General features: G+C 43.7%; 16 protein-coding genes across 25 annotated transcripts in view; 12 read left to right on the forward strand and 4 right to left on the reverse strand.

Annotated features, from left to right (window-relative positions):
• Positions 1 to 4,682: 4,682 nt before the first annotated feature.
• On the forward strand, positions 4,683 to 19,143 carry LOC133132237 (rho GTPase-activating protein 6-like). The gene is made up of 12 exons (XM_061247554.1): positions 4,683 to 4,834; positions 9,196 to 9,352; positions 10,148 to 10,216; positions 12,799 to 13,046; positions 13,448 to 13,646; positions 14,669 to 14,724; positions 15,629 to 15,779; positions 16,397 to 16,545; positions 16,963 to 17,133; positions 17,673 to 17,756; positions 17,856 to 18,042; positions 18,505 to 19,143. Exons 2-12 carry the CDS (start codon positions 9,217 to 9,219, stop codon positions 18,831 to 18,833), a joined length of 1,779 nt encoding a protein of 592 aa, XP_061103538.1. The 5' UTR covers positions 4,683 to 4,834; positions 9,196 to 9,216; the 3' UTR covers positions 18,834 to 19,143.
• Positions 19,144 to 22,690: 3,547 nt separating this feature from the next.
• On the forward strand, positions 22,691 to 26,253 carry LOC133132254 (ras-like protein family member 11A-like). Its single transcript, XM_061247587.1, has 4 exons — positions 22,691 to 23,145; positions 23,939 to 23,995; positions 24,290 to 24,372; positions 25,161 to 26,253. The coding sequence occupies exons 1-4, from the start codon at positions 23,025 to 23,027 to the stop codon at positions 25,629 to 25,631; spliced, it is 732 nt and encodes a 243-aa protein (XP_061103571.1). The 5' UTR covers positions 22,691 to 23,024; the 3' UTR covers positions 25,632 to 26,253.
• Positions 26,254 to 33,986: 7,733 nt separating this feature from the next.
• LOC133133260 (retinal guanylyl cyclase 2-like) lies at positions 33,987 to 46,369 on the forward strand. Its single transcript, XM_061249361.1, has 18 exons — positions 33,987 to 34,731; positions 35,785 to 36,086; positions 37,441 to 37,795; positions 38,063 to 38,147; positions 38,578 to 38,674; positions 39,088 to 39,225; positions 39,788 to 39,868; positions 39,964 to 40,140; positions 41,371 to 41,527; positions 42,464 to 42,613; positions 43,162 to 43,310; positions 43,386 to 43,549; positions 44,484 to 44,676; positions 44,992 to 45,166; positions 45,577 to 45,675; positions 45,867 to 45,961; positions 46,087 to 46,172; positions 46,282 to 46,369. Exons 1-18 carry the CDS (start codon positions 33,987 to 33,989, stop codon positions 46,367 to 46,369), a joined length of 3,336 nt encoding a protein of 1,111 aa, XP_061105345.1.
• Positions 46,370 to 49,207: 2,838 nt separating this feature from the next.
• Positions 49,208 to 49,648, reverse strand: LOC133132261 (histone H2A-like). The gene has a single exon (XM_061247594.1). The coding sequence runs from the start codon at positions 49,620 to 49,622 to the stop codon at positions 49,209 to 49,211; it is 414 nt and encodes a 137-aa protein (XP_061103578.1). The 5' UTR covers positions 49,623 to 49,648; the 3' UTR covers position 49,208.
• Positions 49,649 to 56,124: 6,476 nt separating this feature from the next.
• LOC133132222 (insulin receptor substrate 2-B-like) lies at positions 56,125 to 68,223 on the forward strand. Of its 3 annotated transcripts, none has more exons than XM_061247522.1 (2): positions 56,125 to 59,604; positions 65,325 to 68,223. In XM_061247522.1, the coding sequence occupies exons 1-2, from the start codon at positions 56,394 to 56,396 to the stop codon at positions 65,330 to 65,332; spliced, it is 3,219 nt and encodes a 1,072-aa protein (XP_061103506.1). In that variant the 5' UTR covers positions 56,125 to 56,393; the 3' UTR covers positions 65,333 to 68,223. The 3 variants fall into 3 exon arrangements, with proteins under 3 accessions (XP_061103506.1, XP_061103507.1, XP_061103505.1); XM_061247523.1 differs by having other exon boundaries at positions 65,328 to 68,223; XM_061247521.1 differs by lacking the exon at positions 65,325 to 68,223 and adding an exon at positions 60,461 to 60,747.
• A 1,428-nt stretch (positions 68,224 to 69,651) lies between these two features.
• LOC133132219 (collagen alpha-5(IV) chain-like) lies at positions 69,652 to 112,812 on the reverse strand. The gene is made up of 50 exons (XM_061247517.1): positions 112,536 to 112,812; positions 105,302 to 105,352; positions 102,757 to 102,846; positions 102,364 to 102,408; positions 100,981 to 101,025; positions 100,209 to 100,271; positions 98,464 to 98,508; positions 98,117 to 98,143; positions 97,915 to 97,998; positions 97,547 to 97,609; positions 97,084 to 97,119; positions 96,695 to 96,736; positions 94,515 to 94,592; positions 94,025 to 94,078; positions 93,494 to 93,550; positions 93,019 to 93,063; positions 92,871 to 92,927; positions 92,542 to 92,583; positions 92,219 to 92,312; positions 91,784 to 91,819; positions 91,295 to 91,537; positions 90,643 to 90,732; positions 90,372 to 90,442; positions 89,920 to 90,105; positions 89,047 to 89,215; positions 88,344 to 88,421; positions 88,001 to 88,105; positions 81,713 to 81,810; positions 81,399 to 81,549; positions 80,747 to 80,860; positions 79,887 to 80,054; positions 79,645 to 79,734; positions 79,409 to 79,555; positions 78,875 to 78,973; positions 78,237 to 78,326; positions 77,713 to 77,852; positions 77,095 to 77,221; positions 76,757 to 76,936; positions 76,619 to 76,669; positions 75,999 to 76,184; positions 75,421 to 75,554; positions 74,941 to 75,013; positions 73,810 to 73,881; positions 73,446 to 73,568; positions 72,947 to 73,045; positions 72,623 to 72,814; positions 71,636 to 71,813; positions 71,304 to 71,418; positions 70,697 to 70,869; positions 69,652 to 69,980 (listed from the first exon to the last, which is right to left on the reverse strand). Exons 1-50 carry the CDS (start codon positions 112,626 to 112,628, stop codon positions 69,899 to 69,901), a joined length of 4,971 nt encoding a protein of 1,656 aa, XP_061103501.1. The 5' UTR covers positions 112,629 to 112,812; the 3' UTR covers positions 69,652 to 69,898.
• Positions 112,813 to 114,253: 1,441 nt separating this feature from the next.
• Positions 114,254 to 175,060, forward strand: LOC133132218 (collagen alpha-6(IV) chain-like). Of its 2 annotated transcripts, XM_061247515.1 has the most exons (46): positions 114,254 to 114,307; positions 114,421 to 114,576; positions 114,803 to 114,848; positions 136,943 to 137,014; positions 145,851 to 145,985; positions 146,273 to 146,317; positions 146,427 to 146,543; positions 147,008 to 147,073; positions 147,476 to 147,511; positions 147,896 to 147,958; positions 148,478 to 148,513; positions 148,858 to 148,899; positions 150,196 to 150,276; positions 150,903 to 150,956; positions 151,752 to 151,814; positions 152,357 to 152,401; positions 152,501 to 152,557; positions 152,778 to 152,841; positions 153,579 to 153,689; positions 154,051 to 154,197; positions 155,093 to 155,179; positions 155,430 to 155,587; positions 155,732 to 155,905; positions 157,373 to 157,556; positions 160,428 to 160,481; positions 162,177 to 162,245; positions 163,177 to 163,275; positions 163,550 to 163,771; positions 164,113 to 164,274; positions 164,727 to 164,894; positions 165,363 to 165,506; positions 165,883 to 166,005; positions 167,035 to 167,213; positions 167,732 to 167,795; positions 168,072 to 168,150; positions 168,461 to 168,672; positions 169,113 to 169,184; positions 169,403 to 169,522; positions 169,944 to 170,060; positions 170,170 to 170,331; positions 170,557 to 170,655; positions 171,861 to 172,007; positions 172,461 to 172,577; positions 172,934 to 173,107; positions 173,207 to 173,493; positions 174,022 to 175,060. In XM_061247515.1, the coding sequence occupies exons 2-46, from the start codon at positions 114,566 to 114,568 to the stop codon at positions 174,280 to 174,282; spliced, it is 5,025 nt and encodes a 1,674-aa protein (XP_061103499.1). In that variant the 5' UTR covers positions 114,254 to 114,307; positions 114,421 to 114,565; the 3' UTR covers positions 174,283 to 175,060. The 2 variants fall into 2 exon arrangements, with proteins under 2 accessions (XP_061103499.1, XP_061103500.1); XM_061247516.1 differs by lacking the exon at positions 160,428 to 160,481.
• Positions 175,061 to 176,172: 1,112 nt separating this feature from the next.
• On the reverse strand, positions 176,173 to 185,457 carry atg4a (autophagy related 4A, cysteine peptidase). Of its 4 annotated transcripts, XM_061247567.1 has the most exons (13): positions 185,334 to 185,457; positions 183,651 to 183,761; positions 183,019 to 183,090; positions 181,824 to 181,922; positions 180,732 to 180,833; positions 180,134 to 180,206; positions 179,764 to 179,843; positions 179,216 to 179,448; positions 178,807 to 178,885; positions 178,586 to 178,731; positions 177,913 to 177,969; positions 177,722 to 177,833; positions 176,173 to 176,886 (listed from the first exon to the last, which is right to left on the reverse strand). In XM_061247567.1, the coding sequence occupies exons 1-13, from the start codon at positions 185,341 to 185,343 to the stop codon at positions 176,822 to 176,824; spliced, it is 1,239 nt and encodes a 412-aa protein (XP_061103551.1). In that variant the 5' UTR covers positions 185,344 to 185,457; the 3' UTR covers positions 176,173 to 176,821. The 4 variants fall into 4 exon arrangements, 2 of the variants coding, with proteins under 2 accessions (XP_061103551.1, XP_061103550.1); XM_061247566.1 differs by having other exon boundaries at positions 178,586 to 178,885; XR_009709097.1 differs by lacking the exon at positions 176,173 to 176,886 and having other exon boundaries at positions 177,745 to 177,833; positions 177,913 to 178,731.
• Positions 185,458 to 186,625: 1,168 nt separating this feature from the next.
• LOC133132256 (ankyrin repeat domain-containing protein 46-like) lies at positions 186,626 to 190,392 on the forward strand. The gene is made up of 4 exons (XM_061247589.1): positions 186,626 to 186,778; positions 187,624 to 187,969; positions 188,347 to 188,508; positions 188,599 to 190,392. Exons 2-4 carry the CDS (start codon positions 187,659 to 187,661, stop codon positions 188,813 to 188,815), a joined length of 690 nt encoding a protein of 229 aa, XP_061103573.1. The 5' UTR covers positions 186,626 to 186,778; positions 187,624 to 187,658; the 3' UTR covers positions 188,816 to 190,392.
• Positions 190,393 to 194,989: 4,597 nt separating this feature from the next.
• LOC133132248 (transmembrane protein 185A-like) lies at positions 194,990 to 201,397 on the forward strand. Its single transcript, XM_061247578.1, has 7 exons — positions 194,990 to 195,144; positions 196,650 to 196,826; positions 197,922 to 198,129; positions 198,582 to 198,665; positions 199,820 to 199,996; positions 200,249 to 200,372; positions 200,747 to 201,397. Exons 1-7 carry the CDS (start codon positions 195,107 to 195,109, stop codon positions 200,989 to 200,991), a joined length of 1,053 nt encoding a protein of 350 aa, XP_061103562.1. The 5' UTR covers positions 194,990 to 195,106; the 3' UTR covers positions 200,992 to 201,397.
• A 1,418-nt stretch (positions 201,398 to 202,815) lies between these two features.
• zgc:110222 (uncharacterized protein LOC550336 homolog) lies at positions 202,816 to 204,504 on the forward strand. Its single transcript, XM_061247591.1, has 2 exons — positions 202,816 to 203,544; positions 203,734 to 204,504. Exons 1-2 carry the CDS (start codon positions 203,286 to 203,288, stop codon positions 203,976 to 203,978), a joined length of 504 nt encoding a protein of 167 aa, XP_061103575.1. The 5' UTR covers positions 202,816 to 203,285; the 3' UTR covers positions 203,979 to 204,504.
• Positions 204,505 to 208,232: 3,728 nt separating this feature from the next.
• Positions 208,233 to 228,295, forward strand: LOC133132235 (myotubularin-like). Its single transcript, XM_061247551.1, has 15 exons — positions 208,233 to 208,306; positions 210,421 to 210,507; positions 216,441 to 216,513; positions 217,617 to 217,711; positions 218,799 to 218,909; positions 219,019 to 219,120; positions 219,222 to 219,305; positions 219,492 to 219,641; positions 219,734 to 219,922; positions 220,259 to 220,444; positions 221,833 to 222,036; positions 223,042 to 223,134; positions 223,826 to 223,939; positions 224,030 to 224,206; positions 225,665 to 228,295. Exons 2-15 carry the CDS (start codon positions 210,445 to 210,447, stop codon positions 225,839 to 225,841), a joined length of 1,818 nt encoding a protein of 605 aa, XP_061103535.1. The 5' UTR covers positions 208,233 to 208,306; positions 210,421 to 210,444; the 3' UTR covers positions 225,842 to 228,295.
• A 13,077-nt stretch (positions 228,296 to 241,372) lies between these two features.
• LOC133132252 (CD99 antigen-like protein 2) lies at positions 241,373 to 251,546 on the reverse strand. 4 transcript variants are annotated; one of them, XM_061247585.1, is made up of 11 exons: positions 251,097 to 251,546; positions 248,162 to 248,218; positions 247,917 to 247,970; positions 247,380 to 247,487; positions 247,183 to 247,260; positions 246,255 to 246,299; positions 244,629 to 244,700; positions 244,277 to 244,324; positions 244,025 to 244,144; positions 243,848 to 243,913; positions 241,373 to 243,541 (listed from the first exon to the last, which is right to left on the reverse strand). In XM_061247585.1, exons 1-11 carry the CDS (start codon positions 251,149 to 251,151, stop codon positions 243,504 to 243,506), a joined length of 741 nt encoding a protein of 246 aa, XP_061103569.1. In that variant the 5' UTR covers positions 251,152 to 251,546; the 3' UTR covers positions 241,373 to 243,503. The 4 variants fall into 4 exon arrangements, with proteins under 4 accessions (XP_061103569.1, XP_061103567.1, XP_061103568.1 ...); XM_061247583.1 differs by having other exon boundaries at positions 246,255 to 246,305; positions 251,097 to 251,544; XM_061247584.1 differs by having other exon boundaries at positions 246,255 to 246,305; positions 247,380 to 247,484; positions 251,097 to 251,538.
• Positions 251,547 to 258,430: 6,884 nt separating this feature from the next.
• LOC133133261 (high mobility group protein B3-like) lies at positions 258,431 to 263,817 on the forward strand. Its single transcript, XM_061249362.1, has 5 exons — positions 258,431 to 258,546; positions 259,653 to 259,824; positions 262,242 to 262,384; positions 262,907 to 263,102; positions 263,707 to 263,817. Exons 2-5 carry the CDS (start codon positions 259,675 to 259,677, stop codon positions 263,815 to 263,817), a joined length of 600 nt encoding a protein of 199 aa, XP_061105346.1. The 5' UTR covers positions 258,431 to 258,546; positions 259,653 to 259,674.
• Positions 263,818 to 273,214: 9,397 nt separating this feature from the next.
• LOC133132258 (high mobility group protein B3-like) lies at positions 273,215 to 278,088 on the forward strand. The gene is made up of 5 exons (XM_061247590.1): positions 273,215 to 273,368; positions 275,094 to 275,292; positions 276,084 to 276,226; positions 276,671 to 276,845; positions 277,260 to 278,088. Exons 2-5 carry the CDS (start codon positions 275,143 to 275,145, stop codon positions 277,407 to 277,409), a joined length of 618 nt encoding a protein of 205 aa, XP_061103574.1. The 5' UTR covers positions 273,215 to 273,368; positions 275,094 to 275,142; the 3' UTR covers positions 277,410 to 278,088.
• A 5,692-nt stretch (positions 278,089 to 283,780) lies between these two features.
• The window catches only part of LOC133133262 (mitochondrial ornithine transporter 1-like), a 5,643-nt gene continuing 3,332 nt past the window's right edge, over positions 283,781 to 286,091 (forward strand). Inside the window, exons 1-2 of the mRNA XM_061249363.1 lie at positions 283,781 to 283,931; positions 285,124 to 285,382. Of these exons, the coding sequence (XP_061105347.1) occupies positions 283,781 to 283,931; positions 285,124 to 285,382 (410 nt within the window). The remainder of the gene's footprint in view (positions 283,932 to 285,123; positions 285,383 to 286,091) is intronic.

Consider the following 286,091-nt stretch of genomic DNA (forward strand, 5'->3'; position numbering starts at 1 on the left):
AGGTGCTCAATGAGGACCTTGCAAAACTGGACCAGTACTGCAAGGTCTGGCGCCTGCAACCAAGTCCAGCAAAAACAGTTTCCAGTGTCTTCCATCTTCGAAACGTAGATGCCACCAAACAGCTGGACATCAGATTGGGTGGACACCAGCTCAGACTCTCCCCCAACCCAACATACCTGGGAGTGACCCTGGACAGGACACTGTCATTCAAAGAACACCTTAAAGGAACAGCAGCAAAGGTGAAATCTAAAAACAACCTCCTCTGCAAACTTGCATGTGCAAAATGGGGTGCAGCAGCTCCCACACTGCACACCTCAGCTCTGGCCCTGTCATATTCTGCAGCAGAATACTGCGCCCCTGTCTGGTCCAGGTCACCCCACACACACCAAGTAGACACCCAACTAAACAACACTATGCAAATCATTACAGGGACTATCCGGTCAACACCGGTTACCTGGCTCCCTGTCTTATCTAATATACTTCCCCCCAATATCAGACGAACTGAACTCACCTATAGGATGCTCCAAAACGTCAAAGATTCCCCCCACTTACCAATCCATGCCGACATCTACAACCCACCACCCACACGTCTCCGATCTAGACATCCAATTTGGAAGGACCCTCCACCCACTGACTTTGATGCCATGTCTGCTTGGGCAACAGAATGGGAATCCAAAGACATCCCAAACAAACATCTAGTGTCAGACCCAACCCAACCAGTCCCTGGCACCAACCTCCCTAGGAGACAGTGGGCCACCTTAAACAGATTCAGGACTGGTCTGGGTCCCTGCTTGGCCAGCCTTCACAGATGGGGAAGCAGCCTGTGCCAACTGTGTGCCTGCAGAGAGGAGCAAACTATGGAGCATATTATTGAAGCCTGCCCTCTCCAAAGACTGAAAGGAGGTCTAATCTCCCTCCACAATTTAGATCAAGAGGCTACTGCTTCGCTTGACAAATTTGCATTCGCTAAATAAATAAATAGTAACTATCTAATTCAGCAGAATGTTTGCAGAATGTTATCAGATTGAAAGCAGAATTTTCACTAAAAGGGGATTATCAGATAATCACTTCATTGGCTCCCTGTTGCTGCTCGTTTGAAGTCTGAAATCTCTGGACTAACCTACAGTGCATTGCTCCTACTGTATATTTACTATTTTGAAGTAGTAGCATATTAGTGATAGCAATACACCACTATAGACTCTATAGACTTTCAGTTCAGGTACATGGCTACCGTGGAGCCTGTATTTATGCACTATTCTTGAAATGGTATTGATGGGCACAATTGGACATGATTTAGACCCTTGTCACTCTTTTAGTGATGCCTTCTATGACTATTCCATCCAGAGACTGGAAAGCATGTGAAATGAATCACAAATCATTTTTGCTTTTGTCCCTCTGAATTCAGCTGTTCTGTAGATTCTGTAGACACCAAGGGCTTATCAGCCTGAACACCAATTTAACCGTTTGTTCCCATGAGCAGTTTTACCTTCGCGTGGCATATGTATTCATTTTATGTTAAGTCAGTGAAGGTACCAGGCGGAACTTCTTCGTTTATGACTAAGCTGTGTTTCTTGAAATGTCCTGCCTCCAACCACAGTGATACTAGAATAAGAATGTTAGCACTGCAAGTTAATGCAGGCGTTTGCTCACGTATACTGCATTATAGTGTGAAGGATTGCTCGCTACGGCATCCAAGTTACTCTGGTTGGTGAGCAGGGCCTCAGACAGCTTTCTCCCCCCTTTTTTTTTTTACATGAACAGAGGTTCTCCAAAGCAATGCACTAACACTAAATAAGCATTTGTATCTGGAAGAAAAGCAGAGTGATCAATAGCTACCTCTGTCCTGTTTCTCTGACCTGCCTGTATCATTTACAGTTCCATAATAATGCCGCTTCCGTAAAGGATGCAATTTTTCTTGTAGTTTCTGCAAAGAAAACTATAGAAATGGCTTAAGATTCATAGAAGGCTTGTTTTTTTTCCAAACTATGTTTTCCTTTTCCCTTTTCCATTGTTACTGAAGCTGTAGCACACGCTATGCACAGACTGCAGGGGGCGCCCTACTCAGTGGCCTGGTAGGCAGGTTTAGTCTGTCACACTGATGTTTTCAAGTGTGGTATATACCAGCAATCAAATATCCTTTCTGTATTTTGACCAAGTGTTTTTTTAGTTTTTTTATTGACTCATGTCAGGTACAAGTTTACATTGTGTGTATTTATTTTTGATATAAGATAATTGGTGGGGCGGCACGGATGGTGCAGTGGGTAGCACTGCTGCCTCACAGCAAGGAGGTCCTGGATTCAAATCCCTGTTGGCCGGGGCCTCTCTGTGCGGAGTTTGCATGTTCTCCCCGTGTTTGCATGGGTTTCCTCCGGGTACTCCGGTTTCCTCCCACAGTCCAAAGACATACAGGTTAGGCTGATTGGAGAGTCTAAATTGCCCATAGGTATGAGTGTTTGAGTGAATGGTGTGTGTGCCCTGCGATGGACCGGCGAACTGTCCAGGGTGTATTCCTGCCTTTCGCCCACTGTATGCTGGGATAGGCTCCAGCCCCCCTGCGACCCTGTTCAGGATAAGCGGGTTAGGATAATGAATGGCAATTGATGGCAAAAGCATGTTGCAGTGAAATTATATTTTTTATGCAATGTGCCTTGTAGTGTAGGTTTCAGCATAGTAGAATAACATAATAGCTAACTCTGGCCCATTTACACTGATGTGGAAACTGAACATTTTGATTAATGTGCACCAGAAAATCAAACACCAGAGCCTTGTGTCCCCTACAGTGGACATAAATGGATTGCTATGATTTATGAGAATATAATCCAACATTCCATAGGAAGTCAGAGCTGCCCCTTCTTGATGTGGACTGCGTGAGAGATGTTGAATTGGATGTGTAGCAGAGGGAAGGATGGAGGTCTGTGTGTTTGGACGTGACATGTCTCTGTGTCTCTGTGACAGCTCTGCGCTCAGCACTTCCTGTACCCCAGGGCTCTTTGCAGACCTGGGGCTCTGAATGACAGATATTTATTTCCTCTCACCAATGAGCCAATGGCAGTGAAGCACTGAGATGGACACATGAGGTCATATCTGCCAGCTTCTGCCATGGAAAACATGCTTTGATGTGTGTGTGTGTGTGTGTGTGTGTGTGTGTGTGTGTGTGTGTGTGTGTGTGTGTGTTTGTTTGTTTGTTTGTGTGATGATACATGAGTGTGTATGTGTTTGTGTTTGTGTGTGTGTGTTTGATGATACATGAGTGTGTGTGTATGTATGTGTGTGTGTGTGTTTGATGATACCTGATTATGTGTGTATGTGTGTGTTTGTGTTTGTGTTTCTGTGTGTGTTTGATGATACATGATTGTGTGTGTATGTGTGTGTTTGTGTTTGTGTTTCTGTGTGTGTGTGTGTGTGTGTGTGTGTGTTTGATGATACATGATTGTGTGTGTATGTGTGTGTGTGTGTGTTTGTGTTTCTGTGTGTGTGTTCATGATGATACATGAGTGTGTGTATACTGTATGTCAATGGTCAAAGCTGTTACAGTGCAGCTCCACTGGTCCAAAGAGACACAGGCAAGAGCAGCTTTTTATCTTCAGAGATATTATACAGTGATCAATCTCAAATGGTAACCACAATGTTTGAAATTCATATACTGCATTAACAGAGGAATAAAGTGTACATTTCTGTCAATAAATGATCAAGTAAGATAGCTTGTGTCTGCGTAAGCACTGGGAAATTGTTTCAGGTGTGAATAGATTCCAAATGTACATGCCAGAAATTCTTCATTATATGACATTATATTATTAGCATTTAGCAGATGCTGTTATCCCCAGCAATGCAAGGGACAAGTAAGTACAAAAGCAGATATAAGTGCACTGAAAACCCAAGAGGTAAGTACAATTCTAAGCACCAGGACTGACCACATAACTTGGACCCTGGAGTAACCTGATGAGAAAAACAAAAACAAAACCAAAGCAGCAATAAAAACAGTCCTGGTAAATATGAAGCTAGTATTAATAATCAAACAACTATGTAAGTGTGATAACTATGATGACCAACTTACTAAATGGGGAAAGGTGCAGCCTGAAGACTCTCACCATAACAGACACTGCAACTTTATTGTGCACCTGCATCATCACATCACAGCAACAACAGTCTGGATGCCTACAGCATCTGCAGCCTACAGTCACATGCTGTTATAGCTTCCCTACATTCACTTTTTTTTACGATACTAACACAGCCCCACAAATAACAGGCAAGTGATTCATTCAAGTGCCATGCAAGGTTAGATGACAAAAATGTAATAAAACGTAAGCTAGAGGGCTAGATGTGGGAATAAGAACACTAAAAGCATTCTGGAGTCCAAAGGGAAATGAAACTGGCAAACAGGTGAGTATTGTATCTCAATTGCCTGAGGGATTTATATTTATTACATATTTATTAACTGTTTCTGTTCTCGCCCAGCTTGTAAAAGCACCAGTTGAGAGATACAGTAAATTGAGTGCTGATAAACTTGGTCTGACAGGGAATCATGTGTAAATGGAGTAAAAAGAGAATGGTGAGGAGGGGAGGAGATGTGGGGGACATGAGAGAGCAGGGAAGGGCTCTGGCTACAGCGTTGCTGTGGCAGCGGAGAGGGAAGGGGCGGGGTCACAGAGGGACAGCCCGGTTAACACGGCCCCTCCCCCTGAGCCCAGGGCTCCCGGGGCAGAGCAGTGAGTGACAGACGGAGAGAGGCCAGGGATTCAGCCTCTCTCCTGCCGTTAGCGCTCACCTCCACAGGAACAGCCCCAGCTCTGAAGAAGGAGCCAGTACATCAGGGTGGAAGGAGCTCTGCTACCAGGTACCAGAGGTTTAGCTGCTGTACGAGTCTGTTTGACACCTGTGTTGGTGGCAGTTTGTACAGTGTTGCCGTGGGGGGCTGGAGTATGGGTTTGTTGGTGACAGTTTATGGTGTTGCCATGGGCGTCGGAGTCTGGGTTTGTGTTGAGGTGAAATGATTAGTTGCCTTCTTGGACTTCAGTTCAGTCCTGCACAGTGTCCTGAGTGCACTTGTTTATTGCAGCAATGCAAATGGCCTGAGAAAGTGCAATTTGGTGTTTTTTCTGTAGACGCATTATATTTTTCTTACTAATGTTGTTCTTTGAGGTTAACTGGATGGAATGCATTTAATTACAGATTGTGTGGAAGGCACAGTATATTTTTTTATTATTATCTGGTAGAAATGCACTTCTGTAAATGCATTGTGTGAGTGTGTGAGTGCGTGTGTGTGTTTGGGTACTTGCGTGTGAGTGTTTGTGTATTTGTTTGTACAGTATGTTTGTGTGGTCAGTCCCATAATCAAAACATCTAGACTTCTCTGAAATAATGCAGAGCAAACCTAACTTTCCCATGCAACTCCATTACTGTTCTAACATGATATTTACAAACTTAATTAACTAAAATGACGGTTCTCTAATCAGTACGCTCGAAACAAGCCCACCAGGTTTCCTGTGGAAAACTTCTCGATGGAAAGTCAGATTAGTCTCCTAAGGGGCAGCGAATCTGAAAAAGTGTTAATTACACAAGGGTTCAGGGACACGACGGCCTGCTTTCGCCCTGATAATGTTATACATCTGTGTGGTAAAGGATGTGTTTAAATGTATCCCAACTTCCTGCTATGGAGCCGGCATTCGATTCTGTGAAAGTGAACCTTTATGGTGAGATAAGAAAGATGGCACGATAAGACTCTGAAGTGGCGTTTTTCCTTTTTAATTGTGCTCTGCTTCGGCTATAGCAACTCAGCATGTTGACACACGTGTATCAAAAACGTAATGTCACTAAAAATGATTTGCAATACTGTAAACACAATGATTGCTTGCTGTACATACCTAATGAACTGTGTTACATTCATTTGATGCAGAATGTGTTATGAGAGGTCATAAAGTTTGGTGCATTGGGGTGTTTGTTTAGCTGGTGAAGGGTCAACTGCCTGGTGATAGGATAGAGAGTCATATGTACTCTAGACACACAGTAGGGCAGGTTGCTGTAGCTGGCAACATTATCGTCACACCCTATGGAGCAACAGAGTATTTAGTCTATATTCAGAACTTCCATAAAACAATTAAGAACTGCCCTCTGTGCACTATCGCTGTAATTAAAATCAGTGTTGTGGGAAGAGATTTGTACCTGAATTGCCGTAATACAGGGAAGTTGCAGGCTCAAGCTCCAGTCATTGAGCACTTTATTAGGTATTTAGTAGGCTTATTTTTCTTCTGCTGCTGTAGCGTATCCATCTTAGAGGTTTGATGCGTTATGTGTTCAGAGATGCTCTTCTGCTTACCACTGTGGTAATGTGTGGTTATTTGCATTACTGTCACCTTCCTCTCAGCTTTGATCAGTCTGCCTGTAGAATTGCTGCTCACTGGATGTTTTTGTTTTTTTGCACTATTGTCTACAGACTCTAGTAAACTCTAGAGACTGTTGTGCATGAAAATCCCAGGAAATCAGCAGTTACAGAAATACTCAAACCAGTCCGTCTGGCACCAACAATAATGCCATGATCAAAATCACTGAGATCACATTTTTTTCCCCATTCTGAGGGTTGATGGGAACATCAGCTGAATCTCATGGCCTGTCCTGTATCTGCAAGATTGTATGCATTGCTGGTGCCACAGGATTAGCTAACCTGTTAGATAACCATGAATAAGCAGGTGTACAGGTGTTCCTAATAAAGTGCTCAAGAGAGTGTATATTCTGGACTCGTAAAGAGATGAGTCGTTTGAGCACAGGGGTAACTGCAGTTTAGTGACTGATACAGGCTGTTCTGGTGTCAGTATTATCACTGATCTCAGGCCAGTGAGAGCCCACAGGCTGTTCTGGTGTCAGTATTGTCACTGATCTCAGGTCAGTGAGAGCCCACATGCTGTTCTGGTGTCAGAATTTTCACTGATCTCGGATCAGTCAGAGTGAGCTGGCTGTGCTCATGTGGATGTGGAGTCATGTGTCACCCTTAATAATGGGCATAAAAGTCTGACCCAGAAAGACCACTCCTCCTCAGGATAGCTTTCCCTCTTTATTCTTCTATTCACCCTCTTATCAATTATTTATTTATTTTGAAAGCAGTGGGTGTTTCATTTTTGTTTGTCTTGCTGGGTCATGTTATTACAGAAAATGTAATAAAGAGAGAACATTGCTATCTCTCACATATCTGGCCTGATTATTATTAAAGCACTTAATCTGGAATTTATGATAGGTGTAAAAATAAATGGTCAGAGTTCCATGGAATATCATCGTAACTATCACTGTTATTTATTGATGATGCTGCTAGAAGCCTGTTATTTCCTCACCAGGAAATCCTTATCAGAACTGAAGTGGACACTAGTCTGTTTGCAGCAACGACTGCTATGTCGAAGTAAATATCCAGACAGTTGCAAAAAGGAGAAGGAGTTTAGGCTATTTGGACAATAGCAATTGAAATTGTACTTCCCTCTTGGGTATGCAATTTGCACGTTGTTGTACGTCACCAAAAATATAATGTAATGTAATGTAATACCCAAGCTTAACCATTACAATGTCATTGCTCTGAATAGACCAATCACTGAGCATACATTGGAATGCTTGAGAAGCAGCGCCCTGGTCAAAAAGAGCCAGAAGTGAGCAGTGTCTCGTTCTGTTCACCTCATCAGAATGTCAACACCAAGAACGTACGGCACGCAGGAGATTCACTGGGATTGATGTGGCTGTTCCGGCCCACCCCACCAAAAGAGCAGAAATAAGCATGGGCAATCCACATCAACCCGCCCCCAGGTTCTCTCCACTGTTTATCTCAACAGCCACTTGGACTGATTTAAGGAAGACAGATATTGATCTAGGGAACTGCTCAGCTGTGTGTGCAGTTGTTTTGAGTGTGCAGTACTGAAAAATAAAACAGTAACTAAAGCAGAGGGTGGCACGGGACAGCAAAGTGCAATTTCCCCACCCACTCTCCAGCAAGACATTTTAGGGATGCATTGAATTATTTGCCCTGTGCAAAGGTGAATATAATTACTCTTGAAACAAACCGGGACCCTTATCCAGGGAACTGTACAGAGAAAAGAGTGGAATCACAATTTCCACATAGTATGCATAGGTTTATCTAATGGGACCTTACACTTAAGTTGATGTTTTCTGTAAGAGGTCACTATTAGACTACAGTGAATGTGTTTCTCTATTAAAGCATAATAGCCACAGCACTGTCAGGTCTGTAACAGCTCTGCCCTCACCAGCAAACTGGCCCACTGAGTTAAAGAAGAAGTTCTCCAGCTCAGAGAACCACGCACATTCTTACTGAAACTCTAGGGAGTGGAGCACTTCAGCAGGGGACCTTCCATTTAAACGACTGGACACTTAATGGAGCAGGTGGGAAGCAGAAATCCTAATCAATGTAAAGAATCTCCAAACAATGTAAAACCCCTACACCACAGCATAAGTTGTGTAGCAGATATAGATAGGCGCCTGTTAGTTTGACTTTTCGTAGTTCCGTATCACGCACGCTTTAGAAGGTTGCTGCCTCGGCTAGCACATTTAATGTCCTCCTCTATGGGATGCCCTGTGATATTAATGTATGTCATATCGCAAAGGATTATGTAAAAATGTTATGAACAAATAGCAAGCATTAACAAGCATTAACATAGGCCTACATTATCAATGAAAACCCACAAGCCTACATGGAAACAGGAGCAATCTGCCACATTTCCGATGTGAAGGCTACCTTCCATGGAAACGTAAAGGCAATGCTGAAAGATATATTGTGTCATGTAATTACCAATAACACGAGCCAAGAAGAATCACATCATCAGACTCCGACATAGGATGTCATTAATTGATGACGCTGTATAGCTTGTGCAATTGTGGACGATTCCATACCGAGAGCTAAACCTGAAGGTTGGTGCTGTATTCTATTCCATCCCAACACTTAATGGCCTGATTTAGATTAATTGAAGACCGCAATTAGCTTATCAGCTGAATCAGGTGCTGTTGTGAACTCTTGTGTCATTTGTGAAAATAAGAGTTGTGTATTCTGTAAGGATGTGTGTCAGGCTGGTTTTCCACCTTCCCTTTACCCAGGATAAAAGATTTGAGGGCCTAATGATTTGATGGGTATTGATCCCTGATGTAGATGCTTCTTGCCCAGGGTTGTTCTGACTGCAGCTTGACTGTGTTCCTCCCCAACCCCCTTTGTAGGGTGCACGCTGTTGGGCCACCATGTTGGGCCCAGGCGTGAGACTGCAGCCAGTCCATATCCAGAACCTGTCTGAGCTGGAGCGGGCTCGCCTGCAGGAGATAGCTCACTGCCGCCTGGAGGAGAGAGAGCTGGACTTCAAGATCAGCATTCCCCGAGGTAGGGCCCCGTCCCCTACTCCCTGTCCTCTATCCGCTACTCCCCACTGCCAACAGGCTCATATCTACCCAACAGGCTTGTGTCTACCACACAGGCTTGTTCATACTAAGGTGACCATGGCCGAAGTCGAACATCAGCCAAACACTGCTGTGCCTATAAATGTGTGGAAAATTCAGCGGTCAGAAACCGTGTGTTTCTCCCACCCATGAACTCAGCTACCTGATTTCACTCATTAGTTCTACCTCCTGGCTGAAGAATTGTTCTTATTAACAAATCCAGGTGAGCGGAACAAAATTACTGTCTTACCTTGGATCTTCCTCTGGTTTTTATTGCGGCTTTCAATTGTTCGTTTAATGACACTCCACGCTGGTGGGAGGTACACTGTGCAGATTCTGCAGTTGTAAACACCACAGGAAACATGGAAGTGACAACATTTGCCACACCAAACACAGAGAACAACAATGGCTGCTCTAAAGGAGCAGAAACTTGGGAAAGGCACTTTAGTGTATTTATCATTGCAAAAAATGGAAGAGAGAGAGCAAAGGGAAGATGGCATGATCTGGTCAGTCAGCCAATGAGATGGGATGCAGACAACATAGTCACCAGTGTGATATTTTAAACCAATTGCAAGCGATTATTATTATTATTTTTATTTATTTTTGTGTGTCAACAGCCATAGCTCTGAAGCTGTTGTTCAGTTAATCCCAGTTCATATCATAGGAAGCCCTTTAGCTGCTGTGTGCCCCTGCTCTCTTCCAGTCTGCCCCCCAGCTCAGGGTCTCTGTTCTTTTACAGAGAACAGAAAGAGGAGGAAGTCTCTGCGGAAGAGGTTTGATTCCTTCTCAAAGGAGAAGAAAGAAAAAGGTAAAGACCGTTTCACATTCAACCTGTTTCTTATTCATTCAACATGTGTCATTCAACTCGGCTCCTAGTCATGGAGTGAAAATCCTTTTCCATAATGATTACCATAATTCATATATTCAATCATCCATATTCAATTATTTTGACATTACTGCAGCTTCTGTCATTTTCAGAAACAAATTAATGCAATCACCTGAGGTCTTTCACACTGAGGGCAAATTAGTTAGATGAGGTCACACAGAGGCAGAACTGTTTTATCTGTTGAACATTTATCATTCAAATGTGTCATTTCTTGGCTATAGGTTCCAATAGCAATCCCATTCATTGCTGTCCTAACATTTTCTGTTGTGTTGTCCTGGCACCCCACCATATCCCCGATCTGGCCTCATCCAAAGCTGAATAAAGTGTGATTAACAGAGCCCCATGTGACCAGGAGATGTTCTCTGGCCTGCAAACGCCCAGGTTAATGATTTCTCTGGGTACTGCCAAGTCTGTGCAAATCTTATTACCACTGTCTCTGTCCGTGCAAATCTCATTGGCTACCTGTAAGAAAAGGGAGCTTAGTTATCCTTGCCAAGTAGAACATTGACCAGTATTTTGGGAGTTCAGTGGTATTGACTTCACTCAACCCATCTGAGGAAAATATTACAGTCCTTATATTCCCACCTGTCTTTAGATGCACAAGCACTTATCTAACCTCTTAACATTAGTGTGGGTCTATTACTGGCAGAAAGGTTGGAGATTTTTCAATACTTTCTTCAGAAATACCCTTTATGTCTGTCTGTTTAACATTCAGAAGCATGTCGTAAAAGTGACAGCTGTAAGGCTTACAGCTTCAATGTGTGTGCTGTGGTGCTCACATTGCCCCATTGAGTAAAACTCATAACTTAATGATTTCAAATTAAGTTAGACAACAAGTTTAGGCAGATTCATATTTAATAAAGGGCTACATGTTTTTTAAACCAGCGCTGTACATTGACATTCTGTAACTTTTAATGCAAATACATACATTTTAATGCAGTATCTATGATTGTTGTAAAAATATGGTTATATTTATTATGGCAGCTGGGACAGTAGAAATGTACCTGGGGCAAGAAAAACACAGATGAATCAATCCTAAATGTAGAGCCCTGGGAAAGATATTGTTCTCACCAATTGCATAACTGCTTGCCGACCCTTGCAGCTGTTACAACTGTTACCAATATAAACATGTTGGTGTATGCTTCATTTTTTCTTGAAAACAATAGTGGTTAATTAATAAAAACTTTATTTTTAACTCCAAGGGACAGTCAGCCCTGAAGGTCGTATTCATTTTAAAGCATGTTCTATTGAAATGAGGATAAAAAATATACAGTATGATAGACTGTATGTCTTTCATCCAAAATTCAAAATATATCGTAATACATATACATTTTAGGCCATTTCACCCAGCTTAACCCCTCCCACAGCCTGGACCCCACCCTTCCCAAACTCCCTTTCTCAAAGAAAAGCATTCCCAAAATTCCAGTGCGGAGGAGTGTTTATGGAACCGGCCTTGTCCAAATGTACAAAATATGACCTGTGTATATTACCCTGGATAAGGCTGCCTGATAAGCTTATCAATAATAATTATAGTAATACGAGCAATGTGGAATAAGGTTAGGAAAGTTGCTGCTCAGATTCCCAAGTGGGATACTATCACTGTACCCTTACTTAACCTGAATCACTTCAGCATGCCCAGCTGTAGACACTGTAAAATACAATAGTTTCACTGGATGAAGATATCTGTAATGTAATGCAATAGCAGCATTCGGCTATTGTGGACTTTAGCACTACGTGATTTGAGTAATGGTGGTTTGGATGCAGTGGGGCTGTTGGTCTGGCCTGGTCATCTCAGACGTAATAACAATAAGATGTGTGCTTTAAGTGTGCTTTAAGAGGCTTTGTCTTGTACCAGTGGATGACTAATAGGATGAGTCTTTAACCTCCACCCTCATCCAATGGCCAGCACTAAAATTAGATTGAACTTGGGTATGTGCTGTTGGTGTGGGGCCATATGAGCCCAGGCATCTGAGGATTAATCAGATCCTCACAGAGACAAACAGGGTGACTGGTCACACATAGACACATTGGGCCCAGCATCACCTTATCAAGTCAGGCCTATGTGTATATCCAACCTTTTGATCAACATACCAATCAACTAACCAATCAAGAAACTAGACAATCAGCCATATCCACAACCATTAGCATCAACCATTAAACAACCACTCGTATCATCTGTTTCATCTGTTTTAAGGCGTCTCTCAAGGGGGTGTTAGGCGCTTTACATATAGGGTTCCACACTACACATAACCTTGGTTCTAAACAGCCCCTGTGTGGGTTTGTTTAGGTGTCTGTGTGTGCTGGTTTTAGGGACATGTGTGAATTCTGATTTCAGTGTCTGTGCTTTAAATGCTTTTATGAAAACATTAACAGTTGTTAAATAGGAAGGGAGGATACAAGCATTTGAATGCAGCATTACCCTCTCTTCCTCTCTCTTCCTTGTTCCTGTCTTTCATCTTTTCTCATTCACTCACTTCTTTTAACCAGCTGTTTTTTTTCTCCAGAAAAGGCACCCAAGGCGTTTGGGGTTCCGCTGTCGCAGGTTATCGCTAACGACCGGGCACACAAGCAGAGGCTGGATGCGCTGAAGGACTGCCTGGACCCGGAGGCCTCTGCACAGGGCTTCCGCGCCCAGCAACAGCAGCTTAGCAACAGGCCGGCCCTCTCCCTGTCACCTACGCCTACACAGGACCCCAGCACCTGCCCCCTCTCTCCCACCCCTCTCACTGTGGCTTTGCCCTCACATCGCAGGGTGAGTCTCCCACCAACTGAAGCAGCCCCTCCCACTGAAACAGCCCCGCCCACCCACTGAAACAGCCCCGCCCACCCACTGAAACAGCCCCTCCCCTCCCACTGAAACAGCCCCCATCCACCCACTGAGGAATACTGCCCCCATCCACTGAAGCAGCCACTGAAGTATACCACCCCCCCCACCCACTGAAGCAGCCCCCATCCACCCACTGAGGAATACTGCCCCCATCCACCCACTGAAGTATACCACCACCCCCCCTGATCTGCCTAGTTTAGAGGGCAGGGTCTGACCACCACAGTGAACCAATGGAGAGGTTGCATTTGGATGATTGTGTATTCTCCTGCCCAACTGAAACGCATGTAGGGATGGTTGACTGGGAGGCCCTGTTTGAACCCCTACAGGGAGGACTGTCTGTGGACTGCATCTCTGAGCTCGTGGAGAGTCAGTCGCTCCTGCTGGAGGCGCTGCAGCTCTCTCACCCCCACGAGCTGGACGGGAAGAAGGCAGCAGGCCGCGCCCAGACCAAGCTCAGCCTCAACCCCGTCTGCCACCAGGTGCCGCGCGTGCTAGAGCAGTGCTGTCGCCACATCGAGGCCCACGGTGAGCGTTCAGCGCTGCGGTCTGTGACGTAGAGCGATCTGGTGTCTCCCAGCTGTACAAGTGGATCGTCTGAACTGAATTGAGGAAACAGTTTTTTGCCAGTATGTAATGGGCAAACACCTTTTATTAACTTCCGGTGTGGTTACTATTAGCTGGCTAATGTTTAGTGTATGGCCAGTGTAAAACAAATTTAGGCCTGTTCCTGTGTTGTTTTATTGTGGTTAAAACTGCTAACATTAGCTGCTGAATGTAGCGATTTATCTCACAGTTGATTCATTCGTGTTTTGTCTCAAGGGTCAAAAATGACTCGCCACTATGTTTAACAGCAGAGAAAATCCCCTAAATTATCTTTTTTCAACTTGAAATTTGATGAGAAATTTTGTGATGAGTGACAGGTTATTTCTTCATGCAAAATGTATTTGGGGTTTAAAATTCAATTAAGCTGCTTTATTTTAGGGGTTTAGTGAAGGCGGGTCATTTTTGACCCTTAGGACAAGAGGAGTATACAGAATGTTAAGACTACACAAGGCTTAACCTGTGTGTGTTTGAAAAGCCCTCAAAATATTGAATGAAAAATTAAATAATAAATCAGACTGCAACCAGAAGAACAAGTAGAGAGGCTTACTGAAATGCCCAGGACGGTTCAGAATTCTCCCAATGGGGATAATTAAGTGTTTTTACACAGCAAGTTGATAGTGGATACAAGGGGTAAGGCAGACTCAGGCAGATAAACTCAGGTTGAATGAATGCAGGTGACATGCTACATGTTACTCAGCATTTCCCAGGCTCTGAGGATCTGCCAGATTGTGGTGTAATTGATTAACAGTCTAATAATTAAGAGCTTAGTCCAAACAAAAATAGAAGTATTTGTGCTACTCCAGGTCCTGGGTCACAGACCACCGCTCTGATGTAATACAGTCTGGACATGAGTGGTGTGTATGTGTGTGTGTGCGTGTGTGTGTATATGTGTGTGCATATATATGTTTGTGTTTTAGGTCTGACAGTTCTGCTGTCTTCTCTAGGTCTGCAGACTTTAGGAATTTTTCGTGTTGGGAGCTCCAAAAAGCGAATCAGACAGGTGACTTCCTAACTCTCAGGGCTGGTTTCACAGACACAGATTAAGCCTAGTCCTAAACTAAATTGCATTTTGAGTACATATTGATTCTCAATACAAAATTAAACTAAACTTAATCTTGTGTCAGTGAAACAAACTCTTAATCTTTTCAATTTTTCAATTTTTCAATTTTTCCATAACAACTGTCATTAAAATATGTTTTATTTGTATGTATGTTTGTATGTGTGTGTGTATGTGTATGTGCGTGTGTGCGCATATGTGTGTGTGTATGTGTGTGTGTGTGTGTGTGCGCATATGTGTGTGTGCATGTGTGTGTGTATGTGTGTGTGTGTGTACGTGTGTGTGTATGTGTGTGTGTACATGTGTGTGTGTGTGTATGTGCGTGCATGTTTATACGTGTGTGTGTATGTGTGTGCATGTGTGCGCATGTGTGTGTGTGTGTGTATGTGCGTGCATGTTTGTACGTGTGTGTGTGTATGTGTGTGCATGTGTGCGCATGTGTGTGTGTGTGTGCGCATATGTGTGTGTGCATGTGTGTGCGTATGTATGTGTGAGTGTGTATGTGCGTGCATATGTGTACGTGTGTGTGTGTATGTGTGTGCATGTGTGCGCATGTGTGTGTGTGTGTGTGTGCGCATATGTGTGTGTGCATGTGTGTGTGCGTGTGTGTGTGTGTATGTGTGTGCATGTGTGCGCGTGTGTGTGTGTGTGTGTGTGTATGTGTGTGTGTGTGTGTGTGTACGTGTGTGTGTGTGTGTGTACGTGTGTGTGTGTATGTGTGTGCATGTGTGTACGTGTGTGTGCGTGTGTGTGTATGTGTGTGCATGTGTGTACGTGTGTGTGTGTATGTGTGTGCATGTGTGCGCATGTGTGTGTGTGTGTGTGTGTGTGTGTGTGCATGGCATAGCTGCGGGAGGACTTTGACCAGGGTGTGGATGTGGTCCTGGATGCGGAGCACAGTGTGCATGACATCGCCGCCCTGCTGAAGGAGTTCCTGCGGGACATGCCTGATCCCCTGCTCCCCCGAGAACTCTACACTGCCTTCCTGCACACAAACAGTACTGCTGTGCTCTCTGACTCTTCTGTGCATGCTCAGATAGAGAGATACTTCTCATCACCACGCATGAGTGGTATTAGTTATCTATACAACATGAGGGCAAAGACAGAACAACAACCTACCCATACTCACCACCCACCTGTACCACTTCCAGCTCACCTATTCATGACCGCATTACATCCACATAGTCTTCTTATCACAGTGGTTATATAAACATTTAATGGTATTAGCTTTTATGAAGCAGTGTGATGCGGTGCTTGAAGCAATGTTTTAAAGCAATGTTGACACTGTGCCCCAGAACACTGTCGTGCTTCGGTTGAGATTTTGTGCAAATACAGTATACACAATTGGTACTTTTCTATGAAACTTTGGGCAACAAGGTCTGTGGAAGTTTGTGAGTAACCATGTTATCATACATGGAAAGAAACCTTGCTGTTGAGTCGAATGTAATTTTTTGGCGCGTTGAGCAGCACAAACTTTGGCACCATTCAGCATTCGGCACCACACATCAGGGTGAGCTCCCAGCTATGCAGTGCCCTTAAGGATAAGATGACATTGTGAGGCTAAAATAATCAATAACCCTGGGCTGTGTGCCATGCTGCTCTCTCTGTGACGCAGGTCTGAGAGGGGCAGATCAGCTGTCCTACCTGCAGCACCTGCTGTACCTGCTGCCCCCCTGCCACTGCGACACCTTACTGCGCCTCCTCGCTCTCCTGCACACCGTCCAGCGCCACGCCCAGGACTCCGTCAGCCCCGACAGCCAGGCGGTCAGTCACGCCCGCTGCCACGTCACGCCCCGTCACGCCCCGCTAAGCTGAGGGACCCATTATTGAGACATGCCGTGGGTAGGTCCCAGTACTCAAAAAATGTATCCTCCATACTTCCGAATGGGTGGAGGAGACGAGTGAAGGAAAGGAGGATTGTTTTTGGGGTATTGGGACAAAATTTCATAAAAGAGATGCGTGTACTGCCAGTTCATATATGAACATATTTTTTTATTGGTACCCCAATTTAGGATCAGAAAATGTTGAGTTAGGGATTTTTTAATGACAATGAGTGTCCCCAACCAATATGATACTGTACATAAGACTGCATATGCTTGGCCTCTGACATCCGCCAATGTTCATTGTGTTTTTGGGGCCCTTCCCCCATGAACAACTCAGTGTGCATCACCCCACCCACAGATCCCTGGGAATAAGATGACAGCCATGAACTTGGCGGTAATCTTCGGGCCGAACCTGCTGCAGCGTGAGCGCGGTTCGGAGAGAGACCTGCGGGCCACGAACATTGAGGACAGCACCGCCATTATCTCCATCACACTGTTACTCATACAGAAGTACAGACTGCTGTTCATGGTGAGAGAGAGTGAGTGAGTGAGCGAGTGAGAGAGGGATAGAGAGAGAGAGACACACAGAGACAGAGACAGAGAGACAGAGACAGACAGACGGAGGGGTAGGACGCAGTGTGGCTAAGAGAATGAAGGGTTGGGAGGGAGGGCGAGAGACAGACAGACAGACAGACAGAGGGGGAGGAGGCCGAGTGGCTAAGAGAAAGAAGAGTTGGGAGGGAGAGTAGGTGTAGAAATTGACCTTTGATCCTCTTTTACTGTATTTACCATTGTAGAAGTAAAGTCATTTCATGATTGGAGCAGCCACGGGCAACTCAAAAACACAATCACAGTTCAATGTAACTCTGTAAAGAGGCAACCCCTGTGCCCTCATTTTGCTGAACTTCTTTTCAAGCCCTTCTCATCAGCAACAACGTGGTCCCCAAAAACACCAAGTTCTACTGAACATTTGCACATTGTTCATCGTGTTTGGCGAGAGAAAGAGGGAGGCAGGGAAAGAGTGACTTGGTTCTTCCCGGTTACCACTACGGCTCTGTGTTTCTGCAGGTTTCTGCAGCCCTACAGCAGGAAGTGCTGCTGAGCATCTTACAGACAGACCCAGACATCATGAATTACCTCCTGCGCAGGAAACTCAGGTGGGGGGTGACACAGTCAAGGCCCTTCATTCGATGCATGAGAGCCCTAAGACCGTCCGCTGTGTGTCTAAACCCACTAACTCAGTCCCCTTACCTCAGCTGTGGCCACCAGAGGGTGGAGACAGAGGCCAGCAGGGGAGGGGTCCTCTCTGTCGGGCTGTCCAGCGGGGAGCTGTCGCCCCTGGATCCCCCAAACCACTTGTTCCCCGAGTCCCAGGCTGACAGCTGCTTCAGCAGCAAGGTCTTCCTCAGAGTGCTGCAACTTAACCAGAACAGGAAACGTGAGTGTCAGGGGTCTGTGTGGTCCGTGTGTGGTCTGTGAAACAGACATGGGTCAAATATGTAACTGTTTTGGAGTTACATACTTTCCTGTGCTCAATTGATCTTGCCTGGTGCAATTGAGCCAACCAAGAGGAGCAGAAGTTAAGATTTCACTTTTTGAGAGTATTTCATAGGAATACAATACAATACATTCAATACACCAGACAAACTCAGTAAAGCATTGAAAATTATTTGAATCCATAGAAAATAAATTACTGTATGCAGTTGACCCAGGTCTGGTGAATAAGGACACATTATTTGAATGGAGGCACATGATTGGGTGGGGAGGGGTGTGGTTTATGAATAGGGCCACATGATTGGGTGGGCAGGAGTATGGGTTATGAATAGGGCCACATGATTGGGTGGGGATGTGGTCTCTGTGGGTATTTATATCACTGTTTTCTTGTAATCCTTTTCCTAAGGCACTACTTCGGACCGGCCCCAGAGGTCCATGGCCCAAATAAGACAGTTCCACTCCCACCACAACCTGATGAGCCTGGCTCGGCCCATGCTGTCTCCCGACAATGACCCCGCCCCCAAAGGCAGTCTGGAGGGGGAGGAGCCACCCGGTGAGGGCGGGGCTATGGGCGGGGCCTTCTCGCCCGCTGAGAGAACGGTTCTGTTCAGCCTGGGTCTGGACCCCAACACCTCCCCCCTCCCCCTCAGTCCAAGGGACACTGAAAAAGCCCAACCTACACATTTCTGGGACTTCTTTAGCAGGAAGGCTTCGAGCTCTGAGAACACTGTATGAGCACTGTATTACTGCATACAGTATAATTTGGCAGATCATTGGGCGATGTTTTTGCTCGTTCTTTTTTCTTGCAAGTGGATTGATTGGCCTGGAGAGGACAACTTAACAGTGGACAGAGTACAGAAACACTCACACGACTGAGAAATCCCACGCATTATCCAAGAAGTAGAACTTGATGACTCCTGTCCTCCCTTTGTATTCAGAATTATTTGTTGCCATGACTAATCACCATGCAATCGGCAAATCACAGGTTCTTTCCCATGTGTGTCTTTCTTCTGCTCATTCTGAAATAAAGACAACATGCATTCTGCTCCTTGAGCTCCTGCCACACCTGTTTGTGTGTGGGGTGGGGGGTGGTTTCATGTGTAGATGTGTGTGTGTGTGTGTGAGAGAGAGAGAGAGAGAGAGAGAGAGAGAGAGAGAGAGGGGTAGGGGACAGAGTGGCTAAGAGAGAGAAGGGTTGGGAGGGAGAAAGAGAGAAAGACAGACAGACAGACAGAGCGGTAGGAGGGTGAGAAAAATTTGAAACTTCACAAGGTGAGGGACCCTACTGTCACTGCTTCTGCAGTACCTCGCCAGTATTTTGTGTATCAAAATCAAGCTGAAATTCAATTGTAGCCATGCCATGTTTCTTTATGCTTTAAGCTACACTAGATTACAGTGTATTCAGTAACCCAAAGGCAATTATCTCATGAAGCACTTGAGCTGTCACGACAATCTAACAGTACTGTTACATGTTACAAGCTGGAGTTACATTAAATGTATTGTTTGTTTATTTTATCTTATTTTTGTTCTTAATCTTTATTTTTGTTGCTTAAACCATGAACCCAGCCTTGCCGGCAAGCCATTAGAGGGGTCAGGCCTTTAGAAGTTTCTTTAAAAAGCTCAAATATCCATCCTCACACATAAAAAACTACCAGAGGCAATCAAAATCATACTCTAAATGTGAAATAAAATATAAAAAATCCCATTAAGTGAATTACAATATCTGGTGACAAATGTTTCTAAGTATTTTAATACTTTCTATGCAGCAATATGCAGTCCTCTCCAAAAGTATTGGAGCATCAAGGTCAATTCCTTTGTTTTTGCCATACACTGAAGAAAATTGAGGTCAATTTGAGGTCAAAAGATGTACATGAGATGACAGATCAGAATTTCAGCTTTTATTTCCTGGTATTTTCATCTAGATTTGTTAAACAACTTAGAACATATCACCCTTTTTAGCAGACCACCAAATTTTTAGGTAAGCAAAAGTATTGGAATAGTGAGTATTTAAGTAAATGAAAGTAAATAACATTATTATAATAATATTTGGTAGCACATCCCTTGCTTGCAATAACTGCATCAAGCCTGCGACCCATTGACATCACCAAACTGTTGCATTCTTCTTCTTGGTCTGATAGCAAAGGTGCTATGTTCTAAGTAGTTTAACACATCTAGGTGTAAATACCATTTACATTTGTATTGCAAAAACCATGCCCTTCCAATACTTTTGGAGGGGACTACATTCCTTGAAGCGACTGTATATTTTGGATGTGTGTTTGTCTGGGATTATTCTCAGTACTCCGTGCTAGGGTGCTAATGGAATCATTACACTGCATTATATATTGCAACTCTTTTATAACCAATATAAAGCAAATACAAAAGCAGTGAAATTCTTACTTATATTTGCGGTGTTTCAAATGTAATGATTTGATTGGTTCACAAGAGGGAGACAAACCACAATAGATTATGATTTTCTCACAAAACAATTTCAAAGGCAAAAGTATAAATGAATCAGTTCTGTCAACATCTCCTTTCCTTTAGCGAAGTGTGTAAGACTTCAAGCTAATATGAGCAGCACAGTTTTGGTGCATTCTTGTTGAACTGTTGAGGTCATTTAAGCTCCCACCTAGCCATAATTATGTGCAACAAGGTCTGTCCAGCATTTTTATAAATGAGCATACGTATACTTAATCAGTTGTTTGCCTAATTAATGGCAGAGCAGAACATGTGATGTGGTGATATGGTTCTTCAGATTAAGAGCAGAGACTCATGTCCCCCACAGGGAGCTAAACAGAAAGGCAGGGTCTCAGGATGAGGTGCAGTACCTGCTAACTCTGGTGTATCTGTTTTTTGTTCAGTGTCTATTCCTTCATTGAATGGCACAACTACAGCATGTATAACGCAAGAATTATGCAAGAATGAATCTGAGATCTGAAACAATTAAAGCATTGTTTTCCTGCAGCTCCCTCCAGGAAAGAACAGCTTAGCACTATAACAGCATCACCAACCCTAGTCCTCCACACCAGCCAGATGAGTTTTCTTCTACAGCACAATATGAGCAGTGGCTTTACATGACTTCTCCATTCATACAATTAATTCAAATGCATGTCAGCTTTTATGGATAAGAAGTACAATTATGATTATGATGATGATGATGATGATGATGATGATGATTAGTATTATTATTTAACACCAATATTAATATGAACATGAATATGAATATTATAATAATAATTATTATTATTATAAGTGCCCCCGACGAGATATGTTTGGTAGCACTCCTTGTTATTTCAGAGTTCATGCAATTTATACATTTTTCACACTTCCTACATTTGTAAATCTCCCACTTGCTTGTATTGTATTGTATTGTGTTGCATTGTATTGTATTGAATTTGTAAGGCAGCCTGTAGCGTAGTGGTTGAGGTGCATGACTGGGACCCGCATGGTCCACAATAAGATCAGCACAATAAGACTGTAATAATGTAGCCACAATAACATCAGCACAGCCGTTGGGCCCTTGAGCAAGGCCCTTAACCCTGCATTGCTCCAGGGGAGGATTGTCTCCTGCTTAGTCTAATCAACTGTACGTCACTCTGGATAAGAGCGTCTGCCAAATGCCATTAATGTAATGTGATGAATTTAAAGTCTTTCAACTCTCCCTAGTGGTCAGCTCCTACCCTGCATCTTCCCAAAATCAAAAATGTAATCAATTTCAATGGCATTTTCAACAATACATTTGTGTTCTGAAATGTACACAAAGTTTAAATAAGTTAGTTAAACTAGCAATGATAATAGGCAAACACTTGGCATTTCAAAATAACTGTTGCGTGTTTCAAGAGCCAGTGGGCTGTATGTCAAAACACATTAATAGAGGCGCCTCCTTAAACTGGAAAATCCTTAAATTGCTGGCAGGTTATTTACAGCAGCTTTTTATGGGTTCACATTCTCTATGTGTGGGGCGTGATTCAAACTCACGTGAGTGACAAGGCTTGTTGCTCTTATATGAAGGCGAGACTTTGTAACATTTCTTTATAACATTGGCCTTTGCAGCACAGTACATGTCGTGCCAATAAAGCACCTTTATTGATGTTCCTTTATTGACTTGAAAGTCAATTCATTCCAATCAAATGTAACCAAATGTATCTTACGGCTCTAATGATCAGCCACGCTCCACAGCCGAAACACCAAGTGTTGTTGGTAAAGTAGTAGCAAGCAGGCCATCAAAGACACAGCGACAACCCCCTGAACGATGAAAATTGTGAAATTGTGAAAGAAATCCCGTTGGTAAAGCCGTAGGAATCATTTTAACATGTGCCTGACTTTTTCTAATGTGAACTAAAATTTCTAAATGTGAAAACAAAACATCTTGAAATTGTATTGGTTACCCCGCTGCCATCAAGTGGGATTATTTTTTTATAGTTCACTAGACAGAATCTACATCGACGAGATAGCGCACTGATTCCACTACTACCACTACTACCTCGCCTCTGTGTGTGCGAGAGAGAGAGAGAGAGAGAGAGAGAGAGAGAGAGAGAGAGAGAGAGAGAGAGAGAGAGAGAGAGAGAGAGAGAGAGGCTGAGAGAATAGATCGTCCGCGCTGTCCATCTGGGCGCACCTCTCTCTGATGGTATGGAGGGAAACCAAATTCATCGTGGACCTGTCTGGTAAGGCGGTCTTTATGCGAAGAAGTAAAGACGTCTACGAACAAATATTATATTACATTCAACGTGATATTCTTTTATGAAAGAATGCGATATTTATCCCGGCAGAAAACAACAGCAAGAAGTGAACAGCGACCCAATAAGAACTGAAAAGAAACCTGGAACATTTTTAACGGATGCAGTGAAGGACATGCTGTGACCTCTATTCAGGAGAACATTTCCAGCTGTTGGAAACAGTTCAATTATTTTCGTCAACTGCAGAAAAATGAGCACTGAATCTACCCACTGTCTGTTAGTTCCTATACCGGAGTGTCCCGCTCTGGACTGCCTGCCCAATAAGAACGTAAAAATTGTGGTTCTTGGTGCCAGGAACGTCGGAAAAACAGGTAACTATCTTTGAAAGACGATTTTTTAATGCGCAAATTGAAATATTATTCGATATTATTTGTAGTCTTTACCTCCCCATTACGGCCCCTCTCGCCTGTTAATCCAATCAGTCGAGACTCACTGTTCATAAAGTATGCTTGTCATATCAAAGGCAGACTGTGAATTAAAACCAGGAGAATAATTTGGGTTCCATTCCAATGGCACCTGTGAAAAAACTTGTTTAAAACCCCACGACAAGCCATCCTAAATTCCAAAAGCGTAGGCTATGAATTGAAATTATCTGGACATCCTACTGTTAATTGCAAGTTTTATTTAAAAACTTGTGCATTGCTTTGTAATCTAAAGGTTGCCGGTCAACGCTTGTGGAAATCTACAGATACACTTTCACTATTTCCGCCACAGTCTTGAAATGTATATCAATCCCATGAACATGTCTACTAATATACAGCCTTTTATATACAATCTGATTATTTTTATAATGTGCTTTTGGTCTTGATGCCCTTATGTTGAATTCAATTTTGGCCTTAATGCTTTCTGAATTGGTCATGGTGTCCTATGCATGTTTTGGCCAATGTGGCCTTGCCTTAGAAATGATGAAAATCACGGCCTAACTTGTACACTGCTCTTTAAGGAATTAATTTACTGAACTATACTTAATGTTTTGACCCTCAGGTCTTCATCCAGTCAGGTCTATAGTACCTACGAAAAGACTTGGATGTACATATGTTTTTGCTACATCGAAATTCAAGGTCTATCAGAAATTTTAACCAAAATATATATATTTATTTTCAGCCTTGATTGTGAGATTTCTCACCAGGAGATTCATCGGAGACTATGAAGCAAACACAGGTAGATATTTCTCTCTCTCTCTCTCTCTCTCTCTCTCTCTCTCTCTCTCTCTCTCTCTCTCTCTCTCACTGATGGAAAGTTGTACTATATTATCAACACACAATTGAAATTGATTTGATTGTAATGTATTGTAAATATGTGGACGTTTGCAAAATCAACATGATAAGTACATTTCACAGAAATGTTGCAATATCTTCATATTATATTTGATGTCTATGCATTTTTTACCACTGTTATTCCTATTATGTTCGATCAATAAACAATTTTGTAATATGTGCTATTTCTGTATCTCAGGGGCCTTATATTCAAGAAGAATCAATCTTGATGGAGAACAAGTGTTTTTGCAAGTGCAGGATACACCCTGTGTTTCTCTACAGGTAAAGCATATCTTTATAATGTTTGCACAATGCATTACCACTTTCAAAGACCAATCCTACACCTCCTCACATCAAATAAAAGCTTATATTTGATATCTGTTATTAGGTATTTGATATCTGTTATTAGTACTGTACGTCTTATTTCATGTATCACCATTCACTGGTTTACTTTCTCTGGTTCTGTTCAGCGGTCTTCATCCTGTGAATTTGCTGCGTGTAGCATTATAGAAGAAGATGAGGTTCTGTTCATGAAATCTCACTGGAGGGCCTAATTACAGAGGAACACAACATGCTCATACAAATGATAACTGATAATCAATGCATAATGAATCTGGAAACAGGAAAACTATTTTGTACATCCTCTGATATGTCTGATAGGCAGTCACTAATACTGATTAAAGACGTATTTAATCTGTAAGTAGGATGGTTTTCTGAAAAAAACAATCCAAGAAAAAAGGGTTTTTGTGACTTTTCCGACCCTTGGAACTGTCTTGAACTTTGCCGATGCAAAAAACATTTTTTCTGCAGTTCAAAGAATTTTTTTTATTCCTTTAGGCTTTCTGGAATAAATGGCCTTTATGTCAGACTCGAAATAGGAACACATGATAAAATCATAATTGTCTGTTAAGCAGCTGATTCTTTTTAATAGACTGTGTCTAGGTGCCAGTGAAGTGCATGCCCCCGTGAGCGCTGTGTTAATGCTGCATACCAGCCGGCTGTTAGGGGCATTTGCAGAGCGGTCTTGTTTAGACGAAGGAGCACATTTTCCATGTCTCTCCCCATGGCAGGACGACGCAGAGGGACTGCACTGCCAAGAGCAGATTAATCGTTCCATCTACTGGGCTGACGGCTACATGCTGGTCTTCTCCGTCATGGACCCCGGAAGCTTCCGCACCGTTGTTCCGCTCTACCAGCACGTGCGGCACATCCACCCCCGGGGCAGCATCCCGCTCATCGTCGTGGGCAACAAGAGCGACCTGCCGCGGGCACGGGCGGTGTCGGCCGCCGAGGGAGAGGGGCTGGCCACGGAGCTGGGCGCTGCGTATTTTGAGGTCTCCGCCCGGGAGGATGGGGAGGGGGTGTACAACACCTTCCTGCACCTGTGCCAGGAGGTCAGCCGGGCTCTGGGGCCGGGGAACGGGGAGAAACGCCGAGGGGGGTTACACTTGGCACGCCCCAAATCCCCCAACATGCAGGAGTTAAAGAGAAGGTTCCGGCAGGCACTGTCTGCCAGGGTCAGGGCAGCCACCACCCTGTGATGCAACTGCTGTAGACTGGCCAATCCCCCTGGCAGCAGAAACCAGGCTGTGAGCTGTGGGAATATATTTAGTGGACATTGTGTACCCCATGGGAGTGTGGCTATTTGGCTTATTTTGTTCATTCATTCATTTATTTGTTACAGAAACACTTACACTTCTTCAGACTGACTTTTACTGAGCCACAGGATCCCTCATCAGAAAATGGCACAGAAAGCAGAGGGTCTCGAACGTCTCTCTAAGGTTCTCTAACAGGAGAAGAAGTGATCACAGTGACCATCTTGGAGTGAATATCATGGACATTCTAAGCTGAAATGGTTTGATTTGATTTAATTTGACTCGATAAATCAGTCTTTTATAATTATGAAATGAATCAATAAAATAAGGAAATTATCAATGAATAGGCAATATATTCCAAAAGTTTTGAGAGAATCAATAGTGAATCAACAATGTTGTCATCATGTAGATTAGTCAAATCAAGGAAGATTGTGCAAATATAGCAGAGATAAATATTTGAAACATGTAACGCTGGAATGTCTTGGTGGTCTGTTAGTTGATCTAAAGGACCTGTGTACAGCATCTATGATTACATTACATGACATTATTGGCATTTGGCAGACGCTCTTATCCAGAGCGACGTACAGTTGATTAGACTAAGCAGGAGACAATCTTCCCCCGGAGCAATGCAGGGTTAAGGGCCTTGCCCAAAGACCCAATGGCTGTGCGGATCATATTGTGGCTACACCGGGGATCGAACCACCGACCTTGCGGGTCCCAGTCATGTACCTTAACCACTACGCTACAGGCCACCCTACATCTTTTTCATCTTTGTTCAGTTCTGGTGTGGGATTTCTTGGGGAGTGAGAGAGCATGAGATTAAAGCTGAAAATGTGAGAAAAATACAAATAAACGCCAGATGTGTGAGACTTAACATTATCACATAACAGGCACATGGAGCAGGATAGTCAGCATCCTCTAGCTTGATAATACCTGTTATTAAAGCAGATTTGGACAATGCATTTGTATGTAATGCCTGCTCTTGAGAGACAGAGTGTGTGTGTTTTGGGCACAGTAACCCTGAGCCCTCTTGCCAGAGTTAGAGCTGTAGAGTCAACATCCATGTCTGGATTCCCGGGAACTCCAGCCCCGGGAAAAAAGCATTCCTTCCAAACGGCCATGCTGAGAAGTCTTCCCACTCTTCCGCTGTCCGTACTGATGGACTGCTGGTCTCCAGAGGGAAGCCATTAGCAAGCAGTCCCCTTTTCAGCAGCCCATCTCTGATCTAATAGGACATGCTCCTTCTGCTCTTAGTAATATTCATTTGCAGAGCACAGGGTGAAATAGTGTACATTTTGTTCAGTGTCCACTCATACAGCTTACATGTATAAACAGCATTTTTGTTGTTTTAGCTCAGTACATTGGATAAACTATGAATATGAGGTTAAAGTGCAGAATATGGGTGTAGATGCTGACAGTCTGTACTTTAATCCCATATCCATTTTTCTTTTTTAATTCCAATGTTCTGGAGTGCGCAGCCAAAACACCAAAAATGGTGCCACTGTCACTGAGCAGTAAGACCACTGTCATGGTGATTGTCTCAAGAGCGGTGAGAAAGGAGAAGAAGGAATAATTCATTTTTAAAGGTACAATCACTTGAGTTAAATAGAAACACTGAGTTGTAATTTGACGTGGTGAGTTTTCAAATGTTTGTGGAAGTGAATCTATGTTTCTATGTATCTAAAGGAGAGGCTAACAGGAGGTTGAAGGGATGGGACAGGCCAGTATGTTGGCCTGCAAGGAGTTACAGTGATCCAGACAAGCGATTGCAAGGGTTTGCAGGAGCAGCCATGATGCCTTTTGGGTAGAGAATGGGCAGATTCTCCTGATTTGAGAGCCTAATGATATCCCAGTGCACCAGACCTTATTCTTTTCCATCAGTCTGGAAAAATTAATTTAATACCCTTTCACACACACTTGCACACACACACATACACACACACAATAATCTGCTTTTGATCTGGATTTGGTAAGCAGCAGTGTGTGGAATATATATTGATATATATTTATCTGTCCCATGTGAGCCAGCCGTCAGGGCGAGAGAAGATGGATCCTGTTTTGACCTGATGAAAAAGACCGCTAAAATGAGGCAGATGTGGCCAGTACACCTCCCTCCAGATCAACTCTTCTCCCTGGCCTCGGCTAACTTCCCAAACTTTGGCATTGGAGCCAAGTCAAGCATGTGAGGAACGTAGCTGGGAGAGATATAGGCCTGCTCTTTGCCTTTACATACAGTAGGTCTAATTACTGATGTTATGAATAGCATTTGTTGACTTTCCATATTCCCTTATCCCAAGTAACCGCACATCATTTATCCCTCATTCATTGATATAACGTATTATTCTACAGCAAACTGCCTTCATGTGCCATCATTTAACCCTCTTGAACTCTTGGACTTATCGACTGTAAGTTTCCCGGTTTAAATTAATATGCTCTTCATTGACCGTCAGATTTTCATACTCCTCATTGGCTTGTTGCGACAAATGTGTTCCTCACTGGCCGAATAATTGGCTGGGTCAGATTACTGTGCTCCTGAATAGCTGGATAATAAGTTTTGGCAGTACTTTACTTGAACCCCTCGTCATAAGGCTGACATAACACTGTCATCCACAGGGCACGACAGCTGTAACAAGATGGCATAACAGATGATGTCAGGTTATGTCAAATGACATATATAAAACTCATACTTTTATCAGTACGTTTCATGACGGTATCACCTGTCACAACATTACCGATAAAATTATGACAGTTTTATATAATTTTACTTCAACTGACATCATCAGCTGTTATGTCATGTGTATGTGTTATGTCAGCCTTATGACAAGGGGTTGAAGTAAGCCAAAGTTTGCTATAGTTTCTGTCTGATTCATAATTTATTCTATCAAGGTTGGTGGAGAAAACGAACAAGATACATATGTTATTGTGGAAGTCAATGGAAAACATACGCTTGAAAGTTGTAGCCAGATTTTAGTTCATGGAGGAACTTGAAAATGCTGTTGTGCTAAATGGGAATTGCTTATCTGCCTGGAGTGTTCCAAGGAAAAGAGTGATGGCAGGTCCAACTCACCCTCCCCCTCCCTTCCTGACAATCCAGCAGCATGAGTCCCGGAGTGAATCAGCCTACAAATCAGAAACTAAGGCAACAGCAACAGAAGATATACAAAGGTCATCCCAAGTACTGTAAGAAAGGCAAATAGCAATTTTGTTTTACCATTTAACTTTTTACAAACTGTTTTTCACCCCAGCCAAGCCCAGCTGTGAGGATAATTGGCTCTGTGTTTGGAGAGTGCACCAGGAAGCCTGGCCGGCCCTGATGTAAAGACTGTTGCATACATGGAGTGCCTCTTAAGCCTCTAGGACATTTCGGCTGCTGACTAGAGGCCAAAAGACATACCAAGCCATGTTTGGACTCTGCAGGCCCCGCAAAGGCATTATCCAAAATACTCGACTGATTGGCAAAACAAACTGTATATGAATATTAATATGACTAATCAAGCAGAATGTTTTAATTCTGGGCATGCCAGAATTACGTGCGGACTGCATTTCTGTCTTGCTTAAGCACATGCTTAGCAGAAGCACAAGTACCTGAAACATGCTGGTAGGAGCATACATATCCCTACAAATCTTTGGGGGGGGGGGATGACGTGCTATACATACATACAGTTTTGGAACTTTACTCTGGATCAGTGCTGCCCAACCCTGTTCCTGGAGATCTGCCATCCTGTAGGTTTTCACTCCAACCCAAACAAAGCACACCTCATTCAACAGAGAGTTCTGCTTGAGCTGCCAATTAGTAAAATCACATGTGCCATTAGGGTTGAGAATAAAAGCTACAGGACAGTAGATCTTGAGGAAGATGGTTGGGTAGCCCTGCTCTAGATTGTTTTGTATACTTTGAAATATACATATATATCCAACTGGCTGGAGGGCCCCAGGAAAATATCTTGCAATGGAAACAGTAGATGCATTGGACAAAAAGTGAGTGCCATCCCAAAATATACTAAGCTTCATGACAAATTCCCCAATATCTGAAAACAGGAAATGCCCTGTCCACACTAACTATAAATAATGAAGCAGGGTCAGGAACTGCTCTCACCCCATTGGCTGAGAGGATGCTCATCAAACTCCCAGCTGGGGTGTATGATACACAGTGGCTTATTTTGGATTGAATAGTGTCAATGTAAATTTAGTTCATTATGGGACATGAATTATTATTATTGTTATTATTATTATTATTATTATTATTATTATTATTATTATTATTATTATTATTATTGTAACCATTTGGGCAGTTAAAGGGACTGCTCAATTATATGCTTAAAAGATTTTTAGACCCTATTCTTAACCTCTCCATTTTGCTACATCTGTGAACCTAGCCCAACCCCCCTTTTTTACTCTTAAATCTTACACTATCAATACCGCTTACAGTACAAGACTAACTATTCCTGAATTGTTTAATAAACTGAATAAAGAATGTGCCACCTTTGAAATTAATTGACAATAAACATGGCTGAAGAAGACAATGTTAAATGTGTATTCAGTATTGCTTGAACTTTTTGCAAGCAATGACCAGTTTTGCACCTAAAATCAATAAACAATCCCAATTCACAATTCTAAGGCTGCTCCATCCTTGTTTCTGATTATTATCTGACTTCTGTTCTATTTGTGTTTTTAAATAACCCGGCAGGTGCCATGCTTAGTCTCGTTGCAGGCAGGGTATTGACAGACACGGGCCTCTGCTGTCAGGACATTTCTCTCAGCACTTACCAGCTCAGTCCATGAGCACCAGCTGATTAGATAGAGATGCCTTTCTCGAAAGACTATTTCTATTTGTATCAATGTCATGGTTTTAATGCTGGCAGGCTATTCCAAAGCACATGCCTAGCGAGGACCAATATAAGACACCCAACAGCTATAATGCACATTTTGGCACAGTCCATAGTGTGGCGAGCTCTAAAACCATTTGCCAAGTCCCCTCAGTGGTTAGGGGTTTCATCGCCTGCCGTGCCATGTTCCATTCGACCCCAGCTCTCACTGCTTTCCCTGTGTCTGCATAAAGCTAAGATACAAAGGGAGGGTGGACTGTCCGCTCATCTTTTCATAAGAAAAGACTGCTGTAATATCAATTCTGAAGTACAGTATAAAACCTTGCGAATTAAAAGGTTCTATCAGTTTTGAGATATTGAGCACTCAAAATTGAATGTTCAATATCAAAGTCCTATCAAATTGCCCTATAAACAACATAATTATACTATTTTTGTAACAAAATGTCAGTTAGAAAGTTTAACTTAAAAACTAGAAAATAAAAACAAACAGCACTGCTAAATAAGCACCAAAAAAACTACTTTTAAGAGTTTTTAAATCTCAACATTTTACATAGTATTATGTAGAAATTATTCAGACCCAGATTATACAGAAATGATACATGTCCAAATATCTGACAGTGCTGAGAAAAGAAAGAATAAAAGCAGAAATTGGATTGCGTAGTACTGTCATCTAGAGCTGAAAAGTGGAACTACATGCACAGTTTAATTTTAATTTATTAACATAAAACTGAAATTAACCACCATAAACCCAGCCACAAAAAACCGTCTCTTTGAGCCGATTCAGGATGAGCTGTTTAAAATGTCTTCTAGCCCACATTTTACAGAGCTCCAGAGCAAATGGAAACTAGTGTCTCAACATTATTTGTCGGAGAGCATTGTATTAATTCCAATTACAATTTTTTTTTCACAGTCAAAAAAATTCTATAATTATTTTATAATTCCGTACAATTAGCCATATGTTCGAAAAAAAACTGTGCAACAAAGAATAAATTCCCCAGATTCACATCCCAGGATTTTGAATGGTTTAGACTGAGCTTAATTGAGCAAGAGATTTGCTGTAACAGAAGTAATCATCAACAGCTCGTGCTCAACTTTAAACGGCGCAGATTATGTGCCGCAATCGCGCAGCTGTAGCACAACGGCCAAAGACGCTACAATGAATGAATGAATGAATGAATGAATGAATAAATGAATAAATGAATAAATGAATAAATGAATAAATAAATAAATAAATAAATAAAACTCAAATATGTTGAAGATATTGTGGGTTGTTGTTGTGTGGATTATAAAACAAGATTCCGTCTCGCTAAAAATGTATAGAGTTGTCTGTTTTCTTTACAGGTGCCAGGATGTGGGACAAAACAAAAACGAACCACTACCAAATGTTTTATCGAGTGAGTTTATACCTGTATTTTATTATATATAGTATATAAGGCTACTGCAGCAATTTAACACTGATTATGTTGTCATCTTTGCACTAACCTTGCACTAAACACTGCGCAATACGCAGGCCCAACCATGTGGTGCTCACGCGGGCCATTTCTTGCCAAGGGCCGTGCACACATTTTCCCCCCATAAAGACTCCGTTGTGGCACTGTAGATGGGATTTAGTATAATCTTCGGGACACTCGTCCTAGGTCGGTAGAGCCGTCATACACCTGATACAGTATGACTTTGAAGAGATTATGCGCGTCAGAGAAAGTGGGTCCCGCTCTGGCCCGCTGAAGTGCTGGAACCCTCGCACTAGCTTTTCATGGATCTGCGTAGTCGCCTATTTATATTTCAGAATGTTTATGAGCTTTTATTGATAAGTAATCTCTACATCACTTCATGTTGGAACACCGCGACAACCGATTTCGTGGCAAAGTGTTTTCAGATTAAAACTACATCAAGAGAAGGAGAGGAAGGCACATGGTAAGTAAGGACCGTTTTTTACGATGCATATCCCGAATAGCATCAAAAGGTAGTTTATGACAGGCAGAATGTCAACCGAGGCGAGGTGTGTTTAAAGCGAACGAGTAAGTGTACAATAGCCGATTCAGCATCATCAGGTTTTATAAATCCTCTATTTTACAACTTATGTCGCGCTGGGTACCATAATTAGTTGGTAGTAGTATTTTCAAGTTTTATAACATATCTAGTTCTTAAATGGGATTATAATACAAAGTGTACAGCCATATTTAGATATATCCCTATCCTAGATAAATAGCTGTAACATAAACGGTGACTACGTCAAGATGAAGAATGTCATTGTAATGTATAATCAGCCAGATATTTATTCGGTATTGGTTTAATTAAAATGTTATTAAAATGATTAAGAAGAATAATTAGTGGTCTGGACAAAAACAGATATGGTGCTCAGCTGCAGAAAATATTTAAAATCTCTGAAACACACCAGGAGGAAATAAGATTAAGGAGGAAATAAGATTCCATTATTTAAATCTCAGACAGCTGAGATATAAGATTAAGATCACTTGCAACTTCAGCATCCTCCCAAATCCCAGTGTGTGTGTAACACGGCACTGTGAAGTGAGACCCTCATCTCAGCGGCCCTCAGCTGATGGCCTCCTGGCATCATAAGGCCCCAGGTACATGAAGATCCACATCCAGGCTGTGAGAAGGCTGTGTCCTGCAAGCCATTTCTCAAAGAACACGATGGGAGGTGAAGTTTCACACGTTCTGCACTCCCCCCATCACCACCACACTTACTGTAAAGTCGGCAAGAGCATTTTGAAAGTGTGCCATATGTCTGTGAGCGACTATATAGGGTATGAGGTTCAAGCTCTTTGCTTTAGTGACTGAGTGTATGACCTATAGTGCCTTGTAATGTGGTATTAGCTCAGTCACTGCAAGGTGAATTATAGTAGCAGTGGGCGTGTTGTTAACATAGTATGCACGGAGCAAGGGTTCTCATACTCAGACTTGGAGACCTACTGTGTCCACTGGCTTATGTCCCGACCATATGTGCAACCTCTGTATTGTAATAAGCGGTTAATAGTTTGTTTAATTTTAATGTCTGTTGAATGAGAATTTAAGCTCACTTCCTGGGTTTTTTAAATAATGTATATTTTTCCTTGGCCAAGATATTTTTTTGTGTGATGTAGGATACGTTTTAGATAGGATGGGCAGGATTTGAGGGGGATAAATGGATGATTCTTTGTGCGGCCTATCGTTAAAGGCTGAACGAAACAGCGATTGAAACAATGAAACAGTGTCAGTTCCGGGGATTTAATCATGCTGGAGCATTACTGTATTATTCTGTGTCAAATCCCTCCTCCCGCCAGGATCTCTCCATCATTGATATTTCCTGAGTGAGACAGTCATCCTGGCGTGGGATTAACACTCCCCTCATATAAACCGCCGTTCCCCACTGTTTGTGTTTTTGTGCTTCGCAGGAGTCTGCAGCCGGAAGCGGGAAGGTGTGAGCTGTGAGTGCGCGTTGGTGTGTGTGGTGAGTGTGTGTGTGTGTTTGGCAATGCCACGGCTGCTCTGTCCAGCCCATGGTTTATGGCGGGAATGGACTCGGAGCCGATCAGGCATTCCTGATGCAGAACAAACCCGAACTTGCGCCCCTCCCCGCCATGCTGGGGTGCTCGGCCTCCTGCTGCTGGCGCTCTGCCTCCCCGTCAACAGCCACGCCACCGTCTTCAAGGTGGGCCTGGTTGGACCGTGGTCGTGTGACCCTCTCTTCGGCAAGGCCATGCCTGACTTGGCGGCTCGGTTGGCCGTGAACAGGATCAACCGGGACGCCTCCCTGTCACCGGACTCCTCCTTCGACTACGTGGTTTTGGAGGAGGACTGCCAGACCTCGGGGGCCCTGCGGGGGTTCCTGGGGTACTACACCCATGCCTCTGCCTTCGTGGGACCTGCCAACCCGGGCTACTGCGAGGGCGCCGCCCTGCTGGCCAGGAGCTGGAACAAAGCGCTGTTCTCCTGGGCCTGCGTTGGCCACGAGCTGGAGGAGACACACAGGTATCCCAACCTGGCCCCAACCTTGCCCACACCCACCCTGGCGCTGCTGGCCTTACTGCGCCACTTCCGCTGGGCGCACGTGGGCGTGGTGTCCTCAGAGGAGGACGTCTGGGTGGAGACGGCCAGCAAAGTTGCCGGTACCCTGCGGAGCCATGGCCTCCCGGTGGACCTGGTGACCTCCACGGGCCCGGACCCTCCCAGCATGCGCCACGCCCTGGCCAAGATTAAGAGGGCGGAGTACCTGAGGCGTAAGTGTTCACTCTGAGGCCACAGATCATCCCCAGCAACCAGATTTGCAGCACTCGCCTTCTGCCTTCTGTCCTCTCTTAATACTACATTAATACGACACTAATATCCAACACACTTTTCCTGTTACTACTTTTGTGTTACTTTCAATCCATTTCGTGTCAAGGTTACTACTTTTGGGTTACTCATATACAATTTCTGTGTTACAAAGGGAAACTTTTTAACGTAGACTGTTTTGAAAGTAACACCAGACGTGTTGTGCTTAACTAGATATCTAAGTGTGTTAAAGATTATGTGACATTATTTGTTTTTAATGCATCTTTTCTGAAAGGGTTCTGTATTCTAGGTCAGAACATTCATTGCCATTGGCATTGTCCTTGGTCACACCTCCAGAATATCCATAAAAGGATTTTTCCAATTCAGCTTCATAGTCGAGAAACAGATATTTTAATGTTAAGAATAAGTAGCTGATCATCTGTTGTTCTGTAGAATCACTGTATCCACTATCAACTTGCTGTGTAAAAACACTTAATTATCCCCATTGGGAGAATTCTGAACTGTCCTGGGCATTTCAGTAAGCCTCTCTACTGTTGTTCTTCTGGTTGCAGTCTGATTTATTATTTCATTTTTCATTCAATGTTTTGAGGGCTTTTCAAACACGCACAGGTTAACCCTTGTGTAGTCTTAACATTCTGTATACTCCTCTTGTTCTAAGGGTAAAAAATGACCTGCCTTCAGTAAACCCCTAAAACAAAGCAGCTTAATTGAATTTGAATTAATTGAATTGTATTTTGCATGAAGAAACTACCTGTCACTCATCACAAACTTTGTCATCAAATTTAAAGTTGAAAAAAGATAATTTAGGTAGTTTTCTCTGCTGTTAAACGTAGTATCGGGTCAATTTTGACCCTTAGGACAACACACGGGTTAAATATATGACATATACTCATTACTTACCTCTTTGATGCATAGGCCCCTCAGTACCCCTTTAAACACAGTGGAAATGCAGTGGAAATGTATGATTTGGTGATTTCTGTGTGGCTCCTCCCCTGCAGTGGTGATCCTCTGCATGCACTCCGTGCTGATTGGAGGGGAGACGCAGAAGCGTTTCCTGGAGACGGCCTACGACATGCGCGTGACGGACGGCTCTGTGGTGTTTGTGCCGTACGACACGCTGTTGTACAGCCTGCCGTACCGTGACGTGCACTACCCCGCCCTGCAGAACAACAGCAAGCTTCGGCGTGCCTACGATGCGGTGCTCACCCTGACGCTGGAGTCCCCCGGCCCCTCCTTCTACCAGGCCTACCAGGAGGCCGTGATGCACAGCGAGCTGCCAAATACCCTCAAACCCCATCAGGTACAGCCGGGAACGTCTGCAACTCTCAGGCCTGCTCTAGATGACTGATCAACCAATAAGCTTAGAACCGAGTTCGAGGAGGATCTTTGACCAATGGGCAGCCAGCAGGGGTCACTAGGCTGCGATGAATGCAGAACCCTATCCGAAGATACTTTGCAAAGCCAGTCTTAGTTAAGACATTTTGTATTGGCTGGGTTATTAGTAGCCATTTTTGCACATTATCCATGTATAGTATAAAGTTGCCATAAACATGAACTGGAAGCATCTGTATTGTAATTATTGCTTTAGATTAGCCTTGCAATAATAATAATAATAATAATAATAATAATAATAATAACTTTATTTGTATAGCGCCTTTCCAGCTGTACAGAACAAGGTGCTTCACAAAATACATGCAGCAGAATTAAAACAAAGGCAAGAGAGTGAATGCAATGCAAGATAATAACAGACAAGGTCAAACTCAGCACTGCATAAAAGATAAATGGGGCCTGGGCCACTTCTGTATGGAGAGAGGCGAGGCAAAGTTTTAATTTAAGGGAACAGCTAGCACTATAATAAAGTATCTTGTTAAAGTAATTCCATCTCTTTCCTACTTTTTTACTTACTTTCACCACCCGGTGTAGTGACCAGTGGTGCAGTTCGGTGTGAGTATAATCCATTCAGTTGGATTGTGCTATCCATTATCCTATAATCTGCACTATCTCTTAATCTCTTTAATCAGTTTTGTCGCAGCTAATTTTACCTGAAGCCTACTGTATATGTAAGAAGGATATTCGATTCACACCTACACACTCTGGATCATACATTTAAAGATTTATAGTAGATCTCAGTTTAACTGTAGGCTAAAGCATCTCACTGAATGTGTCTGTGTCTGTATACCTGTATGTATTTATATGTGTATGTTTGTGTTGCTTATATGTGTGTATATGTGTCTATATCTATATTCGTGTGTTTGTGTGCATGCTTACACCTGTGTGCATGCATGTGTGTTGGTGTGCATGTGTGTGTTTGCATGTGTGTGTGTGTTTGTGTGCATGGGTCCCTGTGTGTCCCTGTGTGTGTGTGCATGCCCCGGCATGCGTCTGTATGTATGTACGTGTGTGCATTTGTGTGTGTGTGCGTGTTCCTACCTGTGTGCCTACTCTCTCCCTCTCCACCCCAGCTGATGTGTGGTGAGCATTCTGGTGCAAAATGGCTGCCGTTGCATCACCCAGGTGACTGCTACACATTGGTGGTGGCTGAGGCGAGTTTTCCCCCCCATCACTGTAAAGCGCTTTGAGTGTGAGAAAAGCGCTGTATAAATGCAACTCTCTATATGCGTGCCTGCGCGTGTGTGCGTGCTCCTGTGTTGCAGGTGTCTCCTCTGTTCGGCACCCTGTACAGCTCTGTGCTGCTGGCGGCCCAGGCTCTGCAAGGTGTGCGGGACTCGGGGGAGTGGCTGTCAGGGGAGAGCCTGGCCCGGCACGGCCGTGGCCTCAGCTTTACCGGCTTCGCCCAGCGGGTGCTCGGTAACAGCTCCGGGGCCTGCCTGCCGCACTACACCCTGCTGGACACGGATGGGCAGTCCTGCTCCCTGCACCCCACCCACCGCATCGACGCGCAGGACGCCATGGTGAGGTACCTGGGCCGGCACATTCACTTCCCCCGTGGCGCTGCCCCCAAAGCTGACTCCAGCTGCTGGTTCACCCACGGCAAGATCTGCACTGGAGGTGAGGAAGGGAGGGAGGGAGAGAGACTGAGAGAATGTGAGAGAGAGAACGTAGGGGTCAGGTGGAGGTTGGGCTGTCAGGTGAGGGGAGGGAGGGGTCTAATTAAGAATTCAACAAAAGACATATTTAAGATATGTATATATCCGCACGTGCAAGTAGAAAGTACACACACACAAAAAGAGTCAAAAAGAGACTCATGAGATTAGATATAAGATCATTCAACTGCATAAGGAAGGTTTGTGTTTCTGCGTTTGTTTTGGACTCCAGGGGTGGATCCCTTCTATGTCCTGAGCATCTTCCTGTCTGTGTTCCTGCTGGTCTTGATCCTGATGGGGGCCTTGTTCTTCATAAGGTATGGCCATCAGCATAATTGCACTGCATGTTACAGTTATCACATTCAACTGTAGCTAAGGTGATCGACGTATGACTAGTATTTTGTCTTAGTCTGAACCTTGTCACTTATGGTGCATGGACGTCCCACAAAATAGATATAATGTTTACCATGCGCCGCAGATTCTCCTCCTAAACTTTCTGTGTCCCTACGTCTTCCTACGTGTCCCTACATGTCCCTACCTGTCCCTATGTGTCCCTACGCGTCTCTATGTGTCCCTATGGATCCTTACGTGTCCCCACGTGTCCCTACACATCCCTACGCTTCGCTATGTGTCCCTACGTGTCCATATATATCCCTACGTGTCCCTACATGTCCATATGTGTCCCTACATGTCCCTACACGTTCCCTTGCATCTCTACGTGCCCCTATGTGTCCCTATGTGTCCCAGACGACGCATCAGCAAGATCAGAAAGGTCCGTGGCCCAAACAAGATTCTTCTGACCCTGGCTGATGTCACATTCATCAACCCATCACTAAGCAACAAGGTCAGAGCCAGGGAACACCACTAAATGTACCTGAAAGATCATAGGTCAAAGAAGTTTGGGTTGCTAGGTGGCAGGTTGTGAATTTGGCCAGGAGACCAGGGAATCCCCTACTCTTTTCAATAATTGGCATGGGGTCTTTAATAGCCACAGTGAGTCAGGACCTCAGTTTAATGTCTCATCCCAAATAAAGCACTTGCTAGTGCTAGAATCTCGAGTTGGAGTATCCCCTTTCTGAATATGGAGACCTCTAACGCTCTGCTTAGCCATGGCCAGTTAGTTTTTGTGTACCCCATGCTCCTGAGTCTCTCCAGGACGATGGCGTGAAGGGTGTGAAATCACTGAGAGCATAGCTGTTTAATGTGCCATCTGTATTCTTGCTATAAAAAATTGATCAGCGCTTAACCTGTGTGCAGAAGCTGAGTATGAGTGAAAGCAAGAGCAGCGATGTGGGGCGCAGTCCATCTGACGCAGACCTCAGCCTTAAATCCCCGTTCTCCTCCGTCAGCCTGGCCCCCGCCACGTACGACAACTCCAACGTGGTCGTCTACGAGGTGAGGAGGCCGGGTCAGGGCAGTGATGGGAGTGTGAGGCTGGGAATGTCATCGCTTCTTTCGAAGTACCGCTGTTCAGCCTTCTTCCCATCCATTCAGGGGCTGAAATGAAACTGGAATACCAAATGAGTAGCACCTTTGACCAGTCAGCGACATTAATGAATCAGTGAATTACCAGATAGAAAAAAAACTGGGTCAGAGTCGAGTATCTGAGTGCTAGAATACAATTGTTAAATTGGTATTACTTGCTTCAGTCTTTGTTGCAAACCAATACATTCTAGAAACTGCCATAGAGTGGTTAATACAACATTTTCAGTGTGACAGAAAAATGGCAGGATATTTTGTCAAATTAAATATAATTTGATCAAACAAAATAACAGAAATAGTGGTAGCATGTGCACTTCCTTGCAATGCCTACTGGCTCTGTCATAAATACAGTGGACAAAACCAGGATATTTCCAGCTTTGGGCTTTCTTTCATTTACTGACATTTCTGTTTATCATTTTTTCAGTGCTTATTTTCTCTCAGTCTAGAATGGGCAATCACAAACTTTCTTTTCCAGGGAGATTGGGCATGGCTTAAAAAACTCCCATCGGGACATTTTGGAGCCATCACCCCGAAAACCAGTGACGTTTTTGAAATGGTTGGTTTGCAGTACAAGCATGATGATGCCTGTTAAGTCATTTCTGGCGGTGATGAGGATGATCTGTGACTGGAATGCATTGCCCCCCTTTCCAGATGAAGGACATGAGGCATGAAAACGTGAATCCCTTCCTGGGGTTCTTCCATGACTGCGGAATGTTTGCCCTGGTGACGGAATTCTGTTCCCGTGGCAGCCTGCGGGACCTGCTGCAGAACGAGGATGTCAAACTAGACTGGATGTTCAAGTCCTCGCTGCTGCTCGACCTCATCAAGGTAAACGCACCACACCTCGCACCTACTGAATTATCAGCTTCATAATAACCTAAAATTAACAGAAAAAAGTACCACGTGTTATGTACGTAACTTAAAGCACATTTCTACATGGTGAAACCAAAGTGTATAAAAACACCCTTCAATAAGAAACACCCTTCAATTAAGAATGTGCACTTTAACCGCATTTAAAATGCTTCATTACGTGTAGTACAGTGCTAAATAAAAATATATGTATTTGTCCCAAACATTATGGAGCTCTCTGTATATAAATATCCAGTCTGCAATTTTAAATAGAGCTGAACCCCAACTGTGAGTCCAGACTCCTGTGACCCACATCACAAGGGCTCTGCCTCTGTTCCTTCCGCAAAATATACTTTTACCAAAATCAAAATAACACAAAATAAACAGGTCATCAGACAGTTCCTCTCATCGAGGGTCAGATTGTTTGCAGCTAGCCTGTACGGGGCACACTCACTGCTTCCCCCATAAATGACTGAGCATGCTCATAGGGTATCTGTGGCAGTACACTGAGCATGCTCACTATGTCTTTCTCTGGTAAACAAAGCACTGTATGGGCACCTCTCTGTCAGAGAACTGTGTGTGCTCACTGTGTCTTTCTTTGGTAAACAAAGCACTGTATGTGCACCTCTCTGTCAGAGAACTGTGTGTGCTCACTGTGTCTTTCTTTGGTAAACAAAGCACAGTATGTGCACCTCTCTGTCAGAGAACTGTGTGTGCTCACTGTGTCTTTCTTTGGTAAACAAAGCACTGTATGGGCACCTCTCTGTCAGAGAACTGTGTGTGCTCACTGTGTCTTTCTTTGGTAAACAAAGCACTGTATGTGCACCTCTGTCAGAGAACTGTGTGTGCTCACTGTGTCTTTCTTTGGTAAACAAAGCACTGTATGTGCACCTCTGTCAGAGAACTGTGTGTGCTCACTGTCTTTCTCTGGAGGTAAACAAAGCACAGTATGTGCACCTCTCTGTCAGAGAACTGTGTGTGCTCTCTGTGTCTTTCTCTGGAGGTAAACAAAGCACAGTATGTGCACCTCTCTGTCAGAGAACTTTGTGTGCTCTCTGTCTTTCTCTGGAGGTAAATAAAGCACTGTATGTGCACCTCTCTGTCAGAGAACTGTGTGTGCTCGCTGTGTCTTTCTCTGGTAAAGAAAGCACTGTATGTGCACCTCTGTCAGAGAACTGTGTGTGCTCACTGTGTCTTTCTCTCGAACAGGGCATGAAGTACCTCCACCACAGGGAGCTGTGCCATGGCCGGCTAAAGTCACAAAACTGCGTAGTGGATGGACGCTTTGTGCTCAAGATTACTGACTATGGCTACAAAGAGGTGCTAGAGGCTCAGAGGTTTCCCTATGTTCACCCACCCCCTGAGGGTGAGTGGAGTCTGCAGCACACAGGAATAGTGGTCTGTGTCACTCACACGGCTAGTAGTTTGTGGTGGTCTATATCACTCAAAGAGATGGTAGTGTGTGGTGGTCTATATCACTCAAAGGGATGGTAGTTCGTGGTGGTTTATATCACTCAAAGAGATAGTAGTTTGTGGTGTTCTATATCACTCAAAGGGATAGTAGTTTGTGGTGTTCACAGAGTGTGTGGTAGCTCACAGTTATAGCAGTACATGCTGTACAATGGTCTGTAGTGCTAGAAAGGGACACCAGGGTATGGGGGTTTATTGCAGCCTGTAGTCTTCACAGGTATAATGGCTTGTAGTGGTTTATAACAGTATGAATTGGTTTCATACTGGACTTTAATTTCCAGTTAAACTAGATTGGAAATGAAACTAGAAAATAGTAGTATAGGCTTAAAGAAATAACTAATAACTAATTACCTAGTGGGCGGCACGGATGGTGCAGTGGGTAGCACTGCTGCCTCACAGCAAGGAGGTCCTGGGTTTGAATCCCCGTTGGCCGGGGCCTCTCTGTGCAGAGTTTGCATGTTCTCCCCGTGTCTGCGTGGGTTTCCTCCGGGTACTCCGGTTTCATCCCACAGTCCAAAGACATGCAGGTTAGGCTGATTGGAGAGTCTAAATTGCCCGTAGGTATGAGTGTGTGAGTGAATGGTGTGTGTGCCCTGCGATGGACTGGCGACCTGTCCAGGGTGTATTCCTGCCTTTCGCCCAATGTATGCTGGGATAGGCTCCAGCCCTCCTGCGACCCTGTTCAGGATAAGCGGGTTCAGATAATGGATGGATGGATGGATAATTAACTAGTTGAAAATGACGTGTGTGTGTGTGTGTTTGTCCCTGTGTGCCTGCATGTGTGCATGTGCTTGTGTGTGTACATATGCATGTATGTGTGGGCATATTTCAGAGCTCCTGTGGACGGCCCCTGAGTTGCTGAGGGCCCCTCACCCAGGCATCAAAGGTTCCCAGCCGGGTGATGTGTACAGCTTCTCCATCATCATGCAGGAGGTGGTGATCCGGGGCGCGCCCTACTGCATGCTGGGCCTGCCAGCCGAGGGTAGGGCTGTGGGGCTGTGCTAACTGATCAGGGGTCAGCCCTGTCCATATTGTAAACTGTTCTAGTGTCAGCCCTGATCAGTTTAGAAACTGATATGGGATCAGCCCTAATCATATTATAAACTGATCTGCAGTCTGCTTTGGGTGGGTAAAAAAATACAGCTATCGGTGTAAATCAGGACTGCCTAACCTTGTTCCTGCAGGTTTTCACTCTAACCCTAACAAAGAACACCTCATTCAACAGTTAGAGGTCTCATTGTGTTGCTAATTAGTAGAATCAAGTGTGTCTAATTAGGGATGAAATGAGAAACGTACAGGACTGTAGATCTCCAGGAACAGGGTTTCGTAGCACTGGTTTACAGGTAAATAATATTTGTGGGTGGTTAATCGATGGCATGAGCAGTGATTTTGTTTAATTCTGGTTCTGGTTCGGATTCTGTTTTCTTGCAGAGCTCATTCTGGTTCTGGTTCTTGCAGAGCTCGTTCTGTTTTTGGTTCCGGCTCTTGCATAACTCATTCTGGTTCTGGTTCTGGTTTTGGTCCTTGCAGAGCTCATTCAGAAGCTGCAGAAGCCAGTGCCCCTGTGTCGGCCGCTCGTTTCACCAGATCACGCTCCCATGGATTGCATCCAGCTGATGAAACAGTGCTGGAACGAGCAGCCGGAAAAACGCCCAACTTTCAACGATATCTTTGACCAGGTAACCTCTGCACCCCAAATTTCTGAACCGTATTAGGACCACACGGTACACTGACTCCGTGCATACTCCTCCCAGATTAAAAACATGAATAAGGGGAAGAAGACGAACATCATCGACTCCATGCTGCGCATGTTGGAGCAGTACTCCAGCAACCTGGAGGAGCTGATCCGGGAGAGGACTGAGGAGCTGGAGATAGAGAAACACAAGACTGAGAAACTGCTCACTCAGATGCTTCCCCCGTAAGTCACACCTACCGTATCCACTGTAATACAAACACACACACACATACTCATGTACAAACACACACTCAGTGAGCACATTATTAGGTATTTATTAGGCTTATTGTATTTACTACTGCTGCTGTAGCCTATCCACTTAGAGGTTTGATGTGTTGTGTGTTCAGTGATGCTCTTCTGCATACCACTGTTGTAATGTATGGCTATTTGCGTTACTTTCACCTTCCTGTCAGCTTCCACCAGTCTGGCCCTTCTCCTCTGACCTCTCTTATTAATGACGCATTCCTGCCCACAGAACTGCTGCTCGCTGGATGTTTTTTTGCTTTTCGCACAATTCTCTGCAACTGTAGAGACTGACGTGAAAATCCCAGTAGATCAGCAGTTACAGAAATACTCAATCCAGCCCGTCTTACACCAACAATCATGCCATGGTCGAAATCACTGAAATCATATTTTTCCCCATTCTGATGGTTGATGTGAACATTAACTGAAGCTCCTGACCCATATCTGCATGATTTTATGCATTGCACTGCTGCCACATGATTGGATAATTGCATGAAAAAGTAGGTGTACAGGTGTTCCTAATAAAGTGCTCAGTGATTGTATATCCTCCTGAGACCCGGCAAGTCAGAGACATAAATCTCTGGCGTTTATCTCAAGAAGTAGATATGCTGAAACCTACTTTCCACTACAAGGAACATTCAATAAAAAATGAAGAAGTAAGTTATTATAAATATAAAAACTGATATTTTGTCGGCCAAGACACATCTCAGAGTAGGATATGCAGACAGTAACATTCAGTACATGCACAAATATACACTGAGAACAATAAAACTTACATAACATTACATTACAAAACATACCCACAAACACACAAGCACATTCACAAACACGTATTCGCACACACCCTCTCACATACTCTTACCTGTGTGCTCAGGTCTGTGGCAGAGGCGCTGAAAATGGGCTGCACTGTGGAGCCTGAACATTTTGAGTGTGTGACGCTGTACTTCAGTGACATTGTGGGCTTTACCACCATCTCTGCAAACAGCGAGCCCATCGAAGTGGTCGACCTCCTTAACGACCTCTACACTTTATTTGATGCCATCATCGGAGACCATGACGTCTACAAGGTCTGCCTTTCTCCCTCTACTGCGAAAGGCTGCATTCCACTGTGACATCACTACCCAGTTGGAAACACTCTGACCCCAGAGTTCTTGCCTCAGGGCTAAACTCACATCCCGACACACACCTACTGTATTTGTTTCTTTGTGCAGCACAGTATACTGTAGTTTCCTGATATATTTTGTTGTGTAGCACAGTAAAGTGACCCCAAATGTTTCTTGGTGCAGCAGAGTAAAGAATCCCCCATATATTTTTGTACAGCACAGTAAACTATTTCCAAACATTTTGCAGCACAGTAAAATGTCCCCATGCGTTTCCCACAGGTGGAGACCATTGGTGACGCGTACATGGTGGCATCGGGGCTTCCTGTTCCTAATGGTGACCGGCATGCGGCTGAGATCGCCAACATGGCCCTGGACATCCTCAGTGCCGTCGGCACCTTCAAGATGCGGCACATGCCTGACGTGCCCGTGCGCATTCGCATCGGCCTGCACACAGGTCAGCACAGAGGCCCACAACCTGCGCAGAGCAGTCTTCCTTTGGTCCAGAAATGTCTGTGTTCTGGTATCCTGACTGTGCCAGCGCTCGGTGTACAGTAGTCCCATAGAGTGACAAACAATTAGCCATGGTCTCACCCTGGGAGGGAGGAATACAATCGGCAGGATTGTCCTTGCCTCGTCATGTGATAACAGCTCTTCATTTAAATGCACTTTTTTGTTTAACAACACATACAAAATACTTTTTGTGTCTTGTGACATTTTGTATCTTATATATTTTCTTTTTATTTGGTTTGTTATTTAAAGAAAATGTATACAAAGTCGGGTGGAGAGGAATTGTCCAGTTGCCTGACAGAATGATGGCACATAACCCATTGTGTCTGTGTTTTGTGGTTCTGGCTCTGATTCCAGGCCCATGTGTGGCTGGAGTGGTGGGTCTGACCATGCCCAGGTACTGCCTGTTTGGAGATACAGTGAACACTGCCTCCCGAATGGAGTCCACAGGGATGCGTGAGTCTGATCCACAGCTCAGACCACTACAGAGAAACTGTAGGACAACCTGCCCATGATTTACTATGTGTTTACACTAAAACCCTTTGAATATGGAATGTAATGGGCTGGGACATGCATTAGACATGTCAAATACATAGATATATGGTAAAGATGTTGCGGTGGCGTTTACTGGATGTTGATTTTGGCAGCTTACCGCATCCATGTGAGTGACAGTACCGTGAAGGTCCTACTGGAACTGAAGGAGGGCTACAAGGTTCAGCAAAGAGGAAGGACAGAACTTGAGGTGAGAGAGAGACCAGTATACAAATAATGTCCATGTGGCGGACTGCCACCTATCTGTGGGACTTCCCACACTGAAACAGGTACACTGTTGGGGCAGTATCAATCCCCTCTCTCTCTCTCTCTCAGGGCAAAGGAACGGAGGAGACATACTGGCTCACTGGTAAGGAAGGCTTCACCAAACCACTGCCTATCCCACCGGAACTCAAGCCAGGGTAAGGGGCATGTTTTCTCTCAACCCGTGTCATTGTGTCCATTTGTGTTCATATGTGGCTGTGTGCGTGTCTGTCTGGTTGTCTATGTCTTTCCTTGTGTATCTTACAGGCAAAAGGCTCATGGGCTACAGATGGAGGAAATAGCACGGTACAAGCGCCGAAAAGCAGAGCAACAGCTTACCGGCAAGAAGAACTGAGGTAATGGTAGAGCAAAGTGCAGTGACTGGACTTCAGTGCAGTACTACAGTAGTACAGTACTACACTGTGTATACACTGTATAGCACAACATACAACAGACTGGACTGGACTGCACTACACAGTGTATCACTACATTCAACATGTTATGTTACTTTCACCCATTACCTTCATGCAGATACATACATACATACATTCATATTATGTTTACATACATTATCTGTCTGTTATGAGAGGTAGATTCAAATGTTTACATTTTTGCACCGACAACAGCGAGAAAAACAGACACTTGCATGTGTGTGCACAAAGCAACTTGGGCCCAGCACTGCGTTATGCATCTGACCACGCCGCTTGACTGAGCTAGGCAGTGCTCGACTTCCCTAGACTGCACTGTACTGTATTAGACTGTGCTTGATTGTACTGGGCCGCACTAGACTGTGCTAGATTGTACTGGACTGTACTAGACTGTGTTAGACTGCGCTAGACTGAGCTGGACTGCACTAGAGAGCACTGGACTGCACTGGACTGAGCTAGACTGTGCTAGACAGTGCTGCTTGTCCATAATGGCTGTTTTCACTTGCTGTGTTGCAGGGAAGAGAGCCTGGTGCCTACCGAAGCAGCTTCTGCAGAGTGGGGCTTATAAGATCTCCTATGTGCCGCTCGTCACACAACTTAGCACAGCGTGCCACACTGAAGGAAACGGACAGCGACATGCCCACAGGCGAGCCACCACACACCCACCCGTGCCAGGCCAACTGTGGCAGCGGCAGACCCATCTGGAGGGCCCCCCTGTTTGCAGGGAGAAGGGAGTTTTGCGGTTTTTCTGACTCTTTATGAGGAAGCAGGGACCAGAGACTCAACACAACTACAGTGAGACAGAAAAATAGAAACGGTGAGAGAGAGGGAGAGAAAGATAGAAGAGTAAGAGTGTGAGAGTATGAGATAGAGAGTGAATAGACTGTGCAGCCCTGCTTCTGAATGGAGTTTTGTGAAAAGGGAAGTGAAGGTAGTTCCGCTGGCTTCCTGGTGAGGGTGAAGTCAGAGGGTGAGATGGAGACTGTGGAGAGATCAGTGGCCTTGTTTCAGTTTGCAGCACCTTGTGACACTTCTGGAGTTATAAATATCCGGCTGGATTCGTAGCTGAGCTGGAAGAGGAACGAATCCCTCGTTCTCTGTGCTTCCCCTCCAAAGAGAGGAACCCTTTCTGTGTCTGTAGCAGGTGCAGAGGGGCTGCTAGGGGGCGTAACACACTGCACACTGTACCCCTCACTCCACGCTCAAGGTCATGTGATCCAAACAGTGTTGTTTCATGTGATTTAGTTTGTTTGCGCACAATGTGTAGCCCCTGCTGAAATGGCCTCTCTGTGTGGAGAGGAGAGACTCTTTCCTGAGGAACAGAAGCCTTTTATGATCAATGCATCATATACAGAAACAAGGCTAAGAACGACCCCATAGCTACAGTAAAAAAGAAATGAAATACCCAATGGCTGCAAATAAAATAGTATAGACTCTGAATCCCCCATAAATACAGATTGAATAGTAGACATCAATACCCCATAACTACAGATTGAATACTACAGACATTAATACCCCATAAGTACAGATTCAATACTACAGACATTAATACCCCATAACTACAGATTAACCTAGTACAGACGTGATAAATGAATACCCTGTATGTCGATGTATCGACATAACATGCCAAAACTACAGATTAAATATTAGATTCTAAATACCCCATAACTAGTTGAACTAGTACAGATGGAAAATATCCCATAACTAGTCTAAATACCTATTAGCAATAGTCACTAAATATCCCATAACTACAGACTAAATATCCAATCGCTAGACACTAAATATCCCATAGCTGTAGATCATAACAATAGAGAATAAACACCGTGTCCACAGAATGAATAATCAGATATCTGTAGAGCTACAGGGGGTTGGCTTTTATGGTGCCATGTATTAATGTTCAGTGTTATCTGGATGAGACAGTGTAAACAGTCAGCAGTAGCTGCATTGGGGATTTGCAGATTATTTTTCCATTCAGCGACAAGTGAATGATCTTCCACCTACCTGCTGACCTGTGGATGCACCTGCACATTCTATGTTCATTGGTGTGCTCACCTGTAAATGCACTGTAAATGTACTGTATGTTGACCTGTGAACTTCCATGTACATTTACCGGTTCACCTGTAGTTTTATGAATTACCAACATTTAACACAGCATTTTCAATATTTAATGTATGTAACATCGGAATTTGTACCATGTTAATTTAATTTACTAGAATTTCTGCATTCTACTTCTGCATTCGTTGTTGATTTTTGCAAGATCTGTCAATAGCGTAGCGAACAATGTTGGTTTTCTAGATCTCAAGTAGGCAAATGTTGCATTATTTGTCTTTTCATGTATATACATATGGCATTGCCATATACATCTCATGGAATTGGTCAAAATCTGGATTGAAATGTATGGACTTCAATTTACTAAACAAAGAATCAGGTTCAAGGTGTATTCATAAGTGGACACTACAGTCTGAGAACATTAAATACCTATGCATTTTACATTGTGATGCTAAAGTGAGACTGCCATGATTTCAGCTGTGGAATGTAAGGAGGACGGTCATTCTGTATTATGCAACATCTAAAAGTAGAAAAAGAATCAAACGCTACAACGTCATGTGACATCTGACAGCATGCCAGAACTGCTCACTGATAACAGAAATCAGGCCCTTTTATACTCATAAATTCAAAGGATATTTAAAAAGCCTGAATTGGAAGCGCTTTAAAAAATGTGAGTGGCCCTTAAAAGGGCCGTTGGGTTCAGAGAATAGCGATCATCTAATATTCCTGGGAATCCACAGACTTTGCCTTCCCTGCAGCGGCCTGGCCGGTCTTCTTCGGGAGGAGAATGGCTTGTATGTTCGGCAGGACGCCGCCCTGGGCGATGGTCACGGCACCAAAGAGCTTGTTGAGCTCTTCATCGTTGCGAACGGCAAGTTGCAGATGACGAGGCATTATACGGGCCTTTTTGTTGTCGCGAGCTGCGTTGCCGGCCAATTCCAGTACTTCAGCAACAAGATACTCGAGTACAGCGGCTAAATACACCGGAGCTCCAGAACCAATTCGGGCAGCATAGTTGCCTTTTCGCAAAAGCCGTAAAATACGGCCAACAGGAAACTGTAGACCAGCTCGTGCACTACGTGTCTTGGTCTTTGTACGGACTTTCGCACCCGTTTTTCCTCTTCCAGACATATCAGAAAATTTGACCGCAATCCCTTCAAAAAAAACCGTTTTTTTTTTTTTTTTTTTTTTTTCTCAGAATGCAGTTGTCTCAAGATGAACGTGTTGTTCTAAAGTGAAGCGTGTAGCCGGCTTTTTATTGTCGTCTTAAACTGGCCCACTATTAATCCCACCCCCTATTTCAATTGGACTCAATTGGAATCAATAAAGTGGTTTTGAGAGGGCCCAGCCATTGGTTACTAAACGCTGTGCATAATGAGGCCAGAGCCTCAATTAGTTGTGTGGATTGAGTGCAGAAATTAGTTTGATACGGGCTATTCAAGAATCTTGACTGGATTTTAAGTGAGCAATTTATTGGATTTTACATTTAACAATGTCTGTTTTATACCTAGGTAGAAGTAGGTGTAGCTCAGAGATTAACAACCATAGTCCTGGAGAACTGCTTTGTAATGCTGTTTTTTATTCCAAACTAAATTACAATTCCTGAAGAGGAGCTGTTAATTGGCTCCAATAAGACACTTCTAATATCTTACTGAGAAATTGTTTACCTGTTTGATTCCTTTCAATTTCTGTCTTTGAATATATGTATTTCAATGGAACCCACCAAAATAAAACATTCATTTAACAAAAAATGTATTTCACCAAAATCACCGTTCCATAATAACAGGCACCCCCGGTTTAGTGCTTGGTGCATCCACCTCTGGCAAGGATAACAGTGTGGAGTATTTTCCTGAAATGTTGGACAAGATTATGGAACTCATATGGAGGGATTTTGGACCATGCCTCCATTCAGATCCTTGCAAGATCCTTCATTCACATTCTTGTGTTTGCGCATATCAACTGCCTTCTTCACTTCAGCCCACAGGGTATTGATTGGAGGTCTGGCACCTGAAATGATCATTGTAAAACATAGATTTTGTTGTCACGGAACCAGCTCTGGGGATTTTGAGGTATGCGTTGGGTAATTGTCTTGCTCTACCAGATTGTGGTAGAGGCAACCATATTGTCAGGCAAAATATCCATTAAATAATTGATTTTAACCAGTGCCCCTGGGCCTCCAAGACATCCCTGACCCACCGTATCTCACCGTAGGGTGGGTATGCATCTCTTTTACATGTCTCTGTTTCGACATCAAACCGCTAAACACCCTATAGCTACAGATTAAATAGTACAGACATTAATACCTCATGACTACACAATAGCTAGTACAGATGCTAAATACCCCATATGTGGAAAGTAGCTTACTAAATACCCTGTATCTATATAGACATAACATGCCAAATCTACAGATGAAATATTCGATTCTGAATACCCCATAACTAGATGAACTAATACAGATGCAAAATATCCCATAACTATTCTAAATACCTATTAGCGATAGACACTAAATATCCCATAACTACAGACAAAATATCGCATAGCTACAGACATAGATCATAACTACAGAGAATAAACACCATGTCCACAGACTGAATAATCAGATATCTGTAGAGCTACAGGGGGTTGGCTTTTATGGTGCCATGTATTAATGTTCAGTGTTATCTGGATGAGACAGTGTAAACAGTCAGCAGTAGCTGCATTGGGGATTTGCTGATTATTTTCCCATTCAGCGACAAGTGAATGATCTTCCACCTGCACATTCTCTTATGTTCATTGGTGTGCTCACCTGTAAATGCACTGTAAATGTACTATGTTGACCCGTTTACTTACATGCACGTTCACCTGTGAACTTCCATGTACATTTACCTGTTCACCTGTAGTTTTATGAATTATCAGCATTTAACACAGCATTTTCAATATTTAATGTCTGTAACATCAGAATTTGCACCATGTTCATTTAATTCACTAGAATTTCTGCATTCTAGTTCTGCATTCGTTGTTGATTTTTGCAAGATCTGTCAATAGCATAGCAAACAATTTACCTAAAATGTTGGTTTTCTAGATCTCAAGTAGGCAAATGTCGCATTATTTGTCTTTTCATGTATATACATATGGCATTGCCATATACCTCTCATATGGATTGTCAAAATCTGGATTGAAATGTATAGACTTCAATTTACTAAACAAAGAATCAGGTTCAAGGTGTATTCATAAGTGGACACTACAGTCTGAGAACATTAAATACCTATGCATTTTACATTGTTTGTGATGCTAAAGTGAGACTGCCATGATTTCAGCTGTGGAATGGAAGGAGGACGGTCATTCTGCATTATGCAACATCTAAAAGTAGAAAAAGAATCAAACGCTACAACGTCATGTGACATCTGACAGCATGCCAGAACTGCTCACTAATAGCAGAAATCAGGCCCTTTTAAGCCTTATCAATTCAAAGGATATTTTAAAAGCCAGAATTGGAAGCGCTTTAAAAAATGTGAGTGGCCCTTAAAAGGGCCGTTGGGTTCAGAGAATAGCGAGCATCTAATATTCCTGGGAATCCACAGACTTTGCCTTCCCTGCAGCGGCCTGGCCGGTCTTCTTCGGGAGGAGAATGGCTTGTATGTTCGGCAGGACGCCGCCCTGGGCGATGGTCACGGCACCAAAGAGCTTGTTGAGCTCTTCGTCGTTGCGAACGGCAAGTTGCAGATGACGAGGCATTATACGGGCCTTTTTGTTGTCGCGAGCTGCGTTGCCGGCCAATTCCAGTACTTCAGCAACAAGATATTCGAGTACAGCGGCTAAATACACCGGAGCTCCAGAACCAATTCGGGTAGCATAGTTGCCTTTTCGCAAAAGCCGTAAAATACGGCCAACAGGAAACTGTAGACCAGCTCGTGCACTACGCGTCGTGGTCTTTGTACGGACTTTCGCACCCGTTTTTCCTCTTCCAGACATATCAGAAAATTTGATCGCAATCCCTTCAAAAAACCGTTTTTCTCTCAAGATGAACGTGTTGTTCTAAAGTGAAGCGTGTAGCCGGCTATTTATTGTCGTCTTAAACTGGCCCACTATTAATCCCACCCCCTATTTCAATTGGACTCAATTGGAATCAATAAAGTGGTTTTGAGAGGACCCAGCCATTGGTTACTAAACGCTGTGCATAATGAGGCCAGAGCCTCAATTAGTTTTGTGGATTGAGTGCAGAAATTAGAATACGGGCTATTCAAGAATCTTGACTGGATTTTAAGTGAGCAATTTATTGGATTTTACATTTAACAATGTCTGTTTTATACCTAGGTAGAAGTAGGTGTAGCTCAGAGATTAACAACCATAGTCCTGGAGAACTGCTTTGTAATGCTGTTTTTTGTTCCAAACTAAATTACAACTGCTGACAAGGATAATTAGCTTCAATGAGACACTTCTAATACCTTACTGAGACATCACCATTCCATAATAATTGGCACCCCGAGTTCAGTGCTTGGTGCATCCACCTCTGGCAAGGATAACATGAAATGTTTGACAAGATTAAGGAATTTTTGACCATACATCCATGTAGACTGATAACATTAAATAAATACCTATGCATTTTACATTGGTTTGAGACGCTAAAGTGAGACTTTGCCATGATTTCAGCTGTGGAATGGAAGGAGGATGGTCATTTTGCATTATGCAACATCTAAAAGTAGAAAAACAGAAACAAATGCTACAACGTCATGTGACATCTGACAGCATGCCAGAACTGCTCACTGATAGCAGAAATCAGCCCCTTATCCCCATCAATTCAAAGGATATTTAAAAAGCCTGCATTGGAAGGATCCCCCAAAATTGGAAGCGCTTTAAAAATGTACACCCACCTGTGTGTTCAACTATGAATTATTATCGGAACTCATGCTGTACTATATTAATTTAATTTACAAGAATTTCTGTATGGACTCTACATTCATTTTTAGATTTTTTATACACCTGCCAATACGTCAAACTTCTAAGTGAATATGCTACAGCAGCAGAAGACTAATAAGTCAAAAAAGAAGTCTAAAGAAATACCTAATAAAGTTCTCACTGAGTGCATGTATGGCATTTTTATTGCCATATACTCATCATATGGCTTCAGATTGGCTCTAAAATAAATATTCTGTGCTTTGATAAACAATATATGGTTTCAAAATTCATAATAGATCTGGACTGTTTAAATTATTTATATGCTTAGGTTTATACCAAAAACAAAGCATCAGGTTTGAGATGGTGTGTAGTCAGAATTATAGACACTATTGATTCTCAAATAAAATTAATAAATCATGAAAATGCATTTTAGATTATTCTGTGTAGTGAGATTTCGCCATCATTTCAGCTCTGGAAGGTAGGTAGATGATTCTTTTGTATTATGCAACATCTAAAAAAAGTACAGAAACAGAAAAAAGAGAAATACTACAATGTAATTTGACATCTGACAGCATGCCAGGAACTGCACTCACTGATATTTGAGAATGCAGCCCAGAATTGATTATTACCATAATGTAACTAATCCTCAAGGTCTTTGTTTCAGAACACTGTTTCTCTCTGACATCTATTTGCTCAGAAAGATTATTTGAAGCACGAGAAACAGAAACTGTAAGGTGATTGGCATGGATATTATTGCATAAGAGGCGATCTATCACTTTGAAGGCTTGCATGTTGCCTGAAGACAGGATATTGATTAGTCCTGTGCACCCTCAGCACCCCTCTGTGGAGGAGAGTGGAATAGCAGGAGATGACAACCCGAATGCTTTCTGGATTAACCAGCATGTAGCATGACCAGGACGTGGGGAGGTCACTGATAACGAGATTAAACTCTCTAAAGCCCACTCATTACAAGCATAAAGATTAGGAAGGGGGTGGGGGGGGGGGGGTTGTGGGGGAAGGGGGGTGATAACATTGTCCTCACCATTGTCATCATCATCAACAAAATAAGTCACATCAGAAGCATCCAGCTGTGACAAAGGCTGAAGCCCAGGACACTGGGCACATAACTCACCTATACAGTCATCCTCTCCTTAAACAAACTACAGGACAAAGAACTCATGTTGTTTTCATAGCCATCATTTTTCTGCTGAAAGCCAGATTGAAAGTATTCATAGAGGGGTTTCTCTGGCAAGGGTCGTGAAGTGGGCTCACAACAACTTCTCAAGAGTAAGGTTCGAATTGAGTCTGTCCAGATTGTTATTATATGAGGTATTACAGCTGCTATTTTAAAGAGTGAGGGGGCCTCAGTGGAGCACAGTCACTTACTGATAATGTGTGTGATGGATGGGCTGAGAATAGCAGTGCATGATTTGATGAGAGAGGTTGGGAAAGTGTCAAGCTTGCAGGTGCTGTTTGGGCTTCTCCTAGGAGAAATAGCAGACTGAAATTTAATTCCCTGAAAGTAATCACAGTCCACAAGTGATAGAGGAGTTCAGAGCTAAATTTGAATCTCAGCTTTTCATCAGAAATTTTCAGTTTGAATCACAAGCTGGGGCTTACCTTAACAACTCTGGTCAATATGAAAGTGTTAAAGGGCAACATGAAAAAAAGAATCGTCCTGGTTAAGACAGCCTGCGAATGAAAAGAATAATAATAGTACGATGTGTAGAGATGCGTTCACCACAAGAGGACGTCCTAGTTCATATCTTCCTGGCTTGTATCGTGAAATCCAGTATGTTGTGAAAAGCAGAAAAATGCATTCCCAGATAAATAGGCCTATATTTGGCTGTCATTTTAAATATTACATTTTACTTATGTAATACACTTCTTGTATAGTATTGGTCAGTAAATTATTTTTGCATGGGAAAGGAATGAGGAGATGCAATTGCATTTAAGCTACATGTCAAACGACTGTACAGTAGTAGCATACTATATCACCTTGCAGCCTCTGATCTCCCAGGGCATACTGCCATCCATGTTTTGCCACTCTGGGACTACACAAAACGACATCATGCAAAACAAATTATACACCAGAAAAGACGAGTTAACAAGACTATTAACATTTTAATTTCGCCTAAAATGAAGGCAATACATTTGTCTATCCACTGGAAAGCTATACAATGTTAAAAGATAAATGATGATACCTAGTTGAATATCTAATAGATAGCACACAACGTCCACAATTGGCGAAATATTTTTAAATGCTTTTCAAAAAATCCATTGGGTGTTTCACAGAGACAGTCGGCGACGTTACTCGTGTTCTGCTAGGTTTCTACATGTAGTTAATCTTTGTTTACATTAGGAATGCACTTTGCTTGCCCGATGATACGGGTTACTACGCACAACAGGGATAGACCATCTAGAAAACAGGGAGTGGGTACCATCAATGTCAATCAAAGATTGTTGACTATTGATCAGTGACAGGCTTGCAACGCCTACTAAACAGTCGCTTACTATTGGACAAAAAAGTGTCATAGAGTGTCTTCACTCCCTTTTATAAAACTACTAAACTCCACGAAATGCGATAGTTCGTCTTGCCGTAGTTGGCCAATTATCCACAATGATTGGTCTAAGGTGTTGTCAGTCATCGTGGATATACCACTTCATCCAATTGAAAGGAAGAGATTTCGTATTTCCCCTCCTACTCAGTGCAGACGTGGGTCACGTGTTGTTTTCGCTGGTCCGTAGAGATGTGTACTGTGAGAGGCAGATAGGCAGCAAGCTTGCGAGATTGTTAATAGAAACGGGTAAATGCGGTATGCTACCTACGTGGCATTTGTTTCGTGGAGCCAGTGCTGGGGATTGCCTGCAAAATACGTGAACAGTATTTCTAGCGGTGGACGGAGAAGCTGTTTGAAAGAAAAATATCGTGCTGAGCTGCAGATTTCAAGCCAAGAATGGGGTGTGCATCGATAACGGTCGTTAAGGTATAGTGACCTTTAGCAAGCTGACTAATTGCTATATCTCATGGAAAATTTTCTAAATTATCAAGAAAGCAGTGGCGGCATGTTAATGCTGGAGACACAGCAGCGTGGTATTGGGACAAAAACAACTACAGTTACGGTGAGCGACACCTCAGCCGGGGAACCCCCATCGCCTTTAATTAATATCGGCGGCGCTCGCTTCCACCACCAGCACTCACCGCACTCCCCCGTCCATCATCCAGCACTGCAACCGAGGGATCAGCATCATCACCGCCAGCCCCACCATTTACCGGAGGATAATTTACAGGAAGGTGCTGTCAGAAAGCGGTCTTCCTCTTCGATAAATCTGTGTCAGGAAGACGCCGCTGCCGCAGGGCATTCACTTGCAGCAGACTCAGCGTTTGCCGCTGCTGTTTGCACGGATGGGGTGGAGGCTGATATCTGGAAGTGCGGGTATCTGAGGAAGCAGAAGCACGGTCACAAGAGGTTTTTCGTGTTGAGGGGCCAGAGTCATGCAGGGCCCAGCCGTTTGGAGTATTATGACAGTGAGAAGAAATTTCGCAATACCCTGCGCTCTACCGCCGGTGCTGCAAGCGCTGCTGTCCCTCCGAAGAGGGTGATTTATATGTACCAGTGTTTCACAGTTAATAAGAGGGCTGACGCTAAACACAAGTACCTCATTGCCCTTTACACTAAGGATGAATACTTTGCCATGGTTGCTGAGAATGAGCAGGAGCAGACAGACTGGTACCTGGCCTTGAGTGACCTGATGAATGAAGGTAAGAAGCGCCCAGTCGACCCAGACGAACTGGATGATGGTTATGGCGTCCTCACTCCCAGCGCTGGTTTTAAGGAGGTGTGGCAGGTGAACGTGAAGCCCAAAGGGTTGGGGCAGACAAAGAACCTGACCGGAGTCTATCGCCTGTGTCTGTCTGCGAAGAGCATGCACCTGGTGAAGCTAAACTCGGAGATGCCGTGTGTGAACCTGCAGCTGATGAACATCCGCCGTTGCGGCCACTCGGAGAGCTTCTTCTTTATTGAGGTGGGGCGCTCATCCTCCACGGGTCCTGGTGAGATCTGGATGCAGGTGGAGGATTCGGTGGTGGCGCAGAACATGCATGAGACCATCCTAGAAACCATGAAGGCGCTGAAGGCCTTCGCTGAATTCCGGCCGCGCAGCAAGAGCCAGTCTTCAGGCTCCAATCCCATGGCCTTCATAACCACCCGCCGTCACCTGGGCAACCTTCCGCCGAGCCAGACGGGACTGCAGCGGCGCTCGCGCACAGAGACTGTGGTAGGGACCCCACCTACCAGCAAGAGCGGCACGGGAAGCAGCGCCTACCGCTTCCGCACCTCCAGCGAGGGCGAGGGCACCATGAACCGCCCGTTCCGCTCGGCCACCGGCAGCCTGGTGCACATGGGCTCGGCCCGGGCCAGCCTGGGCCGGCAGGAAGGTGGTAGTGGGACTGGAGGGCGGTACCCCCGGGCTCAGCCTGGCCCCTCCTACCACATGCGCTCTGCCTCTCTCCCCGTCTCCCACTTTCCCTCCACTAGCAGCCCCGTCAGCGTCTCCAGCAGCAGTGGCCACGGCTCGGCCTCTGACACACTCACGCGGCCCTCCAGCTCCTCTGTCTGCGGCTCGCCCAGCGACGGCGGCTTCAACTCCTCTGACGAGTACGGCTCCAGCCCCTGCGACTTCCGCTACTTCCGCGTCCGCAGCAACACTCCCGAATCCCTGGGCAACACCCCTCCCATACAGGAGGAGCACTGCCTCAGCGACTACATGGCCATGGACCGCTACTGCAGCCCGCACCCCGACGAGAGGGCCAATGAGGAGAGGCCCTCGTACTGCCAGACAGTTCCCTCCAGGCCAGCAGGTGGCAGCAGCCTCACTGCAGTGCAGCAGAAGATGACCCAGACTGCTCGGTTGGACGAGGCAAGCTCTGCCCACTCATCCTCCCAGAGACCAGACTGTGGGTCATACTCTGATGCGTACTGCCAGGCAGAGCTCCCTGCCCTCCCCCAGAACTCCCGCAATCCTTCTAAGGACGATGGCTACATGCCCATGATGCCCGGGGTAGTGCCTTCACGTGAAGCGGACTACATGCCCATGCTGGCATCCTCCTCCCCCGCTCAGCCCAGCGGGCCCCTCCAAGCAGACCCGCAGGGCTACATGATGATGCTGCCCCCTGGACGAGCCTCTCCCGCATGGAGCGCCCCCCTGGAGGGACGCAGGACGCAGCCCGAAAACGACGAGTACATGGACATGTCGCGTGGCGGGCCGTCGGAGCGCTGCCAGGCCCAGTGTCCCCCTGACAGCCCCGGCTCCCCCAGTGTGTACTTCTCCCTACCTCGCTCCTACAAGGCCCCTGTGCGCCAGCGCTTACCCGGGACCCCCCCGGCCCTGGTCCCATCCCCATCCCCACCCCCACCACCTATCCCGCAGGACGTGCCCGTCCAGCGCCCCACACGCCTCTCCCTGGGTGGTCAGGGGGGCCAAGCAGCTCCTGACCCCCTGCCGGAGCCCCCCTCCAGCCCCGGCGAATACATTAACATCGAGTTTCGAGCCCGGGCCCCAAATCTGCCTCGCGGCCCTCCTGCAGAGGCTGCTCCCCATTCACCCTGCCGCCATCGCCACTCACCCCTACGGGAGGACTACCTGAGCCTGGACACCAAGGCTCACTGCCCCCGTCTGTCACTCGTAGCCCCCTGGAACCCCCCGAGCTACACTCGCCCCACCATGTCCACCCAGGCCAGGGTGGAGAGCTGTGAGGAGATAGGCTGTGGTCCGGCGGCCGGGTCAGAAAGCTCCAGGCCACCCCCCCGGGCTGAGCCCAAGCTGGTGTGCGCCCCACCCCCGGGCAGGCGAAGACACAGCTCTGAGACCTTCTCCTCGGTGGGTGGAGCTGGCAGCAGCACCAGCCCCCCGGCCTTGGCTCTAAACCCCACCCCCTCGACCACGCCCGGTGCCCCGAGCCCCCGCCTGGCGGACAGCGCGAGGTGGCACAGCTCCGCCTCCTTTGACAGCGTCTGGCTGCGTATGGAGGGTGCGGCCTCGTCCCCTGACCCCGACACTGCCTGCGTCCCCACGGGAATGGCATGCCGAAACGGACTCAACTACATCGCCCTGGACCTGCGGGACACCCCCACTCCGGACCCCCCTTCACCCTCAGTGCTCGCCCCACCGGAGAATGGGCTGTACGCCAGCATTGACTTCTCCAGATCTGATCACCTGACCACAGCGACCTCCAAAGGTTTGTTATTTTTCTGCCTTCCATTGTGCTGCAAGCCTGATCAGAGTGACCAGGAGGTGTCCGGTGACCTCTGACCCCAGCTCCCCACTTACTGAGTCCTAGAGCAGTGTACTGAGATTTAACCCTTTATGGTGTGAGGTCACTAATATGTGATTAGAATGTTCTTAACTGAGCATTCTAATCACAAATTTTATTTGGATGCGGTCAATGGGAAATTCTAATGCTGATGTAACAATCACTACTAATTGGAATTGCTTAGAATTCAGAAAATAAAAAAAAATATATATTTCCAAAGACTCACTCTTCAAAGGGTTAAATATGAATAGGGTTATGAAGGTAGAAGCACTCGCACTTTACAGATCTGATTATATGTATTTCGCTTTGTTGAAGTTTTGACTCTTTCCCGTGGGTGGGAATGTTTTGTAAAGTGTTATATTTGTGCACCTTGCTTTGAGTGATTTATGCACCCTGCAATCACACTGTTGAAGGGTTATAACCCAGAACTCCTCACTAGATAATCATAGTTTCATCTCTCCCTCCCTGTTTATCATGTGCCTTATTACTTGCTGAAGCTGGAATTGAATGCAGTTTTCTGGTTGAAAGTTGAAAGTACATGTCATCCAAGGGTAATTGTGCGGTTGCACAAACCATTTAACTCAGAAACCCTGAGGAAAATGAGTTATGATGGTTGCTTGGTATTTCCCCAAAAGCACTTTACTCTTTTTGCATTGTTCATTGAGTCACCCTATCTATCTCTGGAGGGTTAATGACTGGTGTACACCTGAAATTTGGGTATTACTGTCTTTTCTGTAGGAAGTCAAATTAAAACCCTTGATCGGCTGTTTTTCTTCTGCAGTACTCCTGTGGCCTCAGTGTGTTTAAAGGAGGGTGGGTGTTGCAGTGAACATCCTTTGTCTTTAATAGTGGAATCTCAAGATGATCATCATGAATGGATGTTTGCATTTTTTATATTGCGAGACTAATCAAGTTGGGAGTAACCTTCTCACTGTGGTTCAGGGGATGCTTGATGGATGATTGATGGGCAATTTCACTGCAGAATGCTGTCTCTTAAACCCAGTTTGAGAATGCAGTATGCGTGCGTGAGTTCGATTTGCCTGTGTCCATGTGCACTCTGTATGTGTGTGCCTATGTGCGGGAGTGCATGCCTGGACGCGTCTGCACACGTGTGTATGTGCTCGCGCTGTGTGTGCGCCTATGTTTTTTTTGGTGGTCACAATGGTGATGTCTTGTCAGTGATTATATGGCTGTTATTATTTATGGGTGTTAGTCTAGTTTTATGGTTCTTTAAACACCTGCATGTCTGTTCCATCACTGCTGTGATTGTGAGTCTTCCCTGTTCTGGGTGTGCAGGAGGTCAGTCACTGTTGTGTGTCTCTAATCACCCGGGTCAAAGAGGGTTACAGTCATGATGTCTTTTTGTAGGCCAACCTGGCAGTTCCTTCTGTCATGGGTTCCCTCTATAGATTTCCCATGTTTTTTTTCTTCTTCCATTTCTGTTGAATATCAGGTCTGTGTTTAGGTACACTTAATATAATTTAACCTCAAATTACATCTGTTAATATCTCAACTGTGTATTTCTATGCTGTTATGTGTTTTAAAAAAGTAAGTTGCTAACAAATTGCTACGTTGAAAGTACAACAACAGTCATATTTTGCCAGCCACCTCTCAAGTTTCATGCCAGCCTGCCTGCAGGCAACATCAGTATCAATATAGCAACTTGTTAGCAACATGCTTTTCTAAAGCACATAACTGCTTTGAAATTAACAATTGCGATATTAATGGATGTGTCTTTTCTAGTAGAACAAAATATGAAACTCTCTAAAGCGTACGTTAACCACAGACCTTATATTTAGCAGAAATTGAAATCCCTATGGGGGAAAAAAAGTTTGGGAAATCTGGCAAGGCAACCTATGGCTCAAAAATGCTAACCCCCTTCCATGTTTTAGGACTACAAACTGTAGCACTCAATTTCAGTTGTATTTCAACATCTGTTCAATTTTTGCTTTCCTCCAGAGAAAAGTACCTGCTGATAACATCAGATTTGCTGAAATGCAACTTTTAAATAAATCGAGATAAGTAAGACTAGTAACTAGTAAAGTACTAGTAACTAGTAAAGTACCTCATCAAAATGAGCAATTAATAATCGCACAACCATGTCAAATTGTAGTACAACCTGAAGAAAGGAACAGTTTAGCTATACAGTAAGTGCAAGATTGACATTGTTAACCAGCATACACTGAATCCAACTAAATGTGGAAGTTGAGCCGGATGTTTTCCACATCTGTGTGTTCACAAAATCCAAGACTTTTGGTAGGCTTTCAGTTTTCTTGCGTTTTTCCAGTTTGATGGTCACCTCTGCTTTTTCATTAATTTGTCACCATTTTTTGTTGCTGTGCTACGTAGGCTCATGTCTTGTGTGCAGTAAAAGATGTGTTTTCACACAGTTCCCACCACACAAGTATTAACAGCATTAGCAATTTCATTCCAGCTGGGTGGTCAGATGCTGCCTGCCTGGATCACTTGCTCATTCTCTGATGCCATATGGACACCATTAATATTACTTAATTCTGCTAAATGGAAGATGCTTTTGTCAACTCACTTTTAAACAGAAGGATGTACAGGTATATTAACACCCTCCACAATATTTGTGTCTAGGAGCAGCTTGTGATGGGCAGAATTTGTACAGGCACTTTGTTCTGGGTGGGTGTAATAGTTAGGGCCGTTTATTATGGTTGGGGTAGAATAGTTGGGGCAGTCTATTCTGGGTGGGGGTGGTAGTTGGGGAAGTTTGTTCTGGGGAGATGGAATAGTTGTGGGAAGTTTGTGCTGATTGCACGGATTCCTCTATATTCATTGCTTTACTCTTCCAGCATCTCTGCAGTGCACTGGCAGCCACAGGCAAACAGCGTCACGGTACTCTGATTTTCCATCTTTATCAAATTCATTAAAGCTCGTAGGGTCAGGTCCCAGCTGTACTCTGCATGGGAGGCCAGTGGACAGATAAAAATCATACTGCAGTTTTTACTCTTTAGTTTAATTTAGAGAATGTGAGAGCGAAGGTTTCAGAGTCACAGTCAGGGAGCAAACAACCAGTTCTGGCTTTAGCTTTAGCTTGAGGCTTCATGAACCAACACCAGTGTTGGTCTTGTTTTTTGGAGTTGGGGTTGTGAGCATCCAGTAGCCTTCTCCTTCAGAAAGTAAAACGAAGAAGTTCATATGGGTACCCCCCAATAAATCAGACACATATTGACAGTTTTACAATACTGTTCATGCTTTGGAAACTAGGAATAAAAAGCCATGTTGATTTCTCTTCAAACATACCCCCCCACCCCAACCCCCTTTTAAGACGGCCTTTATACACAGGCAACCAAATAACATCACCCCAACATTGCAGCATTTCTTCCCCCCAAAATGAATTCCCAAATGTGTGCTATATTTGAGTTAGCAGACAGTGGAGCAGAGAGCTGTGGCCAATCGAATGCTTTACGGAGACACTCACAGAGGCATGTATCTGTGATTATTTCTTCATTATTAACCGATCATGTGCATTTGTTTGGCATGTTCTCTGGCATTGCATCGCTAACAGTGCACATGCGGGAAGAATAAGGACAATCAAAGCATGCCACAGCTGCATCACCACCACTGGCCAACACGCAGAATTTCACTTCTGTTAAACGACAGTTGAAACTAGCCTCGTCTAAGTTCAGACAAATCAATCGGCCGGTCAAAGTTCAGTCTCTGTAGCACTCAACAGAGACTCCTGAGTGGAATCCAGCGCACACAGAGCAGTGCTAGATCATCCAGTGGAGCACGCTATGTCCTGGCCAAAAGGCTTAAAAACACCACTCTTGTTGTTAAGCAGCATTATGTGGTGTATTACTGTAAGTCCATTCTTAAAGACGTTCCATGAAGTTGTTTGAATCCGGCCATGGCCGCTACGTGTGAAAAGAGACCGATGATTAGGAGTGTTCCTAGTTTGATGTGCCTCAAGTTGTAGCCTTGGTGTATGAGAAGCACATTACTGTTTATTAGTTATTATTCATTATTATGTCACATAGAAAGGGGATTGTGGTTTGACCATTAGCTTACCACGGGAGCCCCATGGTAATCCCAGTGGCTGGACACTGTACTGTACGCATTACCCTGCTGGTAAAACGTGTGGCCAACAGCTTCACCTTTCCTGTCTTGGCCTTTAACCTTTGACCCCTGACCTCTGAACCAGCCTCACTTCAGCCTTGCGTCCATCATCTGAAGATACCAGACACTGCTTTTAGCCTGGGGCTCCAAATAGCTCATGCAAGAAATGGAAATATGCTTGAACCTTGGTCCTTACCACAGAGTACGACTCTTGGTGAGGGCATTTTAAAGGGTGCTGAATCGCTGGGAAAAAGTGAAGAGTGCATTCGAACAACTAATAAAATACCATTGCCAACTATTGTTGTCCTTTGACTTCAGTATCTCCTTTAAGACCAAGCAGTGTAAATATGAAAGACTTTGCATGGCCTCATAGCATGAAACCACAGACACTGTTGTAGTTCACCTCTATTTGCATGACTACATCCAGGTATAGTTATTCTGCTGGTTGTTACTGAGTAACACCTGGCAACCAGTGAAACATAATACAAACTCTTTACTCAGCATGGCGTGGCTCCTGTCCTACACACACGGCTCATGGTCTGTCCAATTTGCACGAGACACAACATCGGAGTTAGAACTTCAATACAGGTCTGCAGCATTCAGGCTTTCAGGTTCTTTATTGGGTTCCACACGCATTTCAACCCTAATTTGGCACACCTGAATTTTACTATTTGGCAGCTCTATGAGATCTCTAGCTTTTGGTGTACTTTGTTAGGGATGGAGTGAAAACCTACAGGACAGTTGAAGTACAGGAACAGGGCTGGGCTGTCCTGGAGTAGGCTGTACCCTGCTGGTTTTAACCCCTCTGCACCACCAGGTGGCACTGTTGCCAGTTAGACATTGCCCTGCGGGTATTTTGTAATATGAGGGACTGGGGACTACTCCTGACTTCACTGCACAGTAGCTTTTGTGTGTGATCTAGCAATATCTTCTCTAGTCCGTTTTCTCCTGAATCGACTGACCACATTGCATTGGTGGGAGGGGCTGAGAATTGAGATTATTTCTCATCATGTTGTGAAATAAAGATAAAAATATGGGTGTAAGAAGCTGTTGAAAATGTGAGTTGTCTCTCTAAAGAAATTCTGTTCTGACTTCACGGATCGGTGTTTCTGCACTTCTGTGCATCACTCCGGAACCCCACAATGCACTGATGTTACTGGAAGCAGGACGTGAGAGATGGGACTTGTGTAACCGCATTGCCAGCCCATGTTTGTACCTCCCTGGGCAGGCACAGCATTACACAGGCACAGGCCTCATCCCTGCTTTGTAACAATCAGGGATCATGGAAACTCCTAATTTTATTGTATTTCAGAGATAGTGGTGAAATCAGGAAAATCATTATTGTAATTCAGATTTACATACTGTCCTTTCGGCAGTAGTGCTCATGTTGGTGCCCTTCTGCATTGTAGCCAGCTGTAAAATAGGTTTCCCTGTATGGGGGGGCTCTGCTACTGTAGTGATTTGGACCACAGAGCTGCAGAGCTGGCCTTGATAAACATTGTGGCTGTTTTTCGGATTAACAATGTCTCTCTCCCTCTCTTTCTCTCTCTCTCTGGCTTCAGCAGACTGAAGGAGTTTCCTGGGAAGTGGTTTCTGTACCGCTGGGGGGCGATTCCCTCTCCACCCTCCTGGCTTGCATCTTGTTACCCTGAACAAGGGGTCTTGACGAAGAGTGTGGGCTGGGAGTCAGGTGACCCCATGCTAATTTCCTGCTCTAAGATTATTACACTCCATACCTCTTCACCTGGACAAAAAAAAGAAAATAATCCGCCAAAATTGAACCTCATAACTGACTCCTCTCTCAGATATAATCGGCCCTAGGTACGAACTGACCTTACCTGTATTGCAGCTCTCGGGGCTTTGGTAGGGGGTAGTAGTCTCTTATACTTCAGTGACAATGTTCATCACATATCAGACTGCATTACTGTGGGCTTCTGCTGGGAAGGTTCTGGTGGGTGTGAAGTTTTTAGTTAGATTAAACTAATTTGCTGAGGGGCAGAGACTCACATTCAGTGTTCTTTAAAATAGGTATTGAGTGAAAATGTTGAAGGGCGGTAGCACTCCTGAGAGCAGCCAGCGTTTGGGACTGTTACTGTTTGAACGTCTTCGCACAAGTGTTTGCTTTTTCATGTAAAGCCACTGTTTTTCTGGCAGAGAGGGGTGTCCCTCAAGTTCACACCGCCCCTCTCTTCAGAAGGTGAGGAGTCTCCCAGTGGTCTGAGGAGCACAGCGCTGATTTAATCCCTATAATTCGCATGGGCCAATAACCCCAGGACATCCTGTAATGTGATTTCTATGCATTGTGTGGGTAATTGCAGCATAGCATTCATACAGGATATAATAATCCCTGCGTTTCCACCCTCTTTCTGGCATTCCTGGTTTTTGGACAAAACATGCCCATTCATTTCTAGTGCAGATTCATATAGGCCAATACCAAGTAGTCTTACCAAATGTGGCTACCCTTGCAAACAATCTCATGTATTTGCGATATTTTTATCTTCTGAGTGCTTTGATTATTTTTTCTTCTATAAATAAGCGGTCTCCTTGCTGGGGTGGTTGAGTGTATGGAATTAAAAAACACAGAATCTCTCCAGCAGGGTCTCTACAACATTTCCCGATGAGGAGAAAAACCTTTAGTATACGAACTGCATTTACAGGGATGTCAGTTCATATGACAAGTATAATCTAAGGACTTGAATAAGCAACTGAAAAACAGTTGGTAATTTGGTAATTCAAACTGGATTGAAATTACAAGAGTAATATGTAATAATTACAGTTACAGGACGTCCTGGGGTAAAATAGGGCCTTAGTGTGTTAATTGACTTTCACATAGAAGAGTGCCGTTGGATTCCTCCACCTCGACTTCAACAATGCTAGTAGATGCCACAGTACGTACAGTTCTAGACACACCTGGTGGCCCAACACATCTTTGGTTTTTCCATTTTTTAGTTTCCATTTATTGTGTACTTTGTGTTATTTTGTACGATGCTTTGAAGCGGTACTTAAATGATGAATTTATTGTACATTTTTACAGTCAGTCTCCTATATGAAGTTCTTTGTCAGGATAACGTTGTTCCTCTCCGGCTGTAGCTTCAACAGCCAGCTTGAAAAAGCTCATTTCCTGCATCATTCAGCCGCAGCTGCATGCTACATCTGTGTCTGCAGCCGCCACACGCAACCAGGTCCACTGTCACCACCTGTCAAATAAAACACATGTTTACTGATAACTGCTGCTGAAAACCAAACTGGTTTTTATGTGTTTCATGCAAACTGTGCCATTCTGTTGTTTCCCTCCTGTCTGTGGGAGGACTGTCTTCTGTCAAGTGTGTCTGTCAGTCTTTCTGTGGTGAGCCTGCTGAAGTGGCACTCCCTCATGGGGGAGACGTCTATGGTACTTCCTGTTCAGCCACCGGCCTGCATGCTACTATACCCAACTCTACCTTTTTTATGGAGTTGTTTGGTTTATTTTTTCTTTCTTTTTACCTGATAAGGAAATGTTTTGTCCAAGTATTGGGGATCCCTGTACGTCTATAGTGATGGTACCCGTAAAAACAGTCATCGGTACAGAAAGGAAATCGTTTTTCTTTTTTCTCTCCACTGTGAATCCTTGTCTTTCTACCACCTGGTCTGTGTATTGTTTTTCTGTAACAAAGGGCTGTGGTCTAGTGTCATCAGATCACTGCCTCATTTGTTCAGTCAATGTATTGTATATCTAACAGAATGTGACTAGGATACCTGTTTTATATCTATTTTGTTAACATTCTACCTTTAAAGAAAGTGTTATGATTTAAAATTACAACAGTGATAAAAGTAATGGTAAATAAAAGTTTATAACAACCTCATAATATAGCTCCAGATGCTCACTGGTACTGCATAAATATTATGCAACTTCTATTTTTGATGTAGTTTACAGAGGAGAGATATTCTCAGTCGTTAGGCATTGTGTTGGATTGTTGGACCTTAACAAAAGAAAATAGTTAAAAAAGGCACTGGGTCAGTTTTCTTTGTGAATGAGAAAAAGGGAGGGTTTACTTTCAGAAAGCGTGGTTTTGCAGTTTTGTACATTTCCCTGCACTGTTTTCTAACTCTTACCATGCGCCAGCTGGCCTGAAGTGTACATGAGGATGAGTGCTTTTCCAGTGGTGTCTGATTGGAGGGAGGAATGCTTGGGAAATGGAAATGTGGAAACGTGCTCTGTATGTCTGAAGAAAAACAAAAATAATATTAATGATAATAATCGTTATTTGAAATGTACTTGGCTGTGTCTTCCACTGTAAATAACTCTCGCTGTTTTTCTTGTCAATTGCGGCATGTGCCTCTCTATATTTTTCCCCAGAGAGATGGTAGACTCCAGCCAAGGAATACTGAGCATTGTACATAGGGTTTATATTTATGATTTTTATTTTTATTTTTTTTGCTTTCAATAGAGCTTATTGCAATAAATTGTGTTATGTATCTGAAGATTTGTATGTCCTGTACTCTTTCAATCTGTCTGGTTTATTGTGACCTTTAACTCTCTTAATGATATGCCCCCACCCCCCTGCACACACAGCAGTATGTAACCTCAGGTGAGTGTGTGAATGGTACAGGTATGTAAACTCAGGTGTGTGTAAATGGTACAGGTGTGTAACCTCAGGAGTGTGTGTAAATTGTACAGGTATGTAAGCTCAGGTGTGTGTGTGAATGGTGCAGGTATGTAAGATCAGGTGTGTGTGAGACTGGTACAAGTATGTAAGCTCAGGTGTGTGTGTGAATGGTACAGGTATGTGAGCTTGGGATAGCGTGTGTGTGAATGGTACAGGTGTGTATGTACAGGTAGAGCCGTAGTCACACATTTTGTCATGCTCACATGCAGTAATATTTTTATTTTCCATTAGTGTGATGAAATATTGAGTGGACAGTGTTCTACCCCTCCATGCACCCCTTCCACAAGGTATATGAAAGTATGTCTGCAACACCAGACCTTTTTCAACTTTTATTTTTATTTCCACCTTTAAAGTTAACAACTGGATAATAAACATGGAGAAAACTGATTTTCTTAAACAAAAATTTTAAACAGATTTAAAAAATGAATACACATAGGATCCCTAGATCACTTTCTTTCACAAAGGGTTTCAACTGCCAACAAAAATGCTTTTCAGCGATTGTTCTTGCTCTCCATGTTTATACTATGTACAGAGATAGATAGGAACGGCAAGACAATGGGAGACAAACATACACTTTATAATGTGTATGGGTTTATATTATTACTAATGGTCACTTTTCCATTTAAAATGATCTAAACCCCTTAAAAGCACATTAGTAAAATAGATTTTTTAAAATTATTATTATTAAAACCTGGATCAGATCCTTACTGTGGCATTTTGTTGACAAAAGGCAATCTGAAACCTTTTTGTACAACAAAAAAGGCAAGAAATCCTAAATTTATGACAAAGTTTCATCCAATTTCTTGATAAAATACTGTTTCATTTGTAAACCCTTACTTTGTACAATGTGTATCTGTGTGTGTGCATACGTATATGTTAGAGAATTCTAAGTAAGTAAATATGTTCCAAAAATTAAAACAGGAAAATGTGTTTTATGTTCTGCACTATAAAAACCGTTTTACACAATATACAGATTTCATTACTTACAAAACAGAAAATAAATGCTTGTATCTGAGAGCACAGCAGTGTTGACGCCATTAAAAAGCAAAGATTGAAATTAAAAGTAAAAGAATAATGAAAAAGCAGTCACACTAGTCATTTCAGTGCATGTCCTCTCTGTGATGTCACAAATCAAAGTGCCATTTCGGTATCATGGAGACCTCTCCTTTCAACAGCACACTTTTCAAATGTGTACAAACATGAAAATAAAAAGAATAAAATAAACATTGATCAGAACCCCCCCCCTCCCCCCCAGAAATAGAACAGGAAAATGCACCTTTATCAGACATCAACGGCACCTTTTTGAGGTAATACATTTCATAAAATGATTCTGTTCGTTTTCAGCTTTGCCCTGTTTCTTGCCGTGTTGTACAGTAGCACCATTGCTTTGGATCCGGACGTCACCGTAGCAACGCCGGAACTGCGCCTGTCTTCCTAATATCGGTCCGCGCGGCTGTTTGCGTTGGTCCCCAGAGGATGGCGCTGTGCCGTTACGTCCTCTTCATACACACCACGCAGCGGCTGACGCGTGTACGCAGGTTGCCTTCCTTTAGGGTCTCCGAGGGGGGCTTCCTACAGGGGACAAGGGAGGAGAGGAAAGGAAATTGAGGGGAAAGGAGAAAGGGAGAGGAGAGGGGCAGACAAAGGAGGGAAGACGAAGAAAGGTGTTAGGACTTGGCACAGGAAGACGAGAAATCACCCCAAAATGTACCTTACAGGTACAGTATAAATGTACATTTATGTAAGTGTAAATAATATTCTTAAAAGCACCAAACCCTGTCAGGGCCAATTTTAACATACACTAAGACCAAAATCCTTTTTAAATATGGCAGAAAGTTATCTCCAAAATAAACAAGAGATCTAAACACTAAGAGCATCCAGTCTCTTCCGCAGGTTATTAAACACGTGAACAACACAATGTACTTAGATGACACATCACACATCTCATTCTGGATATAGTTCCAATCAGATCAGGGATTGTTCCACATCTCCAACTTAACCTGTGTTGTCTTAAGGGTCAAAAATGACCATTACTGCTACTATGTTTAAAAGCAGAGAAAACCCCTTTTTTTCCAACTTGAAATTTGAATGTGATGAGTGACAGATTGTTCCACATTATATTGCTTCAATCCAATATTGTGGTCATAATTAACACCATGCTAACATCATCATGCTAACAGTCAGCAGCTTAGGTTTCGTGTGAGAATGAAACAGATTTATCATTAAACCGATGGTATTTCATCAGATATGACGGTGATAATAAGCAGTGGAGTCACATGCTCTCCTACCTGAACATGTCATTAATGTCCACAGTGGCAAGCCAGAAGCTGTAGGAGTTGCCGTAGTAATTGCAGGTGCCACGCCCGTGACACTCAATGAAGGGGGCGGAGCGGAACTCCTCCAGACAGGATCCGGGGGATGCCAGGGCCTGACCTGACCCCTCTGCCCCTGCGCTCGTGTGCTGAGGGTGCACAGAGAGACGACGCTCACCATTACATTACCTTACATTACATTTAGCTGAGGCTTTCATCCAAAGCGACATACAATGAGTGAATACCGAAGGTCATCAGAGCAACTGCCGTACAGTTCACTACAGTTGTCTACAGCCATGAATATCAAGTGTAGTTAAAAGTTAAAAATACAAATACAATATTAAATACCAAATACAACAAGAGGGCTAAAAGATTGAGACAGGTGAACTCATGTACAATGTGAAGAGATGGGTCTGCGTGAGCAAATGGGCAGCGACTGAACAGTTCTTATAGGAATGGGGACGGTTGGTTGCCATGGTAGCACGAGATAAGGAAGACAGCGATCAGCTGCCAGGCCATGACAACAGCAGAGCAGCAGTGTAACGGAGCAGTGTAACTGTGTGCGTGAGGAAGCCAGCCGTACCATCATGAATGAGTAGCCGATCCACAGCGGCTCCCAGCTCCGTGGGCAGGAAGGAAGCTGGACGGTTTGGCTGTGCACAGCGATCACCATGGCTGGGGCCTCACACACCGCACACCTGCACAGAGGGAAGACACACGCACACACAGGGAAGCACACATGCACAGGACAAGCACCAGTTAGAGAACAGTTAGGGCGACAATTATTCTTTCCCTTGAGATTTCTGTATTTAGCAATGAAGTGGTTCACAAATATCTCATCTTCTTCTATTCCTTAGACTGCCATCAACAACCTATTGGTCTTCTGTACTCTGCTGCCCCCTGCTCCTCTCCTACCTGCTGATGAATGGTTTGATGGTGTCGCCGGTGATGGGAGCCATGTTCATTGGCATGGGCTGGGGTGTGGACAGCCAGTAGGAGTAGTCATTGCGCGAGGCGAAGTTGCAGACGTTGTTGATGTTGCAAAACATGAAGGGCATGGTGCTGAACCTGCGCAGACAGCTGCCAGCCGTGCCTGGTGGGGGTAAGGGGGGGTGGGATGGCATTTACACAGAGAATCAACCGGGGACAGAGCTAGCCTGGGGCAGAACTAGCCTCAATCAACCAAGGGCAGAGCTCGCCTGGAGCAGAGCTAGCTCGAATCAACCAAGGGCAGAGCTCGCCTGGAGCAGAGCTAGCTCGAATCAACCAAGGGCAGAGCTCGCCTGGAGCAGAGCTAGCTCGAATCAACCAGGGGCAGAGCTAGCCTGGGGCAGAACTAGCCCGAATCAACCAGGGGCAGAGCTAGCCTGACTTTTAAAGATACTGTACAATTAATTTCCAATTTAAAAAGTATATTTTTGTTTTTTTAAGGCAAGCGATACACAATGTGACTTGTCAAGATTCATTAAATAATGTTTCTCATGACTTACGCCTAAGTTAGTGTCTATTTTTGGGTACTGTGGGGGGTAAATGGTAAATGGTTGGCATTTATATAGCGTCTTTATCCAAAGCGCTGTACAATTGATGCTTCTCATTCACCCATTCATACACGCATGCGTACAACGCCGATTGGCTGCAAAGGCACCAATCAGCTCGTCGGGAGCATTTGGCGGTTAGGTGTCTTGCTCAGGGACACTTCAACACACCCAGGGTGGGATCGAACCGGCAACCCTCCAAATGCCAGACGACTGCTCTTACCACCCGAGCCAATGTCACCCCATAGACCCACTAAGGGGTCCCCATAGTTGCTCATATGGATGCACCACACCCACGGCACTCCCACTAATTCTGCTTCTGCAACAGGGGAAACCCATTTTCTTAGGGTACCAAAGTCAGACTTACCCAAATCCTGCCCATGGGCTCTCTCGTTACCCTGCACGTACAGCAGCGAGTAGCCGTCGTATATCAGACTGGTGCCATCGGGGCAGAAAGGAACTTCCGAAGACTGACTGTGGCGGGTAACCAGGAAGCCGCTAGCCCCGGGCTGGCCAGGGGGGCCCTGGACACCTGCAGGCCCTGGGAGCCCAGAGGACCCTGAGAGAGAGAGAGAGAGGTTACAGCACACTGGTCCTGTTGGCAAGCTGTGCTGGTAATGTTTTTGGTGGAAAGCTGGTGTGTGTGTGTGTGTGTGTGTGTATGTTGTGGAGGTGGTGTAAATGACATCACCTGGCAGTCCAGAAGGCCCTGTATCTCCTTTGCGTCCAGAGGGGCCATTGAATCCTGGAGGGCCATCTGGACCTGAGTCACCAGGGCCTCCTGGGGACCCTGAACCAGGAATCAAAACCATCTTATGAGGACAAAACCAACTTAACCCCTAAGTTGTCTTAAGGGTCAAAAATGACCTGCCAGTATGTTTAACAGCAGAGAAAACTTGAAATTTGAATGTGATGGCTTACAGGTTGTTTCTTCATGCAAAATAGATTTGGGGCTTCAAATTCAATTAAGCTGCTTATTTTAAGGGTTTAGTGAAGGCAGGTCATGGGGAGTATACAGAATGTTAAGACTGCACATGGGTTAAGAGGACAAAACCGACAGAAATCCACCTTCAGGATGGAAATCCACCTTCAGAACAGAAATGCACCTTCAGAACAGAAATGCACCTTTAGAACAGAAATGCACCTTCAGAACAGAACCAGCACACTCCTCTAATACTGCCTCCACTAACCCGATAGCCCGTTTAATCCTGGGGGTCCGGGAAGGCCTCTTGCGCCTGTGAGTCCAGCTGGCCCGACAGGACCACGTTCCCCTTTGATGACAAAGGGGGCTGGGCCAGGGTCACCGGGTAGCCCTGTGAGGGGGAGGAGAGGGGGTTAGGTACAGGAAGATGTGCTGCAGATGGTATTCTGTACATGGAAATAGCTTAAACAGCAAGGCTATCTTCAACATGATCACAAACATAAATGAGATGCTGTCCCCAACAGATGCAATTATCATTTAGAAATTATCACATAGAAACCAGAAAATGCATCTTCAACAAAATAGTTCTTCATCTTCATCGCAATGAATTGGGATCTGTAGAAGGGACTAACCTTGAGGACCAGGATCTCCAGGCTCTCCGCTTGTGCCAAGTGCTCCCGGGGTACCAGGTTGTCCCTTTGTACCTGTGACACAGAGCCACAAGAGCAGGTCAGAGTACCGTTCTCTACCAGGCCTGGACTGTGGTCTCTCAACAGAGAATATTAACCATAAACACATAGTGAGCACTTTATTAGGTATTTATTAGACTTTTATTTTTTAGACTTCTACTGCTGTAGCCTATCCAGTTAAGAGTTACGATGTGTTGTATGTTCAGAGATGCTCTTCTGCATACCACTGTTGTAATGTGTGGTTATTAGCGTTACTGTCACCTTCCTGTCAGCTTTGACCAGTCTGGCCATTCTCCTCTGATGTCTCTCATTAACAAGGCATTTCTGTCTGGAGAAGTACTGCTCACTGTATTTAAATTTTTTTAAATTGCAAATTCTAGACACTGTGTGAAAATCCCAGGAGATCAGCAGTTTCTGAGATACTCAAACCACCCTGTCTGCCACCAACAATCATTCCACAGTTAAAGTCACTTAGATAAAAACATTTTCCCCATTCTGATGGTTGATGTGAACATTAACTGAAGCTCCTGACCCGTAGCTACATGATTATATGCATTGCACTGCTGCCACACAATTGGCTGATTAGATAATCATATGAATAAGTAGGTGTAAAAAAGTAAAAATATTCCTACTAAAGTGCTTGGTGAGTGTACATACACAGCAACACATAACACAACAAATTCATATAGACACATCATATATCATACAATTTATTGAGATGGTCAAACTTAAAATAATTGGTCCTATGCATACACCTATACTATACATATCTTATACATAACTTCAGTGCTTTTAAAAGAGCATTTCCTTGTTTTGCACTAGCTACAACGTACAAAGACGCCAGTATTCTGTACTCACTGAAATATCGAAGGGTACCATGTTGCGTATGATTATACACAAACATTTGTTTCATGTTTGCCAGTGTTCTAGAATTCCATTGCAAGAAATATCAGTAGTGATTGGTACTATACATGAGCATTAGAATGTTCAGGTAAGAACATCTGATCACATCTGTGATCTAACACCGTAAAGGGTTAAGGTCTTCTCCAAGCCCTGAGTGATGCAGTGACTAACCTGGGAATCCCGGGACGCCAGGGAGACCCGAATCGCCCTTCAGGCCAGAAGGTCCAGGAATGCCAGGTGTGCCCTGTTCACAACGAAGGGACAAGGTCAGATGTCAGAATTATCGATGGCAGGACGTGGTTTCAATAACAAAAACAACAAAAACATGGTACCAGCATCCTTGCATTAAGCTTGTTCCAGCAATAATGGGGGTTGACATGCAAAAAAGAATCCACTGTAAACAGTGTTTATAAAATGGATGAAGGTCCGTTAGCACGCTGTGACTCTATCCCAACAGAAACATTGATAGTATTGTATAACTTCTATCAACGAGCCATGCAGGTATTTACTATGAAGATAAGAAGGATTTTTGATTGGTTTGTTTGAGACAGGGGCAATATAAAGGCAGCTGTTCTTATTCCAGGGAGGTGTATGGAGCCCCGGTCTGTAATTGTCCCCTCTGAAAAACCCCACAAAAAAAGGTCTTCTTACCGAAAACCCAGGTGCTCCTCTGTCTCCTTTAGCTCCTGAGTAGCCAGGAGTACCGGGTGGTCCAATTGCCCCCTTATCCCCTCTGTACCCTCCAGGACCTGGGGGCCCATGGGGTCCAACAGGGCCAGGGCCACCTGTGGTTATATACCAGGTACACATGAGAAATGGCAGCAGCACTACAGCATTTCGAAAAACATTACCCCCAACTCAGCCAAGTCACACATCAGCCCAACCATGAATTCACCAACTCCAGCAAAACTATTAGGCATTACTAGATTTCTGTAAATCTATGTCATGACCTAGCAAATGGGAAAAATGTCTTAATGGGAAAATGGACTCCTGCTGCTGTTCACACATGACATCAACACAGGAAATTGCTGGAACATTCGGAGGTTAAGCTTCATGTGTGAAAGGGGCTTTTCTCTCTCAACAAAACATTGTCCAATCAGGGGGCTTTGAACGAGTAAAGATGAGTAAAGCAGGAAACAGGTTGTAGGTTAAATTGACAGGTTACAATACATCTCTGACAGGGATGCTGCCCATGTGATGTAGTGATCTAGCACATTCTGAGTACATACCAGGTTTTCCTGGGAGGCCTGGGCCTCCTGGGTTGCCTTTAGGTCCTACGTGGGTCACACCAGGGGGCCCTTCAGCGCCAACGCCACCTGGTGCCCCAGGCTGGCCTGGGTGTCCTGCGTCTCCCTTTGTCCCAGGATAGCCGGGTGATCCAGGAAGCCCACCAGGCCCAAGATCTCCCTTCGGACCTGAGAAGGAACAGAGTCACTCAGCAAGCTTCTCCACCTCTGTTTACGTTGAATTTGTGCTGGGTGATATGGCCTATAATTGTTATTACAGTATATATTTTAATTTGTTTGATAATGACAGTTATATATACTCAATATATACACAAAATGGCGTTGCAGACTAGCGGCATGTAAATATAAAAAAATCTGAAAGTCGCACACTTGTTCGCACACATAAAGTTTGTCTTTGACCAATGTTTCGACTGGATGCCTTCATCAGGATTTCAATGTAAGACAAGTCAAATGAAGGCCAACGAAATCAGAGTGTTCACTGATGGCTTAAAAATAAAATTCTGTATCTTAAAAGACAGTCAATCAACATTGTCCTGAACAGAGCTAACAGGGATGCAGGAGGAAAGCAGGTTGTTAAAGGTAAAGAGGTGTAGAAAACTTACCTGGGTGTCCTGGCGGGCCAGGGGGTCCAGGGGAGCCACCGCCAGGTATACCTACAGAAACACAAGGAAGGTTGAATATGGTCCAGGTGTATTTGATTTAGGCAACCTCTGACCCCATCCAAAGCCTGTCTGTCTCACCTGCATCTCCCTTGAGCCCTGCAGGCCCTGGGATGCCATCTCGACCAGGTTCGCCCTTCTCTCCTGGTCCTCCAGGTCCTCCGGGGCGACCTGGCTCTCCTGGCCGACCAGGGCCTCCATCCAGACCTGGGCCACCTGGACCTCCATCAAGTCCCTTCGCACCCGGTGTTCCAGGTCCCCCTGAAACCAAAACACAGCCACAGAAATAATGTAAAGGATGAGAAGTCACTGCTGATTTATTGAAATGCTTTGGCTCCTCTTGACTCAACTCCAATCAGTCGTAATCCTTATGGTTGCCACAGCTTTTGGGCAAAATGGCTGAGGGACAGATACTGTACCTTGGAGTCCGGGAAAACCAGGGTCACCCTTGACTCCAGGTCCACCAGGCAGTCCGGGCAGACCTGGGCCACCAGCCTCTCCCTTAGGTCCTGAACCGCCAGGGTATCCAGGCTGACCTGCCTCACCCTGGGAGATTTAGAAATAAAACTGCACATTAGAGTATAAATACTCAACAGAGTACACATACAACACCACCATACTATTACAACAATAACTATACCACAAATATACTATTGCAGCAGAGTATACGGTAGCTAGAGTACATCTATTCTATGGCAACAAAGAGTATAACTACACTACAACTACCTGTATATTACTGAAACACAGTATAACTACACTACAACTGTAGAGAAACACAATATAACTACACCACTACAAGACACTACTATTACTGCACTACACCTACACTACTACAACACTAAGCACAAAGACATAATATAATATCGGATTTAATACCAGTAATAGATCATCCCACATCACAACTTGAGCTGAAATAAATATGCAACACTCCATCTGTGTGCCTGTGTAGACACACACTTCCTGAGGCAGTGCCTGTGGACTTGTGTAGACAACAGTGTGTTTTTGCAGAGCTTGTAACGGGGGTTTTGTGTTGGCACCTTGGCACCGGCAGGGCCTGGAGATCCAAAACCAGGAGGGCCAGCGTCACCCTTAGCACCAGGGAACCCGGGGCCACCGGGCTGTCCGGGCAGGCCCGAGGAACCGGGCAATCCTGGCTCACCCTTCCCACCACTACCACCTGAGAAAGAAGATGAGGAAGAGTATGAGGCTGACAGTCTTCATCAACACCACAGGCAGAGCCAGCTGCTGGCATAAACAGTCTACGGGGTTGTTTACTGCCACAATTCTGGGCCACACAATTCAGGTTTTAAATGTTTTTGTTTTTTTAAAGACATTTTAATTGTACAGTAGTCAGTGGCCGCAAATATCTCTTTTGATAATGATGTAATTTTGGAGCAGAGGGAGTAACTGGACTACTGACCAGTCTCTGGACAGAGACGGTTAACAAACAGAAACCTCATCTCGCCAAAGCCCCCAACCAGTCTCCGGTAGAGAAAGAAGCTTCCGGCCTGCATCTCAGTTCCACAGCATGTAGCCTAGCCTAAAGTGGTATCAAACTTACCTGGGTATCCTGGGTCACCGGGGTTGCCTTTCGGTCCAGGACCTCCAGGGGAACCTGGCAGACCTGGATTTCCAGGATCTCCTTTGTGGCCTGAGCATGGAGAAGGATGGAAATTTGTTCATCACCTGAACATAGGGCAGCCTGTAGTGTAGCTGCTAAGGTACATGACTGGGACCCGCGAGGTCGGTGGTTCGATCCCCGGTGTAGCCACAAGCCGTTGGGCCCTTGAGCAAGGCCCTTAACCCTGCATCACTCCAGTGGAGGATTGTCTCCTGCTTAGTCTAATCAACTGTAAGTCGCTTTGGATAAAAGCGTCAGCCAAATGACATGTAATGTAATGTAACATTTGACCTATAGTAAACTTACAAAACATGTAATAAATTTTGAAACAACTGGGAGCTGGTTCAGAATAGCTCCATACCCAACATGGTTTGACCGGCTCAAGCTGTGTATGCTGGTATCTGGTCATTTATAACTTGATTTCGTAGCTTAATTGTACACCAGGGATTACATTCAAAAAAGCTGGACGAGCTTTGAGTTTCGACTTTGCCGTTTCTTCCCTTAATTAAATGTGACAGCACTTGTAATAATAGTGAGAGAAATGTGTGTGTGTTTGCATGCGTGTGTGGAGATCGCACCTTGAGGTCCTGGTATACCCGGTGTACCATCGGTCCCTGGATGTCCGCCATCACCTGGGGGACCAATCGCGCCTTTCTGTCCTGGTTGCCCTGACCCACCTTCAGATACACAGAAAAACACCCGTGAGCCTGCTGCCCAATCACACACTCACAACCTGCTGCCCAATCACACACTCACAGCCTGCTGACCAATGACATACTCACAGCCTGCTGACCAATCACATACTCTCTCAGCCTGCTGCCCAATCACACACGCACAGCCTGTTGAGCAATCACACACTCGCAGCCTGCTGCCTAATCACACACTCGCAGCCTGTTGACCAATCACACACTCTCTCAGCCTGCTGATCAATCAGCTCTCAATGGCCTTTACCTGTAAGTTCACTGTCCTTTATCCGGATTTGTCAATTTATTGCAACTGTACAGTCAATGTGCTTCACCTGCACAGTTAAGGTCTTTTACCTGTATTGTTTTTACTTGTATGGCAAATGTTCTTTACCTGTATACACACTGTGCTTGCCCATTTGGACTTACCTGGATGACCTGGATCTCCCTTTGGTCCCTTCACCTCCACAGGGGGTATGGTTGGTCCAGGGGCCCCAGGCTGACCAGGACCACCTCTCTCTCCCTTCAGCCCAGGACCACCAGGTCCTCCAGGCCGGCCAGGAAAGCCGTCGTCACCTGTGTGGCAGAAGTGCTCCTTTAGTCTGTGTGTGATCAGGCACGGGCACACTAATCATGGGGTAGGGGAAGGGGGTAGAGAGGGTCACCTTTTGGCCCAGGGAATCCAGAGCCTCCACTCAGTCCAGGGTCTCCCTTAGGGCCTGGTGGTCCAATTGGCCCAGAGTCTCCTTTGGGGCCTTGGGAAGCACTTGAACATTAGTGGTCTATTGCATCCCTCAAAATGTACACAGACACATGCATGCTTGCACACATACACACAAACACACACACACTCACAAATAAACAAACACACACAAATAGGGAGAAGTGGACAGACAGGGCCACTCACCAGGTATTCCAGGCACCCCATCCCGGGATAAACCTCCTAAAGGTCCTGGTGGGCCCATAGGTCCTGGGGAACCTGGGATACCAGGACTCCCTCTGTCTCCTGGCAACCCTGGGATATCCAGTCCTGGGTGTCCGGGGTCACCCTTTGCTCCAGGTCCTCCAGGGTACCCTGCAGTGGTGGGAAAGGGGTTGTCAATTTGGCAATTAGAAGAAAGAGAGAAAACACAGAACCTTCTGTGTGAGGAACTATCAGCAATCGAAAAGTATGCATAGCAGAGTACAAGGCCGCCATACAAGATGGTAAAACGGACTAAGCAATTGCTAGACGTTATAAAGACAAAAAGATGGCTCTGTAGAGAACCTGATGTTCATAGGCCTGGAAAAGATCTCATCCTCACCAAGAGATGGAGACTGTTAAAAATACTTGCTACTAAGATAAACTTTTTCTGTCTATCTTCACTTGAAACAGAGTAGAACCTATTGGTTTAAATCAGGACTGCCCAACCCTGTTCCTGGAGATCCACCGTCCTGTAGGTTTTCACTCAAAGCTCAAAGAACAGTTTATAGTCCAGCGGCAGAGTGTCACTGTGACCAGGGACATGCACTGGATATTGCTGGTTGCAGTGACATTTGGTTTATACTTTGGGTGTCTGGAGTGCATTTATATATTTTTGCTAAGGACAACAACCATAGTCTACCTCGGGCGACAATGGACAATAGAACTTTCGCAAATGTTCTGCGATTTCAGTCACGCAAAAACTGGCCTTAACAAAGCATACCTCATTCACAGCTATACTGAAAATTTTGTTGAGCTGCTAATTTGGAGAATTTGTTATTAAAACACCAATACAGTGACAGTACCTGGAGCACCCACAGGTCCTGCAGGTCCAGTAGGTCCAGTGGGACCTGGGGTACCAAAACCAGAAACACCTGGGGGTCCACGGCCTCCAGGGATACCAGGAACACCTGAATCACCTGTATCAAGGGCAAACGGCAGATTACGAGAGAGAACTGTCTTATTATATTCGTTATATAAGAGGGCACATTCATTTATTTTCAGGTCATATACGGTGCACCGGAATAGAATTACATTTAAACCAGAAACCATGCACATATCTTCTCAATGTAAAAACAATGTGGGAAACAATTTACAAATGGTCATATTGCTCAAGGTCATATCGCTTTTTCGTTTGTCAGTTCATCAGACTAACCACTCAGATGTAACATGATGGGATGTTTTACACCAACAGAAAGTTATGGGTTGCTCCCATAGTGAGCCATAGTGATGGAACGAATCTTCCTGGATGAGCAAGCAAACTGTCATGGACACACACCAGTGTTAGGACAACTAGCAGCCTGCAGTCTGTTTTAATGAAGCACAAACTCATTCATGGGACCCAACTTTACTGAAGGGAGAAAATGATATCAGCACACACTACACTTGCATGGTTTCACAGAGGCCATTAAGAAGGGCTTCAGGAGATTTTGGGTCTGGAAAAGCAGGACTTTTTACCTTTGGGTCCTGGGCCTCCATCAAACCCGTTCCGGCCAGGGCCTCCAGGGCCCCCAGGGAATCCTGACTCTCCCTTTTGCCCGGGGACTCCTTTACCACCGGGGAATCCTGGTGTGCCTGGAGCACCTGGCGAACCATATCCAGGGTCACCCTGAGACACAAATATGAGAGGCAATGTTGATTACCATAATTGTCTCTCACACATTTTCTTGTACAATCACACCAGCATCCACATGGGACTGAAACCGTGAACAGAACTAAGAGCTAAGAGATGTCAGATGTCACTTAAGCCCCTTCAGTAGCCCGCTCCTCACCTTTGCACCTGGTGCTCCGGGTGATCCAGGGAGGCCATCTAAACCTGGGCGGCCTGGGCCACCCGGTGTTCCGGGCAGTCCTGGAACTCCGGGGAATCCTGAGAGAGACAAAACATATAATCAGCACTGTCCTTACATACAATAACGCAACACCCAATCAGCACCGCTCGTACATGCAATAACCCAAGACCCAATCAGCACTGCTCTTACATACGATAGCCCAACACCCAATCAGCTGTGTTCAGGTCACAAGGTTACAAAGGCTATCTGCCATTGGTCTTGAAAACTCTGCTTGCATCTGGTTTCAAAACTACCTAAAGAATAGAACTCAGTGTATCTCAGTAAATGGAAAGCAATCAAACCTTTTCACCATCGCTAAAGGTGTCCCGCAAGGCTTGACTCTGGGTCCATTGCTGTTCACAATTTATATAAATAATTTTTGTCTTTCGCAGAGTAATTGTAAATTACATGTCTATGGTCATACTACGGTTGTTCATACCAGTGCCCCCTCAGCCCAGCAGGCTATTATTGATCTTTAGCATGGCTTTAATTCTCCCCAGAAATCCCTCATTGACCTTAAGCTGGTACTAAATGCAAAAAAAAAGAATTCATGTATTTTTCTAGATCTAGTAACTCTGTTAATGATCTGCATATTCACACATTGAATGGAACTGAAATTGAACCAGTCCCTCATTATAAGCATCTGGGTATCGGGGTTGACGGTACTCAAACTTTTAAAACACATACTGAGAATTTGCAGAATGGTCTGAAGGCAAAGCTTGGCTTCTTATACAGAAATAAATCATGTTTCTCTTATGAGAGTAGAAAGATTATTGTTCAAGCGACACTCCTCCCTGTACTTGACTATGCTGATACAATTTACACACATGCTGTACTCTGAACTCTTAAAAAATTGGATTCAGTTTATCATTCTGCATTGTGTTTTAAGTTTTTATTGGAAAAGTACTTATATCCACTTCCTCGTTACAGCTTTTTTACATGCAGTCAGAAATATTCAAAATATATATTTATCCCTTGTTGCCACTATATTCCCAGGCATATTTCCTAGATACATAATATCAAATCCATAGGGAATCCATCCAGGGCCATGTATATTTCTGGCCAAAAGTTTTGAATTATCGGGCGATAATTTTGATAGTGATTAGCATTCATTCCACCGCATTTTCTCCAACATACTGATCCCTTTGAGAAGTGTTTCTTCTGGGCTGGTGTGATAAAAAACTTTGTTAGATTTTTCTCTCCAGTTATTAGATGATGTTGACTCTGCATAGTACAGATCTTTCCCCATTCTTCTTCAGATAACTTTAGATTACTCTCTCTTTCCCACTTTTCTTTTATATACAGTGATGATTCTGTTTTACGGTCCAAGAAAGCATTGTAGAATTTAGAAACCATTTTAGTACAACTATGTGATACTATGTAATACTATTTTTATAATGTTCTATTGTGGGAGCCGCGGTGGTGCAACAGGCTAAGGTGGTGGTGCAGCCTCGCGGTTGCAGGTCGCTGCAGTTGCACACCGGGGACTGGGGTTCGATTCTCGGTCCTGCCGAAAGCCAAGTTTGGCCGGCTCACGTGGAGCAGCAATAATTGGCTCGCTGCTCCAGAGGGAGGGACTTGGCAGGGTTAGTAGATCGCCGCACGAAACAAGCACCTCAGGCGCCTCGGAATCACGGTTACAGCTTGGGAGGCGAGACGGCTTGAAGAAGGCGTGTTGCTCTCCCGTTGGCCGCCGAGGGACGGGGTGTGGGCAGTGTATCTAATACTGGCTCTAATTGAATCAGACCGGGTCCAATTGGCTACCAAATTGGGAGAAAAAGGGAAAAAATCGGATAAAAATTATTTTAAAAAATAAAAATAATGTTCTATTGTTTTACTTCCTTTTATTTCCTGATTGAAGTGGCCTCTCATTTGCAAGTATCTAAAAAAGTCCCTTTGTTCCAATTCAAATTTTTCTCTTAGGGTTTTAAAATCTTTTAATTCACCATTTTTCATGATAGTACAATAGGCAGAAATCCCTTTGTTAGTCCATAATTTAAATCTATTGTCTACAGTGTTAGGAATAAACTCTGTATCAAAGGAGCACCCACCATCTCAGAATCTTTACAAGGTTCCCCAAGTTATAGGTTTTGATGACATCATCCCAGATTCTCAAGGGGAGACTCATCCATGGGTTATCTCTATCTGAAAGGTGAAATCTCAATTTCTTATCAGCTATCATCGCTTGAATTGGAATACGGTCTGACAGTGAGACTTCAATGTCCTTCCAACGAGCTGAGTAACCGGGATTACACCAGCATATGAGTGCTCTCAGTTGGGCTGCGGCATAACAGCTTTTTAAACAGGGTAGAGCCATTTTTCCCTTATTTTTCGCCAATTGAAGTGTTTTATATCATGTTCTCAGTTTTGTACCGTGCCACAAATATCTAGAAATGATTTTGTCCCATTCAAGAAACTGTTTTTCCTCGATTTCTATCGGGAGTGTCTGAAAGAGATACAAAAGTCTAGGTAATATACTCATTTTTACTGATGTTATCCTTGATTCTAAACCTATGAATGGAACTGAGTACCATCTAGCAATGTCTTCTTTGATCTTAGTATTCAGAGTGTAATAATTTATAGACCTAAGCATGTCTAATTCTTTAGGTTAAAGTACTCCAAGGTATTTCATTGAATTTGAATGGCAGTCCAATTTATACTGTTTTTTAATGTCCTGTGGGGGATCAAAATTGTAGGAGAGTATTTGTGTTTTCTGTATGTTCATTTTATATCCTGAAAAAGACCCAAAGATCTGGAGCGATGTCATCAATGCAGGAAGGGAGGAGGAAGGGTCACCCAAATAGATCAACACATCATCTGCAAAAAGGGAGATTTTGTGTTCCGCTCCTGCTATATCTATACCCTTTATTGTGTTATTCTGTTTGACCCATTGGCTTAGTGGCTCAATCTACAAAGCAAAAATCAGGGGTGACAAAGGGCACCCCTGTCTTGTGCCTCTTTCTAAAGTAATAGTGTTTGACAAATTACCATTAATTTAAATTTTGGCAGAGGGTTTATCATATATGCATTTGATCGCTTTAATAAAGTTGTTATGGAACCCAAATTGTCCCAACACCTTATATAAATAAGACCAACTCACAGAATCAAATGCTTTCATTCTGATCTTGTGGTCTAGAATATAAATGTTTGTAGTAGGATTCAAATTTACTTTGAATTTCAGGTAACTTATAGTGGATTACTTTAGTCACAGGATCCCATATTTTATATATAGTTGAATCCACCTCTATAATCCCTGTATCCTGCATCAAATAATTAATTTGTTTAAGTAAGGCCTGTGGGTATTGGTCATGTGATTTAGATTAATCTATTTTAGGGTTAAGAGGTACATTCAGATCGCCTCCACTAATCAATATGCTCTGGGTTTCAAGTGCCATAAAATATATTCTTAAAAAAACTGCAATCACTTCCCGGTGGGGAAGTATTTTAGTCAACGAACCTCCCTTCTTTATCTTTAATATCTGACAGATGTTCATAATTAACATGACTAGAAATCAAAATAGTTACCCCTCATCTATGGCTTGATTTATACGATGAAAAGAAGACATTTTTAAAACCCATCCTTTTCAATTTGACATGTTCTGCATCTGAGGCGCGTGTTTCTTGTAGAAACGCTACATTGGCTTTCTCTCTTTTCAATTTGGTAAGAATTTTAGCTCGTTTAATAGAATTGAGAACCCCATTTACATTAAAAGATTCTGAGTTGGTCTGGTCTACTCCTTTTCATTAAAACCCTTGCTATCTAATATTAATTCACACCTCAAAAGAATCTCCCATGTCGCTTTACAAAGCTGCGACTTGTAACATCTATATAACCAAAGAAACTTATCAAAACTGTCTTTAACTCGGACCACCGCACAACTCTGATGATGAAAGAGCTCTGGAGGGAATGTTTTGCGACCGTATAAAACGATTCGCTATTTCAGTCAGGTTTCAACCGAGAGTATTGACTCTTATGTAACCAAAACAACATGAGCAAAAAACTGACCTGAACTGTAGTTTTTTTCATTCCTCTGGCAGATTAAAGTTACCTTAATCAATCCAGTTAAATTCAGTCAGTTATCACTTGAAGGCACTCTTCTATAGGACTGCACCCTTTCTTTGTATGTTGATCCATCGGGACCGGCGCTATGATTTCCCTTTCTCGTCCTCCTGTTTACCGTCGTCCAGGTCAGTCGCTGTATTCTCTCCGTCAGTGAGCTCGGTGGGTTGATGACGGTAACTGGCAGGTTTCTTGTGACCATATCTTTGGTCGCTTCCTCTGCCGAGTTCTACTTCTTCATTCCGTCGCTATATGCTTAGCAGGGAAAATAGATCTGAAGTGGATTTGTTTAGCTTTCAGAACAGTCTTCACCTCTTTATATTTATTATGGTCTCTAAGTGTATCCGGCGCATAGTCGTTGTCAATGTTTATTCTGTTCCCCTGCCAGTCGAGTCGTCTTTTTGCCCACGTCAACCTCAGGATTTCTTCTTTTGTTTTGTAACTCATAAACTTGGCGATTATTGATCTGGGTCTTTTGGTGTCCGTGGGTTTTGGGACCAATACTCGGTGTGCTCTTCCTATTTGGAGGTCGGTAGAGGGATCGAGCCCAAGTTGTGACTTCAGCATTTCCTCCAAAAACGCAGTCATTGTAGTATTATCCTCTGAGCCCTCCGGCACCGCAAAGATCCTGATATTCTGTCGCCCGGTTCTCTTGTCCGGTTAGCCTGCTGCCAAGCTGCTCCCTGTAGTTGTACCATCTCTGTGACAACGGTCACCGCGTTTTGAATTCGTGTTTCTGCCTCTTCAGTGCGTCCTTTAAGTGTCATGTTAGATTTATTTATGTCCGCCTTTATGTCGCTTAGTTGTCTCTGGTTGTCCTGTCTGAACTCTTTAATTTCCCTTAGAATATTTTCTCTGTGTCAATCAGTCCTCCATCATTGATGCTAACGCTAGTGTTGCTAGCTTCTGGTGGGTTAGCATAGACATTACTATTTCCGTCTTCTGTCTCGTTATCTGGACGAATTAAATATTTATTTTATCTTCCCTTTGCTCCCGCCATCGCCCCAATATTAACAAGTTAAACTACTATTTAGCGTTTCGGGGCTATCTTTCAATTCTTGTCAGGAGAGTGAATCGTTTATGCTGCCATTTTGTACCGCTCAGCCGGAAGTCTCTGCATTGCGTTTCATCACCAGGGACAGCTACCGTACACATTGTGAGCTTTATAAAGTAGGATGGCCCTCCCTTAATATAAGGAGAGCCCAACATAGCATATCGTCCGTCTATAAAGCTCTTATTCAAGAATTACCTCACTATTTATGCTCACTACTCAAATACAAAACCAGCAATTACAACACACGCTTGCAAGTACGCTTGGCACTGGTAATCCCTCGAGTGAGTACAGAACTGGGAAAAACCTAATTTAGTTTTAATGCACCTCACATTTGGAGCAACCTCGCTATCGCTCCAACACCATGATGAGTTCAAACTCTTGATTATGGATATTTTTATAGATGAATGCAATTTTAGATGTTTCTGTGCATTTGGCTTGCTTGTATATTTATGTATTTATGTAAATATCTATATATAGTAATATATATATATATATATATATATATATATATATATATATATATATATATATATATATATATATATATTACTTATTTGTATTTGTATTGCTTTTATCTTTCATGTCCTTGCTTCTATTGTATCTGTATTGGTGTTTACACAGGGCTCATCTGAAAATGATACTTGTCTCATTGTGATCCCCCTGTATAAATAAAGCTAAATAAATAAATAAAAACCGAATCAGCACTGCTCCTATAAATAATAACCCAACAACCAATCAGCACAGCTCCTACAAACAATAACCCAACAGCCAATCAGCACTGTCCTTACATACAATAACCAAACACCCAATCAGCACTACTCCTACATACAATAACTCAATACAATATACACTCTGCACATGGACTAATTTTACTCTTTTAAACATAATCTAAATTTCAATCTCTGCCCTGTCCTGTTGTTTACTGTTTACAAAGTATATTTTGTATGCATGTGGATTTGTAAAGGTCTATACCCTCAGGGTAAAATAAAGGTCTACTGAAAGCGACATGCATACATTTTATACTCATTAATTCTTCTGGGTATACTTGCAGTTTATCGGCATATATGTGCAGCTGCGTGTGATACTATATACCGTGCAGGTGACTCAGCCTTACCTTTCTCTCCGGGAGCGCCTGGTAGTCCAATGCCGGGGTGTCCAGGATCTCCCTTTGCTCCAGGCGACCCACTGAATCCAGGAGTCCCTGGCAGTCCGGGGTTACCTGAAGAGCAAATACACATGGATGAGAATCCTTATATTACTCTCATCCCTACATAGCTGTACTGCTTCACTCTTTATACTCTTATATTACTATGCCCTACATTACACCATTCATTATACCATTCCTGACATTATTGTATTCTCATACTACATCATTCCTGACATTATTGTATTCTTATAGTATACCATTCCTGACATTATTGTAATCTTATAGAATAGGGGTCAGTTGAGCTGTGTACCAGGAGATCCTTTAAGGCCTGGAGCTCCGGGGGATCCACGTTGACCTGGCAATGTTCTGGCAGATTCACCTTTCACACCTGCAGGCAGTCAGAACAGCATTGAGCCACCAGCAGCATCTTTTTACATTACATTACATTACAAGGCATTTAGCAGATGCTCTTATCCAGAGTGACATACAATGAACAGCAGATTGAACACAGGAACAAGTGTGAAGAGGAGCCTAGAGGACAGTATGGTTCCGAGTCCTAGCGTGACCATACAGATACATTCGGAACCCTCAAAGAATACATCAACAATTTCATTTATTTTTAGCTACATTTTTAGCTCACCCACTACCCCAAAACAGACCCTCACTCACCCCACTATCCCAAAACAGACCCTCACACACCCCACTACCCCAAAACAGAACCCTCACTCACCCCACTATCCAAAAACAGAACCCTTACTCACCCATTCCCCCAAAACAGACCCTCACTCACCCCACTACCCAGAAACAGAACCCTCACTCACCCATTACCCCAAAACAGAACCCTCACTCACTCCACCCCCCCAAAACAGACCCTCACTCACCCCACTACCCCAAAACAGACACTCACTCACCCCACTATCCAGAAACAGAACCCTCACACACCCCACTACCCCAAAACAGAACAGAACCTTCAGTCACCCAACAACCCTAAACAGAACAACCCTGCCACTCACCTGGTGGACCTGTTAGTCCTGGCCCCCCTGGCAGACCCGGGACACCCTTTTCTCCTGCGGGCCCCCTGGGGCCATATCCAGGAGCACCAGGTCCTCCTGCATCTCCTGGAAGACCTGGGCTTCCAGGTGATCCTGGGGGCCCGCGTTCACCTCTCACCGTCAGGGATCCCTACAGTTCCCCAGAACAAGAAAAGAGTTACTGTTGCATAGGAAAACAGATTCCACAGTCACAAACAGTGACACGTTGGTCACATTAACACAATACTTCACTTAACTTTTCTCATTTTACAACACAGTTAAAACCAAGCATTGTAGCCCAATGTGCTTCACAGAAAATAAAAAATAACAACTGTCAAGACCAAATCAAATCACACTGACAGAAATGTCAACACATAAAACAATAAAAAAATAAAGAATGAAATGAAAATGAAATCCAAAATGAAATAGAACTACCATGCCAGTTATAACATTACCTCCTCGGTTACAACATTACTACACTGGCATGCTGGTTACCACATTACCTACACAGGTTCAAACGTTGTTTTTCAGATGCCCAAAACTCTGATGATGCATGTGCACGCAGGTCATTAAACCAGCTTGTTGACCCTGCTGAGTTGCTCTTGGCTACTCAGTAACTCCATAGATTTTCGGACCTTTATGGTACATGATTCACCCTTTATGGTAGACAGCAAGTGTGACGAATCAGGATTTTAGGTGTCCTATAATAGAGTCTGATTAAACATGTTGGGTCTGTACACTTTCTTATGCTGGAGATAGCATCTTTTTTGGCTGCCGGTTGCTCTCACTTAAGCCTCACCCCTCAGGTTCTCAGTATTCGCCAAACCACCACCTCCCTGAGCGCCCTACACTTACAGGTGGACCTTTGGGTCCAGGTGTTCCAGGAGCTCCAACCAGGCCAGGTCTTCCGTCCAGCCCAGGTAAGCCAGGGGGGCCGGGGAATCCAGTGTCACCCTTCTCACCCCGAACCCCCTCATGTGCCCTGCCAGGCTCTCCTTTCTGTCCCGGATGTCCAGGCGTACCAGAAGCCCCAGGCAAACCCTGCAAACACAAGCATGCAGTCTCAGCATCTCAGCTGCCATTCAGGCACTGTCTCAATGCCATAGCTGAAGAGCTCACACTATGGCCCTTGGCTTGTATATGACCGCTAATTAACTAGCTACGCTGTGCTATCTATCTGTCAAAAAACACTGTGTACATATCGTCATGTGCAACTCACACATTAATATACAGACTGTGCATATACTCATGTGAGACACACATAAATATACAGATTATGACAAGATGGGACGGGAGGGGAGTCTCACCTGAGGCCCAATAGGCCCTGTACCTCCAGGGTACCCTCGGTCACCTTTGGCCCCTGGCCCACCAGGACTACCTGCAACAACCACACTGTCAGCCAACAGCACACCATAATATGACCAGAAACACAGACCCTCAGCCAACAGCACACCACAACATGACCGGAAACATAAATGCTCAGTCAACAGCACACCACAACATGGCCAGAAACACAGACACACAGTCAACAGGACAACGTAAGGTGATCCAAACCACGCACCACAGCCAGGACCTTACCTGAGAATCCAGGGGGCCCCGGGGGTCCAGGGGCTCCAGGAATGGAGATGTTATTGGCGAAGCAGTTGAAACAAGTGTCTCCCTTTTCACCTACAAGCACGACACACACCCTTACTGTCAGCTTAAATGTGTGTACATACAGGCATGGAGTGTGTACAATGTGTTTGCCAAATATGTACACTTAAAGTATTTACAGTGTATGAAGAATACTCCATAGAGTGCAACCATATTGTAACAATAACCATATTGTACTGTATACAGAGTGTGTACACAGAGTAAAGTATGCATATTGATCACCAAATACCATAGGTACTCACAGAGCATAGTTCACACACCTGCCACAGTATAATGTGTGTACAGAGTAAAGTGACATATAGAAAGTATCCTAGAGTATAGGCAGAGTTACTGTACTCAGACACTATAATGTCTATACAGAATAAAGTATGCATATAGAAAGTATCCTAGAGTATAGGTAGTTACTGCGCTCAGACAGTATAATGTGTGTACAGAGTAAAGTATACATATAGACAGGGAATCCTATGGCATACTGTCGGTACTCATAGACAGTATAATGTGTGTACATTGTGTGCTTATAGAGTATCCCATAGTATAGGTACTCAGAGTACAGTTTGTGGGCCCAGACACAACAAACCTTTCTGTCCATTGGTTCCAGGATATCCCTGCTCTCCCTGCAGGCCAGGTAACCCTGGGGGCCCTGAAAGGCAGTTCCCGAGAGGGCCTGAGGATCCTGGGGCTCCGGCGGGTCCGGGGCCACCAGGCTGTCCATCCCGGCCTGGGGGCCCAGGTATGGAGATCCCGGGCTGGCCTGGCTCTCCCTTATGTCCCCGTTCCCCTGGATAACCTGGCTGCCCAGAGCCACCACCACCCCCCGCACCTGTAAAAACACAAACACACATAATCATGCATGTATACACACATGCACACAAACACACACACATGCACACATGGGCATATCCTCATGCATGCACACACACACACACACACACACACAAATAGGAAGCCCTATACCTCTCACACAGGTATATTGGAATATTGGTATATTCATAATAAGGCAACGATTGACCTGCACTGTGCCAAGCCACACACTTTCAAAGCACACATTCCTTCACAGTGCACATACCTGGTAATCCGGGCTGGCCAGGAGGTCCTGGTACACCTGCAGAAGAAAAATAAACACACAAATATTACATAACACAAATATTATATTAGTGAATACATACCTCACAACAAAATGTATCACTTCCTGACACACACACATACATAAAATCTGTCGTACAGTGCAATATGTGGCTGGCTAATGCAAACTCATGCCCAGGTATCTGTACATTGTGCATCTGGCTATACAACGTGTTAACATTTTTTAGCTTCTAGCCGTGAAAATAAATACAAACTGTATGTGGCAGCCCACAGCTAAATCCTTCCACAGCCACTCACTGAAATTACAACAATAAAGCTACTGACCGTGGGACCCACTTCTCATTTGTGAATGACTCAATTTATTTAGTTCTGTCAGCCCCATCCACCTGTCCCCCACCCTTCCTGTCGGCCTGTGTACCTTGGGGTCCTCGGTCTCCTTTGGCCCCCGTTAATCCAGAATAGCCCGGTTCACCTTTTTGACCCGTGCCGCCATGTCCCCCACCTCCAATCACCTGCAGGAGGATGCTTGTGCACTCATCCTTCATACAGAACACCATCCCACCGTCCCAGGGTGCCCCAGGACCTTACTCTCATGCCTCACTGTTGCTGAAGCAACCATGCAATAAATATAACTTACATAAATACATTTAATAATGCGTATTTAAATGCTGTAAATATTGAAATAAAAGTGTAAATAAATCAGGTAGTGATGTCATTTCATAGCACAAAATTTGGACTCACCACCCCGGGGGGGCCTTGGAACCCACGATCCCCTTTTTCACCCTGTCAGAGACAAAGGAAAACAGTGGGTGAAAACGCCATGGTAAGCCCCATTTGCCTTCTCTCCATAGGGAAATGCAGAGAGCACTCCAGCCTTACATTCTAGAGCATATATACTAGAATCTGGCCCTCGAATCCAAATCCGGCCCTGGTTTTCTTTTCTCCCAGGTAATTAACAGAATAGTTAGTGCTACTGATTATCCAGACTTCCCTATCCAAACTCTCAGCCCTTGAGGACCATGATTTGAGTAACAGGGCTGTGGAGTAAAAGGAAGGGAAACCAGCCTTACCTTCTCTCCATCTCTTGAAATGCCATGCAATGAGCCGCCAGGTTCTCCCTTTTGGCCCTGTTGGAAATGGGGATGGTGAGCCATTCAGAAGCACCTCCTCCCCACACCATACCAAATTAGATGCACAAAGAGCGAGCAGCAAGCTCACCAGGTTCCCCGGTAATCCTGGGTCTCCATCCTTGCCTGGCTTACCCTGGGGAGAAGTGAGAAATGCGGTCAGCTGAGAATGAAAACTTTGAGAACCAAGGTTGTTGGCAATGCAGAAATTAGTAGGCCAGGGTCAACACACCTTCTCTTTCTACAAGAGCCATGAGACCACTGTACATGCCAGCCTGTTCTCCAAAGTGCACTGAACTAGGTTCACTATAGGATTGTGAAAATTGAGGTGGAAATTCCAGGTTCCAGCCCTTCCCAGTATTTGGTTCCAATCACCTGAATTTGCTCATTAGCCCAATTCTTCAGCCAGGAGGGAGAGCAAATTTTTCAGCTGGCTAAGGTCACAGGTGGAAGAAACACATGGCAGGACTTTCTGACCCCTGGATTTTTCACCTCTGACTCCTGAAAGAGTCACTACTGAAGGAGACTTGTGCCAGCCTGTGTCCACCTGCGCCCATTTCACTCACCCGTTTCCCTGCTTCTCCCGGTTCCCCTTTCTCGCCTCGGTAGCCGCCGGACCCACCCTGTGGAGAAAAGAGCTCTGTCAGAAAAGAAACATACCCCTGCCTTATATGCCTCAGGGCTAAGGCTGAGGGCTTCACCAGCCAGCCCCACTTTGAGAGACGATCGCACAGCGGTGTTGCTGCGTGGGAAATGCTCACCTGATAGCTGAGGCAAAACAAAGACAACTGGAGATACACAAGTGTTCAGGTAAACATGTTCAAACAGACATACATTTACTTTTTTAAAATATACATTTACAGGAAATGAACAGGACAGACAGGAAACACAACAATAGTCCAGACTTGCAGTTAAATTCAAAAGTGCTGGGACTGGGAGGCAAATATTTTGTTGCATTGGCCATTGAATATGAGGTTGAAGTGCTAGTAATGGAATAAATTCCAATGCCAATTAATGGTTTGGTTGAGCAGTGTGTCTAAGACTGAGGGGCCATATCTTTGAGCATTTATTGTATGTAAATACTACACAATGCTTACCGGATTTCCAGGGATGCCAGGGTCCCCAGGCTGGCCAGGCAACCCCCGATCTCCCTGAAACAATAATAGCAGAATGCTGAACACATCACGGCGACACAAGATTCACATAAACATTTTGTTGTGCCTTTATGAATGTTCATAGATTATTCAAATACAGGATAAAAGAGACAAGGGGAAAATACTTCAGACTTCTTGTCAGTATATCCCAATCACAACACGAAATCTCCAAATGTATTTTATTAAATTACTTTTCTCATCATCATGCTGGGGGGGGGGGGGGGGGGTTGTACCGACATTGGGATGATGGGACATTCCAGATAGGAGAATGTAAAGAATGCAAAACATTTTGCTTGTTTTATTTATTTTGGAGAGTAAAATAGCAAAAAATGGTTGAACATACAAAAGTACAATGTTCTTTCCAGAATAAATACATGAAACAGACATTCAACTTGTACACGCATGTACTGTAGACACTGAGAGGCTACCTTACCTTATCACCTCTTTGTACATCATACTCCCATGGCCTTATCTGTTCTTCAAGTTGACGACCTGGAGGACCTGGCAAACCCTACACACACACACACACGGACATGAGGGACCACAGCAATGGAGTTATATGAATGATACCATCTCTGTGATTCATCTAGTGTGAAACAGCTAGATCATGAAGTAGAGGCAGAAACTCTCAGGTAGTGATCCTCATATCTGGCCCTCAAATCCAAATTTGGCCCTGCTTTTGCTTCCTCCCAAGTAATTAACTGAACAATTAGTGCTGCTGATTAACCAGACTGTCATCACTACTAATTCCCAGGTAAAGGGAAGAGGAAAATCAGCAGTTCTCAGCCCTTGAGGACCGTGATTTTCGAAACAGTGTTATAGAGTAGAAACAAGGGACAGCAGGCTCTGAGGTTTCTACATCCAGGCTTGATGCAGTGCTAGACGCTTTGTGACAAGCATATATGGCCCGAAAGGTTTGATCTAGTAATTGTGCATTCTTTTCTTCTTATATTTGAGATTGTCTTAATGGTAACCTGCTTGTTAACATTAAACGGGTCATCCACACTTGCTGAAGCTAGAAGTGTTCTTATTTACTGGCTCAATATCTTGCTAAAACCAGGCAATTAATTTTTTTCCACTGTAGGGGAAATATGTATCGGGTCTCAATCTCAAGAACAATATCATCTACTATACTGAAACATACACAACAAGAGACATTCAATAGAAAGGAATAAAATAAACTATGTCATCCAAAAGACACTTCTATCATGTAAAATACAGTTGTGTTAAAGAAAATAGCAGTACAACATCAGTAACCTGATAAACCACTGTTATTAGTAGTCGTGATATTTATGCATGGCAAATAATTTACTTGTAGATGTAGTAGTGTAATAGAAAAACAACAGACCCAACTGTCATGACATGCACACTGCTGGGTTCTGGGTAATTGACTCATTCATTGAAAGGGGCGTATTCAAAATAATAGCAGTGTGGAGTTTAATTAGAGAATTCATTGATTCTGTGAAAAAACAGGTGTCATTAATTGTCCTTTATTAAGGAAGAAGGGAAGCAAATGTTTCACACATTGTTATAAAATATATTTCCTTCTGAATTGATAAGTAAAATGGGCCGTTCCAAATGCTGGGCCTCATTTATCAAACGTGAGCCAAACTAAATTCCCCTTAAATTCTTCGGATTTGCACAAATAATGGGGGATTTATCAAAGTTTTCAGATTTCAGTTTTTTTGTGGGAGCCGAACAAACTTCCGGGATGGTCTCAGCAGTTCGTATTGGTCTTTTTGGGTTTAGTGGTCATCGACAGTATGTCAGTCCCCGGGTACTGATTTCAAGCCACAGTACACTGTGAAGACAGTGAAGAATGGTGGCGCAAAAATCATGGTATGCGGATGTTTTTCATACTACAGTGTTGGGTTTGTATACCAGGGATCATGGATCAGTTTGAATACATTAAAATACTTGAAGAGATGCCCCTGTAATGGATGTTTCAACAAGACAATTACCCCAAACACACGTGTAAGCGAGCAACATCTTGGTTCCAGACAAAAAGGATTGAGGTGATGGAGTGGCCAACTCAATCCCCCAACCTCAACCCCATTGAAAACTTGTGGGGTGACATTAAAAATGCAGTTTCTAAAACAAAACCCAAAAATTCACAGGAACTGTGGAATGTAGTTTGTTCATCCTGGGCTGAAATACCTGTTGCTAGGGGCCAGAAGTCGGTTGACTCGATGCAACGCAGACGCGCAGCAGTTATAAAAAACAATGGTTATGCAACTAAATATTAGTTCAGTAATTTAAAGTGTTAAATCTTGAAAGATTTCTTCAGTATATAAAGTAAGTGTTTGAGTTTGAAGTGAAAAATGTTGACACTGTCATTTTTTATTAATATTTCATTAATATTTCCTTTTCTTTGCTTCCTGTAAAATAACGCAGACTTGATAAAATGTGTTTGATTTGGAATTGAATGTGTAATGTGTCCACCACATTAGAAATATGGAACTAAAAGCTATTAAAAAATATTTGCACTTTATTCACTTTTTTTCATGCACTGCTATTTATTTGAACACAACTGTATGTCTTGTAGATGGAAAAGCCATACTGTAATATAGAAAAATACAGTACAGAGAAGGAATCCCTCCGTGTTTGCCCTACCTTCTCTCCTTTTGGACCCTGGAAGTTCAGGCCCATGTTACCCTGTGGAGCAAGACAAACACACAAAGGTCAGAAAAGGGTACATTCTACAGTAACTGTACAGATGATTGATGACTGAAAGCTGCCTACAGCAGATGTACGGATGTTTGATGACTAAAAGCTGGCTACAGCAGATGTACGGATGTTTGATGACTGAAAGCTGGCTACAGCAGATGTACGGATGTTTGATGACTGAAAGCTGGCTACAGCAGATGTACGGATGTTTGATGACTGAAAGCTGGCTACAGCAGATGTACGGATGTTTGATGACTGAAAGCTGGCTACAGCAGATGTACGGATGTTTGATGACTGATTGGTAGAGGGGTCAGGCAGGGGTGTGCTGCTCATACCTTGGGCCCTGGAGGACCTGGTGGCCCTGGACGTCCCTGAGAACAACAGCAGAGCATAGTGAGCAATACTTACATAGCTCCTTTCATCCATGTGCAATAAAGACCCAGCCAACAACGAATAGTATTAGACAATTCAGGGATTATGTGCCAAAGTATTATTCAAATCATTGACATATTTCATAGATGATGTCCATACTGATTGCACATACTATCTGTAGCTGAAGTGTTTCTTACTCAAAACAACATGAAGTGGGTTTCTTACTCAAAACATCTCCACACTAAAACTGGTGCAAAGAGAAATGCAGCATCAGAATAGGCTAGATTTTATCCAAAAATAATGTACATTTAAACCAAAGTAACAGCCAAAGACTCCCTTAAACACATGATCTTTCTATCCCAACCACACAAACATGGCAGTGTAAAGTGTGAAATGGGGGTACCCCAAGAAATGGTTGTGTGTTACCTCATAACCTGACGGGCCAGGAGGGCCAATTGGACCATTTAGTCCGGGAGGTCCTGTTGGTCCCTAAAAACAGAGACCATAAGGTCATTTATAGTAGGTGCTGAAATACTAAAAACAAAAACAAGAATCAATGACATGTGCAAATGACTACTACAGTACTATCGGACTGCAGTGGATGACATCACACAATATTACGACACATCATGCCAAGATTCAGGGGTGGAGTGTGACCTGATCCGGTAGACTCAGCCAGAAGTTCCAGAGTGACGGAATTGGGTGAATATGTCTATTATTTCCGTCAACGGAGACCTGATTTCAGTTAATATACTGTATGTCTTATTTCAGTGAATGCAGTCATATGAACTTACAGGAATTCCCGGTTGACCTGGAATTCCAGGCTCTCCTTTCCCTGTAGAAGAAATTGGCGTCCCCAAGACCTCACCAGGATCTCCCTACCAGAGAAGAAGCAGCCAGTCAGAACAAAACCACAGGGGATACACTTATACTGGAATGAAACACACAGCCAACATTTACTCAAAATCAATTTCTATTATAAAAAAAAACACTTGCCTTGGGGCCTGGAAAACCAGGAGGACCCTAAAGAAAATAATTGTATCAGGTTAGTCAGACTCAAGAACAAAATCTAAATAGCCAATGACCTTGGAATCACATGAGACTGTGTATGGTGGTCATGAAGTACTATATACTCAATACTGAGGCAAGCCATTCATTTTAATAATCTATTTTTGTGTATTTACCATAGAGTTCCCTACATTTTGTTATAAATGATCAAATATTTTCCTAAATATAACATTTCCACTGCATTGAGCGAAACTTCAGGTTTCAGTGCTGGCACCATTATGGCCTGGTGTTCTGTAAAGCAGTACGAGTACAGTTTGGGTGGAGGGATCTCTCACCTGGAGGCCTTGTGGGCCTGGATAGCCAGAAGACCCAGCGTCCCCCTGCACAAACAGCACACAACAATTATAACAATTATAACCACTGCTACGCTGATGATACCCATTTCTTCCTCTCACACCCACCATCTGACACACAGGTTTCAGCCTGCATCTCTGCTGAGGGCTATCCACAGCTGGATGGACAACCACCATCTAAAGCTTAACCCAGGTAAGACTGAAATGATCTTCATTCTTGCTTTTACCTCTCCCCATCTGGATCTCTCCGTTTCCCTAGGGGATACCTCATTGATGCCATCACCCTGTGCAAGGAACCTCGGTGTGCTGATGCACAACAGACTGTCCCACTCTGAGAACATTGCGGCGGTGACCCGGTCATGCAGATTCCTACTATACAACATCCCGAGAATCCGCCCCTTTCTCACCCCCTACTCCACCCAGCTCCTGGTCCAAGCAATGGTTTTGTCCCGCCTAGACTACTACAATTCTCTCCTTGCTGGCCTCCCAGCATCCGCCATCAGACCCCTCCAACATATCCAGAATGCAGCAGCTAGTCTGGTCTTAAACTGCCTGCCAGACCTCTTCAAGCTGCACCTCTCCCTGCCCCTCCCTGCCTCCCTGTAAATCTTAACTGCTGTCTTTACTTGTGTTATTTATTTGTGTCATTAGGATAATAACTTTGCTAGTTTTGTTGGTCTAGGTAAGCTGTTTATTCATATATTTGCGAGGCGCGGTATTATCATTAAAAAAAGAAAATAATAATTCCGATGACCAAATAGGCCTTAGTTCTTATCTTTGTTGTACAGGTAGCAGTTGAAATTGTACTTCCCTCTAGGGTCTTTCAGTGCACTTATCCCTGGTTATGGGTATGCACTTTGCTCGTGGTTGTACATCACTCTGGACAAGAGCGTCTGCCAAATGCCATTAATGTAATGTAATGTAATGTAATGTAATGTATAACATCTGTCATGCACCTCAGAAGAGTATTGATTTCCTCTCTATCACGCGAACAGACCACAGAATGGAAATGCCTTCCTGTCAGACTAGTGTCATATGCTTCAATGCCTCAATCTACACATACCCACAGGCAAAGGGGCTTCACAAGAAGCTTTCCTAACTGCAGTACACTCTGGACTGGGCAGTAATAGGTGAACCTGGCTGGTCCTTTTTTAATTGGTCAAGATGAGACAATGATTGACAGCTCACTGTTGTTTCAGTGTTTATGGGGTTAAGATAAGCTTATCTCACTGTTGTTTCAGTGTTTATGGGGTTAAGATAATCTTATCTCACTGTTGTTTCAGTGTTTATGGGGTTAAGATAATCTTATCTCACTGTTGTTTCAGTGTTTATGGGGTTAAGATAATCTTTGCCCGCAGTGCCACCTAGAGCTGTGGATGATGAGCATGTCCCTGATAATAACTCTTGAGATCACATACTGCTAAGGAGCTGTCCAACATGCAAAGTGAGGATTCTGGTGACAAAAATTGATTGTCAGAGACAAAGAATAAGCAATGAATGCTTAATAAACAAGCACCTATAGTACAGCGAGCGGCTAACATCAGCAATGAGGCCTGAGCAGGTCCTGACCAGCGAGGTGATGGTTTGCAGCACTAGTCAGTCAGTCCTGAATCTTTCCCCCTCCTCCCTCCATCTCTCACTCCTCCCTCCTCCCATGTCTCTCCTCCGTCAGCACAGGCTCAAGAAGACGCAGGCCCCTTCCCACTGCTTATCAGCCGGGCACCCACCTTTGTCCCGTTGCACCCTGGGAGACCCCTCGGTCCGGCCGGCCCATCGTGTCCCGGCAGACCCTGTGGAGGAGAGAGCACAAGCAGGGCAGAGCCCTTACCTCAGGGCTCATTTACACCCCGTACACCCACAGAGAAGGGCGGAGACCGTGGACAGATGAAGGAGGAGTAAAACATGACAGTAAAAGGTAAGTAAAGATGGAGCGAATAGTAAACAGAGAGAGCGACGGAGGAGAATAAAGCAGGACACTGGTGTAAGAGGAAGAGGTGGGGAACAGAGAGGGGCATAGAGCTTATCTAGCTTTGGCCAAATGAGCGACTGCTGTCTCTATCCACACACTAAGAAGAGATTTTTTTCTACACATATGCTGTGTCAAGAGTGCTTTGATACAGTTTGTGTTAATTATGAACACTTTTGACACACCAGAATACTCTAGAATCAGTTGGCATGTTCATGTGTTGGCCACTGAAAATCCTTAAAAAAAAAAAGATTATATGCGAGTAATTCTTGTGCATTTGCATTCAATGTGTACTTTCAGAGGATTAAATATATATTTTCCAAATAAACAAAAAAAAGTAAAAAGAAAAGCAACAAACCTTTGTGTTGCCCAACCACAGTCGTTGAGCACATTCAAATGAATGGCTTACACATTTACTGTGTCAAAATCAACACAGCATGTGTTGTCCCTCTCTAAATGTGTTAAAATAAAAAATGACACATCTCTCCTTAGAGTGCAGTCTTGAAAGTGCACAGCCTTAACAAGAAACTCACCGGCACTCCTGGGGTTCCTGGGAAACCAGGCAGTCCTGTGGGCCCCTATAAGTATTATACAATACTGTAAGCAATATCATAGCATAGGTATCAACATGAAGAATACAATATCATCACTAGTACTTGTGTAATGTAAAGTTTAAGGAACCGGGCCTAAGTAACCTGATAGTTGGATGTTTGAATCTCAGGCAGCACAATGACAGTGTACATTTGAGCAAAGTACTTAGTCTAAATTGCATCATTATATATCCAACTGGACGCTATGCAAAAAGGTATGTCAGTTGATCTGGAGTGTCTATTACAGTAAATACCAGTAATGTACTGTAATAATGACTCATAGAACAAGAACATGATCTCATACTGCAAGGAGATTTGTTTCACAGATTCCAGTACAGGCTGCCATTACTACTGCAAGTATCGATGCACTAAACTAGAGCAGGGATGTAGTACTACACTAAGTAATCTCTATATCATTAAAGCTAATTATAGAGCATTTCACTACACATCTAGTACAGCAAATTATAGGTATTATAAATGAAGAGAATCTGAGGGAACAATGTTTTTGAAAGCATACAAAGAAATCTTTAAAACAAAAAATCAACCAGAAGTACTACAGAGCTCAGACTAATTTACAGCTCATAATAACTTACAAATATTTCTGTATAATAAGTATTTTCCAGAATGCCCTGTAGCTGATAGCAGTGTGAAATGTAATTTGGGGATGTAGTAATTTTGGATAACACTTTATTTGGAGAAACTGGGCTGTCAAAATTGTAGGTGCTGGACTGTAAAAGTTTGGGGTGAAGAGAACCTTGTTGTTTCTATTTAAACCTCCGACATTTTGCTGGTGACACTATGATTGCAACTTAACAATCCCCAGCGGTAGTGGTGCTTCTCATATGAATACTGTGTCTGTGAGTTGCTTTAGCTAAACGCTTGTGCCAAATGAATAACCTGAAAATTGTACATTGGAACTGTTCATTTGGGGAGAATTGATTTTAGACACTGCATATGATATAAATTGGTTCCAGAAAAGCTAGACAGCAGACTTCTAAATACCATGGATGCATCCCAATACTAAAAGAAGCTTCCTCCTTTCCTCCGCTCGAGTCCTGGAAGTATGCGGGGAGGGGATGAGTGGAGTAAGGGAGGAGGCATTTTTCGAGTAGTGGAATGCTCCCCTCATGAGGGTGGAGGGCTTAAAGATGTCATTCCATCACATCCTGTGTGTGAGGTGTAATCCAAAGCGACAATTTCATTTCAGTCTTATCTGATCAGTACTGATCATTATTGCCAGAGCAGAGAAGTTCAGACATTCAAGTTATTTTTACTGCTGGCATATTCTGTTCAACACCAGCACACAGACCATCCACCAATACGCACTCTGATTCCTTTTGGGCCGGATGGTCCTGGAATTCCGTCGTTACCCTGAAAGAGATCAGGTAGGCGTGTCACACTGCAGGTGTCGGCGTCACTGTTGCTGTGGCAACCTCTGCAGAATCAGTTATGTTAGCAGCTTTTTTTTTTAACCAATCGCATGCTTTCGCTCTGCCATTTCCATGGTAACCCAGTGTGACTCACTGGAAGAGTGTGAAAGAATGGTACACACACAGAAAGCTCACATCCTGCTCACAGCACACACCCAACAGACACGGGGTAATGCCGTGCACATCTGTGTTGGGCTTTCATTCAGTAGTGAGTGATGGTGTGAACTGTGGTGCGTGTGTGTGTGTGTGAGTGTGTGCGTGGGTGCAAGCCTTTTTTTAGAGCCCCTACCTTCTCTCCTCTGGGCCCAACGCCTCCCTCTGGGCCAGGGAACCCTGGTACCCCTGGCTGGCCGGGTAGGCCACCAGGCCCTCTCTCACCCTGTGGAAGAGAACCCACACTGAGCTGTGAGTGCCTGTGATAACATGTCTGTGTGTGTGTGTGTGTGTGTGTGTTTGTGTGTGCGTGCTTGTGCATGGGAGGGGTGTGTGTGTGTGTGCATTTGAGTGGCTGCATGCATTTGAGTGAGACATTTGAGAGTGACTTTAAATTAAATAAAATAAATAAATGTCTGCATATAAAATCATAAAAAACTGAATTCCTAAAAATAAATAAGACTGCAATAATGAGGCGTAATGTTTAGAAAAGCAGCAAGTACACAGAGCCCGTTATTAACATTGACATTTTACACCTATCTATGGCGATTATCACCCTCTGCTGGTGGATGGATGTAACAGCACCCTAGGACAAGGCACGCCCGCCCCCTGCTGTCAGAACATAACGGAACCTATGTGTTGCCAAGGTGGCTCCATCTGGTGGAGACTGGCTATACTGCAGTCGATGTTCCCTTTAAAGGATTTTTCAATATTGCCGCAATTTTAGTGTATGGCCAGATAGTTTTTGTTTGCAAATAATATTTTTTCATAGAACTTATAATAAATAAAAAGCATTCCAAAAAATCTCCGCTTGGGGTGTCTCGGTGGCGCAGCCTGTTGAGCACTGACTGCATGCTCATTGTGAGCCGCGACGTCGGCGGTTCGAATCCGACCGTCCGACATTTGTCGCATGTCTTCCCCTCTCTCTCGCTCCCATTCTTCCTGTCTCTCTATACTATATACTGTCCAATAAAGCTGAAAAAGGCCTAAAAAATATCTTAAAAAAAAAAAAAAATCTCCACTTCACAAGGTTAAAGGCCAAGCCAGCTCGGCTCAGCACTGTACAAGGAAAGGAGAAAGCTGGTGTGGTTAAAAAAGGTTTGTGAGAACATGGTAAATGGTTGGCATTTATATAGCGCCTTTATCCAAAGCGCTGTACAATTGATGCTTCTCATTCACCCATTCATACAAACACTCACACACCAATGGCGATTGGCTGCCATGCAAGGTGCCGACCAGCTCGTCTGGAGCATTTGGGGGTTAGGTGTCTTGCTCAGGGACACTCCGACACAGCCCAGGCGGGGGATCGAACCGGCAACCCTCCGACTGCCAGACGACTGCTCTCACTGCCTGAGCCATGTCGCCCCCATGTCGCCCCCCCCACACCACTGGTTTCTCAAGTGGCACTCACTTTAAAACCATCCCCTTTTGTACTGATTTTTCAAATAAAACGACACCCAGTTGCACTTTTATTTTCTGCAGTCATTTAGGAGCCATGACACACATTAAAATAAATTATTTTTTACTTTTTCTGAAGAATTCTAGTTCTTTGGAAATTAACAGAGATGGAAGAACGTAAATGTGTGTGCCACGTTTCTTCCAGCCATTAGCTCAGAGCTCAGCCAGCTCATTTCACTCATTTTCACAAGCCCCATTATTTCTCCTGGCTGAACAATTGTGCTAATTAGCAAATTCAGGTGATTGTAACAAAATACTGGGGAGGACTTTTACTTTCTGAACCTGAACTTTACACCTCTGGAAATAAAGAAACATGCACACTGAAATGATCCTATCACTTGAAGCCTTTCCTTATGGTGGGCCGGACTCTGTCTGAAATGGCTCCCTATTCACTAACGACTAAACCGAATTCAAAAATAACATTTTACTCACATTTTAGGGAGCTAGAAATATCCCACAATGCACCGTAAAATCGAGTGAACGACTGCGTCAGATTAAGAGTGCTGGCTGGGTGCCATTCTGCCTCAGAAATAAGGCAACTCCTTCCCTTTATTCTCTTCTTCCACTTACAAACAAATATATTATTTTAATTCAATATAATAGCTGTTCAAACTCTTTCAATGTTTTTCTCTTTAAGAAAATGAAAGTCTCTAATCTAGTGGCCTCATTGGGTGTGTTTCTAATCTCCATTAAATTATTTTTCTTCCAGTCAAAATATTCAATCTTCACGGAGATATTTCCACTGCACCAGGATTGCTCCTGTCTGTGGCACAGTAAAGTAAGGTAATTTTCTCGCAATAAGATAATGACTTACTTAACAACACCTAGTGTAGGAAACAAACATAATATTAGGCCCCTTGTTCATTTATACAGCCTATGGTCTATGGAGCAAGCAGAACACAATCCCAGACATCTTTAGGAATTTAGGCCTGGATTTATATTTTAGGTCTCAAAAAGAGGACATGGTCTATGTGTGTGTGTGTGCGTGTGTATGTGTGTGTGATTGCATCTGCATATATGTATGTGAGTATGTATGTGTTCGCGTGTGCATGTGCATGTGTACATACGTGTGTGTATGTGTGTGTGAGTGCATGTATGTGAGTTTGTATGTGTTGGCGTGTGCGCGTGTACATACTTGTGTGTGTGTGTGTGCGTGTGTGTGTGTGCGCGTGCGTGCTTGCGTGCGTGCGTGCGTGTGTGTGTGCGTGTGTGTGTGTACTCACCCGTACTCCTTTTGTACCACTGCAGTCACAGCCTACACAGCCCGCACAAGCCTATCAGAGAGGGAGGGGTCAGAGAGAGAAGCAATCAGAGCCACAGCTCTTTTTAGATAGTCTCGTCATATTAAAACATTATCAAACATTACTGTTATCTGAATGAGCTGATCCAGGTCCACTAACATTGCTGATACATGGTTATTCTAATGTACTCATGATGTTAAGTGAGTCTGTACAGTGTTACTCTGGTTTGGTGCCCTTGTATATGGTAGAACATACACTGTGTTCTGGCTGCATTACCGGTAGCCTCGGGCTACAAGGTTACTACCTACTGCATACTGAAGGTGACTGAAAGTGACTGAAAGCAATTTAACTGGTTTCCACAATCAGCCTCCTGTAGAAAGAAGGCTCCCTTAACCTCCCAGCTGTACTTTTGATAGGTGATATAGTCAAAATAATGAAGAGTGCATTTGTGAATGGTATTTACAGCTAATAAACATAGTTATGAATAAATGGGCGATAAAACATAACAACAGTCTCAGTACACAGATGCATGATTTTAATGCATGGTTCCCATTCTCATGTTAGGTAAACTCATTTTTAACCATGTTAATTACACGGCATTTATCTTTCAAACACCGACAGATACACAGATGTTTAATGAGATAACTAAAACATGTCGTAGCTTTCCATTGCATAATACAGATAGCTGATCCCAGACCAGACCAATTTGAGAATATCCCTGATTCATAGCTCTTCTTGAAATAAAGGTCTGTGTTGCGTTGATGAACACAATAGAGCAATGCCAACAGGATTGCTGACTCTCTGGCCCTGAAGTCTCCTGTGTTAACAGGGCAGTGGCTCATATTGGTATCCAGGGGTGTCTGCGCTCATTAATTTGCAGAAATGCCTCTGCACTCAAGCGGATTCCTTGGTTTCAAGTCCAATGAGCGGCTCGGAAACCACACCCCTGGATACTGAGAAGAGTTAACAGCTCCTTAAAAAAGAGACCCTTAAATCAGAGAGCCAGCAATCTCAAGAACAAACTCCCTTTGTTTTCAGTCATGCCTGCATGGGTGCAGGCTATAGCCTGCTATGGGAGCCAGACAGTTTCACAGGCGTTGCCAGGTTTTCACAGGTTTTCATGTTGTCACTTCTGCCTGAGTTCACACAGCCAAGCTGTGCGCGGTCACATGTGGCATCCGCCAGCGGAACGCAATGTGTTCTCTCCGTTTCAGTGCCTCGGTTTCACTCCATAAAATGCGTTACAGATAATCTGAATTAAATTCTTCATTCATTTTAGACTTAAATTAATTTGACCAAATCAACATTTTGTTAAATTTATTTAAAACGACTCAGAGGTAGAATGTTGATGCTGTTACTGACTTTAATTACTTTAATGTTATTAAAAATTTTATTGCATTCCGCAATCACTAGAAAGGCACAAATAACTGCTAAACCCTTTGGTAATGCCTCATCTTTCATTCACAGTAAACTGAGCACAGTAGTAGGTGCAAGGAGATTTTCACCTCTGCTTGTAGTTATTCAGAGGTGCAGTAGGTGGTGCCATTGAGCCAGGACGTATCACACCTATGCAGTATCAGGCTCACTGTGCTAAACTGTACCTGTTCTGATGAATTTAATATGTCAAAAAACAGCCAGAAATAAACACAGTGTAATTGAATCTTCCTTTGTATCAAAGAAGAAATTAATCCTCTTCAGCCTGGGTAATTATGCACACTGACACTTGATGCACAATGATTAATATATTCAGGTATTTAGACCGGAGGGATCTTGCTTGGGCCGCAGTTCTTTAAAAGCCTCCCATATCTGTAATTATGAGGCTAGATGTTATTCCCACAAGCTCCAGGGGTAACTGAGCATGATAATCACGCCACTCCATTACCAGAGGTGTAAATCACAGGGTCAGAAAGTAAAAGTCCATTCCAATTTTGTTCCAATCACCTAGATTTGTTATTTAACACAATTTTTCAGCCAAGAGTAGAACTAATGAGTGAAATCAGCTGGCTGAGGGTGGGAGAAACACATGGCAGGACTTTTACTTTCTGACCCCTCCAGGGTGTCCCAGTGCTGGCCAGGGCTTGTGATTTCACCTCCAGCAACACTCTGAAAACCATGCCTTCAGCATGCTAAAAGCACTAGGTTATAAAGCACACAATGACCCAGACTACGTTATTCCAAGATTATTTGAATTCTGAATCAAGTGCATGAATTCACAGTAAAATGGCATTCATCCTCCAGAGGGCAGTAGTGAGGTTGGGCTGCCGACGAGGCGTTAATCCGTCTCTTGGGATTCAATTGGGCATGTCCAAACAAATGTAACACAGGTATACTGTGAAAAACATACCTCAGGGTGAAGCTTTGTTCAAGTGTTCATTCCCAGCTGCCCTACCCACGAGAAGACACTGCTGCTCTAATCACTGCTCCACACTGCTGCTCTGACCACTGCTCCACACTGCTGCTCTGACCACAAAACCACACTGCTGCTCTGACCACTACACCACACTGCTGCTCTGACCACTGCTCCACACTGCTGCTCTTACCACTGCTCCACACTGCTGCTCTGACCACTGCTCCACACTGCTGCTCTGACCACTGCTCCACACTGCTGCTCTGACCACTACACCACACTGCTGCTCTGACCACAAAACCACACTGCTGCTCTTACCACTGCTCCACACTGCTGCTCTGACCACTGCTCCACACTGCTGCTCTGACCACTGCTCCACACTGCTGCTCTGACCACTGCTCCACACTGCTGCTCTGACCACTGCTCCACACTGCTGCTCTGACCACTGCTCCACACTGCTGCTCTAACCACTGCTCCACACTGCTGCTCTGACCACTGCTCCACACTGCTGCTCTAACCACTGCTCCACACTGCTGCTCTGACCACTGCTCCACACTGCTGCTCTAATCACTGCTCCACACTGCTGCTCTAAACACTGCTCCACACTGCTGCTCTTACCGCTGCACTAAGGCATCAAATCAAAGAAAGTTACTGTGCCGCTGGACTCCCCATTTGAGTAGACAATGGTTTTACCACCATCTGCCTCTTGTGGCGACAGCAGTACGTCTGATGTGTGTTTGTTCAGAAGGGGGAAGCCTTGAAGGGGGGCCGGAGGTTGGCGGTGTCACGGGGGAGCCTCATGTTAACTATGTCCGCAGGTGAAAGGTGGAGAGGGGCAGTGGGGGGTCGCAGAGGCACACTTACTCAGAAATGTGAAAAATGTCAGACACTGACCACAGTCAGGAGCGGTCTGGAGCGGTTCACTGAACATCACAGATCAGGGTTCATCTAGTAAAAGCACACGCATGCTCTCCGTAAAACAACATACTTATACCTGCCACACATGTACAACACACACACACAAATATGAAGGGTCACTGTTCTTGGCATTATGTGCCACTACGAACAGTCCAAGACTCACAAGCCCATTTGGTCTTATTTCTATATTCCAAAAGCGAGAGACACCACCTTTGCTTCAACCAGAACCAGGACTTCACTTTCTTCACTTGAAATGAGGTGGCTCTATAAATGCACACTTAATCATGCATCTACTGCTGAAGTCCCAGTAGAGCTGCAGCAGGCCGGGTCCAAACCGGGACCAGGCTTCATGCTGCTCTCTTTCTATTCTGTAGTTACAGGATCCCAGGAAAGGTCTCACCCTGGATTAAGCCTATATGTACCATACTACAGCTGATTGTGTCAGTGTGCATTGCCAGTCATCCCATATTCATCCACAGCCCGAGAGAAAAATCCCAGTTGAGTGGCTGAAGACTCATACAGAGATGCTGCACATCCACATATAGCACAAGAATTATTCAATCATTATTTACCCATTAATCCTGATGCACTCCCCTTAATCATGATACATACCCATTATTCCAGACAATATAGATTCCCAATGCACTAAAAACAACATATTTATATTATGAATCAGTAAATATATAGTGACACATTCTAAGCCCTACAAATGAATCTAACGTTTTCAGTTTATCACAATTATTGGCTACACCTATGAACCCATACCTGGAAACACACACACACACACCTGTAAACACACACCTATAAACACAAACTACGAACACATACTTCTAAACACACACCGGTAAACATACACCTGTAAACATAAACCTATAAACACACACCTGTAAACACATACCTCTAAACACACACCTATAAATACAAACCTGTAAACATACACCTGTAAACACACACCTATAAAGACACACCAGTAAACACATACCTGTAAACATAAACCTATAAACACACACCGGGAAACACATACCTCTAAACACACACCTATAAATACACAACTGTAAACATACACCTGTAAACACATACCTATAGAGGCACACCTGTAAACACATACCTATAAATATAGACCTGTAAACACATACCTATAGAGGCACACCTGTAAACACATACCTATATAGACACACCTGTAAACACATACCTCTAAACACACACCGATAAATATACACCTGTAAACATACACCTGTAAACACATACCGATAGAGGCACACCTGTAAACACATACCTATAGAAGCACACCTGTAAACACATGCTTCTGAACACACACCTATAAGACACAGCTGCAAACACACACCTGCAAACATACACTTATAAACACACCAGAAACACACACCTGGAGCCTGTTCACAAAGCAGGATTTACTGAGTTAGCCAAATAACAGCTTAAAGTAAAACCTGAAACGGCTCTTTTTACATCAGTCCATGTTCCAGATTTAGGCAGGGTCTGAGTTTAACTCACCGAGTCCGAGTCCAATTATCCAGCTAACACAGTAATACTGCTTTGTGGAACAGGCCCCTGAAAACACACACCTATAAACACACACCTGTAAACAAGTACCTTGAAACACACACCTGTGAGCTCCATTATCCACATTTCATCTTTAAACAAACACAAAATCACAGAACCACACGCAGCCTGGCATCAAGATAAAGATTATCTTAATGTTTCCATCGTGACCAAATACCCAAACAATAAAACCACATCCTAGCACAACTGGCCTCCCAAAGCCATGCCTGAATACCTGATATCTTATCCATCAACACGCCCTTATCCAGAGCTTTGTGGACATAACATTGGTAAAAAAAGCTTAAATCATGCATTGAAATCCCTCAAAAGTCAAGTGCCTGAGCCACTCAGTACAACTTGATAAGGTTCATGACAGCAAAACATGACATCTTGTGTTAGCTGGGACTGTCTTATACCAGCTCACACCTGTACATGCTCTATGTGTTAGGTGCTGTGTGAAAAAAAGCATCAGCTGTTTGACATCAGCCATTTTGGAGGAGAGTATGTTCTTCTCTGTGCTCTCCTGTGTTAATAGAGGAGATTTCAGTATTAAGTGTGGCTAGTCAATAAGTTTGGGTATTTCAAATTGTGGGAAACATATAAACAATAATATTCTGATATATATATCTGACCATCTAGTTGTTCTAAACAGCTTGTGGCCCTCATTGAGATTTCAGGTCACACAAGACCTGCAGGAGTTTTGTCAGAATGGTTGGGAGCTTAAAATAGGGTTGGCAGAAGGTGGCTCCAGATCGTGACACAATGACTTTATAAAAAAGAACACACTGATGGGAAAATGGAGTCTGCATGGTGCAGTCTCTAAAAGCCGGAGCAGGAGGGCTGAGCCTCTGGACAGCTGCAGCGAACCTCTATCTGCAAACTTACTGTACAGATGTGCATTGCACCACACCTCCCCGTCACCATCTCAGAAGATCCACCCTTTTTCCTCATTCCCAGAAAGGGAATTCCGCCTAACTCCCCACCCCTCAAACTGTTCCCCCTTTCAACAGCCAATCACAACAGAGATACATGACACTTAAGATGCAACTGTGTCATTGGTTCCAATCACGCAGGGTGACTGGCAGCTGTCTTTGGCAAGACATTGCTATTCAAGTTCAACAATTTTTTCAGCTATACATGATTTACACTGCACTCGAAAACCCTACATGTTAATCTCGTAAAATATATTTTTGTCACAAGAACCAACTCCCCCCTTTTATGCCCCTTGCAATCAGGAGTAGCTGTTCATGTTTCAAATTTACTCATATTTGGTGGATCGTCATTACCCCTGCTACGGACCAGATCCCCTTCGGGTGGGCAGGAGAATCTTGATCTTGGCAGTCATATAGAATGGTAATTTTGTGAATGTTTCTGTATACCAGGTTTATGTTAAAATGTATGCCATGGACATTGCGTTGAGTTAAATGGATGCTGTGCTGCACACCCAATTCATTAAATAACATGAATGTAGGCCTATTTTGTAATAAGGCCTTTTTTGTTCACATATTTACACGTTATGACCTTTGTGTAAAAAACACGGAATGAAAGATGTATGCTAGCTATACCGGACGTGCCACTTTTAAGGTAGACGCAAGACTTCCAATGGCAATGTAACCAATAACACCACCGTAACCATGCATTCATAAGAGATACGTGCAGGTTATGCCTTCTTATAAATATGTTCACATATTAGTGCCTAAAAACGAATAAGTTAATAATATAATTTACTGTCTTCGAGAGTAGCTAATAGCTCCTGCAAACTGTTCATGCGCCTTAAAGCCTTTCAGTTCGCTGAACGTTATTCACTTACCTTTTCATTGCGCGCTATAAAAACGCAGCGATTACAGTAGCCTACATCGCAGCACATAAAATGCACAATGATGCATTCCCGGACTGAATAATAATCACAGATTATTGTCACACAAAACGACAATTAAATAAAACGTCAGTCTGCATAGCCTATTTCTTCCCACTTTTGAGTGCCATATTAAAACGTAGCCTATGGTAAGTTAGTCGTCACTTTCGTTAAAAAGGTGACGATGAAGATATAGGTTACTATCGCAAGTATTATGTTTACCAAACTCATGTCACATGCCTATTTAATAAAATATGCGCTGCTCCAGCGTTGAGCCCTGGAAAAAATGCAAGTGAAAAAAGTTCCGGAGAGTTAAAATAAAAATGTAGAATTTATATGAGCACAACTTTGAGAAATGTAATCAGTGGGACCTAAAAACTACAAAATCAATGTCGATTATATACTGAATTTTTAGATAAAACTGCATCACTTTCCTCACAATTAAAGCGGTAAATTGTTCGGTATTAATTCAACTTTAGTAGAGTAGGCGATACAATAGCGAGTCCATAAATATAAATTGCGCATGACCGTTCACTCACCGCTGCTTCGGAGTCCCGCACCCCAAAGGAGAGGGTCGTGAAAAGCAGAGCCAGGACAAGTGTCTGCATACTCTTAATGCTGGTATTCTTCATATTAAGAAATATTTAGTAATTCAGCACTATCACTGTACTAGTCCTAAGCACTTGCACTAGTCCTAGTACCTGTATAGTACTTGAAATATTCTTCAAATTATCATCTTAAATGTAAAGTTCAAAACGTAAGACGTTCAAAAGTATGCAGATAGTTAGACTTCCCAGTCTCACTATCTTGTGCCAGTTCTCTTCTGCCGCTGCACCTAAGTTTTTCGCTGCCACTTAACCTGTTGACTGGAACTACTTTTTGTGGTGTGTGATCAATGCGCAAAAGTAGTCCCTAATTACACCCACCCCAAAATGCGTATATTGTGTATTTGCCATCATTGTAAAGTTGCTCATATAATGCACACAATTATGTTCATATTTGTATTATATATGTATTGAATTAAGTCCTTAAATATATCAATTTTCCTAATGAAAATGTGCAATCATTCAACGGAGGTTTCTGCTTGAGGCGGATTGGGACACATTTGCCCACCCCATCTTATTATTTACAGCCGTTTTACCTACTTAGGAGAAAGGCAGCATACCTTAGACATGACTCTGCAGGCGATGTATGATTTGAATTTTGCATTTTAAATTATCTTTCACATTCTTCATGCACAACATGCAAATGATGGAATGAACGGAATGGTTGAGACCGAGATTTGTACATATATTAATGTCAAAATGGCTTGATGTACCTAATAACACTAAACCACATCAGCATCACGTTTCCTTAATTTATTCTATAGTTTATTAGGTAGTTTTATTTTAAAAAATTTTCAGTGCATAATTCTACAGGCACATTTAGTCACTTGAATTGTGCCTTGAAAGTTTTCATCTGTTTGACACTCTTCAAACAGGTGTGTTAAAAAACATCGAATAACGTGTATTTCTAAACACACCTTCATGTCTAGTTAAATACAAAATATTTTGTGTTACTTTCAACACAGTTTTTTTCAAAGTCTCCCTTCGTAACACATGTAACACATATTTTATACTTGATACAGCACAAAATTAGTAACTTTGACACAAAATATGCTGAAAGTGCGTTGCAGTATAACGTTTATGACAGCACAGTGTGTCACATTGATGTACAATTAAAATATAATGGTATCTTTGATATAATTATATAAAGAAAATAAAAACATTAAAAAAAAAAAAAACTTCTCCTTTCACTGTTCAGATGTGACATACACTTAAAACGAATTACTGGAGTAAACCAATTAATGACGCCAATACCAGGCCGAAATGTAAATGCAAGAGGAAAAATGCTATGTAAATGCAATAAAATAAGTATTTATAAGGTAAAGCTATCCCAATTTGTATTCGAGAGGATAATTAGCTGTCTATATCATTGTATTATGGGGACAACCTAGATATTTTTTATTGATAGAAATGTCACCTGGTGTAACTTATTTAGTAAGGTGAAATGGTGGCATATGGGGCTGTTATTGTTACGAATAAATTTCGTTGTCCGTTTCACTTAGGTTTGGTACCTCATTCCAAGAAGAACGCAACAACGTGCGAGAAACTGTGGACTGGTCGAATAAGAGTGCCTGAAAACATGGAAAGGTGTATCGCTCATCCCCCGGGAGACTCCGCCCCCTCCCCCCTCTAATGCCCACGCCGCTTATTGCGCGCTTTGGAATCAAGTTGGCGAAGCGGGTGAGCTTTCCGACCTCTGAAGTTTGGTGAGTTACGTTTTCCGTCTTTCAGAGCATTCAAATCAGTGTTTTACAAGCGTATCTGTCCCTGAATCCCGCACCTAACATCGATTAATATTTGCGTCATACTCTCTCCTCAGTTGCTGTTGGCTTCCGCGATAGTGGGAGAACCGCATAGTGGATCCTTTAGCGAACGGGAGTGAAGTCTGGTGGACCGTTTCTCACTGCAGAAAGTGAGACGCGGCTATCGGCTAGACACCGGAGTTTCACGCTGCAGAAGGCAAAATGAAATTCGGGTGCGTGCAAATTTATTGATTGACATTCCATATCCTGATAGTATCCTATAAAATATGAGTATGCTGCTTTTATACTGCGTATAGTGCTGGTAAATAAAATATCCTGCTTATGTCAGTTAATCATTAGTAGTTTGCCACAGAATAATTTATATCATATCGCTCGCTTGCGAAAATAAATAATATACAAAACAAAATAATATTGATTTGTTTTTTTCTTAATTTACAGAATTTTCGTGCTCGTTGTTGTCTTGGCAGTTGAAACTACGCACGGGGTAAGTCCGATTGATGTCCTGACTGTCACTTAGCCATAAGTAGGCTATTGCATTAGCCACTGTCAGTGATATCCAGACTTACACTGTTTTAAGGCTTATATGAATAGTAGTTTATTGAAACATGTTAATTTTGAAAAAAATAACATCGGACTGTCGAGTTCAGTGCATGCTCAAAAGAATGTGCAAAGTTGAAGTAAGGATAATTTATTGCGCTGTGCGTTCTAATTGGGGTTAAAACGAATTATACCATATGCAATATTACTATGTTCATATTTTGAATGTATGGTACTTATAACTTTAAATTTATGGGTTACCCCATACTTCTGGGAAACGTCGTTAACTCGAATGTTACAGTAGGCTAAGTACACAACTGATAGGATTTAAGTTTTCATTGAGCATTATCGTAAATGTACAATACAAATGATTGAATTAAATATATTATAATTATACCTTTTTATAGAGAAAGTTTTACGTAACTTTTCGGAGAATAGCCTATTCGACGATTTATCATCATATATAGAAGATCGATGAATTAAGTTAACCTAACCTAAACAGACACTGAATTCCCCTAAGACGTGATACCGCTGCAGGCTTCTTAAAGTTGTCTCGCATGTGAAGAGAAGTGATATGTCGTGTATCCATGTGTTTAATGTAGTAAAACGAATGAATATCCACGGGTAGCGAAAATGTCAGCCAATCTCCCTCTCTCAACGACGCTGTATTTATTTTAATTTCTGTTGGCATACACAAGCCATAATGTTTTGGTTCTTCGCAGTTCAAACCATGCCTTTAATTCCAATTAGATTTTATTTTAAACTTACAATGTCAGATGTTTTAGTGCATATTTTTGGTTGTTTGGTATTTTTGGAGGAAGGCTGCTGCTTGTTACAGAATAACTTTGAGTGTCATGTTGAGCGCTATTTTTGGTGTGATAATGCCCAGAAGGTGGTTTTAGATAATCAGAACACTTAATAGTGTTGTCTCACTTTCACCTGTCGCTTTTAAGAGAAATTAGTGGAAATGAGAGAAATGTGTTAGACAGGTCGGCCATTTCATTCCTTCAATCCACTGACCTGCGTTGTTAAAGCTATAATTTTCTCGGTGAAAACGCAGTTTGTCGCTTGCTTGTTTTTTCTTAACGCGAGATAGCTGTGAGTTTCATATAAAAATCAATTATTTATAATTTACTACAATCATAAGAGTGTAATCAGGGTTATCTGTTTCATTGTATGTTTGCTTTATGACATTTTATGATATAAGATGTCTAAATAAAGGGTAGAAAATTAACCCTAACCTGCAGGTTTATCTGCTGAGGGGTGGGGCATGTGATTAAGTGACAGGTGTGGAGTGTAGGGACTGCGATGCCCCCTGCAGGGCATGTTTTGTACTGTAGGTCAGAGATAAGTTCCTCGCACAGACAAATATTATTTACTTTTATTTCGTCTAATTGTTTGCCCCCACTACTCCCAATTACCTTTGCTGAGACAAGAAGGCAGGCACACCACACATGTTCTTTGGCATGTAGTACTTTCTTATTATTCTGTTTTGTTTGATAGAAATTACATGTTTACTGCACACACGCTCAAAGAGAAATTGACATTTTGTCAACTGCATACTCCTCATGGGGCTTAAAGCTAAGTTAAGGGACACAAGGAGTCCAACTAATACATCAGTACTGTGTCTGAGATTCTGTGAATAGGGACAACCTGGGCCTTAAAGGTAGATTTCAGCATGCAGCTCATCTCATACACCAAAATTACTGATCTCCTCTCAACAAAGGGGCAGTTGGCAGGGAGGTTAATAGATTGGATTTCATCAAATTACCTATAAGAGTTAGTAACAGTAACTCTGAATACTTTCTTTCACGTGCACACGTGCATGTTCACACACACACACACACACACACACGCACACACACACACACACACACACACACACACACACACACACACACACACACACAAACACACAATGACAGAAAAAGTATGCAAAAACAGTTGATGAGATGTGTCAGATTCTAGCCAAATGCAGGAGGGATGGAAGTCTTTTTAAATCTGATATATTTAGACGCTAATGTTGTGCCCAAGCCTGTCCTGGGCTTGTATTTCATCATTTAATTGTGTGTTTACTGGAGAAAAGAATGTTACACAAGCTAAAAGATTGATATACAGTACGTAACCACTTCTGAACTTGGCTTGAGAAAGACAGTTCGGATAAATAGGCAATGCACAGAAAACACACACACACACACACACACACATACGCACACGCACACACACACACACGCACATGCACACACACACACACACACATACGCACACGCGCACACACACACACACACACACATGCACATACACACTTCCCGCAGGGCTCGAAGCAGGACTACCAGCATAGTGTCGTCAACCGACTTCATGATGAATCAGAGTCACTGGGCAGGATTGTGAGCAGTGCTCTTACCTGCACACAAGGGAGCTATCTATTTAAATCAATGTGAATGAGGTTGGGGGGCAGCCTGTGGCCTAGTTGCTAAGGTACATGACTGGGACCCAGAAGGTTGGTGGTGGAGCCAAGATAAGATCTGCGCAGCTGTTGTCCCCAGCTTAGTCTAATCAACTTTTGCTTTAGATAAAAGCATTAGCTAAATAACAAATTATTATTATTATTATTATTATTATTATTATACTATAGTGGGCCCTGTCATCTTGACAGGTGGGTGGGAGTGTTAGACCAGCAGCACAGCCTGTGATTTACCCTGATAAACCCTTGATTATTAGTGAATAATAATCTTTTTTAATTTATGCCATTACAGTTTTTTCAAAGTTTACATTCCTTATTGGTTCATTGATAAATTTTGAAAATGGCTCTTTTTGTGCTCAATGTGTTAAGGAGAAGTTGCTTCTGTCCAATGTTGATTCTCTGTGGCTATTGCCTGAGGAGTGTGGTTGAAACCAAAAGATCATTCATCCAGAAATGTGGCGATAAAATAATAGTAGTCCAAGGTTATTGGTTGAAGGTTAAAAATCAGTTTTGTGTTTTATGCATGGGTTCTTGTTAATGGCTGTTTACCACAGGTGTTTGTTTGATTTGACTTGAGGGATCATCAAAATTCCGTAGTTCTTCTGAACATGGGCCAGATCCATAATTCATGTCTTTGCTTTGAGTGTTGAAATTGGAGATTATTATTTTAAAGGTCACACGTACTTCACAGTCTCGCTCCGCGGAGGTGCACCAACTGCACAAACACAGAACTCATGCCCTCCAGCTCTTAGCTCAGTTTGCAAATATTCCTTGTTTGGGGGCTCAATATGCAAACCACATGAGTGTAATTGCTGGAATGGAATTTTCTTCAGGACTGACAAGAGAGCAGTCTCATTATGGCGGTTCAGTTTTGTTAACTATGAAAGACCTGTTTATGCTCAAGGGGAACATTGGGACAGGCCTTACCAAATGACTTGTCCAGTAGCTGATAATAACAGGATGAACAAAGTCATTACACCGGCCACTACAGTAGTCCCTTGGAGACCATGTTTATTGCTTAACTAACATGGCATTTTGCATTTCAACCAATCAGCAGCATGGCCATTTAATGGCCATTTAACTCAGAAGTGAACTTGGACGGAATATCCATACAGAAACATTTTTTCTGTGTCAGAGCTTTTGTTCTTGCAATTATTTTATAAAATTTGACATCAAAAGGAACCATGTTAGTCTCCTCTTTATACATTTAAATAAGCATTGCGTCTTTATCTTGTGGCTTAATTACCACTTTTAATGTTGAAAAAGTGATTCCACCAGGTACTTCAGTGTCTTCAGAGCTTAATGAAGCTGATTTGGTCTGCTTCATGTGAGCGGTGTTCCATAGCTGCCTGAAGCTGCAGCATGCCCATGCATGTGTAACCTCCGTTAGTTTTGTTGTTTCGAGTTCAGTGGCGTTGTCAAGAAAGGCAATTCTTTCACTGAGTGAGGAACACGAGGTTCCCTGTTAAAGAATAAAGTTCAGTTCCTGTCCAGACCTGGGTGGGGGGTGATGGGAGCTGATGTATGGCAGTGATCTTCTTTGAGCTCAGGGCTTTCATTTTGAGAGTTGCCAAGTTGCCATAAAGAAGGGCTGCCCAACCCCGTTCCATCTACTATGCTGTCTTCACTCCAACCTTAACAAAGCACACCTCATTCAACAGCTCGAGATCTCATTGAGCTGCTAATTAGTGGAATATCAAGGTGTGCCAAATTAGGGATGAAATGAAGACCTGCAGGGCGGTAGATCTCCATGAACAGCATTGGCCAGCCTTGCCATAAAGTAAATGATAACAGAGGAATATTTTATGTGGGTGGAAGTTAATTCGTTAATTTGAGGTGGGAGGAAGCAAAGTGTGGTGGACATTCCAGTCTTGACAGTGAAGGCAATGGGTTTCCCCTGAAGCAGCTCACATAACTCAACTCTGAATGGAATCCCTACAGCTCTGTAGAATTCCTTAGGCACAAATCTTTAAAACAGAACATCCAGAATGTGGTTCTGGTATATAACCAAAAAAATAGTTGTCCCAAACATTGCACATACAAAGCCTGCATGCTGAGACAAACGACATGTGTTACAGGGAATAATGTTAATGGAACTGTTCATTTGGTGAGATTATTTGCATTATGCCTCTGCCAAACCACGCCCCTCCCCCTCAATATATCCTATGAGTGTATTCGGGGCCTGCTTTGGCGGTTAGCTCCTCCCAACAGCAGGTCACCCTGCGGAAAATTCCTCAGTAGAATCTGGTCTCTGTCCACGGCCTGCCTCTCTGATTTGCATATTCCTGCTGCTCAAAATATTTGCTGTCAGAGATAGCCAGGGGTTATGGCATGGAACACTATAATGGGAAGACTTGTAAATTACCGAAATGACGAAATGATGTTTAAGTCGTAAATTGCTGAAATGATGGAAAATGTACAAGGGTGATTATGTCTCCACTTGTACTTATTTACCTTGAAGCCTTCTTTAGGACCCTGCATTTTATCAGGATGTATGGGGTCTCATTAAGAGAGTAGTTAAATGCAAAAGTATTCGGACAGTGGCTCTGTACTCCACCACATTTGATTTGATTTAAAACAATGAATATGAAGTTGAAGTGCATGGGGTTATCTTTAATTTGAGAGTATTTACAACCATCTCATTCTCTCATTTTAGGGGAACAAAAGTAATTGGACAATTGGCTGTTTAGCTGTTTTTGACTAGTTTTGAACCATTCTATCATACACAAAGAAGTTAACAAAAGGTTAACAGTTGATGTGTGTTGTGGAATGTGCATTTGGAGTCTGTTGCTGTTGTCTCTCAACATGAGGACCAAATAAGTATCAATGGTAGTAAAACAAGCCATCAGGCTGAGAAATCAGCATCTGTTGATCAGAGACATTGCCAAAGCTGTATGAAGCAAGAATGCACTGGTGAGCTCAGCAATAGCAAACAACCAGCTAGACCATGGAAGTCAAATAATATTTTCACTTGTGAAGCAAAACCCTTTTTAAATGTCTCTAGGATGTAGGTGTAGATGTATCAAAGACTAAAGTAAAGATTAGGCTGCATCAGCATAAGAACAGAAAGGTTAGAGTTTGTTCATGCAAAACTCTTTGTTTGCTCTGGAACAAAGTCTTATGGACAGATGAGATGAGTATTAGCCTGAAAGTGATGAAAAGAAGAAAGTATGGTGGACTAAAACACCCTCACCCATCTGTGAAACATGGTGTTATGGCATGGGCATGTATTGCTGTCACTGGAACTGGCACACTCAGCTACTGCAGATGAGGCATTTAGTGCTGTATTGACCATGTTTGTTTTTTAGTGATTTACAGAAAGACAGAAATGACAATAGCATGAGCTGCTGCAGGTCCTGCTTGCTAGTGCCTGGTAGAGCTGGCTAGCTGTCAAACAGTCAGGGCCCCCTCAGAGTTTCACTACCAAAGAGCGGATCTTAATGACAGAGCAGATACTCGGTTGCAGTTTCAACCTGTCAGTCTATGTTTTAGGTTGTGCAACATGTGGCTTTATCCCAATTTATCCACCTCACCCCCGTAACAAAACAATCATCCATTCCAGGGCATGTTTCAGCATAAAGATGGCAGGTTTGCAAAAATCTCTACCTCCACATTGTTCGGTAGAATGCACCTGTGACAGTGTTGCTCAAAACACACAAGATTCACCGCTGTTGTTGGTGAACTCTGCAGAGGTAAGATTAGATGTTAGATATGTGATTTACAAGCAGGTACCCTTTCAATGTAGTGGTTCAAAAATAAATAATTGCAAAAATAGTTTCTCTAGTGGTTTTGTCATAATCTATGATTGTGGTTTCTGGTGAACATTGACACTAAGCTTCACAACCGGAATCTCACACGCCCACACATACACACACACTCATACACAGGCACACATAAAAACAAATACGCATATGCACAGATGCACATATGCACATGCACACACACACACACTCATGAATCAGATTAATCAGTGAAATAATGAAAAGTTGCATCACACATACACACACACATTAGGTCCAACTGTGGGCGGATGTTGGGATGTCTGTCCAGCTGTTAGTAAGATCAAGATGTCTGTCCATCATTATGTTAGTGCAGTATGTCTCTCATCTGTGTGTAAGAGTACGGTTCTGGTCCTATGGTGGATAAGTCCTTCCTAAGCCTGTTTACATCGGCACCTGTGCCCTGCGTTCTCTTTGTCATAACATTTGACTCATCTCCTCTGTTATAGACTCCCTGAAACCTCAGGCTTCATCAGTGGTTGTTTTGGCAGTACTCTGTTTTAAACAGAAGGACAGAAATGCTCTGTGTCTAGGGGAGCTGTCTTTGCAGTGGTATGGTATTCAGTGTTAGCTGTACTACTGTGTAGTTAGAGATTTGAGGCAAATTTTCCTGGAGTTGGAACTGTGCCGGTTGTTTTCAGGGGTGGAATATTTTTCCATGTCCCGGAGTGGCGGGTGTGGTTCTGTCATTGCAGAGACAGATAATGGATTAGTGGATTAGCGGTAATGTGCACAGACAGGCCAGGCCTGACTCTAGCCTTGGGCAAAAGAGCATGTACCAAAAGATCCAGTCTCTCCTTCTGCGCAAATCCTCTGCTATGTCTGCGCTGTGCTCACGTTCACGCTACCCACTGGAGTCCCACTCACCTATTCCACTGCCCCAATGACCCACTCAACCCCCAGTCCACTCACCTAATCACTCGCTCATACACTACTCTCACTCACCTAATCCCTCACTCACACTACTCTCACTCACCTAACCAACGATGACCTAGTCAATCAGTGATGAATTTGCTATCCTATATTCTATACCAGTGTTTCTGTACCTGCGACTTGTAGAGAGATTTGTGTGGTGCATGGTGAAATGGGTGGAGGTACTATATGTTATTGGTGAGTCAGTTACAATCCTGGAATGACAAACATCATTTTGTGCTACCAAATCATATGCTTATAAGTTACAAATAAATAGAATATGCAAATTCTCTCACTTTCATTCTTCCCATTCTCCCTCTCTTTCTTTTATAATTAATGTCATTCCGTCTGTCCTTCACAAGCCACGTGTTTCTGGCATTCAAAGTGATGCCCATTGAAAGAGGACTAATGCCCCCTTACTGGCTTCTTCTGACTTTCAGCTTTTTCCAGGTTTCTCTAAGGCCCACAGAACGAGGCGCTGTTAACCTTAAAGATTCCACATCCCTAAAATACACTGCTTCATGTATGACATCAACACTCTCTGGTTATCTTTCGAGCTGGAAACTGAGAATCTCAATGGCGATTAAATGACAATTCTTTTCCAGTTTTCTATACATCCTCCCTGTTTGATTGACAGGTGTGAGAGATTCCCTCCAGTGTAAATCTATACAGTATGCTCCATTACGGTCATAGTTACAGTCGCTCTCTTGCAGCCATAGTGTGAGTGCTCGACAGTACCGTACGGTAGACCGGAGCAAAGCTGATCCCCACTCCAGGTATCTGAGTGACGGGGGGATGTTCAGACATAGCTGTGGCATGACAAGCCCCAGAGACCAGCACGCCAGCTGCCTACCTCATGGCCCTCAGGGAAGAGCTGGCCTTTTTAAGGTGTCACATCTTTCCATTTCTCTTTTCTTTGTTCTGTAAATACAAAAATCTGTGATCACAGAGCTGTCACCAGACCTGTGCTTTTAGTAGGCACACGTCTGCCAGGAATTTCTTTATTTGTTTATTTCTCTTTCTTTTTTTCCTTCTTTCTTTCTCTCTTGAGCAAACTTAGAAGCGGAGAACTTTGGAGCTTGTTTTTTCGGCAACTTGTTCTATTTGCACGACTGCATGTTCAGCTTTCAGATAAAATCAAATCAAAATTTGAATATGTAATTATAAAAAGTCAAATGTAATTAGATAATGTATTATGTTTATGGTTGTTATCATTATATTATTATTATTAACAGGTAATAATAATAATAATAATAATAATAATAATAATAATACTTACATTTTACATGCTCAATTTTCATATCTAGAAATTTTGCATACAGTTTCATACAACCCCTATTATAGGATTAGCTGTGTGTGTGTGTGTGTGTGTGTGCAGGAGGGTTATTCTTAGACTGGCATGGCACTATATGTGTGTGTTTCCCTGAATGTGAATTGCACACACCCATTTGGGCTGCAGCCAGGTCCCAGTGACAGAGCAGTCAATGAGTGTCTGCTCAACCATGCAGTCAATGAACAACTGCCTTTCTGCACGGCCAATCACGGCACGCTATGATACACTCTCATACAAGGGTGTTGCACACGGGTGCTTTTACACACTGCAGATCATCCACTGCAGCTTACCATGGATCACAATGAACTGAGCTCAGTCTGAGATGGTTCCTGGTCACTACATTGGTCAGGTGTATGAACCTACAAGCCTCTGGTAGAGGCTCATTTGATCTGGATCTGATGTAACACCCCAGCTTTTCACTCTCACTGGAGCACTCTGCACAGTGTGGGTTAGTGCCCTGATTTGCCCCGCCAGTGTGAGCCATCGGGACTAATTTAACCCCAGCTAAACTGCATAAATAGACATTGGGCTAAGTGTAGGGCTGTATGGAATAAATATGACTCTGATCCTGTAGTGCAAAACACCTACAGAGAAAGGAAACACGGAAACAAAAATGTGAGACCCCAAAGTGCAGACGCAGCATTAAAACCAACCTCCGGTTCAAGACTAGACCACAAAAATGCATTACTAACTGGAACAGCTGTCCTAATCTGTGAAATGAAGATTAGCTGCTCCGAGTGCTGTCTGAGGTCTAAACTCTGGCTAAGCACACTGCTTAGCCTGGCCTGCTCTTTTTTGTATTTGTCTTTTGCATTTGACATACTGTATGTAGTAAATATATTGACATACTGTATGTAGTAAATATTGTGCTACATTGAACTGTTTCAGGGTTTTTTCTCATTTTGAGGTTTTCACTTTTTGCCCTTCTGGAATTCTGTGAAGCATCTTTGATCTCATTTTTTTAATTGACCCCTACTCACTGATTCTCACGGGCTCCAAGTCAGAACATCTAAAGTGGTTGGTCCACTCGGAATGTGTCCCAAGCATTCCAAGTGATCAGGCTGTAGCCTAGTGGCTAATGCCCTCATGCCCTTCTGTAGCCACGATAAGATCCACGCTGCTGTTGTGCCCTTGAGCAAGGCCTTAACCCCACATCTCTCTAGGGGGGATTGTCCCCTGCTTAGTCTAAGTCGTTTGGATAAAAATGCTGGCAGAGTTACACCTTTTCCTGCCACATGGGAACGGCCATGCTTGCAGAGTCCCGTCTTTTCCCGCTGCACGTACCCCTGCTGCATGGGACAATTTCAGCCCCGGGAAAGAGGTGGTAATTACAGGAATTATGGGCTGGATCTTCTGCCTGCAGTGAGGACTGAAGTGAAAGCCGACTGCGATGGCTGACTGAGGCTGAATGATGAGAGATTGTTAGAATGTGTCTCCCTCCATGCTTGGACTTGCAGAGCAGAAATGTACATTATTGCAGCATAATGAACCCTGCCTGCCTAGAGCTGCAGAGCTCACAGACTGACCCCCCCCCCCCCCCCCCCCCCACCAACTCTCAGGAGGGTTTGACGTGAACTCTGAGCCCTCTACTGGCAGGTGCCATATTATCTCCAAACTTGCTCTAAATCACACCTCTTTAACCTTTTGAAGAGCAGGGTTTTTTTGGAATGTTTTTTTCAAAATTCCAAGTTAGTGTTCTAGAACTCCATTGTTCAATTGTTCATCCCTTCAATTACCAGTAGTGCTTGCTACATCAGCTTAAGAATGTTCAGGTAAAAACATTATAATTACATATTTGTGACTTTACATTGCAAAGGGTTAAGTGACTCTCTGACTCTCTGGTGTTTATAGGCTGTGTTATAGGCTGCCACTTGCCAGTGTTTTTATGCGCTTTATTGGAAGTCTGTATTTATATTGTTAATACTCTCCAGAATGTGATGCCATTTTATTTTGAAGGGCATGACCATGTTATATAAATAAAGACTGACTGATTGTTTTTACTGCATGATTGAAAATATAAGTGTAACCTCTTGAGGAGACCTGTTTGGGGTCAATAATCCTCAAAAGATTTGAGTCAGATTGAAGATGAGATTGTAGCTGGCTGGGACTATCAGAATGTGTGATGTCATTTTACTGTGAAGCGCATCGCATGAACACGTTTTATATAAATAATGACTGATTGATTGTCTGATTGAATGAAGGGAAATACAGAGAAATATTGAGCAAGCCAGTTTGCGTGTCATCAGTGGGCTCAATGCTTAGGTCATGGGCAGTAGCGCGGAATGGGTGCTGCTGGGAGGTATCGTTGGGGTGGTGGGGTTTTGGCGAGCTGCGGGGTTCGGGGTGCTGGGGTTTGGGGTGCTGGGGTTTGGGGTGCAGCTGGGGCTCCTTGCAGAAACTTGTCTGAATAAAAAGGGCACATTCCTCCCCATTCACAAGCACAGCACCGGGAGCGGGACCTCCTCACCGGGGGAAACTGCTTTCCTCTTCTGAGGAATGTGGGTTTTAAGGGCATATTCAGCCTCCCCACAGAACATTCCTGGACCCCTTTTTGCATGCGTGCACACCAGATTGATTATCATTTATTATCTTTGTGTATTTATTATCTTTGTTTTTTTATTATATTATCTTTATTTATTAGCCAGAAAAGGCTTTTTAATTAATTAAAGGGATTAACAAAGATTCTTCAGGTTGAGTTCTCTTAAGATACGGTGCTAGACACTATCGAGCTTTGAGGAAAATGTGAGCATTGCTGGGCTGAATGGCCTGTTCTTCTCGTTATATTATGTTATGTTATGTTGAATGACAGACAGCGGCCTCAGCTGATTGAGCCCTCTTTCTTAGCTAGTGTGTGAGAGTCAATCTGCCGCCAGAGTTGTGCTGATGAAAGTGGAGGGGATTTTACTGACCTCTCTGGCCAGTCCACAGTTGAGGTTGTTAGCCTACTGGTTGCACTGAATGGATGCCCCCTATTGGGACCCTGTGTAATGAATGCAGTCACCAGAGAGATCGGAGGAAGGTGTTTGTGTGAGTATGTGTGGTCATGTCTTTACCACTCCAGAGTAAAACTGAGACAGTTTTGACAGGAGTCAGCCCCTACAGGAGCTGATACGATAGGGGTAAGTCTGCAGGAGCACGACAGGAGCTCCTGTAATATGGCCCTTGCGGCAGCTCTCAGTTCCGCAGTGGACACCTCTCGTCTTAAACCCATGCTCCGTTTTGACAGCCTGCCTTGAGCATAAAGTCCACAATTAACTGTCTAAATGAATGCCAAACTGTCATTACCATGGAAGTCAAACTCAGCGCAGCCTGCATAGTTGCATCAGCGCAGTAATGGGCACAAATCCCTGTTGCCTTAACACTGCTGAGAGCACATTAAGTCAACAATGAGCTTGTGGACTTCAGCACAGCCACAGCACGATGTGGCACAGCTGGTGGTTGTGGGCTGAAAGCATAATTATACCTCAGGCCTCAGTATTGTGAAGAGATGGGATTAGGGGTGTTTTTGGAGGTGCAAACTAAACCCCCGCAGGTAAAAACTCTGCAATCCTCCAGCAGTCAGAACCATGGAGGTGTACAGACAGCGTGTGATGCAATGATGATCTGATGGGTGAATATGAATCTAAGTGGGATATGAGGTTACTAATGCTTTACAATAGTGTTTCCTGAAAATCAACTGCCTGAGGACCAGCTCATGGACCCCCAGATATTGTAAGGTCAACAACATAATGTATTTCATAGGGACAAAGTGTGATTCATGGGGACCGGGCCATGTTGCTAGGGTCCGGCACTGGAACATGGACCAGGTATGCTCAGCAGCTTCACGTATGTACAGGTATGATGTACTGTACATATGAACAGGCATGATATCCACTAACAAGTGGGTTTTGGGACATTCCTGGCAGTAGAGTTGAAACTTCTCCTACCATTTTATCGTGACAAAATGGAATTAAAGTTGTGGTTTGAGATGGAGTTTTTTATCACTGGATGCAGAACCACCGGTTAGCATCTCATAATAACTGGGGTGGTATCCGAAGTGAGCTCACTGGATTGCCTCATAAATTTCAGAAGACCTGACTGAAATGACTTCAGCTCAGGGGCACTGTGGGTTGGGGTAGGACGCATCCTTTCATTAAAAGGGGGCTGTGCAGCTAATCCAGCTAATGATATATGTGTGACTGGGCTGGCGTTGCCGTGGGGATGATGTATCTAATCTTTCTGGAATGCATGTGCTGATATTTTTGTGGGATCATGAAATGCTAACTATCACTCTTTAGACAGACAAAAGAGTGCAGGCAGGCAGACTGCTGCCTATCGTTTGATGTTAACTAAATCAAATTAAATGAAATGTGCACTGATGTCTTCCACTTTCCACTCTGTCGTGCATCATCCATATGAATATATGTGTGTGTGTGTGTGTGTACATGCGTGAGCATGCCTGTGTGTGCATGTGTGTGTGTGCGTGTACCTGTGTGTGTGTGTGTGTGTGTGTGTGTTTGCACGTATGTGTCTGTTTTCCAGGGCTGGGCACACAAAAACCAGTGTAAAATCCTACCTGTGTTCAGCACCCTTCTGCCTTGCCTCAGCCACTGCCCTCCCCCTGTCAGAGCACAGCTTGTCCCCCATGGGCGAGAGTATCAGAGGCTTCTGGAAACTTCTTTGACCGTGTGGTAGCTGCCCTTGAGTGCTGTGGCCGACGTTATAATTACAGGAGCCTGTGCAGATGAAGTAGGCAGAAGCCAAAGGGCAGCCCCATTAGGAGAGTTCATAGGTGTTAAGTCAACTTTCACTGGCTTTGGCTACTGGGCCAAGGGGAAAATTCCCAGAATTCTGTTCATGGATTGCCATAGCTCAACCCATATTGGTGCGTTAGAAGCCCTCAAGCAATCTCTGATTGATTTCTTGTGAAAAACTGCTGATCTCATCTATTACTGGGGATTTTTTATTTTCCAGCAAAAATGCTGATCATCACTAGGTAGGGATTTTCATGACAGTTGACCTTTATAATATATAAGATAATTTATGATGTTTCAGGTAATGAAAAATTATGATTTAATGATGAATATATATCTATACAGTACTGTGCAAAACCTTTAGGCAGGTGTGAAAAAATGCTGTAAAGTAAGAGTGCTTTCAAAAATAGAAATGTTAATAGTTTATTTTTATCAGTTCACAAAATTCAAAGTGAGTGAACAGAAGAAAAATCATAATCAAATCAATAATTGGTGTGACCACCCTTTGCCTTCAAACCAGCATCAATTCTTCTAGGTACACTTGCACAGACACTTGTCGGGGATTTTGTAGGCATATAGTCAGGTGTGTGATTAACCAATTATACCAAACAGGAGCTAATGATCATAAATTTAATAAGTAGGTTGAAACAGTATCATTTACTGAAACAGAAATAGCTGTGTAGGAGGGTTAAAACTGGGTGATGAACAGCCAAACTCCATACACCATGGCAAGACTGAACACAGCAACACGACACAAGGTAGTTATACTGCAGCAGCAAGGTCTCTCCCAGGCAGAAATTTCAAGGCAGATGTGCTGTCTAAGCTCTGTTGAAGAAGCACAAGGAAATGGACCTTAGACGCAGTGGTCGGCCAAGGAAACTTAGTGCAGCAGATGAAAGACACATCTTGCTTACTTCCCTTCGCAATCAAAAGATGTCCAGCAGTGCCATCAGCTCAGAATTGGCAGAAACCAGTGGGACCCAGGTACACCCATCTACTGTGCGGAGAAGACTGGTCTTCATGGAAGCCACTTCTTGTGGCCAAGAAGCCATACCTCCGACGTGAAAAGAAGACCAAGCGACTCAACTATGCACAAAAACACAGGAACTAAATTTATTCTGCAGCAGGACAATGTCCCCAAATATACAGCCAATGTCATTAAGAACAAGGAGTCCTGGAAGTGATGGTATGGCCCCCACAGAGCCCTGGTCTCAACATCATCCAGTCTGTCAGGGATTATATGAATCGACAGAAGCATTTGAGGCTACCTAAATCCACAGAAGAACTGCGGCTAGTTCTCCAAGATGTTTGGAACAACCTGCCTGCCGAGTTCCTTCAAAAACTGTGTGCAAGCATATTTAGAAGAACTGATGCTGTTTCAAAGGCAAAGGGTGGTCACACCAAATATGGATTTGATTTAGATTTTTCTTCTGTTCATTCACTTCTTCTGTTCATGCATTTTGTTAATTGATAAAAATGAACTGTTAACATTTTTATTTTTGAAAACATTACAGCATTTTTTCACACCTACCTAAAACTTTTACACAGTACTGTATATATATATATATAGATATATATGTATTTGTGTGTGTGAGTGTGTGTGTAGTAAATCATTTAGAAACACATATGGGTGGAAGAAATATTGCTTCAAAACTATATTATATAATACATACGATCCTGTGGAATAAGTCAGTCTCACAAGGTGTTTACTGAAGGAAATCAAAGCCAATTAAATAACAGTAAGAAGAGGTTCAGGCAGTAATTTTCATTTCAGTCACATACTTCAAAACAGAGAAGAGTGCAGACATGTGGCTGTCCTATTTCAGTGAAAGTTTGGTTACAGTGTGTGGACCCCGTTGGGGTTCTGGATTAAGGAACTCCTGAATGAAATGCCGAAAATGCCTCTTAACCAGATGAGAGCCTCCATGAAGGTCCTAGAATCAGGGAGGCTGAAGTCAAGTTTATTTGTATAGAATACATAGAATTCAGGAGCCAAACTCCTGATTTGTATATAGATCTGCTTTGACCCCCATAGAGATGGAAGAGGGAGGTACACGTGTGTGTGTTTGTGTGAGAGAGAGAAAGATGAAGGGAGAGGATGTAGCAGCCAGAACAAATGTGTTCATAAAAATTGGCTCCTGCATAAAATATCTGAGAATGTATAAATCAGTTTTTAAAAAGCGTAATCTGTGGAATATGTGATGTTTTTTTACGTGCTACACTATTCCTGCCTGCCTTCCAGCCAAGTCTTCAGGACCACAATTGAAATAAGTAATGTGACTTTATTGGGATATACTGATAGATTAAGTACTATATGCATACACTGTATGTGTATTGTTTTTTAATATATCAAATAAACTCAATCAATCAGTCGAACCAGAGTGGCTGTTTTAGCTGAAAAACCATGCTGAAGCTGATTTGCTGTAGGGAAGCTGAACTGGAGGTCAATGAACCCGGCGGCTGGGTCGTGACTTTGGCAGAAAGGCTTTGGGGGGACAGGCAGGTGCAGATGTGAGAGGCTGGGCCTGTCTGTGCAGTACTCGCTCGCCTCACTTGGCACACACCTGGCAGACTCCCTCTCTGACTCAAAACAATTAAACTAACAGTCAACGAATTGTATTTATACAGCACCTTTAATCCCTTCATAGAATCGGGGAGATCCACAGCGAAGAAGGGGGTTGGTAACTGTCCTCAGCCACTACTAAAGCGTAGTGTGCCCGAGACTGCCACATGGCAGCCATTTTGCATCTGAGTGCTTACCATCTCAAAATGTAATTTGTCTTTGAATGTCTCTGTTGCAGCACACAAACATGGAATAATGTTATATATTAGTATATTCTGTTATTTAGCTTCTTCATCAAACTGTTTAGTGTGAATTTTTACTGCATTAAGAAAAAAACTTTGTGTTGATGTAGGCTGTGGTGCAATTATAGCTGTCACGTCTCCTTATCATCTTGGACATGGACTAATGCAATTATGGCACACCTAGGGGTTCAGCTGGCAGGGAATCTTGCCCTGGGGAATTTGAAGCGTATTTGGCAGAATAACATGCATTACTTTCTGCTTTGATTAAAGAAATGGGGAAAGAGTCAAGGTGATAACATCTCTATTGGGGAAAGTACAGACTGTGGCTCAGATCGGAATACACAAGCTGGAAGCTGTAGCGTATGCAGGGGTGTGCTGATCATCTCACCTCTATGGTAGGAGTGATATCACTAGTGCTTATTTAAGGGCTTTGTACACCCCCTGTGAAGACTACTTTGTTTGTATACTGTGTTGGTCTACATCACCGGCAGTGTGAAATGTCTAAAAATGTGTGAGGATTGTTGTGCGTTGAATTTTAAGTGAAACTTCTGGAGAGAGTGTGTTGCGTAATACACCTCCCCACTTCAGCCGTCCCCACTTCTGTGCTGGGAGAGTGGAGGTAATTGCTCAATAAAACAAGGGTTTGGGACCTGAGAGATGATAAGACGTCTGGTAATTTTGCTCAAAAGTGGTGTTTAGCGCAGGTTGAGCACTTCCCACTTCCACAAATAAACATAAGTGGGGCATTTTTGAAGGCCATGATGATTAGCAGAGCTGAGAAAGGTTAAGTCAGGACTGGGTTGCTGTTGGAGTGGAGACCAGCCCATTGAGGGAATGTCCAATAAAACTGCCAGCAACTTTACTTGATTGGAGCAGGTTTGCTTGGGTCCTGAAGTGTCTTGTGAAGTGAAGTGTGCCTAACAGAACTTCTGAAAGCAAACAGAAAATCAAATCCCCTTAAATGCACCCTGAAGCTGAAAACGTCCTTCATATCTGGGTTAGGGTGGACTGAGGACTCTGTCAGGGTCATGTGTTCACGCATGTGTGTGCGTACGTGTGTGTTTGTGGTACAAAGTAGAATGGTCCTGATCCAAACTTATTCTACAGGATGTGTCATTACTATCTACAAATGACCATGGCTCCAAAGCTTTGTGATGAATGTTAATCAGCAGGCTACAAAACATCTGGTAGTGCTGTATTTGATCCTGCTTAATGTGTTCATGACCAGCTGACTCAATTGTTAGTCACATCAGACCAATGAAATTACAGTCGAATGGAAGGAGGACTAATGCACGGTAATGAGGACGATTTTGTCACTGTAAAGCCAATTAACTGAAAATGTAGGCCCCAGACCCGGATGCACAAATCCCATCCTAGACTGATTTCTTTCACAGATTCTGGAACATAGCAAATTAAGTCTATAACTGAGTATGACATCACACATTTCACAGAGTAGGCCTCCATCTTGAGAGGGGAAGTCCATAGCACTTCACTTCCTTTCTCTTCCTAGCCAGAAACTAGCAGGACTAGCAAGGCAATACCAAAGCATTTTACAAGCAAATGATGGGTCTGAGCTTTTTAAAATAAATATTGTAGAAAATCTCGGGCTCTGTACTGCACCTCCCCTGTGTACTCTGTGTAATCATCATGATACTGGTTAGGTAACTCTAATTATGTTTCAGTAAATTTTGAGTACATACATTTGCTTGTTTGTTAACTTTATTGTTAACAATATGAATGTTTATGCTAGTTGCTAGAGCATTGTTGACATGTGTTCTTTTCTGTTAAGGGGATAATGGGAGATCCTGATTTAATCTTGTAACTGCTAGTCCTCAATCCAAGGTGTTTCAGGCCCCCTTTGCGTACAGTGTAAATTTTGTTGGCTGCGCCAGGTTGAGGGAAGGAAAGTGGGAGATATGTTTCTTTAGCAAAAGAGGGAGTGATGAACACCCCCATTCCTTTTGTTCTGGTCTCTATATGCTGCCTGTAACTCAAGATTGAACACCTTTTCCACAAACCCTAAAGAGAAAAAGAGAAACTGAATGACTATGACTATTGAGAACACGAGTGGGGGGGGGGGGGGGGGGGGTAGTATTTCTTTATGATAATCCCCCCCCTAATAACCTGTAATCCTGTCCTATAATGCATTGCTTTGCCCTGCAGAAGGCAGAAGAAATTTGAATATTTCACTCAAGGACCTCTGATTGACGTGCGTTAAGCAGTTAGGATCCGTCTGCTTTTTCCCCAATGTGCTCAGGCCTGTTCTAATCGTTTTGACCTAGTAATGAGTGTTTGATGGACAGAGGTCATTTGGTTCGCATAATACTCTCAGTAGAGTTCATAATAGAGTTCTTACAATGCAGTAAATCACAATTGAAAATATTACAGGAATGAAATATGGGGCCTTTTGACGGTTTTGGAATGTATGTCCTAAAGTCTTGCCCCATCATGTACCACACAGAAGAGGCATCATGATTTGACCTCTCAGGTGTGTGTGAGGAGAAGAGGAGGTCATTAAAAAAGCCCCAAATCTATCACTGTCACTCAGCGCTATTGCCTCAAGGTCTGGTTCACAAAACAGGAAGAAATTCCCCTGTAATGTATGTGTCTCTTTGTGTATTTGTCTGTTTACGAACCTTTTTTTCTGTTTTAAATTGACAGTGCAGTATATTAGCAGGATGACTGGGAAGCTATGGGCTAAATGTGGGGCCTCAGGACTAGAGGATAGAGAGCAGCCTTTCATATAGCCTTGTATTTCATGTATCTCCCTTCAGAGGCACTGAGCTGCAGGTGCCGCCAGAACTGCCTCTTAAATCGTCAGGAAAGACAGGAGGAGGCCATTGCCCCTGGCTTCCGTTCTCCACCTCTCCTGCATTCTGGAGAATCTGAGTGAGGTGCCACGGATGTGCCACGTTCGGTTAACCAGGAGAACACTGTGTCACAGCCACTTAACCACTCATTATTCTGTTCTAAATAAGGCATGTGCAGTTGAATTTATTGAATTTAACATAGTAGTATAAGCAGTGATAATTAGATCTAATGGAACTCCCCAGCCATCAGGTCGGTGCTCTTCGTCAAACTTGGCACACATTAAAAAGTCCAGTGTTTATTCAAATCTATCAGAGCATATTAGGTCTAATAGGAACCATATGATTTATAGTAACAGTGAACATTTGACATATTTCTGTAGGACACAGTTTACTCATTCACTCCAAAGCAGCTACCTGTATGGTCACGTTTCCATCAACTTAAGAGCCCTTTGAGAGAATTTCCCTAGTAACGCAACACCTTGGAAAAGGTGGAGGCTTGCTGAACCAAAAATGTCCGTTTGAAGGAGGACAATAGATGAGATGTTTGACCACTCGCACCTTTAGGCACTGAAGGGTATTCATTTCTATAAGGAGAAAATAACCTGCCTTCTAGTGAATAGGAAACCTGACTAAATCTCCATTCAACTTTTGTCAGATCCGAGTCCTCACCTGTCACTGCTGTGTGAGTGTGTTTCGTGCTTGCGTGTGTGTGTGTGCGTCCTGTGCATCTAGAACCCGTCAATACAAAACAGGCTGTTACAGCTCTTAGTTTTCCCCATGTGCCTGTATACAACAGATGTGTTGCTGTACAAACACTTTCATCTTTGCCTGCATGTGTGCGTGTTGTATAGAATAAGGCAGTGCAATGTTCTTGCATGGACACTGCACATAAAAATGAATAAAACTCTGTCACGCTGATTTCATGAAATCAATTAATGGTTTCACCAATTTCATTATATTTACTCTACATGTGAAATGCACTTGCAAAAAGTTACTAATAACTAGTCAGTTACCAATTACAACTAAGTTAATGAAATACACAGGGCTGTTCCCCTCTCCATCCTGTTTGCCCTTTTATTCTGAGTTTTGTGGTCTGTGGTCTGATTGAGAGAGGGAAGCGTGCGTGAGAAGGAGAGGGAGAGAGAGTGAACAGAATGAGCGCTCTCTCCCTCTTCTTCTCTTCTCCAGCCTGCCTCCTCTCTCCATCCTGGAGGAAAGAGGCTGTGGGTCTGTGGAATTACTCTACATGTCGGCTCATGTCACATGCAGTGGGAACATGTGACCGCCCTGTGGCTGGAGCATTGCGCCCAACCTGAACGCGTTCCCGTTAAAAATAATAACTTCACACGCAAGGCGCAAGGCCATGGCGCTTTACAAAGTGACACGCGGGGCTGACTTAATTCCGTGTAACGTTTGTGCGGTGATCTGTTAGACAGCTTAATTACTGGAATACCCAAGTGCGCGGCGCCTCAACGCTGCGCTAACGCGACCTGTTCTGTGCTTACCTCTTCTGTGTGCTTACCTCTTCTGACCCCAGGCGCTGTGCATCACTCACGCGAGGGCTGAAGTGCGGCGCTTAAGGCTACGCTAACGCTGCCTGTTCTGTGACCCCTGGCTTCTGTGTGCTTACCTCTTCTGACCCCAGCCGCTGTCAGTCACGCGAGGGCTGAAGTGCTGCACTTGAACCCCTCACCTTAAACATTGAACGTCACTTCTCACCTGTGAACTTAGGGAGACCTGTTTTAGCAGCACATTGCCCTTCCCTTCCTCTGTTTTCAATGCATTTAGATGCATCACAGAACAGGGAGTCCTCAATGGGCAAACCTTTAAAGCTCTATATACCCCACTATTCTAACCGCCTGTACCCCCCTATACCGTGTCTTAGGAAAGTGTTGACCCCCTTCAGTGTCACCACTTTAATCCAATTACATTTTTCCCTTTCACTCACACAATTCATCTAACTTGCAAAAGTATATGCAGTATTTAGTAAAATGTACAAAACGTGTACAAAATATTCACCCCCTCAGGTCATTACTTTGTTGTTGCACCTTTGGCAGCAATCGCAGCTGTGAGTCTTGGGTGTGTCTGTACAGGTTTTGTGTATCTGGAATTTTGTCTGTTCCTGTAGGTTTCCTTCAGCTCTGCCAAGTTAGATAGAGTGCGACAGAGGGCTGCAATCTTCATGTATTCCCACAGATCCACAATGGGATTTAAGTCAGGGCTTTGACTTGGCCATTCTGTAACATAACATTGACATTAGTCTTGTCAAGACATTTCCATGTTATTTTTTGGTCTATGCTTCGGATCATTGTCCAATTGAAAGTCAAATATTTTCCCGAGTCTGAAATCTCTTGCTTAGCCTGTATTTGGCTTGATCCTTCATTCCCTTGATATTAGTAAACTATCCAGTCCGGCCTGCTGAAAAGCAACCCCATAGCTTAATGCTGACTCAACCATGTCTGCCTGTAGGTTTGATGGGCTATGTTCAGCTTGCCCCAGATATAGCACCTAGTTTTCAGGCAAAATATTTTAGTATCACTTGGCTACAAAATCGGAACACAGGTGGACGTAATTTGAGTTTAAGTGTGATATCTTGTGAAAATTGGATACACCTTCATGTATTATGGGTTGTCAAAGGTTGTGAATACTTATTTATCCATCTTTGCTTATATATACTGTAATTATATCAAAAGGGTGAATATGTATGTGCTAAAAGCAATGTATGTCATGGCTGTTCTATCCTTGTATACCCCTGAATTGAATTCTATACTCCACTGTACACCAGCAGTGGGATCATGTTCCTCTAGTGACAGTTTCACAGCACAGGATCATGAAAAGGTGACGTATGCCTGGATAAACCCCCATGCTGATTGGTTCTCTCTGCAGCAGTGAGGAGGGAAGATTCAGCCCTGGAATTTAATATTGCTGTTTGACGCCGGCCCCTATAGACCCTACCTGCACGTGTGAACTGCCGCCTGTCACCCAACACCGCCGTACCCCATCGAGTTGGGGCCGGCATTTTAGGGCTTTGTCGTCTCTTTTCATACCTCTAAAATGCAGCTGTAAACCGAGCGCTGGCACACAATGGGGGGCAAGGCGTTGGCTATTGACTGTGAGGGGGACCCTGTTTTGGGAATGTGTGGGACGATAGGCTTCCTCAGTGCTGTATTGGTGATTAATTAAGCCTCTGGTTTTCTCTCTGCAGCAGCAGGGACCATGTGTGGGGAGTAACTGTGTGGATGAGGGCTGCGTCTGTAACCCGGAGAAGGGCAGCAGGGTGAGTATCCGTCTCACTGCCCGTCTCTCTCCTCACCGACCCACGATCGGTGTCCTGGCCTCCATGTGAACACACCACACATCACACGCACGTGGTTCTGACAGCCTGTAGCGTAGTGGTTATGGTACATGACTGGGACTCACAAGGTCAGTGGTTTGATCCCCGGTGTAGCCACGATGGTAAATGGGAAATGGTTGGCATTTATATAGCGCCTTTATCCAAAGCGCTGTACAATTGATGCTTCTCATTCACCCATTCTTACACACACTCACACACCAACGGTGATTGGCTGCCATGCAAGGCACTGACCAGCTCGTCAGGAGCAAATGGGGGCTAGGTGTCTTGCTCAGGGACATTCCGACACAGCCCGGGCGGGGGATGTCTGACAACCCTCCGATAAAGTCTATACAGCTGTTGGGCCCTTGAGCAAGGACTTTATCCCCACATTGCTTCAGGGGGGATTGTCTACTGCTTAGTCTAATTAACTGTAAGTTGCTTTGCATAAAAGCACTAGCCAAATAATGTAATGTAATGTAATACATATCAGCACTGCTCAGTACAGGCAGCCAGACACCCACAGCTCAGCCGCATCTGAAGGCAGCATGTTTAGCCCCCCCTTGTGGAGAAGGAGTGTAAATACTCTCTCAGTGTGCATGCTGTATCAGGAGGGCACATTCTAGCACTTTCAGGGGTTTGGGATTTCAGGGGGGGGGGTTTAGGTGCAGGTGGTGTTATACCGACTCCTCCTCTTTACCCACCCTTGGACTTTCAGGTGCAAGTTGAGCTATTTTCCCCTGGGGGGTAGTAAAAGGGGATGGGGTAATTTAGGAGGGGGTAGTACAGTAGAGGAGCTCTAGGGGAACAATAGAGGCTGTCATACTCTGCCTGTCCAGGCAGGTGGGGGCGGAGTAAAGTGATATATCTCCTCCTGCAGGCAGGGCCTCCTGTACAATACATGCAGAATACTGCACTTCCTCTCCCGCTTCCAAGGTGCATACAATTTATTTCCACCAAGTATCCAAGAGCCAACATGTATTTTCAGTCATTCCTGGAACACTTTTCACCTTCCAGGTTCAGAGTTCTTCAGCTGTCCCATAATTCTATGCTGGAGCCCTGAGCGGCTCCTGGCCTACTTCACTGCAGGAGGCCCACGTGTCTGTACAGAAACCAACATGGTGGAAGCTACCAACCCAGCCACGCTGGAGTCCTTTATTTAAAAACTAATCTAGATTTCTTGGACAAAACAGCTCTCATATCAAAGAAAACTGCCTCTACTATACAATTACCATATTCAAGTGTTTTCAACTATTCTTGTAATGACCAGGTCGCAATGTTAACGTTTTGACAGTTTTCCCTTCATCAGAACCGGATTGATTAGGATTGATCCAGATTAATCCAGATTGATGTGGTGCTGGAAGTGGATCAGAGTGCTCTCTGAAGTGTTTGTGTTACGTACAGGAAAGACCTACCTCCACTACACTAATAATAGTCATTAGCTCTGACCTTTAACAGGGAACTTCAGCCAAAACGTGTAAGAATGATCTATTTGTATAATCTGAAATGTGCCGATTTTTTTTTTTTATTGGCCACAACATAAATATACAGAATCCTAACCCAATTCATTAAACTAAAAGAAGTTGTGTTCCAATGAGATCATCACCGATGAAAGACTTGGATTTGACACATGTAATTATTCTTAGGGTAGGACAGGACATGTCAAGTTATGATTTATATTGCATTTACCTTTTAACACAAGAACAGAGTGTACTGTTTCTAAAGCTGTTTGGCTGCAGCTCAATGCTGCTTACCACAATGTCTCCAAAAACTTTAAAAGGAAATTTAAATTACAAATATCCTCAAGTCTTCGAGTGGCAGAGATAACAGAGACGTGATTGTTTGTCACAGTGACTTGGATGGTAATATTATTGAAAAAAGTTATTCTTTTGGAGGGAAGTTGTTTTGCTTTGGTGTTTTTCAGACACATGGATGAATGTACTGTAATCTGCACTGTAATTACTAAAATTACTAAATGTAATCTCTCTGTGAGACACAGGGCTAAATGTAATCTCTCTGTAAGACACAGGGCTAAATGTAATCTCTCTGTGACACAGGGCTAAATGTAATCTCTCCGTGAGACACAGGGCTAAATGTAATCTCTCTGTGACACAGGGCTAAATGTAATCTCTCTGTAAGACACAGGGCTAAATGTAATCTCTCTGTGACACAGGGCTAAATGTAATCTCTCCGTGAGACACAGGGCTAAATGTAATCTCTCTGTGACACAGGGCTAAATGTAATCTCTCTGTGAGACACAGGGCTAAATGTAATCTCTCTGTAAGACACAGGGCTAAATGTAATCTCTCTGTGACACAGGGCTAAATGTAATCTCTCCGTGAGACACAGGGATAAATGTAATCTCTCTCTGTGAGACACAGGGATAAATGTAATCTCTCTGTGAGACACATTAATAAATGTAAGCTCTCTATGAGACAAAGGGATAAATGTAATCTTGCTCTCTCTATCTCTCTGTGTGAGAGATCATGTGATCAACGCATCAGGTTAAGGGGATGAAGGAGTTTGGCCTCCTTCCTTCCTTTTTTTTTTTTGCCTGTTTTTAGGTGTTTGTAATAATTTGTTTTTCATTAAAGAGCATAAAAAGTCAAGTCTCTCTCTCTCTCTCTGAGACATAGGGCTAAATGTAATCTCACTCTGAGACTCAGGGCTAAATCTAATATCTCTCTATTAGACACATGGTTACTGTAATCTTTCTCTCTGAGACACAGGGCTAAATGTAATCTCTCCCTCTGAGACTCAGGGCTAAACGTAATCTCTCTCTATTAGACACATGGTTAGTGTAATCACTCTCTCTCTCTTTCTCTCTCTCTCTGAGACACAGGGCTAAATGGAATCTCTCTCTCTCTGAGACACAGGGCTAAATCTAATCTCTCTATGAGACAGAGGGCTAAATCTAATCTCTCTGGAGACACAGGGCTAAATTTAATATCTCTCTCTATGAGACACAGGGCTAAATTTAATCTCTCTGGAGACACAGGGCTAAATTTAATATCTCTCTGAGACACAGGGCTAAATTTAATCTCTCTGTGAGACACAGGGCTAAATTGAATCTCTCTATGAGACACAGGGCTAAATTTAATCTCTCTATGAGACACAGGGCTAGATTTCATCTCTCTATGAGACACAGGGCTAACTTTAATCTCTCTATGAGACACAGGGCTAGATTTAATCTCTGTGTGAGACACAGGGCTAAATTTAATCTCTCTGTGAGACACAGGGCTAAATTTAATCTCTCTATGAGACAGGGCAAAATGTACTCTCTCTATGAGACGCAGGGCTAAATGCAATCTCTATGACACAGGGTCATCTCTGTGCTAATTTAAATCGGTTATGTTTTCCGTCTTTGTCTCCTCACCTTTCCTTGTGACTTCCATTGGGTGGAGCTAAGGAGCAAGGAAAGTGCATGAGGAAGAGATGCAAGAAGTGAAAATAAGCAACTGGAATGAGTCTTCGGTGAGACAGGGCTGAAGGTTTCTCTCTCTGACACACGGCTGCATCTGAGCTCTTCAACAGACTGAAACTGAATGCACCGCCACCCTCTGCTGGTGAAAGCAAGCCATTTCTCTTCATCAACTCAAACAGCTAGTTGTTCTAAGACCAACCCTTTTCCTGGAGATCTACCATCCTGTAGGTTTTCATTTAAAACCCTACTTTGGCACACCTGAGTCTAATAATTAGTAGCTCAGCAAGGTCTCTGGCTGCTGAATGAGGTGTGCTTTGTTTTGTTGACACAGGGCTAAATGTAATCTCTCTGTGAGATTTAATCTCTCTCTGAGACACAGGGCTAAATTGAATCTCTCTATGAGACACAGGGCTAAATTTAATCTCTCTATGAGACACAGGGCTAGATTTCATCTCTCTATGAGACACAGGGCTAACTTTAATCTCTCTATGAGACACAGGGCTAGATTTAATCTCTGTGTGAGACACAGGGCTAAATTGAATCTTTCTATGAGACACAGGGCTAAATTTAATCTCTCTGTGAGACACAGGGCTAAATTTAATCTCTCTATGAGACAGGGCAAAATGTACTCTCTCTATGAGACGCAGGGCTAAATGCAATCTCTATGACACAGGGTCATCTCTGTGCTAATTTAAATCGGTTATGTTTTCCGTCTTTGTCTCCTCACCTTTCCTTGTGACTTCCATTGGGTGGAGCTAAAGAGCAAGGAAAGTGCATGAGGAAGAGATGCAAGAAGTGAAAATAAGCAACTGGAATGAGTCTTCGGTGAGACAGGGCTGAAGGTTTCTCTCTCTGACACACGGCTGCATCTGAGCTCTTCAACAGACTGAAACTGAATGCACCGCCACCCTCTGCTGGTGAAAGCAAGCCATTTCTCTTCATCAACTCAAACAGCTAGTTGTTCTAAGACCAACCCTTTTCCTGGAGATCTACCATCCTGTAGGTTTTCATTTCAAACCCTACTTTGGCACACCTGAGTTTAATAATTAGTAGCTCAGCAAGGTCTCTGGCTGCTGAATGAGGTGTGCTTTGTTAGGGTTGGGGTGAAAAACTACAGGACGTTGATCTCCAGGATCAGGGTTGTTTACCACTCTTTTGTGATTTTCCCTTGTTTCTCATTCCAGAATTCAGAGCTTTGGTCCTTTTGTACAACAGATCACTCAGACCCAGACATTGCCCTGTGGACTTGCCCTGTGGAGAAAGGAAAAAAGTTGTGAAATCTGGTTTAATTGCACTGAAAAAAATTCCCTTTTCCTCAGAGGCATGGAATCCATAGCTATTATTTAAATTATGACAGGGATCTTTTGATCTCTGGGCTCTCTTGGTGTAGAATTATATCTGAAAGGTTTCTGTATGGAAACTTTGCCTGTGGCTCTGGAGTTAAAGCACAGGCTTCACTGCAAAATCAGCTCTGCTGTTGAGGTGTCATGTATAAAGCCTTGTCTTGAAAGTGAGTGCTCTGAAGTACAGTTTTAGGTTTTTTTAACTTAATACACAGTAATTGTATCTGTTCCTCTCTGGCTAAGCTAGATTGACCGACTGACTGATATCAGGGCCGGCTGGTTTGATTTAATTATCTTTCTCTTTCACAGACAAAATGAAGTTATGCTAGATTGAAAGAGAGGTAGAGTGATATAGCATATTTGAGCAATGGTTCTCCTGTTCCTGGAGATCTACTGGCCAGTAGGTTTTCACTCTGACCAGAACAAAGCACACCTCATTCAACATCCAGAGATCTTGTTGAGCTACTTATTCGTAGGATCAGTTGTGCCAAAGTAAGGTTGAAATGAAACCTACAGGATGGTAGATCTCCAGGAACTGGGTTGGGAACCACTGTCATAGAATGAGAGTGGCGTGTACTTTGTTAGAAAGACTATTTGAAAAGATTGTTATGAATGGAGTTCAGATGTTGAGTTGCATAGTGTTTCTGTTTTAAAAACATTCACATAATGTTTCGGTGCATGCATATACATAACATGAAGGAAGCATAGAGAAAGAAAAGTAATGCAATTGGTGGACAGTGCCATCTTGTGGTGAGCTACAGGAGTTGCCTAGCAGTGACTTCCCAGAGCTTACTGTGATCCGGGTGTTGTGATTCTCTCTTGTGTGCTTTATTAGGACAGGGATTAGAGCAGATTAGACTGTCTGCAGGTGCCTCTGGTTACCTTTAATCCACCAATGTGAAACAAACAAGAGAAACTATGAACTGGTGAAATGGGACTGACTGTGTTCCTGTTTTTCTTGAATAGGATCCAAGCTTGCCTTGCTGTGTTATGTATGGTATGCGGGCCGAAACTCTTGTCTTAACATTCTGTATACTCCCCTTGTCCTAAAGGTAAAAAATGACCGGCCTTCACTAAACCCCTAAAATAAAGCAGCTTAATTTAATTTCTAATTTCTTAATTTTTTTAATCTACTATTCTTGAAGAAACCACCTGTCACTCATCACAAACTTTGCCATCAAATTTCAAGTTGAAAAGAAATAATAATAATTGGGTGTTTTCTCTGCTGTTAAACATAGTGGCGGGTCATTTTTTACCCTTAAGACAACACTAGGGTTAACTGCAGACTGACCTTTTCATGACTGAGAAAGAAATTATAGCTGCTGTACCCCTGAGACACCACAGGGGGGAGCTAATGCAGCAGTGAACAGGAATCCTGGCAGTATGAGACCAGTACCATCCTGCTGTTGATAATAGTCTAGAAACGGCACAGTCCAGAACTGACACTGTAATATCCACACTACTGACTTTGTGTGGGGTGAACACCATGGATGTTGGCGTTAAACACTTTATATATTTCGGCAGCTGTACATTTACAGAGGCAGTTCAGGCAAAGTACCTTTCTCACATATACAACAGCCGTATGTGACCTGGGAACTGATTTTTGGCCCACTGAAAGCAGCTAACCAGGACAGTCTGTGGTACTGATTGTTTATGTATTGTTTTTGATATTGCTACTTGCTGTGTTATCAGTTGTCTGGTTTCATTGCACCAAAGTCTTTAAACATAAATCAGTTTTCTCCTTCTTGTTGTGATGTTCAAAGTCTTTTTTTATTTATAGTTAAACTCTAGGGCTTTCAACCTGCCACCCATTTAGTCTGACAGCTATATAATTCCCCCCAGCCCACCACCCTCCCCTCCCCTGTTTGTATGTGTGGCTGTGGCCCCTAATGATGGGCTTTAATTAGACAGCTAAATTGGGGTCTGGGAACATCTCCACTGGCAAAAAAAGAGGCCACCCGTCAAGAGGACCTTTTTAGTCCTGACAGGCCTCCACATGGTCTCTCCACAGCTTACCCGACAAGAACCAACATGCGTGTCCTGCACCCACATGTTGTGTGTTCACAGTTAAAGGTCAGTCGTGTTCAGTGTTCATTCGGTTAGACTGGCTTCATGCTGGGGTTTCACCCAATCAGACTCAATTGGTTGTACGTCATTCCCCACAAGCCCCTCTGCTTATCGACACATATATAGTATTCAGTATGCAGCTGAGCATACTTCACTCAATGGAATGTACAGAATATATTCAACTGGAGGATAGTTGTTCAACTGGAGTATTTTTTATTAAATTTGTGTATGTATGTTTGTACAAAAGGTGAGCTATGAGTGTGATTTCACTTTCATGAAGAAAACAAACTCTAATGGAAAAACACAATAGTGCGTAAACTACAGCACCATACTGTATAAAGTACAGCAACCATAGTGCATAAACTACAGCACTGCACTGTATAAACCCAGTTGTCCCCCAGTTGTCCCCCAGGCTGTTGCAATGTTGCATTTTTGTAGAGGGCAGCTGGGCTTTTTTATGGATGAGCCCCACGGTCTGGGATAGAATCCAGACCTTGCCAGGGCTGACTGGCCGGTAACTCCATAAGGCCACGCTCAGTTGGAGATTGTGACACCGTGGTCTGGGAGGGTTCAGTCTGAGGGTTCGGTAAGTTAGGGGTCCATATGTCATCACTGTGTCGCGACACCTCGGTCAGACATTTGAAATGAAAGGCTGCGTATGAAAGGTCTTCCACTGACTTTACTTCCCTTGGCTGGAGCATGCTCTGTGAAAAGAACCAGCTTGTGATACCATGTGTTTCGGAGGAGAACCTTGAATGTCTACACTCTCCCGAATCGGCAGCGCATGAACACGGCTGCGGTTGCAGATAAATGGAAATTCCACATTGGACATGTTCAGGCCCACATTGGGTACATCAATTTAAATTTTTTTTAACTTTGTTTAAAGCCCTGAATTAAAGCATCAGCTCGGTTGTCAGGTGATTTATGGAGAGCTGTACCTCCATTTTATGTGCTTCTGCCAAAAGCCTGAATGCTGTCTTCCATCCTCCTTACAGACTGGGTAATTAAATAAGAAAGGGGAGGGCCAGGGGACAGCTCAGAGCACATACTCCCCAAAGCATTGCCATAGCCGGCACACTGTTTTTGGCAGTTTTGGACATGAATTGAGTGTGTGCATTTGAGTGTACAGAGTGTGTGTGGGTGGGTGTGTGTGTATGTATGTGTGTGTGTGCGTTTATGTGTGGGTGTATGTGTGTGTGTGTTTGCCTGTCTGTGTGTTTGTGTGTGTGTGGGTGTGTGTGCATGCCTGCTTTGTCTGTGTGTATGCGTACGTCCTCTGTGTGTGTGTATGTGTGTGTGTATGTGTGTGTTTGTCTGTGAGTGTGCGTATGCCTGCTTTGTTGGTATGTGTGTGTGTGTGTGTGCGTGTCTATGTGTGTGGGTGTGTGTGCCTGCTTTTTTGGTGTGTGTGTGTGTGTGTGTGTGTGTGTGTGCGTGTCTATGTGTGTGTGTGCCTGCTTTGTTGGTGTGTGTGTGTGTGTGTGTGTGTGCGTGTCTATGTGTGTGTGTGTGTGTGTCTGCTTTGTTGGTGTGTGTGTGTATTCGGTTTCCACATGTCAGGTTTGAACACTTTGAATGTTTTCTCACATCACAGCAGGCGCCCTTATTCTCTTCTTGCTCCCGCCCCATATTTGATATTTTTTCCAAATTGGCAGATGTGCCTTCCGGTAAATATTTCTTATTCAGGCACCTTCACAGTGTAATAAGGGGGTAGAATGGATTCTCCGCCATATGAACTGCAGCACTTGTGGGTGATTTGCCGAGTAAATCACCACTTCCGATGGAATGATTCTGCTACAGTAGTTAACTGGTTAACTGTTTGACCTTCTATTAGGAAAGCTGCAGGGCCCGTGGCACAGCCATAGTGCATGGAAGGGCTTCATGTTTGCCAGTCAGTTGGGTGTCATGGGGTTGCTGGTTCAACTCTTTAACACCGGTCTTTGCACAGGGACGGCCAGGGGCAGTGGGGCCGATCGGGCCAGGCGGGCAGGAAGGCTTTCCAGGAGGCCAGGGCCCTGCTGGGCCCAAAGGAGAGAGGGGTAACCCTGGACTGAGAGGGCTACTCGGGCAAAAAGGAGACAAGGTGAGCCCCGTAAAGAAAGAGTATTAAATTCACATAATAGCGCTAATACCGTTAATCTATAGGGCAGCCTGTAGCGTAGTGGATAAGGTACAGATGCACACAGCAGTTGGGCTGTTGAGCAGGGCCCTTATCCCCACATTACTCCGGGGGGGGATTGTCCCCTGCTTAGTCTAATCAACTGTAAGTCACTTTGGATAAAAGTGTCAGCCACATAACATGTAATGTAATGTGATAATGTTAATGCCATTATCGCCCAATGATTAATGTGTGGCTTTGTACTCCCACAGGGCCCTATGGGAGTGCCTGGGTTCTCAGGGATTGATGGAGTTCCGGTGAGTACGGCCTGGTCTATCATGTGCTGAGATGTGCAGATCCAGGGATGGGGATGAGGTGGTGCTGTGGGTTTCTCCTCTGCTCACGGCCGGTGTTTCCCCGCGGCAGGGCACACCAGGGCTCGAGGGAGGCCGGGGTCCACCTGGGCCAAGCGGCTGCGAAGGATACAACGGCTTATCTGGCGACAGGTCTCCAAACGGACAGCCGGGCACTGCGGGTCTGAGGGTAAGAGCCACGGCGGGCCTGCAGGACTGCAGCTGGGGGCGCAGGGGGAGGGAGAAGGGGTTACTGGAGGGAGAGAGGCATATGGCTGTTCCGATGCATTTTCTTTGTGTATTTGCCCCACTCAAATCAGCTACTGGTCCCATATCTTGTCCTCCTCTCTGTCTGTCTCTCTCCCCATCTCTCATACTTCTCTCTCCATCTCTCTCCCCCCTTCTCACGCTCCTGCCTCTCTCTTTCTCCCCATCTCTCATACTTCTCTCTCCATCTCTCTCTCCCTATCTCACGCTCCTGCCTCTCTCTTTCTCCCCATCTCTCATACTTCTCTCTCCATCTCTCTCTCCCTATCTCACGCTCCTGCCTCTCTCTTTCTCCCCATCTCTCATGCTCCTCTCTCTCCCTCTCCCTCACTTCTCACATCCTCTCTCACTCTCTTCTCTCTCATCCTCCTCTTCCTTCTTCGGTAGGGTGTCCCCGGAGGCAAAGGTCAGAAGGGCGAGCCTGTGTATGCCGGACTGGGCTACGCCCCCAGGGTAAGACCACCTCTTATTCGCACTTATGCCCGCCCATAGACTATGCTATGTCTCCCAATCAGAGAGGAAGAGTGTGTTAAAAAGGTCTGGGGGGAGGAACTCACAACTCTTCTGCCAAATTGTTTTTTTGAAATGAAATGAAATCTGCTTTATTACCTTTTGCTCCATGATTTCAATCTGTTCTTGATAGACATATAGCACATCACCCAGTGATGGCATTGTCTAGATAATTGCTGAGAGATAAATTAATCTGCCCACCAATCTGGCTCACACTGACTCAATGATACGCTCACTGTCAGATGTTACTGCAGTAACCAAGCCAGAAGTGAAAATTTCAGGCCTTGGTACTGGCATGCCTCTGCCCCATTAGTGATGTAACACAAGCTCTCTTATTGATTTCAGGGAAATCCTGGTCTTCCTGGATTGGATGGTCTGTTTGTAAGTGTTTTTTTATCATTTAGAGGCTGATTTATTGGATATCCATGCTGTATCATAAGCCATGCAGATTTTCAGAGGGATATTTGAATGCTTAAATATAAGAAGCACTCAGGGCCTGATTAGTCATGGTATTTTTTTTTACACCAATCATTGGGGGTGTTATTAGTTTTGCGTGTGCTAATAGGTTTTGCACATAAATGGTCTTAGTAAACCAGGCCGTAAATATCTTTCCTGACTTCCCGGAAAACTTCCTTGGCAGGGTGTCATTGCGCATGACTTGATTGACATTATTTTCTGTTGACCAGAGATAGTCATTGATGAACGAGTGGTCACTGCATGAAACCTGATGTTTGTCCTGTGGTCTGTGCGTGTCATCTCTCCCAGGGTCCCAGAGGGCCCTCTGGAATCCCAGGTCCAGCTGGTCTCAGGGGACCCGATGGAAGGCCTGTATGTGCCATATAATCCCGTCAATCACCAGCCTCGTCACCTGTGCATTTTCCTCCTCATGTTCACTGTGCCTGTTAAAATTACTAGTATTGAGGGTGTCTCGGTGGCGCAGCCTGTAGAGCACTGACCGCATGCTCATTGCGAGCCGCGACGTCGGCGGTTCGAATCCGACCGTCCGACATTTGTCGCGTGTCTTCCCCCCTCTTTCGCTCCCATTCGTCCTGTCTCTCTATACTATATACTGTCCAATAAAGCTGAAAAAGGCCTAAAAAATATCTTTAAAAAATTACTAGTATTGTTTGCGTCGTTTTCTCTGGTAAAATAGGTAATGAGCATGCCCTTGCAAATAGTGTATTTCTCTTAGAATGTTCATATTTGGTGGACATCTACCTTCCCTGCAGTTGTGCCCTGTCTGTTGTTTTTCAGTAGACGGAAGGATTGCTTTTGCCTGCTCTGAATGCAGTCAGGAGCTTTTGTTTTAGCAGTAGCCTTTGTGTTGAATATATCTGTTCCTTGCAGGGCGCTTCTGGTCCTCCTGGTCCTCCCGGTCCAACGGTAGGTCCAGAAGTCGTGATGGGCTCATAGTCCAAAAACTGGGTTCAGTGCTGGGCTTTCTGAATTCAGTACCTGCAGTATCACCTCCTCCCACCAGGAGGACAATTACAATATAGAATACACCACTGCCCCTAATCTGTGATCAGTGATGTACTCTCTTTGGTTATAATACACTAATAGCTTTTTCTTACTTTTATTTATTTATCATTGTACAATCCCTAAAGCTAAATTGTAATGTGTAAATTTGTAAATTATTGTACATTTCTGCAGACATATTGATTGGATGGTCACCCTGAATCACACTGTCTAACTGCAGTCTGAGTGAACACTCATTTCTTTTGCAGGGGGCTTCTGGTGTTGGTTTCAAAGGAGAACAAGGAGACAGGGTAATGTGACCCCACTCCACACAGTAGCTACATTTCAGGGCCACATTTAGCCTTACGCGCCTTGTTTTTTATTCTTTTCCTATGATAATAGTTCTAAAATCCAGGTATTCTGTAATTATAATAATATATTATAATAATAGTAATAATGATAATACTAATAATAATGTTATTTTTGTTCTTCTTATTATTAATAATAATTATTATAATATTTCATGAACAAACTTTATCTGTTTTTGAAAAAGAACACTAGACCATTAATGCCCTGGAGCATGACAGTAGCTAGTGAGGAAGTGAAGAGTATGTACTACAGTGATAAAGAATGGAAAACAGGGATACTCAGTTGGTGAGAATGTGGAAAGCACCGTGCTCACACCATCATCACACCTTCGCCTCATTAAACTGCACTGCTTTGATGTGCCATGTGGTCACATGATGAGAGCTGTTCAACCTTCCACAAGGACAAGCTGAAAGTACACTGTCACTCATGGCAAAGTGGGTGGTCTTTACTGCTGCACACAGAATAACAAGGGTCAAAAATGATCTTTTTTAAACTTGAAATTTGATGACAAAGTTTGTGATGAGTGACAGGTTGTTTCTTGTAGAAAAATAGATTTGGGGTTTAAAATTCAATTAAGCTGCTTTATTTAGATGTTAGTGAAGGCCAAGGGGAGTATACAGAATATTAAGACTACACAAGGGTTAATACCTTTCTACTCATCATGACTGTCTGGTTCAGTTAGGTCTTGCTTGACAAACTGGCAGCAATGGTCTATTCTTCTTTATGATAAAACACCACGAAGAAATAATAAGTACCGCTTGTGCATTTCTGTGCTGCACTCTTTGAAAACATCAATGGGCAAGTCGCGACTACTCATTTGTGCTTTCTGTGTGGAAGACCCATTAGTGTCCTTAAATACCAAAGCTGATTCAGGCGTGTTTCCGAATGATTTCAAACACCTTTTCCTTTATTGTTAGTGTTTGCCGACTGCCTTTGTGTCTTTATAATATAGCCCTCAGGGCCATAGGGTCATTTAATATCAAACATAGACTACAGGTTGAATCATGGCAAAGTCAGGAGTGTGTGTTATGTGGCTTTGAACGGTAATTAAGTGACATTCAAACACAATACAAAACTATCAAGTTCACAGTTTATCTTGTGAAGTATTTCACTTAAGGCATACAAATGGATGTGTCTACAGCAGAAAACCATACAAAGCCTTTACACAAAGGAGAAAAGAGTGTTCTGCGGAGTGTCCTGCTGTGATTGGCCAATAGCGGTGTTCCTTCGTATTTCAGGGGGATGTGGGCCAGCCCGGACCCGCGGCTGAAGAAACCCGTTTGACCCTACGTGATATTGAGCACTTCAAAGGACAAAGGGTAAGAAGCAGCATCCCAGAATCCAGTTTACCAGCTGGGGGTGTCCCTGTCTGATTGGAGCGAACTGGATTCACACGCCTACCTCCTCTCCCACTCTTTTTAGTTTTACTTTTGTGGTCTGTTTCCCATCAAGATCAGACCTGCCAATATTAAAACAACTAACACTGATTTAAAGTTTAATCAATACTAAGCGAAATGTACTCTATTGTACATTGTACATGTCTGAAGGTACTGTTAATGTAAAATAGACTTACCGGTGTAGATTTTCACTCTGCCTTTTGCTCTATGGGTGCAAGTGAAGCTACCATCCTGTGTTTATTCTCTGTCCAGAGAGCCTCACATACAGCATAGCAAGAGGAAAATATAAGAACAAAGACAGCCCTATCTCTGTTCTTCTTTTGAATTTTGAATTGAGAGATTTGAAGAAATAGAGAGGTTTTAAAAAAAACCTGTAGAATGGAATTCTTCAAATGCTCATTCAGTACTTTACATTATATAATGACAGAATCTGTTTTTAAGAATTCGTTTATTTTGCATTGTTTAAGCAATACTGCATTGCAAAATTATGGAATTTATAAAATTTGTGTGTTTGTTTTCTTTCTCACGACCCGCTCTCTCTCCACTAGGGTGACCCTGGTTACAAGGGACCACCAGGTTTGCCTGGAAGGCCAGGTGGCTCGGTACGGCTGCATGAATCACAGTGTTTGTGTCTGTGTTTAATGGGTCTGGGCTGTGTGTTACCCAGGGAGGGGTTCCATCTGTTTTTTCCATACCGCACCATTATGGTTTGGGTTATGTTAGTTAAACTCACCTACTTCTAGTTTTTATTGGTTCTATTTGTAATTTTAGTGGAGTTATTGGTTCTGTTTATAGTTTTAGTGGAGTTATTGGTTCTGTTTTGATTGTAGAAAAACATAGTATCCGTACATTCTATTTACTTGGCCAGGTGCAGGGCAAAAAAACATATAGAATATCCACACACTCGCAAATGCTCCCTTGTGGTTTATTCAAGGTGCAACATTTCCACCTAAGAGGACTTCATCAGGCATACGAAGTCCTCTTTGGTTGAAAAGTTGCATCCTGAAGAAACCACAATGGAAGATTTGCTAGTGTGTGGGTATTCTCTCTGTGGTAACGCTTTACAATAAGGCTGCATGAATTGCCTTTACCTAGTGTAGTTGTTAACTAATTTAACAACAACCACATTTAATCTGTAAGAAACTACATTATTTATTGCCAATTGATATTGGAATTAAAAAACAGTTAATGTTTTTGTTAATGGTTAATTATAAATGTATCCTTCGGTTTGCAAATGTTTCAATATTTGTGTGCCTAATACATTAGTTCATTGTTACAAGTACCTTAACCAATGGAACGTTAATGTCATGATTAATGAATATATTTGTACATTATATATTTGCCAATTCATGTGACCTTATTGTAAAGTGTGACCCTTTATGTTTCGTCGTTTACAGGGGGCCTACGGCTATGGGGCTGAAAAGGGAGAGACTGGAATCCCAGGGCTTCCGGGCGGGCGGGTCAGTGTTTTCCTGCCGAAACGGCACCAGTGCAGCGCCGGGTCTGGCACTGAGACAGCAGGGACATGAGTCCGTCATGCATGCGCATAAAATACACCTCACAACCTGCTTATTATTGTATCATTATTATGTCATTCTTTTTATTTGTTTCACTGGATCCAGACACTCTGACACTCTGACACTCGAAATTATCGAATTGACTACACTGCTGTTTTACATATTTACATATTTCAAATGCTGTTTATGATGTATTGTTTGAATATCTTACCATGTACTAAGTACAGTTTATTTATTTTAAAAACTGGGAATCCACATACAGTAATAGCAAAGTAAACCAGTTGCAAAATTTGCACTTTGGTTGTTTTGAAACCGTATTAAAATAACACATCATACTAGTGGTGTTCTATTCTGTTAGTAATTGCTACTCTTCCAAGAGATGAGGCAAAGCTCCTGCCTCTGTGAATTAGGCAGGGGAGGAGGTGGCCATGATATCTTGCACTGTGTGCCTTTAACTTTATGTTTGACTTCCTGCTTGGTCTCAGGGCGCCCCCGGTTACGATGGAACCCCGGGACATCCCGGTCAAAAGGTAAGGCTTTTGCAACCCAGAGAATAATGGGAATGATTGGCCATCATCACTCTTCCAATGTGTTGCTGAAATTATGTGTGTGGGTTTTCATCTGCATAGGGCTTGCCTGGTGATCCTGGATATGGTGGTGGAGGATCAGGATATCCTGGGGCAAAGGTAAATGTACAGATGTACAGATGTTCTGCTTGGTAGTCCACATATGCCTCGCCAGTGAGATATTTCCTGTGGAACTCTGTCCTTCCACGCTCTCTCTAACTTTCTTTAGTCTTTGGGCTTTTCATGTGAGAGACATGTCTGGTTGAGTTGCCATGTGCGATAATTGTGGTTGTGCTTTGGGGGATGAGTGAACATGTTTTTTGGGGGGCTCTATTTTCAGGGAGTTCAAGGAGACCCAGGCCCCCCAGGCCCCACCACCTTTACTGGGGGAGGAGGTGCCCCAGGTTTGTGTTTGGCTGCGGCTTCTCTCTCTCATTGGCTCGCTCAGATTGAACTGTCCCTCGACTGAACACAGCCCAAGTGTGAATGACATGTCATTTATTATAGCATTTTACATCTGCGTCAGTGACGTAAGAGTTTTCAAAGAGGAGAAAAATGTGAAATTTTTTAGTACTTTTGAGATAATGTGTTTTTAAATAAGACTTGCATTTACCCCCCTCCCCCACCACACCAACAGCTCCAAAAGATTATTATTTTTATTTTATTTTTATGTTCTGTAAATTTCCCATAAACAAAATTGGTTAAGCATAAATAATAAGCATATATCAACAAACTGAGTAAAAACATTACCGTATATTTGAATTTTGGACACCAACAACAGTGAGAGAACACAGATAGGCACACACATGCACACACCCCAGACCTGGGTCAAATACATCATTGTTTTGGATTCAAATACTTTTATGTACTCTATTAATCTTGCCTGGTGCAATTGTGCCAATCCAGAGTACCCATTTCATAGTTGTATTATATACAATAGTTAGTTTAATTAGCACATATTATAGTTTAACATTTAAAAAAAAAATTTTGTTACTAAAATAGGATGAAACTGGGATTCAGTTTACAGATATTTTCTCAAATTCCTTGTGCATGCCCTCATATTTTATTTTAATTAGTCAGTTATTTTCATGATTATTTTTTCCTGATATATGATATATTTCTCTCCTCTGATTGGCTGCAGGTCCCCGTGGCGAGCCAGGCAGATCTGGTCTTTGTGGCCCTCCTGGTGATGAGGGGCCAGCGGGGTACCCAGGGCCACCAGGCCTCCCCGGACTCCCGGCACATGGCACAGGTAGAGGAGCCATCCTGCAGTACAGTACACTGTGTAATGTATTGTAACGTCACAAGCACAAGTGAATATGTAACAAAAGTTGATTTATTACAATTCGTCATGTACCTTAGCCTCTAGGCCACAGGCTGGAAATATTTTAATAAAATAATGTAAAATTCGATCAAATTAATTCAATAGTACTGATACAGTGTTGTTCCATTCGGTAAAGTATGTCGCATGCTCATAGACAGACTGCAAGATGTGCCTGACTAATAGCAATAGAAACAAGTATGTTTTGACAATAGTTAGTCTCGTGCTGTTGAAGATAAGACTCCCATGAGAAGTATGTCCTCCAATCCCTCCTTATCTCTGTCTCTCTCAGGTCCAGCTCTTCCAGGCTTCCCAGGGACCCCCGGGCCCAAAGGGGAGAAGGGGGATCCAGGGCGCGCAGCCTATGGCTCACCAGGTCGTCCAGGCAGTAACGGCTCTCCGGGGCTGCCAGGACCTCCTGGTCCCCCTGGGGACTCAAGTCAGTATTTAACTATCATGCTGGCTCTATTCAACAGTGCAAACATGATGTGCATTTAACATCACTACACAAAAGAGATATACCATATATCCATTGTTGGCTATCGAGAGCTTGATGACGTCAGCACACTGTGGTTTAGTTTTTTTAACAATACCGTTAACCTGGTGGTACAATTAAAAAATATATAATGTCTTACAATCAACTGATATGCAAAACATTCTCATTCTTCATTTGGAGAAAGAGGCTGCTTAATGGTTTGCTCACGAGACTATGCAATTTTTTTCTTCTATGGGAATTCTTATTGTTTCAAACCACGTCCTAGGTCCAGTCACTTTTTTGCATTGACACTGTATTAGTAGAAACAGTTGTGCCAAATTACGGTTGAAATGAAAACTTACAGGGGTAGCTCCAGGTAGATCTCCAGGTCCAGGGTTGGGCAGCCACGTTCTTGAGTATGATACAGGGCGGCCTGTAGCGTAGTGGTTAAGGTAAATGACTAGGACACGCAAGGCCGGTGGTTCTAATCCCAGTGTAGCCACAATAAGATCCGCACAGCCGTTGGGCCCTTGAGCAAGGCCCTTAACCCTGCATTGCTCCAGGGGAGGATTGTCTCCTGCTTAGTCTAATCAACTGTATGTCGCTCTGGATAAGAGCGTCTGCCAAATGCCAATAATGTAATGTAATGTAATGATCTCACAGCCTCTCCATGCAATAGCTGTAGCTTCACAAAATAATGGTCATATAAATTAATATAAAGCACTTTATGAAGCATTTTTTATAAAAATATTCGTAGTATGTGTAAGATTAGGTAATGGGTAATGTCAATTCAACTAATGATACAGTTTGCTGATGTAGTTTTCTCTCTCTCTCTCTCTCTCTCTCTCTCTCTCTCTAGAGTGTATTGTGCCGACTGAACTGTGTGTTCGGGGCCTGCCAGGTCCCAGAGGGCCAGGAGGGGTCCCAGGATACAAAGGGGCAAAAGGTCAAACCCCCCCTGCCCTACAAAACTCCCCCACCCATACAACAAACCCTAGCCCCTGCAAAAATCCCCCATCCCCTAGAATATGCCCTAGCACCTATAGTATATACCATGACCCCTACAGCACACCCCAGCCCCTACAGATACCAGATACTCAAACCCTAACCCCTACAAAAAAAAGAGCATGTTGGACCATAATAGGAGATAAATCATTTTCATGGTAAACCCGCTGCTGTTACTCTCCTCTGTGCAGGTGAACTGGGAGACTGTCGCTGTCGGGGAGTGACAGGGAACGGGGTGCCTGGCAACCGGGGCCCACCAGGGGCTGCAGGGTCACCTGGTTACTTCGGTAGCAAGGGTGAGAGAGGAGACCACGGGTACCAGGGACCAGCTGGCCCCCCCGGTACAAGTGTAAGTTCTAACCAACAGAACAACCCCCCTCCCCCTCCGTAATGATATGCTAAATTTTGTTTAATTTTCAGCTGCCAGGAAGTAGCCCAAGCTGAAGATTGTCATTGTGATTCTGTGATATTCACGGCACTGTTCCATTTTCAGGGTGTTCCGGGCTCTGGAGGCTACTCGGGAAGGAAGGGGGAGCCAGGAGAATCTTTCCACTCTCCAAACGTGAAAGGTGAACGCGGCAACCAAGGGCCACAGGGCCTCCAAGGGCAGCCAGGACGATCTGGGAGAGATGGAGCCCCGGGGAGCCCAGGAGCCCAGGGACCCTCTGTGAGTTTCCAGCCTCTATCCCACAAATACCCTGCAGACCCCAAAACACCCACATACCCCAAAATATCCACACAGCACAAAATACCCACATACCCCAAAATATCTACACAGCACAAAATACCCACATACCCCAAACACCCACATATGCCAAAATATCCACATAACACAAAACACCCACATACGCCAAAATATCCACACAATACAAAACACCCACATACCCAAAATATCCACACAACACAAAACACCCACATACCCCAAATTATACATGGAACGCAGAACACCCACATACCCCAAAATATCCACACAATACAAAACACCCATTAATTGCCATGTTAATTACCTAGTACTTACTGGGTAAATACACAGCTACTTGTGTAATTACTAGGTATGATTGAATACTGGACATTTTACAGTGAAAGCTCTCTGCTTACCCTGTCCTTTTGCAGTTTTTTATAATCACTTTGGCGATAATCTCACAAGCTTGTGCTCAATTTTCAAAACCTTAGACACAACACTCAAAACTTGAGACACAACACTCAAAACCTTAGACACAACACTCAAAACCTTAGACACAACACTCAAAACCTGAGACACAACACTCAAAACCTGAGACACAACACTCAAAATGGTAAGCCCGTTCGCTTGCACTTCCTTGCTCATTGGTTAAAATTCCTCATTTTTCATTAAATACTATAGGAACATTTCTTTAGATTGCCCACACAAAAGATACCTATAGCTTCACAGTTAATTTGTTTTTCCAATACTTTACTATAGCAGGACAAAATACTTGTTTCAATATGGTCCTTTTTGTGGTTCTAAATAAAGGGAATAGTGGAAACAGACTGGAATCATTGGACAAAATCTGAATACTGTAAAATAAATATGTAATTACAACATACTGTGGGTTTGTTTCACAGTTTTTTTTACAATTGTGAACAAGCATATTTTCATACAAAGTTTACTTTTTTAGAACTTTTAGCTAGCACAAGAGCACTGTATGTGGACCAAACTGAATTATTTTTTCATTGTTTTAGCAAAAAATCAGGCCGAACCACCAAAAGCAATACGTTTCTACAGTCCAATTTGAAAATCACTGACAGAAAATAGTGCGTCCACTGTAATGCCACTGGTTGTTAGTGTTTTTTCTAGCATTGTTCTATGATAATCTGTTTCCATAAAACTATGCTTTAGGAGTAATGTTACAATTACTTATGATTTTGAGTATTTTAAAATGTAATGTGTGTATTTAATTTCGAAATGCTAATACTCTGAACGTTAAGTTGTCTCATTGTGAACAAGTGATTTGGTTCAGCAAACATATTATTTTTGGTTTATGTATATTGTATCCAAGCAATTTAAAAAGTGTGCATTTTGATGATTTGTTTTGAGTTTTGTGTGTACAGTTTTGAAAAATGACTTCAGTGTCAAAGTGATTGTAAAAAACTGTAATCTCTTCTATCTCTGTAGGGTGACAGTGGTGGTGGGGTGGTAGGGGATCGAGGGTATCCTGGGAACCCTGGTGGAAAAGGGCAGGCGGGGTTGCCAGGTGAGCCTGGCTTTGGGTATGCAGGCACTGCAGGCCCTCCTGGAACAGCTGGAGATCCCGGTACCTCTGGCTCCCCTGGAGCACCTGGAGCACCTGGCACACCAGGTAGGAAGTTGGGGGTGTGGGTGTGGGTGTGGGTGTAAGAAAAGAGTGTGATAGAGAGTTTGGATACAATATGTGTTTGTGTCAGTGTGAGAAAATGTGTGTCTGTATGTGTGTGAGTGAGAGTGTGTATATGTCTGAGTGTGTGTGAGAAAGAGAGAGCAAGTATGTATGCATGTGCTCTCATCCAGTGTGATTGTGAGCAGGGGAATGTGGGTGTGTATGTATATTTTGCACGAGTGTGAGAGGGAGAGAGAACGTGTGCATTTGTGTTTGTGAGTGTGCATATATTTATGTAAAAACTCAGTGAGCACTTTATTAGGTATTTATTAGACTTCTGTTGCTGTGGCCTATCCACTTAGAGGTTTGACCTGTTGTGTGTTCAGAGGTGATGTTGGTGTTGGTGCATACCACTGTTGTAATGTGTGGCTATTTGCATTACTGTAACCTTCCTGTCAGCTTCGACCAGTCTGTCCATTCTCCTCTGACCTCTCTCATTAACAATGCATTTTTGCCAGAACTGGATGTTTTTGGTTTTTCACATAAGTTGTATGTAAAAATCACAGGAGATCAGTAGATTCTGAGATATTCAAACCACCCTGTCTGGCAACCAATTTGTTCCATGGTCAAAGTCACTTAGATCAGATTTCTTCCCCATTCTGATATTTGGTCTGAACAACAGCTGAATGTCTTGACCACATTCTTTTAAGCATTTGGTTGCTGCCACATGATTGGCTGATTAAATATTTGCATTAACAGTGACATTAACTGGTGTACAGGTCTACCTAATAAATTGCTCACTGAGTGTATATGTGCGTGTATATGTGTATGTCTTGTTCTTCATTATTTCACATTGTATTTCTCCCCTCTAAAGATGTATATTATATCTTTTTTTGCTAAATCTAAACCGGTGTTAAATGATTCTAGTGAGATTTTCTAAAAACGTCATTAAACCCTTGTGCTGATTAGGATATAAATGATCCGTGTCTGCTCATAGGGTAGGTGGAGACTTCACTAGCACTGCTGTCTGGTTCCCTTTGTTAGGTTTGCAATTTATTAAATTAGGTTTTAAATTCGTAACTGACTCCAAACCAGTTTGCGTAATAACATACTGAAATTACAGTATGTAGCAGCTGTTGCTTGTACTTTTTCAGAAGAGAAGATTGCAGGCCTGTGTAAATTTTCAGTGAAGATCTTTAAATGTGCATTACATGCATTGCTTATGGTGCGTGAAGCAGCTTTGAGCAGCTGAAAATGCTCAGCACTTGCTTCAGCTTTAGCTGTGCTCGCGGTCAGATTCTCTCTCTGAAAAGGTACGAAATAGCTGTAATTGCATTTTAAACTCAATCACTTATGTGTGTTTGTGCGCGTGTGTGCATGTGTGTGTGTTAATTTTATAGTTATCTTTAACTTAGATGACTGTTTCGCTCTATCTGTGAAGCAGGATCGGTCCATTCCAGGGGGTGACGGGGGTGTCTACGAAGGGGAAACGCTGAAACTCCTTTCACACATTGTGAAAATGCACTATTTTAATGTCTCATTCTAACCAGGTGTATCAGCCTCCAGTTCTCTCGTCTAATGTCTCAAAAACCTATTTCACTTAAATATCTTATCTTACTCTGAGGCCGATAAAATGCTAGCTGGTGATTAGCATTAGCATCGCCAGCGACAACAAACATACTGTTTAGTACACTAGCTTGTTAATGCAAATATTTCATCAGCCAATCATGTGGCAACAACTAAATGCATAAAAGCATGCAGACATGGCCAAGAAGTTCAGCTGCCTTTTAAGACCAAATGTCAGAATGGATGAAAGAAGTCAGAGGAGAAGGGCTAGTCTGGTCGAAGCTTTCAGGAAGGTGACAGCAAAGCAAATTACCATGCATCACAACAGTGGTATGCAGAAGAGCATCTCTGAAGTAGATAGGCTACGGCAGCAAAATACTTAATAAGTCTAAAAAAATAGTCCTCACTGAGTGTATTTTCTTTTAACAATTATTTTACTAAAAGGTGACTATAAAACACTATTGAACTGACCACAACATACAGTGTGCACAGGCAAGCCACAGAGCTGTTGGTGAAAACAATCAATATAAAGTTCATGATCCCAATGAGAAATGGGCAAATTTGACAGTTGGAAATTTGATATGTGAAAACATGCTGCTGCCATTACTGTTATCTTGCTCTCCTCTTTTTTACTGAATAAGTAATAATTTAAAAATTTTATCAAGGGTATTCACTACAATTTGTAATAGGTATTTAGCATTACTTCACCTGCACTGTCCGCCATTGTTTAGAAATTTTGATGCGGGCTGAGGACAGGTCACCTGAGTATTTTTCTTTCTGACTGGTTGATGTTGAAACCTTGCCAGAAAATCTTGCTCTTTGATCAAGCTTCAGCAAACATTGGCAGTTGATTGTGCCGGAAATTCAGCCAAAATTCAGGCACAATCTGGGTATTGTCACCTTTAAATTAAATGACGGTACACAAAAAAGGGCAAATGGTGGGTGTGAGTAGTAAAGTTTGTATAATGTTACTGAGGGGGTGAAGCTGCCATTTTGGACATGTGTTTAGGTATGATTTGATGTGAAATGGGTTTCAGGGTGCAAGCGCAAATCCATCCCCTTGCGCTTTTTATAAGGGATTGGTTTTGCAGCGAGACCTAAAGTCTCTCCCTTCTTTCACCTCTCTCTCCCCTTGAGAAGGAAGCCCCTTCGATCCTGCGGTCAGGCTTTAGGTCAGGCTACGCCTTTTGCTTTAACTGAATGAGCTTGGTTAAGCCTTTAGTTTGATTGTATGCTTTTTGTAGACATGCGACTCTTGAGTGAATGATTGGCTCTGCTCTTGCCCTCCTGTGCATGTTGTCTGAGCAGGTGGCTGGCGCTGTGGGGCGGAGGGGGTTTTTGAGACCTCTTACACTGAGGGAGGTGAGACACCTGCAGCCAAGACTACTGGAGTGTCTTTCTGTGTCACACCTCCATGTTTGAACACCTCTCAACATTTTCCCTGACCGGTTGGGTCAACAGAACCCCCCAGCACATAGGCTTCATGTGGTGTGAGATTAATATATAATTACCTTGTGTGAGAACAATGCCACAGAGGAGTAGTTACTGTAGCCCAGAACAATTACATCATCAGGAATAGTGATTACAGCCAATGCCATCATCAGCAGCGGCCCAGAGCTGCTTTTGAGTCAATGACATCATCAGGAGCAGTGACATAGAGCTGCATAAGAGCCAATGACATCATTAGGAATAGTGATTACAGCCAATGCCATCATCAGCAGCGGCCCAGAGCTGCTTTTGAGTCAATGACATCATCAGGAGCAGTGACATAGAGCTGCATAAGAGCCAATGACATCATCAGGAGCAGTGATGTAGAGCTTTCATAGAGTCAATGACATCATCAGTAACAGTGACATAGACCTACATTAGAGCCAATGACATCAACATCAACAGCATCCCACAACTGCTTTCTAGAGAGTGACATCATCAGGAGTAGCAGCCAAGAGCTGATTTAGAGCAGTAACATCATTAGTCAGGACAGGGGCTTGGTTCTGGGCTACACACTTTCTCAGCATTCTTCTCAGTCCTGAAGGTAATGTATTATTAATACTACACATGTGACAAATAGGTGGGGAGAGAAGGCTGCCCTAATTCCACCCAGGAGGACTCCTGTTCTACTGGCCGCTCATCTTTCCACTTTGGGCTCAGCTGGGGGGCCCCTGGTTATCCCTCTAAGTGCTCCTCGCTCTGCCCAAAGTAGAAGATGACGAGCAACCCCCGTTCCTTCTTGGAATTAGCGCAAAACAGTAGACGCTTGTGTGAATAATGCTGGGTGCTTTAACATTGGAGTAGAGGAGGACAGGGGAGGAAGTCATAGGTGGGGGTGGGGCATATGTGCGGAGATGGTGATAGGTGAAAAAGTGAAACAGCATGTGGTCCTGGCGCTGAATAGGTTAAACCCCCTCGGAATGATAATAATAACAATTACAATAACACTGCCAAATTCTATTTCACTACAGGCCATTGAATCTTCAACAGAATCTAAAAATGGCAAAGATTGTCATGACTTTCAGAGTGATTTTTTTTTTGTGAGGGTCCAGTATAAACACTGTTAAATATTGTTAACCATGTTCTCTGGTAGTAGTTAGTTATTGTTATCGTTATCAAGTATCCGGTGATAAGTGACCAAGGCTCCATGCTACTTACACAACTTGCTGTTCTTACTGAATTAACTGTAGGCTACAGAGGAAGTGTTATGACATCACTTCCTTAAAACAATGATCATAACATTATTTATTTTTTTAAATTCTCATTTTAACCCATAATAATCATAACAACATTAACCAACATTAACCACATTATAAATATGGCAACAGAAATTTGAGTAACTCGGTCCAAGCGTAGTTGTGACTAGGACTGCGTTTGATGATAAATACTAAAAACTCATCTGAAAATAAAAAATAGAAAATAACAAAATTATGTTTTGCACATAAATAGGGAGGCGATTACAGCAGTGGAGGTTTTGAGGTTGAGTGTACTGAGGGAGGTCCAGCCTGTGGCTCCCAGTCGTAGCTGGTGGTGCCAGTCCCTTCTCTGAGTGCACTGTGATGTTTGCAGGTGACACTCGGCCCTGCCAGGACCCAGGGCCAGGTGATCCAGGACCTCCCGGCAACCCAGGACCTCCAGGTAATGCTGAACCACTGAATCCTCTTCGGTGGAGGCCCTGAAAGCAAAAGCTTCTAATCATTTATAATGAAGTCTCTGATTTATGATTTAAGTCTCTGATTTATGCTTGATTGATGGCAATCATTTGCATGAGGTTCATACTGTATATTCATAAATGTAGAAAAACGCATACAACATTTTATAAATTCACGAAGATTTGAGTAAAGCTGTGGCTCATTAAAGAGGTGGGACATTTGTTAAATGTATGTACAGTGCAGTCCATGAGTTGTTGGACATTGGTACTGTCCAATTTCTATTCTTGTGGCTCTGTTCTTCAGCACGTTTGATTTGAAAATATACAATTACTATGAGATTGAAGTGCTGACTGTCAGTTTTAATTTGAGGCCATTCACATATTAAATGTTTCAAATCCAATGTCCTGGAGCACCGAGCCAAAAGAACAGAAATTGTGCCACTATCCAAATGCTTACGGACTGCACTGTAAATGTTGAAAACCACAAACTAGTTTTATTATTTGCTGTAAATATAGATTTTGTAGGAAAAAGTGAAATGTTAAATGTGGAGAATAAAACCTGAAAATGACAGGTTGTATCATGACAGTGGATGGAAAAGCAAACTCACTAGAACACCTTCGACGGGACAAATTCTACCTTTGTTGATATATAAGCAAGTTGCACACAAATGTTTCTGCAGTATTTCTTCAGTGTCCGAATAAATCATGAAAATGCACTTGACAGAATATCTGGATCAAGATCTTTTACATTTGTTATGTTTCATTAGTAGCAGTTACATTTTTGATCGATTCAATGGAAATGCTTTTCCATTGAATCGGGAGGGGGATTTTGGGGTTAGTGAACAATGTTTTGGAGTGATCTGCTGCTGTGACAATATCACCAATGATTTCTCTAATTATGCCACTTGGCACTTAAAGGCGATCCTGGTTTCCCTGGAGGTGTGGGGAGGCCCGGGATTAACGGGGCGAAGGGCGAAAGAGGAAACTTTGGCCATGGAGGACTACCTGGACCACCAGGTTGGACCTGCATCACAGCGAGCTGGATGCATGTTTACTATTACAATTACATGACTCGAATACATACAGTATGCATGGAAACTGTATTCATTAGTGGTAAATTATGTGTAATTATTTCAATCTCCAACTTTTGTACTGTCAAGTAAAGTACCGTTACTTGAAACCCAACCCAAACTGCCTAGAAACCTCTCTTAACGTCTCTTAATGAGTTGTGTCTCTGTCTTGACTCTCTTTATCAGAGTGGTTGGTTCTGACATCTAGTTCTGGTTTTTAGGCTTCTTGGGCGCCAAAGGGGAACCAGGGAATCCAGGGTTGTCGAGCGGGGGTGGCCAGCCAGGGGGCCGGGGCAAAGACGGCCTGCCAGGGCTGAACGGGCAGAAGGGCGAACGGGGCGAGGTCTATGGAGCTGTGGATGGGAAACCAGGCCTTCCGGGTCTGAACGGAGGACCAGGAGACAAGGGACAGCCCGGAACACCAGGCCACCCAGGCACACCTGGTCAGCCCCGCCACTGAGGCACACTGAGCACTCAAATCCAGTCTCTCCACCAGAATCACAGATGCGGTCTTTGTTCCTTCAATGAAATATGTTGTTCATTAAGGGCAGCCAATTAGAGGATTTAGTCAGGGCATCAAACAGGTTGCCAATTAGCACAGTTAGTCCTAGACAAGCAATTATGACATCAATCTGGACAGTCAATCAGGATAACTAAGTAAGGACAACCAGTTGAATGTTGAAGACGTTGAGATTTTAATGTTGGACTGTATCGGTGTGTATTGGGACCTCTGGTTCTAGGTGGCATTTAGCACACAGCTGATCGCTGGTCTTTGTGACTGCAGGCACGGAAGGACGTCCAGGGTACCCGGGGGCAAAGGGTGAGCGGGGTGTGGATGGGCACCCAGGACTCCCAGGTGAGATTGGACTACCTGCTGAAAGAACTGGACCGGGATTACCCGGGGCAGTTGGATTCTCCGGACCCAAGGGCGCTCCTGGGACTCCAGGTAAAATAATGGTCAAATTGATCAATTCTCCTTTGAAAATCCCTGTCTGAATGTTTGATCTTCTTTGCCTGGTCTCTCTCTAATTCCCCCTTTCATACTCTCATTATCATCATCACATTTGTCATGGTACATGGACTGCATTTATATAGAGCTTTACAATGAATGCCTGTCATTCACTCATTCACACACATGGTGATAGGCTGCTATGCAAGGTACCAGTCAGCTTGTCCATTTGAGGTTTTGTATCTTGCTTAGGGACACTTTAACACACCCAGGGTGGGGGATTGAACCGCTCTTACCTCCTGAGCCAATGTCAGCCATGTCATCTTCATTTTCGCTTGGTTCCATTCTGTGGTGATCCTCCTGTGAGGATAGGGGATCTGGACAGCAATGTGCGGATGATTTGTGTGTCACTGGAATCTATATCTGATTGATGTGTGTTGGGGCTGCAGGATACTCTGGAGCGAAGGGGGAGCGGGGCAACCCTGGATTCCAAGGGCCCGGTGGTGGGAAAGGCAGACGGGGAGAACCTGGGATACCCGGGAATCCCGGATCTGTGGGCCCTGCTGGCCCCCCGGGGGTATCAAGAGAGGGCAACCCAGGCAGACATGGGTCGAAGGGTATAAATTGACAATCTCTCTACTTATCCATGTGCTTATGAAATAGCAAGCATACAAATGCTAGTCTTAAATGGTGTGAGTATGTGTGTACATTAGAGTGAATGTGCGTGTGTAAGGCTTGTGGAATGTGGGGCTGCACTTTACAAAAAAAGTTTAAATATTAAAAATGTCAAGGCAACTTTGAGCTTGAGTATTGAGCTTGACTTTGATATCTAATTTTTGTAATCAATTAGTAAACTTTCATTGTTAGGAAAACTTTTCCTACGAACATTTCTGAATGAACTTGAACTCAAAATGAGTTGAGCTTAAAACTAAAAAGAAGTATTGAAATAAGTTACCTTGAAGGTATTGTGCATTCTGAAAAAACTTTTGCTGCATGTATCTCAGTGGCATAGCTGAAGGTAATGTATTGTTAGCCACATTACAGCCAAGCATTCATAGCTGAAAACCTTTTTTTTCTCTCTATAGGCGAACGGGGCTTTCCTGGACCAATTGGATTCCCGGGACTGGGAGGATCTCCAGGATATCCCGGTGGTCAAGGGGCAAAGGGTCCTCGGGGGAACTCCGGAAGAGATGGTCTGCCAGGTGGCCCTGGAGCACCGGGAGCTAAAGGTAGCACACCTGCCATTTTAACGTGGGTCCATGCTGTCACACTGTGCACACTGCACTTAACAGATGCCTCCATTTTAGAGTATGTCAGAGAGCTTCAGTTTGAACTTTTATCCATTCGCATTGCTGGATATTCGTGTTACACTGCAAAACTGTCTTAACAAGTATTTAATCTTCCAATGTGAAAAATACATAGTTTTTCTCTCCCCAATAACACATCTTGAAATTGACTCATCTCATTGTCAATATCATTGTCTTATTTAGTAAAATAAATAATATAAATAAGATTTGAAGTTGAACATCAGTAAGGAGAGGAGAGTGATTTGAGCTGGTTTGAGAATGTGAGATTTGTGGCTGAAACATTATCTTTGCATTGCAGGGGATGTTGGGAGTCCGGGTTACCCAGGTTTGCCCTCTGCACCTGGCCCGGTCAGCAGGGTGATAAAGGGAGATCCCGGTGACCCCGGGTTTAACGGATCCCCTGGATATCCTGGGCCGAGAGGTAACCTAAAACTGTGACCAGCCGCAATGATACCCTTATCCGTCTCTATCCAATTGTACTTCTGTCAGCCCTCTTACAGTTTTTAAATGGTAAATGGTTGGCATTTATATAGCGCCTTTATGCAAAGCGCTGTACAATTGATGCTTGTGTAGCATGGTTAGCTCAGCTAGTTCGCTAGTAAGCATGGTGAAGTGCAGTGAAAGCGAAGGCTGGTAGCAGGTTATCGCGACAACACTCCCCGATGACGTAACCCTCAAATTCAAAAGAACGTTGTTGCCCTTGGCTAGGGGCGAGTTCGTCTTTAGCTGACTGGTAACACGTTTGTTCAACAAATATTTGGACAAGTGAGAAGCCGGGGTTCAAATCCCACCTCGGACTCAGGCAATTTCTCACCTGTTACACTTGTCATTCACCCATTCATACACACAGACCAATGGCAATTGGCGACTGCTCCTATTGCCTGAGCCAATGTCGCCCCCATGATACTATACCATTTCTAGTTTTGTTGTAGTCTCTTATTTGCAGTGTGTCCTTTAGAATCATAAATTGTGAAACAGGTCCGTTCACGGTGTCCGTTCACGGTAGACTGTCTATCACTTCTTTCACTCTTCTGTTGTTTCACTGTGGAGCACCTGCCCAAGGATAGGGAGGTTATGATACAGTATAAGAGACTTTGTATTCATGAGACAGGATCCAGCATAGTAAGATAGGTAAGATCAGCCTGAAACAGAAACATGGATTTTTTTGTATCACAATAAATGCAATATTAACTTATGTAGTAAAATCTCAGATAGCTTTTAGCTTCGTAACAAGATGGCCAATGTGTGCTTTAAAAGACAGATTTTTTAAAGACAGAGATCATTCAAACATATACCCTAAGGTGTTTATATCCAGTTGCCATTTAGCCCTTTCAATTAAATTACCCTTTTTTAATGCTTGTTGAGCATATACCAAAGCAGCCTACAATGGCTCAAATGTTCTGGGTTGGGCCTGTCATATGATTCTCTGTTCCTGTCCGGTCGCCCATAGGTGATAAGGGGTTTTCTAGCTCCGTTGGTCGTCGGGGGTTGCCAGGTGTGCCTGGATCGGCAGGAAGGAAAGGAGAACGTGGAAACCCTGGCTTCCCTGGTCCCAGTGCATCTTCCGGCTATCCCGGACCCAAGGGGGGCCCTGGTGGCTCTGGCTATCCCGGCTCTCCAGGACCAAAGGTACACTGAATGCATTTAGTTACTCATTCCACACTGGGGATGTGGGTGGAGGGTGACCTCAGCAAAGTGGAAGGGCTTCAGTATGCTTTTTAAAAATTGCCCTGTGTTGTGCAATGATGCACTACACAAGAGGAGTCCTGGAGGGCCAGTGTGTACGCAGGATCTTGTTTCCACCAATTACCCTGGCTGAGTAATTGGCTGTATATACCAACACTGGCTTAATTGTCAATTAGATCAGAGTAAAAATGTTTCATATAGGGACACAGGAGTCTTGAGCTGTCATACTTGCATTTATCAAGAAATGTAGCTAAAATGTCAGTGTCGTAAACATTAGGGCTAATGAAGCAATAAAGGCATGAAAATTAGAAACAGGTATGACCCCCGTTGCCCACCTATGCTCACCTACCAAGTGTGGGTCACAAATTCACAGGCCCCTCAGAGATATCCTCGGGGGTATACATGAGGTGCAGGGGGTGCCCTCTAAGTGTGCCTGATTAAAATATTTTGCTGCATCACAGGGTGACAACGGAGGTCCTGGGTTTCCAGGGAACCCTGGGGCGGCAGGGACGCCTGGCCAGAAAGGTGAGCACCTGCGGCCAATCACAAGCCATCGCAGGCCAATCATTGGCTGTGTTCGAAACTGCATACTGAGCATACGACCATACGACCATGTATCAATGAAAAACAGCCTGAAATGTAGTAGGAGTAGTATGCGGTTCTGAACACAGCCATAGCCTGACTGCTTCTTCATATTAAAATTGTCACTGTGTTCACTGCACGGCAGTCATAGAAAACCTTCAGTATGTTAGGATGTGGTGCCCAGTGGAGCTCATAGTGACTTCCTTCCTATCTCCATAGGTGCACGTGGTGATTCCTTCGGTTATCCTGGAGGTATAGGCATTAAAGGAGCTGCTGGTGACCCTGGTTTCTCAGGCAAGTCCCACTCTTTCCTCTGTGTGAGATGTGTGTATTCTGGGCTGGCAGACCTACAGTTAGAAATACGCTGTGCAGTACATTTGTGTAGTTTGCAGTAAAAAGCTATCTGGTATAGTACTGTGTGTTATGTTGCATTGTGGTAAAATGGTCAAATACGCTTCCCATGGACATTCACATGGAGGTAGAGGGGGGGAGATATTGAGGTTTTGAAGGGGTTTGTTTTGTCTTCTATTAAAGGTAAAAACAGCTGCTACGTATTGGGATATTTTGTGTGAAAACACAGTTGTTGTGCTGTTGTGTCCTGTAGGCAGACCGGGCGGCGCGGGGTTGCCTGGAGACGCTGGCAGACCCGGGGGCCCGGGATACAGTGGGAAGAAGGGCGAGCCGGGTATTTCGGGGAGACCAGGCCCCCCGGGCCCCCCAGGGTACCCAGGCAGCAAGGGTCTCCCAGGCTTCGCTGGACGGACGGGACAGCCTGGTGGACTCGGGTCCCCTGGAGCTCCCGGTTCCCATGGTAACAGAGGTGAGGCGTACAAACATGGATTATTTCATATGAATGCTTGCTGTACTGTCGGCCCAGTTTCTCAAATGCTGCCCATTCTTTTTGTCACACCTGCATGTCTACACATTTGATTCATGGCACCTTTCGAAATCAAAGCACAAATATGGACTAATTAAACACATATCAAACTATATGTAGTGGAAGAAAAACCCATAGAGTTTATAAAAGGCCACAAAACTGGGGTTGACAAAAACCTGTGGTTGGGGAGGAACTGCTGTTTTTGATATTTGTACATTGCTGAAGAAGAATATATTCAGTCAAAGCCTTAATCAAGGCAAATCTTTCTTGAATGCTATCAGACACATTGATTTTTAACACACTCATTTGCCCATGTTTGTATATACTATGTGTATTGTGTACAGTGCTGGAGCTGGTGCTTATGTAATTATCCTGTTGTGTAGGTGCACCTGGTTTCCCTGGTCTCAATGGGCTGAATGGACTTGGAGGGCCAAAGGGGCTCCCAGGAACCCCAGGTGAGCACGTCTGAGAGAGGAGAGAGGAAACCAGAGAATCTTCACAAGACTGCAGTTCAGTCAACCTGTGAACCCCACTCACTGTTGAAGACAGCTTCTGGTTTCAATTTTTAACTAGGCTTGACAATCTTTTTTCAAGATTGATATGCACAGTAGTAATGGGCTTTTTTGTCTGAAAAATCAATGTGCTGTTCTCACTAACCCCCCCCCCCCCCCAGGTTCATCTTGGTCAGGCGGACCTGGCTCCCCCGGTTACAGCGGGCAGAAGGGAGAGAGGGGAGGCTCCATTCCAGGGGGTCCTGGTTTCCCTGGTGGCAAGGGCGAGAGAGGAGACTCGGGTAAGGTGGAACAGATTGTACAATAGTTGTGGGATACACAGATTTTCACTCAATCTCTAGATGTTATCATTTCATCTTCCTCCATGTATAAATAACAAGTGTGCACATGTAAAACATTTGACCGAGATAAGAGGATCTGCACCAAAAACAAAATCACTGTAATCACTATTATACCATAACTGAACATAGTATTTTATCTGTAATTATATCTAGTGCACATGACCTAAAAAGATTTCAACTTGCGTTATGAAAAAAAACCCTTTGAGGCATATTAGTAAAGCAATACAACCACAGACAAATGATGGACATCCTGCTGTCATTTCACAGTGAGCTTTACTCAGAGTGGATCATTTATATTGTAATAAATAACATTGGGAATAATGTCTAAGATAAATAATGCAGGGGGTGTTGCGGTTCTCAGGTAGAGCAGGTTCTCCTGGGTTGCCTGGTCCGCCTGGTCCTAGGGGGTACTCCTTCGGTGGAGAGACCCCAGGCCCCACAGGAGATTCTGGTGCACCAGGGTACGATGGAGGGCCAGGTAAACACCCCAACTCTTCATCATCCTCATGTCCATTAACAGTCACATCATGTTATTCTTTGTGGGCTTTGTCTCTTTCCTGTCTCATTGACCTGTCTTTGTTCTCCAGGACCTATGGGCCGCGTGGGCCCACAAGGACCCCCAGGACCAGGCAGTACTCCAGGGGAGCCAGGAGATCAGGGGGCCCCTGGGTACCATGGGAAGGCAGGTGAACCAGGTGACCCTGGGCTGCCAGGATCCTCAGGACAGCCAGGTGGTGCAGGGTTCAAAGGTGAGCGAGGAGAAAGGGTTTGGTCGGTGTGTTGGGTGCAAGGGTGCCTGAGATAAATTTTTGCTGAATGAGGCGGGGGGAATTGAAGCTTCATTGTGCTACTGGGCTAATGCTATTGATCTATCCAGGATGGATTTAATTAAGTCTGAAACATTTTCTTAACTGTCTAGATGAGTAAGCCAGCATACTTAATTTGTACCTTCTGTCGTTGTCTGTGTGGTGCAGGTGAGAGAGGAGACACTGGATACACCGGCTCTCCAGGACCAGCTGGGGCTCCTGGGGACCCTGGTTACTGGGGAGGCAAGGGACCGAAGGGCTTGAGAGGTGAGAGCATGAGTTACACTCTTTATACTGTTACATAATATGAATATACACTCGGTGAGCACTTTATTAGGCAGACCTGTACACCAGCTTGTTAAAGCAAATTTAATCAGCAATCATGTGGCAGCAACTAAATGCATAAAGCATGCAGACATGGTCAACTGTTTTTCATACCAAATGTCAGAATGGGGACCAAATGTGATCTAAGTGAAATGTGGTTTGAATATATCTCAGAAACTGCTGACCTAGGATTTTCATGCACAGCAGTCTCTAGTTTGCAGAGAATGGTGCGAAAAACAAACATCCAGTGAGCAGCAGTTCTGTGGACAAACCACCTTGTTAATGGGAGAGGTCAGTGGAGAAGGGCCAGACTGGTCTGACAGGAAAGTGACACAAGTGACCACACATTACAAAGGTGGTATGCAGAAGATCCTCTCTGAACACACAACATGTGAAACCACTTAAGTGGAGCAGCAGAAGACCTATTAAATAAGTCTAATAAATTCCTAATAAAGTTCTCACTGAGTGTATATATTTTTATACAGCTGGTGCCCAATGTAGTACTTACCACCCTCATTTGAAATGCCCAACACACCCCACCCACAGCTAAGGTTGCAGAATGGAGTCAGAGGAAGACCTTTCATTTGTGGCTTTTGCATGCAGTCCACAGGCACCTGACTGACCAGCAGCAGTCACAATATATATTAACTCCAGGAAGCAAACTATGTTTTTAACCTTATAACCTCAAAACATTAACCATCTAAAATCACAGTGGTGTTACTTTTTTTTTTACAAAAAATATATCATTTGCATTTCATTTCTAAATTTCAGATTTCTAAGTAATTGACTTTTTTCAATTATGACCTATTAATAATTATTTGTAGCAATAATAATAACTGTTAATTACTAAGTCACACAAAGAATATGTAACACTGCATTTGTCATCTGATTTGCAAAAGTATCAACATAAAGGCGCAGCGAAACAGGGATATGCTTATTATTAACATGGGCACTTTCTTTTGGTGTCTTCTTTTTAATGATGACGATTGTTTGTTAGTTTTTATCAATGTAATCGATAAAACAGCAATAGGTGGAAAAGGCAGGGGCTCCAGCCTCCGCTCGCCTCTATGTGTACATGTGCCCGCACAGAAACAAGTGATGGCTCCGGTCACGTTACCCAAAGCTGAGCCTTTCCCCCTCTGTCCTAGGGGCCCCCGGTCTGACGGGACGACCAGGCCTGGGACATCCTCCGGAAGAAATGCCCCCGAATTACGGAGAGATGGGTCCTCCTGGGTACCCTGGTGGCGCTGGGGAAATGGGCTCCCCAGGACCGTCCGGAAGGCCCGGTGGACCAGGTAGGAGGCCTGGGAGGAGCTAGGTCAGGAGAAGGCCACTGAGTGAAGACAGTGAAGGAGGCTGTGGCAGTTTGTTAGTCTTCCTGTTTATCCCTCCCCTTTCTCTGTGAACGTGCTGATGTTGAAACCTCACCATACCATTGACTGTGGCAGTTAGAACCAATTTGCAACCAATGCGCTTGACTTAGTCTTAGTGTCAGTCCATCAACTGCATATTTTGAAACCCAAATTTAAGGACTATAAACACAGACAGAGGGTGAGTCAACATGTCAGTGAGCCTTTTTCAATGATAGGAAGGGATTTATAATCTCCAAAATTGTGCCGGACCTACCGAGAAGTGACCTGCTTTCCTGTATTCTTTCATTGTCGATGTCAGTGCTGTAATGGTTCCTTATCTGTGAATTCTGTGTTTGAGTTTAATGTTTTTCTTCATTTTCTTTGATCGGATGTCAGGTGCAAAAGGCGAAAGGGGACCTGCAGGTAAACTTGGATCCCATGGGGGGCCGGGGGGCCCAGGACCTCTCGGAGATCCCGGAGCACCTGGCTTCCCTGGAAGACCAGGAGATCAAGGTACGTGAGCATTTGTTGCATTTGTTACGTGATGTAACAAATTGCATTTAGTGTTTTACATGTCTGTTTGGGTCTGGTTAATATTTACTTCACAGAATCCCCTCCTTTACAATATAGCAACATGTAAAAGACACATATAAATCTGTAGGGGAAGTTATCTGTATATTTGATGGTAAAAAAAAAATGTTTTAGTTTAGTTTTTGTTGTTTTTTTGTCAAGTGTTATTTGGGAGGGGGGGGGGCAATGACTTGTGACTTTACCACACATCAGCTAAGATGGAGAACATGGCAATTACACACAGGGTGCAGAGAACTATCCAATGAGCGTGCGCTTTGAGTTTGCCCTCTCTCCCTTAGGTCCACCCGGTTCACAAGGCCCCCCTGGTAGGGGTCACAGGGTCGGCGACACCCTGGTGAAGCACAGCCAGTCCACCCAGGTGCCCTCCTGCCCCCAGGGCATGGTACAGATGTGGGATGGGTACAGCCTGCTGTATGTGGAGGGGCAGGAGAAGGCCCACAATCAGGACCTAGGTGAGTACACCACCTGCTGGAAAGAGTGGGTTAGGCTTGTGAGAGAGGGGAGGTGATCCTCCACAGGCTGACCCTCCTCACCGTTCATCCCTCTCCCAGGACTTGCGGGATCCTGCCTGCCCCGGTTCAGCACCATGCCCTTCCTCTACTGCAACGCCGACGAGGTCTGCTTCTTCTCCAGCCGCAACGACAAGTCATACTGGCTGTCCACGACGGCTCCCATTCCCATGATGCCGGTGGCGGACCAGCAGATCGCGCAGTACATCAGCCGCTGCTCGGTCTGCGAGGCACCGTCCCCGGCTGTGGCCGTGCACAGCCAGGACCTCACCATCCCACCCTGCCCCTACGGCTGGAGGAGCCTGTGGATTGGCTACTCCTTCCTCATGGTAAGACAAGATGCTAGAGCAGATTGGCTATATCCTCATGACAGTGAAACTTACACTGCTGCTGTGCTGAATCTGACTGAACTCAAAAAACCCAAACTATCAATCATAGTTCACTAAAGAGAGTAGTCTTATGATCGTTTAATATGAGATTGACAGCAAGCAGTAACTCCATGCTGAGTAGGAAATTGACACCAGCCATGGTAAGTTTGCCTACTCTACTAGCCACTTTGGCAGGTAACCATCCATCACTTAGAGGTGCTGTTGTATTCTAAATATCTAGTTGTCTGGCAAAACAGTGCAATTAGCTCGGTTGGGATACTCCAGCTACTGTAGCCAGCGGAAGAATAATTTGTTTCCCTCCATGTATTATGGGGGCAGATGGAGCCTTATTCTCCTAACTCCACCATGTTCTCCACCATGGTCTCAACAATATAGTCTGTTACAGACTAATGAAGTAAAGCACTCAGACGGTGAGTTTCAGTTCCGGCAGTGGATTTGACGGGGTTGTGCGATGCGGTGTCTCCTCAGCACACGGTGGCCGGAGCGGAGGGCGGCGGCCAATCCCTGGTCTCCCCCGGGTCCTGCCTGGAGGACTTCCGCGCCACGCCCTTCATCGAGTGCAACGGCGCCCGTGGTACCTGCCACTACTTCGCCACCAAGCACAGCTTCTGGCTCACGACCGTGGACGTGGGCCGGGAGTTCCTGGGGGTCCCCCACTCGGAGACACTGAAAGCCGGCCAGCTGCTATCCAGGGTCAGCCGCTGCCAAGTGTGCATGAAGAACATCTAGACTCCCGGAGCCAGCCGTTACCGCAGACAGAGAGAGACTGGCCCAGAGCGGATGATGATGTCATCGCAGGCTGGGGGATCACCAATGACCGCCGCCCCCCCGTCCCAGTATAGCTCAGCACTGGGGGCGCCACCGTGAGCTGGCTCTGGGCTCCTTGTTTTTTTATTTTTTTTTATTTAGTGTAGGTGGATGGGCTCTAATACTTCCTGATATGGTGCTACATGATATTTTCCATTTTTCTTTCCCCAAACATTTTTGTCTGAATAATTTTTGGCTACCTCGGAGAGTCCACAAAAATCACTCTTGAATTAGCACTGAAATTTTACTATATAGAGAAAGAAAATAATAGTTTTAGGAAATAATATTACAGTAAATGTCATTAAAATCCACTGTGTTTAAATCACATATATTACAAAGATCTGCAGTTTCTTGTCAGACTGAACCAGTCAGTGTTTTTATACGATTGAATACCAATGTAGGTTATGACATGAAATAAATCTGGCTTTGTGTTGGCCAATGCTTTTATGAACCTCAGGTTTTAAGATCTTTCTTGTCCCACCATTGTTTTCTTTTAAAATGAGCATTTTTAAACTTATGAATAAATTCCTATTGTATTTCATGATATCATGGCATCGACCCCATTCCTGTATGTAATGATATTACTGGTGTGAAATTGCTCAAATGCTCCAGTCCTCCATTCTACCTCTGAAAGACCATAGACGAGTCTAAGTACTGTATTAAAAACACAATTCCCCCAGAAAAAACACAATTCCCTCTCTTCTGAGCAATTGTCTACAACACTACAGGAACATGGTGTCTTCGTTAGTTTCATTTTCTTTTTGTTCACAAAGTTTGAGGACAAAAACAAAACAGTAAAGAAAAATTATGAATGCAGTCGCAAGAAGTATGGCAGATTATGAATCCCGAACCGTTGCGAACATTAGATTATTTAAGAGTTTGACCACTGAAACTGAAATTCACATGAAAGCCTGCGGCCCATCTCTTTCCAATACATTGCTCTGTCCGATGCGTTGGATGATCAGTATGACGTTCACTGACCACCTCTTCTGTGGTAGCCTCCAGTGCACAGCTCGTTTCGATTTTTTAAAGTGTTTTACATGTCTGTGTTTGTGTTTAGATAATATTTACTTCACCGAATCCCCTCCTTTACAATATAGCAACCCGTAAAGGACACAGATAAATCTGTAGGGGAAGTTATCTGTACATTTGATGGTAAAAAAAAAATGTTTTTGTTTCGTTTTTGTTGTTTTTTGTAACATTTTCTTGTTAATTTGTTAAACCGTTGTTTTTATGACCAATAAATGGTATAATGTGCATGTATATAAAGATATACATACATACATCTATATATAAATAAATATTTAAATATAAATAAATAATGACAAAATACTCAGTTCTTATTGTACGTTTGGGATTTTTTTTAACCACCATGTGCTGTACATTTCTATGTAATAAGGAAAAATAAAAACCTAAGTTTCACTAGAGATTTTCCTTTTCAATTAAGTGTTTTTACCTACTGCATAGTTTTGTGGGTGTGCCAGTGTGGACGTCCTATCAGTAACGATTGTGAGTATGGACTTTCTATCAGTAACGATTGTGTGAATATGGTTTTCCCATCCGTAATGATTGTGTGAGTGTGGATTTCCTGTCAGTAATGATTGTGCGTGGATTTCCCGTCAGTAATGATTGTGTGTGTGGATTTCCCATCAGTAATGACTGTCATTAGTGATCATTCTGCCCATCCCCAAACAAACCTCAATACTACTGCCCATCCCCAAGCAAACCTCACTTCCACTCAGAGGAACATCAGCAGCCTTGCAGAGGGTGCGGTACCAGACAGGAAGCCTTTTCTCTCAGGCCACAGCTTAATAAATATGTATTAAATATCTTTATTGACTGGCAATATTTACAAGAGTATGCTCGGAAGGCAGATGAAACATTACCCTTCAGTTAACTAAAAACCTTAACCTAACCGTTAATGAACATATAAATATATATTTAAATGAGGCACTTTTTTACCATATACAAGCTGTCCTGTGGTTTAGTTTTTTGTTGTTGTCTTTAACACTGGAAGGTTTTCTGCATATTTAAGTCTCCTGGAGGCAGGATGTAGAGTATGGTGTTTGAGGTGATGGTCATTCGCCATCTACAGTATGACAAAGCAAAGACACTAAGGAGACCTCAAGGCAGCCTTTCCATAAGCCCACTGTGGATTGCAGGCTGTCGATGCTATGTTCCTATTGGACAGTCAGAATCTGAGGACCGTCCTCACACGATTGGAATCTGCACTTCTTCTTCCTTTGTTTCCTCTCAGTCTTCCACTGGAGTCTATTCTTTACATTTTATTTTGTATGTTTGTGTAGTTTAGTTGTATTCGTAGTTTTTTTTGCACACTGGTAGCAGAATTGTGCTTGTGTTCTGAGGCACTTCCGCGGTGGGACCCTCTCAGGGCAGCATGCCCTGGAGCAGCCCAGCTGGTCTTCACCAGTTCATTCTGCAAGATGAGGGACAAAGCCTCTCATACGTTGAGAATCTCAAACTCTTCTTCCGATTCAAACAGCTTGTCGGTTGATTCGATGAACTCTGTTGCAAATGACAGAAAAAAATGAAGTGATTTCTTTCTCAACCTAAGCTTCTGTGTTACAGAAAACAATCTTCAGGCACATCAGGGCTTCTTCAGATTTATCTCATGGTTGATTTCAAACCCATCAGAATACTTATTTGTGGAGTGAATTAGATGAGTATTTTCCATTTCTACATAATTGATTAACCCATGGTATAAATTATGAGAATCATTTAATACTTATTCCCATTATTTTGTAAAACACACTATTCGTTTCTTCCTTCAACATTTGCCAAAATGACAGAGAAAAGGGAACATGTAGTATACATATGCCAGGCAGCTGACTATCAGCCACTAATTTATCATCAAGTTCTACATTGTCCCTCCCTATAAAGTATGCAGTGTCTGTTACTCTGACCCAAATCTCTCCACACTGTGTCACCACTTTGATCAGTCAGTACAGTGTCTGGCAGGAGTAGAATACTGCCACAGTCAGTCAGATCCACCCAGGGTTTTTTCCAATTCACTTGAGGAAGCTTCCTTACCACGACCAGTTTCCTTCGGCTTGCGTATGGGACCCTGGAGTCTGAAAATACTTTACACTTAAATAATTTTTGCGCTGAACATTTAAAACTGAATTGAAATGAAGTCAGTGGATTCTGACTGACGGGATGTCAAAATGATGTTGAGCTGTTGAATGAGGTGTGTTTTGTTCAGGCTGAAGTGAAAGCCTACAAGATGGCAGATATCCAGGAACAGGGTTGGGTAGCCCTGCTCTAGAGAATAGTGATACATAGACCAGTTATTCATCACTGTCAGCACTGGGACTAAAAACATGAGGGAACGGTCTCTTACCAGCTCCAGTCGTCTGGACATCTGGTTTGGTTGGAGGGACGAAGGGGGGCCAGTGAGGGGGGTGTTTCTCCACCAGCTCAAACATCCGTAGGTTCCTTTTCTTTAGGATCTCCTACAGGGATAATGACATCAGTCATCCCCAACTCCTTATAGCTAAGCCTGAAAGTGCTATTGATGACATCACTTCGTACCTGCTGAACCAGGTTACACCAGCTGTCGAAATCTTCCTCCTTCTTGCAGAAGAAGCCCTGGTTGGTTGACAGAGGAAGCCTTTATCAATGTGTTTCTGATATTCACTCCTGTTTTGTATGTTGTTTCATTACTTTGAACAAACAGAACAATTGTTGGCTGGTCTTATAAATGTAGGGCAGCGATCACCAACTCACAGTCCTTGAGGGCTGAGAACTGGTTTCCCACTCTCCCTTCCCCCCTCCCAGTCAGGCAGTAGCACAAATTGTTCAGTTAATTACCAGAGAGAAAAGAAAACCAGGATTGGATTTGGATTTGAGGGCCAGATTTGATCATCAGACTGACACAGTAGGCACAGTGAATAAGATGAGATGATTGGCCAATCAGGATTGGTCCATTTGAACACAACCATGATTTCAGACTTCCAGGAGATTGAGTTGCATGGGGGTAGAGTGATGGAGGGGGGCAGTAGAGTGATGGCGGGGGCAGTAGAGGGATGGAGGGGGGTAGTAGAGTGATGGAGGGGGGCAGTAGAGGGATGGAGCAGGGGTAGTAGAGGGATGGAGCGGGATAGTAGAGTGATGGTGGGGGGCAGTAGGGGGAGGGATGGAGCAGGGGTAGTAGAATTATGGAGGGGGGCAGTAGAGTGATGGTTTGATTGGCAGGGAGCCCCACCAGCGCTACGGAGGGATCGAGGCTCATGGCCTTCATCCGCCGTGGAGTCCTCTGGCAGTGGTAGCTCTGGTCGTCCACAGAGATGCCGGGTTCGGACTCCACCGCTGCCTGCGTGGTGTGGGGGTCCAGGTAGATCAGCTCCTCACCTGCGGGGGGTACGAGCCCATGAGCAGAGGATTCTGGGATATGAAACGCAGATGTGTTCCCACCCCCATACTCACCGATGAAGCCGATGAAGTAGTAGGCCAGGTTGGGCTTCCCTCCCAGCATGCCCAGGGACTGAGGCATCTTAAAGCACTCCTGCAGGAGGGACCGCAAACAGCACGGGAAAGTTAAGGGCTCCCACCTGGGGTAATGGTGTCTGTACGCCACAGCAGGGTGCATAATGCTACACTATGTATGCGTGTTTGTGTGTGTCTGTGTATGTGTGTGTCCATAAATTGAGGGAGGAAACGAAACTGCAAAGAACTGCAATTCCCAGGCAGACGGCCTCTGTGAATGCTAAGGACTAGATGACACAATTTCTGACAGTAATTAACCAAGATGTATTAGGGTCCAACCATGACCAAACTGTCTGCTGAGGTAAAAGTACATAATATATAGCCTGCAATGAAAGAGATTGCACTACACCTTGATAGCCTGAATGTAAACAGGGTTGATGTGGTTGATCCCCATTCTGAGAGGTATGATCAACAGCAGAGGCCTCCACTCAGAGTGAGAGTGGGGGTGGGGACAGGAAGTCACATGTTTTCCAGGGGTTTGAGAGCTTCCTGGTTCCACAGGGTTCGTGGTGGCAAACATCTCCCCCCAGCCGCATGCACCAGCCCGGCGCCTGCCCCAGCCAGGCTGCCGGCACAGAGTTTCTACCACACAAAAAGTGGAGGTCAAAGGCCACTCTCTGCACTCTCTGTACAGTAGTGGGTACAAGAGCAGGGTTGCATGTTTGAGTCTCAGATGGCAACACTGCAGTTGTACTTAACTGTGCTCATACACATTACAGATGAACACTTCAAGTCTTTCTTTTTTTAATCGCATGTCTTGAATTAAAAAGTCTGTCTTAAGAAGATCTTGTAATGACACTTATAAGACAAATGCTTGTTGAGATTCACTTATTTATTTTTGCAGAGTATAGCAATGAAATGCTTCACAGTATCCACAGAATATTGAGAGGAACTCACTGATGTCCTCGATGACGACTGTGTTGTCCATTGACACATACATGGCCAGGGAGTTCCAGTCGTCAAACAGTGCCAGTTTTCTACAGAGCAGGTAGAGAGGAGTGCACTGGTTACAGTAAACCAGGCGTAAATGTTATTGCATAAACACAGTTCCCTCCATCATAGGTCACCTGACTGCAGGGGGGCTATTTTAGGCTCTTTCTGTGTTTTCACTTCTCTCTTGTGTTTCCACTTCTCACAAATCGCTGTTCAAGTTCAGACCCAAACAGGGCTATTGAGATTGTAACTGATGCTTAACCGGAGATTAGGATTAAGACAGATAATGTCTGATATTAGGTATAGATTAAGATTGAGATTAGAATCTTCTTACTTGAGTACTTGGGCGACTGTGTTTGGGCCGTACCATTCTCCCACTGATTTCCCCTCTCCTACTCCCATCTGAGCTGCAGGGGGACAGAAAAAGAGGGGTTGTAATGTGCAAAGTGCTGCTGTGTAAAATGGTTTTTTCTATCCGATTTGGAAAACCCAATCATGCTCACGTTACAAAACTCATCACAACCTCTGTCATTGATTCTGCAAAGCACGTGCCAATTTCTCTTATCACACTGCAGCTGGCAAATCAGGTTTGCACAGACATGAGTAGGAGGAAGATCAACCATCAGATCAACCAGTAGGGGTCGCTGGTGAGCAGTGAGACACTGCTACCCTGGAATCAAAATCACATTGTGGCAAGCCAAGTGGTCCATGTGTTTCTTCCCCCCATTAACACAGCCAGCTGATTTCACTAATTGGTTCTACCTTCTGGCATAAGACTTGTGATCATTAGCAAATCCAAGTCATTGGACCAAAGTACTGAGGACTTTTACTTTCGGAACCTAGATTTTCCACCTCTGGATCGTGGAGCCCAACCATAGAAATAGCTGAACAGGCGAAAGTTCTGTTTGTGAATATTACTGAGCGGTGCTCACCCATCTGGTGTATGGAGTAGCAGCAGTCCTTCCTGTCCAGGAACGAGTGCAGGATGCGTGTGTACTCCACCGGCTCGCCTCCCTCCTGCCCCCAGCGCCAGTCTGCCGCACAACACCACACACACACCACCCCGTTTCTACTGTGGCAAGGTTATGGCAGCAACTGAAGGTATGGCATGACAATGAATAAGCAAGGCATTGATACTGATCAATAAATTAAATATGATTATATAAGATAGTAGAAATATGCATATCATATAATTATATAGGGTTAAATAATAAATAAGGATGTGCTTCTGAGTGTGCTTGCATAAGTGTGTGTGTGTGTGTGTGCCTGTGTACCAGAATGTGTTTCTGACTGTGTGTGTGTTTGTGTGTACATTACATTACATTATTGGCATTTGGCAGACGCTCTTATCCAGAGCGACGTACAGTTGATTAGACTAAGCAGGAGACAATCCTCCCCTGGAGCAGTGCAGGGTTAAGGGCCTTGCTCATGCGTACATGCCTTTGTGTGTGTGTGTGTGTGTGTGTGTGTGTGCGTGTGTGTGTGCGTGTGTGTGCATGCGTGCAGGCGTACATGCCTGTGTGTGCATGCGTACAAGCCTGTGTGTGTATGCGCATGCGTACATGCCTGTGTATGTGTGTGTGTGTGTGTGTGTGTGTGTGTGTGTATGCATACATGCCTGTGTGTGCCTGTATGCATGCATACACGTCTGTGTGTGTGTATGCGTACTTGCCTATGTGGGTGTGTGTGTGTGTGTGTGTGTGTGTGTGTGTGTGTGTATGCGTGCAGGCGTACATGCCTCTGTGTGCATGCGTACATGCCTATGTGCGTGCATGCGTACAAGCCTGTGTGTGTATGTGCATGCGTACATGCCTGTGTATGTGTGTGTGTGTGTGTGTGTGTGTGTGTGTATGCATACATGCCTGTGTGTGCCTGTATGCATGCATACACGTCTGTGTGTGTGTATGCGTACTTGCCTATGTGGGTGTGTGTGTGTGTGTGTGTGTATGCGTACATGCCTGTGTGTGTGTGTATGCATACATGCCAGTGTGTGTGTGTATGTGCGTGAAAGGCCCCTCTCTCACCCCGGCCCAGACGCCAGCACAGCAGGGCTTGTGCCAGGATCATCTGTCCACAGCGCAGCATGCAGCCCCAGCCTGTGTCCGACGAGGGTCCCGTCCCCCCTGCACACAGCCAGGAGACACTCTCAATCCAAGCAGTGACAACACAGGAATGCACACGTGATATCATAGTCATGTGGGTGACATCACAGATATCGGGAGAAACACAGTGCCTTGTCAGCCAGAAAGTTACTGACAACTTGGTCATGTGGTGCACATCTAGCTCCTTGATATTTGTCCTCGGTAAATACTGTAAAAATCATGCTGTGCGGTCTAGATGTTGATGTGTGTATTTCTTTACATATGTGAGAATGCATATACACTCACTGAGCACTTTATTAGGTATTTATTAGACTTCTTTTTTAGACTTCTACTGCTGTAGCCTATCCACTTAGAGTTATGATGCGTTGTTGTGCTTTCAGCGCACCTATTCCTGGTCATGGGTATGCGCTCTGGATAAGAGTGTCTGCCAGATGCCATTAATGTAATGTAATGTAATGTAATTTAATGTGTGTTCAGAGATGCTCTTCTGCATACCACTGTTGTAATGTATCGTTATTTGCGTTACTTTATTTGCGGCCATTCTCCTCTGATGTCTCTCATTAAAAGGGATTTCTGTCTGCAGAACTGCTGCTCACTGGATTTCTTTTTGTTTTTGCACCATTCCTTGCAGACTCTAGAGACTAGTATGTGTGAAAATCCCAGGAGATCAGAAGTTTCTGAGATACTCAAACCACCCTGTCTGCCACCAACAATCATTCCACGGTCAAAGACACTTAGATCACATTTTTTCCCCATTCTGATGGTTGATCAGAACATTAACTGAAGCTCCTGACCCATATCTACATGATCGTATGCATTGCACTGCTGCCACACAATTTGCTGATTAGATAATTGCATGAATAAGGAGGTGTAATACAATTAAAAGTGCTCATTGAGTGTATAAGTTTGTATGGTTGTGTGCAGATATATACATCAAAAATGTTTTCCCATTACATTTATTTGACACAGGCCTCTCTGTATAGGTCATAGTATAGTCAGCACTACATAACCAAGGAGACTAAGAGTGTTTATGTTTCAGTCTGAATAATTGTTCAGTTTGTGTGTGTGTGTGTGTGTGCGTGTGTGTGTAGAGAGTTTAAATTAGTGTTTAAATTACCAATGGGAGAGAATTTTTTTCTGTAAGTGAACCACAGGCGTGACCGGACATCTGACAGCAGCTCTGACTTCTCTGCAAAAACAAAGGAAAGGACCAGTCATGTGCAAATCACCACGCCTCCCTCTGCCCTGATGGAACAACACACCTGCCACAGCTACACCAGCCTGACACCACATTCCCACTTCACACCCATCACAACAACCAGGCATGGCCTTTCTGCCTCGGCAAGACTGTTGCGCCGGGGCAGGTGGGGGGGGCATGTAATAGCGATGGTGGAATGGGAAGCGGGCAAATGAGCTACTACAAAATGGTGGGGCTGGATGAATGCACCAAGACAACCACCTATGCATAGAACTGGTTGTGACAGCAGCAGTTACACATTCTGGCTCAACTGCAATGTCTCAACGGCAATTTCTCAATAGAAAATTGAGAAAATGTGTAGGGTTTCAATAGGGGCTCAAGACAAAAGTATCGCAGTCATTTTGATTGGTTGAAAAGGTATAAGGTGCACTCTTGGGATTTTGTGGGAGTTACACTTGAGTGCCATATGGCACTCTTAGGACTGAAAGGGCTAAGGAACCCCAGATCTCAACAACACAAATGAAATGTCTGATCCAGTGAGGTTGGACTACCTGTTTTGACATTGTAGCGTGCCCCTAAAATCCACACAGGCTCCTTGGTGTCCGGAAGGTCTTCTAGAAACTCTGAAAATGCGTTGATCTTGTTTTCATACTTTGCTAAAACTGAAACAGGAAACAGGAAAATTTAACGGCATGTTTGGCATCAAAACAGAGGTGCATAAAAGGAGAGGCACCTCATATCCACGGTGAAATAATGAGATGGATGAGTAATATTTTCGGGCAGTTTTGTGCATTGCCAGTCAGGGGTGCCAATAATTCTAGAGCTCACTACACATCAATATCATATACTCAATGAAAGCACTAAGACAACTGCTTTGTTAGTTGGACTGTTCATTTGAGTCACTGAGAATTTGGCACTTTCAGGGTTTTCCACAGAAATGACTATGATAACCACACACTCCCCTGATAAACATTCATTTCTGTACACATTCATGTACTTCACACAAGCATGCAATATAGCCCCAAACGTGGGCTATTATACCTTCCTTATCTTTCTATTCTTCCTTCTCCTCACTCTTAAATTGCCTTTGCATGGCAGCCAATCACCGTTGGTGAGTGAATGTGTGTATGAATTGGTGAATGAGAAGACTGTACAGGGGTTTGGATAAGGTGCTATATAAATGCCAACCATTTGCCATTTAAAGAATTAAATTGTGTGTGCTAGTAAATTTTTGCTGGTGCCCCTCAAATTTTTTGGTCGTGGAAGTCTAAAAAATAGTCTCATAAATACCTATTAAAATGCTCACTGAGTGTAAATTATGAGTGTAATTTTAAGGATGCAATAATCTATACTGTGTGTTTGCCAATTGTGCTGACAGACTTCACCAGTTAAACAGGGATTGTTTTGGTCATACTCACACGCATTGTGCTAGCTGTAATGTTAATTGGCATACAGAAGCTCTTGTGTTGTACAATAAATTCCACATTCTTACCAGAATTCCAATTGCACTTTTAAAATGCGTCTATTTGAGCCACTCCACAAAATACTGACAGTGCTAGAAATGTGGATTCTGTCGCTAGCAATCTAGTTCTGGATAACTTTGGCTAATAGCTTGGCGAAGAGACTCCAAATCTTTGTTGTTGTAACTTACTGTATTTCACTTTCACATTAAAGCAGAGCAATTACACTTTCGTTTAGTGGTAGCGGGTTGTGAAATGTTGTAGATCAATTATGTGTAGTAAGTCGAAATACTTGCTGTAGCATAAGCATTTCACAGAAGCACACATAAGCACATAATAGCTGCCAGCCCTTCATAGTCAGCTTATAATGTCTTATTAATGACGAGGGAGCATCCAGACAACTGGCTCTAGAACTGATACAGGAAGAGATGTTACACCAAAAACGGATGTATTTATCCAGAAACGACAAGAAAGCTACCTTGACCGCTAAGGAAGCTAATCAACTGCCGGTTACATTACGCAACCAGAGCCGGGAAATCTGTAGCTTGCTGGCTAACGTTAACTAGCAAGCTAAGTAGACGGGCCAGTCGGGGGAACAATGCGAAAACTTGAAGCAGACTTGAATTTATTCCGTAGTGTGTGCTCTTACACCGAAGGGAAGATTAATTAAACGTGGCACTGAATAATCCTATAACCCAACTCTGTAACCCACTGACAAAATTATCTATATGACGGATTTCGACATAATAAGCGATTTTGTTCTTGCTTTCTTACCTGCCTCCATCCTCTGGCTGTCATCGAGGTTTAAAGGCAAGAGATACAAATACAACGCTGTGCTTTTTGGGGGATGTAGTTCAAGCACTCGTGTTTACATGCTCACAAGAAATGTAACAACACGTAATACAAACTACATATACCGCAATGGATTGTGGTCAACCAAAAAGGTTTTCCTGTCATCAAAACAATATAATGCATTGTGGACATTGTAGTTTTTAGTAGTCACTTGGCAGACATGAAGAAACATGGTGAAGAAGCATGTGATCTTAACTAACGGAATTGAGTGATTGCAGTTGATTTAAACATTAAGAGCATAGCTGCCAACTCTCACGCTTTCGGCGTGAGACACACGCATTTGCCTGTTTTCACACGCACATGCAAATACGTGTGTCTCACGCCGAAAGCGTGAGAGTTGGCAGCTATGTAAGAGTCATGTTTACATTCACTTCATCAGTAATGTTAATGTCTCACCTAGAACCCTTTTCCTTTTCAAGGAACCTTTGTATCACTGCAGTCACTCATTCATGCTAATATCTGCTTGTAAATAGTGCCGTGCCAGTTTGATCAACAAAAACATGGACAGTAACATTGATATTTGATATTAAAAATAACAATACATGTTTTATTGTACATATTGTTTCATTTTAAAGAATAACATATTTAAGAATACCATTATGCACCTAGACCTCTTTTAAAATCTTATTTATTATTGACCTATAAATAATACATTGCTGTAGCCAGGCTGGGTTAAGGGCTCCAACCCCTGACTTAAACCTATTTTAGCGAATTACGAATGTACCAAAATAGCAGTAAGCACAGGGCTGTCGCTAGTGAGGTGAAAAGTGGTGATGATTCGAGGAGCTCACAGCTTGGGGGCCCATAGTTCCGGTAGATTCCAGTAGAAAGAAGGGCCCAGAGCAATATTCTTTCAGGGTACCCAGAATACCTACCTACCCTCTTAGTAAGTATATAGGGGAAATGTTTTAATCTGGTGTAAAATAATCAACTAACAGCAGTAACTTCAGAACAAAATAATTAACAATGACTCTAAAACAGCCTAATTCCGTTAATTTAAAAGAAAAACTGTATAACCACCAGTTGAATCCTTTCTTTGTTATTCAAAGTATTTTGAATGTTATAATACTATGAATTGCCCACAGAACAGTTGGCTTTTTCAAAACAAATTTAACAACTCCTTAATCTGATTTATTTGATACCAGAGACAACTCCTACAGTCAAACTGCCGAGTTCGTCGCTAAAGTGAAATCGGTTTACGGGCGGACAGAGCTTTGTGGAAGAAACTCGCACAGGATTGGCTGAGACTGCCTAAACATTTTTGTGATAAGTCGTTAGTGCGGTCCTGCCGTCCCCCAGCACACAAAGCAATACAACCTCGCATAACGGATCCTTATTTTTTCGTCTGATTGAGAGCACATACTCAGGTATATTTTTAGCTGTTTTCTTTAGATTGTGTGATTATTGTATAAGCACTCAAAAATCAGCTTACTGTTTGTGCATTTCAGCCATCTTAGTCAATGTGAGCTAGCTGGCTAGCCAATGTTAGCTTCTCGTCTTGACTAGCTAGCTATCATTTAATGTTAGCTATATTGTTTATAGCTAGCTAGTTTACTTAGCGATCGACATAATATCATTATTTACACAAGAGTTAAGGTACCGTAACATTATCAGTAGCTATTTCTTGTAACATTACATATCCCGGCTAGTTGGTATGGAAATGTGAGCTAAAGCTAAATTATAGACCAACACTTAATGGTGCATTGTATTTCATTATATTGAAGACATGATAACCTGTCTCATCATCGCGACTCAATCTGTATACACTGCAGTGCAGTTAGTCAAGCATGTTCCATTTAACTCCATAAACGCATTAAGTGATTTCTTTGCCGTTATCATACTGTTGATAAGGCTAAACAGGGGCCAATCCCCCCTGTGGATAAATTTGGAGTGAAGGCCCAACACACTGGGGTTTGAACCGCCAATCTTGCAGATCCCAGTCAAGCATCTTAGCCACTAGGCTATTGGCTGCTCCATTTTCAAAGCAAAAAAAAATCTTTCCCCATTCCTAGCAACTTATGCGAGTGTGACATCTACGGAAAGGTACTACATTGTGTTATTTATTCAGCTGGATAGTTAGTTGTGTATTGATGTTTTGCTTTCAGTAATCTCCTATGTTGGGACATATGTGAAAGATAACTACTGGGTAGTTACAGGCATTTTCCCATAAACATATTTTTTTATATTCTTACTCAAACTGATGTCCCTGCAGCTATCCTGGACCTGTCATCCTCCTCCCTCTCAGACATGTCGTATGTCTTCATCAACGACTCCACGCAAACCAACGCGCCGCTTCTGCAGGCGTGCATCGATGGAGACCTGGCCTACGCCAAGTGTCTGTTGGAGTCTGGGTCCGACCCCAACATGAGGGATAGCCGGGGCCGCACCGGGATGCACCTGGCCGCGGCCCGTGGCAACGTGGACACGTGCCGACTGCTCCACAAGTTTGGCGCTGACCTGCTGGCCACTGACTACCAGGGAAACACCGCCCTGCATCTGTGCGGCCATGTTGACACCATCCAGTTCCTGGTATCGAACGGACTCAAGATCGACATCTGGTCAGTGCACTGGGCCATGTGGAAAGAGAAGTAGTTCTGGGCTCACCCCTCATGAAGATACTCACCATTCACAAACCTGAAAAATATCCAAGAGCATGTGGACTGAGCAGGGGTGCCCAGTCGTATCCGAAAAGGGCCGTTGTGGGTGTAGGTTTTTACTTTAAACCAACATTACGACACCTAATTCAACTAATTAAGTAATTGTGATCTTCTGACAAAACAGTGAGTAGAATCAGGTGTCTTTGTGCTGGGCTAGAACAAAAACCTAGACACCAAGGGCTAAATGAACATAGTAATGTGTTTTTCCGTCTCAGGTTCACCAGTGTAAATTGGATACTTCCTTCGGTCTCACTGTCACGGCTGGGCTTTTTTTCCAGTAACCACAATGGAACTACGCCCCTGGTGCTAGCGAAGAGGAGAGGCGTGAACAAAGATGCCATTCGCCTGCTGGAGGGCTTGGAGGAGCAGGAGGTGAAGGGCTTCAACCGCAGCAGCATGCTCTCCAAGCTGGAGGCTCTGCAGATGGCCGAGAGCGAGAGGTGAGCAGCGCAGAGAATGAAATTAATATTAAAAGCCTGATTAATATGAAAAGCCTTTTAATTTTCATGCGTCTCTCTATCGCCCCCTAGTGCTATGGAGAGCCACTCCCTCCTCAATTCAAACTTGCAGAACAGTGAGGGGGTGCTATCCAGTTTCAGGACCACCTGGCAGGAGTTTGTGGAGGACCTGGGCTTCTGGAGGGTTCTGCTGCTTCTGGTGGTTATCGCCTTGCTGTCGCTGGGCATCGCCTATTACGTCAGCGGGGTTCTTCCCTTTACCGCCAATCAGCTGGAGCTTGTGCACTGAGACTCTGGGACCACTTTAGCCACCAGGTGGTGGGGGCTGGACTGTGGTGTTTTTAAAAAAATGAATTCTACTGGATCTCTCATGGTCACATGTTGGGTTGGAGAACAGATGACCTCTAACTGGAGATGATGGAGAGGCCATGGGCTCATTCCAATCGCTTACTTTTTTCCACTTTTTTCCTTTCCTTGCTCCTGACCCCGGAAATCGATTAAGCTCACCATCTTTAAGGACATTCCAACCCCTTAAATGTTCCTTCTAGGAGCTAGAAGTTAGGAACTCCTGATCCTTCCTTTGAGCAAGAACACATCACCACATCCTTTGCGGAAGTATTTTTTCAGAAAGCCTGACGTATAAATGACATGACATGACATGACATGACATATAGATCCACCTCTCCCCATATGCCACGCATCTGCCGCGAATGTAACTGACGTGGTTTCAAACTGTTATTTGAAGTAGCAAGGACAGTCATTCTATTTGCCTAATTCACGTTTTCTCGACTTCCCCGTCTTTATTTCTTTTTCTGTCATCTTTTCCTGTCCTTTCTCGATGAGTGAAGCTGGGGCAAGAAAAGGAGAAAAGAGGAGAAAAATAAGGGAATGGAATGAGCCCCATATTCCTTCTCCATGTAAATTGGATCCTTACCTAAATGGTAGGCGTTCATATTTTTTTGTGTGTCCAAAAAGCCTCTACCGAATTTGTAGCAAATACACTTCAATTCATCTTTCAGTGTTTGCAAGGATCATGCATTCCTAAATGCATTTGAAATGCCTTTCATTGAGCATTAATGCATTACATTGCGTGCATGATGAAGTATTTAATTATTATATCACTCAGCATTTGTACCAAGTAAGATTTTAAGCAGGATGAGGCTTGTTATTTATCCATTTCTGTTGTGGCTGTGGGGAAAAAAAGGCCAGCATGCTATGTTTCATACCTTTTCTATATTTCTGGAGCTTATTAGCAGTAATATATTACAAGTCATTTATTCAATTCACCAGACTTACTTTTACAGTTTACATCCCACTGTAAAACATGACAGAACAAGCAAATGTGCTCATATTCTATGGTGACATTAAAATACTGTTCCCTAAGGCAAGCACTAACTGCATTCCTTATCCAACTTATTTCTGCACAACCATATATAAGCTGTTATAATCATATCCATGCTATTTAAAATCAACTAAAGCATCTGTAAATGGCTCTCAATATATTGTATCCACATTGGTATCACCTTAAATACTGTAGTATGTTCAACAAGTAATAGCAACTATGTATGAGTTGAGTATTCAGTTCTGCATTAACAGTGTGTAATTATATTCTTATCTGTCTTGTTTTTAATGGTGCTTTTCTGGCGCTTTGCTGACAGAATTCCATAATACAGGATTATACTTTTGCTTGTGGTGTAATTTATTATGCTAATATACAATATTACTTATTGTATGTTGTGTCCTTTTCATGTGCTGTGAACCATTTTCTTGTTGCTGCTTTCCATTGTAATTATGTTGTCCTTATCAGACTTGAATGGAAAATCTAATCGCAATGTGCTTCAATAAATATTTCATAAAATCAAATAAGTACAGTGCCTTTAAATTATTGGCAAATAACTGTGAAATAGATTACAAAAGAGCTATATTGCATGTTGTATATACTAAAATGATTGCTCAGAAAAAATGTTTAATGAGCACTAAATATTTCCCCCAAAAAAGATCTGTAACAATTATATACTACCCTGTTTTCAGTACATTCTCCACCATCCTTTTGGAAACACAACACTAGTTGTATTCTATACTGTTTTCTGAGATTACTTGATGTATTGAGGGATCATTGAGGGCCTTCAGATCATATGGACTGTGATTATGGACTGCCGTCTTCAACTCTATCCACAAATTTAGATGGGGTCTTAGCTGATTTTGAGGTGTGTTTAGGGTTGTTGTCTTGTAGAATGTTTTGTTCATGTGGGGGATATTTGGTTTTCTCCTAAATGTCTTTGTACTTGCTGGAGTTTGTGATTCCTCTTAACAAGAGTCCCAGTCTATAGGTCCAAAACAACCATATAAATGATCCACCACTGCATTTCATTGTAGGTATGATGTCTTTTTCAACATAAGCACCCTTCTGATGACAACCCCACCACTGGTATACTGGAATAAATGTTTATTTTTGGACTAATCTGCCCATAATATCCTATTAGAATCAAAGTTCCAATTAGGAACTTTGATTGGAACTAGGTATCATGTTCAAGTTTCTGAAACTGTTTGAACCAAGTTAGATCTCCAAAGTGTGGCCCATGGATTTTTTGCTTCCAAAACCATCGCTCTCACTGTGTGTGGGGGCAAGATGCACGAGTCTTTTACCAGGCAGGGTTACAGTGGCTATCATTGACCCAGTATTGGAAAGGGTTTCGCTTTTGGCTTTTTGTTTGCATGTAACCATCTTCTGACTTGTGAATGTCAACAGCCCTATTCTTGTTTCTTCTGAGAATTCTTTGCCTTCCCCATGGTGATGGATGAATGTGGATTATCCATGCCTATTTTCTAATTTTTTACCACATAAACAGAAAGCCAAGGAAGGGCACAATACAGTAAAATATCATTACAGAATAAACTGCCAAGGGGGTGGGATATTCAATGTTGAATTAATGGCAAGATAACTGACGGTCAAATTTGCTGTTAGCCTGAGCCTGCCCCTTCTGCTTGTGCTTCTTGACTTACCTAGGGGATAGCCTGTTATTATGCCTCTTTACTGTCTATTACTGTAACAACTGTAGTCTGTGTTCTGTTATTAATTTCACTAATAATATACACAGCTTTCTCCAAGAAACAGAACGTGTGTGGCACACTAGCTTATACTTCAACATATGTGTGCTTGTCTACCTTCAGAAGTGGATGCTGTGTTTTGGCATGTGATTACATAAGTTAATTAGCTAAGTGCAGAGACTAATTGGGCCTCATGCAAGAACCACTTGTACAAACAGATTTGTACTTAGACCTATTAAAATTCTTTTTTCTTAGGTAGGAACAACAATTATGAGTGGTCCTGTGGTATTAGTCATGTAAACAAGAGCATTGCAGTGCATGTCATCGAAGCTCGCCTGGCACTCAACTCTGAACAAACTTTCCAACTAGGCATTGCAGATCAAATATGAATCAAGATTCAGCAACTGCTTATTTCTTGCATCATATGTCTTCAGAAACATATTTCAGCGAACTATTTAGGAGAGAAAAAAGATAAATTTTATCAACAATATGCCATAATATTATGTTTTGACGAAAACAAATGAACCAGGTATTAGGCGTTCCTTGTTCTTGTTAATCCCATTGGCCATCTATTGGACGGAACCCACCTAAAGTACCGTATATATACTGTATTATATATATATATATATATATATATATATATATATATATATATATATATACAGTTAGGTCCATAAATATTGGGACATCAACACAATTCTCTTTTTGGCTCTATACACCACCACAATGGATTTGAAATGAAACAAACAAGATATGCTTTAACTGCAGACTTTCAGCTTTAATTTGAGGGTATTTACCAGGTGTGTGTTATTCCCTCATTATCTCATTTACAAGGAGCAGATGAAAGGTCTAGAGTTCATTTCAAGTGTGCTATTTGCATTTGGAATCTGTTGCTGTCAACTCTCAATATGAGAGCCAAAGAGCTGTCACGATCAGTGAAGCAAGCCATCATTAGGCTGAAAAATCAAAACAAACCCATCAGAGAGATAGCAAAAATCAACTGTTTGGAACATTCTTAAAAAGAAAGAATGAACACCGAAAGACCCGGAAGACCACGGAAAACAACTGTGGTGGATGACAGAAGAATTCTTTCCCTGGTGAAGAAAAACCCCTTCACAACAGTTGGCCAGATCAAGAACACTCTCCATGAGGTAGGTGTATGTGTGTCAAAGTCAACAATCAAGAGAAGACTACACCAGAGTGAATATAGAGGGTTCACCACAAGATGTAAACCATTGGTGAGCCTCAAAAACAGGAAGACCAGATTAGAGTTTGCCAAACAACATCTAAAAAAGCCTTTACAGTTCTGGAACAACATCCTATGGACAGATGAGACAAAGATCAGAATGTACCAGAATGATGGGAAGAGAAGAGTATGGAGAAGGAAAGGAACTGCTCATGATCCAAAACATACCACCTCATCAGTGAAGCATGGTGGTGGTAGTGTCATGGCGTGGGCATGTATGGCTGCCAATGGAACTGGTTCCCTTGTATTTATTGATGATGTGACTGCTGACAAAAGCAGCAGGATGAATTCTGAAGTGTTTCGGGCAATATTATCTGCTCATATTCAGCCAAATGCTTCAGAACTCATTGAATGGTGCTTCACAGTGCAGATGGACAATGACCCGAAGCATACTGCGAAAGCAACCAAAGAGTTTTTTAAGGCAAAGAAGTGGAATGTTATGCAATGGCCAAGTCAATCACCTGACCTGAATCCGATTGAACATGCATTTCACTTGCTGAAAACAAAACTGAAGGGAAAATGCCCCAAGAACAAGCAGGAACTGAAGACAGTTGCAGTAGAGGCCTGGCAGAGCATCACCAGGGATGAAACCCAGATTCTGGTGATGTCTATGCGTTCCAGACTTCAGGCTGTAATTGACTGCAAAGGATTTGCAACCAAGTATTAAAAAGTGAAAGTTTGATTTATGATTGTTAGTTTGTCCCATTACTTTTGGTCCCTTAAAAAGTGGGAGGCACATATACAAACTGTTGTAATTCCTACACCGTTCACCTGATTTGGATGTAAATACCCTCACATTAAAGCTGCAGTTAAAGCACATCTTGTTAATTTCATTTCAAATCCATTGTGGTGGTGTATAGAGCCAAAAAGATGAGAATTGTGTCGATGTCCCAATATTTATGGACCTGACTGTATATATATATATTATATTTAATTTAGGACAGTTGAACTGTAATTGTATACCATGTGCCCGGCCGTGCACCCTTTTTAAAGCTGTCTTCTGAGCACCTATGCTGTCAAATCAAGCTGATGCCAAAGGATAAATACCTTCCAACATGCCATGCCCCAGTCCCTAATATGCAAATGCAAATACACTGACAGAGGATAATATATCTGGTACTTGCAGTAGTTGGGCGGTGCTCACTGGACAAATGGTTTTCAAGTGTGCCTCTGGCTCAAGTTTTTCACCAGCCCTGACAGCTACAGGTGAGACATGTCTGTACCATTCAGACAAACTCAGATTCCTGAGAAACTCAGTGCTGATACATTACATTATTACATTACATTACATGGCATTTAGCAGACGCTCTTATCCAGAGCGACATACAACAAAGTGCAAATCAAACACAAGAACAAGTGCAAAGAGGACCTCAGAGGACAGTACAGTTCCGAGTCCGAGTGTAAACATACAGAAAATCAGAACCCTTGAAGAGTACAATCAACTTTCAAACTAGCATACCACAGTTGGCAGCTAGAATATAACAATACAATAGCCAATAAAAAACAACAATACCTGTACAAGTAACAATATCTATACAATCTATACATAAGTGCCATTACAGTCTAAGGCTAATCATGGTGGTGAGTTGGGGAGGGAAAGGTGTAGCCTGAAGAGATGGGTCTTCAGTCTGCGCTTGAAGGAGGTCAGAGACTCTGCCGTTCTGACATCCACCGGGAGGTCATTCCACCACCGTGGGACCAGGACAGACAGCAGTCGTGAGCGTGAAGTGCAGGTGTGGCGAGGGGGAGGCGCCAGACGGCATGAAGTGGCAGAACGGAGGGGTCTTGTTGGTGTATAGGTCTTGATAAGGGATTGAATATATACAGGGGCTGATCGTTTAACTGCCTGGTATGCGAGCACCAAAGTTGGGCCATAACAGGCAGCCAGTGGAGGTTGCGGAGCAGGGGGGTGACCAGGGGGCTGGTCATGGATACATGACCAGCCCCCTGCCACTAATGCATGACTCCTCAAATTTGGCCGACGAGTCTGGTGTGGAATTTCTAATGGGTGCGACTCCAGAAAGAGTGGAAAATGCTTAATGCACGAGTATCACCCATAGATTGTACAAATTTATCATGAGAGACTGGGCAACCCAAATAGCTGAGCAGCCGGTTAGCGTTGATAAACACTGCCCTCTAGCGGAAGTAACAGGTCAGGTTAGAGGTGGAGCCTTGCTCATGGACGGGAAGGCAGGGGGCAGGACCGATTTAGGCTAGCGAAGCTGCAGGGCAGTTTGTGTGATAATGATTACGACAAAAGAAATGTAAGAGAATAATTTTAAAACCATGAATATTCGTGGATTCTTTCAAGATTTTAATCCAAGGTAAGAAAGGAATATCGTTCGCCCGGAAAATGTGAGGACCGTCTAAGAAACATTCATTGTTTAGCTAAAGTTAGCTAGAGCTACAGTTTCACACAGGCAGGCCCTGTTAGCTGGAAGCTAGCTAAATACAACGTTCACTAGCTAAATCACTTGGATAGCTAACTGCTTATAGCTCATTATTCTGTCAGTGTAAAGTGAGTGCTTGGGTTAACAGGGTATATTACATTTATTGCTGAATATGTGAGGTTGATCAGTTTTTACCGCAATATTTTCAGCTTACCAATGATAACGTAAGGCTTCCACAGTACATTGGTAGCATAACAAGGAAGCTTGAGTTGAGAAGTTGAACTGAAGATAGCTAGCTATAATATAGTACAAGCTAACAAATGTAATGTTAGCTTGTTGGTATGTGTGTCCAGAATGAGCAACTTTAGCTGTTTGGCTTTTGAACGCCAGGTCACGCCTAGGTAACAAATAACATCGTAGACTATTTGAGTTTCAGTTTGACGAATACGTTTCTTTGCCAGCAATTTATCTAATATTAGCTAGCGATCTAGCAATTTTGGCCCACCCATAGCTGCTAGTCAAACGGCCAAATATCAATGAACGTAAGTTGACTAACCTGGCTAAAATATATAGCAGGCTAGCTAGCCTATTCCAGTAATTTACAGACTTGGTAGTTGTACATGGGTAGCAAACTTAAGCTATTATTAACTATCTATCTTCTGCTGTCAAGAGGACTGCAGTTTTGTGAGTTAGCTCACTGTAACTTATAATGATTCATGTGGTAACATTATTATCAGTTTAATAACTTAACTAGCTAACACAGACTGATCGGTAAAAATAGACCAGTTCCTCATAGTTTGGTAGCATAACAAAGCTCACACACTTGCTAATTCCACTGACACGACTGTCAGTGCTATATTTACCACTAGAAGATCCCTTGTTGTGTTGGATGGATAATTTGGGCGAATTGGGCAAAGTGTCATTGGCCAACTTTGCTTCTGAGTAATATTCTTTAGCAAACAGTGGCTAGCAGTAACACAGACAAACTGTGTTTCTCAAACCTGATCCGGGGATAAACGATTTCCCTTTCTCTTGCAGCCTGTGAGGGCCAATGCACTTGTGTACCTTTGGCCAAAACAAACATTAAGTTAACGTTATCTATCGCAATGATAGCTTTCTGAATGCAGCTGACGTTAACGTTACTGTAAGTAGTACCATGTAATTTTAGTTGGCTAGCTAACATAACGATGCAGTTTAAAATAAATGCTTAGATTTTACGGATGGCTAGCGAGGACATTTCAATAATCAATGCAAACAAAAATACATTATTGGGAAATGGGAAACGCTAATTAAATTAACCTTTTTTTTAAAGAAGCCGTTTGCTCTGAACAACCTCCGGCAATCCGTTTTTAAGCTGGCTCCCAAATGTAATTTTTGGAATTTTGTATGAGCTGTCAGATCAGATGATTGGTTGATTGACGCAAACTTTGCCTCTTCAGTAAATTCCTCATCTACGCCTGCCTGTTGCTGTTCTCTTTGCTGTTGTCGCTGCGGCTGGATGGCGTCATTCAGTGGAGCTACTGGGCCGTGTTCACCCCTGTGTGGCTCTGGAAGCTCCTGGTTATTATTGGAGCTTCTGTGGGCACAGGGGTGTGGGCCCACAACCCACAGTACAGGTCAGTTCCGCCTTAAAGCCATTTTGAGAAATTAATTAATCTTACCCTTACGATAAGGCCGATACTAATTTCATCCCTGTGAGTCCAGTACAATAACATTAGTCTAGCCAATATATTAGCATGATAACTGTGCTATCTCTATGAATGGCTGCGGACGGAAGCAACGTTAGCTTTGCTAATTAGCGACGGAAATGCACCTTCCAGCATCTCCAAAATACTATTTATCTAGTTATTTACACTTTCATCTTTTGTTTGTATTGAGTTGAAATAAACGCAGAAAAACAAGATGCTGCTAAATTCTGAACAATAATGGCCATATATCCATTCCCTGAATGAAGTGATTTGTTGCTGTGCAGAGTCTGGGGTTGGCAGGTGTGGAGTACTATTGGCTGCAGTGATAGTGCAAATGTACAGTCAGTGACAAAGCATTCCCTTTAAGATACAGGAGTGTTATCAGTAGTAGTGTTGCTTATTTACTGGAAGAATCAATCAGTTTTCAACACTGCAGGGTTCTGAGTGAGTTGATTTATGTGAGTGGTATTTTGTGACTCATTTAGTGGTTTAATTTTATCCTGTTAATGCTGCTGTTTACATAAAAGCAAATGCCTTCTATCGGTGGACCACGTTTTCAGCTGCAAAATTGCATTTTGCCACATGGTGGCACGGTGGTGCTGTGGATAGCACTGCCACCTCACCGCAAGGACGTCCTGAGTTCTTTCTGTGTGGAGTTGAGTGCATGTTCTCCCTGTGTTCTCTCCTCCAGGTACTCTGTTTCCTCATGCAATCCAAAAACATGCAGCTTAGACTACTGGGAGGGAGGGGATTAAAAGGGCATTGCTGTGAATGAGCTCCAGTGTAGCCACAATAACATCTGTGCAGCTGTTGGGCCCCTAACCGCACAATACTGGAGGGGGGATTGGCCTCTGCTTAGTCTAATCTACTGTAAGTCGCTTTGGATAAAAGCGTCAGATAAATAACTAATGCAACTAATGTAAAATGTTAGGGTAGACTGTTAAGGTTTGATTTTTGAGTGGGAGTGGGTTTGAAGTGGAAGTTTTCACCCTGTGCGGACGCGTTTCTGCCGTTCTTGAGCAGGGCCGAGGGGGAGACGTGTGTGGAGTTCAAGGCCATGCTGATCGCCGTGGGGATCCACCTCCTGCTGCTGATGTTCGAGGTGCTGGTGTGCGACCGCATCGAGAGGGGAACGCACGTCTGGCTCCTGGTGTTCATGCCCCTGTTCTTCGTCTCGCCTGTCTCCGTGGCAGCCTGCGTCTGGGGCTTCCGACACGACCGCTCCCTGGAGGTGGGCCTCGCCCCCTGACCCCGCTCTCCCCAGGTTTTCGAGGGCTTTCTGATTAGATCTCACCATTTGCACTTGATTAAATCCTGAAATGTAGCTTCTCGGGATTTGAAAAAGACAATCCACATTTTTTTATTCTGCAGTCTGCATGTAAATGTGGCCTGTTTTGTATCCTCTTCCTGCTTGGAAGTTAGGTGTGTTGAAACATTTTTTATCTCCCAACACAACCACCAGCTATCTGTGGTCTTTTTGTCACTATCAATGAAAAACTATGCCTGTCTGATGCAGACTTTAATCCTCTGTCTGCCAAGTGGCAAATCTGTACTGCATTTTGCCATCTGACATTTTGCACAATTGGATCTGTTTATTGCTGCTTGCTGTTAGTCTGATTTCCACTGTCCATTTTCTCCTCTGCTTCCCAGTAATTGTGATTTTTACATTTTTAAATCCCCCAGCTGGAGATTCTCTGCTCTGTTAACATCCTGCAGTTCATTTTCATCGCCCTGCGGCTGGACAACATCATCAACTGGCCCTGGCTGGTGAGAGTGCCCCCGGTAACACCCTTCTGTCACCAGTGATGCCCCGCGATTGGACAGCCATCACCCGTGTCCCCGGCAACCCTCTTTGTTGTGTTCTGACTGGTCCTCAGTCGGCCTTGAGTAGCACAAGCACCAGTGTCCCTTTCTGGTCAGCCATGTTGGACTTTGATTTAACAAATTACTTTGGTTGAGAACTGGTTCTAATTTAGAACCTAAATCTAATGAAGTTGCAACATAGCCGGCTACATTGGTCCGGTGTTTTCAAGTGGTAATGCAGAACTGTTGACTTGCAGCATGTGGAAATCTTTAAATCTTTGCTGTCTTGTAACAAAGCCTCTATTCTCTCATTTCTTCTCCAACCTCATGACTGAGGGTGTGAGGAGGAGAGTTTTAAAATATATGGTTGTTGCAACAACACTTGTGCCTTCGGGGTATGGAAGGACAAGGACAAACTGTAACTGTGCAAAATCAGCAGGGAAATAGATGGTCGCAAATATATAATTCAGCTGGTAACTCTCCCTGCTTGCTTGTCTCAAGGCACCAGTGGAAATGATGAGCCTCCATATGGCCTTTTGCCTGGTCTGTTCCAACCACCCCAAGCACCACCACCTGGCTTCTTATTCATTGTTTATTTGGGAGAGAATAAATAATGAATAAATCTACTGTGACATTTGTAGAAGTAACAACAGATCAGCTACAGTAGCTATCAGTATGCTCTTTTAACACTACTTCCTCATACACGTTTGCTACTTTGGGACATGTGTCGGTTTACGTAGTGACTACTGTTTTCAGTTGTGACACTAATGATTTGGTATGCCGCTGCTCATTGGCCAACCATATATGCATACATTTCTCTGTAAGTTTCTCTGGATTAGGGTTTGCTCAGTTAAAATGGAGCTGACCAACTGTTATTGCCATCCAAAATGGTGCTTGCTGTGAGAGATGCTGGAGGCCAGCCATATGATGGAGTTGAAATGCAGCTATGAAAAGGTGTGAAGAGTAACTCACTTTACTTGTAGTGCCGCTGTTTGCCTCACCCTTTACGGTTAAGGAGCCGGGTTTGTAACCAGGATGTTACCGATTGGACTGGACTGGCGGTGGTCGAGGCCTCCTCCTAGCGTACAGCTGCTGATTGGCTGGCGGATTCCCTACAGGTCGTGTGTGTGCCGCTCTGGATTCTGATGTCATTCCTCTGTCTGGTGGTGCTGTACTACATTGTGTGGTCCGTGCTCTTCCTGCGCTCCATGGACGTCATCGCCGAGCAACGCCGCACGCACATCACCATGGCGATCAGCTGGATGACCATCGTGGTGCCCCTGCTCACCTTCGAGGTGTGAATTTAGATGTCAGAGGGAGAGAGGAGTTAAGGCACTGGGGAGTGGGAGGAGTTGGGAAGCGAGAGAAAAGTGGGTGGAGTCAGGAAGGCAGGGATGAGGCGCATTGGTCAGTGTAGGATAGAGTTCCCCCCTGTACCAGCAGTAGCATTCTTGTTAGGCAGAGGATTTCACTTTTGCAGAATTGCAGGTTGTGTGCAATCGAGGAAAGGCTGTCTGAAGGACAGCGTTTCTGTTTTGTTCCTCCAGATCCTCCTGGTCCATAAGCTTGATGGGCACAACAGCTTCAGCTATGTGCCCGTGTTCGTCCCACTGTGGGTGTCCCTGCTGACCCTCACGGGCACCACCTTCGGCCAGAAAGGATGCAACCACTGTGAGCCCCAGGCTATGACTGCGTGTGAAATCCGCCATTTCACTTTTTAACAATCTTCTCATGCTAGTTTACATTTTTAATGCAGAAAATCTGTTAGATATTTACTCCAAATTTCACCAAACAATTTGGCACTGTTTGCCTGTTTGTATGAGTTTGACTCATTCAACATCTATTTGGACCTCATTGTCACTGATTGGATTTGTCATGTTTATTTGGTCTTGTAAGAAGCCCCTCAAAAATTGCACTGACATGAAATCTGTGAAGCTGCGGTCCAATATTGTTTTGAATTGTCCCGCACTCCCCCCTTTCTGATTGTTTTGGCTGAATATTTGAGGAATGATTTTAGAGCATAAACATTTTCACCTGTCCTGCAGGGTGGTTCGGCATACGGAAGGATTTCTGCCACTTCCTGCTGGAGCTCTTCCCATTCCTGCGGGAGTACGGAAACATCTCCTACGACCTGCACCACGAGGACCCCGAGGTGTCCGAGGAGATGCCTCTGCCCGAGCCACCCAAGATCGCCCCCATGTTTCGCAAGAAGACCGGCGTGGTGATCACACAGAGCCCTGGCAAATATTTTGTGCCTCCCCCCAAGCTGTGCATCGACATGCCGGACTAGAGCTCCGTCTGTCTGGACCAAATGTTCTCTGAACTAGGGGGAGGAGCCTGCGGGCTGCCCATTGACCTCACTCTCTACATTATCCCAGGGACCTGTGCTATCCTAGCCCCTCCCCTCGCTCTGACAGTGGCACTGAATCTGAAGTGACTTATTGAAAACGCCATCTAGCGGTGTCATCAGTGGGTGCCTCTGCCTGCCTTCTGGCTCTCCCTTGCTCATATTTATTTGTAAAAAAAAAAAAAAATGTAAAGGTCTTATCTTTACTTTTTAAGGAGTGAGGAGATTCTGCCAACTGGAGGGGGAAGTGAACCAATGGGATGATGGGGCAGAGGTCTGCGTGTGTGTGGTGTGTTGGAGTGATGGTGTGTGAGAGAACGTGACAGTGATGTGTGTGTGTGTGTGTGTGTGTGTGGGGGGGGGGGGGGGGGGAGAGGGAGAGACGGAGAAAGATTGTACATTTGTGTATGTGTGTCTGTCTCTACCTTGCGGCAGCTGCACTGAAGGAAAGGAGTCTGCTTTTTTGGTACCGATCGAGGATGCACCACAACCAAACTGAAAAGGTTTATTCCACAGACCACTTTTCCTTTCTGCTTGTATTCATTGGAGGGTTTTAACTCGCAGTTGTAATGTTAAAGGGCTATGAGTTTAGGTGCAGAGGTTTAAAGTTGCAGCTGTAAATCATTGAGTATTCATGGCAGTGAAACCTGGCGGGTGGAAAAGCTGGTATCCTCACTTATTTCAGAGTGCACCTCATGTTCATATTCTTCATTGTTTTTACTTGCTGACATTATCTTTATTTGTAACCTCCCCTATCAGCCAACTTGCAGTTGAGTTTGGTTTATATTGTAATTCTGTAGGTTGTGTTTACCACCCCCACTCCCCAACTTCTTTCAAGTTGTGCCAGTCATTATTGGTGTTTACCTTTGGGCTCATTCGGCTGTTGAATACAATGGAAGCACAATATTTATTTGGCACATATGAGCACCTTAAACTTGCTGTGCGTTGTCCCTTTGCTCTTCATTTATCACAACCCAACATTATTATCCGCATTCTTCTTTTACAAGTATTTGTACTTGTTTTTATGGTATTCCGAAGCCCCAAAGTGTTACAAGGGTGATATGAGGGGCTAAATTGGTGAAAGGAGTTGTTTACTTGTTGCACATGAACATTCTGACCGGACTGATTTGTTCATACGTTGACATTTTTGGACGTCTGGGATTTATTTGAAATCATGCAGTTTCAACAAAAAATTGAAATGAGTCTGTATTCCCATTTTAACATTCTTCAAGCTGTACTCCAAGCGCGCTCTCAGCTGGACTGAGAGGAAACACACGTGGCACGCGTGTACATAAACGCTGCTCTCTGGGTTGGACCAATTTTTACTGTGGTATTTCCAGAGCTTGCAAAGTTTGTTTCCTGTTATTTACTATGTACAGTCAAAGTAGAATATATACAGTATATGTCTGTTATGACATACATTAAACATAAATGTATATTATAAATATGACGTTTTAGTATGTTTCTGTTTCTGAAACCTAATAACAATAAAAGTATATACAAGTATTTGCTTGTAAGAACGTTATTCCCCCACAGTATTTTGCAGACGATGCTTGGTGTGTTTCATGTGCTCTTAAACTAAAGTGCCGTACATAGTAGTAGTAGTTTAATCGATTATTCGGTCATTATTCAGCTGACATAATATTGTATAATATTTGCTATGCTTAAAAAAAAAGACTGTTACTTTCTTCTACCGCTAGGTGTCACTGTGCCCGGATCCATAAGTATTTTGCAACTATTCGTAGTTATATCTATGGTTTCTCGTGAGCCTGCGTGGATATTTTTTTTTTTGACAGTGCTGTTGAGTTTATATTTCTGGACTTGCAATGGTGAAGTTTCGTGCTTCTTGTTCACAAGATAATCCACCGCTATCAAGTTAGAAGGGGCCGTTCTCTATTTGGTAATATTCACTGACTAGCTAGTAAACCAACTATCTTCGTTACAAGCAGTCTGTGTATCTACTTGTAAATTACGTGCTATCTATACGTAGGTTAGACTGCAAAGTAGTATTTGTATATCAAGGGTGACGTAATCGCCAAGTACTTTCTGCAAGATTAGTGACGTTTACAGGCTCGCTTTCTATCTTTGCAATTCATAACATGTTATGCTGGCATTAGAGATTTTCTTTCAACAGAGGAATAGGGTTATTTGCGTTTCTATTAGCTAACGTATACCAATTCATTATAGACGGATATAGAAATGCAGTGAACACAGGTTACGAGCTTGATTAAGTAGCCATGAGTTTACAGGTAGGATGCTTATCGTTCAGACAGCCGTACGCCGGCTTGGTTTTGAACGGCCTCAAAACTATTGAGACGCGTTGGCGGCCTCTGCTGTCAGAATTTGAGAACTGCACCCTTGCCGTGCACATTGCGCAGAAGGACTGGGAGGGAAGCGAATGGAGAGAGGTGCTCACGTGCCGGCAGGGAATGACTTGTACCCAAATAGATGATCTGCTGGATTCCGGCGAGAGGTTCGGCCGAGGAGTTGTGGCAGGTAACTGGTCTTGTTGTGAGACTTTTCATTCAAACCTCCCCCAAACCACTTGCAATGCCATTTTAGAAAACTACACTAAAGGCACATGCAAAGACCACAGATTGTGAGTAAGGAAAGGCCCTCCTTCCCATTCTTAATTCCAGGCCATGGTGGGCTTTGTTATCATGGTGGGCATCCTGTGTTTTGCAGGCCTGGTGGAGGTGGGAGAGACCTGGGTCTATCCTGACAGCCTTCCCAGGGAGGAGATGCTGGCACTGGAGGCGGCAGCTCTGCTGACTGGGCTGGAGGAGAAGCACCTGACCCGGCTGTCCTTCCCACGCTGGCTGAAGGAGCCCATGTATGCCCGTGGGCACAAGGACATCTGGACCATAGACATCCCCCTGGCGCTACTGCCTGCTCTTCCACCCGCACCCCACAGGACCGTCTGTGCCTAACGGGCGCTGTCTGTCTGTGAACAACCCTTGAACAGGGCGTTAGTCCATCGCAGGGTGAACACACACGCACACACACACACACACTCTCGCACCTACATCCATTTTAGTGTCTCCAGTTCCCCTGCAACCTGCATGTCTTTGGACTGTAGGAGAAAACTGGAGTGCCCAGAGGAAACGCACAAACCCATACAGGCGAACATGCAGACTTTTAACAGAGAGGATCTGGGCTGGCTGGGACTTGAACACAGAACATCGTTCTTGATATCTGAGCGGAAATTCAGCCAAGTACTCTAGTTTCCCATCAGCTTTAGGTCATGCTCAGCCATGTGTTTTCCTGTATTAACCCTCCCTTGGGCAATTTGTTCTTTATCTTTCAATGTGTAAGGCTTTCTAATGGGAACACTGATTTCTATAGAAATTTCTTGATGTATGTGGAATGCAGTCTGTTAAGTGTTCTGGGACAATTGATCAAATTGAGATGTTATCAGTAAAAATGATACTGAAAAATAAATGAGGCTTTAGGTCATTTTTATCTGTGCAAATTATGACAAAAGTAAAAGAGATTAATGTATTCTGTTTTTATATTACATTAATGGCATTTGGCAGATGCTCTCATCCAGAGTGATGTACAGTTGATTAGACTAAACAGGAGACAATCCTCCCGTGGAGCAATGGAGGGTTAAGGGCCTTGCTCAGGGGCTCAATGGCTGTGCAGACCTTATTGAGGCTACACCGGGGATCAAACCGCTGACCTTCTGGGTCCCAGTCATGTACCTTAACCACTACGCTACCTGCCAATACAACTGCTGATATTTGTGCACATAGAAAAAAGGTGAATAAAATAAAGGATGCATTATGCAATCCCGAATCATTTCAGTTTGAATGTTTTTCCATTTGGTTTTCAAGATGGGCTAAATCGATATTGGGTGATTCTGATCCAGAAAATAGGGAAAGAAGAAAAACATTCACAAATTACCCGTTTTTTTAATTTATATCTTTTTTTTTACAAAACCAGCGTTTGCCATTGGTGATTTATGATCAGCGTTTAACACTTTAATTCCATTGGTCCCCTACAAATAAAATGAAAGCCTTAAATTACCACTACAGGTGGATTTTCCCATGGAACAAAGAACATGTCACCCGAGAACACAAACCTCACTACCAACACAACTACTGCAACCCTGAAGGGGTGTTCTCTGGTGTTGCCGTTTCCTCAGCATTGTCTTTCCATCTCTGTGGGGAGTAGAGGGACTGCAGACAAAAATGTGTCGTGCAGAGAGCCAACGGGTGGAGCCCAACTTTGCACAGTCAGGAAGCAGAAGCACACAGCATGTCAATGCCAGACACAAAACTGGGCCAAAACTGGAAAGTCTATTTCGGTATCAGTACTGTCCCTGCCAGTGAACTTCACACGAGCAGAATGTGTGTGTGCTGCTGGCCTGGAGGCTGAGAACGCACTCACTGTCAGAGCCAGATGGTCACCCTTGGTGCTGGATGCTGGCACACAGAGATCAATAGGCCAGCCGAAACCTGGCCCGTTTAAAATGCCTTTTATAACAATAAGAACATTTTAATGACAGGATAGAAGTTTTTGGGATTCTTTAAAATTCTGGAAATGTGCATCTGGAATATATACTCTGATTAAGATGCATGCATGTATGCACCATTCAATTAATAATCACTGGAACTGAAATCTGACTTCCTGTAGCTGGAGACAAAGTGTGTCTTGATTTCAGTGTGTGTGTGTAACAGAGAGAAAGTAGCCTTCATGCTTATAGGACACACAGATACGTTCCAGCTGATAGTGGGAATATGATTTATATGTGTGTTTATACCTGTGAAACAAAATTACACCTTTACCTCACCAGATAGACATGTTTTGTTAAGGACACTTAAGTACCATGATATTGCCTGCCAGCTGATCACCCATGGGTTCTGACTGCTGTGTCTTTGATATAAACTTGCCAGTTTGCAATGACAATGCACCTACTCTCTGCCACTTGTACTCTTATCCCCCACCCACCCTTGCTGTGGCCAGTTCCAGATTTGTTTTCCATTGTTCTACTACACTCCTGTGTCTCCTGGTGGCCATTTTGAAAGTTTTACTGTAAAATAAAGAAATTCACTTGTTCAAATATATACTCCACGGTGGCTCCACGGTGGTGGAACGAACTCCTTGTTGAGGTCAGAACTATAGAATCTCTTCCCACCTTCAAGCGCAAACTGAAGACGCACCTCTTCATGCTGCACCTCTCCCCGTCCCTCCCCACCTCCCTGTGGACCTTAATTGTCGTCTTTCTGTAATTTACTTTTTTGTGTATCACTATTTTTAGTTTGGCTAGGTAAACAGTGTTTGGCTAGTTAAGGGGTTTGGTCATACTTTTGCGTTTTTGTTTGTTTGTTTTTCTGTAAAAAAAAAAAATGATAAAAATTGGCCCTGGTCCTTATCTTTGTTGTACTGGTAGCAGTTGAAATTGTACTTCCCTCTAGGGTCTTTCAGTGCACTTATCCCTGGTTATGGGTATGCACTTTGTTGTACGTCGCTCTGGATAAGAGCGTCTGCCAAATGCCATTAATGTAATGTAATATACATGATAAAACAAATATATGAAACAAAACAGGATCACAACTAGAAGTGAGCAAGGGTGAGGTGTGGTGCAGTCTGCATGAATGAGGATAAACAAGCAAATAAATGCAATCAAACAGGTAAAATTCAGGTAGAAGAAAATCAATGAAAGTGTAAAAATCTTAGGCACTCAAAACAAGAGTGACAAGTTAAGCCCTTGAAGTTGAATGGGTGATTCATCGGGTTAAGACAATCATCTCACTCTTATGCACTGATGAGCCCTGCAGCCCAGTGTCAAATGCGGACTGGCCGGTAGCCCTAAATGGCAACGTTTGTGTGTGTGTTTGCGCGTGCATGTGTGTGTGTGTGTTTGCGTACTAGTGTGCGTGCATGCGTGATGTATCTGTTCCTGTCTTTTTCCACCCACAGATTATTACGTAGAGCTTTATAGCTTTTCAAGTGTAGACTTCCAATCATATTCATAACAATATGCATGGCAGATAATATCAAGTCCAATCCTCAGACAATAGGTGGCAGCAGAAGCCAGCCAGTCGACTGCACAATAGACTGCAAAAGAAAGCAGTCACTGTTGACAGCAATACTCAGTTTTATGGGGCTGACCTATGATGGCATTTAGGTGAGTATTTTTGGCTGTTTTTTGTTCCAACATGAAAAGGTTTGTGACCAGAGCTTGGATGGAATTCATAATGCACCTTGAAAGTTCAGCAAACTCAAAAGTGGTATTGCAATCAGTTACAAAATAATTGTAGAAGTGGGAGAAATATATTTTGGGGAGAAAGATACCAAAGATATTTTACACTGCCAGCGAGCCTGTTCTAGAATAGGCCATACATGCCCTAGCCATGACACTACCTCCACACTACCACCATAGGTAGTGTGGGGAAGGGGGTGATCGCTTTGGATCATAGGCTTTTCCTATTTTTTTCTATGCCTCTTGGTTTATTTTTGTCTCTGTCCATAAAACTCTTCTCATCTCTGTATTTTTTGGTTGAATCTAATCTGGTCTGTTGATTCTTGCTACTGACGATAGGTTCAAATCTTGTAGTGTAGCCTATTCTCAAAGTCTCTCCTGGGTATAGTGGCTTGTGATATTTTCACCCCTGCCCTTTGGAGGCTGCTGGTGATGTCACTGTTTTAGGGTTTTTCTTCACATCTCTTAGGATTTATCTATTTCTAAGTCCATCAGTGGTTTCTTTCTTTTTTCAAGACTTTCCAAACTGCTGTACTTGATACATCCTGTTTTTGTGCTATCCTTCTTAATAAATTCCTCGAAATCCCTTCAGATTAAAGATTAGTTGTTTTTCAGCCATAGTTACGTTTTCTGGTCTTCATGATGGTGTATGCCTTCTGACTCCAAATGCTCCACAGATGAAGAAGAAAAACGTGACCAAAGTTAAAAATCTAAAAGAGATTCTGTACTTTGGTCTCATATACATATTTTGATCTGAAATGCAACTGCCTTATGTATATAGCAAAAATAACAAATTTCACTCTATTGTCCCCACATATGTATACGGACGTGGGGAAAGTATTACCAATATGACTGTCGATGTACAGTACTACAATATAATTTTACTTAGATAACTACAAATCACAAAATGCCTCGTAGGGTGTGACTTCGAAAGGAGCCAATCCTGGCATCCGGGAGACTGTCACGTGGTAGTGCGCGAGTTCTACCAGCTGCTGTGCAAAAACAGACGGAGGAACTCGTCGGGCGCAGGGCATTGAGTGATATTACTGGGTAAGTTGGTTTGTTTGTGAGCAAATAAATTCAGAATGCATGTCTTTTAAAATAGTTTCTGTTTTGTTTCTGTTCAGACGATAAGAAAAGTTTAAATTGGCACTATTCCACTGCGGGCCTGAGATATTTCCTGGTGCAGGATCTATAAGACGACTGTACTGTGCTGGTCGGAGGTCGGACTGGGTGCAGTTGTTTAGCTAGCTAGCTGAATTCAGAACTTCTGTAAGTTACACCTTCCACTTCGCTAGCTATCTAGGTGGGTAACTTAAGTTACTTGAAAGCAAATGTGTCCCAGTTCTCGCAGAAATTAACGTGTTGTACCCTTATTAGTCCCCTTTTATATGTACTCATCATTTATTCGAAGTTTGGCTCTAGGTTAGCTCAGTGGTTTTCTGAAAGTTGCTTGCTTCTCATGGCTAACTAACGTTAGCCTTAGAGAAAAGGGTAGTGCAGGCCATTTTAAGTTTCCGCTGGCGTTTTCAATGGTGTGCTGGTAAACCTAAGGTCTCTGTAATATCTAACATTAGCCAAAACTAGAATTGATTTGCTTGCAGAGGACGTAAACTTACTGACACAACTGACAAGACAGACTGTCGTTAATTAACGTTTGTCAACTTTACACTTGTCTACACTGGTTAGCTAGCTAGATTGATAAATTAAAGAACTGATGTCTGTATCTTGACTTGTCGTGGATTGCTCTTATATTAGCTAGCAAGTGCTTCTATTTACGTGTGTAGGTAGCTAATGGAAATGATAATACTTGATGTGTATTTAATGTAGACCAGTCTAAATGGGCAAATGTCTCGCAAACTTATCTAGGGAGTCATGCAATGCTACTAGTTCGACTATGGGTCCCCAATGTATTAATAATTGTATAATTGCTATTCATTATGATAACATTAAACCGTAGTCATAACGGCTACCTGCTGCTGTGCAGATAGCTAGCTCTGCGGTCAATACCAACATTAGCCAGCTTGATGAAGTTTAAAACGTTTATTTAGCTATTTCTTGCGATTTGGAAAATAAAATCTTAAGATTGGGCCTTGTATTTGCGAGCTCCTGTGTGTTCGAATTAGAGCTAGACTTAAGGTTTTAGATAAAAGGAAACTCCATGTCATGTACTAGCTAGCTAGCTAACATTTATATCAACATCGGATTAGTTGGATCAACCAAAACTTCTCAACTAAGGTGTGGTGCTTACAGTCTCTTGCAATGCGTTTATGTCTGCTATTTAAGGTTAACTACGCGAAGTTAAAAGAGCTGACCGACTAGGAGGCAATCTTTAGCTAGGTACTTATAAATAGGTTTGAACTGTGTGTGTGTCACTGCTTAAAACAGTAACTCAGGGTTTCGTATCTGACCTGCGGTTTCGACTGAGCATGAACGTGATCAGAGGTGTGTGCGCGCAAAGAGCTTAGAAGGTTGTTGCTCTCTGGTGGGTGTAATTGTGGGTCGGTGAATGTAGTTTAGTGTGGTTAATTCTTAGTTCAAGAGGATGTTGTCAATGCTAAGATAAGCACTTGCGCCTTCCAGCTGCAGCTGATGCCAAGAGATCATAATTTAAGTAATGACAATTTTGCCCCAGTTTTACAATTGCGGCAAGGAACAACATCTCAATTGGCCAAGTTGGTACCTACTTCGGTGGTGGGTCTGTGTTTAATAACACTTAAGCGTTTGGACATTGTCACCGCATTAGTTATCCTTTCTGCGGAGACGTTATGGGCATGGTCATTGGGAAAGTAAATGGGAGATTTCAATCCGCGTTATGCCTGGTAGCATTTATCTAATAAAAAAAGGAAAGTTGTGTTCTCATACAGCACCTGCTTTCCCCCAGTCCCATGTGTGTATATGGTGCAGATTAGAAACCGCAGTGTATTTCCCGGGGTTTCTATTCTCTCTGGGGAAAGCGCCGTTTCTCTCTTCTTGGTTTTACTTCTCAGTCCAATTTCGGAGGTGCAGTTGTTCCTGTTAGCCTGTTTATTGTGCGTTTTTTCCCCAGAATTACAGTGCAGTTAAATTCCATTTGCTTTATTGACAGAGGAGCATATTTTGCTGAAGCACAGTATGAAAGAACAATTAACAAAGGAAAAATCTCTCTACCCCTCTTCTTGCAGTGCCCATTAAAGCACTCCCAAGTGATGGCCTCAGCTTCAATACCAGCATTCAATTCAAACGCCTTGGAAAACAATTCCTCTAGAAACGTGAGTACAACATCCCTTTAATACTTATTGCTGTGTTTTCACTCACTGAATTGAGGTTTATAATGTGTCATTTTGTCATTTTTGAATGCACATTCTGATGGTTCAGTGTAGAAATGGGATTGATTCCATCACTGTCTCCATTTAATCTCTTCTTACATGTTACACACTGGGCAGTTGCAGGTGTGGAGATGGTGTGTGCTGCTGGGGTGCCATGTAACTGTTGTTAATGGGATTCATTATCTTGACATTATCTTTGATTTTTTAAAATATATATATATTTTTTTCTCTTCCCTTGGTGTTGCCTTTCACTTCCTGCTTCTGGGTGTGGGCCTTAAGCTCCCACTCCTTGTGATGAGGGAGAACAGGTTTGGAGATTCCACCTGCTGTCTGACAGGTTTCCACATGCTCGCTCGCTCGCTCTCTCTCTCTCTCTCTCTCTCTCTCTCTCTCTCTCTCTCTCTCTCTCTCTCTCTCTCTCTCTCTCTCTCTCTCTCTCTCTCTCTCTCTCTCTCTCTCTCTCTCTCTCTCTCTCTCTCTCTCTCTCCCTTTTTGCTTTCTCTTTCTCACACACACACACACAATGATTAGAACCTCAGTTGCTGTACTTGGGCTATGATTATGTAATTATGTAACTTATGAAATAGATTGCGCTCCTCCACTTTCACTCTCTCTTTCTTTATCACACACACACACAAACACACACTGCTGTGGTAGAAGCCAGGCAAATCCCAGACCTTTTCATCCATTCAGAGAGGGTGAGCGAGTGAAACCATTCTCTTGTGTCTCAGTTCCACTTCATGTCCCAAAGCTATGTTTCTTTATACCGTAAGATAGCTACAAGCATGCATCCCATTTTAAAGTGGAACTGCGTCAGATCAAAAGCGAGGGCTAACCCAGTCCAAACCACAGGCTCCCATGTAGTTGAGACCAGTTTGGTTATTTTATTTAGCAATAAGTTAAGCTGGTCAGGTCTTTTTTGGTGGGTTAGTATTGGCTACCAAGGTTGCTGAAGCCTAGGCTTTGTTATAATGCCAGTGGCTCAAACATTGCTTTTGGACTTCAGCTTTTCAGTTAGCTGGCCAAGGACAAAAGTAAAGTCAATCAAGAAATATTGTACAAAGACACCAAGAAATATCACTAATAGGCAATGTAGCCCAGTCAACTCATCCTTTGAAGCTGCATGGTCAACCCTGCTGTCATGATTATTGCAGAGCAGTAGCAAGTTTTGAAGTTGCCAGGCAGACCTGATTAAGAGGAAGACCACAGACCAAGCAGCTTCTAATCATTGAGTGTGAGTGTGTGAATGAGTGTGTGAGTGAGGCTAACTGAACCTTTCCTGACCTCGGCAACGCTACCACCAATAATGTGTTGCCCGGTGGAGCTCCCCACAGCAGTCGGCACTGGCACGTTTGGGAATGGGTCAATCCATTCATTAGAACTGTGCCTTAACAGGATGAGCTCTCAACAGCCCCATCTACTAGCTGTTCACCCAAGAGTATTTTCTATGCAAGGACATGAAAGCCATTGGCATCAATGTCAAGAAGATCACCGGCTGAGAAGCAGTTTGATTTAATGCATACAAGATGCAAGAATTAGAAAAACTGTAAGAGAAGATGGAGCCTTATTCTCCTATTCTATTGATACAGTAGCTGCATTACGTAGTTTGAGAGATTTTGCTGGGGGAAGTTGAAACTCCCAACTTTCAGTGATTGTTTATGGTATTGGTCAGAAGTCATTAAGGTTTTTTCTTTTCTGTGATGTTCACAAATGACAATTTGACTCTCTTTACATCAAATGTCCAGCGGTAGTGTAATGAAGCTGTTAAGTTTTGAGGTCCAAATGTTTTTTTGAGAGAAGGGTGTATTTTTAGCGCTTGGATCCAACTATTCTGCTGGGGTAGCTGCTCTGTTATATTACAAATTAATGTCAAAGAACTTGGCAGCAGTAGGATGAATGGTACTGTGACACGCTGGATACAGTTTCCAAAATTTTGCCTTTAGACATCAGTCTACAGTACTGCGCAAAAGTCTTAGGCACCTGTGTAACACTACAGATAAGATTCTTTCAAAAATAATTAAATGAAAGGTCCTAAATAAACATACTATACATTTTACATTACATTTGAGTAATTTGGCAGAATAGTTAAAAACTGAATCAACTCAATATTTTTTGTGACCACCCTTTAAAACTGCATCACTTCTCTGAGATAGCCAACGCTGTCCTGCAGTTCTATAAGACAATCAGCAGGGAGGTCGTTCCAAGCATGTTGGAGAACTTGCCACAGTTCTTCTGCAGATTTTGGTTGGCTCCTTGCTTCTGATCTCATACAGCCTTGATCAAGGTTTTATGTAAAAATGAATCAATTGCTTAAAGTAATATGTTACTTTTTAAAATTAAATACAAAAATCCCTGTAAAATAAAACCTTTCGGAAAATGAATATTTTGAAATCTCAAATGTACAGTACTGTACATTTCCTGTGCTGCTCATGGAGTGGCCTAAGTGGCCCAGCACTATGACACCAGATTCAACTAATTAACTAACCATGGTCATCATAAGTTCAATAAGATTGGACACACCTGTTTGAAACCATTAGAATAAATATAAATCATCGCAGCCATTAAAATTGCAATGAAATTAGTTGACAGTAAAATGAGATTATAGCTGCCCTAAACAGAACAGCTGTATGCTGTGGCTTCTCTGTGACATCAGAGGAACTGTTCCACTGTAGCTCTGGTCTGTTGTTTGCATGCTGTCAGAAACACTGTGGTGTCAGACAAGCCAAAGAAACCTGAACGGTGTCGTCACAGCTTTTACAGCAGCAAGACCATAAACTTGCCTCAAATATTTTTTTGTTTACCGGTATATCTATTTTAGGGTTGTAATGGCCTGCGTTGTGGTTTTTCGTGGCTGTTGGCTGTATGAATATGCTGTATGAGTAGTATTGCCGTTCTTGGCCAGTATGAGTTTACTTTCCTTTGATGTTGCACTTTCAGGAAGCTAATGAACATGTTGAGCAACAGAAAGAGAGTAATCTGAAAAAGCGATATGAACTTGCTTGGCTATAGCCATTCTATATTGTGTTCCTCTTCAAGCCTTGATTAGGCTACAGGATGCTATATGAATCTAATCAGTGTTCTTAGGTGTATGGCGCAGCTCAGTGTTGCTTGTGCACACCCAAGGCTAATTCTAGGAAACTCCACTATAGCTGATTCGCGCTTCAGTTGATTCACGGATGTCCGTGTCAGCATCTCAGTCACACCTGCCATGAAGCCAGTCGGCCATCACTTTTTACTGCCCGTAATACTGCTCATACCCAAGCTATGGTTGCGATGTGGTGACTCCCATTACCTTCCCGGAAATGACTTACAACCGTCACAAGCGTGTTACAAGTTTACTGAAAAGCTGAAATAAATTAGTGCAACCATTTATGCAAGTTTCATGCCTGCATAGGGACAATATGGCAGTTTAATGTCCAATGTCCTGCTGATAGTAATGTCAAGGGAAAAATGTTCTGCAAGGTAATATAAGCCGAAGTTATTCAGTGCCAATGAGCCCATTTGCCTCGACGCATAACTTTAAAAAAAAGAAAAAGTTGTAGTTCTGACCCCAAAGATTCAGCTGTGTAGCTGAATCTGCTACTGCTGCTATGTAGGGGAAACACTGCTAATTTGTAGTATGGTTCTCGGTTAGCATAAGTTATCTTGCATTTAGTGCTTGATTGATGTTGCTCTAACGCTTGCTTGTCTGGGAAAATGTTTTGCCAACAACTCATGAATGCGCTTTTGTTCCTTTTCATTGTGTTGAAGTGCAGGTCCCAATGTGTTGTGTTTGCAGTGCTCATTTTACAGAAGTGCATTGGCTATGTTATTAAATCTGGCTTTGAATACTCCAGATTGCTTAGCCAGTCAAACTTCTTCCATATTTAGAAGGTTTTTCTTCTACACTCAGTGAGCACTTAAGTCTTCTGCTGCTGTAGCCTATATCCACTTAGAGGCTTGAAGTGTTGCATGTTCAGAGATGCTCTTCTGCATAGCATGTTGTAATGTGTGGCTATTTGCGTTACTGTCACCTTCCTGTCAGCTTCGACCAGTCTGTGTCTTCTCCTCTGATGTCTCTCATTGATATCTTTGTCTCTCAACAATCACTCCACGGTCACTTCGATCACATTTCTAAACATTTCTGTCCTTCGGTCTGAAAAACAGCTGACCCTCTTTACCACGGCTGCATGCTTTTATACATTTAGTTGCAACCACACGTTTCACTGATTAAATATTTGCATTAACAAGCTGGTGTACATGTCTGCAGTACCTAATAAAGTGATCACTGAGTGCATATTTGGTTTAAGTAAGTGCTGTGGTACTGACAAATGTCAATTGAGATACTGATTGAGCCCTAAAAAAAGCCAAGCAGAGACCCTAGAGGAAATGCTATCTGAAATAACTCATGTGGTATTTACTGTCTTGTGTAACGGCAGTATACATTCCTGTTGTTGCGAGTACGATAACATTGTTTGCTGTATAGACATGTGTAGACATGGGACTGATAATGCACAAAGGCAAACGTATTTTACCTCCCAAACTGTCAGGCGTATTGCTGGCCTCATGTGCTCCTGGCCAGGTCAGCCACTTTTAAAAGTGTTCCAGTAACACTGCAGCTGCAACAGCTGTCAGCCTGCAACAGAAGCAGAACACATCTGGCTAAAATCTTCCCTCCTTTTAATACGCTCCAGCTAAAGTCTAATGGCTTGCATTTGCACCAGAAGTGGGGCTTTTTTGGGCCAATGGGTTGAGCGTGGTCCTGCGTTTGTTTGCAAACTTGATTAGCAGGAGTGAGCCCCCAAGCTACCATCAGTAAACTGCCTTTTTTCACCTGTGTTTTTTTTTTATTTTTTTTATTTATTTATTTTTTAAACAGCCTCTGGCTGCATATCACAGCTTCTCTTCCTGGGCTGTATATTGATGGTGTTCACTGGGTTGGAGATCCTTTCTCAATTTTTTGATAAGTCCGGCCAATTGCATGTGTGAAGTGTACAATGTAAAGTCCAGGACATGTTTCAAACTCCCAGTCCTGCAAGGCTGCTGGATCTGCTGGTTTATGTGGATTCCTTTTAGTAATGAACTTGAGCTTTTGAAACAAGGTGTGTGTACCTCCTAGCCAATTATTGACTTAAATGAATCACCTACTGATACACACAAAAAACAGCAGATACTTCTGACCTCCAGACTGTTATTAGTGGAAGCACTAAGCATTTCCCTCCATAAGCAAGGCCCACGTGGTTCGCTCACTGATACGGTTCAACTCCCAGCCAAGGCTAAGGGCTAATCTCAGAAGAGCCTTGCATGGTGAATAACGAATAGTCCAAACCTGTATTACTGTGCTGCAAATGACTGAAAATGTGTTTAAAATGTGTTTTTTTTCTTTCAAAATTAGCTAATGTAATAGTGGCTCTTTATAGGGAACTAATATTGCTCATAATAATATCAACCTCTTTGGGCAATAGACTTCCAGGTTGTTGTCTGGGACTCTCTATACAGGTCAGTGCCTAAAGTTTATCACTAGAAGGCCACCCTAAAAAAGGACGGAAGTTCAGCCCTGTTAACAACATGTGTCTGGTTATTTATACCAAGGGAACCTTATGACCAGTCCTTTGTAGGGTGGCCTTCTGGTAACAAACATCTCATGTACTCAGCTTGGGAACAGTCAATCAGGATGTAGGCTGCACCATAGTAAATGGTCTGGAAAGCAACCACTGCTTTAAAGATTTCTCTTTTTACTCTGGTCTCTCGTCTGCTGTACAATGGCACATCGGTTTCCTTGCAGGTGACATTCTGCACAGTGCAGGCTGAAGGCTTCCCCTGCGAGTTGTTCATGCAGGATACCGTGAGCGTCTGCGTTTATACCCTCTTAACCCCTCTTTCTCCTGTGCTGACAGGCATCGAGGGAGAACCTTAAAATGGACTCGTTGTCTGATGTGTCCTTATTGCCAGGAGAGGAGAGGGTGATCGGTGAGTCACTGTGGCTGTCGTCATGGTCTCTAGTCTATTCAACATTTCGTTTCGGAAATGTCCCTTGCTGAAAGTAATCACTTGGTCACAGATTTGTGGCAGGAATTCACAGACGCCAATGCTATGAATTTGACTGCTACCAGTTGTTGAGATACCTAAACATACACTATATGGCCAAAAGTATGTGGACACCTGACCTTCACACTTATATGAGCTTGTTGGACATCCCATTCTAAAACCATGAGCATTAAGCTGCCACAGTATTGGGAAGCTTTCCACAAGATTGTGGAGTGTATCTGTAGGAATTTGTGCCCATATAGCCAAAAGAGGTCAGGCACCGATGTTGGACACGAAGACCTGGCTCACAATCGGTTTCCCAGAGGTGTTCCGTGGGTTTGAGGTCAGGGCTCTGTGCAGGCCACTCGAGTTCCTCCACAGCAAACTCGTCAAACCTTGTCTTTATGGATCTCGCTTTGTGCACAGGGACACAGTCATGCTGGCACAGGGGAGGGCCTTCTCCAAACTGTTGCCACAAAGTTGGAAGCATCCAATTAGTGATGGAACAGATAATAAGCGATTCTGACACACTGTGCTTCAGCACTCCACAGCCCCGCTCTGTGACTTCGCGTGGTCTACCACTTCGTGGCTGAGCTGTTGTTGCTCCTAGACACTTCCACTTCAGAATAATAGCACTTACAGTTGACCGAGGCAGAAATTTCATGAACTGCAAAGGTGGCGTCCTATGACAGTGCCACATTTAAAGTAACTGAGCTCTTCAGTACAACCCATTCTACTGCCAATGTTTGTCTATGTAGATTTCATGGCTATGTGCTGGATATGCACCTGTTCGAAATGGGTGTGGCTGAAACACCTGAACTCAATAATTACTAGGGGCCTCCACATACTTTTGGCCACATATACTGTATATTATGATGTGCATGATGGCTTTACACACATATTGTGCATGATGGTAAGATGATTTATTTGGTGAAGGTGGTATAGCCTCCTGCCCTGCTGTGTACTCTTAACAGGACGCTGTAACCATTGCATCTCTGTGGTGTTGTGCTAACTTGCTTCATCTCCTCTCCCCTTTCCGCCTTCAGACAAAGAAATAATGTACATCTGTCCGTTCAATGCTGCCGTAAAAGGGAAAGTCTTCATCACAAACTACAGACTGTATTTCCGCAGTGTGGATGTGGTAAGTCAGCCCTGTGGCACTCTGGGTAATTTCCCCATGGGATTCTGTGCTATACTTGCAGATTACTAACAGTGATAAAATAAACACTTTAGGTACAGTTTATCCTTTCATATAGTTTTTTTTTGGTAAGACATAGTTGAAAATTCAACAGGTGTACTTTTCAGACTTTACCAGAGTCTAAAGATTTGAAGCATTTCAAATATGTCGGGCCCGGATAATATTCTCATGGCACAGAAGGTTTAATTAGATTTTATTAGTATCCCCATGAGCTGATGCCAAGGCATACTAGTCTTTCTTGTGTGGTCTAAGGTGGCAGTTTATTCCATTCTGACTCCTCTATACATGATTGTTTACTGAAGGTAAACAGTAACTAAAATTAGCTGAATAAAAAAACACTGAAGGTGCTTTCTGTTCTTATGAGTACTTCCCATTAATTCAAGGATTGAATTAATGAGTCAGACCAGTTCTCCGACAGCTACTGCTTTTGAGTTTCTTGAACTGTGGCCAATTATTATTTTTGAAAGGAAATGTTTAATGCTGCAAATGTGGACATCCAGACATTGCAGCTAAACCATTTGTAAATGATTTCAAAGCAAATGGTAACAAGCCAAATCTGCAAATGTGTCTCAAAACATTACTTTACATAACATTACATTACTGAAATTTGGCAGATGCTCTTATCCAGTGCCAATGACAAGACAAACATATCGGGGTTAAGAGCAACAGTAATACTAGAGGTGGGAGGTAAACAAAACAAGACCAGCAATATGCAAATATAGGATCAAATGTAAATTAGTTTTGCCTGTTAAGGCAAATACGAGACGATTGCACATCTGCAAGATGTAAAACTTAGCCGAATAAGAAGATTACAGTACAAAAATGTTTTCAATAACTATAAGATATGACATTCATCACTGTTGTACAGCATAAATGGAGGAACTGAAACGCAATGTTGTCAGTTACCTGGGTTAATGAAGCTGTTGACTGGCAGCATGCACGGATTCCCCAGGACCACGGTTTGGGAGCCTCTGCTCTGAAGGCTTCTGAGGGTTTATTAGTAAGCAGTAACCTTTTCCTGTTGTCATAGGAACCTGTCGTGATGCTTGACGTGCCATTAGGAACCATCAGTCGGGTAGAGAAAATGGGCGGAGCTTCCAGTCGAGGGGAGAATTCCTACGGGTTGGACATCACGTGCAAGGTACAGTTTCTCTCCATTCAAGGTTGACAGCACTACGATTGATCCTTGGCAGGAAGAAGCCGTCCAAATCAAATATATGTTTCAGTGGGTATGTGTGTGTGTCTTGCAGGATATGAGGAACTTGCGGTTTGCTCTGAAGCAGGAGGGTCACAGCAGAAGAGACATTTTTGAGATCCTGTTTCGGCACGCCTTCCCCCTGTCCCACGGCATGGTCAGTAACTGGTGGACCCTACCCCGCCCTGCCCAGGGACGCAGATACCTGTACATTCACCAGGGTGTAACCCTAACTCCCCCGTCTCTCCCCCTCTGCAGCCACTCTTTGCCTTCCAGAGCCAGGAGAAGTTTCAGGTGAACGGCTGGAACGTGTACGAACCCGTACAGGAGTTCAGACGACAGGTAGGTGACCGCAGTGGGACCGTCTCTGTGTGCTCGCTCTGTGGAGGATAGGGTGCCCTTGTTTGCCAATTAGGTCCACTTGCTATTGGCTTGCAGTGCCTTCCATTTCACTGACTGTCTTAAATGGCCACCACAGTTCCTTGCTTCCCCTTCTCTGATTGGGCGTTGTGTCTGTCGTCTCCCCAGGGTTTGCCCAATGACAGGTGGAGGATCACCTTCGCGAATGAGCACTATGATCTGTGTGACACCTACCCCAACATCCTGGCGGTCCCCTCCAAGGCATCCGATGAAGACCTACGGAGAGTGGCCTCCTTCCGCTCTCGAGGCCGCATCCCTGTGAGTGCCGCCTCTCCTCCCGAAATGATGCCGACACGCCCTCCCTGCCCTCTCCTGACCCTTCCCTCTCTTCTCCTCCTTCCTCTCCCCAGGTGTTGTCGTGGATCCACCCAGACAACCAGGCGGTGATCACGCGCTGCAGCCAGCCCCTGGTGGGCATGAGCGGTAAGCGCAACAAGGACGACGAGCGCTACCTGGACGTGATCCGCGACACCAACGGCAGAACCACCAAGCTGACCATCTACGACGCCCGGCCCAACGTCAACGCCGTGGCCAATAAGGTCAGCCTTGGGGAGGTTCCTGTAGACAGGGGGCATAATTTCAGTCTCAAGTGTGGGGGGGATGCAGGGGTATTGTGAGTCCGGTTAGGGGGCTTTATGGTAAGTTTATTTTCCAGCCGTCTGGAAAAGTGAAGTGGAATGGTTCCCAAGGGAGGAATTTTTTTGCTTTTGTCCTGCATCAGGAATTGAGTGGGTCAGATTACAGCCGACCCGATTGATTACACACTGCATTGGGTACCCGATACGGTTGTGCTTGCATGCATACGCTACATGGAAGCTCCGGGGTTTGTTTAGTGTCAGCTCATGATGGCTCTGGCTCTGTCTCCACGGTGACAGGCGACAGGGGGCGGGTACGAGGGGGAAGACGCCTATCAGAGCGCAGAGCTGGTGTTCCTGGACATCCACAACATCCACGTGATGAGAGAGTCCCTGAAGAAGCTGAAGGACATCGTCTATCCCCAAGTGGAGGAGGCTCATTGGCTGTCCAGCCTGGAGTCCACACACTGGCTAGAACATATCAAGGTACATAGATAGATGATTGCATTTATATAGCGCTTTTGTAGACACTCAAAACGCTTTACAGTGATGAGGGGGAAACTCGCCTCAACCACCACCAATGTGTAGCACCCAACTGGGTGATGCAAGGCAGCCATTTTGCAGCAGAACATTTAGCACACACCAGCTGAGGTGAAGAAGGTGATGCCCCCAAAAGTCACCTCCCCTGCCCCCAAAAGTCACCGCCCCCTGCCCCTAAAACCTACGGGCCCACTGTGTCTGCTGTACAGTTGTGTTGTATTTGTTGATAAACTGGCAAAACAGGCCAAGCAGCAGGCTGAGGTGTGCATGGGTGTAAACCACATAATAATCAGCTCCTGCCACCTTTAAGCCTCACCCAAAACCAGCTTTGAGCCCTCTTTCACACAAAATGGCAAACCTTCCATTATTATTATTATTCAGGCTGGGTGTTTGTTTCCAATTATATCAGCTAAAGTCACGGGGCAGTCACAGCAAAGTTGTTGAAAATCACATACAAATAGCAAGGGAAATCTGTGTTTTAGAAATGATTATTTTATTAAAATAAATAAATGGATCTCCGACGCAGCAGTAGGAAAAACAATAACATGCGCAACAGTTGTAACCATAGCAAAGTTCTCTTCATCGCTTCGGTTCATCACGGAGACCATGAAAGCATGCTTTTTTGGCTTGAATTTAACAGGATGTTTTTAGTAAGAGAGCGTGCTCAAATTGCTATACTAGAATATTCAAACTAGGTTACGGTGTGTCTGTTTTTACTGAGTGTTTGATGTCACTGAAGACATTACCAGGACAGGGGCTGGGGCAGAAGCAAAACAGTGTGTCGACGGTGTTGATGGGGGGGGGGGGGCATCACACATCTGATTACGACAACTGACAAGGACGGGCTCTCCATCCCCGCACATTTCAAAATCTATATACGTTATCGCACTTGGCTTATTACCGCATTCGGCAGTAAAATGCTTTGGCCCATACAAATCACTCTGTAGGCTGTCACCGTTGAAAACCGCCAGCATATAATGGAATGCAGTAGAAATGGCTGAAGTCACAGAAATGGCGAAAACAGGGCAAAAGTCTTGGAATCTGTGCCACCCACGACTTCCTTGAAAGACACCCAGCCATAATTCTTAGCAGCAATGTAAAAGGATGCCAATAACTGAAAGGTTTCTGGGGGCACCATATTGTGTAGGCACTGTGGGCAGACTGGCTGTATTGTCAGTGTGAGGTGTACACACACACGCGCACCCACACACACACGCGCACCCACACACACACACGCGCGCACACACGCGCACACGCACACGCACACGCACACGCACACGCACACACACGTGACGGCAGTGACCGAACGCTGCCTCCTCTCCTCCTGGCTCCAGCTGGTGCTGTCGGGGGCGAGTCAGGTGGCGGAGAAGATCTCGACGGGGAACTCTGTGGTGGTGCACTGCAGCGACGGCTGGGACCGCACCGCCCAGCTGTGCGCCCTGGCCATGCTGATGCTGGACAGCCACTACCGCACGCTCTACGGCTTCCAGGTGCTGCTGCAGAAGGAGTGGATCGGCTTCGGACACAAGTTCTCACAAGTAAGCTCTGCCGCAGTCCTCGCTCACAAGCCACAGAACTGCACTGTGGGACAGGGGCCTCCAGGTTTGGGCATACACATTAGCCCTTTCAGGCGGAGATGTCAAAATCATTGGCACGTAGGGCTGTGTGTATTCAGGTTAACATTCCAACCAATTAACACCGCCTTGCTGAATTCCAATTCATCCATATGCATTTAACGGCATTAAAGCGCAGTTATCTGACACTAACACATTTCACTTTATATACATATATACAAACCGACAGCATTAATTCAGCAAATAATTGAACTAATTACATGATCAACAATCTGAGGCTGAAATGAAAAACAGCATTCACACGGACCTGGCATGAGTTTGAGATCACTGCTTTAAAATAAGATCAGAAATGTGATTAGAATGTTCTTGGCTTCTAAAGCAGAATTAGCTAGTGCTTCCGTCACTACTGAAGTACTAGAGCGCTAACTGAATTAAAAACAAACAAAAAAACCATCCTAAAAACCTACTCTTCAAAGGGTTAAACAGGTCAGAGGCTAGATTAGTTTCATCTGGGTCATGTTGTTCCAGGGAAGGGATGAGTTTACCAAGGCTGCAGGGACAGTATGCAGGGACATCCCAATATCCACCAGAACACACAACTTTTCACGCTGGTTGTGGAAGAAAAAAGAAACCTACCTACCTATGTAAATTCTCTTTATGGGTGTTAGTCCACTAGGTTTTTGCCTGCATAGTTTGCTGCACCATGGCACAGATATCGCCATTACACACAGATTATGTCAGTGTCACACTTTTCACACCCCTGCTACTTGTGCTGTTTATGGGGTGATTGTAATATCAAAACGCCATTCCCTTAAGTAAAGAAATGCTTTAGCGTGGGCTGGACGTGTTCAGTCATTGTGTTTACATTTTTGTCCACTGCCTCCTTCGCTCTGACGATGTCTGCGCTCAGCCTGTGAACTGGTTCCTCGTGTATGAGCTCTGGCAGTGAACCGTGTGTCTGGTTTGCAGAGGATTGGTCACGGCGATAAAAATCACGCTGATGCGGACAGGTCTCCCATATTCCTGCAGTTCATCGACTGTGTGTGGCAGATGACCAAACAGGTGCTGTACGCTTGCTGACCGTCATAATCTGTCCCATAGACTGTGCTGTGTGTACTGAATGTCCCATAAACTGTGCGGTGTGTGTACTGAATGTCCCATAGTCTGTGCTGTGTACTGAATGTCCCATAGACTGTGCTGTGTGTGTACTGAATGTCCCATAGTCTGTGCTGTGTACTGAATGTCCCATAGACTGTGCTGTGTGTGTACTGAATGTCCCATAGACTGTGCTGTGTGTACTGAATGTCACATAGACTGTGCTGTGTGTGTACTGAATGTCACATAGACTGTGCTGTGTGTGTACTGAATGTCCCATAGACTGTGCTGTGTGTGTACTGAATGTCCCATAGTCTGTGCTGTGTGTACTGGATGTCCCATAGTCTGTGCTGTGTGTACTGAATGTCCCATAGACTGTGCTGTGTATGTACTGAATGTCCCATAGACAGTGCTGTGTGTGTACTGAATGTCCCATAGACTGTGCTGTGTACTGAATGTCCCATAGACTGTGCTGTGTGTACTGAAGGCCCCATAGACTGTGCTGTGTGTGCATTGACTGTCCCGTAGACTGTTAGTAGAGGTGATGCGTGCGTGTCTGTGTGTACAGTAGCAGTTGCCCGCTGACAGTCATGATTAAATGCACAAAGTGTGAGTATTTAAAGCAGGACTTTAAAGACAGCGGTCGTTCTCTCCTCAGTTCCCCACAGCGTTCGAGTTTAACGACCGTTTCCTCATGACCGTGCTGGACCACCTTTACAGCTGCCGCTTCGGGACCTTCCTCTACAACTGCGAGAGCGCCCGCGATGTTAACGTAAGCCTTCTCACACTCTCATTGGCCCGGGCCCTCACCGTGTCCATCTCCCATTGGCCCAGAGCTCACTATTACCGTTGTGATTGGCAGGAGGTGAAGCTGAAGACCGTGTCCCTGTGGTCGCTCGTAAACAGCGACCCCAACACCTACATTAACCCCTTCTACACAGTGGACTCCAGTCGCGTGCTCTACCCCGTGGCTAGCATGCGCCACCTGGAGCTCTGGGTGAATTACTACATCCGGTGGAACCCCCGCATCCGCCAGCAGGTAACGGAGACGTGACGTGTGGGCGCAGTGTAGGCAATATACACGTTTTTTCAAACTAGTACAGTTCATTGATTGTGAGGTCTTTCCCTGAACAATGTGTCTGCTAAGATGGTGTAGTAGGTGGTGGATCGTGCCTGATATGTTAGGTCCTCAGTGCAAACCCTAACACTTGGTGGCGCCTTCTCTAAATGCAGGGAACCTCGGTGCTTGTTGGGAAATGCTCCATCAAGATTTTGAAACATGAGCTGCGGTATCATGCACAGCAGTGGGTGGCTGTAGTTAAAACCTGCCACATTTCATAGCGGAACCTCTTTATTGAGTTGACAACAAAGGATAGGATAAACTTAAGGCACCCAGCCATGTGAGCCACGCAGTGTGTGAATAACAAGTCTCTTAAAATGGCTATGGATGAGGTCTTCTACCCCAGAAGAGAACATGGTGTAGACCTGGTGCACAGTGAAGTACCGTTGTTTCCGTGTGCAGATGGTCCGGTACTGAATCCAGCTGATGCTAACTGTGGCCCATGATGTCACGTTCCTTTGATAACACATGCTTGTGTGAGCTTTCTGGAATTGATAGTGGGAGTTAAAGGGGAAAGAATTGATGGTATTTTTATGTTTTATTATTTTATGTGATCCTGAGGTGGACCTTCATAGTGTTTGTTATTTCTCATAGTGTTTGAAAATGCTAACAGCATTTACTAGTTGCTTTGAGGTCATCAGTTGCATGTTGTGTATTGGGTCATTTTCCTTGATGTCAATGAGCCTTAAAGACGATGTCAAACTGATGGAGACGGTTTCTGGTACTTATAACCACACTACATCATGTTCTTATGGATATCAGAGCCTAAAGTAAAAGACTGGAATGGTGTACAATATTGGACCTTTAAGGGTGCAGTATGCTAGTTTTTCCCTTGTGGTAACAGATGTGAATTGCATTAACGTTGAAATGAAAGTGAAAATACTGTTCTCATCACTGATGTACCAGGAATGTGACCTGACAGCTAGCTTTTTGTTGTTTTCTTGTGTGGAAGAGTAACAGGCCACTTAAAAAAAGGCACTGCACTCTTAATTGCACCCTTGAGGAACCACAATATGTACAATTTATGGACAGACACATTTTGGGTAATTGCCATTCTCAACGTCATTCATCATTACCAGACAAACGGGTGTTTATGTACAGGTGTTCCAAAGAAATTAACAAATTGACAAATAACAATTGCTAAACCGTTTACATTAACAAGAAATTATGAAGGCTAGCCCCCCCGAAAAATATTAGTTGCTTTGAAATTAAGAAGTAGGTTAAAATATTTGCTGTCCAGGTAAGATTTTAGAATGACTAGGCTTTTTTTCCTTTCTTTTTAAAATTTTTTAAAAACCAGCTTTAACGTGTGTGAGAGGTGTGAGTCTCTCTCTCTAATGTGTATCTGTGTGTTTGTGTTTGTGTGTGTGTGGGCAGGCACAGAGCCCGGTTGAGCAGCGCTATAAGGAGCTGCTTGCACTGAAGGACCAGTACCTGAAGAAGCTGCAGGACCTCCAGCTGTCTGACTCCACCCCTCACCTGTCCAACAGCTCCTCCCCCTCCCCTGCCCCGCCCCCACAGCGGGTCACACACCTGCACACCACACAGTTCTGACCTGGACACACTCACCCTGCAGGGCCCTGAACACACTCACCCTGCAGGGCCCTGAACACACTCACCCTGCAGGGACCTGAACACACTCACCCTGCAGGGACCTGAACACACTCACCATTCAACCTGCAGGGTCCTGAACACACTCACCCTGCACACCCCCTTTAACCTGCCAGGCCCTCAACACACTCACCATTCAACCTGCAGGGTCCTGAACACACTCACCCTGCACACCCCCTTCAACCTGCAGGGCCCTGAACACACACCCCTTTTAACCTGCAGGGCCCTGAACACACTCACCCTGCACACCCCCTTTAACCTGCAGGGCCCTGCACTTTCTGACCCCCTGCACACACCCTTTAACCTGCAGGGCCCTTAACACACACACCCTTTAACCTGCAGGGCCCTTAACACACACACCCTTTAACCTGCAGGGCCCTTAACACACACACCCTTTAACCTGCAGGGCCCTTAACACACACACCCTTTAACCTGCAGGGCCCTTAACACACACACCCTTTAACCTGCAGGGCCCTTAACACACACACCCTTTAACCTGCAGGGCCCCGCTTTGGAACAATGCGTCACAGCGATGATAATAGTAATCCAATGATGATCATGCAATAAATCACAGGAAAGCCTTCGCAAATAAGACCTTTTCAACAACAGAGAAGCCTTAAGATGAGTATATGTGTGTGCGCATGTGTCTTGTGACTATAAGATAACGTCTGTGTGGATGTGGAAAGTTTTCATACGAAAGCTAGTTGCTGTTGTAAACTTGACAAAATGAAACGTGACTGTTTACAGCCTGGAGGCTGGTGTGGATTGAGTGTGAATGAGTACTGGTCAGGGCAGTCAGTGTGTTTTAACTGTGTTAGTGAACACAGGGATTGTGTTTAATACTGTGTGTGAATAAGGGAACACAGGGACAATGTTAAATACCGTGTTTGAGTTCCATCTGTTTCAGTTTCTTTGTGTCACACCACCAGCGTGGTATTTAAAATGAGTCCCTCTATAGAGGGGGAGAGGGGGACAGGAGGCAACCATCCAGGTTTGTGGACTGGCTTCCCCTCTCCACTCAGCTTACTTTGTACATATAACAGGTTAAGTGCACACCTTGAAATGGGTTTCTGCTCACTTGAACTAAGCTCCTTCTTAGGGTTTTAGTGGTTGTGAGAACACCTGGTGCTGCCATGTTGAACGTTGGAGCTGAAAGTGTAACTTTTCTAAAGATGTGTATGAATGGGATTGGGACCGGTGGTGTCTCGTATGAACAGGTGAATTTGTGTTGAAGGAATGCGTTGATCAGGTGTGCCGTTCAGGAGAGCCTTCACTCACGGTTGGCGGAGGGTGCTTTTCACCTGTAGCGAAGGTGACCTGGACGGTGTGGAACATGCTGCAAGCTTCGTGAGGAAAGATGAGGATGAGGATGAGCGTGAGAATGACGAGGAGTAAAACCAGCCGGCTCTGGACTGCTGGACCCCGGCCAATCAGGGCTATGGGCGGGGGCTGCAGACGGAGTCCCACTTGTGTGCCTTGAACCTCTGAGATGGCCTTCCGATGGACGCTTTTTGTCGTAGTTTATTGCGTTTTTTTTTTTTTTTTTTTTTGTTTCGTTTTTTTAAACAGGGAGGAATGATGCCTCCTGCTGCCTGCTTTGGGCTCAGTTCCAGGAGAAAACTCGCTCTCCTCTGTCAGGTGTGTCTCACCCACCGCGGGTTGCCAGGTGTCACTGGTATAACCACTCCCATCGGCCTACCTGCTAATGTGGGGATTGAGTCGGTAAGGCACTGGGGGAGGGTGTGGGTAAGGGGGTTGGCTGCCTGGAGACCCCTGGCAGTGGGACGCTGACCTCCGCTAAAGGGAGTCAATGGGGGGGGGGGGGGGAAACACACTGTTGTGTTTGTAGGGAGAAAAAAATATTTTTTACATTGTACAAGTATATTAACTGTAATTTACCTCAGAAAAGCCTATTTTACTGTTTGAAAAGATATTGTTGTAAAATATAATTATTTTATTTAGTGTAAAGCTTGACGGTTTTATATAAAAGGAAACAGGATAAATTTGTTTTTCTTTTTTTTCTTTCTTGAATGAGCTATTTCAGTAGCAGAAGTCTGCTTCATGCCTTTATTTTTGATTTTTGGGTTTTTGTTTTTACAGTATGGGTGGTTCAGTTATAAGAGGCCAAATGAGCTACTGTATCATGTGTATTCCATGAGAAACAGCCCCATATCCCATAATGCTTTGCAGGGGTCCTGTAATTCTCCTTGGAGGAAACATGTTAACCTGAATTTCTTTTTATTCAGCATTCACTCATAGGACTCTTGGTTTTGTTTCTGTTTTTGGATATTTTATTGTCCTGCCATACATATAATATGTACACTGCACTGTTTGTTGGCTAGCTCTTGTTCTGTAAATAATTCTGATTAAATTAATTTAAAGATTTCCTACATCAAATGGCTTCCTGTTTTTTCTTTACCATATTGTTTAGTAAATAGTTTTATACGGTCACTAAGCACCTGTACGTCTACTTATTCATGCGATCTATCTAATTCGCCAATCATGTGGCAGCAGTGCAGTGCATAAAATAATGCATATACAGGTCACGCTTGATTGTTGGTGCCAGACAGGCTGGTTTGAGTATTTCTGTAACTGCTGGTCTCCCGGGATTTTCTTGCACAACAGTCTCTTGATTTTATCAGTATGGTGTGAAAAGAAAATCCAGTGAGCAGCAGTTCTGTGAACGGAGATGCCTTGTTGATGAGAGAGGTCATCGATGAATGGGCCAGACTGGTTTGAGCTGACAGAAAGGCAAATCAGATGTACAATTGTGTCTCAGAATGCACAACACATTGAACCTTGAGGCGGATAGACTACACCAGCAGCAGGAATCCACGGAACCAACCTGCCTTATGTCAACAGTCCAGGCTGGTGGCAATGGTGTAATGGTATGGGAAATCTTTTCTTGGGATACTTTGGGCCAATCAATTATTGCTTGAATGCTGCTGACCATGTGCATCCCTTCATGGCCACAAAGATGGGTCTTCTAAAGGCTACTTCCAGCATGATAATGCACCATGCAAAGCAAAGGTAGTCTCACACTGGTTTCATGAGCATGATGATGAGTTCAATGTTCAGCGGCCTTCCCAGTCACCGGATCTGAATCCAATAGAGCACCTTTGGGATGTGGTAGGACAGGAGATTCGCAGTATACATGTGCAGCTGACATATCTACAGAATTTGCATGATGCAATCATGTCAAAATTGAACAGAATCTCATTTTCAACATCTTGTGGAATCCATGGCATGAAGAGCTGAGGCTGTTTTGTGAACAAAGGGAGGCCCTACCTAGTATTAGTTCCTAATAAAGTGAGTGTAGATCTGATGCTGCAAGGCTATCTTCCTGTAGGCCAGGAAATGATGTACAGCTTTCAAAGAAGATCTTGGTTGCCAAGCACTGACCCTTGTGGATCACCCACGACAGATCACTGTCTTTCCTGCTGATCCACAATTATATGCATTAAAGCATAGTCGTGTAAAAATAAACAAAGGTAGATATTTTTTCTGCAACCACACACTGACATAGCTACATTACCCGGAGGTAGTACACATTTAAAAACAGCAACTGCATTTTATTTGTTCTCCAAATGTGTTCATTCATTAAGGAGCCATATAAACTCTGTTCACTGTGGCATATTAAAGCTCCTGATTGGCTGAAAGCAGATTCCATCCTGGCTTCATTCTGTCTCTTGGAGGCATAACACTGACCAGCCTTTTCTGGTTCGACTAAAGGCAATTAATCACAGGCTGTTTGCACATTCATTGTGGTGCAGGCCCCACCCAGGGGTGTGCATTTGCACAAAATACTTCAAATTGCATTTCACCTGTGTAGGGACTACAACTTCCACATTCCCACAGGAAAATTCTGCGACGTCCACCACGAATGACGTCTAACTTGGTTCAGCCAATCCCGTAATGGCGGGAGCAATAAACGGTCCCGTATAAGAGCAAGACACGTTCTTGGGATCTCTCTTCTGCTTCTTCTGCCTCTTCTGCTTCTTCTGCTTCTTCTCTTGGACGCACCCTTTTTGGGCATTCGCTTCAGCTCATCTGCTCCGAGACTCGGACAGAAGCTGAATGCTGCACAGCGCACTACCAGGCCTACGGACACACCCAGTTACCTCGCGGTAACTTCGTGGCCTATAGCGAGTGGAAACTGGTGTACGCGGAACGCTACATCAGTTTACTCCTGCAAAGCTCACAACAACGAAACAGCAACGAACTTTTACACCTGGAAAAGGACCAGCGGATCAGACGACAACGCGCTGCTAAGACGGGAACACCCCAGCCTGCCCATCTCTCCCCGACACCATTCACAGCACCATCGCCGCTTCTACAAGGACAGCATGTCTTTTGGATCCAGCAATGCGTATGGACTCAGTAAGAAAACAAACATTCAGGCATAGCCAGTGTTTAGTTTAGTCTTAACTGTTTTTGTGAATCTGTGTTTCAATATTTACCATCCAACCATTGTAATGTGTTTGGTTAGCTACAAATATATGTACGTGAATTGATTCGCCGTCTTTTGCGCATATATAGAGTAAAACTACGCAAGTAGTCCCTTCTCACAGCTGACTCTAACTCATTACCACACCCAGAACTCTAGCTTACTCAAGCTAGCTACTCTCACCTTTCCTTTGTTCAAGCGACACGCGCGCTTGCGCGCGCCACACACACACGCACACACACATACCCAACTAAATTTCCCTACTAATTCCCGTTCGTTTATCTGTTATGTGTTTGTATGTTTGTTTAATAAATATATTTTATTAAACCCCGGTGTCCGTTTTGGAATCGCATAGACATGAGAGCCGAGTTAAAGCAGTCTTTCGAAGAACTTCCAACCTTCAGGTTATCGGTATGTTTAATCATTAATATTGGTTATTTTAATTATTAATTAAAATACTAAATTTGTGGTTAGATATTTCTGATAATAGTAATTTTATGAGACTGATTACTTTTTGCAGTTATACTGCTACACAACGTTTAACTGGCGCCCCGGTTTCGTAGAGAGTAAAATCCCTGCGTTATTTGGCGGCCCGTGCGAGGACCCTACATAATTTGGAGTCCCGTGCGAGGACCCCTACATATTTTGGTGCCCCGTGTGAGGAAGACTAGCTTCGGCTCAAATTTCATGTCTTGTGACTTCATAACGAATTCCCCATCCTAATTTGGAGCTCTGCGTGAGAAAGACGAGCTTTGGCTCATATCATGTCACGTGACTCCAGAACGAATTCTCGGCATTCTTTGGCTTTCTCAGCTAAATAGCCACAAGTGCAATTTTCTGAAAAGACCACTAGATGTCACCCTTGTACCATTTTTGAAAGCCTGCATGAGCCGCTTTCTCAATATACTGCCCCCTCGTGTAACATTGTGGCATTACATTCGTAATCTTACACGGTAGTTTGTTGATTGGCATTTACCTTCCGGTATAATACGTATTATCAATAATAGTATTATTAGCCGCACTGTATTATTAATTATAATTACTTGATCAAAGTAATTTTAATAATTAATTGAATTTTACATTTAAATCCAAATTTAATTGTAATTTCAACCAATCACATTCTGGTATTTAGGATTAATGTGATCAGCATCACAGTTCCTATTTTACGGTCTGAATATCCGCCATATGTTCGGTCATTTTGCTTTTGTTGCATTGCAGTACCACTAGTGCAACTCGAGTCCCTGTGTGATGCTATAGCTACCTTGTACTATAGTTATAGAGAATATTCAAAGAGCGTTTTTAAATTCTTTATCCTTCATCACAACTTGTATGTTGGATTGTGATATTGGGAAACAATTCATTGCCAACTGTTAGGAGCTCAAGGCCCTTGTCAAATTGTTAACTTCAAGAGTACCCTCTTAAGTTACTGATTTTAGCTTTTAGCTTTATTTGGCTTGAGATATGGAACCCATATCTATTGATGAGTACCTTTCCTTTTTAGCCCAAGGTTTAGCACCTGGCTACATAGCTTTCCTGAATCAGATGAACCTCACTGATTGTAGGAAAGAAATGTTCTCCTTAGTCAACGAGAAAAGTCACTCCCCCAACCATTCAAAAGACCCAATTCTAAGTTGTCTGGTCTTGAATTTTGCCAGACAGATTAGTCTTGCTCTTCAGAGCAACAAAAACTTAGACTCAGAGATGGCATACCTCAAAAGACAACACACCAGTGTTTTACTTGAGCTTCAAACTGTTGGCAAGAAAGCAGTACAATACTTGCGTGATCTGCATTCAGCCGAATCAGATCTTTGTTCCTACAGAGAGGAATTATTTCAGTTGAAGAGTGGATGCCACAAGCTACCACATCCACTCTCTTCTGTAAGCCTGCTTTCTCAGGCTTGCCCAACTCCAGCTTCTCCTGCTTCCTCCTTACACCACAAGGCGGGGGAAGGGGGGTCACAAATTGATTCGGGTTTGTCAGATCCCGGTTCCACAGCTTGCTCTGATGGAGACTCGTCAGTCTCCTCAGATTGCAGTGCTGTTGACCACCCATGCAATGGTTTGCCCACCTCTTCCCTGGAGAGGGAAAGGGGGGACTCCATCCCAACAGTGGTCCATCTCCGCAAGGGAGAAACAGTCAGGCAAGTACAGGACTGCACCTTCCATGCCCACCCCTCTCATGAGGAGGTCAGGGAACCCTCCCGTGGACACGGTAGAGGAGATCTAACGTTATTAATTGGGCACACAAAAAGCAACACTAATCCCTTTATAACAGAGGATAGGTGACAGCTCTGTACAGTACACTGACAGCGACAATTCATCTTCTGCCAACCATTGTGAGAATGACAGTTTTGTAGCTCCACCCCCTAAACCAAACCGAGGACGTCGAGCTCCGCATGAAACGCATTCACATTCAAATGTGATTTCAGTCTCTCCTTCTCCAAACAGGCAGACTAGTGCAACTTCACATGGTCTTCGCTTTGAGGAGCTAAAGGCCATGGCGAAGTATGTCCACACATTTGACCCCAAGGACTCCAAATTTAACATTCACAGTTACTTGAGAGAAGTTGACTACTGCCTCTCGGATCTGCCCAGGGCAACCGATCGAGAAAAGGTACGACTTGTATGGAAAACCTCTACCAGAGAGATCCATACATTTATGGAACAACTTCCACCACAGGTTCGTTCCAGCTATCCCAAGGTTTGTGAAGCGTTGGTAGCTGAGTACCTGCCACGGTTTGATCAGGCCACAGCCATGATCAAATCTGTGGAGGTTAAACATAGCCGTACAGAACGACCAAAAGACTTTTACCAACGACTTAAACATGCTTTTTTCCAGGGCAGAAACGGACCAGGCTTAGATGAAGATCAAGCCTTCAGATCCCTTTTTGTGCACAACCTGCACCCCTGTGTCCGAACTCATGTTTCACTGTTTTCAAGGGGCCAACACTCAGCCCTTGAATTAAGAAATGAAGCCCAAATGGTCTGGGACACTTTAAGGATTGTGCCCAGGAACGAGGTATTGGAAACGGCTAAGCACGTTGTTCCAACCAAGCCCGCCGGCACTTCCCAAGTTGCCCCATTAAAGTCTAATGGCTCAAAACAACGGCATGTGAGTAAGTTCCCGGTTAAGAGCCACCGTGGTCGCTTCTCACACTCTGATTCCAGCCGGAATTGGAGAGAAGACCGACCCGGTAGGCCCAAGCCTCAGAGTCACCAGCATGACTCTGATAGGGAAGATACCTTGTTTGAAGAGAGCTTCTTCAGTTCCTCTGAGGACAACTAAAGCCTCTAATCTTTGTTCAGTAGTGTGTATGCCTTGAGTAACCACTCCAAAGAGCTATCTGGTCTTGTTCAACCTCCATCAAAAGACGTTGAATAAGACTGATCTATAGCCGTGGTCTCCTCACAGGCAGACTCCCAGCTGAAGCTTTGACCACTTTCTTTTGCACACCTTTCCTACCAAAGGGGGGTGGCAAAATAAACTGGTAGTTTATAGCAGCCACTTAGATTTGCATGTCGCAGCAGCAAACGCAGATCGTAAGTAGGTACTGTAGAGTTAAATCCGACACCTGTTATAACTCGTAAATGTTCATTGCTTTCTACACCTACTGAACCATCGTAAAGTATTGCATGTAGAAACTACAGTGTAATCTTTACAAGTATATTGCCACACTCCAGTGTGCCTTACTCCACCTCTTCCCCAAGCAAGACAAGACCACTTGTGAGCTTACCACATCATTTAGAAATGAGACCACCTCTCCATTTCCTTCCTGATGACACAGCCATAAGGTTAAGCTTGGATACAGAAAGCTGCCCTAATTTGAAAATGCCCCCACATATTTCAGATGACAACCCTCGTCAGCAACCTGACTGTAGGGACTAGAACAATTGGTCAGTCTGAACAAGACTTCCAAAAAGGCTACAGCCTCTCCATCCTAGACCCCTACATCATCTGAGCATTTTCATGGCTGGGTCATTCCTGTTGGTGCTCCACCTTCTGGACACCATCCAATAACTAACAAAACACCTGAACTAACAAAACGACTAACCCTTTCACCAAGGTTTCTCATGTTTTGTGACAATGTATTCACTGTTCGACCTTAGTGTTTCACATTGTTTGTATCATGTGTTTTAGACCAGTTTAGTTAATTGTGGATAAATGCCTAGATGTTTGTCAGTCAATTGTGAACTGTGTTACCGACCCAATGTACTTGACCTGTGGACTGTGAACTGACTTTTGTGCTCTCAAGGAACACTGGCTTCAGCCGCATCCTGAGACCACAGGGGGGATGTAGGGACTACAACTTCCACATTCCCACAGGAAAATTCTGCGACGTCCACCACGAATGACGTCTAACTTGGTTCAGCCAATCCCGTAATGGCGGGAGCAATAAACGGTCCCGTATAAGAGCAAGACACGTTCTTGGGATCTCTCTTCTGCTTCTTCTGCCTCTTCTGCTTCTTCTGCTTCTTCTCTTGGACGCACCCTTTTTGGGCATTCGCTTCAGCTCATCTGCTCCGAGACTCGGACAGAAGCTGAATGCTGCACAGCGCACTACCAGGCCTACGGACACACCCAGTTACCTCGCGGTAACTTCGTGGCCTATAGCGAGTGGAAACTGGTGTACGCGGAACGCTACATCAGTTTACTCCTGCAAAGCTCACAACAACGAAACAGCAACGAACTTTTACACCTGGAAAAGGACCAGCGGATCAGACGACAACGCGCTGCTAAGACGGGAACACCCCAGCCTGCCCATCTCTCCCCGACACCATTCACAGCACCATCGCCGCTTCTACAAGGACAGCATGTCTTTTGGATCCAGCAATGCGTATGGACTCAGTAAGAAAACAAACATTCAGGCATAGCCAGTGTTTAGTTTAGTCTTAACTGTTTTTGTGAATCTGTGTTTCAATATTTACCATCCAACCATTGTAATGTGTTTGGTTAGCTACAAATATATGTACGTGAATTGATTCGCCGTCTTTTGCGCATATATAGAGTAAAACTACGCAAGTAGTCCCTTCTCACAGCTGACTCTAACTCATTACCACACCCAGAACTCTAGCTTACTCAAGCTAGCTACTCTCACCTTTCCTTTGTTCAAGCGACACGCGCGCTTGCGCGCGCCACACACACACACACACGCACACACACATACCCAACTAAATTTCCCTACTAATTCCCGTTCGTTTATCTGTTATGTGTTTGTATGTTTGTTTAATAAATATATTTTATTAAACCCCGGTGTCCGTTTTGGAATCGCATAGACATGAGAGCCGAGTTAAAGCAGTCTTTCGAAGAACTTCCAACCTTCAGGTTATCGGTATGTTTAATCATTAATATTGGTTATTTTAATTATTAATTAAAATACTAAATTTGTGGTTAGATATTTCTGATAATAGTAATTTTATGAGACTGATTACTTTTTGCAGTTATACTGCTACACAACGTTTAACTGGCGCCCCGGTTTCGTAGAGAGTAAAATCCCTGCGTTATTTGGCGGCCCGTGCGAGGACCCTACATAATTTGGAGTCCCGTGCGAGGACCCCTACACCTGGGACCCTGTGCATGCACACAATACAGTTTAACATCTTTATCTTCAATATATGTTACCTTTTTTAAAGGAATGAACATTAAATAAACATTAAATGTAAAACATAGAATAAGAGATAATGATAATATACTAGATGAGTCTACACTGTGGCTTTCTGGAATATCCTCAATATCTGGAGAAGGTAATGTATTATATATATATATATATATATATATATATATATACACACACACACACACACACACACAGTATGTGAAGGCTATAGAACCAAACTGGTGGTGGCTGCCGAGCTGAAAATAGGTTGTCTATTTTCAGTCATAAATAAAATATAATAAATTATAGATATCTAGATTGACTGAATTGTAACTGTGTATGTGTTTGGTTGAGTGTATACTGTAAGCAACACTTCAGGGCCTGAAATATATTTAGTGAACCTTCCCCTAAAACCATGAGAATGTATTTTTTTTTTTAAATCATCCCAAGAATAAAAACAGTATCACTGCATGTGATAACATTAATTGAAATCACTTTATTGAGTTTGCAGATTAACACTCACAAATTAGGTGTAAACAGGCATTTAATGTACAGTTTATCTTCCCATTGCCTTTGGTGTACAGGAAACTAGTTTTACTAGTATTTTTCACACAATATAATATATTGCAACATTGTCAATAAATCACTTGTGCTTTCTTATATTTATTTATATATTAGTTAGAATCCCCAAGCTGAATAGTCATGTAAGTTCCAGGTAATTACAGCAGCTTCTCAATACTGAATACATGTTCTTCATTTAGTCAATTCCTTCTTAATGTATCACAAGCAAGTGAAGCGGGAAAATGGACAGGGCAACAACAGAAGAAAGTTCTGGAAATATTTCAGACATCTTTTTTCACTTCACATTCGCATCACATTGAGGCAATATTATTACTGAATATTGTAACCCGCAGTACTGCATGGTCTTGCTCTTATGACGTATACATTACCTTGTGTGAACTCCATTGTACAACATTGTGCTTAGATACATTTTTATTGAACGATGAATGGAATTAATGTCATGCTTCTATTTAGTTTAATTTACTTGAAATTTTTCTATCACTAATATTTCCATTTTATGAATTAAATGATCTATGGCACATTATGATCTGTAATTGTGAAATGTACAAGATGTACCCTTCATTCCTTCATTCTATCCCCTAAGTTTTCCCACTCTCGATTATTCTTCAGTGAAGGAGGGGAATGAGTTGGTTTCCTTCCATTGTTTACTGTTATTATTGTTCATTCCAGACCCCAAAAAGACTAGAAGGAAGGAAGGATGTATTTATGGAAGGGCTGCCCTACCCTGCTCCTGGTTTTTATTTCAACCATAATTTGGCACACCTGCTCAACAACATGTGTAGTTAGTTGTTGATTGAGATATGCCTGGTTAGGGTTGGAACGAAAACAGGACAGTAAATCTCCAGGAACAGGGTTGAGCAGCCCTGATTTAAGGTATTCAAACGCTAGTTGGCTGATCTCTCCAGAGCAGCCAGACATAAATACCTCATCAAAACATGGCAGTGATTTCCATCAGCATCAGTCAGCTTCCCTCTCTGCTGTAGCTGGGTTAGAGTTGTAAATGTTTAGGAGGTAAGGATAGGGGGTTTGGGATATAAACTATAAATAAGAATACACATCCAAACCTAGTAATAATAATTAAGTTAGGCAACACAGGTACAGGCAGCAATGGGCAGAATTAAATATGTGCTAGGTTATTCCATGATTTCATGACCAATGTTAACACTGAGTGAGATGATGTGGTGCATCACACAAACGCGAAGCTCTGAAATGTTACTGTCTGAGTTAACACAATACATAATAACACAATACACAAAAACACAAAAAGAGAACTGAAATGAAATTATCCTTCCATAGATTGTGAGGCGGGCCATATGCAGGATTTGAACCCACAACCAAGGCATGTAGCTCATCTGAGTACATTTCCGACGCAAACAGCCCAGTAAAGCTTCACTGACATTATTTGCACGATTGCCTCTGACTAGCTATATGCTAACATCTTTAGCACTGTTTTAATTGTCATGCTTCATTACCAATGTTTTACTTGCAGTTTTATACCCACAATGCCCGTCTTCTTATTCTCCTTCTTCTTCTTCATTATAATTATTCTCATTATAATATTTTGAACCACTCACTACTGTCATTTAAGATCTTATCAGTTCGCAATGTGCACCTGTTCTCAGTTCAGACACAAATACCGTACCTTCTTGTGAAAGATTTGCCTCCATCTAACAGAATTACTTCTGCTTTTCCAGGAATATCAAAGCCGAACATCTAAATGGCTGCACTTCTCCTTGCCCCAGGCACCCACTCATTGGGGAAGGAGGTGTGCAGGACGGCAGGCCTGGGTACTCAACATAGCATCCATCCATAAGTAATGACTTTGCCTTCATTTTCACTGAAATCACTTCAAAAAACTAAGTAAACATCAATGCAGTCTGCTGGGAGGGAAAGCAGTGGGATTTTGGGTGGGGGGCGGGGGGGTGTGGAAGACTTTGGGGATGAGGACTCAGTGGGTGCTGGGATGGGCGGGGCCAAGCTGAAGCTCAGTAACGGAGGCGTTCGTGACGCGACGTCACAGCGTATTCTCATTGCTGGTTGGGCTCTGAGGACAACTAAAGCCTCTAATCTTTGTTCAGTAGTGTGTATGCCTTGAGTAACCACTCCAAAGAGCTATCTGGTCTTGTTCAACCTCCATCAAAAGACGTTGAATAAGACTGATCTATAGCCGTGGTCTCCTCACAGGCAGACTCCCAGCTGAAGCTTTGACCACTTTCTTTTGCACACCTTTCCTACCAAAGGGGGGTGGCAAAATAAACTGGTAGTTTATAGCAGCCACTTAGATTTGCATGTCGCAGCAGCAAACGCAGATCGTAAGTAGGTACTGTAGAGTTAAATCCGACACCTGTTATAACTCGTAAATGTTCATTGCTTTCTACACCTACTGAACCATCGTAAAGTATTGCATGTAGAAACTACAGTGTAATCTTTACAAGTATATTGCCACACTCCAGTGTGCCTTACTCCACCTCTTCCCCAAGCAAGACAAGACCACTTGTGAGCTTACCACATCATTTAGAAATGAGACCACCTCTCCATTTCCTTCCTGATGACACAGCCATAAGGTTAAGCTTGGATACAGAAAGCTGCCCTAATTTGAAAATGCCCCCACATATTTCAGATGACAACCCTCGTCAGCAACCTGACTGTAGGGACTAGAACAATTGGTCAGTCTGAACAAGACTTCCAAAAAGGCTACAGCCTCTCCATCCTAGACCCCTACATCATCTGAGCATTTTCATGGCTGGGTCATTCCTGTTGGTGCTCCACCTTCTGGACACCATCCAATAACTAACAAAACACCTGAACTAACAAAACGACTAACCCTTTCACCAAGGTTTCTCATGTTTTGTGACAATGTATTCACTGTTCGACCTTAGTGTTTCACATTGTTTGTATCATGTGTTTTAGACCAGTTTAGTTAATTGTGGATAAATGCCTAGATGTTTGTCAGTCAATTGTGAACTGTGTTACCGACCCAATGTACTTGACCTGTGGACTGTGAACTGACTTTTGTGCTCTCAAGGAACACTGGCTTCAGCCGCATCCTGAGACCACAGGGGGGATGTAGGGACTACAACTTCCACATTCCCACAGGAAAATTCTGCGACGTCCACCACGAATGACGTCTAACTTGGTTCAGCCAATCCCGTAATGGCGGGAGCAATAAACGGTCCCGTATAAGAGCAAGACACGTTCTTGGGATCTCTCTTCTGCTTCTTCTGCCTCTTCTGCTTCTTCTGCTTCTTCTCTTGGACGCACCCTTTTTGGGCATTCGCTTCAGCTCATCTGCTCCGAGACTCGGACAGAAGCTGAATGCTGCACAGCGCACTACCAGGCCTACGGACACACCCAGTTACCTCGCGGTAACTTCGTGGCCTATAGCGAGTGGAAACTGGTGTACGCGGAACGCTACATCAGTTTACTCCTGCAAAGCTCACAACAACGAAACAGCAACGAACTTTTACACCTGGAAAAGGACCAGCGGATCAGACGACAACGCGCTGCTAAGACGGGAACACCCCAGCCTGCCCATCTCTCCCCGACACCATTCACAGCACCATCGCCGCTTCTACAAGGACAGCATGTCTTTTGGATCCAGCAATGCGTATGGACTCAGTAAGAAAACAAACATTCAGGCATAGCCAGTGTTTAGTTTAGTCTTAACTGTTTTTGTGAATCTGTGTTTCAATATTTACCATCCAACCATTGTAATGTGTTTGGTTAGCTACAAATATATGTACGTGAATTGATTCGCCGTCTTTTGCGCATATATAGAGTAAAACTACGCAAGTAGTCCCTTCTCACAGCTGACTCTAACTCATTACCACACCCAGAACTCTAGCTTACTCAAGCTAGCTACTCTCACCTTTCCTTTGTTCAAGCGACACGCGCGCTTGCGCGCGCCACACACACACGCACACACACATACCCAACTAAATTTCCCTACTAATTCCCGTTCGTTTATCTGTTATGTGTTTGTATGTTTGTTTAATAAATATATTTTATTAAACCCCGGTGTCCGTTTTGGAATCGCATAGACATGAGAGCCGAGTTAAAGCAGTCTTTCGAAGAACTTCCAACCTTCAGGTTATCGGTATGTTTAATCATTAATATTGGTTATTTTAATTATTAATTAAAATACTAAATTTGTGGTTAGATATTTCTGATAATAGTAATTTTATGAGACTGATTACTTTTTGCAGTTATACTGCTACACAACGTTTAACTGGCGCCCCGGTTTCGTAGAGAGTAAAATCCCTGCGTTATTTGGCGGCCCGTGCGAGGACCCTACATAATTTGGAGTCCCGTGCGAGGACCCCTACACCTGGGACCCTGTGCATGCACACAATACAGTTTAACATCTTTATCTTCAATATATGTTACCTTTTTAAAGGAATGAACATTAAATAAACATTAAATGTAAAACATAGAATAAGAGATAATGATAATATACTAGATGAGTCTACACTGTGGCTTTCTGGAATATCCTCAATATCTGGAGAAGGTAATGTATTATATATATATATATATATATATATATATATATACACACACACACACACACACACACACACACACACACACACAGTATGTGAAGGCTATAGAACCAAACTGGTGGTGGCTGCCGAGCTGAAAATAGGTTGTCTATTTTCAGTCATAAATAAAATATAATAAATTATAGATATCTAGATTGACTGAATTGTAACTGTGTATGTGTTTGGTTGAGTGTATACTGTAAGCAACACTTCAGGGCCTGAAATATATTTAGTGAACCTTCCCCTAAAACCATGAGAATGTATTTTTTTTTTTAAATCATCCCAAGAATAAAAACAGTATCACTGCATGTGATAACATTAATTGAAATCACTTTATTGAGTTTGCAGATTAACACTCACAAATTAGGTGTAAACAGGCATTTAATGTAGTTTATCTTCCCATTGCCTTTGGTGTACAGGAAACTAGTTTTACTAGTATTTTTCACACAATATAATATATTGCAACATTGTCAATAAATCACTTGTGCTTTCTTATATTTATTTATATATTAGTTAGAATCCCCAAGCTGAATAGTCATGTAAGTTCCAGGTAATTACAGCAGCTTCTCAATACTGAATACATGTTCTTCATTTAGTCAATTCCTTCTTAATGTATCACAAGCAAGTGAAGCGGGAAAATGGACAGGGCAACAACAGAAGAAAGTTCTGGAAATATTTCAGACATCTTTTTTCACTTCACATTCGCATCACATTGAGGCAATATTATTACTGAATATTGTAACCCGCAGTACTGCATGGTCTTGCTCTTATGACGTATACATTACCTTGTGTGAACTCCATTGTACAACATTGTGCTTAGATACATTTTTATTGAACGATGAATGGAATTAATGTCATGCTTCTATTTAGTTTAATTTACTTGAAATTTTTCTATCACTAATATTTCCATTTTATGAATTAAATGATCTATGGCACATTATGATCTGTAATTGTGAAATGTACAAGATGTACCCTTCATTCCTTCATTCTATCCCCTAAGTTTTCCCACTCTCGATTATTCTTCAGTGAAGGAGGGGAATGAGTTGGTTTCCTTCCATTGTTTACTGTTATTATTGTTCATTCCAGACCCCAAAAAGACTAGAAGGAAGGAAGGATGTATTTATGGAAGGGCTGCCCTACCCTGCTCCTGGTTTTTATTTCAACCCTAATTTGGCACACCTGCTCAACAACATGTGTAGTTAGTTGTTGATTGAGATATGCCTGGTTAGGGTTGGAACGAAAACAGGACAGTAAATCTCCAGGAACAGGGTTGAGCAGCCCTGATTTAAGGTATTCAAACGCTAGTTGGCTGATCTCTCCAGAGCAGCCAGACATAAATACCTCATCAAAACATGGCAGTGATTTCCATCAGCATCAGTCAGCTTCCCTCTCTGCTGTAGCTGGGTTAGAGTTGTAAATGTTTAGGAGGTAAGGATAGGGGGTTTGGGATATAAACTATAAATAAGAATACACATCCAAACCTAGTAATAATAATTAAGTTAGGCAACACAGGTACAGGCAGCAATGGGCAGAATTAAATATGTGCTAGGTTATTCCATGATTTCATGACCAATGTTAACACTGAGTGAGATGATGTGGTGCATCACACAAACACGAAGCTCTGAAATGTTACTGTCTGAGTTAACACAATACATAATAACACAATACACAAAAACACAAAAAGAGAACTGAAATGAAATTATCCTTCCATAGATTGTGAGGCGGGCCATATGCAGGATTTGAACCCACAACCAAGGCATTTAGCTCATCTGAGTACATTTCCGATGCAAACAGCCCAGTAAATCTTCACTGACATTATTTGCACGATTGCCTCTGACTAGCTATATGCTAACATCTTTAGCACTGTTTTAATTGTCATGCTTCATTACCAATGTTTTACTTGCAGTTTTATACCCACAATGCCCGTCTTCTTATTCTCCTTCTTCTTCTTCATTATAATTATTCTCATTATAATATTTTGAACCACTCACTACTGTCATTTAAGATCTTATCAGTTCGCAATGTGCACCTGTTCTCAGTTCAGACACAAATACCGTACCTTCTTGTGAAAGATTTGCCTCCATCTAACAGAATTACTTCTGCTTTTCCAGGAATATCAAAGCCGAACATCTAAATGGCTGCACTTCTCCTTGCCCCAGGCACCCACTCATTGGGGAAGGAGGTGTGCAGGACGGCAGGCCTGGGTACTCAACATAGCATCCATCTATAAGTAATGACTTTGCCTTCATTTTCACTGAAATCACTTCAAAAAACTAAGTAAACATCAATGCAGTCTGCTGGGAGGGAAAGCAGTGGGATTTTGGGTGGGGGGCGGGGGGGTGTGGAAGACTTTGGGGATGAGGACTCAGTGGGTGCTGGGATGGGCGGGGCCAAGCTGAAGCTCAGTAACGGAGGCGTTCGTGACGCGACGTCACAGCGTATTCTCATTGCTGGTTGGGGGGCTGTAGCCTCGTCTCCTGAACTAAAAGAAACAGACATTTCCAGGGTACAGAAGCCAAACATACAGACTGCAAGAATGTCATTATTACTAATTATTACACTGTCTAGCCAGTCAAACAACAAGACACACACTGCGTGTCAATTACACACAGTGTAATGCTCCTGATATTCACACATTGCCTAATCCATTTGATGATGACACACGGCATAGTTAAAATAACACAGTGTAATCTGGTTAACAGTGACCTGCAATCTGCACTGGAATCCTAATAGGGCATGCAACTCTAGGTGTAGAGGTCTTGATTACGCAGCATGGGGTGATATGTACCTGGTGGCTCCTGGAAAATGACAGAATCTGGATTCTCCGTCTTCACGTACTCCGAATTCAAATTTTCTGTACAGGAAAGGCAGAGAAAGAAGGGTCAGTGTGTGCGTGTGTGTGTGCGTGTGTGTGTGTGTGTGTGTGTGTGTGTGTGTGTGTGTGTGTATATCTGGGGGCTCTTACGTTGGATACCAAAGCATAACTTCTTCTTCTGGTACGATATGTAACTGCTGACTGCACCGACTAAAGCCATGACAACAGCACTGGCAATGCCCGCGATTGTGCCCGTCTCAGCTGTGGTGTCTGTAGGAGAGAGGACACAATAATAATACTAACATTTATACTACTACTACCACGACTAATGATGATAATACTGGTCATTATATTGATAATAATGTCCTCAGACATGATCACAGCGGAGAGGTCTGTCCTCACCATAGCCACCGGAGTCATCAGCAGGGATATTGTCACCCCCTCGTGCACCTGTAGAGCAGGTAAACACAGAGATGGGGTTCAGAACGCGGCTTGCAGAGGGCCCCCCCAGAAGCCTTTACAAGAGCTGCTACTCATCAACAACACCCATCCAATACTTTACATGTAAACTAACACACAGGCATCTGCTCCAACACATATGCAGAAACAGACACACATGGGTGCTCATGCACCCCCGGGTGTACACACCTCTCACACACTCTCACACTCACACTCTCACACTCTCACACTCTCACACACTCACACACTCACACACTCACACACTCACACACTCACACTCATACAGCTGTGTTACCTTTGCCCTTGTCAGGTTTGTAGTCATTGTTGTCCAGGAGGTCCTGGAGGTCACTATCTGAAAATGAACTGCCTGTGGGATAGAGAAGGGGGATCAGTGTGTGTGCTTGTTGGTTTGTGTTTATGTGTATGAATGTACACTCACTGAGCACTTTATTACATAATTACTACAATCATGTACACATAAACCATCATTCATTATCCTAACCCGCTTATCCTGAACAGGGTCACAGGGGGGCTGGAGCCTATCCCAGCATACATTGGGCAAAAGGCAGGAACACACCCCGGACAGGTCGCCAGTCCATCGCACGGCACACACACCATTCACTCACACCTAGGGGCAATTTAGACTCTCCAATCAGCCTAACCTGCATGTCTTTGGACTGTGGGAGGAAACCGGAGTACCCGGAGGAAACCCATGCAGACACAGGGAGAACATGCAAACTCCGCACAGAGAGGCCCCGGCCGACGGGGATTCAAACCCAGGACCTCCTTGCTGTGAGGCGGCAGTGCTACCCACTGCACCATCCATGCCGCCACATAAACCATCAAAATGGGGAAAAAATTGTGATCTAAGAGACTTGATTGTTGGTGGCAGACGGGGTGGTTTGAGTATCTCAGAAACTGCTGATCTCCTGGGATTTTCACAATCCAGTGAGCAGCAGTTCTGCAGACAGAAACGCCTTGTTAATGAACGTCAGAGGAGAATGGCCAGACTGCTCAAAGCTGACAAGAAGGTGATAGTAACGCAAATAACCACACATTACAACAGTGGTATGCAGAAGAGCACCTCTGAACACACAAAGCATCATAACTCTAAGTGGATAGGCTACAGCAGCAGAAGTCTAATAAATACCTAATAAAGTGCTCGGTGAGTGTATGTACTTGTGTGTCTGTGTATGAGTAAGAGTGTGCGTGTGTGTATGTGTATTTGTGAGTGCAAGTTTGCATGTAACTGTGTGTGAGCTCCACATAGATTCTGAGTAATGGGGGGCAGCATCACCGTGGGGGGGGGGGGGCTTGCTACAGCTTCATCTGGGATGTTCTTATTGCTAACAAATATCAAACATATGATCATACGCTCACTCACATGCATAAATGTTCCACTGTCTCTTCTCACAAAAGAAATACTATTATCCAAAAACAGCATATTATAATAAATTATCAGCCAGGCTGGGAAATGCACAAGTGCGTTAGGCGTAAGGAAAGAGAACAGAAATAAAACGAGCACAAAATCACAACAAAATTGGATAATTCCTTCCCGTTTAGAAAAAGCTAAAAGAAGTATGAACACATGTTAGCCTGCATCACAACCTCGACACACCTAACAACAGCCCCTCAGTTAGATGACCTACTGCATCTGCTGGAAAACTGCATTCGCCAACCAACTGTCACAATGTCAGAAATGTGCATGCCTGATGCTCACTGCAGGGGATGCTGGTCAGTCAAAGTGACCTCATTCTGATTCATGCCTTCAAACCCAAACGATGCAGTTCAGGTGCAGCACTTCTAAACGTATTTACCCTGGGCCTCAGGAACAGTGTCTACTCCACACTGGCTTAGCTCATGCAGGAGGGGGAACTCCTCCAAGGCACCAGAACACAAGCAGACCTCATCACCTCCTTACCGCTGACACTTCCTGTGCCTTGGACCCTCCCCGCTCCTCCAAAATCTGTATCTGACGAGCACACAACACTCCTTCAGGCACCAGCAGCCACTCCCAAACTCTGCCTCTACACACACTCCTCTGCCCTGGCGCTGAGGCATGTCATAAACACTTCTGCTAACTTTTTTCTAAAAACACATTCGGAGCCCATTTTGTCCCTTCTAGAGTAGAACCCCCAGTTGTACCGACAGCCTTGCCTATTCGCTGTAATGTCATCTGTTAATTAGGTGGAGGGCACACAAGCAGAGGCGTGAAACTGCACTGCAGATCCCACTGTCGTCGGAAGCTGAGACACATGTACTGAGTAACTCATCAGTGGGTCTACAAGCTGATGTACCTCTAAACCTGTGGCGATACACTGCCTGCTGTTCACCAATTCCACCAGCAGGTGGCTCCAACTAGCAATCCAGATAGAAACCATATCAGCAATCGCCTTGTTAGTCGCTAAATAGAGTACCGAAGTGACGAACAGGTTCCGGAAGTAAAAATCCCATTCATTTAATTCAACCAGACATCTTTGATGAGTTCCACTTCACTCTGAGCCAAATACTATTTTCATACACAATTATTTTTTACATTTCCATGAAGGTAGAGCTGATGACAAAGAAAAAACAAATATATTACGGCACTGAGTTCCTGACTCATTGTCAAAAAGTCATTTGAAATTATCTCTGCCAGGCGAAAAATGCAACAGTATATTCATAAAATACTGCTGTGTGCATAATACTGCTATTTCAATAGAATGATGCATATACAGGTACACAAGTTATTACAATATTATTGCTATATTAATATTACAGTATTCACTAACATCACAAAAGCACTGCTCACAATCAGAAATAGAGTGAGTAACAGCACCCCTTGCTGTCTAGGTCAGTCATATACATACCTTTGCTCCCCTTGCCTTTTCCTCCTGGTATGTCGTTTTTCGGGTCCAGAGCATCACTGAGGTCAAAATCATCTGCAGCTGTGAAGGAGTTAGACAAATCAGACACAGGCACAGGTGTGCTCACTCTCACTCTCACTCTCACTCTCACTCTCACTCTCACTCACACTCACACTCACACTCACACACACACCTCTTACCAGGTTTGGGTTTTGGTCTCGGTCGGATGGGAGCTTTGGTGGTTGTCTTTCGTGGGGGTCTGGTGGGATTCGCATCAAAGTCAAGAAAGTCTGAGAGGTCCAAATCTGCTAAAGAGACACATCTTGCTCTAGAACTGTCTGAACCAATGTTTCACGCACAATGTTAACACAGTATTATAGTCTTATCATTATATTTTACATTGTTAATAGTAATGCATGTGTTATATGTTGTATTTGTGAAATTATTATTATTATTAATAATAATAGTATTAATATTTTCTTGTTCACTGATTAGATAATTTGTGTAATGTCCTTTTGCAGAGATTATGTATTGAAAAACATATGTTAAATGAATGTTTAAAGAGTCAATTGCATTTTATTCTCAGTTCACAATCTTGAGAACACTCAGGAACAACTATTAAAATGAATGAACAAATTAACTGTAAGCTATAAATAGCAGGTGCATTTTTGAGCACACATACTGCTTAACCCCCTCGCACCATTACACAGAAAAGCAAGGAAATGCAAACCAGCCACCTTTTCCTCCTCCTGGTCCTGCTGGTCCAGGTTGGGGTTTGGGTTTGGCTGGCGCTGTGGAAAAATGAAAAGAAAATAATTACTCATAAAAAACAAGTGTTCATGAAAGGGTTATGCTCCTGGTGCTTAACTGCTAGAGTTATCTGCACACAAACTGCTTGCGGAGTACTGTTGTACAGATTCACGCAAGTTGTTGGAATTCCCCTATAGTTAATGCAGTACCAGTGTATAATGGAGGTACGTACGTGATTTAGTGGGAACATCATCAAAGGCATCAAGCAGGTCTAAGTCCTGGGACAGGGCTGAAAAGCATGAAAAGGTGTTTACTATAACATAATTTAAAGAGGAGGCCCTAGCTGGAGAGTCTCACTGACTTTTATTGCTGCAGTGAAGTTATCCTTATATCCAATCACATCCAGCCAGCAGCCATACCATCATGCATCCAGCTCCTGCCAAATGGTTGAAGCAGGTGTGGGCTTGATTAGTACTTGGATGGGAGATGCCCTGGGAAAACTAAGTTTACATTTACATTTTAGTAATTTGACAGACGCTTTTAATCCAAAGCATTACATTACATTACATTACATTATTGGCATTTGGCAGACGCTCTTATCCAGAGCGACGTACAGTTGATTAGACTAAGCAGGAGACAATCCTCCCCTGGAGCAATGCAGGGTTTAAGGGCCTTGCTCAAGGGCCCAACGGCTGTGCGGATCTTATTGTGGCTACACCGGGATTAGAACCACCGACCTTGCGTCTCCCAGTCATTTACCTTAACTACGCTACAGGCCGCCCCAAAGCGACTTACAAGTGCATAGGTTCTTCCACAAGTTAAAGCATCACTTCCATAACTAGTAAAATACACATGAAGTGCTCTTCTAAACAAGAAATATAGTCATTGTAAGTGCAATGACAAGAGGGATATCGGAAAGGGAAAGGGGGGGGGGGGTTGTCAGGAGGGAGGACTAAGGTACAGTTTGAAAAGTGTGTTTTTAGTCTGTGTCAAAATAGGGGGAGGGATTCTGCTCTCCTGACAGTGGTAGGCAAGTCATTCCACCACTGAGGAACCAGAACGGAAAACAGGCGTAAATGTGCAGCTCGACCGCCAGGTGCTCGTAGTGAGGGAACCATAAGGTGACCACAGCTGGCACACCGGATTGGTCTAGCTGGGGAGTAGGGAGTGATTAAGGATTGGATGTAAGGTGGGGCAGTCCCCTTAGCAGCCTGAAATGCCAACACCAGGGCCTTGAATCGGATGCGTGCGGCAATAGGAAGCCAGTGGAGGCCAATGAGGAGTGGGGTGACATGAGCCGACCTTGGCTGACTGGTGATCAGGCGGGCTGCAGCATTCTGGACCAGCTGGAGGGGCTTGATGGCACAAGCTGGGAGACCGGCTAGGAGGGAGTTGCAGTAATCCAGGCGGGAAATGACGAGCGCCTGTACTAGGAGCTGGGTAGCTTTCTCCGTCAGGAGATGACAAATACAGCGTATATTGTATAAGTTGCTGCTGGAAGTGGTGTTGGTAGGCCAGTAGGGGGTGATCTTCTAGATAGTCCCCACTATATATCCCCACTGCAAACCAACATTGTGATGGGGATTCCCAGCCCTGGCTGTTTCAATCTGCCAGCTAATCATCCCGTGATACAATTGCTGAAAACATTATTGTTCTCTCCCCATCTCCACCTCAGCTGGTGTGTGGCAAGCGTTCTGATGCAAAATAGCTACCATGGGGGCGACATGGCTCAGGCAGTAAGAGCAGTCGTCTGGCAGTCGGAGGGTTGCTGGTTCGCTTCCCCGCCCGGGCTGTGTCGAAGTGTCCCTGAGCAAGACACCTAACCCCTAAATGCTCCTGACGAGCGGGTTGGTGCCTTGCATGGCAGCCAATCGCCGTTGGTATGTGAGTGTGTGTATGAATGGGTGAATGAGAAGCATCAATTGTACAGTGCTTTGGATAAAGGTGCCATATAAATGCCAACCATTAACCATGCATCACCCAGGTGGCTACACATTGCTGGTGGTTCAGGCGAGTTTCCCCATCATCACTGTAAGCGCTTTGAGTGTCTACAAAAGCGCTATATAAATGTAATGATCTATCTATCAATTTTACATTTACATTTTTGTCATTTGGCAGACACTTTTAATCCAAAGTGATTTATAAGTGCATGGGTTATTCCACAGATTAAAGCATCAAATCCATAATTAGTAAAATATGCATGAAGGGCTGTTTTTAACAAAAAGACAGTCATCATAAAAATGAAAATGTTTTATCAGTCATTGGTTTACAATTAAACAGTTACTGACACCATTGATAAAGTCCAAAATAAGATCCTGTCTAAAACCGGTAGAAATTGGTAAATTGGGTCTATTGGAGCTGGAAGCAGTGGCCAGATGAGACCAAATTCAGCTTTTTGGCATATTTAATGTCATCGGATATTTCTGGTATGATATTATAAAACAAAGAAGGAAATGCATCCCACCTATTCCATTCAACTTCTAATATTCTATATGAATTTCTTTATAACAGGTATAAACTCCATAAATTGACTGAGGAATCTGAACAAGAAATGTGTGTACAAGTAAATTACCTGCGATACACGCATCACATTTCTCAGACATAGGCCTATATTGCAACTGTCAAATATGAGTTTAAGACGTAATTTATCGCATTTTAAGCAGAATCTCCGAGCCTAAGGTCCGCAGTGTAAAAACGCTTTGGTTTTCTGGCCTCATCTGCCGCTTCCATTCTGCAACCGCAACAAACAGCTGAGCTTGCACTACTGTTATCTACGCGATTTCAACCAATTGAACTCCCCATAGACGGGGTAGCGTCAAAGCCAGAACAAATGCGGCTTTCCAGAATAGCTGCTGGCAAGAAAGTCACTATAAACAGTTGTGTAGCCGTTATATTGCGCTAATGGTATCGCAGGCGATTGTGAATAAAATGGCTGTCGGCGAGGCAGTAATACCAATTGACTGTGCAGATATTTTCCGTTCAGACTGGCCTACCTCTATTTGCATTTCAAAAAAAGTCTTGACCCAACAATAATAATTTGGTCATAGGTTTCACAATAAATATCACAGTCCCATTTTTAAGTACCTGAGCCCCTACACGGGCTACAAAATTCTCTACATGCAAAGCCTGCTAGGTCTCGGCTTGGCCCACCTCTCGCATAAACTTACCAGTTACAGCCAGTAGAGAGATTACGAAGAGAGACCACGTCGGACGCTTAGCCATAGTGTGGACAGATTTTTTCGGAGCTAAATATTATAACAGATAAATATTACGGCTTCTTTTCCACTATATTGAATATTGTTAAGATAAAAACATATCCCAGTGGCAGAACAACAACCATACACAGCGACAGCAGCCGGCTGCTAGAAGTGAGAAAACGCGCAACAAACACGGCTGCACAGCAACAGATATGGTTCAGGGTGGGTCCTGTGGCTCGCCGGTTTTCGCTTTCCTCTTCTGGTCAGGACTGGTCTTCAACTCTACATATTAAACGCTCTTTAGTACCACAAACATATTATATATTTTACAGGCTGCAATTAAAATTTTGTTTCCAAATGTCGTTCTTACGAAAACGTAAGCAGCTCAGTGCTGCTGGTGACAATATCTAGGACACAGATTGCAGTTTCAACAGCTGTGAACTGCTGACCGCGCTTTATCTACGACCTGACGCATTCTATAGGCTATATAACTGGAAAGCAAACAGTGTGGGGTAAATGCGCTGACTGTGGTGGTACACTTCGCTTTCAAATATTTCTTATAGAAAATCTGTAATCATAGCATCTCATCCCATCTTCCCCCCTCTCCTCAGATGCCCAACAAGCCCAGAAAAATGATCAGAAAAAAGGTCAGAAGAAAAAAACAGGAGAATTGGATAAATTAAAGCTCTCATCAGTGGGTCTTGTGAGTATGTCAAGACATCACACTGCAAAAGTGTGTGGGCATGTCGGTAAGTGAGTGTGTACAATTGTGAGTTTCTGTGTGTACTTTCAAGGTTCCATTTTAAGCAGGTGAACCACCGCTTTCAGGTCATTCAATGGGTGCCGTTGTGTAACTCTTCAAGACAAAGGGCCAGCTAAGTTCTGCAGGGGAGCCATATTGAGCCAGCCATGTGCGTTACCCTCAAGAGTTCTGTACCTCCCCCCATTGCTTCCTCACAGGCTATGAGGAAATGATGTCACTGAAGGGTTTGCCCCAGCTCCTCTGTGTTTGGTTTGCTGACTGTCACCCATGCAGTCTCATGAACTCATCTGTGAGTGAGTCGTCTGGTTTTCTGTGGATTCAAACTTTCTTATTTACTGAAGAGGTGGCTGCTGTTGTTCCTAATAAATAAAAATGTATTACTGTTATAGGTGTTAATTAGTTGCGGGGTTGTTTTTGCATTGATTTACAGAAATCTACCTGAATATGTTAATAAATTCAGTAACTTTCAAAATGTGGGAGGAAGACATTACAGGCCTGTGCTTTTAGTGTTTCTTTACTGTACACTGTGGTCTTAATTTCCCTGTGATCGTGACCAGAAGAAATGGATAGATGGACGCAGTCTGAAAGATCTACTTTTAGTTACTACCAGTTTCTACCAAAACAGGAACTGGCTTCACTCTGCAATGACACTTGGCAGAGTTTGTGCACTTCCAACAGAGGATTATTGATATACTAAACAGTTTCTGCATCCAACAACAAGGGTTCCTACAGAGGAATTATTACCCTTTTTAGTGTGTTCTCTGTGCTACAAGCTGAAACTAATTTTTACACACAGATTACTTTTAATATCAGCATTTGTCACTTTGTGATATGGCCAGTGTTTGACTCATTTTTGTTTTCTTTCCATAAATTGGAATGTCAATTATATAAATTATATGGTTCACTTTGAAACAATTTCTCAACAGTTTATCAAGACCAAATGCTTAGCAAATTGTTTTCACTTGCTGTATACAGGACTGAAGGGGAAATTCCTCAAAAAAGAAAAACAAGAACTGAAGAGGACTTCAGAGTTGCCCAATGTCTGTCGACCACAGACATCATGCAGTGCCATTTTATGGTTCTTTTTGAGACTTGGTGACCCCAAGATGCAACCACAGCAATTCTAAAACAGTTGTGACAGATCAGGCAGTTCGAAAATGAGAGTCCAGGCAAAGGGTCGGTACACAAGCAAACAGGTTCAGCCGAGATAATCCAATATGTGGTCAATGTCACAAGCAAAGGGTTGAGAACACACGGGCAGGAGAATCCAAAATCAAACCCGAATAGCCAAACACAACGGGTCAAATCAGAACAAAAGGATAAACCCAGAGACGGTGGTCTAAAACAAAACAGGTCAAAACAGAAGTCAATCAGAAAATACTGCTGGAGGTCAGGACACAAAACAATCTGGCAACAAAAGACAGAATCACAGGGGTTTAAATACACCACTAAGCAAGTACAAAATGAGAAACAGTTGGAATCAATAACAGGAGGCAGGTTATACTGATGTTGTCGCCTCTTTATAGTACTCTTTGACACCTCTATGTCCACAGTACATCCTGGACAGTGTTCTTAATCTGTTCAACGGTTTAAAATGGGTTTTGAACTGTCCAATAGTTTTGAATTTAACTGTATAATGTACATATGCTGTGTGAATGACCACAACAGACAGGGATTTCATTGTTGCAGGTGATATTAGGCAATCTTTCCTCTCCCTGCACAAGGTTAGTGAATAGCATACCATTCCAATGTGCATAGCCTAGCCTGCTCTATAAGCGCTGCAAATCCTTGATGAATATACAGTGCATCCAGAAAGTATTCACAGCACTTCACTTTTCCCACATTTTGTTATGTTACAGCCTTATTCCAAAATGGAATAAATTCATTTTTTTCCCTCAAAATTCTACACACAACACCCCAAAATGACAACATGAAAGAAGTTTTTTTTTTTTTTTTTTTTTGCTAATTTATTAAAAATAAAAAACTAAGAAATCACATGTACATAAGTATTCACAGCCTTTGCTCAATACTTTGTTGATGCACCTTTGGCAGCAATTACAGCCTCAAGTCTTTGAATATGATGCCACAAGCTTGGCACACCTATCTTTGGGCAGTTTCACCTCTCAAGTCTCTTTGCAGCACCTCTCAAGCTCCATCAGGTTGGATGGGGAGTGTCAGTGCACAGCCATTTTCAGATCTCTCCAGAGATGTTCAATCGGATTCAAGTCTGGGCTCTGGCTGGGCCACTCAAGGACATTCACAGTTGTCCTGAAGCCACTCCTTTGATATCTTGGCTGTGTGCTTAGGGTCGTTGTCCTGCTGAAAGATGAACCGTCGCCCCAGTCTGAGGTCAAGAGTGCTCTGGAGCAGGTTTTCATCCAGGATGTCTCTGTACATTGCTGCATTCATATTTTCCTCAATCCTGACTAGTCTCCCAGTTCCTGCCGCTGAAAAACATCCCCACAGCATGATGCTGCCACCACCATGCTTCACTGTAGGGATGGTATTGGCCAGGTGATGAGCGGTGCCTGGTTTCCTCCAAACATGACACCTGGCATTCATGCAAAAGAGTTCAATCTGTCTCATCAGACCAGAGAATTTTGTTTCTCATGGTCTGAGAGTCCTTCAGGTGCCTTTTGGCAAACTCCAGGCGGGCTGCCATGTGCCTTTTACAAAGGAGTAGCTTCCGTCTGGCCACTCTACCATACAGGCCTGATTGGTGGATTGCTGCAGAGATGGTAGTCCTTCTGGAAGGTTCTCCTCTCTCCACAGAGGAACGCTGGAGCTCTGACAGAATGACCATCGGGTTCTTGGTCACCTCCCTGACGAAGGCCCTTCTCCCCCGATTGCTCAGTTTAGATGGGCGGCCAGCTCTAGGAAGAGTCCTGGTGGTTCCGAACTTCTTCCATTTATGGATGATGGAGGCCAATGTGCTCATTGGGACCTTCAAAGTAGCAGAAACCTTTCTGTACCCTTCCCCAGATTTGTGCCTCGAGACAATCCTGTCTCAGAGGTCTACAGACAATTCCTTTGACTTCATGCTTGGTTTGTGCTCCGACATGCACTGTCAACTTTGGGACTTTATATAGACAGGTGTGTGCCTTTCCAAATCATGTCCAATCAACTGAATTTACCACAGGTGGACTCCAATTAAGCTGTAGAAACATCTCAAGGTTGATCAGTGGAAACAGGATGCACCTGAGCTCAATTTTGAGCTTCATGTCAAAGGCTGTGAATACTTATGTACATGTGATTTCTTAGTTTTTTATTTTTTATAAATTAGCAAAAATTTCAAAAAAACTTCTTTCATGTTGTCATTATGGGGTGTTGTGTGTAGAATTTTGAGGAAAAAAATGAACTTATTCCATTTTGGAATAAGGCTGTAACATAACAAAATGTGGGAAAAGTGAAGCGCTGTGAATACTTTCCGGATGCACTGTATATGTATTAAATCATTATGTCCGGTTTAGCCCCAGTAAGTTTTTATTTGTTGTGCCTCACAGTAACATCATTATTTATTTTTATGAATTAATTTTCAAGAAGAACATCCAACTCGTAACAGGTAAGGACAATTATCAGTTAGGCCTGCTCCTAAATTCTGGAGGAGACTGCATTTCCTATAGATCGGGGATATGATTGACAGCATGCTCTCCTATGCGTAATATTTGTGTATGTGAATTTGTGACATTTTCATCAAAGACACTTGATGACAAGTCCCCAGATTCCAATTGCTTGTAAACTTTTTTGCATTTTGCTCAAGCTGCAAACATCACCTGCCCTTAGCATTGTGTAACCTTCTGTTACCGTGACTAAATGACAAAATGTTAAAACTCTGCAAGGGTTTAATGCTTTGACGAGGTACTGCAGCTATTTACTCAACTCTTTCTTAACCTAAAAACTTCCCATCCCACACACTTGATACAGGACTGTGGACAACCTGGATTTATGCAAAAGTACAGTGGGTTTCTGTGGCCATGTACAAGGGGTCGACAACCCTGGTCCTGCAGAGCCACAGGGTGTGCTGGTCCTGCAGAACCACAGGGGCTGGGTTTTTTTTGTTGTTTTTTTTACCTTAAAACCAACCGATTCAGAGCCAGGAAACAAGGTGAGGTGGGTTAACGCTGATCAATTCAGTGCTGAGTAACAATGAAAACCAACACACTCTGCAGCTCTTCAGAATCAGGATTTCGGACCCCTGCCCTACACATTTGTTAAAACATAAAGAAAATACAGAAAAACTATTTGATTGACTCTTATCTGGCAGCACGGGTCCCTGAGGTCTGTACCAGTGAGTCATTATAAGGATGAACATAGATAACATGAGCCAAGAAGATTTATAAGGTAAATATTATAAACCTTACTGCACAATCATGAGACAGTGTGATACAAAGTTATTCAGTACATTCTGAAGATCATAAGGAAATGCAACTGTACTGATACTGATGTACTGGTCATGTATGCAACCATAACAATACTGTGGTCATATTCTTATTTTCTTTATTCATTAATTAATCTGTATATTAATTTCAATGCATATACACTATATTGCCAAAAGTATTCGCTCGTCTGCCTTCACACGCATATGAATGTGAGTGACATCCCATTCTTAAACCATAGGATTTAATATGATGTCAGCCCACCCTTTGCAGCTATAACAGCTTCAACTCTTCAAGGAAGGCTTTCCACAAGGTTTAGGAGTGTATTTATGGGACCTTTTGACCATTCTTCCAGAAGTGCATTTGTGAGGTCAGACACTGATGTTGGACGAGAAGGCCTGGCTCGCAGTCTCCGTTCTAATTCATCCCAAAGGTGTTCTATCGGGTTGAGGTCAGGACTCTGTGCAGGCCAGTCAAGTTCTTCCACACCAAACTCGCTCATCCATGTCTTTATGGCCCTTGCTTTGTGCACTGGTGCGCAGTCATGTTGGAACAGGAAGGGGCCATCTCCAAACTGTTCCCACAAAGTTGGGAGCATGAAATTGTCCAAAATGTCTTGGTATGCTGAAGCATTAAGAGTTCCTTTCACTGGAACTAAGGGGCCGAGCCTGACTCCCGAAAAACAACCCCACACCATAATCCCCCCTCCACCAAACTTTACACTTGGCACAATGGAGTCAGACAAGTACCGTTCTCCTGGCAACCGCCAAACCCAGACTCATCCATCAGATTGCCAGATGGAGAAGCGTGATTCGTCACTCCAGAGAACATGTCTCCACTGCTCTAGAGTCCAGAGGCGGCGTGCTTTACACCACTGCATCCGACGCTTTGCATTACGCTTGGTGATGTAAGGCTTGGGTGCAGCTGCTCGGCCATGGAAACCCATTCCATGAAGCTCTCTACGCACTGTTCTTGAGCTAATCTGAAGATCACATGAAGTTTGGAGGTCTGTAGCTATTGACTCTGCAGAAAGTTGGCGACCTCTGCGCACTATGGGCCTCAGCATCCGCTGACCTCGCTCTGTGATTTTACTTGGCCTACCACTTCGTGGCTGAGTTGCTGTCGTTCCCAATCGCTTCCACTTTGTTATAGTACCACTAACAGTTGATTGTGGAATATTTAGTAGTGAGGAAATTTCACGACTGGACTTATTGCATAGGTGGCATCCTATCACGGTACCACGCTGGAATTCACTGAGCTCCTGAGAGCGACCCATTCTTTCACAAATATTTGTAGAGGTAGTCTGCATGCCTAGGTGCTTGATTGTACACACCTGTGGCCATGGAAGTGATTGGAACACCTGAATTCAATGATTTGGATAGCTGAGTGAATACTTATGGCAATATAGTGTATGTATTATATGCATTCTATACATTGTAAGGTACTACTCAATGATAAACATAGTTAAAATGACTTCATGAAACAAAAACATTTTAACCGTCAGACCTGTCTGTGTCGTATTTGTAATGCTTGAGGTAGTCCTACATTCGAGGGAAATTTGCTTTGAATTTGCCTTGCCTTCAGGTTCGCAGGGCATTTGGAAAGAAAACTGGGGCGTCGCCATCCAGTTTGCATTGTCGATCTCTGCAGCCCATGTTTTTGTGTCTGTGCTACTGCAAGCTTTTGTTTTATCCATATTTCTACAGTGTAGCAGAGGTTCTTATCCAGGACGTATATGAAAAACCTAATTGTATTCGCGTAATTAGTATGAACAATAGTGCCAGACCTGGCAAGCAACATTCCCAGACCAGCTAGTAAAACATAAGTTATGATTTTCCACACTAACAACATGTGAATCACTTTTACTTTTCAATAAAGCACATTATGAACACATCATTATCAGGACACATAATCAGAAACCATGTCCATGACCGCATTTATCAACTTTTCAAGCGGCTCTTTTTGAAAGTCAGATATCTCTGTTTCACTTCGGCCAATCGTAGCTGATATATCATGAATATGTATTAAATTCTGTCCAATCAGTAATTATAGAGGCTGTTTCCAACGCCTCCTACGGGCGAGGCGGTTGAAATGTTATAGGGACCGTAAAGAAGAATAAAGTGGATCGGCTACTAGAGGGTAGAGAGCTGCAGACACGGAGCTGCAATATGTGGGGAAAGGATGCACAGATGCAGACGGTGTGGGAAGGAGGGATGTTCAGAAGAGGAGTGTAGGTTGTCTAAAGATCAGACTGTGTTTTCACAGTGGGGGAAATCACGAGGTGGGTGTAACATATTCTGAGAAGGAAGATGGAGAGTGAGATGGAACAGGCGAGAGTAAAGAAGAAAAATATATGATAAGGGAATTCGGAGGAATAAAGAACAAGACAAAGTAGGGACAGGGGAAAAAAACAAGGGGGATGTGACGGGGAGATTATAAATATGGATCGTAGAAGATTTTTGGTATTTATAGCACTGGTAATTAATTGTGAAATAGAGACGAAGATAGAGAGGATTACAATGGTAGTGGATGCAGCAAGGGGAATCTTGGATATAAATAACAGGAAAGGGGATGAGATCAAGGGATGAGAAAAAGGGTTTGGGATAATGCTAAAGGAAGAATGTGGCATTAGGAAGGGGAGGGAGATTGTTCTTATTTTCCACAAAAACATTGTACGTAATAATACAGTAGGTGGCGGTAATACACTCTTGCAAGCATTCAAAGCGCCATAAAACACCAAAAGAAGAAGAAACGCGACTAACCAATCAGGCCGGTCTCGTACTGAGATAGCGCGAGGCTGTGTACATAGCCTTTAAAGAGAAGGCAATCCAACCTTGTGCGAGTGTATGTTAAGGGGCGTTGCAGGTACGATACGTTTAAGTGTAAAAATATTTAGGACTATTTAACATTTTTTTGCATGATGACCAAGTAACATACATTGTAATTATTGATGTGTGTATTTTTTAACGGTTTTTTAATTCAAATTTTCACCACGAAGGAAAATTTCCAAATTTCGGGAAACCTGTTTAATTTCTCGTTGAATACTCAGACCCCGTTGTATTAAAATGGCTCGCGATTGCAGCATGGGGCACGTACGTTTTAGGTCTACTAGTAACCAGTGGTGTAGCTGGAGTAGCTTATTTAAAAAGCCGAGCATCACCAACTTCTGTGGGGGGAGGCATAAAACAGGTTGATCGTTCCCTCTCATTTAAACTTAATCCAACATTGCCGGCGCACAGCCTTTCTTATAAATGGCAAAAAAAAAATCTTGCTTGCACTGCAGTATTTTACTTTGGCATTAATAAAACATGCATATTTGGCTGCATATGTCTAACATGCTGGGGCAGTGTTGATCGTGCACACTTGAACAACGTTTCTTTCCTGCAGGAAACTCAGTTCTCTGATCAAAATGGCCAAAGGTGATCCACACAAGCCTAAGGGCAGGATGTCTGCATACGCCTTCTTTGTCCAGGCGTGTCACAAAGAGCACAAGAAGAAGAATTCTGACATCCCAATAAACTTTGCCGTGTTCTCAAAGAAGTGCTTCGGCAGGTGGAAGGTGAGCTGATGAATAGGCTTTAATTCCACGCAGTGTGGAATAAAAAAAATAAAAAAAATTTGCACTTATGATGACTGTACGTTTAGAACAACACTTAATGTGTATTTTACGAGTTATGGATGTGATGCTTTAACTTGTGGAAGAACCTATTCACTTGTAAGTCGCTTTGGATTACAAGCGTCTGCCAAATGACAAAAATGTGTGGTGTAATTGTTGTTGTGTTGATGGATGCCCCCTCCAACTCATCCAGAATGCAGCAGCTCGCCTGGTCTTCAACCTTCCCAAATACTCACACGTCACCCCCCTGCTTACTTCCCTCCACTGGCTGCCTGTCATGGCTCGCATCAAATTCAAAACATTGGTGCTAGCCTTCCAAGCAGTTAAAGGGTCTTCCCCAGCTTATCTGCAAAAAATCATCAGACCCTACACCCCTGCCAGACCGCTTCGTTCAGCCTCCATAGGCCGCTTGGCACCTCCCCCTCTCAGAACCTCCACCTCACGCTCACGACTACTGTCTGTTCTGGCTCCACGGTGGTGGAACGAACTCCCCGTTGAGGTCAGAACTATAGAATCTCTCCCCACCTTCAAGCGCAAGCTGAAGACACACCTCTTCAAGCAGCACCTCTCCCCATCCCTATCTCCCTGTGAACCTTAATTGTTGTCTCTGTGACTTGCTTTGTGTATCGGTATTTTTAGTTGGCCAGGTAAGCAGTGTTTGGATAGTTAACTTTGGTCACTTTTGCTCTGTTTGTTTGTTTGTTTGTTCAAAAAAAATAAATAAAAAAAATGGCCCATGTCCTTCTCTTTGTTGTACAGGTAGCAGTTGAAATTGTACTTCCCTCTAGGGTCTTTCAGCGAACTTATCCCTGGTTATGGGTATGCACTTTGTTGTACGTCGCTCTGGATAAGAGCGTCTGCCAAATGCCAATAATGTAATGTAATGTAATGTAATGGATGCCCACATCCAGAATGGCTTTCAGATCAGCATAATATCAGTTCATGGTTATATGTTCCAATGAAATCATTCTGTACCCTACTCAAAGGCTACAACAGCACTGTCTCACCTGGGAACCTATCATTTCAACCTTAAGCCCAGCTCCTTCACTACATTGCACTACCCTGTAATCATTGATTGCTCCACATTAAGCAACGGTTGGTTGCAGCAAATTGTTCCAGTTTCATAAACTGGACGCCTGGAAATAGGCTTTTTCTTGATTTTGTTCTATTTCAGTTCTGCACTATAGTAGTGCATGAGCTTTTGTTTCTGAGCATTATACCCTGTGTAAGTGGGCTGGCACTGTTAGATGCTGTTGGCTTGAGAAAGAAGAATTCACCCTTGTAATGAGTGGCAGTTCAGTCAGAAAGTTACTAGATCCAAATACAGCAGTCTTTATTTCTGCAGAAATAGTGGCTATTGAGTCAACACTGCATGGAAAGTATTATTTGCATTGATTGTTTATGCTCGAGAAACTGTAACTGTGTGTCTGTCAGTATTTACAAATCACCTAATTGGCTAATCAAGTAAAAACAGTTTCATACTGTCTTGCTGCTTACACTTTTTGCCCATGGCCTGTAGGAGTAAGATTCCAGCCTGTGAGATGCATTTGTTGGACTCGTACAGTTACTCAACCAGCCCCTATGGAGAATAAAAAGCGATGCTGAATAGGGCAGGATAATAAAATGAAATTATAATGATATGGATATAGCATGTTATCCCTTCTGTGCCAGTCTTCTTGCTTTGATTTAAGCTTTCTAAGATATTCCAAACACTCACCTGTATTTGCCTCACTGTGCTTGCCATCTGTTTTGCAAATGCATTGAACTTTAATTGATGAAGTCTCTTGGTTGTGATGAGTGCATTTTATTTGCCCAGACTGCTTCCTACTCAAGGCGCTTTATACTCTTTCAAAGCGCAAATGTTGGTGTCCAGTAAGTTTCAGTGAAAACTGCACATTGAACATTATGCAAAATGCACTGACTGCAATATTTTACAAATGATTTCTAAGCACAAATTAAGTTGCATTCTGAAAATAGTGGATTCTGAGATGAGCAGTTTCTGCTAGGTTGTTGTACGTTGAATGCTAACTACAAGAGAAGTTTTCAAAGGGATTCGAGAAGCAATTGAACTAGCAGTCTTTGGATATAAAGGGAGGACATTCCACAGTCGGGCCGCAACAGAGAAAGCTAGTGGGGTGAGTGAAAGTGGATGGGGTTTTTTGCATGTTATCTGGTGGCCAGGGCTGTGTTATGGAGCTGACTCATTTTGGACATAGCTGGACAGCTTTGGGTAGTAAAGGCATGAAGACAACGTGGGAAGCCTGTGTGTCTGTGTGTTGCAGTTGCAGTGGGTGAATGTTGGGTCTTTGGTGTGGGCCAGTTGCATTGCAACAACCGTGTGCTGTGCTTGTGTGTCACAGACTATGTCAGGGAAGGAGAAGTCCAGGTTTGATGACATGGCGAAGCAGGACAAGGCACTCTATGATGAGGAGATGATGAGCTACATGCCTGCTGGGAAAAAGGGCAAGAAGAAGAATGACCCCAACGCTCCCAAAAGACCTCCGTAAGTTCTGTCCATGCAATAGATGCCACGTTCACTGCCTCTGGTTTCCTGCCAAACACTTTGTGCTTTTAACAGACTTCCTTCTTTAAGGACCATCCCAGGAGTCGGCAACCCTGGACCTCGAGAGCCGCTGGTGTGCTGGCTTTTGTTGTTACTGAGAATATAATTTATCATGAAAGCAGTTGATTTAACTCCCTTTCTTGGGTGTGAATTGGTTGCTGATTGGTTGATTAAGGTGTTTAACTTCTTGTTGAATGGTCAGACCCTGCTGTATTAAAATGCTGTATTAACATTCTCCTTAAGTGGTACTATGCATTTTAGTACTTTTGTTTATCTGTATAAATATTTATGTCTGGAGCTGGAATTGTAATGTAGTACTAGTAGAATTATTAATAAATAAAAAAGAAAGGTATTGCTTGCACTGCAATATTTGACTTTGACATAAATAAAACATGCATATTTGGCATGCTGGCGTAGTGTTGATTGTGCACACTTGGTTTGAACATAATTTATTTTCTGCAGGAATCTGGTAAAGAAGTCTCCTCCACGGAAACGCAGGTCTCTGACCGAAATGGCCGAAGGTGACCCACGCAAGCCTAAGGGCAGGATGTCTGCCTACGCCTTCTTTGTCCTATTTTGTCACGAAGAGCACAAGAAGAATTCTGATATCCCGATAAACTATGCTGTGTTCTCCAAGAAGTGCTTGGGCAGGTGGCAGGTGAGGAGCTGATGAATAGGTTTTAATTCCACACAGACTTGTGTAAACATAAATATTAATGTGTTGATTAATGGCATATCTGGATAATATCAGTTTATGGTTGTATGTTCCAATAACATCAGTCTGTACCCTACTGTACGATACATTTCAACCTTAAGCCCAGCTCCTTTACTACATCGCACTACCCTTTAATCATTGATTGCTCCTCATTAAACATCAGTTGGTTGCAGAACATTGTTCCAGTTTCCCAAAATAGGCATTTCCCCCATTTTGTTTTATTTCAGTTCTGCACTATAATAGTGCATGAGCTTTTGTTATACCCTGTGTAAGTGGGCTGGCACTGTTGGATGCTGTTGGGTGGAGAAGGAAAATCCACCCTGGTTTTGTAATGGGGAGGCAGCCCAGTCAGTCACTTAATCCAAATTAAACAACAGTCTATTTCTGCAGAGTCAACACTATGAAAAGTATTATTTGCGTTGACAATCAACTCATTAGCTAACCAAGTAAAACAGTTTACCACTGTCTGTTGTAGTGGGTGTATGTTGGGTCTTTGGTGTGGGACAGTTGCATTGCAACAACCATGTGCTGTGCTTGTGTGTCACAGACTATGTCAGGGAAGGAGAAGTCCAGGTTTGATGACATGGCGAAGCAGGACAAGGCACGCTATGATGAGGAGATGATGAGCTACATGCCTGCTGGGAAAAGTCTGCAGTGAGCGCCCCCAGGCCTCGCCCACAGAGAGAGAGAGAGCGCCCACAGAGAGAGAGAGAGAGCGCCCCCAGGCCTCGCCCACAGAGAGAGAGAGAGCGCCCCCAGGCCTCGCCCACAGAGAGAGAGAGAGCGCCCACAGAAAGAGAGAGAGCGCCCCCAGGTCTCGCCCACAGAGAGAGAGAGAGCGCCCACAGAGAGAGAGAGAGCGCCCCCAGGCCTCGCCCACAGAGAGAGAGAGAGCGCCCACAGAGAGAGAGAGCGCCCCCAGGCCTCGCCCACAGAGAGAGAGAGCGCCCCCAGGCCTCGCCCGCAGAAAGAGAGAGAGCGCCCCCAGGCCTCGCCCACAGAGAGAGAGAGAGCGCCCACAGAGAGAGAGAGCGCCCCCAGGCCTCGCCCACAGAGAGAGAGAGCGCCCCCAGGCCTCGCCCGCAGAAAGAGAGAGAGCGCCCCCAGGCCTCGCCCGCAGAGAGAGAGAGCGCCCCCAGGCCTCGCCCACAGAGAGAGAGAGAGCGCCCACAGAGAGAGAGCGCCCCCAGGCCTCGCCCACAGAGAGAGAGAGAGCGCCCACAGAGAGAGAGAGAGCGCCCCCAGGCCTCGCCCACAGAGAGAGAGAGCGCCCCCAGGCCTCGCCCACAGAGAGAGAGAGAGAGCGCCCCCAGGCCTCGCCCACAGAGAGAGAGAGAGAGCGCCCCCAGGCCTCACCCACAGAGAGAGAGAGAGCGCCCCCAGGCCTCGCCCACAGAGAGAGAGAGAGCGCCCCCAGGCCTCGCCCACAGAGAGAGAGAGCGCCCCCAGGCCTAGCCCGCAGAGAGAGAGAGCGCCCCCAGGCCTCGCCCGCAGAAAGAGAGAGATAGCGCCCACAGAGAGAGAGAGCGCCCACAGAGAGAGAGAGCGCCCCCAGGCCTCGCCCGCAGAGAGAGAGAGCGCCCCCAGGCCTCGCCCGCAGAGAGAGAGAGAGCGCCCCCAGGCCTCGCCCACAGAGAGAGAGAGAGCGCCCCCAGGCCTCGCCCGCAGAGAGAGAGAGCGCCCCCAGGCCTCGCCCACAGAGAGAGAGAGCGCCCCCAGGCCTCGCCCGCAGAGAGAGAGAGAGCGCCCCCAGGCCTCGCCCACAGAGAGAGAGAGAGCGCCCACAGAGAGAGAGAGAGCGCCCCCAGGCCTCGCCCGCAGAGAGAGAGAGAGCGCCCCCAGGCCTCGCCCACAGAGAGAGAGAGAGCGCCCCCAGGCCTCGCTCGCAGAGAGAGAGAGCGCCCCCAGGCCTCGCCCACAGAGAGAGAGAGAGCGCCCCCAGGCCTCGCCCGCAGATAGAGAGAGCGCCCCCAGGCCTCGCCCGCAGAGAGAGAGAGCACCCCCAGGCCTCGCCCACAGAGAGAGAGAGCGCCCCCAGGCCTCACCCGCAGAGAGAGAGAGCACCCCCAGGCCTCGCCCACAGAGAGAGAGAGAGAGCGCCCCCAGGCCTCGCCCGCAGAAAGAGAGAGAGCGCCCCCAGGCCTCGCCCGCAGAGAGAGAGAGAGCGCCCACAGAGAGAGAGAGCGCCCACAGAGAGAGAGAGCGCCCCCAGGCCTCGCCCGCAGAGAGAGAGAGCGCCCCCAGGCCTCGCCCGCAGAGAGAGAGAGAGCGCCCCCAGGCCTCGCCCACAGAGAGAGAGAGAGCGCCCCCAGGCCTCGCCCGCAGAGAGAGAGAGCGCCCCCAGGCCTTGCCCGCAGAGAGAGAGAGCGCCCCCAGGCCTCGCCCACAGAGAGAGAGAGCGCCCACAGAGAGAGAGAGAGCGCCCCCAGGCCTTGCCCGCAGAGAGAGAGAGCGCCCCCAGGCCTCGCCCACAGAGAGAGAGAGAGCGCCCCCAGGCCTCGCCCACAGAGAGAGAGAGAGCGCCCACAGAGAGAGAGAGCGCCCACAGAGAGAGAGAGCGCCCCCAGGCCTCGCCCGCAGAGAGAGAGAGAGCGCCCCCAGGCCTCGCCCACAGAGAGAGAGAGAGCGCCCCCAGGCCTCGCCCACAGAGAGAGAGAGAGCGCCCCCAGGCCTCGCCCACAGAGAGAGAGAGAGCGCCCCCAGGCCTCGCCTGCAGAGCAGAGAGAGAGCGCCCCCAGGCCTCGCCCGCAGAGAGAGAGAGAGAGCGCCCCCAGGCCTCGCCCACAGAGAGAGAGAGAGAGAGCGCCCCCAGGCCTCGCCCGCAGATAGAGAGAGCGCCCCCAGGCCTCGCCCGCAGAGAGAGAGAAAGAGCGCCCCCAGGCCTCGCCCACAGAGAGAGAGAGAGAGAGCGCCCCCAGGCCTCGCCCGCAGATAGAGAGAGCGCCCCCAGGCCTCGCCCGCAGAGAGAGAGAAAGAGCGCCCCCAGGCCTCGCCCGCAGAGAGAGAGAGAGAGCGCCCCCAGGCCTCGCCCACAGAGAGAGAGAGCGCCCCCAGGCCTCGCCCACAGAGAGAGAGAGAGCGCCCCCAGGCCTCGCCCACAGAGAGAGAGAGAGCGCCCCCAGGCCTCGCCTGCAGAGCAGAGAGAGAGCGCCCCCAGGCCTCGCCCGCAGAGAGAGAGAGAGAGCGCCCCCAGGCCTCGCCCACAGAGAGAGAGAGAGAGAGCGCCCCCAGGCCTCGCCCGCAGATAGAGAGAGCGCCCCCAGGCCTCGCCCGCAGAGAGAGAGAAAGAGCGCCCCCAGGCCTCGCCCACAGAGAGAGAGAGAGAGAGCGCCCCCAGGCCTCGCCCGCAGATAGAGAGAGCGCCCCCAGGCCTCGCCCGCAGAGAGAGAGAAAGAGCGCCCCCAGGCCTCGCCCGCAGAGAGAGAGAGAGAGCGCCCCCAGGCCTCGCCCACAGAGAGAGAGAGCGCCCCCAGGCCTCGCCCACAGAGAGAGAGAGCGCCCCCAGGCCTCGCCCACAGAGAGAGAGAGCGCCCACAGAGAGAGAGAGAGCGCCCCCAGGCCTCGCCCGCAGAGAGAGAGAGCGCCCCCAGGCCTCGCCCACAGAGAGAGAGAGAGAGAGAGAGCGCCCCCAGGCCTCGCCTGCAGAGAGAGAGAGCGCCCCCAGGCCTTGCCCGCAGAGAGAGAGAGCGCCCCGCCCCCCCTGCCCCTCCTGCCATTCCCCCGTGTTGGCAGTGACATTCAGAGCAGGGAAAACATACTCACATTCATCATCCCATTGGTCAGTTTGGGTATTGTTTTCCACAAACGCTCTGAGGGGTTCTGGCAGGGATGCACAGACCTCTTCTATTATCCTCTGCAGCACCCTTGAGGACCTGATGCTGGCCATCTCTCCGAGCACTTCCACTGAAGCTTGCGTAAACCTTATTAGGTGCCCCAACTTCGTACACCCTGCCTCCCGCAAGCTGGATCGTTTTACCGGGTAGGAATCTGTTCCTCAAATCGCCACATCCCCGGCTTTCCAGCAGGTGCGCGAGTAGCTTTAAAAACTTTCCAAGCCTGTATTACTGACTGGTAGAACGGAGTGAGCCCAGTCAGGTCAGCCTCCTCAGGCTGAATGAAGAAGAGCTGTTTGTCATAGCCCAATCGCCCAGCGTTCCTCAGCAACACTTGCGCAGGTTCCAGCCAGCTTAATCCACGATGGTACAGAAACCGCTGACCAGTTCGCACTCGGAATGCTTTTACTCTCGGGGCTATATCCATAAGGCCTTGTCCCCCCTCATGCAGGGGTAAGTACAGAGCAGCTGCTCTGATCCAGTGTTGTCCAGACCAGAAGAAGTCCACCAGGAGCTTCTGCACCTCCTGGATAAGACCCCTGGGTGGTTGCAAAACTATTAGTTTGTGCCATTTACATTTTAGTCATTTGGCAGACGCTTTTAATCCAAAGCGACTTACAAGTGCATAGGTTCTACCATAAGTCAGAGCATCACATCCAGAAACTAGCAAAATACACAGGAAATGCTGTTCTAAACATAGTTGTCATCAGAAGTGCATTTTTTTTGTTTTTTGGGGGGGGGTTAGACTAGGACTAGGAGCTGGGTGGCTTTCTCAGTCAGGAGATGACGGATACGGCGTATATTATACAGAAAGAACCTGCAGGTTCTGGCAGTGGAGGATACTTGCGGAGCCAGGGTGAGGCAGTTATCAAGAGTCACCCCAAGATTCTTTGCCATGCCATAAGGTTGAGGCCACCAAATTATTGGCAACCAGAACTCTTTTCCCCTATAGGACAGCTGAGGCAGCAACCATTTCCATGAAGACAACCTGGCGCACACCTTCTCCACTACACCCTCCCAGTTTTGCTTCTGGAAACCCTCTGTTCCCAAATGAACCCCCAGAACCTTCATCCCATTTCTTCCCCACCTGAGACCCTCTGGTAGACTGGGTGCTCCACCCTGCTGCCACTGCCCCACCTGCAATGCCTCACATTTCCCCCAATTTACCTTAGCTGAAGAAGCCTTTTCATATAAACCAAGACAATCAGTTAAAACCTGAACATCCCCAGCTTGGTGCATCCATTTCTTTGAGAGTCATGAAACGAGCCCTCACCATGGCTCCCTTGACTCTCTCCTGCAGCAAAGAACTCAGTTCTTTTCTTTTATCTTTCAACTCCTCACTGTTGTGATTGTCCTGGCCATGCAAACTCTCAATGGCATTCATCTACCTTTCCAGCATCTGGACAGCCCCCCTTATGCTTGCTGAGGAGTGAGAAGTATATTGCTGTACAAAGACTCGTATTTGAGCCTTCCCAACCTCCCACCATTGACTTAATTTTTTTAAGTGACCTTTTTTCCTCCTCCACAGTTCCCAAAAACATTAATTTCTCGCGAAAAACACTATCCTGTAATAGATTTTTGTTAAACTGCCAATAAGATTTTGCCCTTGGAAAATCAGAGAGGTGCAAATTTGCTGTCACCAGATGGTGATCTGTAAACCCCACCGGGTAGATAAAGCTTCCCAGTAACCCAGCCATATGAGTTGCTGTCACATATATAGAGGGCGACATGGCTCAGGCAGTAAGAGCAGTCGTCTGGCAGTCGGAGGGTTGCCGGTTTGATCCCCCGCCTGGGCTGTGTCGAGGTGTCCTTGAGCAAGACGCCTTGCATGGCAGCCAATCGCCGTCGGTGTGTGTGTGTGTGTGTGTGTGTGTGAATGGGTGAATGAGAAGCATCAATTGTACAGCGCTTTGGATAAAGGCGCTATATAAATGCCAACCATTTACCATATATTCTGTCCAGTCTGGCTGCATTAATAAGTATTATTTACCATTCTAACCCAAGTGTACTGCCTCACCACTTGGTGCTTGTTTCTCCATACATCCTCCAGCTCCAGTTCAGTAAGCGGACTAGACAGATATGTGGATGACTGTAGGTGAGGCTCTTCACCTGTCCGATCTACTGTGAAATCTACAGTACAGTTCCAGTCCCCTCCTGCTACTATGCCCCCACCATGGCTGCACTGTAACAGAGCCCCTCTTACCTCCCTGAGAACGTCTAACCTTTCAGATCCTGGATTAGGGGCATACACATTCAAAAATGAAAACATTTCCCCTCAATTTATGCGTGAACTAAAACCACCCTCCCTTTCACCACCTCCACAGTGGATAAAATATGAATGTTTAAATTTGGGGAAAACAGAATTGCCACCCCAGCACTGAAGTTTGTTCCATGGCTGAGGATACATTGACCCTCCCACCACAGGCCCCAGTCCACCTCATTAGCTTCATCACTATGCGTTTCCTGAAGGAAAACGACATTTAACTTATTTTGTTTGATGATTTCCGAAACTAAAGCCCTCTTCTGACTGTCCCTCCCACCGTTGATGTTTAATGACCCAATCTTTAAAACCTGCCTATGGAGGTTAAGTAAAAAAAACAGAGAAGCAGTCAATGAAAACAGACAGAGGAGAGAACACCCTGTAGTGCGTGATCATTTCCATTTGATCTCGTTTTCTTTTTCTTTTCCCCAATACTTCCGAATTTAGTCGCCTTCCTTATCGCCGTTACGTGTTTTCTTAAGCGAAAGCGCTTTTTATCGCTTAGGAGATCTAACCCCACAATTTTCTGCAGTGCTGAAACCGTTCTAATAAATCTTTACTGATCCGGGAAAAAATCTTTCACATTAATTTGTTTCCCATATGTCTCGTCTAAAAAATCGTTGATTTCTTCGAGAGAGTATACATCTCCGCCCTGAGATAAAGAATCAGACGCTACAGACATATCCGAGTCTGACTCGCATTCAATGTCTTCCTGTACACTAATCCTACGTTTCTCAGCCACCAGCACTTCAGACAGCTCCCCCTCCCGATTGACCTGTCTAGGCTCACTCGAGCTGGGCATTGCCTCAACCCCACTCTCCACAGTATCAAGTACACCGTTCATCCCAACTGACGTTTCAGCTGCCTCCGTCTCCTCTGGTACAACCTCTGCATCCCCCGATTGTCGTTCATTCATTAAAGCAGAAACAAACGCCCTACCAGCAGAATGTACTTCCTCCGGTCGCGCCTGTTCGCTGGACTCTCCCTCTTTCCCTTCCCCAGGCCCTGCAGCCTGGGCTCCGGCTACGTCGTCTCCCTGAGCCTGTTGTCTACGCGGGCAAGCGAAGCGCTTATGACCCACGTCTCCACACTCGAAACACTTAATACTGCCGGAACTGGCATATATCATATAATATCCTTCCTCGTGTTTAGCTCTGAAAGAAACATTTAACTCTTGTGTAGGGGAATCTAGAAACATGAACACCTGCCTCCTAAGAGACTGAACATGTTTAAGTTTCGGGTCTATATCCAAGAGAAACCGTTTTAATCGCGCTTGCAAACTTCCCGAAACGCCGAAGCTCGCCACATTCCGAATAAAGGGAGGCACGCCTGAAATTATAATTCGCGTGGACGGGGTAGCTAGCGGAGAAATGCATTATTGATTAAAAAAAATTTTCGTGGCCAACTTGTTCGCCTGTGGCGAGGAGAACCTCATCCACCGTCACCGATGGCTCGGGCACAACCCTCACGCCATGCCGGAGAGATAGATTTTTCGAATAAAAAAATGTATTTCCCAAAAAATTGGTTTAGTTTTTATTTTATTTTATTTTTCATGTTTGCGCACTCATACCAGGATTTGAAAAAGAATAACCAAAACCTTACACTGATGTATCAAACCCCTATTAAAAAAACCATTCCAAACTTTTTCTGCAAAAATACAAGCACGTTACCAATTGGCCACATTATCTCCGTACCTGTTTAAACACTAGTCGCATAGCAATCACTACTTCCGCATGCATAAAAGGGCCACCGGTGTGCATGTCTGTATTTGTGAACAATGGATGTTAATGCTGCAGTAAGAGGACCAGCCTGAAGGTCAAACGTTTCTCATGAGATCTGGGTGTAAATGCCATGTAATGTAATGTAATGGGTGACTTTGGTTGATGTGGTCAGCCATGGCTTGACCACGAGGGAGGCTGGACAGAGAGTGCAGCCCAACTTGAGCCGCTTCACTGTAGCTTCCATTGTGCGGACCTTCGGAAATGAGAGTGGGTAAGTATTGTCTTTACGTGCATACTCAGGAATTTAAAAATAAACTAAATTAAAACCCAAACATCAGTTGTACATCAAACTAAAATAAAATGTAAGTGGACCACAGAAAGCCTATGTTTCAGATGCACGTGGAATCTATTTGTATCTAGTATATTCTACTATACACTTTCATTTTGCAGAATCAAAAGAGGACTACCACCTTCACCCCAACCAAGAGATCACAATAGTGAACATGGTTCTGGAAAATAATGCAATTTGATTTGCGATAAATAAGATCTAGACCAGGCCATGTTTCACAATACACATAATGTCTGCTTGTCTACTCTGCACTGTCTCCGACACAAAAACAATCTCTGAAGGAAGCAAGTGTACAGGGTACCTTTTGGGAGGAATTTGGAGAGTAAAGCAACTCCGTCATGAATATGTGGAAGTAAGTGCACTGTCCCAAAGCCCTTGTATTGGGAGTATTTCAGAAAATGGGATGGTGGAAAGGGTTTTCAATATAGAAAGGTTTTGGGCAGGACTTGAGCCCTGCATGTGCGTTTCAGATTCCAGCTGCCCCGCAGTGCACACCACACGGTCATGCCGTGTCCTCTATTGTCTGTAATCTTCTGTTTCTGAGGTCTTGGAGCTGGGTGTACATCCCATTCCACATGACTATATACACTCAGTGAGCATTTTATTATGTATTTATTAGACTTCTTTTTTAGACTTCTACTGCTGTAGCCTATCCACTTAGAGTTATGATGTGTTGTGTGTTCAGAGATGCTCTTCTGCATACCACTGTTGTAAAGTGTGGTTATTTGTGTTACTGTCACCTTCCTGTCAGCTTTCCTGGCTTCTCTCATTAACAAGGCGTTTCTGCCTGCAGAACTGCTGCTAACTGGATTTCTTTTTTGTTTTTTTCACCATTCTTTGCAAACTCTAGATACTAGTGTGCATGAAAATCCCAGGAAATCAGCAGTACGAGATACTCAAACCACCCTGTCTGCCACCAACAATCATTCCACGGTCAAAGTCATTTAGATCAAATTCTTTCCCCATTCTGATGGTTGATGAGAACATTAACTGAAGCTCCTGACCCGTATCTACATGATCTTATGCCTTGCACGGCTGTCACACAATTGGCTGATTAGATAATCGCATGAATAAGGAGATGTAATAAAGTAAAGATGTTCCGAATAAAGTGCTTGGTGAGTGTATATAGTCATTTCAATGCAGTTATGTATTATATGTATTTTATACATTATAAGGTCATCAACGCGAAACGTAGTTAAAATGACTATAATAATAATAATACTAATAATAATAATAAGAACAACTGTCATTATGATTACGCACCTCTCTGTGTCATATTTTGGTGTGCGCATTAATGGTTGGCGTAGTCCTAGAGTCGGGTGCAATTTGCTTTGAATTTGCCTCGTCTTCAGGTTCTATTCGCAGGGCATTTGCAAAGAAAATCGTAGCATCGGCAGATGACAACACATCCAGTTTGTATTGTAGTTCTCTGCGCCCATGTTTTTGTGACTGTGCTACTGCAAACTTTTTTTTCATTCAGTACCACTTCATCCATGTTTTTACATTACATGACGTAAATTTAGCCATGTAGGAGAAACAACCGACGTGTATTCGCGTAATTAGTATGAGCAATAGTGCCAGACCTGGCAAACAACACTCCCAAACCAGCGAGTAAAGCATAAGTTATGACTTTCCACACTAAATTAACAAGTGAATCACTTTTATTTTTCAATAAAACACACAATCAACCCATCATTATCATGACACATCATCAGCATCCAAGCGTATGTTGTATGTGCGCGCGCAATGTTCTCTTGCTCGCAATGTTCTCTTCCCTTTAAACATTTGTTTATGTTTTTATCAATTTTTCAGGTGGCTCTTTAGGAAAGTCAGGAAACTCTGCCTTGACTTCGGCCAATCGTAGCTGATATATCATGAATATGTATCAAATTCTGTCCAATCAGTAGTTATGGAGGCTGTTTCAAACCAGAAACGCGACTAGCCAATCAGGCCGGTCTCGTATTGAGCTAGCGCGAGGCTGTGCGCATAGCCTTTAAAGAGAAGGCAATCCAGCCTTGTGCGAGTGTATGCGAAGGAGCTTTGCAGGTACGTAGAAGTGTTGAAAGTGAAATATTTGGGATTGAAACGCGATTTTAATTGGCCTGAATTGTTTGCATGACGACCAAATAACATACATTGCAATTATGTATTATTTACTTGTTAAATTAACATTTTCAGCAGAAAGGAATAACGTAAAGCTATGTGTAATCTATTTTTATTAGCCAAGTTAAATATATGATTGAGATCTTTCCGTAAAGTAATCGTGTAATTTTAGCCTTTAGCTCTTGTCTGCGTTTCAAGCCTGGGTTGTACAAGGTCGCAACAATGGCTGCGAGCTGGATAAAATTAATTTTAAGTTTTTACATTTCAGTTACACTATAACCTACAAAATGTTATATATAAGTAAAGTATTGGGCCATGTCAATCTTGTTATAAGCATCGTTCGCCGTTTGGGTTAATTTTGCTAGCTGCATACAACGAACGAAAAACGCAGTCGTTTTTTGTTTGCCAGTGTTCTATCTGATTTATTTTGTGCATACGTTTTTACATATAATGCTCGTTTTCAGAATAACCTATTCCAGGAGGTAATTTAAAAATGCATGCTGTAAATTGTTCCAAATTTCGATAAACCCGTTTAATTTCTCGTTGAATTGTCAGAGACCGCTGTATTAAAATGGCTGGCGATTTAAACCAGTGACAAGCGGTTCTAACACGCAGCACGGGGCACGTACATTTTAGGCCTACTAATAACCAATCTTGTAGCTGTAGTAGTTTATTTAAAAAGTCGACCATAATTGTTTCACCACCAGAGCGATTATCTTTAAAGTTCTGTCGGGAAGAAACGTGCTATTGTGATCGTTGCCTCTTTGTTTTAAACTTTGTTTGTCACGAATTACTTCGTATCCGGCATGGCTGGCGCACAGTCTTTGTTGTAATGCTCCGAGCGGACCGGCGTAGGCTGCAACTTAGAAAAACAAGTTAAACCGTCTACATTGTATCGTGACGTCTGGAAAAAAGCATTCGAATAAAAAGAATAATCATTCTATTACCGGAATATTTAATTCTTAACGCAAATATATTGTCGTGACGGCCTTTGTAATCCGATGGGGTGTGCGTGGCTTTGTTACGCCACCCTCTCGTTCGCTTTGCAGAAGCCATTTTAATGAATTGGAGCAGAGCGATCGTTAAGAACAGCTGCCATGCCTCGCTGTACTGTTAGTTGGCTATATGCTCTTACCGAGGAAAAGCGAGCTTGGCTTTCGCTATAAACTTTGAAGAAGGGTCATTTTTAAAAAAGGCAAAATAAGAATGTGTGATTTTGTTGAAATTAAAGGGCAGTTTCTCTCATGAGGAGGCATTTCACAAAATGGAAGATGAATAATTCGTGTTGTCCCTCTTTCGTGCTTTTTGAAATTTAAGTGAGGCGCTTGGACTCTTGTGAATGTAATGCCTTGAGTTTCAAGTAGTGCCGGTCTAATTGATTGAATAAATAGTTAACATGGCAATTTTTCGGAAAACTAACTTCATGTCCTGCGCACAATATACATATAAAGGTATATTCACCTCAACTGGTACTATGCATTTTAGTACTTTTATATATTATAATATAAAATAAAAAATATATAAAAATAAAAAGAGATTTTTTTTGGGGGGGATATATTCTCGCTTTCCCTGGCATTAATAAAACATGCATATTTGGTTACATGCATCCATATGCTTGGGTAATGTTGATTGTGCGCACTTGGTTTGAACCTCATTTCTTTCCTGCAGGAATCTGGTAAAGAAGTCTCCTCCACAGAAACTCAGTTCTCCGATCAAAATGGCCAAAGGTGACCCACGCAAGCCTAAGGGCAAGATGTCTTCCTACGCCTTCTTTGTCCAGGTCTGTCGCGAAGAGCACAAGAAGAAGAATTCTGACATCCCAATAAACTTTTCAGAGTTCTCCAAGAAGTGCTCTGGCAGGTGGAAGGTGAGCTGATGAATAGGCTTAATTCCATGCAGTGTGGTGTAATTAATTTAATATTAATGTGTTGATGGATGCCCACATCCAGAATGACTTTCATATCAGCATAATACCAGTTTATGGTTATTTGTTCCAATGAAATCAGTCTGTACCCTTCTGTAAGGTATCACAGGACTCTCACCTGGGAACCTGCCATTTCAACCTTAAGCCCGGCTCCTTTACTACATTGCACTACCACTGTCCCTTTATGTCTTTAAACATCGGTTGGTTGCGCCACATTGTTCCAGTTCACAAACTGGAGATGCCTGGAAATGGGTTTCCCCCCCTACCCGTTCTGCACTGTAATATCTAGTGCATGAGCTTTTGTTTGAGAATTATGCCCTGTGTAAGTGGGCTGAAAACACACCTGTATTCACAGCACTGTCGGTAGGCATCAGTTTTGCAGTTGGATTGAAGTTTAATTGACTTGATGGTAATGAGTGCATTCCATTTGCCCAGACTGCTTCCTAGTCTCAAGGCACTTTATACTCTCAAAGCACAGATGTTGGTGTCCAGTAAGTTTCAGTGAAAACTGCACATTGACATTGATGCAAAATGCACTGACTATGCAATATTTGACAAATTATTGATGAGCACAAATTGAGTTGCAAACTGGAAGTACAGCTTTGTGTAGTAAAGGCATGAAGACAACGTGGGAAGCCTGTGTGTCTGTGTTGCAGTTGCAGTGGGTGAATGTTGGGTCTTTGGTGTGTGACGATTGCATTGCAACAACCATGTGCTGTGCTTGTGTGTCACAGACTATGTCAGGGAAGGAGAAGTCCAGGTTTGATGACATGGCGAAGCAGGACAAGGCACGCTATGATGAGGAGATGATGAGCTACATGCCTGCTGGGAAAAAGGGCAAGAAGAAGAAGGACCCCAACGCTCCCAAAAGACCTCCGTAAGTTCTGTCCATGCAATAGTTATGTTCACTGCCTCTGGTTTCCTGTAGAACTTGTTCCCTCTTTGTTCCTTGTCTGGTTTCCTGTCAAACGCATGGTAGTATTTGTGTGATTTTCCACGAAGGGCTGTCCCGGGGTTCTGAAACCCTGGTCCTGGAGAGCACAGGGTGTGATGGCTTTCGATGTTACTCGGCACTTAATTGAGCAATTCTCCCCTCCCTCCATGGTTCTCTCTTGGGTCTGAATAGGCTTCTGATTTCTAAGATGAAAAGGAAACCAGCACACCTCTCCCTGACCTTGCTTGCGGAGCCATCCCTTGTCTGTCCCATGTGTCATGTACTGATCAACTCAAATTGGTTTGGAGGATTCCAAGCTGCTGGTTTCTTTTGGGAAGGGTGTGGTTAAATGGTTGCATTGGCCTAAACCGTCATGTCTTCCTACAGCTCCGGCTTCTTCCTGTTCTCCTCGGATCAGCGGCCCAAAATCAAGGCCCAGCACCCTAGCCTGGGAATCGGGGATGTGGCCAAGAAGCTGGGCGAGATGTGGAACAATCTCGGCGACTCCAATAAGCAGCCATACCTGATCAAAGCCAACAAGTTGAAGGACAAATACCAGAAGGTAATGCGTGACTGCTGACCATCGCTAATAGTTTGCAATGGATCAATGGAACATTCATGCAGTTGTCTTGCATCTTCCTCCAACTTAAATCTCCTAGACATGCCTAAATTTATGTAGTCGCCAGCCACCAATATAATCTACTTAATGAATTCTTGCAATGTCTGGTTGCTCAAATTGGCTTCTATAAATTTGTGTATTTTGGTGCCAACAATTCCAATGCTGAAATTCTGCTACTAAAAATGCTTTTGACACTCCTACGGCCACATAGACTACAACTTTGAATGAATGCTGGATACTTCCAGGGCTGCAGTAGACATTACTGAATGATCGATCCCTTCAGCTGAGGAATGTGGTGGGTGGGCTGGGGTATGAAGCTTTGGATCTTTGTCATTCCTCACTCCCGTGTCTCTGCAGGACATGGCTGATTACAAGGGCAAATTAGGTGGGGCAGCAGGAGGCCCGAAGCCCAAGAAGAAGCCTGTACAAGTTCCTGAAGATGATGACGAAGATGAAGAGGAAGATGATGAGGAGGATGAGGACGATGATGATGAAGATGATGACTAATCTATTTGTTTTGTTGGGAACACTGTTCCTGGCTGTGTACTGTGACTGAGGGAGAGACTAGCTGTTGGCCATAGGGTATGATGCAAGTACACCCTGAGCAGGCTACTACTCTTGTCTCCCTGCTCCAATCCCCCTGCCCCCACCCCCAGAATTTTCTACTGGCTGTTAACTGGAAGCATTTGAATAAGAGGTAGTGGTTGCAGCATATATGCAAAGCTTTTTTTTGTTATTTTATTATTTTATTTTTGCTTTTTTCTTTCCCTCCACTCTTGATTTGTAAGGTGTTTGACAACGTGGTTCTTAGGGTTTAGTTTTCTTCCCCAGCTCTGAGTTTTATTGCACAGATCTAGGCTGTAGCCATGTACCAGTATTGTCAACTTCAATTGTGACTGTGGTCTGGCTAGAGTTTGTGGACAGGAAGGGTTGCAGTCTTTGGAATCGCTCTAAGTTTGATGTCATTCATCTTTCTGTCCTGCACTGATGTGGTTATGGACTCAGCAGGGATGTATATGGTATAATTTTCGTATAAATGAATAATTTTCTCTTAGCTGTAATATCAGTTGAAGAATGGAGTGTGATCATTTGTGGAAATTCTGTACTTATTTGCACCTGAATTTTTTTTTTTTTTTCTTTTGTATGTTTAGGATGCTACAAGTGAAATAAACTATTACATTTTTAATTTTCTTGTAAAGGTGTGCAGTTTTGTCTTCTGCTATTCCTAGTTTAGGCCAAGCTTCTGGCTTTGAATTATACCTCCTTGACGATGGTTTGAAATCTGGTGCATCTCCATGTTAGAATGCAAGAAATTAATTGGTTGACCATTTATACTCTAGTCTTTCCTCCTACAATGAATGGATGGTAAGTCTGGCCTTTCGTGAGCAAGTATTTCTCTAAAGTAAGCCAATAGGAAAAGGGTTTATTTACTTAAGTGGGAAGCAGCCATGGCCGCAAAGCTAACCAACACTGGTTTCTCAAGACCGCCTTAGGGAGTCAGAGCAGAGACCATTCTGCATTTCTTCAGTGTGTGAAGTAAATTGTGGTGCAAGCTTTATTTTTATTTTTTTTCCTTCCTCCCATCAGTTTAAATTGTAATGTAGCGCTTGAATCGGGTTCTTAATTTTTCATTGCTTTAGACCCCATTAAATTTCTCCTTTGCTTCTAATTCGTTCCATGTCTGTTTAATTGCTTGACCCTAATGGCTTTGCTGCATATACTGTAATATGGCATTGATCTGGGCTCTGTTCTTGGACTTTTGCCTTCTGAATGGTGGCTCAGATTTTTGGCATTTTGTTGCATGTTGTGCAGGGTGAAAGGGTCCTGCATCTCTTAAACACGGGAACGTGCCCTTTGTCTATGCTTGCCTTTAACCATCAAGATTCTCCCACAGTATTCATTGAAGTTTATTGAAGCATCTACTGCTGTATTGGGCCATGCTGCATCAGGCCTTCCCTTCTGTTTTCGAGGATAATGGCCTCGTCAGCTTGGGGGGTGCTACATCCACCATTCTTCAAGAGGTGAAGACCTAATAAATCTGTATTGCAGAATGGCTGCCTTCAGGCTGCCAACGTGATCGAAACCTTGTCTCTGGTCCTGTAAGTTGTGAAGTGGCTTGTCGTCTTCCCACAGTGCGTTGTGGTGCCATCTCTTCCCAGGTAAACGGCCGACACTTGCCGGCCATCCACACAATCGTAACAGAAAGCGGGACTCGTTGGACCTGCCGAGCTTCCTCCATTGCTCCAAGGTCCAGTTCCGATCTCGTGTGCCCATTGTAGGTGCTTTTCAGTGCTGAATAGCGGTTGGTATGGGTGCTCTGACCGGTTTGGCTATGCCGCAGCATGCGATGCACAGTAGACCTTCTGTTGGTTTGGACCAGTCGGGATGGCCTTCGTTGCCCTTTGCATCGATGAGCCATGGCCTCCTAACACCGTCACCGTGTCCTGGTTTGTCCTTCCTCAGACCTCTGCCTGTAGATGCCCCTGCTGTCCAGGAGCTGTTTCAGAGATGGCCATAGCGATTTGGCCCTTGTCAAACTCGGTCACGTCTGCCCAATTCTCCTGAGGTCCGATGCATTGATTACGCGAACCAACAGTTCACTTACCGCCTAATATATCCCAGACTGCGACCTGCGCCATTATGAGATAATCATTCTCCACTTCATCTGTTAGTGGTCATAATGCTTTGGCTGATCGGTGTATAAACAAATGACTGAGGTGCCACATGCAATGAGGCAAAGGATTGTAAATGTATATTGTATTTTGTCAGTAAATACCCATTTTGTGACAAATGGGAGCATTCAGCCTATCAAGGCTTGCCATTTTATGTACATAAGCCTTTTGCATTTTATATTGGCTGTAGTATGCCACTGAGCATCATTTCAACTCCAATTGAGATCAGAGGCAGTGAGCAGCCAGTTTTCCCAAAGCTCAGTATTTCTGGTGTCCTACACAGGAAAATGGGCTGCTTTAATCCAGCTCTAACCGTACATGAGTCCGATAGGGACCATATGTACTCCGTAAGAGTTAATTTAACACTGAACATTTTACTGTGTATGGAGTGCAGACTTTCATATGGAACTTTAACCTTCCCCTGCTTATAATTGATAACACTGATTCTTTAGTGATTCTGGTGCATCCTATTTTCTTTTTTGGTGACTGGATATGTTTCTCTTTTCACTTTTAGTATAATTTGCTCAGGTAAGTAGGCTTAATGTATGGTTCTTTAAAAATGTATGCAATTGCTCCACTTTGGTTAGAATGAGAGGAAACCGCTTTCAGTTTTTTTTAGATATTACTTTATTTACAGTTTTTTTTACAATCGTTTTCACACTTGTCTCAATACCATGTCCACTTTTTCAAAACTCTTCACACAGTGTGCTTTTGAAACACGCACCTGAGCACATCAGTTAACCTTTGGTGCAAAATGCACTTCAACCACCAAAACACTTCATACTTCACCCAAAAGTGACTCATGCTGCTTTAACTATAGCATATGCGTTCTCCTATAAGACCACTTTGTCACTCAATATTGGAGCATTGCTAAATATATTATGTGTTTCCCTTTCCTCTATTTTTGCATCCGCAAATATTTCAAGCCAAGTAGCTAAAGAAACTTTTGATCTGTTGGTTTGCCTCTAACAAAAGTTGGTTTGCCTCTCATGACTGAGTGTGGTACATTTACAGTAAACTGTAAATGAATGTTTTACTGTATCGGAAACCCAGAATAACAATTTTGTACTGTGTAATGTAAAACAATATATGATAAAGAAACAAATCACGAAAGCAACAGTATTCTTCAGGGGGTTTACAGTATTTTGCCATTTGCTCACAGTACAATATACTGTAGTTCAGAAAAGAAAAATACAATACAATCAATTACTCAAAATACATTACAGTCAATAACAAATACATACCAAATAGCAATATTTTCACTATATACAGTAAATCTGCCCAAATAAAATTGTCTGCCTCTCAGTATCAGAAGTCTACTGTTGGCCTGGCCCATCCATCCTGTCCCCTGCATTTGGCCATAGAATTTCATCAACATCACTCCGAATGTTATCTCTTGCCAGACACCAAGGAAAACATCTCTTTGCGTGCCTTATCCAGCCCTGGATGTGATCCACTGTTATGTCCATACACCCAGCAGCCATTGCATCTAGAAGTGACATCTGGTCATGTGGGTTATGGTCATATACCTTCACATATACCTTCATAAACTTCATATTGGTACCTGATTTCCTTGACACGCTCAGAGTTACTGTCAAAGGGAACAGTGTACAACTGATTCATCCTGATCTGATGTTTCTGTAGCACTCTTGAAATGGTTGTAGTGCTTCCACTGTCAATTGTTGGAAATATGTTGTTGTCTGCGATTATGTTGTTGCATACTTCTCTTAGCCTGATGCTGTTGTTGGCAATGACCATCCCAACTATTGCATCCTCCTGTTGAGGCATAAATATTATTCCCCTTCCCCCTGTGTGACTGTGTGAGGTAACCACTGGGTCCTGTAGTGAGTTAAAGACAAATGTGCACTGATACTACTTTTTCTGGAGACTTCTCAAATCACAGTACTACTCTAATATACACATCAATTGAATGCCTCAGTCAGAATGCTGTAAATACTGTATAGTACCTGTTGGTTTGCCTTGAACCTGCTTCCCTCAGGGACAGACCATGATTTACCACATGATCAATGACTCATCAGACACAACTGTTCTTGGTCTTCCACGACGTCTTCTTCCTCTACCTCTGGCTGCATCCATTTCCCCCACCAAGGCCAAAGAATGCAAATGCCAACCCAAAGGTGGCCCATTTTGTATATGTGGTAACGGGGCACAAACAAAAAAAGACCTGGGTAGGTTGTTCACTGAAATGACGGCCAGGTGTTTCAGCAGTACATATACAGCAGTAATAGTGGAAAAATCTCTTCAGTGACTATATCTATATTTTCCCTATATACATGCACATTTCAATGCAAGTATGACCACACTTTTGTATAGATGGTAACAAGACTGCTAACAAAAAAATTGAATAAACTGAATAAACTTTCTGCTAAAATTATCTGTTTTACGTATTTCAAGCATTTAGTTTAATTTTTTCTGTCAAAATGCAACATATCTCCATCCACAGTGATCAGAATTTTATGAAAGCAATACAAAGATATCCACAGTTTAAGTGTTTTGAAAAAGTGGACATGGTATTGAGACAAGTGTGAAAACGATTGTAAAAAACTAATAATTTCTTCCATAATGACATATTGTTGCTGCTACAAGTTTCTATGGAGTTGCTTAAGTGTATTTCCTTGCTTTCAATCATGAAGCAAGAATACCCTATATTGTCTTCCATTGTACGGCTGGCAGGTTTTCAGGACCTTCTAAAAACATCTAAAACAACCTATCATCACACACAAAATCTGTCTGAGCCAATCCAAAACACAGGATACATTAAATAAACTCAAATAATATTTTACAAAAACCCTGCAAATGAATAAACCCTTTTGTTGAACTGAAAACACTAAATGGTAAATGGTTGGAATTTATATAGTGCCTTTTAACAAAGCGCTGTACAATTGATGCTTCTCATTCACCCATTCACCCATTCATACACACACTCACACACCAGTGTGGACCAGTCTGGCGCTTCTCTGTTGACCTCCCTTATCAACAAGGCATTTCTGTCTGCTGAACTGCTGCTCGCTGGATGTTTTTTGTTCTAGAGACTGTTCTGTGTGAAAATCCCAGGAGATCAGCAGTTACAGAAATACTTCAATCTATCAAGTACCAACAATCATGCCATGGTCGAAATGACTGAGATCACATTTTTTATCCATTCTGATGGTTTATGTAAACATTAATTGAAACTCTCACCCGTATCTGCATGATTACACTGCTGCCACATGATTGACTATTTAGATAATGGCATTAATAAGAAGTGTTCCTAATAAAGTGCTCAGTGAGTGTACATATAAATATAAATACATATACAGTTCATCTACATATGAAATGGCAAGTGCAATAATGGGTCTGGATCTGAATTTGCAAATGAACTGAACTACCAACCAAATATCCATAATCTGATCATTTCTTGTTTGATGATCAATTCAAGATAGATCAAGTTTGTTTTCTAAAACAAACATTCTTAGACTATGGTATGCAGGCTGAACATTTCCACCTCTTGAACCCTTGATCAATGAACGTCACGTGGACCCAAAGTCTGTTAAGAGCAGGAAAGCAAATAACATGTTTATTCTTCTTGTTTTCCTTGCGGACGCTGGACTAAGATACCATCCTTAAGAACCTGCAGTTTGTTGCTAATTGTGGGATCTGTCCTGTTTGGATCATATTTTCATAATTAATTTTTTTTTTTAATTTGTGAATATCAAGTTTAATGTATGTTCTCTGAGGGTATTTCAAAAACCTTCCACACATGACCATAGCACCCTCATTGGCTTAAACCTCCTTCCAGAGTAAGTAGAAACTATTTGATTTGTATTTTGTTGTATATGGAAAGCAAAGCCTCTCATCTAAGTGTGAATTTGATATGGATGCCAGTAGCATCCAATTGATGTGATAGATATCATCCATGCTTTTGATAGATTTAGTTAAAGCTTTTATCCAATGCGATTTACAGTTCGTTAGACTAAGGGGACCTTCCCCCTGGAACAATGCGGGGCTAAAGCCTTGCTCAAGGGCCTCTTACTGTGGCTACAACCGGAAGTTGAACCACTAACCTTCCAGGTCCGAGCCGTGTACCTTAACCACGAGGCTGCAGGCTGCCTTACTCGAGAGGAAGAGCAATAAGGCTGCTTGAGTGTGTCACGATCATGAACAGAGCTTGAACCACTTCATTTGCATATTAATGTATTTAATAAAATGTCAGATGCTAAACTGATGGATGTACCTGTCTGCGTGCGCAGCGGACCCTTGGTGCGCGCGACCCTCTCTGGGGGCCAGATGGCGGTGGAGAAAGGCGGGGTGCACCCTGTTATAGACGCCCTAATCAATCTCACTGCTGGTGCCGCAGGCAAGTTACACCCCACACTAAGCTGCTGGTGCTTTGTGCCCACAGAGTTCATCAGACGCTTAATTTAAGCAAAAGTGAAAAAAACGTCTCCTTTGTCCTTAAAGGGATAGTGTCCTTGTGACTGTCTGGGTTTTTTGGATATCATTTCGACTTTTCAGCTATTGTATGTTTTCAATTGGCCTAGCCAGTTTTATGTGCAATGCAGGATATTTATTCTGATCTTTCTAACAACTAGCAAGCTTTACAATATAGGGGATTTGGGGTTATGGACTAAAACAAGAAAATGTTCTCCAAATAATTCTACAGTAGCTTGTACTGCAATGTTATGTTTACACAGGCTGTACTTTAATGTGGCAACATAATTAACTGTCTCAATTCAGAAAGAAACATAAATATCAGTTTTTATAGCATGCTTTCCTTTAGTGCAATCGTCTCAGTTGCCCCACAGGAAATACTGTACTGATAACTGAAAATGAGATTAAACATAATTTTCGAAGAATAATCAGGTAATATCCACACATACAATCTCTGGAGCCATAACATCACCGTCTAAGCTGCTTTGGTGTTGCTTGAAGTGTATTTTCTTGCTGTAGACCAGAAACCGCCAAGTGTCCCTATACTATTCATTTTAAAGCTAGTATGCCTTAGCTTCTGTAAATATCTAATCTAAAATATCCATCATTGCAGATAAAAATGCCAATCAGAGCCATTCACTAACTAGAAATTATATGCTGTACAAGAAAAAAAACAAGAAAGTAAACTATTCCTTTAAGCCATAGCTGTAGATTGTAATTTATTTTGGCAATGCTGCTATACCTTTAACTATTGTATATACAGTAAATCACCTGACAGTATACAGTCAAAATGTACATAAATAGTTATGTGCATATAATTATAGTCCTGACCAATGCATTACATTAAATTATTGGCATTTAGCAGACGCTCTTATTCAGATCAAAGTACAGTTGATTAGACTAAGCAGGAGACAATTCTCCCCTGGAGCAATGCAGGGTTAAGGGCCTTGCTCAAGGGCCCAACGGCTGTGCGGATCTTATTGTGGCTACACTGAGATTAGAACCACCGACCTTGCGTGTCCCAGACATTCACCTTAACCACTACGCTACAGGCCACCCTCATGCTGGTTTCAGCGTGTTGTGTGTGATGGCCCCGGCCCTGTTGTCGTTCGGTGCAGGGGGAGTGGCGTGTGTGTTAAGCGGACAGCCCTTTGACACGGTGAAGACGAAGCTGCAGACGTTTCCCAGCTTGTATAGTGGCTTCGTGGACTGCTCCCTGAAGACATACCGACAGGACGGAGTGTGGGGCCTGTACCAGGGCACCATGCCTGCCCTCCTGGCCAACATGGCGGAGAATGCCGTCCTCTTCGCCTGCTACGGAACCTGCCAGCAGCTCACCGCTCGGACCTTCGGTCTGGAGAGCACTTCAGAACTCAGGTGAGATGGAGAGGCGAAAGGGAAGGGTGTGAGAGCAAGGAGCAGGACAGGTAGGGAGTTGGACAATGACATTTGGACATTTAATTCTGTTTGTCTGAGAGTCCAACTGCGTGTCTGTGAGCCACTGTCTGAATCTCTTTGTTTCCGGGCTGTGTCTCTGTCTGTGGATCAGTCCATGTCTCTGTGAGTCTAATTCTGTGTCTCTGTGATTACCTGTATGACAGAAGGATGGAAAAAGGATTCTTCCAGTCGACCTTGTATCTGTCATGGGAAAATGTTTGCTTATCCTTGCAAGGAATATTTTCATTAATTCATTTTTATTTGGATAGCTACACTGTTTAAATCTTTGTTTCAATACCTACATACTATGTGCCTCTGTCCCTCCTGAAATGTGCTTTTACTAACAATTTTACAATTGTTAGTAAATCAGCCAGCCAGAGATCAGGAAATGAAGAACTCAGAAGAACTAGCCAATGTGCACACATGTATAGTTAGCATTAAGATTTGTAGCTTTGCTTACTCTCAAAATGAAAATCCTTTTCACTCTCCAACCTTGCCAGTCAGTCCATCAGCTGGGCAGCCATACATCAAATGAAGTGTTTGCTGTAGAAACTGTCTGAAACCTCCTTGGTCCCTTGAGCATTGAGGATAACTTTTATCTCCTGACCCTCGGTGGAAAACGGCTTTGCAGGCTTTCCTCTGCTTGTAG

This window comes from Conger conger, chromosome 7 (assembly GCF_963514075.1).
Source record: "Conger conger chromosome 7, fConCon1.1, whole genome shotgun sequence".
Classification (NCBI taxonomy): Eukaryota; Metazoa; Chordata; class Actinopteri; order Anguilliformes; family Congridae; genus Conger; species Conger conger.

Coding starts and splice junctions, on each gene's coding strand:
- LOC133132237 (XM_061247554.1), top strand. CDS start 9,217: ATGTTGGGCCCAGGCGTGAGACTGCAGCCAGTCCATATCCAGAACCTG. Junction 17,134..17,672: donor AGTACAGACTGCTGTTCATG/GTGAGAGAGAGT, acceptor GTGTTTCTGCAG/GTTTCTGCAGCCCTACAGCA. Junction 18,043..18,504: donor ACTTAACCAGAACAGGAAAC/GTGAGTGTCAGG, acceptor CCTTTTCCTAAG/GCACTACTTCGGACCGGCCC.
- LOC133132254 (XM_061247587.1), top strand. CDS start 23,025: ATGAGCACTGAATCTACCCACTGTCTGTTAGTTCCTATACCGGAGTGT. Junction 23,996..24,289: donor AGACTATGAAGCAAACACAG/GTAGATATTTCT, acceptor TCTGTATCTCAG/GGGCCTTATATTCAAGAAGA. Junction 24,373..25,160: donor CACCCTGTGTTTCTCTACAG/GTAAAGCATATC, acceptor TCCCCATGGCAG/GACGACGCAGAGGGACTGCA.
- LOC133133260 (XM_061249361.1), top strand. CDS start 33,987: ATGCCACGGCTGCTCTGTCCAGCCCATGGTTTATGGCGGGAATGGACT. Junction 45,167..45,576: donor TCGCATCGGCCTGCACACAG/GTCAGCACAGAG, acceptor CTCTGATTCCAG/GCCCATGTGTGGCTGGAGTG. Junction 46,173..46,281: donor CCACCGGAACTCAAGCCAGG/GTAAGGGGCATG, acceptor TGTATCTTACAG/GCAAAAGGCTCATGGGCTAC.
- LOC133132261 (XM_061247594.1), bottom strand. CDS start 49,622: ATGTCTGGAAGAGGAAAAACGGGTGCGAAAGTCCGTACAAAGACCAAG.
- LOC133132222 (XM_061247521.1), top strand. CDS start 56,394: ATGGAAAATTTTCTAAATTATCAAGAAAGCAGTGGCGGCATGTTAATG. Junction 59,605..60,460: donor GACCACAGCGACCTCCAAAG/GTTTGTTATTTT, acceptor TTTCTTCTGCAG/TACTCCTGTGGCCTCAGTGT.
- LOC133132219 (XM_061247517.1), bottom strand. CDS start 112,628: ATGAAGAATACCAGCATTAAGAGTATGCAGACACTTGTCCTGGCTCTG. Junction 102,409..102,756: donor TTGGGCCCAGAGGAGAGAAG/GTAGGGGCTCTA, acceptor GATCTCTTTCAG/GGTAACGACGGAATTCCAGG. Junction 90,443..90,642: donor GGGGCCCCCTGGATTCTCAG/GTAAGGTCCTGG, acceptor TGGTTGTTGCAG/GTAGTCCTGGTGGGCCAGGG.
- LOC133132218 (XM_061247515.1), top strand. Junction 148,900..150,195: donor AAGGAGAACAAGGAGACAGG/GTAATGTGACCC, acceptor TTCGTATTTCAG/GGGGATGTGGGCCAGCCCGG. Junction 164,895..165,362: donor AGGCAGACATGGGTCGAAGG/GTATAAATTGAC, acceptor TTCTCTCTATAG/GCGAACGGGGCTTTCCTGGA.
- atg4a (XM_061247566.1), bottom strand. Junction 180,834..181,823: donor GTGCTGGCGTCTGGGCCGGG/GTGAGAGAGGGG, acceptor GTTGTGCGGCAG/ACTGGCGCTGGGGGCAGGAG. Junction 179,844..180,133: donor ACAGTCGCCCAAGTACTCAA/GTAAGAAGATTC, acceptor CCTGCTCTGTAG/AAAACTGGCACTGTTTGACG.
- LOC133132256 (XM_061247589.1), top strand. CDS start 187,659: ATGTCGTATGTCTTCATCAACGACTCCACGCAAACCAACGCGCCGCTT. Junction 187,970..188,346: donor GGACTCAAGATCGACATCTG/GTCAGTGCACTG, acceptor CTTTTTTTCCAG/TAACCACAATGGAACTACGC. Junction 188,509..188,598: donor CAGATGGCCGAGAGCGAGAG/GTGAGCAGCGCA, acceptor ATCGCCCCCTAG/TGCTATGGAGAGCCACTCCC.
- LOC133132248 (XM_061247578.1), top strand. CDS start 195,107: ATGAATATTCGTGGATTCTTTCAAGATTTTAATCCAAG. Junction 196,827..197,921: donor GCCCACAACCCACAGTACAG/GTCAGTTCCGCC, acceptor GTTCTTGAGCAG/GGCCGAGGGGGAGACGTGTG. Junction 200,373..200,746: donor CCAGAAAGGATGCAACCACT/GTGAGCCCCAGG, acceptor CCTGTCCTGCAG/GGTGGTTCGGCATACGGAAG.
- zgc:110222 (XM_061247591.1), top strand. CDS start 203,286: ATGAGTTTACAGGTAGGATGCTTATCGTTCAGACAGCCGTACGCCGGC. Junction 203,545..203,733: donor CGGCCGAGGAGTTGTGGCAG/GTAACTGGTCTT, acceptor TGTGTTTTGCAG/GCCTGGTGGAGGTGGGAGAG.
- LOC133132235 (XM_061247551.1), top strand. CDS start 210,445: ATGGCCTCAGCTTCAATACCAGCATTCAATTCAAACGCCTTGGAAAAC. Junction 216,514..217,616: donor AGGAGAGGAGAGGGTGATCG/GTGAGTCACTGT, acceptor TTCCGCCTTCAG/ACAAAGAAATAATGTACATC. Junction 224,207..225,664: donor ACCCCCGCATCCGCCAGCAG/GTAACGGAGACG, acceptor GTGTGTGGGCAG/GCACAGAGCCCGGTTGAGCA.
- LOC133132252 (XM_061247583.1), bottom strand. CDS start 251,151: ATGGCTAAGCGTCCGACGTGGTCTCTCTTCGTAATCTCTCTACTGGCT. Junction 247,261..247,379: donor GAGACCAAAACCCAAACCTG/GTAAGAGGTGTG, acceptor ACTCCTTCACAG/CTGCAGATGATTTTGACCTC. Junction 243,542..243,847: donor CATTTTCCAGGAGCCACCAG/GTACATATCACC, acceptor TGTTTCTTTTAG/TTCAGGAGACGAGGCTACAG.
- LOC133133261 (XM_061249362.1), top strand. CDS start 259,675: ATGGCCAAAGGTGATCCACACAAGCCTAAGGGCAGGATGTCTGCATAC. Junction 262,385..262,906: donor AACGCTCCCAAAAGACCTCC/GTAAGTTCTGTC, acceptor TATTTTCTGCAG/GAATCTGGTAAAGAAGTCTC. Junction 263,103..263,706: donor AGTGCTTGGGCAGGTGGCAG/GTGAGGAGCTGA, acceptor TGTGTGTCACAG/ACTATGTCAGGGAAGGAGAA.
- LOC133132258 (XM_061247590.1), top strand. CDS start 275,143: ATGGCCAAAGGTGACCCACGCAAGCCTAAGGGCAAGATGTCTTCCTAC. Junction 275,293..276,083: donor AGTGCTCTGGCAGGTGGAAG/GTGAGCTGATGA, acceptor TGTGTGTCACAG/ACTATGTCAGGGAAGGAGAA. Junction 276,846..277,259: donor TGAAGGACAAATACCAGAAG/GTAATGCGTGAC, acceptor GTGTCTCTGCAG/GACATGGCTGATTACAAGGG.